Source organism: Tenrec ecaudatus, chromosome 10, assembly GCF_050624435.1.
Source record: "Tenrec ecaudatus isolate mTenEca1 chromosome 10, mTenEca1.hap1, whole genome shotgun sequence".
NCBI classification, from domain to species: domain Eukaryota; kingdom Metazoa; phylum Chordata; class Mammalia; order Afrosoricida; family Tenrecidae; genus Tenrec; species Tenrec ecaudatus.
Window position 1 is genome coordinate 507,321 of NC_134539.1, and position 267,244 is coordinate 774,564.

At 59.2% G+C, this 267,244-nt stretch overlaps 25 protein-coding genes, 1 long non-coding RNA gene and 1 pseudogene across 41 annotated transcripts in view; 13 read left to right on the forward strand and 14 right to left on the reverse strand.

Annotated features, from left to right (window-relative positions):
* Positions 1-10,254: 10,254 nt before the first annotated feature.
* ENTPD8 (ectonucleoside triphosphate diphosphohydrolase 8) lies at positions 10,255-13,545 on the forward strand. 2 transcript variants are annotated; one of them, XM_075558872.1, is made up of 9 exons: positions 10,255-10,380; positions 10,460-10,577; positions 11,216-11,366; positions 11,448-11,607; positions 11,758-11,988; positions 12,289-12,552; positions 12,649-12,759; positions 13,034-13,168; positions 13,255-13,545. In XM_075558872.1, exons 1-9 carry the CDS (start codon positions 10,255-10,257, stop codon positions 13,468-13,470), a joined length of 1,512 nt encoding a protein of 503 aa, XP_075414987.1. In that variant the 3' UTR covers positions 13,471-13,545. The 2 variants fall into 2 exon arrangements, with proteins under 2 accessions (XP_075414987.1, XP_075414988.1); XM_075558873.1 differs by lacking the exon at positions 12,649-12,759.
* An 8,177-nt stretch (positions 13,546-21,722) lies between these two features.
* Positions 21,723-86,646, forward strand: EXD3 (exonuclease 3'-5' domain containing 3). Of its 3 annotated transcripts, none has more exons than XM_075559745.1 (22): positions 21,723-21,907; positions 41,321-41,517; positions 46,251-46,315; positions 50,096-50,260; positions 50,550-50,717; positions 53,526-53,579; positions 53,948-54,087; positions 62,908-63,008; positions 66,397-66,470; positions 66,594-66,632; positions 68,659-68,825; positions 68,922-69,060; positions 69,176-69,386; positions 69,484-69,593; positions 69,853-70,015; positions 70,114-70,280; positions 70,459-70,620; positions 75,365-75,418; positions 75,523-75,654; positions 85,075-85,168; positions 86,190-86,231; positions 86,354-86,646. In XM_075559745.1, the coding sequence occupies exons 2-22, from the start codon at positions 41,361-41,363 to the stop codon at positions 86,608-86,610; spliced, it is 2,661 nt and encodes an 886-aa protein (XP_075415860.1). In that variant the 5' UTR covers positions 21,723-21,907; positions 41,321-41,360; the 3' UTR covers positions 86,611-86,646. The 3 variants fall into 3 exon arrangements, 2 of the variants coding, with proteins under 2 accessions (XP_075415860.1, XP_075415858.1); XR_012786422.1 differs by having other exon boundaries at positions 21,724-21,907; positions 85,075-85,174; positions 86,146-86,231; positions 86,354-86,390; XM_075559743.1 differs by having other exon boundaries at positions 21,724-21,907; positions 85,075-85,174.
* Positions 86,647-90,834: 4,188 nt separating this feature from the next.
* On the forward strand, positions 90,835-91,896 carry NRARP (NOTCH regulated ankyrin repeat protein). Its single transcript, XM_075558874.1, has one exon. It carries the CDS (start codon positions 90,839-90,841, stop codon positions 91,181-91,183), a length of 345 nt encoding a protein of 114 aa, XP_075414989.1. The 5' UTR covers positions 90,835-90,838; the 3' UTR covers positions 91,184-91,896.
* Positions 91,897-99,133: 7,237 nt separating this feature from the next.
* Positions 99,134-101,556, reverse strand: LOC142458822 (ferritin heavy chain pseudogene; annotated as a pseudogene).
* Positions 101,557-101,700: 144 nt separating this feature from the next.
* On the reverse strand, positions 101,701-106,074 carry TOR4A (torsin family 4 member A). The gene is made up of 2 exons (XM_075559746.1): positions 105,935-106,074; positions 101,701-105,186 (listed from the first exon to the last, which is right to left on the reverse strand). Exon 2 carries the CDS (start codon positions 105,151-105,153, stop codon positions 103,915-103,917), a length of 1,239 nt encoding a protein of 412 aa, XP_075415861.1. The 5' UTR covers positions 105,154-105,186; positions 105,935-106,074; the 3' UTR covers positions 101,701-103,914.
* A 1,104-nt stretch (positions 106,075-107,178) lies between these two features.
* On the reverse strand, positions 107,179-113,755 carry NELFB (negative elongation factor complex member B). The gene is made up of 14 exons (XM_075562461.1): positions 113,743-113,755; positions 113,070-113,482; positions 112,797-112,960; positions 112,578-112,677; positions 111,646-111,876; positions 110,620-110,805; positions 110,416-110,528; positions 109,966-110,068; positions 109,710-109,805; positions 109,378-109,520; positions 109,180-109,286; positions 107,995-108,136; positions 107,781-107,889; positions 107,179-107,686 (listed from the first exon to the last, which is right to left on the reverse strand). The coding sequence occupies exons 1-14, from the start codon at positions 113,753-113,755 to the stop codon at positions 107,540-107,542; spliced, it is 2,067 nt and encodes a 688-aa protein (XP_075418576.1). The 3' UTR covers positions 107,179-107,539.
* Positions 113,756-114,828: 1,073 nt separating this feature from the next.
* On the reverse strand, positions 114,829-116,260 carry STPG3 (sperm-tail PG-rich repeat containing 3). The gene is made up of 5 exons (XM_075562462.1): positions 116,154-116,260; positions 115,754-115,806; positions 115,538-115,672; positions 115,060-115,176; positions 114,829-114,959 (listed from the first exon to the last, which is right to left on the reverse strand). Exons 1-5 carry the CDS (start codon positions 116,258-116,260, stop codon positions 114,829-114,831), a joined length of 543 nt encoding a protein of 180 aa, XP_075418577.1.
* A 1,986-nt stretch (positions 116,261-118,246) lies between these two features.
* Positions 118,247-122,102, forward strand: CIMIP2A (ciliary microtubule inner protein 2A). Its single transcript, XM_075559748.1, has 7 exons — positions 118,247-118,302; positions 120,447-120,661; positions 120,738-120,982; positions 121,049-121,202; positions 121,389-121,483; positions 121,752-121,869; positions 122,014-122,102. The coding sequence occupies exons 1-7, from the start codon at positions 118,247-118,249 to the stop codon at positions 122,100-122,102; spliced, it is 972 nt and encodes a 323-aa protein (XP_075415863.1).
* TUBB4B (tubulin beta 4B class IVb) lies at positions 122,095-124,433 on the reverse strand. Its single transcript, XM_075559747.1, has 4 exons — positions 124,296-124,433; positions 123,893-124,001; positions 123,687-123,797; positions 122,095-123,305 (listed from the first exon to the last, which is right to left on the reverse strand). The coding sequence occupies exons 1-4, from the start codon at positions 124,350-124,352 to the stop codon at positions 122,245-122,247; spliced, it is 1,338 nt and encodes a 445-aa protein (XP_075415862.1). The 5' UTR covers positions 124,353-124,433; the 3' UTR covers positions 122,095-122,244.
* Positions 124,434-128,639: 4,206 nt separating this feature from the next.
* Positions 128,640-134,001, reverse strand: SLC34A3 (solute carrier family 34 member 3). The gene is made up of 14 exons (XM_075562464.1): positions 133,918-134,001; positions 132,901-133,033; positions 132,707-132,814; positions 132,424-132,513; positions 131,776-131,904; positions 131,543-131,686; positions 131,359-131,470; positions 131,066-131,261; positions 130,731-130,820; positions 130,543-130,618; positions 130,305-130,472; positions 130,025-130,141; positions 129,787-129,911; positions 128,640-129,150 (listed from the first exon to the last, which is right to left on the reverse strand). The coding sequence occupies exons 1-14, from the start codon at positions 133,999-134,001 to the stop codon at positions 128,686-128,688; spliced, it is 2,037 nt and encodes a 678-aa protein (XP_075418579.1). The 3' UTR covers positions 128,640-128,685.
* Positions 134,002-134,857: 856 nt separating this feature from the next.
* RNF224 (ring finger protein 224) lies at positions 134,858-135,328 on the reverse strand. Its single transcript, XM_075559718.1, has one exon. It carries the CDS (start codon positions 135,326-135,328, stop codon positions 134,858-134,860), a length of 471 nt encoding a protein of 156 aa, XP_075415833.1.
* A 1,878-nt stretch (positions 135,329-137,206) lies between these two features.
* Positions 137,207-138,314, reverse strand: CYSRT1 (cysteine rich tail 1). The gene is made up of 2 exons (XM_075558876.1): positions 138,189-138,314; positions 137,207-137,849 (listed from the first exon to the last, which is right to left on the reverse strand). Exon 2 carries the CDS (start codon positions 137,836-137,838, stop codon positions 137,365-137,367), a length of 474 nt encoding a protein of 157 aa, XP_075414991.1. The 5' UTR covers positions 137,839-137,849; positions 138,189-138,314; the 3' UTR covers positions 137,207-137,364.
* A 3,548-nt stretch (positions 138,315-141,862) lies between these two features.
* On the forward strand, positions 141,863-143,300 carry RNF208 (ring finger protein 208). Its single transcript, XM_075558877.1, has one exon. It carries the CDS (start codon positions 142,387-142,389, stop codon positions 143,173-143,175), a length of 789 nt encoding a protein of 262 aa, XP_075414992.1. The 5' UTR covers positions 141,863-142,386; the 3' UTR covers positions 143,176-143,300.
* Positions 143,301-143,810: 510 nt separating this feature from the next.
* Positions 143,811-145,680, reverse strand: LOC142458826 (ring finger protein-like). Its single transcript, XM_075559752.1, has one exon. The coding sequence runs from the start codon at positions 145,523-145,525 to the stop codon at positions 144,260-144,262; it is 1,266 nt and encodes a 421-aa protein (XP_075415867.1). The 5' UTR covers positions 145,526-145,680; the 3' UTR covers positions 143,811-144,259.
* Positions 145,681-145,788: 108 nt separating this feature from the next.
* On the reverse strand, positions 145,789-153,654 carry NDOR1 (NADPH dependent diflavin oxidoreductase 1). 2 transcript variants are annotated; one of them, XM_075559749.1, is made up of 14 exons: positions 153,425-153,654; positions 153,157-153,234; positions 150,154-150,251; positions 148,561-148,659; positions 148,389-148,490; positions 148,105-148,308; positions 147,769-147,890; positions 147,470-147,690; positions 147,297-147,404; positions 147,086-147,200; positions 146,831-146,977; positions 146,590-146,708; positions 146,297-146,391; positions 145,790-146,173 (listed from the first exon to the last, which is right to left on the reverse strand). In XM_075559749.1, exons 1-14 carry the CDS (start codon positions 153,557-153,559, stop codon positions 146,029-146,031), a joined length of 1,788 nt encoding a protein of 595 aa, XP_075415864.1. In that variant the 5' UTR covers positions 153,560-153,654; the 3' UTR covers positions 145,790-146,028. The 2 variants fall into 2 exon arrangements, with proteins under 2 accessions (XP_075415865.1, XP_075415864.1); XM_075559750.1 differs by lacking the exon at positions 153,425-153,654 and having other exon boundaries at positions 145,789-146,173; positions 148,110-148,308; positions 153,157-153,196.
* A 43-nt stretch (positions 153,655-153,697) lies between these two features.
* TMEM203 (transmembrane protein 203) lies at positions 153,698-155,079 on the forward strand. The gene has a single exon (XM_075559757.1). The coding sequence runs from the start codon at positions 153,943-153,945 to the stop codon at positions 154,351-154,353; it is 411 nt and encodes a 136-aa protein (XP_075415872.1). The 5' UTR covers positions 153,698-153,942; the 3' UTR covers positions 154,354-155,079.
* Positions 155,080-155,216: 137 nt separating this feature from the next.
* TPRN (taperin) lies at positions 155,217-163,847 on the forward strand. Of its 4 annotated transcripts, none has more exons than XM_075559755.1 (4): positions 155,217-158,930; positions 162,962-163,166; positions 163,246-163,352; positions 163,454-163,847. In XM_075559755.1, exons 1-4 carry the CDS (start codon positions 156,930-156,932, stop codon positions 163,514-163,516), a joined length of 2,376 nt encoding a protein of 791 aa, XP_075415870.1. In that variant the 5' UTR covers positions 155,217-156,929; the 3' UTR covers positions 163,517-163,847. The 4 variants fall into 4 exon arrangements, with proteins under 4 accessions (XP_075415870.1, XP_075415871.1, XP_075415869.1 ...); XM_075559756.1 differs by having other exon boundaries at positions 162,962-163,142; positions 163,201-163,352; XM_075559754.1 differs by having other exon boundaries at positions 162,962-163,352.
* A 929-nt stretch (positions 163,848-164,776) lies between these two features.
* SSNA1 (SS nuclear autoantigen 1) lies at positions 164,777-165,886 on the reverse strand. The gene is made up of 3 exons (XM_075559761.1): positions 165,716-165,886; positions 165,187-165,386; positions 164,777-164,981 (listed from the first exon to the last, which is right to left on the reverse strand). Exons 1-3 carry the CDS (start codon positions 165,765-165,767, stop codon positions 164,874-164,876), a joined length of 360 nt encoding a protein of 119 aa, XP_075415876.1. The 5' UTR covers positions 165,768-165,886; the 3' UTR covers positions 164,777-164,873.
* ANAPC2 (anaphase promoting complex subunit 2) lies at positions 165,617-172,916 on the forward strand. Of its 3 annotated transcripts, none has more exons than XM_075559758.1 (13): positions 165,617-166,166; positions 166,458-167,080; positions 169,022-169,154; positions 169,712-169,886; positions 170,116-170,235; positions 170,384-170,501; positions 170,601-170,782; positions 171,207-171,348; positions 171,501-171,594; positions 171,688-171,891; positions 171,982-172,111; positions 172,224-172,459; positions 172,590-172,916. In XM_075559758.1, the coding sequence occupies exons 1-13, from the start codon at positions 166,050-166,052 to the stop codon at positions 172,800-172,802; spliced, it is 2,487 nt and encodes an 828-aa protein (XP_075415873.1). In that variant the 5' UTR covers positions 165,617-166,049; the 3' UTR covers positions 172,803-172,916. The 3 variants fall into 3 exon arrangements, with proteins under 3 accessions (XP_075415873.1, XP_075415875.1, XP_075415874.1); XM_075559759.1 differs by having other exon boundaries at positions 165,618-166,166; positions 171,519-171,594; XM_075559760.1 differs by lacking the exon at positions 172,590-172,916 and having other exon boundaries at positions 172,228-172,387.
* Positions 172,917-175,042: 2,126 nt separating this feature from the next.
* On the forward strand, positions 175,043-175,858 carry TMEM210 (transmembrane protein 210). Its single transcript, XM_075562465.1, has 4 exons — positions 175,043-175,127; positions 175,279-175,420; positions 175,553-175,576; positions 175,684-175,858. Exons 1-4 carry the CDS (start codon positions 175,043-175,045, stop codon positions 175,856-175,858), a joined length of 426 nt encoding a protein of 141 aa, XP_075418580.1.
* A 792-nt stretch (positions 175,859-176,650) lies between these two features.
* On the forward strand, positions 176,651-178,096 carry LRRC26 (leucine rich repeat containing 26). The gene is made up of 2 exons (XM_075562466.1): positions 176,651-177,299; positions 177,801-178,096. The coding sequence occupies exons 1-2, from the start codon at positions 176,651-176,653 to the stop codon at positions 178,094-178,096; spliced, it is 945 nt and encodes a 314-aa protein (XP_075418581.1).
* A 93-nt stretch (positions 178,097-178,189) lies between these two features.
* Positions 178,190-203,550, reverse strand: GRIN1 (glutamate ionotropic receptor NMDA type subunit 1). 7 transcript variants are annotated; one of them, XM_075558880.1, is made up of 21 exons: positions 203,293-203,550; positions 200,909-201,043; positions 198,055-198,231; positions 196,125-196,187; positions 195,275-195,375; positions 189,435-189,556; positions 189,170-189,344; positions 188,461-188,605; positions 188,281-188,364; positions 185,481-185,622; positions 185,252-185,379; positions 184,117-184,281; positions 183,920-184,038; positions 183,712-183,824; positions 183,473-183,621; positions 183,216-183,373; positions 182,729-182,890; positions 182,518-182,627; positions 182,292-182,437; positions 181,072-181,182; positions 178,190-178,986 (listed from the first exon to the last, which is right to left on the reverse strand). In XM_075558880.1, exons 1-21 carry the CDS (start codon positions 203,548-203,550, stop codon positions 178,918-178,920), a joined length of 2,832 nt encoding a protein of 943 aa, XP_075414995.1. In that variant the 3' UTR covers positions 178,190-178,917. The 7 variants fall into 7 exon arrangements, with proteins under 7 accessions (XP_075414995.1, XP_075414997.1, XP_075415000.1 ...); XM_075558878.1 differs by lacking the exon at positions 178,190-178,986 and adding an exon at positions 179,009-179,355; XM_075558882.1 differs by lacking the exon at positions 181,072-181,182.
* Positions 203,551-222,976: 19,426 nt separating this feature from the next.
* On the forward strand, positions 222,977-230,756 carry LOC142457776 (uncharacterized). Its single transcript, XR_012786388.1, has 3 exons — positions 222,977-223,384; positions 228,002-229,301; positions 230,648-230,756. It is a non-coding gene; the product is annotated as an uncharacterized LOC142457776 (long non-coding RNA).
* Positions 230,757-231,424: 668 nt separating this feature from the next.
* Positions 231,425-235,974, forward strand: LOC142460253 (endoplasmic reticulum mannosyl-oligosaccharide 1,2-alpha-mannosidase-like). Its single transcript, XM_075562467.1, has 6 exons — positions 231,425-231,431; positions 232,172-232,384; positions 233,452-233,600; positions 233,862-234,049; positions 235,381-235,438; positions 235,810-235,974. Exons 1-6 carry the CDS (start codon positions 231,425-231,427, stop codon positions 235,972-235,974), a joined length of 780 nt encoding a protein of 259 aa, XP_075418582.1.
* Positions 235,975-240,577: 4,603 nt separating this feature from the next.
* Positions 240,578-244,648, forward strand: DPP7 (dipeptidyl peptidase 7). Its single transcript, XM_075559765.1, has 13 exons — positions 240,578-240,712; positions 241,145-241,258; positions 241,390-241,529; positions 241,615-241,778; positions 242,220-242,355; positions 242,549-242,630; positions 242,716-242,879; positions 242,961-243,021; positions 243,224-243,342; positions 243,475-243,631; positions 243,738-243,802; positions 243,985-244,055; positions 244,164-244,648. The coding sequence occupies exons 1-13, from the start codon at positions 240,616-240,618 to the stop codon at positions 244,303-244,305; spliced, it is 1,512 nt and encodes a 503-aa protein (XP_075415880.1). The 5' UTR covers positions 240,578-240,615; the 3' UTR covers positions 244,306-244,648.
* Positions 244,649-245,125: 477 nt separating this feature from the next.
* Positions 245,126-260,088, reverse strand: LOC142458832 (endoplasmic reticulum mannosyl-oligosaccharide 1,2-alpha-mannosidase-like). The gene is given in 16 exon segments (XM_075559762.1): positions 245,126-245,898; positions 246,205-246,336; positions 246,405-246,602; positions 246,829-246,949; positions 247,353-247,543; positions 250,038-250,226; positions 250,471-250,619; positions 251,637-251,822; positions 252,354-252,466; positions 252,712-252,869; positions 256,124-256,146; positions 257,224-257,287; positions 258,698-258,828; positions 259,632-259,740; positions 259,856-260,029; positions 260,032-260,088. Coding segments are annotated over 16 exon segments (2,184 nt in total). The 5' UTR covers positions 260,074-260,088; the 3' UTR covers positions 245,126-245,694.
* A 2,100-nt stretch (positions 260,089-262,188) lies between these two features.
* Positions 262,189-267,244, reverse strand: part of UAP1L1 (UDP-N-acetylglucosamine pyrophosphorylase 1 like 1) — a 5,314-nt gene continuing 258 nt past the window's right edge. Inside the window, exons 1-9 of the mRNA XM_075559763.1 lie at positions 267,162-267,244; positions 266,553-266,757; positions 266,016-266,191; positions 265,733-265,905; positions 265,458-265,651; positions 265,150-265,290; positions 264,646-264,831; positions 264,038-264,104; positions 262,189-263,703 (exon numbers count right to left, since the gene is read on the reverse strand). The exon at positions 267,162-267,244 is cut by the window's right edge and continues 258 nt beyond it. Coding sequence (XP_075415878.1) covers positions 263,611-263,703; positions 264,038-264,104; positions 264,646-264,831; positions 265,150-265,290; positions 265,458-265,651; positions 265,733-265,905; positions 266,016-266,191; positions 266,553-266,757; positions 267,162-267,244 — 1,318 coding nt within the window. The 3' untranslated portion in view covers positions 262,189-263,610. The remainder of the gene's footprint in view (positions 263,704-264,037; positions 264,105-264,645; positions 264,832-265,149; positions 265,291-265,457; positions 265,652-265,732; positions 265,906-266,015; positions 266,192-266,552; positions 266,758-267,161) is intronic.

The window sequence follows — 267,244 nt, forward strand, 5'->3', positions numbered from 1 at the left end:
CAGGGCCCCACTGGGGACTCAGGAGCCCCAGGTCTGATGGGAGAAGGGCCAAGCCTCCCAGCCCAAATCTGACACTGGTCCCCTTTTGGGAGACAAGCTGGGAGCTCCCCTCACTCCAGCAGGACAGGGCTGCCTCCTTCCTCAGTCTATACTAAAAATTCCACATGGGTAAGGATTCAAGTGAAATGAATGACAGAGAAAACGTAGTGGACAGTGTGCACAGACATCAGCTCTGGTGGCAATATGGTTCAGCTCCTGACTGCCAGTTGAAAGGTGAATGGTTTAACTGGCAGCTCTAAGAGAGAATCCTGAAAATGCCTCTCTAAGAGTGACACCGGAGAACCCAGGGAAAATACACTTCGCGGGTCTCACGCTGAGGGAACTGAAGAAAACATTCTAGCCTCTAGTAACATATTAAAAGTTCTATGGGCCAAATATCGAATGATGTAGGAAGCATCTGAAGAAGACGGAAAGAGCACAGTCACTGTGTCCAAAGGAACTCGCTGACATTCCACCGTAGCATATGAGCAAGAACCAGTGGTGCTGAAGGAAGACGTCCAAGCTGCACTGGAAGCATAAGCCAAAAACAAGGCTCCAGGAACTACTGATGCCCCAAAGGAAGTGTTTCACCGAGCTGATGAAGCACCGGAAACACTCACTTGTCCACAACATGAAACTTGGAAACAGCTATCTGGCCGACCAACTGGAAGAGACCCATATTCACACTCATCCCAAAGAAAGGGTATATCATCTCTGCACAGAATGCAGAAATTACCCAACAATATTATTAGTATCGCATGCAAGTAACATGTTTCTGGAGCTCATCGGGCAGCAGTTGCAGCAGCACACTGACAGGGAGCCGCCAGAGGGTCTATGGGATCCAGAAGAGGACGTGGAACAAGGGGCATCATTGCTGACGTTGAATCAGTCTTGGCTAAGAGCAGAGAATATCAGAGAGATGTTTACTTGTGTTTGAAAATAACTTGTCTGTGTTTTATTGACATGCAAAGGCATTCAGCTGTGTGGGTCATAGTCAACCATGAATAAGAATGGGTATTCCAGAACATTTCTTGGTGCTGTACATGGATCAAGATGGTTTAAAACCCACAAAGGTGTGTATTGGGGTTGTGTCCTCTCACCACACTATTCACTCTGCATGCTGAGCACGACCTTGAAGAAGCTGGACCTTGTGAAGAAGGACATGGCATTGGGAATGGAGGAAGGTTTATCAACAACATGCAGGTGACACAGCTCTCGTGCTGGACGCGAGGATGACCTGCAGCACTTGCTGATGAAGATCAAGGATGGCAGCCTTCAGGATGGGTTCCAACTCAATGTCAAGAAGACAGAAATGTTCACATCTGGACCAACAGGTAACCTCATGATAAATGGAGACGAGGTTGAGGCTGTCAGGAATGTTATCTTGCTTGGATCCAGAGTAAATGCTCATGAAGGCCCCAGCCTAGAGAATGATGAGGGCAATGAATGTACAAGTGTGCTTTACACAATTGATGTATGCATGGATTGTGATAAGAGTTGTATGAGCCCCTATTAAAATTATTAGGGAAAAAATCACAACTGAAAGACAAAAAGGAAAATACGGCCCAGACACTGAAATACTAACAGGGAAGGTGTTGGCAAAGAAGTCAAAGCTGCATTAAAACTGAAAAATAGCCACAAAATAGTCCTGCCCAACTCACCTGGCTCTGAAGTAAACCTCGCCCGACCGAACTGTGAACTAACTCATTGAGCTCAGAGGCCCCGGGGCCTGCAGTGCAGAGAGCACCTGAAACTAGCCTTTCTGGACCAGAGAACTTGGAGGGAGGAGCCTGGGGGACAGCAAAGGGAGCCCTGGCCACTGCAGCAGGACAGAGGAAGAGATGGGCACTGAGAACGTGCCTGAGGAAATAAAGATGGAAAGTATCCTGTTTAGTAAACAACACAATTGACAGCCTCAAGAAGCTGAGTGAACGCCAAACATGCAAGCCCATTGGGTTATGCAAGACTCACAAAGCAGGGGCCACTCAGACCAACACCCCCCACCCCCCAGAACAGTAGACAAGGAGCCACAGCTGCCCGGGCCCCCTGGCGCTGAGCCAAGCTGGTACTCAAGCAGACCCAGACCCCTGAGCACAACTTCAACTTCTCCTGTAACAGGGAAACATACCACAACCAGGCTCCCCGAGTGGAGGTGGGCTCCCCACCGCTCTGCAGTGGGTCTCAGGGGACACCTGCCCGTTCTTCTTGTCAGACAAACACCGCACCCATTCGCTGTGCAAGCCCTGGACACTAGAAGCAGCTTACCCGCCTGGGCAACAATGCCTGCCCAATCCAGCAGGCCCACTAGCCTGCTAGGGGAACACCTGGGCTTCCCCTGGGCGCCATCCCTGATGCCACCGCAGGGCAGACTTGTTCCCACCACTCAGTCTTCAAGGCCAAAGGCAAGGAAGAGGGAGGGGGTGGGGGGATGGGAAAGGCACTGTTTGGAGAGCTGAAAATCCCTCAGGGAATCTAGATGCAAGCTCCCCACACTGCGGTTTGACGGCATGGAGGCCTGGGGGCTCCCTGCTTGATGCTCAGTGCCACTAGGGATCCTTTCCACCATGAAATGCTTAATTATGCATCTAAGTAGGGGACACTGTTCTGGTTAGTAGAAAATGCTCACACAATGTAAGCACACTGAGCCTATCTACTAAAGTGGAGAGAGAAATCATATTTGTAGCTAGGAACACACGATGACGTGATGCACACATCTCTCTGATGTGACCCTGAATTCAACACAACACCCATCAAAATGCTGTGAGGCCGTTTCTGTAGACAGGGAAGCTAACTGTCACACTGGCTGGGGTTGAGCCTGCTCCGTCCTCGGCCAGAGTCACACAGTCCGGTCCATTATATGATGGGGAGGAGGGGTGATTACAAAGGGTCTGGGTCTGGGGCGACATTCTTGGGAAGGAGCTCTTCCAGATATGACTGTGGTGGTGGCCCCAAGGATCTCTGCCACACAGGGAGATGAAGGCTCACTCAGCTGTGGGCTGGGAAACCAGTAGGGATGAGAGGCTAGACTGGACATTTCTCTCTGTCCCACCCCTGCTGCCCAGCCATCTGACACACACACACCCCACCGGCTCTGGATACCCCATCTGTGGCTCTCTCTGGCCACCTGACTCTCATCTGTCCCCTCGCCAGCCTGCCCTCCCCACCCTTCTTCCCACTGGAGGAGGCCAGAGGGCAAAGTCCATGGGCAGCAGCCAGACAGGGCTGCCATGGACAGAGCAGGGCAGAACCCGTGGGGCCCAGGTCAAAGGAGGATGGGGGCTGAGGACAGCTTTGGGGGAGCATGGGGGCTGAAGGCTGGGGGCACAGGGAGTCCTCCCCACCCTGTCACCAGAACAGCCCCCTGTTGAGCCTGCCAGCAAAGCTCCCCTGCCACCCCACCCTAGTCGCACCTCCCTGTTTTGTGTTTCTCTCCCCTCCTCTCCCTCCACCTGAGGCCACACCTGGTGGCCTCCGGCGTGGCACTGCAGGAGTTAAGACCAGCAGAGGACACTAGGTAGTGCCAGCGGGAGGACCAGGTGGGCAGTGCCACTTCTGCACACTGCGCTTTCTGCTCTGTCCCCACCCGCCTAGGACCCAAGTCCAGGTGGGCGGTGACTGGGGCGAGGCAGGCCAAGGACAGATACCTTCAGGCCAACACCCAGCACAGCCAGAACTTCCTCCTCTCGGCGTCCGCTGCCAGCCCAGGTGAGGGGGATGTTCTTGTCCCAAGGGTGTCTTATCCCCAGGGGCCTGGCCTGTCCCCACCTCGAGGGGGCTGGCCGGTCCTGGTAGCAGGCTGCTCTCTTTGTTACTGTCTGCCCAGGGACTCAGGCTAGGGTCTGGCCTGCCATTGCCCTGTGGGGCAGTGTGAGCTGTGTCTCCACACGGCCCTGCGACTGCAGGAGGGTCAGTGGCCCGGAACACAGCCTGGTGTGGTGGGGCTGCACTTCCTCTCTGTTCTGAGGCCTCCGTGTCCCCTGAGAGTGGGATGCCAACCCCACAGGCAGGCCCATGAGCCAGCCCCACCCACCCCAAGGTGCATCTGGGGCTGGGGTACACCCTGTCCAAAGCTGGGGTGACACCTGTGGTGATGCCAGCACCCTTGAAGGATCCGCAGTGACACACCGCTGTCTACTTTCTGGGTGAGTTCTGGACAGTGGCACCTGGAGAGGGAGCAGGAGGGGCAGCACTAGGGAAGAGTCACCTTTCTCGGCGCCTCTGGGGGCTCAGGGCAAAGATATGGCACCCCACTGCCCGAGCTGCTGCAGTCCCACATGGGCCAGAGCACAGAGCGCAGAAGCCCCTGGCCCTGCTGCTGGCTGCCTTCCAGGCTGCCTTGGCCAGCTGCAGAGCGCCCATCACAGGCCAGAAACACCGGTCCAGGATCAGATTAGAGGAATCCAAGGTTTGAGTTTTCAAAATAGAAAGCAGGTTTCTTTGCTGAGAATCTCCTGCATGAAGGGCCCTTGACTGAGCTGACCTGCCCATGGGACGCCAGCAGACGTTGATCGTTGGGTTACGCACGTGAACACCAAGGAGAAACTAGACCCTGGCTGTCATGAGGGGTCACCTGTAACCCTCCCAGGTCAGCTTGGCATTGGGCACCAGGGAGGTCAGGGGTCCAGGACAGCTCCACCTGAGCTCAGAGCCAGGAGTCCCAGAGAGCTGAGAAATCCCAGCTCCTCACCCTGAGGGGATGCTACCAGGTTGGCGGGGGGTGGGGGGGGCGGCAGAGGGGGCTGGGAAAGTGTCACCAGAATCAGAAGTACAAGTTGACCCTTCAGGTGTGAAAGGACCAATGGCTAGAGGATTCGAGGGGTGGCCTGTGGTGCAGGGGATTATGTCATGTGGCTGTTATCAATTCTGCCCTGACTCATTCACTTTATAGGACTAAGGGTACAGCCACTCCTTGGGGCTTCCCTGATGATAAATCTTCATGGGAGCAGACAGCCTCATCTTCCTCCCAAGAAACAGCTGATGGGTTTGAACACCTGGTCTTCGTGTCCAACTTGTAACTCACAACAACACTGGGTCTTTACAGCTCAATTAGCCGCAGTTTTAGGGACACCCACAGAGGGAGTGGGCAAGACTCTGCAAATAAGATGCTTGTGGTTCCCCAAGGGGAACAGGCACTTGCTGCTAAGGCCAATGAGTCGCATGGGGTCCGCGATGGGCAGGGTTATCTGCCCAGCTGGCTGGCCCCCGATTCCCAGTGGTTTGGCCCTTATGCAATGGCGTCGTCACCCACCCTTTGGAGGTCTGATGTCGCTGTCCTCGATTCTGGGGTTTGTTGGTGATTGTCCACTGGGTGGTGTGCTGTCCGTCCTCGCCGGCTGCCCATGGTTGTGCTCCCGTTCAGAATGGGTCATCCGTTACGCTCATGCTACCCAGGGCGAGTGACTCAAATCAGCACCACATCCCCCTTGTTCAAGCCACACCCTCGCACTGCCTTGCGTTTCCTTGACGCCATTGTCGACATCATCCTGTATCTTGCTCGGCTCGGCAAAGTTCCTTATCTTGTTCTGGAGTCTGCGCCCGCTTTGTCATTCTCTGGCCTCCAGGTCTGGAGTCAACACTCCACCTTCTGACCTCATTGCCAGCTTCCTGTACGATGACCCACAAGGTGGGCTTCTTCAGGCCCTGCAGCCATGATGAGCGAGGAAAGCCTTCAGTCTGGCAGCTGACCCACAGGTTGGAGGCGTGCCAGCTCCCACCACTTTAAGGGCTCGTGAGCTCTGTGGGGCCTCACAGCACGTGACAGCACCCAAAGGTCAGAGCGAGGGTCTGAGGCCATGCGCTGTGGGAGAGGGTGGAGGGTTGTGGCACCGGGCGCACATTCTCGGCATCCTCAGCCTTCGTCTCACAGGGACCGGCTCTGTGCTGGTCCTTGTCCCATCAATTAGCCATCAGACTGGCTGTGCAGAAAGTGTAGCTTGGATCCTTCAGGAGCACACCAAAGTAGCCACCTCGTTTTCAGACAGCCCTCGGGAGGGTGGTCAGACATGGATGTGCACGCAGGTGGCAAGGCCATCATGCCAGTTGGTAGGTTGTGCAGGAGTCCCAGAAGGGGGCTCTATGGTACCCCCACATGGGACGTTTCCATTTCCAAGGAGTTTATTCAAAGTTTAGGACTCTGAATCAGTAGAACAGAACGCGAGGAAGGAGCCCCGGGTTGCTTGGCAGTGTGTGGTCTGCACTGATTGAAGATGGCTGAGGCATGGCCGTGTAGCTGGTGGGCCATCTTATGTGCCTGACCACCCTCTGGATCTGCGTCTCCTGTCAGGTGGGCCTTTCACCACTTCTGTGCCTGGCGGCTGCCCTAATGTCCTTTAAACAACCAGCCCGAACCCTTGGCTCTCTGAGGCTTATGGCAACTGAGCTTCCCCAAACTCAACCATTCCTGCGACAGAGGTTTGTACAAACCCTGCCACTACGCATGGTGTAGCCTTGCAAGACGAGCATAAAAACAAAGCAAAACAAGCCCTGGAAAGGCGCCCGGCAAGAAATCCGAGCTCAGAACTCAAGAGGTTATTTCCTGGGCACTGATCACGGAGAAGCTGCTGAATGGGGGTGGGGAGTGGTTAGAACCCTGTCCTCAAGTCCTTTGGAGCTGTTGCAGGTAACACACCTGCAAATCCTGCTTCGTACCCCAAGAAATGTCCATGATGAGCAAGCCCGAATCTCCATCAGCATTAAAGTCAAGGGTTTCATGGGAGGAATAGGACCGTTGGAATTGGGATAGCACGTAGCAAGGATTCACTAAGATGCTCTGAACTTCTGAGCAGGAGACCAACCTTCATACAGAAAAGTTGGGTGGATGGGGGGGGTTCGCCAGCACAGTTGTGGGCTCAGCATGAACCATGATTACGAGACCGCAGCAAGCTGAAATCGTACACGGTGCACTGCTTCAGAGCCTAGCATAGGTTTCCTGGGGCAGACACAGTACACAGTGCATGTGCTTTTCTTGTGAGGTCTGCTGTGAAAACAATCTTCTGAACTATCTTTACGCGTTCTTGTCCCCGCTTGTTTGCTAAGAGTGACTAAAGCTACAGTCTTCTTCCTCAGGGGAATGCCAACAGCAACACCCACCCAGGCATCATTGCCTTCCCGGTGATGCCACCTGGCACTGGCCGGATACGGCAGAGTTGCTGTTAGGTGCCACGCACTGGGTCCTAGCCCATCGCAACCCTGCACACAACACAAGGAAACCCTGCCTGCGCGTGAGTGGTCCTGAGCTGAGCCCACCGTTGCGGCTGTGGTGTCACCACATCTCACGACAGCTCTTCTTCCTTTTCACTGCCCCTCTTTACCAAGCATGAGGTCCTTCTCCAGGGACTGGGCTTTCTTGACAGTATGTCCAAAGTCTGTAAGAGGAGGCGTTGGCATCCTTGTCCTGAAGGAGCACTCGGGCAGAGTCGGATGCTCGGTTGGGTTCCTGAAGCTGTACATCTTTGTGGCAGCAGAAAGCCTCATCTTTCTCACTCAGCACAAAGAGTAGCCCAGGGCACCCCCGGGAGGATTTGTTGTTGTTGTAAGGTACACAACTCATGGTGACCGTGAGTGACAACATCATGAAGCACTGCCCTGTGTCATCCTCACCATTGTTCTTACGTTGAGCCCCTTGTTACAGCCACGGTGTCAAACCCATCTCGTGGAGGGCCTTCCACTCCTCTGAGCAGATGTCCCTCTCTGGGGACTGTTCTGAGAGTGGACAAGTTGAATTCAACCGAGGAACTTTGATTCAGACCCAGGGCAGTCATGCCAAGCCCTTAGAATGCCCTAACACAGTCATAGCCAACCGGCTTCTGTGAAGGACTTACAGTTCCTTCTCTGATAGCAGCTCCTTAATTCTTGAAAATATCGGCAAGACATTTTCCCTGAAGAATCCTTTAAAGTCATTGTGATGGTTAGGTTTATCGGGCCACCTAGGCTTCTATAGTAATATGTGGGCAGAATTTTATCAGGTCACAGATTAATTGGAGGGAGACGAGATAATGACTTTCCAAGGCAGCCCCCTTCTCTCCTTCTTCCTGGTGATTGGACCAGCAGCGCTGCTGCTTGAGCTAGTTCTTTGCCTCAACTGTTTGCTGCACTACCTGTGGGTCAAGCCAACCCGTGGATTGTGTTCCCTTGCCCTACCCTGAATCACTAGAGTTTGAGGCGCCTTTGTGACCTGCTTCGCCACACTACTGGTGGATCGTGTAGACAGGCATACATCACTAAAGTTCGAGACCTCATCAGGGCCTTCTTCACTACGCTCCTGCGCTACTGACAGTCACTGCCTGAAATTCCACGTGAGTTGAAGGACCTTTGGTATATTAACTGCTCCATGACAATGAGTTGAATTGAGACCCCTGTCCTGCTGTGTGGATTAATTAGCTGTTACATTCCTTCTCGCTGTATAAACCTATCCTTTTATATATATGAAGGAGTACCCCCCCCAAAAAAAAAGCTCTGCTGGGTGGAGCTTTCATAGTATGCATTTTCCCTGATAAGCAAGCATTGAGCAACTCACTTTGTGTTAGTGCACCCTGTGGCGTTGCCTGGGAAGCTTCTCTGTGATCACAGTGAATTTTTTGGTAAAAGCAGTTTTGCTAAAATCACATTTTTTTGTGGTCGATTTAAGAGAACAGCGTGTGGCTGTGACATTTTGTTTCCTGGTTGGGAAACTGCTGTGATGTTGAACACAGCTTACAAGGACAGCACTGTGGGAAAAACAAGTGTATGAGTGTTTTTCTCATTTCAATGTTGATTGATGATGAACCTTGTTCTGGACATCCGCCAGCTTCCCGAACTGATGGGAATGTTGACTTATTTGGAATTTATTCTTCCAGGTCAGACTGTTAATCAAGCTTTCTTTTTAGAGGTTCTGAAAAGACTGTGCCAACAGTATGCAAGAAAAAAAAGGCCTGATTTATGGCACACAAGGGACTAGTTTTGCCACCACAACAATGCACCTGCTCATGAAGCCATCTCAGTGTGCCAGTTTTGGACACAAAACAGCATGCCTCTCTTGCCCACACATCTTACTCACCTGACCTTGCTCCGTGCAACTTCTTTTTATTTATGCAAATGAAGAGGGACACAAAAGACCAGTGATTTGACTGCATAGAAGGGGTAAAGAAGAAAAAAATGAGGGAGGTGTCAGCCATCCCACACAGATGAGTTTGAAAAATGTTTCTAAGAATGGAATCGCAGATTTGATAAATGTATTAAGTGTAATGGAGAGTACTTTGAAAGTGACAAGGTTTTTTTTTTTAATTTAAATACATAACTTTGAAAAAAGCCCAGTTTGGGGGTACCCCCTCATATATAATCACAAGTGTCCTGGTTTTGTTTCTTTAGAGAACCCTGCCCAACACAGTCATCATTGCCAACAGATAAAATGATTCATTTTCCTTTTATTTGCCTTAAATTATTTGATCTCAAACTTCTCTTCAAATCTATCTGAAAACAATAGCTATGAGGTACTTCTTTTTTTTTTAATCTTTTTATTGGGGCTCATAAGGCTCTTATCACAATCTGTACATACATCAATTGAGCAAAGCACCCTTATACATTCATTGCACTCGTCACTCTCATAATTCACCTTCCGCTTGGGTTCCTGGAATCAGCTCGGTTTCCCATTTTTCCCCCCCATCCCCCTCCCTCCCCGATCCCACCCCTGGTCCCTTGATAGTTTATAAATAATTATTATATCTTATCTTACACTCCCCGGCATCTCCCCTCACCCGCCTCCCCATTGCCCATCTCCCAGAGAGGAGGTTACACATAGATCTCTGAGATCGGTACTTCTTTAAAAGTCAACTATGACCTAACTCGCTGCCACCAAGTTGCTAGCGATTCATTGCAACCGGATCCAAGAGTAGGGCTGCCCTGAGGGTTTCTGAGGCTGTAAGTCTCTATGGGAGTAGAAAGCCTGTCGTCCTCCTGCAGGGTGGCTGGTAGTTTCAAACTGCCGACACTGAAGTTAGCAGCCCAGTCTGGAGCCCACAACTGAGCCACCACTAAGCCACCTATAAAACTGAGTAAAAAGCAGTACAGTGGCCTGAAAATGGAGTTTGGCCTGCGCCCTGAGCAGAGGGCTCCCTCCCTTGTGCCGAACACCCGGACTTGGGGGTGCCTGAGGCCCTGCTCCAGGAGCCAGGGAGGAGCAGCAGGGCTGTGCTGTGCTCACGCTGTCCCCACCCCTGCAGGCCCAGCATCACACTCAGCATGGGGCTCTCTTGGAAGGAGAGTGTCCGCACTGCCCTGCTGGTGGCTGCAGCCGCCATGGGCCTGACTGCCCTCATCCTGGTCCTGGTGGAGGTCACCAGCACCCTCATGCCTGCAGAAACCAAGGTGAGCTGGCTGTCCTGGAGCGAGGGGTGTGGGCTAAGGTGACAATCACCTGTGCCCTCCTGACCCCGGCCAATTCTAGTTCGGGATCGTGTTTGATGCTGGCTCCTCCCACACGTCCCTCTTCCTGTACAAGTGGCCAGCGGACAAGGAGAATGACACGGGTGTGGTCAGCCAGGCACTGATCTGCCACGTGAAAGGTCAGTGGGCAGTAGGGGTAGGGTGGTGGGAAGCCAGGTGAGGAGCAGAGCCCTCCACCCACTGAAGACCAGAGGGGCCCAGGGCATGCCCAAGGCTGAGTGACAGCCTACATGTGCCCCAGGGACTCTGGGAGACCCTCCCTTGCCTCTCTGTCCTCATTGCACCTGCATCCCAGCAGAGACCCTACCCCTGTCCCCCCATTTCCACGCTGCTGGGGTGCTGCCCTCAGAGCCCTATGAAGTCAGGAAGGGCCTGACTACTGGGGACGGCAGCTGCAGGGGGCTCTTCTCCAGCTTGGATGGGGGGCAGATAACAAACCCAGGTGTTGGGGTGTGACTTTCTGAACTCTCAAAGCCCCTGGTGGTATAGGAGCTCCATGGTTGGGGGCCACTCGCCTCCATTCTCTGCCTCTGCACCCATGTGGCTTCTCTTACAGGTAGGTTACCTGGTAGGCAAGGTAAGCACAAATAAAGGCCATGCTTACAGTCTCTGGTCTTATAAAGAAACATGAATTTAAGGGACCCTGCAAGCCACCATGTTTACACCCGAGTCCCTCCATTTGTCACCTGCAGTGACCTGTCTCAGCAGGACCCCAGCACAGGTGGTGGCCCCAACCTGGCCCAGCCCTCTGTTCCAGGGTCCGGGATCTCCTCATACGTGGACGACCCCTCCCTGGCCGGTGAGAGCCTGCGGGGCTGCCTGGAGGAGGCGCTGGCGATCATCCCCAAGGGCCAACACCGGAAAACACCCACCTTCCTGGGGGCCACGGCCGGCATGCGGCTGTTGCGGTGAGGACCCAAGCGTGGCATCCCCGTAGGTGGAGTGCGGAGGGCGGGGCTCCAGACAGCGCGGACCCTCTCTCTGTTCAGCTGGGAGAACAGCTCACAGGCAGAAGGCATCCTGGCCGGAGTCTCCCGGGTGCTAGGCCAGGCCCCCGTGGACTACCGGGGCGCTACCATCCTGACAGGCCTGGACGAAGGCGTCTTTAGCTGGGTCACCATCAACTACGTGCTGGGGATGCTGCTGACGGTGCTGCGGGGACCAAGGGGGCCGAGGCAGGGGGAGGAGGCTGAGTGAGGACAGGGAAAAGTAAGGGGGGTAGTGGGTAAGGCTCGGAGGGTAGGGGTCGGGGGTCCCAAGGCAGGTCCGCAAGCCTGAGTGAGCCCTGTCTGTGGTCAGTATTCCTTCGCTGGCGAGTGGGTTCGGCCCCCCGAGGTGACGCTGGTGGGCGCCCTGGACATGGGCGGGGCGTCCACGCAGATCTCCTTCGTGCCCGAAGGCCCCATCACGGACCCAAGCACGCAGGCCTCCCCGCGCCTCTACGGCTACACCCACCGCGTCTACTCGCACAGCTACCTGTGTTTCGGCCGCGACCAGATGCTGAGCCGTCTGCTGGCCCGGCTGGTGCAGGTGGACGGGGGCGGGGCCGGAGCGGGCCGCGGGGCGGGGCCGAGTGCCGGGGCGGGGCCGGTGGACGGGGGCGGGGCCGGAGCGGGCCGCGGGGCGGGGCCGAGTGCCGGGGCGGGGCCGGTGGGCGGGGGCGGGGCCGGAGCGGGCCGCGGGGCGGGGCCGAGTGCCGGGGCGGGGCCGGTGGACGGGGGCGGGGCCGGAGCGGGTCGTGGGGCGGGGCCGAGTGCCGGGGCGGGGCAGGTGGGGCGGGCGGGGCCGGCGTTCCGGGGCGCTCCGTGTGCTCAAGCCCTCTCATCATAGGATAGCCCGTCCGACCTGATCCACCACCCCTGCTACCACAGCGGCTACCGCGCCACGCGGGCCCTGGCGCCCGTGTTTGATTCTCCATGCGTGGAGGGCACGCGTCCCCCCGGTGCGCCGCAGAACCTCAGGGTGGAGGGCGCTGGGAACCCTGGGGCGTGTGCGCAGGCCATCAGCAGCCTCTTCAACTTCTCCAGCTGCCACGGCCTAAAGGACTGTGCCTTTAACGGGGTCTACCAGCCCCCCGTGCAGGGCCGCTTCTATGTGAGCCTCCCCTTCCACTGCCCTGACGGGGTGGGGTGGGGTCCCCGCGGGCGACACCCCTGAAGCAGGGTGCCCACGATGCGCTCCCACCCCCAGGCCTTCTCCAGCTTCTACTACACCATGCGCTTCCTGAACCTCACCTCGGGTCAGCCGCTGACTGAGGCCAACAGCACCATCTGGGAGTTCTGCCAGCGGCCCTGGAAGCTGGTGAGGGGAGAGGGATAAGGGGCAGCTCCCACCCAGCTCTGGGCTTTAGCTGTGAACTGGAGGGGCCACCAAAGAGCCTCAAGTTTGGTGGGCCTCCCTCCAGCCCCTCTGGGCAGTGTGGCCAGCAGGGTTAGGGGGTTCCCGGGCTGTGGACTTCTCTGGGCCTCCACAGAGGCTCCTGACCTCACCCCTGCTGCTACCCTCAACCTGGCCCAGAGGTGGGGCCATCCATTGCTGGACAGGCCCCCCCTCTGACTCCTCGGCCCGGCCCCAGGTGGTGGCCAGCTACCCAGAGTACTCGCCGTGGCTGCGTGACTACTGTGCTTCAAGCCTGTATATCCTGACCCTGCTGACTGAGGGCTATGGCTTCTCGGAGGGGACCTGGGCCAACATTGAGTTCCGCAGACAGGTGACTGCAAGCCCCACCTGGCCCGGCTTCGGTGAATCGGAGCTTGGGGAAATGCCCTGCATCCCTGACTGCATGATTGTCCCCAGGCTAGCGGGACCGACATCGGCTGGACGCTGGGCTACATGCTGAACCTGACCAACATGATCCCCGCGGAGGCGCCAGTCCTGAAGCAGGCCCAGAGCTATAGCGTCTGGGTGGCTAGCGCTGTCTTTGTGGCATTGACCGTTGGTGCTGTTCTTGGGGTTGTGGCTGTGGGGCTCCTCTGGCCCCGTCCTGTGAGTGTCCCAGGCACCACTGCGTAGCCACAGCAGTGACCAGGACTTGGAGAGGCTAGGACCTCAGGTGGGGACACAAATTGCACAGATCAATAAACCCAGCCTTGGTGTATGTGAAGATGTTGCTGCGTTTGGGGTGCAGGTGGGGGTGGGGTGTGGAAAGCAAGGAGCTGCCCCTCCAAGGTTTCCTGTTGGAGTCACCCCCAGAACTTCAGTGTCAGGGGTCCAGCAGACAGCCAGGCCTGTCCTGCCCATCCTGTGTGGGTGGCGTGTGTGTGTGTGTGTGTGTATGTGACTCAAGTCTACCCAAGGAAGACAGTATCTGGGTGGTGGGGGTGGAGGGCACTGCAGGCGGAGTATCTGTGCAAAGGCTGGGGGTCAGAGCACATGGCCAGGAAGGAGTGGGGTGGGGAGGTCTGACCTGCAATCACCTTGTAGCCTTCCTTAGAGGGAAGGGGCAGAGGTAGAGGCTGGCAGGCAGACAGGGGCCCTGCAGCCACTGCACCACTCCCCTGACACCTTTGGCCCCTCTCTGTCCTCACGGCCACTCTGGCTGTCCTTGGTATCCTGGCTGTGTGACCTCAGCATTAATGTAACTTGGGGACTTGGCTGAAGCCTGGCAAGTAGGCATGACTGCTGGTCACCTGGGAGGGCTGCTCTGCCCCTCTGGGTGGGCACTATTCCCAAGCTGCCATCAGACCCCTCAGTTTCCAAGTCTGCCCACTGGTCACATGGGGAGGGGGTTGATGGTCTTACTCATGCCCTCTGAGGTTCCCCAGCACATCCTGGAGCTGGGCTAGACTGGGGCTGGGTCTAGGCTGGGCATCATCACAGCCCTCCTGCCATGCCTTGTCCATGGCAGAGGGTATTACAAAGATGCCCACTTACTATCCAGGCTCTGTGCCCAGGCAGCTTCTGACCCTTGGGTGGGCTCCTGGCCCCCAGGCAGCTCCTCTCTACTCCTGCAACCCCCAGCTATGTTGGGGCCAGTGTGAAGTCTGCCAAGGCTTCCTGGAATCTGCGGACAGCTGGGAACAGTCCCCACTCTGATTTGGATGCCTGCAGGCAGGTAGTGCTGGTCAGCTGGCTCGGTCTTAGCAAGGGCAAGCACCTTGGTCCTGGCAGTGAGTCACTAGCTAGGCTGGCACAGGAAGGGCCACATCCGGGGAGCAGGAGGTCATGTCTTGGTTCCTAAGTGACTGTGTTCATCTCTTGGATCTGATTCAACTTCCTGGGCACCCCACCTACCTGTCTGGGGCCATGAACCCCACCCTCAGACCTTCCTCTGAGCCCAGAGATGACGTGGCATCACATCGCCAACTTAAAGGGGACCAGAGAGAATCCAGATGAGCAGTCTCAGTCCAAGACTGGCTCTTCTGAGAAGGAATCACCCGCTCCCCAATGTGCCCTGGGCACTGGCCCTCTCTGCGGGTTTGGTCATTCACTCAGCACTGGTCCTCTCTGTGGGTTTGATTATGCCCTGCAGTGGCCATGCGGTTAGCTCACTGACTGTACTACCAATGCTGCGGTTTATTAGGGAAGTGTCAGATTACAATGCTGGACCAGGATCTGCTTGGAGGGGACAGGAACAACCTAGAGGAGTGTCTTCTCTTGGCCCTCGGCCTTCAGCTCCCAGTGTTCTGCCTGGCTTCTGTTCTCTATGGGCAAGTATTGCAAGCTCTTAAGTTTTGCCCACAAGTGGCTGGAGGCTCGGTGCCCACTCTGCCAGCAAAGCCCCCAGCTCAGTCTCACTGCAGGCAGAGTGGGCACCGAGCCTGTGCGCCCATGCTGCTGCCTGCTGTGGGTGTGCTATGCCCCCGGCTCTTCTTCAGGTTGGTAGTGAAGCCCCCCCACCTCTGGAATTGGCTCCCTTTGGGGCTCGGTAGGGTAGGGAAACTGCCAGCCCCCCTCATGCCACAAGCACCCATTTGCATGTCAGATGCCTTTGAGTCAACTCCGACTCAGCCACTGGATGTTGTCCTTGTCACTGCTGGGCGTTGTAACCGGTTCCAACTCACAGAGACCCAGTGTCCAACAGGAAGAAACGCCGCCTGTTCCTGAGCCCCCTCACTGCTGCCCGTGTGTCGGGCCACAGATGCTGTCCGTCTCTCCTCTCTGGCTGGCCTTCTCCAGGGACTGGTCTCTCCTGACAACACACACACAGGCTTTGAGAAGAAGTCACACTGTCCTTGCCTCTAAAGAGCGGTCCAGCTGCGCTTCTTGTGAGACAGGTCTCTTTGTTCTTCTGGTGTCCGTTCCACGGGGGTACCTTCCAGAGTCTTCCCCAACACCTTTCTTCAAACGCGTTGACTCTGCTCTGATCTCCTTGGTTCACTGCTCCGCTTTCAGATGAAGACGAGGGGATTGAAGACACCATGGCTTGCGCCAGGCCCACTGCTGTCGGGGTCCCCAACACTGGAACAGGTCCTCGGGAGCGACTTTGTGATTGTGGAAAATATTAAAGCCAGAGAGACAGACAGCAGAGCACAGGGGCTCCTCGTTCCATGTCAGGGCTGAGAGCGCGCATGTATTTTCCAGGCGGTGTATAGAACGGGGCTGACAGGGCTTCCGTAAGGCATGCACGCCATACAGCTGACACGTGACATAGTCAGTGGGGAAGATCATCAGCTGGTAACATAATAAACAAGCAGTGAGGGGCGTCATTGTCTTGACCCCGTGTTAGCTGACCTCGAACCCCTGAACAACCAGGGGTGCTACATTTTACCGTGGGTTGGCGCTAGAACCTGATTGCTTTTATCTACAGATAACCTTTAGGCACTGTGAAGTAGCCTGGCACAGACATGATTCGCCTTATATGCTAGCTCCTCTATGGGGGTTATTGGAGGGACTGTGTCCAGTCATGAGAATGTGCATTAAGAATGATTTACATGGCATAGCCATGAGTGTCTTCCCCAACCAGAGCCGGCTTTCCAGACCCGTCAGGATGAGCGTGGAGGATGTAGCTGTATGACAATCTCACCCAGTCCCTCAGTTTCCTACAATTCTTTTTGTATTGTGTCCAATTCGAAAGGGCTACATCAGCAGCCAAAACTCTCTGAAGAAATAGCAAGCAGTTACAAGGACCTTCTAAACCAGCTACCAATTGTCTGATTGCGTCTGTGCTAGGGGACATTTCTTAACCCATCTTTAGAAGTATTGAAGATCTTCTTCTTGAGGTTTCTTATATCTAATGAAATGTTTCCTTAAATCCCAGCAAAGTGTTTCTAATTAAGGATCAATCATGAAGGTTTCATTGTACAGATAAGGGGTTACACAGATTTCATAACATTTCAGCATCAATTGCTCCTGCAAGTCCATAATGTGGAGCAGTCTGTTGTGGCTCGATGTCTTCCCGTCCAGTTAATCAGCCACCTTTCTTGCGCTGCCTAGTGTAGGTGAGAGCTTGAATTAAACGTTCTGTTTGAATTGCAAGGAGTTGGAAGCAACCCAAATTTCTATCAACTGACAATTGGATTAAAACCTGTGGTACATACATACAATGGAGTACTACGTATCGCTAAAAAGCAGTGATGAACGTATGAAGCACATAGCACACTCCTAAAGGCCAACAAATGATCCTTGAACTAACTACAAGCTTTTCTTTCTTGTTGTGTTTTGTTTTGTTCTTTGTCAGTGGTTTGTTGTTTTGTTGTATATTGTTGCTTGGTTTTGCTCTCTCTTGTTTTTGTGCATGTTATTATTTCTGCATGTCTGTCTAAATAAGATAGGCTGGATGAACAATCTGGAGGAAAAACAACGGGACAGAGAGTTCCGGGGGGAAATGGGATAGGGGGAGGTGGTGGGTAAGGAAGTGGTGTTAACAAACCCAGGGACAAGGGAACAACAAATGATCCAAATTGGTGGTGAGGTGGGTGAGAGAGGCCTGGTAGGGCATGATCAAGGGTAATGTAATGAAGAGGTATAGCTGAAACCCAGGTGGGGATGGAGCATGACAGTGGGACAGGAGGAAAGTCAAGGGAAAGAGAGGAAAGAGCTGGGAGGCAAAGGGCATTTATAGAGGTCTAGACAAAGACATGTACAGATGAGGATAAGGAACTAGATCTATGTGCCTATATTTATAGGTTTAGTATTAAGGTGGCGGAAGGACATTGGGCCTCCACTCAAGTATTCCCTCAATGCAAGAATACTTTCTTAAATTGGCATTCTATGATGCTCACCCTCCCAACACAACTACTGAAGACAAAGCGGGTGAATAAGCAAATGTGGAGAAAGATGATGGTGCCCGGCTATCAAAAGCTATAGCATCTGGGAACTTAAAGGCTTGAAGATAAACAAGCGGCTATCTAGCTCAGAAGCAACAAAGTCCACATGGAAGACCACACCAGCCTGTGTGATCACGAGGTTCTGAAGGGATCAGTTATCAGGCATCAAAGAACAAAAAATCATATTATTGGATCCACACCTCTATGATAGGATCGCTGAGGACAAATGGTGCATAAGCAAATGTGGCGAAGGAAGCTGATGGTGCCCAGCTATCAAAAAGTATAGTATCTGGGGTCTTAAAAGATTGAAGGTAAACAAGCAGCCATCTAGCTCAGAAGCAACAAAGCCCACATGGAAGATGCACACCAGCCTGTGTGATCACGAGGTGTTGAAGGGATCAGGTATAAGGCATCATCAGAACAAAAAAATCTTACCATAGGGAATGAAGGGGAAAGTGCAGAGTGGAGACCAAAGCCCATTTGTCGGCCACTGGAGATCCCCTTGCAGAGGGGTGTACGGGAGGAGATGAGTCAGTCAGGGTGCGATGTAGCACCGATGAAGAATACATCTTTCCTCTAGTTCCTAAATGCTTCCCCCCCCCCCCCCACTATCGTGATCCGAATTCTACCTTGCAAGTCTGGCTAAACCAGACGATGTACACTGGTGCAGATAGGAGCTGGAGGCACAGGGAATCCAGGGCAGATGATACCTTCAAGACCAGGGTGTGAGTGGCAACACTGGGAGGGTAGAGGGAGAGTGGGTTGGAAAGAGGAAACCAATTACAAGGATCTACATGTGACCTCCCTGGAGGACGGACAACAGAAAAGGGAGTGAAGGGAGACATTGAACAGGGCAAGATGTGACAAAATAATAATTTATAAATTATCAAGGGCTCATGGGGGAGAGGGGAGCGGGGAGGGAGGGGGAAAAAAAAGGACCTGATGCCAAGGGCTTAAGTGGAGAGCAAATGCTTTGAGAATGATGAGGGCAACGAATGTGCGGGTGTGCTTTACACAATTGGTGTGTGTGGATTGTGATAAGAGTTGGATGAGGCCCTAATATAACGTTTTTAAAATGTTCTGTTTGCCAGAGTCCCTAGAGTGCCTTCCTGGCATCAGCAGCAGTGGCAGAAACGGCCATACCTCTTAGAAGGGCACCAATCGCCCTAGTCCTGGATCCGCGATGGCTTCTTGGTGTTTGTGATCACGTCTGCAACAGGAGGCGAGGTCTCCTCATTCCCTTCCCCATCTCACCCCACAGGTTCTCAACTCATTCTTCCAGGGCGTCCGCTGAAGAGCGTTTCATTTGCGTTCTTTCACCGGGGAAGAACCAGCTGCCCCTTCCTTGGGCTGTTAGAGCCTGGGGCTGGGATTGTGGCTAGGGCATGCAGAGGTTGCTTCTCCTTGGCTGTCTTTGCTGGAGGGGTCCGCCCGCATCCTCCTTCCCCCGTGGAAACAAGCAGACGGCCCCTCCCTTTGGGCTGTTAGCAAACCCGGATCCCAAACGTGATTTTCATCTTTCGGCCAAGTCTTTTCATGGTCAGTTTTCCCTGTAAGGGTGGAAAAGTAGGTAACCCTTTGGTCTAGATCAGCGGTTCTCACCTGTGGGTCGTGAACCCTTTGGGGGTCCAATGACCCTTTCACAGGAGTCGCCCAATTCATAGCAGTAGCAAAATTACAGTACGAAGTAGCAACAAAAATAATTTTATGCTTGGGGGTCACCTCAACACGAGGAACTGTATTAAACAATCGCGACATTAGAAAGATGCTTTAAAATTTTTGTTAGAGGAGAAAAAATTGGGGTTCATAAAGCTGAATGGAATTTGTCATGTATAGGATTTCCTTTAGACTTCCATTCCCTCTACCCCTTCTGTTTCGGTCACTGGGATTTTAAAATGCCCTCAGTCATCAGCAGGTTGTTTGCTAGAAAACCAGTTGGATCGCTTCAGAGGTTGTGGTCTGTCTGTTGTCTGGGTCAGCTGAGACAAGACTTTGCCTGCACTGACCATCCTCTCCCTACTTGCACAGGTTCTAAAATCACCTTCACTCGTGCCCACAGAGACCAGCTCTCCATGGGGATATTCTCCTCTTTCTGTGTGCTTGTCTTAAGTTTGTAGCGACCTTTCCCCAGGTCCCTAGAGCTGAGGTTCCTTCCTCAGGGAACCATGGATGGCACTTTTCCACTACTTGTAGAAATTCTTTCATTTTTCTTTTCGTTATTGCTATGCCCTGTTGTTTTAACAAACAGGTGAGCTGAATACAGTAACTTTCAGACTCAGATTTACTCTTATTTTGCCCTATAACCCTGTTATATATTTCTTAATCCCCCAACCAAAATTTCACTTCAAAATAATTCCCCAGTTCTCACCTATCCTCGGCGGGTCACAAAGCTGTCATGCAGGGATTCGATTGTCCTCTCCACCGAGTTCTTTCTGTGTTCATGGCACCTGATTCTGGAGTGAGGGTTGTCCCCCAGCACTCAACAGGTCCTCAGGAGGGTCTTTGCAATTGTGGAAAATATTAAAGACAGACACAGGGCACAGGGGGCTCCTCATCCCATGTCAAGGCTGAGACAGAGTGCATTTTCCAATGGGTATATATAATGGGCTTACTGATCTTTCATAAGGCACCCATGTCATACAGCTAACATATGACATAGTTAATATCAGGTGACATAATAAACCAGCAACGAGGTACGTCACTGTCTAGACCTGGTGCTGGTTGACCCAACCCCCCTCCCCTGAGCAACCAGGTGTTGTTCCATTTATGGTGGGTTGGCTATAGAACCCGATTGCTTTTATCCACAGATCACCTTTAGGCATAGTGAAGCAGCCAGACACAGAAATGATTCATCTTATATGCTAGCTCTTTTATGACAGTTCTTTTATGGGGGTTATTGGAGGGACTGTGTCCAGCCATGAGAATGTATATTAAGATTTATTTACATCTCATAGCCACGAGTGTCTTCCTCCACCAGAGTCGGCTTTCCAGACCTGTCAGGATGAGCACAGAGGATTTAGCGGCATGACATCCCATCCAGTCCCTCAGTTTGCAGCACATCGTCGTCTTCAAAATGTTATTCTTGGTCCATTTTAAACACTTTACAGAGGTCTTTGCAGCAGATCTGCCCAATGCGATGGGTCCGTGGATTTTCGGACTGTTACTCCCAATGGGCATTGATTGTGAATCCGAGTAAAATGCTCCCGGGGTGTCCCCTACGCCCCTTCAGCTGGCGAGCCCTGGCCTGTACCTCTCTGCTCCTAGTACCCAGGACAACATGGGCAGGGGAGGATGCGATGAAGTACCGTGCCTCCCAACTGCCCCAGGAGGATAACCCCAGACCAGAGGGCAGGGGCTCAGTCTTCACCCTGCAGCTCGAGTTTGGCCACCAGAGGGCAGTGACTACGATTGGACAATGGCCTCCCGGATGATAAACCACATGGGGGGTGAGGGTGACCCCTTCCTGCAGGTGCATGTTGCCCACGGTGACTCAGGCGGGGGTCCCAGGGGAGGCGCAGGGCACAGCACAAGCCCCGCCGCCTGAGGTCGTGGTGGTGGACTTTTGCGCAACAGGGGTCGGGGCGGCGGGAGTGGGAGGGGGCCTGGGGGCCCAGAGATAAGGGGGTGTGGCCAGTTGCCACGGAGTAGTGGGCTTCAGGGTCCGGAGAGAGGGATTAGCGAGGGGGGCAGGGAGCGGGAGTCAGGTCGTTGGGCATCTATTGGAGGCGGGGCGGGGATGGTATGCCCGGAGCAGCGGCTCCTCCGCTGCTCCACGGTACCCTGTGGCGGTGGAATGCCCACGTCACGACCCCCATCAGTCACGGTTCGGCCCTGTTTGGCCACGCCTCCACCTCGTCCACAGGCAGGCGCCTTATGGCCACGCCCACTAGAGCCGAATCCCCGCCCCGATCCTGCAGACGTGGCTGCGCCTCACATTCCAACGGGGTCCGACCACACCCAATAGCAGTCGAAGCTCCGCCCTGACTCTGCGGGGCACGACCCCGCCCCTTGCCGGGCCCCGTCCATGTGGGCGGGGCTAATCCCCTACCCCACTCACCGCGCGTCTGGGGGGGGCCCCAGCCGCACTTCCGGTAGTCCCAGCGACCTGCTTCCCAGCTTCTGCCCAGCCTCGTCAGGCTCCAGCCGGTGCAGCGGAGACAGCCGTCCGGGCCCTTTTCAGACGTCGCTGCCTGGGGCAGGCAAAAGGTTCCGGAAGGGCTGGGCGTGGACGGTGTGTCCAGGTAAGCGTCCCCTTCCCCCGCCCCCCACCCCCGAAGCTCGCGCTCCGACAGACGCCCACAGACCGCCTGGCATTCCACCGCTCGCTTCAGGATACTGAGAGCGCTAGGACGGGGCGCCGGGCCTGCGGAGGGGCCAGGGGCCTTCGGCTGCCCCTCTCGCGCCCGGGATGGGTCTGGGGTCGTGGTTCGCGGGGAGGCGGGAGACGTGCGGCGCTAGCAAGGGCTGTGGATACTAGTGGGCTGATCGCTGTAGCTCCGGAGTCAGTGCCGCCCCGTTGATCCCCACAGCGGGAGGGACACAGGCCCAGACCCGCCATTCTCTCGGCCAGAAGCGGTGCTCAGGGCCCTTCCTGCTTTGGGGGTTCAGTGAGGTAACCCGGGACGGATGGTCTGTCAGTACGTCAGGCCCCAGGCTGGCTGGGAAGTCTGCTAACTCAGCGTCGTGCCGGTGGGCGGCGCGTCCGAAGGGAAACTGAAGGCTGCCCCAGATCTGGGCTGGGGTCTGGACCCGGCGCAAGCCATGCCTGGACGCCCGCCCCAAAGCTGGCGGGTGTGGTGGTGAGGCCCGCGGCGGAGAGGCAAGCCGGAAGAAGCCCCGTCCTGCCTGGCCAGCACCTCAGCACGGTGGCCCACCTGCCCGGCAGCACCTGCGCGGTCACCAGGGGGCGCCCGGCGCACAGCCGCCGCCGCGTGTTGCCCAGGGGAAGCGCAGTCTCCCTACTGCAAATGCACCTTGATTGTTGCTATGCGAGCAAGGAGGAAGTGAGCGGGAGCCGGTGGAGGGCGCAGAACACATGGCACGAGACACGGCGGCGGCGAGGTCCGCCAGCGTCAGACGCCCCGGCCGCCCTTTCTGGACAGTTAGAGCATAAACCACCCCACTGTGCATGCAATTGCGCGAGACACGCCCGGCTCTGACCTTTGGCTACCTCGTGACCACACCCCCTTAGGCCATCACAAAGGCCTGGCAGCTGGGAGGGTTCCTTTGGGAAAAGGGGCTTGGGTTTGGCGAGTCCTCAGGGAGGAAGGGAGACCAACCAGACGATGGGCTGAGAAGGCTGCCTGCTAGAGCTGGACTGGGCCCCAAGAAGCACCGGTGTGGAATGTGAGATCGCCTGTGAAAGTAATCACGACCACCTGCCCACATGGAGAGTTCCTGCCCCATTTTCAGCAAGCACCAAGTCTTTTGGGCCATGAATCTGGCCAGCCAAGAACACATGACCAGGACACAGAATGCAGGGATGACCAGCCTGGACACAGGACACTCCGCCTAAGGTAACCAGGCTGCAGTGACCAGCCTGAACAGAACCCTGCCGCAAAGTGGATGTGACACAGAAGCAGACACAGAAGGGCAATGCCTTGTCAACCCTCATGAAACGTCTGGTCATCAGGGAGCAAAGGGGAGTGGCTGCCAGGGCTTCAGGAAGGGACTGCTCGCGGCCCGGGGCTTCTCTCTAGAGTGAGGAAATGCTCCAGAATTAGAAAGAAGTGGCTGCACACCTCTGAACACACCAACCACCACTGACCTGTCCTCTGAAAGAGTGGACTCCATGGGCTGCCTCAACAACGCTATCAACAGCTGCTGAGCGAGGAGAGAATGAGGCTCATTCAAACCAGAACTCCCGGACGCGTCACACAGCTCAGCCATGGTGAGGAAGGGAGCTGGAGGACACCTGCCCCTTTCAGTCTGGGTGACCTGGAGTGAGGGGTGCCTCCAGGACCTGATGGGCGAGGTTGGCTCCCTGCAGGTTGTGGTCGGCCGCTCATGCTGCGCAGCTCTGTGGCCACTGTCTTAGAGCCCCACTCCGGTTTTTTCTGACTGCTGATGAGATTGGTGCTTTTTCCTACAGGGGTTATGTTTCTGGCTGGCTCACAGTGTTCTGGTTTGCCCACACATTACAAATCCAGGTTCCGTAGCCCCCTGGGCTGGAAGCCCAGGATTGGACAGAAGCCTGACTGCTTGCTCTCTTGGTCCGAATAGCTGAGTCCAGTGACTCGGGGCCCGAGGGCCAAGGCAGTGCTGGGGGTCTTCTGAAGCAGCTCCCCCAGCCTGCTGGCATGTGCAACTTGGGTGCGGCAGACTGTCTAGGTTTATGTATTAACCCAGGGTAACTAGAGAAACAAATCCACAGGGACTCATGTGTATAACAGAGGGCTGTACATCAAAGAGCAATTATATATGAAGAAAACATCCCAGCCCTGTCTATAAGTCCATAATTAGCCCATCTGTCCGATACCAGTCTATAATTTTCTCTTCAGACTCATGCAACACATGCAATGATGCTGAATGCAGGAAGATCACAGGCCAGTAGGTACATAGTCTTGTGGATCCAGTGGCAGTGGAAGCATCTCAGCGCTAGTGTGGGTCTCCATGTGGCTCCTCCAGCTCCAGGGCTCTAGGTAGCTCCATGTGTCTTGTCATCAGGAATACCAAGCAGAGAGTGTGTGTGTCCCACCTCCAGTGAGCTATTTATCTCCATAGTGCCTCCAAATGAGGTCATCAAGCAGCAACCTGATTGACAGGCTGAACTTCCACACCTTCGCTCTTAATAGTCTCAAGTTGGCAACAGATGATGTAACTGCAAAAGCTTATCTGATACTGTCTGACACCCACCCCTTACCCTGACTCAGTTTCTCAGCCCAGGCCCATCGTTCTTCTCCTGTCCTGGTGGGCTGTGAAGGCAGAGTCTGGGTAGGTGACTCAGTCATAGGAGGGGCCTCTCCTGTCCATTCCTGTCCCAGGCTGGCTGTTGAGACCAGCAACAATATAGTGTGAGGTGTGCATGAGGGTTTAGAGCTTGGTTGGCACATTGTGTTATCGCAAGGTCAGCAGTTCAAAACCAACAGTTGTTCTGCAGAAGAAAGAGGAGGCTTTCTGCTCCTGTAGAGTCACAATCTCAGAATCCCACAGGGACAGCTGTACCCTGTCCCATAGGGTCACTGGGAGTTGGTATCGTATTACTGGCAGCAAGTTAGATGTTTGGGGAACCACGTGGAAAAAGTTTAAAGAAAACAGACAGGCCTAAGGTTTAGTAACATACCCCAAATGCTGCCATGCCACATGGAGGTGATCACTCATTTGCCAGGGATGCCATAGCTGGCAGCCAGGCTGGAGTCCCCTGATGCCTCCAGGTCATGCCCTGCAGCTGGCAGGCACCCTCAGTGAAAACCTGACCCCAGCTCAGTTCGGGGGTAAGATGTCCAGGGGTGCCCTGGGTTCTGCATGTTGGTGTTGGGCCCCCACCCACATGAAGGTTGCATGGAGACCCCAGTGGAGGGGCCAGGGAGCCGTGCACCTAGAACGCTGAATGGAAACCTCAGCAGAGGAAGTGCACTTGGCTGCTCAGTGACTCGTGCCCACTGATGATGTCCTCCTGTGTCCCCTTAGTGACCCTCAGAGCTGAGGCCATGCTACTGTGTTCTTTGGTCACTTCCCTGCTGGAACTTCTTGGGGTCTAGTCAAGGTTGAGGGTTGGGGACTCAGTGACCAAGGTGTGGGCTTCTCAGGCCTTGAGGCCAAAGCTGAGGGTTAGAGGCCTATTGCAGTCCTGGGGGTGGAAGTGTGGTCACCAGGTGTCTAAGGAGCCCTGTGTGCTCCCTGAGGTGCCCACCAGTGCCAGTCCCTGGGGTCCAGCTGTCTGCCCTCCTGCTGCTCCCAAGGCCGATAGCCATGGGGTCTAAGGCCAGACGTGCCTCCCTCCCTCTCATTCTTGCCTCTGCCAGCCGACCCCACAACACTCAGCTTCTGCGGTGGGGTTCCGTCACTCCTTGCCTGGCCCCACATTTGTTGGGACAGGTAACAGCTTATAGTTCAGGTGTGAAGTGCTCAAGGTAGTTACTGGGTGAGAACAGCTGCTTCTGTGCCATGCCCATAGACAGGCCTCTCTGACCCACCCCTTCCTGGCCTGGCCTCTGTCCTGCTTGGGCAGGTGGTCAAGCTATTGTGGAGCTGCCTCAGCCTGAAGACATTCAATTCCAGTTCCCTGAGTTCCAAATCCAGCTTCCGTGTCCAGAGACACCCCGCTCCACCCTCCACCAGCCACCCTCCTGTCCAAAGCTCTCAGCCTCTGGGATGCCTGCACTTCATCTCATGCTCTGGCTTCTGGTTCTGCTGCTTCTTCTCTGGTGTCACGGCTGACACCTGTTTCAGGAGGTCCACTGCTGGGGTCTTGGGTCCAATGGGTGTGTTCCTCTCCTGGCTCTTCTCTCTTGCTGGTGGAGAGTCCCCCTCCTGCTGACTTCGTACCCAGTAGGGTGGCAATCTCATTTGACCCTGTTAATCACACAACCGAATCATAAACGAGCCAGCATTCCCTCTACCCTGAAAATGAAGCGTGCTTGGAAGGGGGGACAAGGGCCTGGGGTGCAGGAGCCTCATCAAATCGTGCACGACAGTGCACCCTTTCCTGCTCTTGCCTGTGTGCCTGCTGTATTGGGGTGTCCGGGTGGGGGGTGGACTCCACGCCTGGAGTGGTCTGGAGAATACCAGGCCCTTCCTGGCCAGCACCTTGGTGCATAGAGTGCTTCATGCTGGGTGCTGAGGCCACAGGGAGGCCTCACTCTGGGTGGGAACTGGGTCAGTGCCCCGTCCTGGTGGAGTGCATGGCGCCTGTGTCCTAGTGCTGGGCGCTCAGGGCCTGATACCAGGAGACACAGACATTGGAAACATTTGAGTGGGGGACATGTCAGCCTCAGCCACACAGCGTGTGGACCTGAGGGGCCGCTGCCTTTGATACTGAGCTGTGTCCCCCATGGTGTGCAGAGCCACAGGGGGTCTGAGTGTGGACGCAGAGCTGCCATCTTGCATTGGTCAAGTGCCTTGGTTCTGGGGCCCCTGCACAAGGCCCCCTGGGTGCAGCAGACCCAGGAGGAACAGCAACGTGGGGTCTGGCTTCCCTCAGCCCAAACTCACAGAATCAAGCCAACTGCAGTTGGGTCATCCCCCAGGATGGCGCTCCCAGGGACCCACCTTTCTGCTGAGCAGTGGGCGGCGGGTTGTACTGCCCATAGTTTGGATGGCAGCAGGGGGCTTAACCATGGAGCCACCCAGGCCAGCCCCCCTAAACACACCAGGCTCCTCTGCCCTGGCACCCTGCCACACATCCCTTTTCTCCACTTGGCTGTGAATTCCCAAGGCTTTGCAGCAGTTCTCAACCTGTGAGTTGCTACCCCTTCATAACAGTAGCAAAATTACAGTTATAAAGTAGCAAGGAAAATAATTTTATGGTTGGGGTTGCCCACAACATGAGGAACTCTATTAAAGGGTCGTGGCTCATGTATGCATACAGTGTTCCGGGCCCTTGTGCCAAGGCCAACTTTACCTGCCAGTCTGTCCAGGGGCCTCGCCACTGACCAAACCCCGGACTAGTGGCTCAGGCTCACCAGCACAGCACGGTGTTGTCATTGGACAGCTGGGGGACGCGGGAACCTCTGGGAGTGTGCTTTCCCTTTGGGCCCTAAGTTGGTTCCGTGGCAGAACTCTGGCTGCCCCTTCCTGTGGCTTCCCCTGGAGGGCTGTCCAGCTGCTGCCTGTCCCCCAGACTGGACTGGCAGCTCCTCCCACCCAGGGTGCAGCTCCTCTAGCATAAACCCCTGCCCTCCCTGTCCCAGCCTCCCTGGCTTTGTTTTCTGGGAATCCTCAGGCCTGCTGGTGCTGAAAGCGGTGCCAGAGCAAGAGGATCCGTTTGGGGTATTCTGGAATTGCTTCTCTAAGCTGGTTCGATGCAAAGACACTAGTCTACAGTGGTAAAGAGCTTGCCATGTGAAGTGGCAGGAGGGATGTGGGGGACACCACCATTCTGGCAGCCGTGAGTTACAGGGTCCGGGGTGCAGATGCCACCAAGCAGCCCATTTGCCACAGAAGGATGCCCCACCCAGACTTGTGCGTCTGTCTGTCCACACCCTTGCCGTTGGGTCAGCTCATTGCTGCCCACAGTGTGTCAGCCCCTCCCACTGAAAGCTTTCTCTTTTTCCTGACCCCATCATGACCATGACGGGCCATCAGGTCCTCCTTCTCCTCTGGGAGGACCCTGACCCCATCATGACCATGACGGGCCATCAGGTCCTCCTCCTCCTCTGGGAGGACCCTGACCCCATCATGACCATGACGGGCCATCAGGTCCTCCTCCTCCTCTGGGAGGACCCTGACCCCATCATGACCATGACGGGCCATCAGGTCCTCCTCCTCCTCTGGGAGGACCCTGACCCCATCATGACCATGACGGGCCATCAGGTCCTCCTCCTTCTCCAGGAGGACTAGGCCCTCTCATCACAGTCTCACTATCCTCGCTTCTGGGGAACACTGCTTCTGCCTCTTCCCAGACTGGCTTTACAGGGCAGGTGCTGGGCTCCCACGGCTCCACACCCCAAGACTTCCTGGCGCTCTCTCCAGATGTCCTATGCCTCTGAGGCCATTGGCCATGCTGAGGCAGGGACCTGCTGCACCTTGGCGTCAAAGCGAGGTCGTGGCAGGTTTCTGATGGCCAGCGCAAACATGCACCTTGATTCCTTGACCGCTGCTTCCAGGGCAAGTGAGATACGGAAATGTCACCGCTGGCCGCTCCCAATCAAACACAGGGGACAAGGTTCCAAGCGCTTGTGTACTTGGGGTCCTGGAACTTCTTTGTCCAGCTGAGGGGGCTCACAGTACTGGCCGAGTGCTCCTGCTCTCCAGGGACCAACTGAGGGAAGGACAGGGCGAGCTCAGAGGTCCAAACTCCCAGCTCAAGCGATATGACAGTGACGTGACAGGAGCTATGTGCGCCTTGGAGAAGTCTTCTCTGTATCCACCACAGCTGAGGCCACTGACAGCCCAGCCAACAGCCTGATCAGCTTCGCCAGTTAGAGTCCCCGTGGCTCACCGTGTCCATGGTGTAAGTGGGGACATTGACTGGGAGCAGCGGGATGCTGAAGATTGGAATGGGGATGTGTAGACAGGTATTGGACCAGTTGTAAGCCCCCACGTCTGCCAGGGCATCTCTGTCAGTAGAGTCAGCCCTTTGGCCCCCATTCAAAAAAGTCCATCCAGCTGTATCTGAAGAAGGGGCCTGGTGGTGCAGTGGGTTAAGCTGAGTGAGTTCTAACCATGAGCTCAGCAGTTCAAAGCTACCAGCTGCTCAGAGGGTGAAAGATCTTCTCAAAGGTTTACAGCCTCAGTTCTACTCTGCCCCTCCAGTCGCTGTGAGTCCATTTAAAGGACTGGCTTTTTCTCTGAAGAACCTGCCCAAGGCAGGTGCCCAGCCAGGCATGCGGGAAGGCACCCACCCTCTCACTGCCCCTGCCTCCAGACCCACCAGTACGCGTGTCTCAGTGGGGCCCGTGGAGAGGCGTGCCACACTCCCAGAGTGCACTGGGGTATAGCTAGTCTGTCCGCGGTGCACTGGGGTATAGCTAGTCTGTCCGCGGTCCTGCTCTGGGTCACTGAGTGCTGGTCCTGAGTGTAGCATTGCAGCTGCTGCGCTTGGGACAGGAGTCACCGGTTCAGTCAGTTGGTGAGCTGAGATGGAGGCGGAAAGACGGCAGGCGGCCATGCCGGAGGTGCCCCAGTGCTCGACTGTGCAGATCATAACTAACTGTGGGTGGCCTCGAGAAGAACGCTCGTGCACGGAACCCATGTGTGGCTCAGGAGGCAGTTGTGCGAACAGAACACAGGAATCACGCGTGGTATAAACTCAGGAGAGATATGTGCAGGGATTGCATCCTCTCACCATATGTGCACTGACTCAGGCTGAGCAGTCATCTGGGAAGCTGGGTTCTACAAAGACAAATGTGTCATCAGGATCGGAGGCAGGCTTCTTCACCACCGGAAGTACACAAATGACACCACCTTGCTCGCTGAAAATAGCGAGAGGACTTGAAGCGCTTACTGATGAAGGTCAAGGACTGCAGCCTTCAGGGTAGATTAAAGAAAACCCGAATCCGCACAACTAGAGCCACGGGTGATGTCATGGACAATGGAGGACGAGTTGAGGTTGTCAAGGAGTTTATCTTGCTTGGATCCCCAGTCAGTGTGTGTGTAAGCAGCTGTCAAGAGGTCAAAAGATGTGCTGCGTTTGGTAAACCTGCTGCACAAGACCTCTCTAGAGTATTGAAGAGCAAGGATGCTACATTGAGGACTAAGGTGTGCCTGACCCAAGCGATGGTATTTCCCATTGCCTCATATGCATGTGAGAATGGGACATTGAATAAAGAAGACCAAAGAAGGATCTGTGTATTTTAATTGTGATGCTGCAGAAGAATAATGGAGGTACCATGAAAAAAATAATAAAAGAACGAACCATGGGCTGCTACAAGGACAAGCCGATTGTGATGGTTAGGTGCTCTGTGCCAATATGGCTCCCAGAGGAATATGTGGGCAAAGTTTAGCCTGTCAATCAGGTCATACCTTGATCGGAGGGAGGCTGAGGTAATTGGCCTCTTTCTTTCTCCTTGGTGATCAGACTAGCCACTCTGTTCCCTGCATTAGCTCTCTGCGCTCTCTGTGGGCTTCTAAGCCATCCAGTAGCTCCTGGTGAGTCATGTCACCATGCCTGCAGTCCTGTGCCTTGAGGATCCAGCATGACCTGCATTGCTAAGCTGCTGCACTACCGGCCCCTGTGGCCCCTCCACAACCCCTCATCACCCTGCTGTTGCTGCCTCACCTTGCCATGTCTGCTGCCTTGACCTTGGACCAGTGGCCAGCGGGAATTGGAAGGACCTTCACTATATTAGCTGTCCCACGAGAGTGAGTTGGACTGAGCCCTTCGTACTGCTGTGTGGACTAATTAGCTGTTGTCTTCCTTCTCGCTATATAAAGCTATTCTCGTATACATAATCATAAGTATCCTGGTTTTGTTTCTCTAGAGAACCCTGCCTAACACAGTGGGTACCAGAAGTGGTTCTAGAGAAACAAGATCATAAAATGGTTTCCTGAATTGGTTCTCCAGCCTGATTAGGTCTAACAGTACCGAGAATGCTGCCTCCACCCCTAAAAGCGCGGAGAAGTCGGCCACTCTTACTAGAGAGGGTGGTGCTGATCCATGGTGTGAAGTGGCAAAGCTAGTGTCCACACTAGCACCACCAACAGATGAAGTGCTGGGGAGAAGGGAGGCTCTGAGTGATCGTGTGTTTGATATTTTCCAGCAGTTTTGTCGGGATGAGTACAGGGAAGCTGGTTGGCTGGTCCTCCTTACAATCGAAAATGTGATGAAGGAAAGGGATCATTTCAGAACCTCAGAAGCATGTCTGAAGTGCCAAATAACAGACCTAACAGCTTCTGCGTGTGCTACAAGAGTCTTCTCTAGTGACTCTAGTGAGTTGACATTGCCGAAAACCACATCCAGAGTCCCAACATCCGAGTAGCTGAATTACAGTGTCAGCAGAATTGCAGGTCTAGGACAGTGTCTGATATTCAAGTAAGGGCATTAATCAGAAAGAAATGGGACCCTGAAACATGGGATGGGAACATATGGGCTGATGATCCAGAAGAGGGGGATATCGAGCCCCTAGAATCTATTGAACTAGTCAGTCGATAGATCCACCCCTCCCACTTAAGGGGGTTAATCCACTATGAGTAAAACCACTCACACTTGAGCAGATTAACCAAACTGTTCAAGCTGAAATGCCAGGTGGGGCTGCATCTGGAGCATTGCCTTGGGGAGATGCCTTACAAGATATTGCGGAGAGCTCCCAGGAAACACCCTCACCACCCATTATTTCCTCTAGCCCTGGAACGAGAATGAAGTCTCCAAATGTTCCTAAAGGTGTCAAGGGAAGCCTGCCCCTAACACATCATTACGGGTCCGGTAGGTACAATTGTACAGCGATAATAAGATAATAGTAAAGTTGTAGCGAGCATGAGAGATAGAAGAGAAGTATTGAAATAAATGGAGTCAGACACAATTCATGGTAGCATGCTCACCTCTGCCCCACATGATGGTCCACGTGGAGGGAGAGAGTGAGAGATTTAATGTTAGCCCAGGCTTTTTCTATTCTCCAGGGACGTGCAAGCCCCCTAATCACAGGTGAGGACATACATCACAGTGAGGGGTTGTACCATAGGTAATACAGTAATGAGAGGGGGTGGTCTAGGGACACACATGCAACAGTAAGAGGAGGGATAGTGAGAGGGGGTGGTCTAGGGACACACACGCAACAGTAAGAGGAGGGATAGTGAGAGGGGGTGATCTAGGGACACACATGCAACAGTAAGAGGAGGGATTGGTGAGAGGGGGTGATCTAGGGACACACATGCAACAGTAAGAGGAGGGATTGGGGCGGATAACTTAACTTTGGCTGTCACAGAGTCAGTCTGGCCTGTTCCCTGACTCATCTGATAGAGATCATTATTGGTAGGGTGAGAACGCTTGGTCGCAGGCCTCAGGGAGGAATAGTTTATTGTCCCCAGGAGCAGGGAGTGAGGCCTGCCATACAGTCTGGTGCCTAACTGCCCTAGAGGCCTACCTTGTAGTCTGGCGACTGACTGCCCTCGGGGAGGATGTCTGTAAGCGTCTGACCTCTCCCCACATAAAGGTGAGGTTCGGATGGTGGCTCAGGAAGAAGAGCACTATGCTCACAAAGATCTGCTCCAGTTTTCTAAAACAACAGTGCAAGCAGAAGCCTGGGGAGTACAGTGGGAATGGTTACGAAGGGTGTGAGACACCAGTACAAGGAATGGAACATTAGACAAGTCTGTGTTCCCTGATGTGGAGCACAGACTTTTCCTTCAGCATCTCAGCAAGAGAGGTTGAGAGGGTCTCATTCAGTGGTTCTCAACCTTCCTAACGCCGCCACCCTTTCATATACTTCCTCATGTGGTGACCCCCCCAACCATAAAATTATTTTCGTTGTTACTTCATAACTAATTTTGCTACTGTGATGAATGAGGTGACCCCTGTGAAAGGGTCGTTCAACCCCAAGGGGTTTGAGACTGGGAAGGTTAGAGAAACAAATCCATAGAAACTCATAGGTATAAGAGAGTTTTATATAAAGGTTAAGTGTGCATCAAGAAAACATCCCAACCCAGTGCTGCCCAAGCCCACAGTTCAACATTAGCCCATATGTCCGACACTGATCCACAAAGTCCTCCTCCAGCTCACAAAACACACACAATGACCCTGACTGCAGGAGGAAAGCGGAGTCAGTGAATGTGTAAGCATCTCAGCGCTGGCAGGGTTCTCCACATGGCTGCTGCAGCACCCAGGGCTGCATCGGGGGTGGTCCATGTGGCTTCTCCTCAGGGAAGTCTTGCAGGAAGTGAACTTTGCCAGCTGAAGCAGGGGACTGACTAAGGTAACTGCACCCTGGTCCGACCACCAGAGAGCAAGAGACCGAGAACTAGAAAGGCGAGGCTCACCAAGCCATTTATCTCTCCGCCCTTCGATTAACCCCACGTGTTTATCGGCCAGGTTGGCACAATAAACTTTAACTAACTCAGAGACCCCAGGTTGAGAACCGCTGATCTAATTGCTTATTTGGTTGGTTCACTGAAGCATGGGCTGCCAGGTAGCCTAGATTAGACCAACTTGAGATAACTGACCTATCTTGGTACACTGTAGAAGTAGGTATTTATGAGTCAACTAAGTCCACATGGAAGAAGCACACCAGCTTGTGTGATCCAAAGGTGACCATTACAAAATTCCAATATGGTGAAGGGAAAAATATCAGAGCTTAAAGTATGAACACCCAATAAATAGGCGGCTACAGAGGACAGTGAGAGTCCCAAACCCATCTGCAGAATCTATCTAGTCCAGCGGTTCTCAACCTGTGGGTCACGGCCCCTTTGGGGGTCAAACGACCCTTTCACAGGGCTCACCCGATTCACCACAGTAGCAAAATTACCGTTATGAAGTAGCAATGAAAATAATGTTATGGTTGAGGCGCCACAACATGAGAAACTATGAAAGGGTCGTGGCGTTAGAAAGGTTGAGAACCACAGGACTCTAGTCAGACTGAGCCTCTGGCATATCCGCTCTGGCCCCAGGCAAGAGTCTCATCAGGCAGAGACCAGTGTAGTCTTGATTGTTCAGCATCGAACTCATAGAGGGCCAGGTGATCTCCCTTATAGACACAACCTGAACTGGTTCTGCAAGCAAGTATCCCTTGTTCCATGACAGAAGTTTCTCCCCTGGAGGGGGGGGTGTCTTTCGTTCTTACGCATCGTATTACTATTATTTTATCCTTACCACCTTACTTCAGGGTTGGTTTGCTTTGTCTCTGTTGGGTCCGCAGTTTGGGACCCGTGCACAGCAATCATAACTGACACCAGGGTGGACGGGATTGTAGGGTGGGGGTGGGGCGACAGCGAGGGAAAGGGGATCGCAGGAATAGAAAGGGAGCAGGAAGGGGGCACTAGAACTGGCTGATTGCACAACTCATTGTAAAGGCGAGTTAACCAGGAGGGGGAAATGTTCTAAAATCGATATGTTCTTTTGTTTTTCTTTTAAATCTTTGTATTGGGGGCTCGTGCAACTCTTACCCCACAGTCCATCCATCCATCCATCCATTGTATGAAGCACTTTTGTACATTTGTTTCCCTCATCATTCTCAAAACATTTGCTTTCTATTTGAGCCCTTGATATCAGCTCCTCATTTTTCCCCGCCCTCCTCACTCCCCCCTCCCCCATGAACCCTTGATAATTTATACATTATTATTATTTAATTGACAAATTCTGATGATTGCACAATTCTCCTTGATATGATTGAACTATTGAATTGTATGATATGTAAATTATGTGCCAGTAAAACTGTTAATTTTTTAAAAGTATCTAAAAGCTTAGGGAAATTGGTATGTTGGACTGGATCTCTCAGGATAACCCATAGACCCAACACAGGAGTGCCCTGAGGACATCCCTTTCACCAGAACCATAGGGAACAAGATGGTGCAGTGGGCCCCAGCATCTCTGAAGACTCCCGCCATTGCTAATTTTTGTGTGCCAGGATTAACAGTGGGAACTGCCCTACGTGAACTCCAGCATTTGCCCGCAATGGGACTGATTGGGCCCTGTGGTGGTAGGGGCAGGTATGAACACTGAATCAGCAGAGACGGGTTGGGTGTTGTTTTCATAATGGACAGCAAGTTTTCTGGAGTAATCAGAGCAGCCTGTCTCGTGTGGAATAACGGCATTGACTACTTAGCCACAGTGTCCCTAGGAGTGAAATACATGGGAAACCTACTAACTAGTTATGCAATCTATACAGGCGGAAGAATGCGAGATCAGGTGAACAGCATTTCCACTCCAATCACCAGAATAGAGTCACGACCACTCAATTCCCAGACCTGAGCCAGTTCACAGACCCACAGCCCCTTGAGTGAGGAGAAGGCTGAGTTCCATTGAAGAAGGACCCTGTTATGTCACCAGAGGCTTATTCTGTTAGTCTTTCTTTCCCAAAGGGGCCTGTGGGCTTTCACAAGGGACTGTTCATTAGAGGAAAGGAAACAAACTTTTGGGGGATTACTGGCTCTGAACTGACACTAATTCCAGAAGACCCAAAATATTTTAAAGGCCCACCAGTCAGAGTGGGGCATATAGAGGTCAAGTTATTAATGGAGTCTTAGCTCAGGTTTGCCTCACAGTGGGTCCAGTGGGCCCCTGAACCCATCCTGTGGTTATTTCCCCAGTTCCAGAATGCACCATTGGAATAGACATACTTAGTAACTGGCAGAACCCCCTACTGGACCCCTGAAATGTGGAATAAAGGTTCTTATGTAGAAAAGATGTCAGGGTATGGGACCCTGACAGCCAAAGGGGTCCTTAGGAGCGACTTTGGGATTATGGAAAATTGTGGGAAACCAAGAAGTGGGAAGAAGTGTGCGGACAAGTTCTCTCCGCTCATCATTAAGGGACTGGGAGGCAGAGTGGTGGAGGGAGGCCTGCACATTGGGGGGTTAGAGATGCATCCCCGTCACACTCTCCTGACTACGACTTGACCCCCCAGTCTCCCTCTAATAGGCCACTTAAAGATGTTCCTAGTAAGCACACCCAGAGCTCCTGCCTATGAGAGCAATGAGACCCTATTTGCTGCCCCATCCTAGAGACAGCCGACCCCCTTCTGACCCGGATCATAGATTGTTCCCTTGGAGGCCAAGGCTGCCCCATCATACTCTAGAAACCACCCACCTTGTTACATAGGTGCCTTCCTGTCAAGTGCATGCCTCCAGTACCACTCCTACCTATTGTGTGCGTGCCTAGAGCACAGCGGGTGGACGACCCTTTCACAGGGGTCACCCGATTCATCACAGTAGCAAAATGACAGTGATGACCTAGCAATGAAAATAATCTTATGGTTGGGGGTTACCACAACATGAGGGAGTGTATGAAAGCGTCATGGTATTAGGAAGATTGAGAACCGCTGCTCTAGCACATCCCGCCCTTGCTAGCCCAGATTCTGTAATAGCGGTTGGAGAATACATTAGCTCTCTCTCCAGTTCCCATCTCCATGGAAGAACTGGGTGAGCCCTTGCATGCCTTGTTTGATATTTCTTTTAATTTACCCTTGGATTATACAACCGCCCTTTAGGCCCCATTCTGTTGTGGAGGCTGGTCCTCCACAGAAAATAATACAGACAAACAGTGGGGCACAGGGGCTCCTTGTCCCTGTGTCAGGGCCAAGGGCATGAATGGATGCATTTAGTGGGGCTTGCAGCTCTTTCAAAAGGAAGACAGTCATACAGTGAATGCGTAATGTGATGAGCAGGCCATGAAAAGGGCTTGGAATCTTGACCTGGTGCTAGTTGACCTCACACAGACCAGGGGAGCAATCTATGAATAGTATCAGCAAGAGAAGTCAGAAGAGGTTTGCTGCACTGTGCAGTGGGCGGGGCTGTAGAGCTTGATTGCTCTTTATCCACAGGCAATCCTCAGGCGTAAGGAACAGCCAGCCGCAGGGGTGATTCATCTTATGTGGAAGCTCCTTTACGACAGTTCCTTTATAGGGAGGTTTGGAGGGACTGTGTTCAGTCCTGAGGGTGTGTATTAAGATTTATTTATGGCTCATCACCATGAGGATCTCCCCCACCGGAGTCGGCTTTCCAGAGCTGCAATGATGAGCACAGAGGATTTAGCGGCATGATATAGACATAGTCCCTTAGTTTCCCACAATTCCCCTTTTTGTATGATGTTGTTAATTTGAAAGGGCTGCATAAACTATCTGACTTTCCTCCGCATTCCAGGGCTTTCTGCAGAAACAGCAAGCGGTGGCAAAGACAGATGGTGACAGTAAGCAAAGCAGTTAATCCAGAGCTTAGGTTATGTGATAGGCTTTGAGCCCATCCTTAAATGCATTGAAAATCTCCCTCTTTAGCTACTTTCCATCTAAGGAGATGTTTTTCCTAAGTCCTTCACGTGGTTTCTAATGGAGGACCAATCATGTAAGGCTTTGATACACGAATAAGGGCTACACAGATATCAGTCAGTCCGTCCGTCTGTCGTGTTCCCATCCCATTTCAGCATCCAGTGCTGCTGCTAGGTGGTGCACCTCAGCCACCTCTCCTCCCGTTCCTTGTCCACCTTGGCCTGAGGAGCCTCGAAAAGGTGAGAGTCTGGATACGATGATCCCTTTGATCGAGTCCTAGAGGGTCTTTCTTGCTGGAAATTGTCAGAAGTCTCAGAAAAGCAAAAGCCGCCATTTTCAGGAACCAGTGATGTCTTCTGACAAGGTCCTCCACAGGAGGCGAGGTCCTTCAGTGGTTTCTGTATCAGGACAGAGCTCTGAGCGGCCTGTCCCATCCCCCATGCAGCCCCTTGGAGGAGACCTGCCCTCCTTGTGTTCTCTTTCACCTGTGAAGATGCACACCAATAGGCCCTCCCTGTGGGCTGCTGGAGCCTGGGGACTGGATGATCATCAAGGGAACTGGAAGTTGCTTCTTTTCCTTGGCTGCCTTTGCTGGAGAGGTCTGCCCGCACCCTCCTTCCCCTGTGGAAACAAGCAGACGGCCCCTCCCTTTGGCCTCTTAGCAAACCCAGTCCCAAAGGAGATTTTCATCTTCCCACCATGTCTTTCTACGGTGGGCTTTCTCTGTAAAGGTAAAGAGGTCATTTTCTGCCATCTTTTTGTTACACGTTTTTGTTGGAGAGAAAAGACGGGGCTGCTGAAGCTACGCAAGGTTGTCAAGTATCTGTAGAACCTCTTTCCTTCTGCCTGTGTCGTAGGGGTTGAGATTCTAAAGTGCGTGGTTACAGCCCGCTTAGACAGTTTACACAGTTATGCAAATTCAGAAGCTCTGAAATGACAACCCCGGAGCTGTCCAGTCAGCCCATAACAAGCTGACACCAAATGGCACTGTTAGGCTCTGGCGGCTCCCACAGGGTAGTCCCAGGGTGGAGAGGCTCTTCCGGGTGGCTTCATTTTTTTCTTTCTTGTCTTTTTCTGAATTAATTACGCAACAGATCTCTTTCCCATAACTTGTTAGGGTTAAGCGTGACTGCAGGCTTAATTAAACCATACTGCTCTCTGTACACTGTAGGATTTTTCCACGTTGCCATGGTTTTTTCCGGGCTAACTTCTCCTTCATACTTTTGATCAATACCTCCAGTAACAATGGGAACACCTTGAGACTTTAGGTCAGACTTTCCTAACACCAGAACCACTGTTCGCTCTGGTAGGAGTCCCTAGACACCTGCCTTAGTGGTTGCTGGAGGTCCCCCTGGGACCAGCTCAACTTCTTTTGCCTGGTGAGACCTACTGCTGTCTTCCCTCTGCTGGCGAGAAGGCTGGGACTAGAACTGGGCTCCCCAGGCTCCATTGAGTGGGGCTCGCTCAAAGCACACCCCGTCCCCCATTTCCCTGCTTGGTTGGTTGTGCTGACTATTGGGGCTCATGCACAGAGCCCTGGCTGCCGGGGCCACTCCCCGTTGGCGAGTTCAATAAGGGTGTCGCTGGCCTTCTCTCTGGAAATGTCCGCTTTCCCACAGTTCAAACATTGCCCCTGTGTTTAATGTCTAAATTTGCCTTTTTTGCGGTTTCTCTCTCTACTCTTGAAAGCAAAGGTGCTTTCGGGCTCCGTTCCACAGCCTGATTCTGATCTAAAGCTTATTGCGTCTGGGTCTCCAGGAGGTGGTCTCTCTGGGGGACCCAGCGGCTTTGGCCACAAGGTTCTTTCTGCTTAGGTTCTAAATGCGGTCTTCTGGTTTCTTCTAACACTTCCTCATACGCATCCAAAGAACTCCTTCCTACACTGCCCCTCATCTCCCGGTTTCTTCTCTTCCTCTGTCTGCAGAGGCTCTAATGCGGTCTTAACCCGCCTCCAGGGGGCCCAGGTCTTAGCAGGGATGGTCTCCCCTCCTGTGCTTGCTTCCTTGACGTTTGCAGTGGCCTTTCCGCCCTTCCTCAGAGAGCCAGGGGTTGCACCTTTTCAGCACCTATAGAGAACCATTCCTTTTCCTTCTCCTTATTGAAATCCAGGCGTTTCCACCAAGGGGCGAGCCTGATACAGTAAGTTTTACTCAGACTTGCTCTGACTTTGCCCCATCAGCCCTGGTCTATAAACATATCCCCCAGCCGAATTCTCACTTCAGAGTAACTCCCCAGCCTCCCCTTCCTCGGCGGGGTCCACTCTCCTCTTCACGGAGTCTTTATCCCAAAGACCCGCTTCCAGCAACACGCTACACTTGGGCTCGTCTAGAGGGAACACACAGGACTGGCGTGGACTCCTCCTGTGGGAGATGGTGATGAAGAAGCTAGAGCAGCAGCTGAAAGTCAGCCAGGGGCTGCCTGGGATAGGCCACCAATGGTTCCAATTCAAATCTAGCTAAAGTGAAGGGAAATCAGAACAAGTCCATGCGAACCTAAATACGAGACTATCCCATGAGAATTTAGAGCCCGTCTCAAGAACAGATTGGCTGCATCGAACACTAATGACACAAGACCTGATGGGCTGGGGGGTCATCAGGAACATCACTTATGAAGAAAACGCAAGGCCATTAGAAAGAAGGAAAGAAAAGATCAACGTGGGTGTCAGAAGAAACTTGCTCCTGATCATAGAACAGCCAAAGCAAATGGGAGAAATGATGACTTCAAAGAGCTAAACAGAAAACCCCGAAGGGCAGCTTGAAAAGAGAACGTTGAGCGTCATCCTGGGATTAGAACACCTGAAGGAGGAACACACTCCGCATCTCTTAAACGGAAGAAAAAGTTAAGCCCCGAGTTGCGGCGTTGAAAGATTCTGTTGGCCAAATAGTAAACGATTAAGAGGATGGACGTCAAAGAGGCACCAAAAGAAGATGGCAGAATACTCAGAGTCACTGCCAAAAAGCCAGCACCCCACATTCCAGGAGGCAGCATGTGATCAGGAGCCCATGGTGTTTCAACCAACAGAAGGTTGCCGGCACTTGCCTATATGAAGAATTTTGGGAAACAGCTACCTGGTCACCCGGCTAAAAGAGATCCATATTTGAACCACATCCGAAGGCAGGTGATCCAACTGTGGACAATATCACCATTGGGTTTAATGGAATGTCGGGGAGCATTTCTGATTTCAGGTCCAGCCCCACACCCTTGTCCTTGTCCTGTTCCTGACCCCTCTCTCCACTGCCGCCCAGGGGGCAGATGCACTGCGGACCTGGGGTGGCCTGTGTGTGCTAACAACATGAACTGAAGCACTTCACTTAGCATTGGGCCATTTAATGGGGTTGTCCCAGGAGACCGTGGCTCCGAGCCCCCATAGCAGGGAGCCAGGTCCCATGGGGTGTTGGGTGGGGGCACAAGCAGCCTCAGGCACGTGCTTTCTCACTGTGGTCAGTCTGTCTGCTGCCCCACAGCTGGTGTCCCCCCTGTAACACCCCTGTTGTACCCGACCAATGAACAGGGCCACCCTACCACCGGCAGCTTATCTGGACTTCTATCACCACAGATGGAATATGGGTGCCCTGGGAGTGGCAACTCCCACTTCCCCTCCCTCTGTCCTGGAAGTCACGCAGGCCTCCTTGACCAGTCTCCTTTGGCCTGAGACAGTCTGTCCTGTGACTGGCGCATTTCACCCAGCACCCTGCCCCCCAGACGTCCCGGGTCCAGCGCCCCAAGTCCTGGTCCCTGTGTGCACATGGCTTCTCCAGGATCTGCTCTTGGGCACCAGGTGGTCTTTGCTCTGGCTGCAGTGACAGTGCTGCGGGGGACATGGTGTGCCTATCCCCGTCGGTTTCAGTCTTGACTTTCAGTTTGGACCGTCAAGGACCTGCCAGTCAGTCACTCAGCGAAGATGTTCATGGAGGGGCTGCCTTCCCATGCAGGCCCTCCCCACCAGCTCCCCACTCAGAGACCCAGGGGGCTGCCCCCCCATCTCCCTGCCAAGAGCCCCCCAGGAGTACTCTACTCTCCCTCTCCCTACAGGGAGTCCCTGGGACTGGGGTCAGCATTCGGGCTGCTCTGGGCTCCCAGGGCAGCAGGGGCAGGGACTGGGTCTGCACGAGAGCAGCTGTGACCGGCTTTCCCTGTCCCCAGTTCTTCACACTTGGAACTGCCACCACTGCCTCCTTGAAGGATGAGCTCAGAAGTCCCTGCTGGTGACATCGCTGCTGCCCCTCCTGCCAGTGATCCTGCTGCTGGTGACCTGGCTTCTGACCCTGCCGCCTGTGACCTCGCCGCCACTAGGGACCTCGCCACTGGGAATGCTGCTGATGGGGACCCTGCCACTGCTGGTGAGCACTGTTCTCCAGCTAGCCTAAACCCTGGTGATGCTGCCACTGCCTCCGGGCCAGACTGTTAGCACCAGGAGTGTGCGACTGGGTGGGATCTAGGGCGGGGTGGGGTCTGATGTGAGGTCAGGTGAGGGGTGAGGGTCAGGGTCCTACTCCAAGTGAGGGTGGTCTAGCATGGGCAGCTCCTGGAAAAAGGGTCTAACATGCAGGATCCCTTCTGTCAGAGTTGGTGGGGGGGGGTTGCCCTGCTCACACTGGGGGTGGAATGTGGGACTCAGAAGATGGAGGAGGCTGTGTTGTGGAGCCTTGTGTATGGGGATCTGGGGTTGGGCCAGGGAAAGGGGATCCTGGTGTTTCCAGGGCCCTCTGAGGGACCTCACAAGTCCCCCACTGTTTTCACAACCAGATCAGCCCAGCAGACCCCAGCCCAGCCCCACCCCTGCCACCTCTTTTCATCACCCCTGTGGCACGGTGTCTTTGAAAATGCCCCACTGGCAGGTCGTGAGAGTTCCGGGCACTCAGCTACGCTTTCTTCCAAAAACAAAACCAAGAGCCCGAGCCAGCTGCCATGGACAGGGTTGGGGCAGCCAGACCCCAGAGACAAGACCCAAGGGGCGTCTGCATCTGGCCGGACTGGTTCCCTGGAGCCCGGGGTCCGGCCCTGCTCTGGACAGTGTCTGCTGGGCATCCGAGCGGCCCATCTCCCAGATGGCACCCCACAGGTGGGGCTGCCTCCTAACTGGGGTTCCAGATCCCACAGCCCTCTGCTGAGAGACCAGGCTAGGATGGCCCTGCCCAAGGTTGTGTGGGAGAGCTCTCCCGGGCCCCTCGAGGTGCAGGCTGCTCCAGCCACAAGTCCTCAGAGAGGAGCCGAGTAGCTGGCAAGTCCCGTCAGTAAACAAGGGGTGCAGGGAGCAGGCAGGGGGAGCCCAGGGGCTGCAGCCAGACTGCTGGGTACTGGATGCCCATCAGATGTCCCCAGTGAGCCCTTGGCTGAGCCCAGCTGTGCAGCGGCCAGGGTGAGTAGGTGTTTGTCAGCCTGTCCTCAGCCCAAGGGCCGGATGGCAGACTGGAACAGCAGTGAAGAAAGGTGGCTCCTGGCCTCAGTGCCCATGCCCCTGCATCACCCCCAGCCTCATCTCCCACGCCCTGGCCCTATGGCCCTGCTCCACACCCAGCCCCCACGTCCCACACCTCTGCATGTGCTTGTGGCCCCACTGAGGATGTGCCAAGCAGGGACATGTTTGCAGAAGGGGGCTGGAACCCAGATAGTGAGGGAGGCGAAGGGGACCTGGGGTAAGGGCTGGGTGTCGGGGAGCCGGGACACTGCCACCACCAGGGGCCTGGGGCCCGATAGAGACCAGGGATAGTGGTGGGCTTCACTGGAGGTTGTGGGTGTGACACACTGGACCAGTGAGCCAGGCCCCATTGCCTGCTGTTGGGCCCAGCTCACCCTGTGGAAAGCTGCTCGGTTGGGGTTGGGGTACTGCCCTCACACCTTCAGCTGGAGAGGCCCGCCGCACCGCCCACCTGTACCCTGATCCAGAAGGCAGGACCCTCCCCCAAGGTGCCCAGGGCCCCACCCCAATGTGTGCTGAGCTCTCTCGCAGCCTCCCTCTCCAGGGTGTGGAACATGGTGGGGCCTTGGATTTGGAGTTTGAGTGGAATGGGGCTTCCATTATTCCAGCTGCGGCATCGCTTGATATTTCACTCCTGAGAACTTGGACGTGCTTGAGTGGAGCGCCCCAGGCCACCGGCACCCCCTGGCTGCCCCACAGGCCTCCCCCACTTCCCTCGCCCTCCTGTTGGCCATGTGGGAGCCTTCTCTCCCTGGCCTCCCTCGGGGAGGGGCAGCCCCTGCAAGGAGCAGGGCTTAAGTCCTGCCCACAGCTGGGATCAGGCCAACTGAGTCCTGCAACCCCTGCTGGAGGCTGGTGCCTCCACCCCTGCCTGCTGTATCCTTGCCCCATGCCGGGGTCAGCCTTAACCCAGTGGGTTTCCCCAGAATGCAGAGGGTTTCAACAGTGAAGTTACGCTTGGGTCCCTGTCGGTGGTGGGTGCTGTGACCCTGTGCCCTGGCCTGAGCCGGGTGGTCTGGGACCCCCTGTGTCCAGCTCTGAGCCACCACCTCTCCCCTTCAGTGACATGGGGCTCTGAGCACCCCTCCCCGTACCGCCCCCGTGGGGGCGCTTGAGTGTGAGGGCCTGGTGTGGAAGGCGGCCCTCGGCTCTGCAGAACGCCACATAACTCGCTTATCAAACTCCCTCAGATAAACATCTCTCCACATCCTGTTTTTCTCTGTCACTTGGACAGGAAGCCAGTGATTGTTCGAGATGTGCGTCAGTGTGGCCCTGCTGTGAGGGGTGCAGCAGCCCCCCCCCGCCACACCTCTAGCCCCACCCTCTCACCCACAGCTGCCCCCAGCCCCACTCTCTCACTCCCAGCCACTTCCACCCACCCACATTCCCAGCCACCCATACCAAACTTGTATCCACAGCCATTTACGCCCACCCTACCCATTTATGCCCAGTTACCTACCCCCACCCACCCACACCTGCACGCACCCATGCCTACACCCCCTGCACTCGCCCCTCCCAGCACCCACACCCTGCCTACGGCTCGGGCCTTCTAAAGCCTTCCCCTGGGGACCTGTGGGACGTGAGTAGGGGCATCCTGTGGAGCGCACAGGGTCCTGCCTCACTCGGGGAGTTGGCCCTGCTGTACTGGGGGGCGGGGCCTCTGCTGCCCAGAGGGATGGAATGCCCAGAGGGATGGAATGCACCGGGACACATGGGTGGAGCAGTGGGCAGTACCACCCAGTTGGGACCAGTGATGCCGTTCCCAGAATTCCTCCTCCCAGTGGATAGCTCCCCACTCACCGTGGTGGTCTCTGCACCCCTGCCTTCTGCATTCCCCCCTGGGACTGACGCTTCTTGCTTTTCACTGATTTCACTGCCGTGTGGCTGGCTCTTGGTGAACTGTAAAACTGGGCCTCACAGTGTGCCTAACGCCAGGCTCAGGGCTCCCTGTGTGAACATGCCCTCCGCCAGTGAGCTGCACCTCTGTGGCAGGCTTCTGTGTGGTCTGCAGGGAAGGGACATGGCCTACCCCTTGGTCCTGCATTGGTGGAGCCGACTTTGATTGCTTGCTCACGACTGCTCTAGGGGTCTGGCCCCCATCTGTGACAGGATTGGGGGGTGGGGTGGGGGTGGGGTTGGAGAGGCTGTGGCCCAATCCCGGGGGGCGGGGAGTGCAGACAGGGGAAAGGAGACAATGAACCCAAAGGTGACAGGCACTTTCCTCCTTCATATCCGGGTGGCTGGCCGCTCTCCTTGCTCCTTCCCAAGGGTTGCACCCTTCCCCAGTATGTCCATGCCGCCCAGCCCCTGACCCCAGGGCCCCATCCCCATATGGAGACTGCTGGTGCCCCTTCTGCCCTTGGTGGGGGGGTGCAGGGTGGGCACCAGGTAGGCAAGGTGTAGGGCAGGGGTCCTCAAACCACGGCCCGTGGGCCACATGTGACCCACCGAGGATATTTGTCCAGGGGTATTTTTGCCCCGTTTTGCTTTTTTACTTCAAAATAAGATATGCGCAGTGCGCGTAGGAATTTGCTCATAGTTTTTTTTAAACTATAGTCTTTCCCTCCTATAGGTCTGAGGGACAGTGAACTGGCCCCCTGTTTAAAAAGTTTGAGGACCCTTGGTGTAGGGGACTGAAGAGGCTTCAAGATTGGCCATTCTGCTGTGGCTGTGACTGGTGGTGACTGTTGCCATGATTGTAGTGGTGACTGGTGGTGACTGTGGGTGTGACTGTGGCCGTGACTGGGTGTGACTGTGGCTGTGACTGTGGTGGTGACTGTGGCCGTGACTGGGTGTGACTGTGGCTGTGACTGTGGTGGTGACTGTGGCCGTGACTGGTGGTGACTGTGGCCGTGACTGTGGTGGTGACTGTGGCCGTGACTGTGGCCGTGACTGGGTGTGACTGTGGCTGTGACTGTGGTGGTGACTGTGGCCGTGACTGGGTGTGACTGTGGCCATGACTGTGGTGGTGACTGTGGCCGTGACTGTGGTGGTGACTGGTGGTGACTGTGGCCGTGACTGTGGCCGTGACTGGGTGTGACTGTGGGTGTGACTGTGGTGGTGACTGTGGCCGTGACTGTGGTGGTGACTGTGGCCGTGACTGTGGCCGTGACTGGTGGTGACTGTGACCGTGACTGTGGCCGTGACTGTGGTGGTGACTGTGGCCGTGACTGGGTGTGACTGTGGCCATGACTGTGGTGGTGACTGTGGCCGTGACTGTGGTGGTGACTGGTGATGACTGTGGGGCCTGTGGTCATAGGGAAGGCTTTGGGAGTGGTTGGACTTTTGGGGAGCTGTAGCCCTAGGGAAAGAGGTAGAGGGAGGAAGGGGAGAGTGGGCAGGCAGAGGCCATATGATGGACCTTGTATGGTGAATACTGAGGGTGAGCTGGGCTGTAACTTGACACGGTGACCTTAATATGGTTACCCAAGGCTTGAACTTGGTGGTCCAACATCCCCTCCTTGCCACAGCCAGTGCTGCTAAAAGATGAGGCCGGGCTGCTGGTGAAGCCCACCCAGCGAGCACCAGGGCTAGAGCAGGCCACTAGCCACAGGGAGGGCATCAGCCAGCCACAGGGAGCAGTGGGACCTGCTTCCCCAGGCCTCTGCAGGGCCTCACCACCTGCCTGACCCCACCCCCACCCTGTCCCTCTAGGCCGAGACCCACTCTGGCTCCTGCAGGTGCTGCAGTCACGGTGGCCCACAAAGGAGCAGCAACAGGTAAGGGTGTGACTTCTCTGCCACATGGGGGGTAGGGGGAAGGTGGGTGGGCACAGGACCCCGCACACATGGCCCACCCAGGACAGGGGGGCTGTGGCAGGTCCATCCGCTGGGCCCTGCAGGAAAAAAAGTTCCTAGTGGCCCTGCGCTGCCTGTGCCCAAGCTGTATTGGCTGCAGCTGCTCACAACTGCCAGCTAGAGACCGAGGGTGGAGAAGCGGGGCGGGCTGTAGTCCTTTTCCTGCTGCGTCCAGGCTTTGCTCTCCTTGACCTCCCCTCCTCTCTCCTGCCCCAGCTTTGCCCTCTGACTCTACTTCTGGCTCGGGGTGGTAAGCCCATGACCTGGGCCTTTCTTTCTCCTTGTCTGGCGCGGGCATGTGGAGGTGACTGTCTGGGCAACCCTCTCCCTGTGTTCTTCCCGTGCTGTTTGTCTCTAGCTTCGCTGCGCCAGGTGGAGGACTGTGGCGAGGTCTGTTGGGACTTGCTCCGTGGTTACTTGGTGGAAGCAGTCTAGGTGCTGGCTGGGGTTGCGGTGGGAAGGTGGGCTCCTGCCAGGAGGGACTGCGTCACCTCTGCTCTTGTCTTGCTGGCCAGAGCTGGCTCCCAGGAGCAGAGGGCTGGCCTGCCTGGTGTCCAGCTAGTCTGCCAGGGGACGTGGCTGCAGTAGCCTCGAGGGGGCAGTGGCTTGGGCAGGACTAGGTTACCTAGTTCTTGGAGCTCACTCCTGGACGGGCACTAGCATCCCATCTCCCTTGGGCTTCTTCAGACTGGCACCCTGCCCCGGCCCCCCTCCCCATACCCGCAACGCGATGCTCCCTCCTCACGTCAACTTCTCCCTCAGTTTGTTCATGATCTGACCCACTGGTTTGTACAGCAGACCCAGGTGGTCATCTGCTCATCAGCATGATGGGCTCTGTACTTGCTAGCCAGGGAGCTGGCCAGTCAAGGGAGGTGGCCATTCAGGGGAGGCGGCCATGCTGGGGGAGCTGGCCACGGGTGGGCGGCCACTCCTTGTTTCCTGCTTGTTCCTTGTGAACTCACCTTGGTGGAACGCTGCCCCCTGGTGGCCAGGGGGTGCAAGTGTCACATAAAAGCAAAAGCTTCCCTCTGGACCCTTCCAGCAGGGGAAGGACCCCCAGGACCGCCCCTCAGGTTCCCTTGGAACAGCCCAGCACAGAACCCAGTGGGCCACCAGGGTGACCTTCAGTGATGGGCAGTCACCTCCCCTGCATGGAACCAACGCCCCACACTTTCCTTCACCCTCGGTTCTCCGTTTATCATGATGTTACCTGTGAGTTTCTCTTGAAAACAAACACAAGACAGGTCACAAGAAGGTGGGTGCTAGACTCCTGGTGTCAGCCACCGCCCCCACTCGTGTTCCGTCTCGAGGCTCCTCACAGGGCGTGAGGAGATGGCTCCCGCTGTGGGTGCTAGTAAGCCCCAGGTCACCACTCAGATGTCCATCCGTGTGGAGGCCCTCGTATCCCCAGGGAAGCTGGTGAGAGCAGGTCCGAGGGCCAGAGGCCCAGCAGAGAGACAGACAAGGTGCAGGATGGGAAGGGCGTACTTCGCCCATGCCCTTGCTGGTACCCAGAGCCCCCTGCCTCTCAGAGGTATCTAGAGGTACCCTCTCAGAGGTACCCTCTCACTGGTATCTAGACCTGCTCCGCCCACCCCCCTCGCCCTCAGAGGCTCAACAAAGGCCCTGCTGGTACCCAGAGCCCCCTGCCTCTCAGAGGGCTCATTCTCCCCGGCAGGATGGCTCTCGTCATATTCTGGACGTGTTGTCAGGAGAGACCAGCCCCTGGAGAAGGCTGTACCGACAAGGCGGGTGGACAATGTCTGCCTCTATGGGCTCTGATGTCAGAGCAGCTGTTGGACCCGACGACACCTGATGACCACAGCCACAGGATGACACACCAGTGAATCCCATCCCGTGTCTCCCCACCACCTTCTTACCAGACCGGAGACGGTCGCCTGGTGGGGGCTACAGAGACTCAGGCTGGAAGCGTCATATTAACTAGCACACTGCCTCTTCCCCTGCTCAGCCATGGGTGGCCGGGGTCCGTTTCCACACTTGTATTTTATTCCTGGAGTTTTCCAGGCCCACCTTTACCCTGAGGGCTGCCATTGGAGGGGTCCAGCTCTCCCCACCCACAGCTGCAGCGGGAGCTCCATCCTGCCCAGCAGCCAGGCCAGCGCTGCAGCAGAAGTGCTATTTGCTCCCCTGCGCCCGCCTGAGCTCTCCTGGACCTGAGGCCGGTAGTGGTTGTCAGGTGACATTGAAATCCCCCAACCCATAGCGACCCTGTGCCTAACAGAGTGAAACATGGCATGGTCCTGTGCCATCTCACAATCGTCCCCACGCCTGCGCCCCTGGATGCAGCCACTGCATCAATCCTCCTTTGCTGCCCCTCCACTGTACCAAGCATGGTGTCCTTCTCCAGGGACTGGTCTCTCCTGACATGTTCAAAGTATGTGAGACGAAGTCTTGCCATCCTTGTCTCTAAGGAGTACTCTGGTCTTACTTCTTCCAACGCAGGTGGTTTGTGCTTTGAGCAGTCATGGGACTTTCCGTGTCCTCCCGTTCTGCCGCTCACATGCGTGGGTTTTTGTTTGGTCTTCCTGATTCCAGTGTTCAACTTTCCCATGCATATGATTTCCATGACTTGGGTCAAGTGCACCTCAGTCCTCAAAGTAACATCCTTGCTCTTCAATACTCTAAAGAAGTCTTGTGCAGCAGAGTTACCGAATGCAATTCCTCTTTTGATCTCTTGACTGCTGCTTCCATGAGCGTTGATTGTGGATCCAAGCAAGACAAGTTGTGGAAGCTCCCAGAACTCCCGGGAGAAGCCCTGCCCATGCTCTGTCCTCTCAGGATGGGAAGGCCTGTGCCCATGCTGTGGCCCTTCGGAGCTGAGGCCATATGAGGAAGCATGCTCACCCAGGGCACAAACTAGGCCCGGGAGCAATGGGGGCCCAGAGAGGTGAGAAGGGCTGAGGGCATGGCCTGGTGAGTGGACAGGTCAGTGGGGCTGGGGTGCAAAGAGCAGTCACCTGGGTAGTGAGGTCCACCCCTGTAGGCCAGCTCCTGGGGTCCTATGGTGCAAGGCCGAGCATGTGACCCAGGCTTAGCCAGTGAGGTGGGGGCGGGCACCATGAGACTTCTGGGCCATCCTGAACCCTGGGAAGCAGACCTGTCCTGTCTCCCTGTGGACACCACTCACCTCACGGGTGGCGTGATGGTTAAGTACCAGGCTGTGAGCCTCAACCACATCAGCTATTCTGAGGCAGGAAGACGCAGCTGTCTGCTGCATGAGGGCCTGCCATCTCCCACCCTTGTGGGATACCCTCCGCCCGCCCTGTGAGGTGGGTTGGACGTACCGACGCAGGCTGTCCACCCGGCAGGGTGAGGCAAGGGAGCGGGCAGAGTCACGCAGCTTGCTGGGCTCATGCTTAGAGACTGCTGCTCCCGGTTCCTCCTCCTGGGTGAGACAGAAGGCTCGCCATGGTCACCCCGTGGGTCCTGACCATGCCCGTGGCAGACAGTGGAGCCACAGGTGAAGTGGCCTGTCAAATGGTCACTGTCCATGCTGAACAAAGTTCCCTCTCAGGGCATGAGTCACAGACAGTGATCACGGCTGGGGGCTCAGAGCGCAGTGGAGCAGAGTGGATTCCGCAGGAGCGAGGACTCCTGACAGCTCTCCACACAGACCCAGCGGGCGGGGTCAGGGGGCTGCCTGGGCTGTGAGCCTCAGTGACCACCTGGGGGTCTCTGCAGCTCCGGGAGGAAGCCTGGCGGGGCTTTGCTGCCCTTGACAACCCGCCCGCAGGACTCCTGGACATGCTGGAGCGAGGCCAGGCTGGCCACTCGCTGCAGGCCTGGGTGGCCTGTGAGCTGCAACGCTGGCTGCAGGCACAGCCGCTGTACCCTGGGCTGGCCCCGGTGAGCCCCCACAGCCCCACACTCCCAAGTCACGGCTTCCTGCCCTGCGTCCCCTGCAGCTTGCCCAGGGGCCAAGAGGGCTGGCACAAGGACACTTGCCCTCAGGGCCTGACCCAACAGAGTCCCCTGACCCTCTTACCCTAGATGTCCACCCCTCGGGCCGAGGCTGCATGTCTCCCACCAGGCCTGCCCCGCCCAAGTTCCTGGGCTGTCTGAGGGTGGGTGGGTAGCAGGAGCTGGGGGCGGGGGCCTGTCTTGAGAGCCTCCCCCTGCCTGCCTTGTCCTCCAGGGCAGTGCCCAGCTCAGGCAGCTGCAGGTCCGTGTGCTAGGGGTCCTCACTGGGAGCCCCCTCAGTCTCACAGAGCCGCTGGTCAGCATCTTCCAGCTACAGAATGCCGACCGGAGCCTTCTGCTGGACCACGTGGACCAGCTCTATGACCACGGCAAGTTTAAGGAGGTGAGTGTGGCTCCCGATTTCCCCCCAGGGGCATAGCCCTGCCCCTCCACCAGGGCAAGGCAGGGGGACAAGGCCACAGCTTCTTCCCCAGGGCCATGCAGGGAAGGTGTCAGGACCCAGCTGAGTATCTGCAGTGGTGCCCACACCTAGTGGTCTCAGGACTCCCTGTTCACTAGTGCCTCAGCCCTCGCACCTAGCCTGGTCCTGAATCTCCTGCCAGGGCCACCTGCCCCTGCCACCCCCGCCTCACTCCAGGAGGGACCCCTCTGCTGACACTGAGCCCTGTTATCAGGTGGTTCAGAGGACCTTTGTTGCTGGGACTGGGTGGCCCAGCAGTGACCATGGTGGATTCTGAGTGTTCAGTGGCCTGGCAGCGTGGGAAGGCTGGGGACACCACGCCTGCTCTGGTGTTAGCTTAGTGCAGTGGCTCGATTTTGGCATGTGGGTCGCTTCTGTGGACAGCTGCCAGGGTCTCAGGGTCTGCCCTGTGCCAATACAGAGGCTGCACCTTGTCTCCAGGACCTCCTGCAGGGTGAAGGGCACTACAAGGTTATCATGGCATGCAGTGAGAGGTTGGAGGTTGGAGGGTGTGACCCCCAAAGTGGAGGTCAGGAGCACCCGAGTCTGGGTGGGCCCTAGGGGTGAGGGCATGACACCATCACTGCCCCTTCCATGTGTAAGGCACTGGTGCTTTGCTGGGGATGGGGGGCTTCGGGGCAGGGCCTGTGTGGGGCCAGGTGATGGGCTGGATGTAAGTGGCCTGGCAGGGTCTGCTGTGGTGTGGGCAGTGCCAGGACACAGGGGGCGGGAAGGGGGTTCGGGGGAGGGTGTGGCGGTGGCTGGTGGGGGGTTGGGGAGAGGCTTTGGGGGCTGTGGCCCAGCCAGGGTGCAGGGGCTGGCGGTTCGGGTTTCCCTCAGTCTTGGGTTACACGCCAGGCTTTCACAGAGTGGCTGAATGCGCCCCCGCCCCGCTCCCAGGCAGCCCAGACACAAAGGGGCCCTTGTCCCGCAGCACCCGTGCAGGGGCCATTGTCCGCGGGCCGCCCAGCGGGCGGTGCAGCGGTCCGGCTCCAGCGGCATTCAGGCCTGTCCGCTCGGATTAGCAACTCACGATATTTCATGTCGAGGGCGGCGGCCGGCGGGGGGTGAATGCCCGCCTTTGTCTCAGAGGTTACTTTATTTACATTTCTTACACAGCCTATCAAGGTGGAAAGACAGCAGTGCTTTTCTGGGCCTAGCACTCTGGGGACTCCACCCTAGGAAGAGCTGCGCTGGGCAGGGTGGGCATGGCGAGCTGCGGGTGCTCTGGCCCAGCCCTACCCTGTCCTGCCCTTGCCAGGTTTCTGGGTTTTCCACAAAGCAGGGGTCCAGGGTCCCCAGCTGCCCCCATTCTGACCTCCTGTACCCACGGTGGCCTGCCTGGTCCTGCTGAGTAACCAGACGTGGGAAGTGGGTTTGCTGTGTCCTCTGGGAGAGGCTGGGTCCAAGCCATGCAGTGATGGCCAGATGGCCAGGGTGGGGGTGGGCACTGCCATGAGCAGGGTCTGGGGCCCCTGGGCTGCCCCATGCAGAGTTTCAGGGCAGGAGCAGATGTGGGCGTGGGGAATCCTTGCTGGTCTGTGACCTGCAGGAAATCAGAATGATGAGGAAGGACGCGTTGGGTCATCCTCAGGATCCTTGTCCCTCACTGCGGAGTGAGGTTGTAGTGGGAATTCCCTTCTTCACCTGAGCTGGCACAGCCTGCCCCCAACTCCACTCCCCACCCCAGCCTCCTGGTGGACACAGAGGCCCACTGTGGCCAAGGCTGTATTGGGCTGCAGGAGGGCAGCCAGGTTGTGGGAGTGAGGAGCACTGAGGGGCCTGAGCAAGCAGAGGAGGGATCTGGGTACTTGTGAAGGGCAGGTTGGAGGCCACCCACCCCATCCACTGGGGCCCTTGGGGTCAGGGTACTGGAGTAGGAGACCCTCAGGGATAGGGGCTCCCTGGGGAGGGCTCCCACGCCCAGCATCTGTCTGAGCCTCTGATCCAGCCAAACCCTGCCACCAGGCCGGCAGCTCTAGCTGGAGCTGGACTCCTGGATGCCGGCCAGGTGCTGGAGACGCCGGGACAGCAGCCCTGCAGGAGAGGGTCTGCCTCTGGGCTCCCACCCTGGACGGCCTCAGGGTGGGACCTTTCCCAGGCCGCGGGAGGGGCAGGCCGGCATGTTATTTTTGTGCCACGGGCCTGGCACACGAGGTGTGCACGTGCCTCCACAGCCATGGGTGTAGCCTGAGGTGGGATGTGGGCGGTGCCAGGCGCCGCTGTTCAGCACTCTGGCCTCCTCCCTCCCTGAGCACTTTGACCAGCTCACCTCCCCTGGGCTGTGACCCCTCTCCCCAACCCTCCTCAGTGCTGCTCCATGCTGTGATGCTTCCCCCACCATGACCCCTCCCCCAGGGCTGTGACCCCCTTCCCTCAGCGCTCTGACCCCCTTCCCCCTCCCCTAGTGCTAGTGGCTTGTTTTGTTGTTGGTTTGAGACCAGGAAGGACCTTGGAGACAGCTCTGCCCACCCCTCACACTGACCACCTCCCTGCCCCTGCTGCCACACCCATGTTTGTCCATTGGGCCCACAAAATGGCCCCTGCAGTGGGCAGCCCCTCCCCCGTCTCTGGCCCAGGTGGTATCGATACTCCCAGAGCCTCCCAGAGGGGCTACCTGCTCCTCCCCGGTGGGGGCAGGCCTCTCGGTGTCCTCCTGACAAAGGTCCACTCTGGGGGGTGGGGGAGGTGGCACCAGCGCCAGAGCAGCCACTCCCTTGTCTCTGTCAGGCTGCCCTGCTCAGCATGAAGCTCCAGCTGCAGCCAGAACTGGACTTGGAGAAGGTAGGTGTCCTCAGTCTCCACAGTTCAGGGTGTGGGTGGGCGGTAGGGGCACCCAGAGTGTCATGGGCTTGGGGCAGTAGAGTTTTCTGGCCCTTTGGGGAAGCTGCCCACTGAGAATGTACCCTTCCCGAATCCCACTCCTCTTTGGAGGCCACCTGGATGTCCCCACACAAAATGGCAGGGCCTGGGGAGGGGCCCCCCAGTGGAGGTGGGCAGGCCCTGTGAGTGTACCCACACGCCTGGGGCATCAGGTTAAGCTCAGAACGCCTGCTGGCAGGGAGCCATGCAGATACACCTAGCCCCTTCCCTGAAGAAGACAGGCCTGCCCGTGGGAGCGTGACCCCTGGGGGCCTGTGTGCCCACTACAGATGGCCGTCCCGCTGCTGCTGCAAAATAAGACCAGCCTGGTGGAGCGCTACGTGGGTGGCTTCCCGGAGCTGCAGAGGCAACTTCTGGTGCTCCTGGACTCCTGGTGCCGGCCCGGCTTCAGCATCCATGAGGTCGTGAGGTGAGACCCCAGCGGGGTGGGCTGGGTGGGTGGGAGTGGGGCCCTGGCTGCAAGGCCCACACGTGGCCCTGCACACGAACCTCAGAGGCACTGCCGTGAGATGGGGGCCAGGCTAGGGCCCCCTTGGGAGCAGGGGTCTGGGGAGGCTGGAGCCGCTCCAATCAAAGAAGCAACAGCCCCTCCCCATCAGATGGCACTCAGGTCCCTTTGCTGTGAGCCTCCCTGCAGCCTGCCCTGAGAGCTCTGTGCCAGCAGGCATGCGCAAGGCCTGTGCGGGAGCCAGAGAGGGTTCAGGAAGGCCATGTGTGCCTGCATGTAGACATGCATGCCTTTGCGAGTGTGTGTACGTGTGACTGCGTGTGTGTGTGTATGTGTGTGTGTGTGTGTGTTTATGTGTAGAGACAAGCGTGCCGGGTGGGTGGGGGGCAGCATTTGAAGGACAGGGGCCTCCCATGTGGCCTGGTCACTGTGGCCAAGGTAAGCCCGTGCTCAGAGGCCAGCTGACCATCATGACCACGCATCCACTGGGCTGACTCCATCCTCAAAGTGGGGGCAGGTCATTTTCCGCCCAAACCTGTGTCCTCACCCCTCCACGGAGGCCGAGTCTTCCTGCCCCATCTCCCTTGTATGGGTCAGCGTGACCTGAGGCTTGCGCTGGCTGCATAGCTGAGTGGTTGCTTCTGTTCTACTCAAAACACAAACAAGCTATGCATTAGGTACTTGTCAAAAAGCCCAGACAGCAGACGAGTGGCTGCCTCAGTAGAGCAGGGCGCCTTGGTTTCTACTCTGAAGAAGAGACAGACATGGGTATATGGAAAACGGGAAGGGAGGGAAGACTTTGTGGTGTTCGATTTACTCAGATATTTAAATTAGTGATTAAAAAAACCCAAATACTGTCCAGTTCCATAGCCTAGAATCAATGACACCCCAGTCAGGAGCCTGCCCAGCACCCAGCGCCTGGTTTCTAAGTGCCCTGCGCCCCTGGCGTAAACAGTAGCTCTGTGTAGAAATGACCGAGAATCAAAGGGGTGACAACAGTGGAGCACAGTGCTTAATCTTTCATTTTTCTTTTTTAACTCATGAGTCTGTAGTGATGCTCTTGCCAGGTAGGGAAGGAAAGTTCTTCTATACCGCACTAGCTATTAAGTCATTAATAATAAATAATAAACCCTGGTAGAATCAGACTGGTAGGCACAGACTTATAATTCCAATATAATGACTGATTCAGGTACAGGTGATCCAGGAGCCTCAGAGAGAAAGAAATAAAAATATACAAGTTATTAAAAAACAAACCAAAACAAATTATTTCTTTAGGAAGAGTTCTGAGGATATAGTGATTACAAGGAACATCACTACAAGTCCTACAGACTTAAGCTGGTAATAAGAGGAGGTCGTCTACAACTTGATGCAAATATATTTGACAATTTAAATGAAATAGACCAAATCTTTGAAGACAATTTACTAAAACTGATCATAGGTAAGACAGATCATTTGAATAGTTGTATTGAATAAACTGATCATAGGTAAAGCAGATAATTTGAATAGTCTTATTAAAAAAATTGAACTCAGAATTTAAATTTTTTGTCACAAAGAGACTTTAGACCGAGATTGAGTCACTGATGAATTCTTTCAAATATTTTAGAAAGAAATTTTGCCAAACTTACACAAACTATTCCAGAAAATATTTTAGAAAGACACATTTCAACTTGTTTTATTTGTCCAGCTTGAACCTTGATACCAAAATTTGAAAGACACATTATGATAAAGGAAAGTTAAATTCCAATGTCTCATGAGTATCAATCTAAAAATACTAAATACATTATGAATTTAAAATAATATTGTAAAAGGTTAATACACCCTGATCAAGTGGAATTTATTTCAGAAACTCAATGCCAATTTTTTTAAATATAAAAACAAATTATTTATTGGGGGCTCGTACAACTCTTATCACAATCCATCCATCCATCCAATGTGTCAAGCACATTTGTACATTGGTTGCCATCATCATTCTCAAAACACTTGCTTTCTACTTGAGCCCTTGGTCTCAGCTCCTCATTTTTATTTTACCTTCTTCTTTCTTTTTTTTTTGGAACATTTTATTAGGGACTCAAACAACTCTTATCACAATCCACACACACATCAATTGTGTAAAGCACACCCGCACATTCGTTGCCCTCATCATTCTCAAAGCATTTGCTCTCCACTTAAGCCCTTGGCATCAAGTCCTCTTATTTTTCCCCTCCCTCCCCGCTCCCCCCTCCCTCATGAGCCCTTGATAATTTATAAATTATTATTTTGTCATATCTTTCCCTGTCCGACGTCTCCCTTCATCCCCTTTTCTGTTGTCCATCCTCCAGGGAGGAGGTCATATGTAGATCCTTGTAATCGGTTCCCTTCTCGATGCCAATTTTATATAAAAGATAAATCCTTTAAACCTACCATACTGATAAGATAACAAAAGCTATGCCATCTTGCCTGTAGATGCAAAGAAAACCCTTCCAAGACTCAGACTTTATTCATGACTGAAACTCTCAGGGACCCCATGAGTCTTAGTCTATTACGGGAGTGCGTGTGTGCGTGTGTATGTCGAGATGATAGTGTCTCACACCAGAGTGGCCAGGCTGGCAGCAGGGCTCTGAGAAAGGCCTTCTGAGGAGCAGTCTGACCCAGGTCTTCTCCTTGACCTCTGGGGAGGCTGCACCAGGCTGTGTGAGGCCGAGGACGCCCTTGTTTCGCTGACAACTTTGGTGTGTCTTTGAGGAGGTCAGGTGGGTGCCTTGCATGTTAGCTGTCAGTAGAGGATGCTGAGCCAGAGTAACCAGGAGATGGCCAGGTTTGTTTGGAAGCAGGGAGACCTATTAGGCCATACCAAGAGTTGCTGGCTCCAGAGCGGAGACACTGAGGCAGCAGTCTCCTAAAGCTGCAGACGCTTGTCTCAGTCTTAAACTCTGGGTGTGCATGACGTTGATGAAAGTAAGCATACTTAAATGTAACTGTAAACCAAAGAAATAGTTGAGAGTCCAGAAATACAAACAGACAGTTAAGGTCAATTGACTTCAACAGGGGTGTTAATCCATTCCGTGAGAAAGGACTCCTCTCTTTGAAGAATGGTGCTCTGCTCCAGCTGATCCACCTCCTGATTATCCACAGAAAGCAGCTTCAGATCGGTCACAGAGCAGAAACCAGGAGCGCTGCGTTTTCGAAGATGAGTTCTTAGAAATGATGCCAAAATCACTAGCAGCAGAAGTGAAGATAGACCGGACTTCTCCAGACATTTAAACTTCGGTGCATCAAGGAACTTTATCAAGAGTGAAGAGACAAAGAAACACACTAGTCTACCCCGACATGAATGCTGAAGACAGCAGGTTCATAGGCAAATGCGGTGAAGAAAGCTGACGGTGCCCGGCTGTGAAAATAAATAGGATCTGGGGTCCTGTAGGTTGGAAGATAAACAAGGGGCCATCTAACTGAGAAATAACAAAACCCACATGGAAGAAGCACACCAGACTGTGAGACCACAAGGCATCAAAGGGACCAGGTATCAGGCATCAAAGACAAAAAAAAAAAATCACAGCATTGTGAATGAGGGAGAGTATAGAGTGGGGGCCCAGGGCCTATCTGTGGGAAATTGGTCATCCCCTTGCAGAAGGGCTGCGGGGAGACAAGCCAATCAGGGTGCAGTGTAGCAACGATGAAATATGCAATTTTCCTCTAGTTCCTGAATGCTTCCTCCCCCCCACTATCATGATCCCAATTCTGCCTACAAACTTGGTGCAGATAGGAACAGGAACTACAGGGAATCCAGGACAGATGAACCCCTCAGGACCAGTGGTGAGAGTGGCAATATCGGGACGGTGGAGGGAAGGTGAGGGAGAAAGGGGGAACAGATTACAAGGTCTACATATAACCTCCTCCCTGGGGGACAGACAGCAGAGAAGTGGGTGAGGGAGATGTTGGATGGTGTGAGATATAAGAAAATAATAATAATTTATAAATTATCAAGGGTTCAGGGGGGAGGGGGGAGCAGGGAGGGGGAAATGAGGAGCTGATGCCAAGGGCTCAAGTAGAAAGCAAGTGTTTTGAGAATGATGATGGCAACATATGTACAAATGTGCTGGACACAATTGATGTATGTATGGATTGTGATAAGAGTTGCATGAGCCCCTAATAAAATTATTTTTTTGAAGAGTGAAGAGACAACTTATATCATGGAAGAAAATATTGGAAACCATATAGCTGATAAGGGCTTAGTCTGCAGAACACATAAAGAACTGTCACAGCCCGGGAACAAAAAGAGTAACCCAATCACCAATGGGTAGCCCACCAAGTGGACAGACGCCTCAAGACAGAAGTTAAGGGGTGACCTGCGAGCACGTGGAAAGGCGCTCAGTGTGATTAGCCACCAGGAAATTCAAACCCAAATGCCAAGAGGCATACTTTATGCTCACAGGGCGGCTGTCAAGTTAAAGAACTGCAGAAACCATTCAGGCCCTGAGTTACAATATTGAGACATCAAGAGGCGATGGAAGGCATGCCCAGACTCGTGCACCAAAAAGGATCGACCAACATCCAGCCCTTCAAGGGGTAGCACATGGCCACAAGCCAGAGACAGTCAAGGAGGAGTCCACACCATGCCAAGAGCACCGTGAAAACTGAAGGCTCCAACAAAGGTGTGCAACCCTGGCCTTGGGTGGGCTGCTTGCCTGTGGGCTCACTTTCCCAGACACCTGGGAAACAGCTGCCATGCCGATGCCAAAGATGGGTGAGCCAACAGAATCATTACCATCACGGACCAGCCAGGTTTTGCTGAAGGTAACTCAAGAACAATGGCAGCAGAACATTGACAAGGAACTACCAGGGAGTCCAGCCTGATTTCCAAGAGGTTGAGGAACCTGTCAACGGAGCTGGGCCAGGATTCTCAGTGACTTGGCAGTCACGGCCTCCCGCATCGTCGAGGCGAATTGAATGCAGTCAACCCCATGGTGGGACCTGCTGCGAGCCAATCAGCCACCCTCGTTCTGTTGCTGATGTAGTGGTTGGTCCTGACTCTGAGGGGCCCGATGTGCAGCAGGACCAAGTGTGGCCTCGTCCTGTGTGCTCACAGCCCTCCTGATGCTTGAACCCACTGCTGCTGACACTGTCCCAACTCATTGTGTCCAGGGTCTCCTCCTCTTTCTCTGTCCCTCTACCTGACCAAGCATGATGTCCCCGGGGACTGTTCTCTCCTGACATGTCCAAAGTACTTGAAACAAAGTCTCGTCATCCTGACTATGCTTCTTGCCAGACCGATTGGCTTGTCCTTTTGGCAGTCCACAGTACTTTCCATGTTCTTTGCCAGCATCGTCATTCACACCCATCAATTTTTCCTCAGTCTTAATTCAATGTCCAACATTCATTCACAGGCACGAGGTGATTGAAAAGGCCATGGCGTGGGTCAGGAGCACCCTAGTGCTCAGGAAACTTCCTCACCCTTCAACACTGCAAAGAGGGCTTGGGCAGATGATTGAGCTGGTCTCCTGGCTGCTGCTGCCATGAGCCTTGATTGTGGATCCCAGCAAGACAATCCTGGACAGCGTGTTAGTGACCTGTTCTTTCTTCACTACCCTTCCACAGCTCAGCAGGTCTTGCATCATTAGTGTGCAGTGCATCAAAGCTGTGACTGAGACGTTCTTCAAGTTTAGGTGGAATATGCTCAGGGTCTCCTTTTGGCTCTCATGCACTTGTTTTAATTTTCTTTAGCTTCAGCCAGAAGCTTGTTGTTAGATGCCACCAAGTCGATTCTGATCCGTATTGTCCTTATGCACAGCAGAACCAAACACTGCCCATTTCTGCACCGTCTCCATATTGTTGCCGCCACAGTGTCCGACCATCTCCTTGAGGGCCTTCCTTGTTTCCCTGCCCCTCTACTTTACCAAACATGACGTCCTTCTCCAGAGACTGGTCTCTCCCGACAACATGTCCGAAGTACATTAGGCAAAGCCTCACCATCCTTGGTAGTCCTCAAGGCGTCTTCGGGGCTCCTCCGTACTTTAAAGAGGCGTGTACAGCAGGGTTTCCTAATTCAGTGTGTCTTTGATCTCTTGGCTGTTGCTTCCACGAGCATCAGTTGTGAATCCTTGACAGCTTCAACCGCCCCCGTGGATCATGATGTTACCTGTTGATCCAGCTGTGAGGATTTGGGCCATCTTTACCTGAACTGACATATGAACGATGGATAGTCACTTCCACAGGTGGCACCTGGTGTGGTGTTAGCTACTGACATTGAGCTTTTCTGTGGTTCTTCCCACCAATGTGGTCAGTTTGATTTCTGTGTGTTCTCTCTGGAAAAGTCCACAGGTAAGAGGTGCTTGCTATGAACAAGTTGTTGGTCTTGCAAAATTCTGTCATGGGATCTCCAGCTTCATTTCTATCACCAAGTCCGCATTGTCCCACTCATGTTCCTCTTTGCTCCCAACTTTTGCATTCCAGTCATCAGGTGATCAATGCATTGGGTTGCAGGCTAGATGGATTTCACACTGGAGAAGCTGGTGGAGTTCCATAGTTTCTTCTTCACTAGCTTAGGTGGCTGGTGCATATATTTGAGTAAGTCGTGTTGATGTGGATTTCCTTGAATGCAGGTAGAAATAATCCTGTCACCGACAGCATGTCCTCAAATGAATCTTGAGATGTCCTTGTGGACGATGGTGCAAGGCCCTTCCTCTTGATCGTGTCTTTCCAGCATGGTCAGCAATAGGGTTTTCTCATCCAAAATGGCCAGTAGCTCGCTGACAACTAGAGCATTTTTCTTCCTGCATCTCTTCCATTTGGGACGATGTCCAGGTTTCCTAGATGCCTACTTTGTACATTCCAGGCTCCGGTCATTAGTGGACGTCTGCAGCTATGTCCTCCGTGGCAGACATGGTGGTGGACGCTGCTTTGAGGAGGCAGCACTCCCTCAGTCACATCCTGACCCGAGGGGCCGTCTTCCGCCACCGTCTCGGGCAGCGTCCTGCTTCTGTTCAGCAGGCCTTTGTTATCTGACAGTGCTGCTAATTCCCCCCCAAGTCCACAGCCAGTTCCTTCTTCCTAGACAGTTCTTGGTCTGGGCTCTCCGTGGGGGCATGGCCGACTTGAGGCAGAGAGGTTCTTTCTCCTTGCTGACCTGCATCTGCCACACCCATCTTCAGTCCTAGCGCTAACTGCTGGCTGTCCCTCCCACTGGCCCTGGATGCTCCCGGTGGCCTGCTGCAGTGCCCTCCCACCATAGGAGCCATCAGAGCCTGCCAACCTTGCATCTGTGCCACTCTGCCAGCCACAGGCCTGATCTGCTGGCATCCACCAGCCTGTGGCTTTCCTGCTGCTTCCTGACCCTTCATCAGGAAGAGCCTTCAGCTGGACATCATAGACTTGAACCGGACTGAACTCACCCACTCCGATGACTGCATGAGCCATTTCTATTGATGTGCCTCTCTTAGGGTCACTGGCCCCCGCCTAACACAAGAGGGTATTATTGCTGTCAGACAGACCATGGTGAAAGCCTATGATGCCAAGAAGATGTTTACCTGCACCCTGTTGACCATGCAAAGGCACTTGATGGCAGCCTAGGTGGTAAAGAATGGGGGGCTCCAGAGCACTGGATGGTGCACAGCCTGTTCAGATGGAGCCAGGAGAGAATGTGTGCTTTAGAATCGGGAAACATGGGGATCAGGGCTAGATTCTTTCACCAGGACTTACCCAGTTGTGTGCCATGCGCATAATCTGCGGGCCTGGACTAGATGAAGGGCAGCCGTGAGCTCAGCAGGAGGCTTCACCCCACGTGCTTTGGCCGCGCTCCGAGGACACCGTGCTTGCCAAAGGAGATCAGCAAAGAGGAGGAAGGCCCTCCATTAGATGAGAGGACACAATGGGCTCAGACTTGGGACCAGACGGGGCGGGGGTCCGTGCTGTTGTTTGCAGCGTCTCTGGGAGCTGACAGCAGCACGGCATCACCTGGCAGCAGCAGCAGCAGCATAGCTACTATAAGAAACCATGGAAAGGATGAGCTGAGACGGTGGGACTGGGCATTCCCTGGCTGTGGGAGGCCCTGGAATATGGTACTGCGGCCGTGGACACTGATGGGCCCTCCAATGTCCAACAACTTCCACATGATCTAACTCCCATCCCTTGCCCCCCGGCTCTATCCACAGAGCCTCTTAGAGTAGGAGTGTACCTACGTGCTTATTGCAGTGCTGGCCCCAGTAGCACAGAGATCCGAACCACCAAGTACACACCACATCAGTGGTGATGGATCAGCACAGCGTGTGGGACAGCGCCTGCGTTTTCCCCTGCATTTTGATTGTTTTCAAAGATTAGGTTTTCAGTGGAAAGTACATGTCTAGAAAAGAATGAGGGCAACATATGTACAAACATGCCTGATTCAATTGATGTATGGGTTGTGATAAGAGTTGTACCGCCCCCCAAAAAGATTTAAAAGCAAACAAACAAGATAGGCCGTCCCCAGGCATGCTCCGTGGGTGGAGCTGGGAGACACGGTCAGGCAGAACAGGCGTGTGCCCCTCACTCCACGTGAGATATCAGAACCAGCAAACCCTGATACTTCCCTGAGGCCATCAGAGGAGGACAGGAGAGAGGCAAGGAAGGACTTGGGGCCCTGGGGGGCACCCAGCGCCTGTTCACATTGGTCGAAAACCCGGCGCTGGCCGTGGTGCTGGCCTCTGCAGGGCAGGAAGGGGGTTAGCAGGGCCGAACCACAGTGTGTGTTAGGGATGGCTTTGCCACTGCAGAGAGCACGCCTTGGCCTGATGGCGCAACCAGCTGGACTGCAGTGTGCTCTCTCCCCAGGAAGTTCCCACGGGTGACGGCCACCAAGCTGGAGATGCTGAGTCCCAAGCTGCTGAGCAGGCAGGTGATGCGCCTGCTGGAGCAGTCCGCCTTGGAAGGAGGTGAGCTGGGCCGCCCCATGCTCTGCCCTGGCTCAGCCACAGCACTGGGTGCTGGGCCCTCTGCACCCTCCTTGCTGCCAGCGCTGGGGTCTTCTTCCCTTTCTGGGCCCAAGGGGCTGGGACCCCCCCCCCTTTTCTCCCAGGTGACTCAGGGCCCTCACCTGCCCTGTCCTTGCTTGGCCCCTCCTCCTCACCTCGGCCTGGTGTCCTGGGTGTGGGCCTGGCTGGGTCCTTGGAGCCCTGGTGGCCCACCTCTCCTCACATCCCCGGCTGAACCCCGTGGTCTCCACACCTGCCTAGGGCGCATGACAGGTCTGACTCCAGGAGTCCTCTGGCCCCAATGTCATGAGGTCAACAGGGCCCAGGGCCTGGACTTTACCTGTGTGTTTATGCCAGTCTCCCAGAAGGTGTCCCTGATGGCTCATGTCCCCAGTGTGCACAGGTCTCTGGGTACATGTGTCCCACCTACCACCACATCTCCTGGGTCTTGGGACCCCACCGCCTGCATCCCTCCCCCAGTGCAGGGTCTGCTCTGACCTCTCCAGTGGGTGCATGGCCAGCCATCCTCCCTGTGCCACTGACTGCCACCATATCACTGCTGCCAGGCTCCTGCTTGTGGCTACTGTGCCATGCCCTGCTTGCCCTTCCAGGATCACAAGTGCCTTGTCACCTTTTCTTCTGGGCTGTTCCAAACCTTTGTGCTCCGCACATATGGTACCACCATTTGTACACTGAGTGTATAGAGAGTGTGGTCAGGGTGTACAGTCTCGCAGGGAAGCACTGTGGACGTGTAGAGGGTGCAGAAAATGTCCAGAGAGCTTACGAAGAGAGAGAGCTCACCGAGGGTGTACAGTGAGTGTACAGAGAGCGTGTTCAGGGTGTACGGTGAGTGTACAGAGAGTGTGTTCCGGGTATACACTGAGTGTACAGAGAGCGTGTTCAGGGTGTACGGTGAGTGTACAGAGAGCGTGTTCAGGGTGTATGGTGAGTGTACAGAGAGCGTGTTCAGGGTGTACGGTGAGTGTACAGAGAGCGTGTTCAGGGTGTACGGTGAGTGTACAGAGAGCGTGTTCAGGTGTATGGTGATTGTACAGAGAGCGTGTTTAGGGTGTACGGTGAGTGTACAGAGAGCGTGTTCAGGGTGTACACTGAGTGTACAGAGAGCGTGTTCAGGGTGTATGGTGAGTGTACAGAGAGCGTGTTTAGGGTGTACGGTGAGTGTACAGAGAGCGTGTCCAGGGTGTACGGTGAGTGTACAGAGAGTGTGTTCAGGGTGTACAGAGAGTGTGTCGATGGCAGAGTGAGTGTTTGTTTGTTCCCTTCTTCAGTAACTCTCAGGCCATGGAGTGGCTTTGGTTTTATTCCCAGAGACCTGAGGCATCTTCTGTTGGGTGTAAGGGGCATGTCTGCTGTTCCCCGCAAGGGCTTTTGGTGTGGATGCGGAAGCCACCTGGTGTGGGCAGCACTGCGATGTCAGGCTCCTGGCTGGCCGCTCTCCAGAGTCTCTTGTAGTCTGCACCCCTGGTGTGCGTTCTGACCTGTCCTGCAGCACCACCCAGGGCCCCCCACCTCTCAGGAAACACGCTTCACAGAGGCTATCTTGTAGTACTGTTGCCGTTGTCCCGTCAACTTCCTCTCCTGGCCACCCCAGGCACAGCAGACGCCCACACTCACTCCGGCACGGCTCCTCTGCCTGCACGTGTGCAGAGCATGCCAGCCTGGGCTTGTCCTCCGGCATGCGGCCCACAGGGTGTTCTCAGGCGAAGGTGTGAACGTAGGTCCTGGTCTCTCTCTGGAAGCTCTGCTGAAACGTGCCCCATGGGCAGGCCTCCTGGTGTAGGGATACCTGTGGCCTAGCCTCCAGCACCCCTGCAGCAGGACAGACAGACAGAGGCAGGCGCTGGGTTCTCTTAGTTGATGGGAATGGGGAAATCCAGGCGATTCTTCATTCTGCAGCCAAGGAGAGAGTGGCTTTGGGCTCCCTGTTGATAGACTGGCCAAGGGATGGGGGAGGGGACTTTGCTGTGCTGCCCATGTTTTAGAGATGTTTGTATCTCCGTTCACACTGGAGCTGGAACCTTCCAGAAACGTCCTGCCGAGGGCCAGATGCACCCTGCCCTCCCCTCCTGTCTCTTGTCCTCCTCTTCCTTCTCCTCTCCGCCCCCGTCCACGACCCCCTTGCCCTCCTCTCCCCTCGCCTGCCTGCACAGCCCCCTGTGGAGGACATGTGGAAGGTGCCAGAAGCCTGACTTTCCATGGGAACAGGGCACCCCTGGCATCATTTGGTTGGCACGTGCCCTTTCCTCACTCTCTGGACCCCACTTAGGTCATTTTCGTGCTGTCCGGCTGTGCAGCCTCCTTTCAGGGCCCTTGGGCAGTGGGAGTGCCTGCTCAACTCCAGTTGGTCTGGAGCACCCACTCGACAGGTGAGGGGGCCATGTGTGTGTGGTTCCATCCATGCAGCTTCAGTCCAGAGGCCTGTGCCCTGCAGCTCCGTGTCTGAGACTGGGGCAGTCTGCCCATTGAAAAGGGCACAGGGCATGAGGGGGAGGGCATCTGCCAGACTCCATGGAGTTGGCAGGTGCTCAGCTTCCAGGTGGGTGCTCCCAGCAGGGGGAAGATGCGTGGGCAACACACATAGACCATGACCAAGGAGCACCTGGTTGGAGTGGCACCCACTCACATGAGGCTGGAGTGGGGTGCTGGTGGGGCACCCCACTAGGCCTGCAGGTCATCCAGGGTCCTGTGGCAGCCCCTCAGACAGAAGGTCGCAACTATTCTGTCAACAGGTGGGCTCAGGGCAGTCAGCGTGCACCGGAGGCCTGATCAGCAGGGTCCTTGGGGTTCCTAGCTGGCAGTGGGATGATCACCCACAGCCTTCGATGCGGATGTGGAAGCGAGGTCGTGGGAAGTTGCACTGGCCTGTAGCCACTGTGACACAGGGCGGTGAGGCCGGGTCCCTGCTGGGGACCGCATTCCAGCAGGGCAATGCCGGAAGCCAACTGCAGGCCCACAATGGCCGGAAGCGCTGAGAAAAGGCGGGATGGCCGCAAGGCGGGGCTGCTGGAGGGAAGAGGCCCAGAGGGGCAGGAAGGACCAGCCTGGGACATCCGGTGGAGGGTGGGGAACCTCTCAGCCAGACCCCCCCCTCCCATGGAGGTGAAGCCCCTTAGAGGTTCACGGGAGCCCTGGTGGGCAGGGGTCGCTTCTGCAGAGGCCAGAAGGAGGGCCCAGTGTGCTCTGCCTGCCAGCTGTTGTCTGAGGGGCACCTGGCACCTCTCTCCCCTAACTTCACCGTACTACTTGGTAGGCAGCAGAGAGACTGGATGAAGGAGTCCCCACAAAGGACTCCAGAGCCCCTGAAGCTGCCTCCTGCCCTCTCTTTCAGACCTGTGCCCCAACGCCAGCAAGCAGCAGCGCCTGGGCACCCTGAAGTACCTGTGCTACAAGCGCTTCGTGGAGGTGCGGGCAGGTGGGCACAGGAGCCTATGGGAGCAGTCGAGGGCGGGAGAGTGGCAGGTGCCCGGGGGCAGGGGAGGCAGGCACGGCCAGCTAACTCAAGCTTCTCTGTGCTGCTTCTTACAGAGAAGCCTGTCTCAGGAGAATTGGGCTGACCTGGTACAGGTGAGTCCTCCTTCCCCCTGGCTGTCCACCTGCCCGAGTGCTGTGGGAGCACCAGGCTCACAGAGGATGGCCACTCTGTGCCACGGTGCAGAGTGGCAACTCAAAAACCCACCTGTCAGCCAGCAGACTGGGGGCCACTGTTGGGTGGCAGAACTGCAGTGGCCAGCAGACCCCAAACCAACAGGTCAGGCAGCCAGCAGGGACAAAACTTGTTCAGGCCTGTGTCCCAGGAATGAGAGCGACAGTCCGAAGGGAGTGCGCATGAGCTGTCCCAGGACGCCCACAAAGGCAGGCTGCAGCCCACGAAGTCTCCCCACTGTTCAGTTGACAGTTGATCACATCCAGTCATGTGATGCAGTGAGCACATCCTGTTGACCCGCAGCCCCATCGTGTACTTTCAACCCCTCTCCCCAACACTCTCTGCCATCCTCGGACCAGCACCCTGTCCCCAAAGTGTCCCGTCACCATCACTGTCTCGTCACCACCTGTCCTACTGTCACTGTCCCTCAGCACCATCACCTCTCACCACCACCCCCAATCCACTCATCTCCACGCCTCAGTACCATCCGCCACCCCAGCTTCTCAGGACATCACCACCCCCTCCCTCCCACCACTACCAGACGTGTGCAAGCCTCTGCTCAAATGTGGTCACACACGGTCATGCCATCACAGCATGGACCTGTGTGTCCATGTGTGCCTGTGAGGTAGCAGGTAGGCCCCCTGTGCTGTGGCCTGAGACCAGTGGTCAGTCAGCAGAGGCCATGTTGTCGGGGCCTGGGTTTATGCCGAGGGGGCCGAAGAGTCCAAAGACGGGCAGCGGTGAGGGTGCCTCAGGAGCCTGAGGCCTGGCCCCAGCAGCTGCCATCCTGCCCTTCACAGAGGGGTGGAGGAATCCGCAGGATCAGCACTGACAGGACCTGTGGGCTCATGGGCACCTTGTGGGGGGTACAGTGTGAGGAAAGGCGTAGCCCAAGGCAATGGGGCACCCAGATCCTCTGCGTCCCGGAGCAGGCCCTGCCGAGAGTGGGTCCTCAGGGAGGTGACAGCCACATCCCGACCATGAACTGGGCTGGGCTGCAGCTGGGATCCAGGTTGGGGTCGTGAAGGAGACTTGCTGCAGGCCCTCCTGCCCTTGTGGTAGGGACTGGGCTGTCAGTGTCCCCACCCCCACATGACAGCCTGGGCCTGCAGCATCCATCTCATTGGGCTGTCTTGGGGACAGAACTGCCCTCAGGGCCTGGGTGGGGGGTGAGCAGAGATGCCCAGTGTCTGCAGCACCAAGCTGACCCTGGGGCTGGGCAACATCTCCCTCTTAGGTAGCGGATGAAGTGCCTGGAGTCCTCCTACTGGCTCCCAGGGGTGGCGAGGACATGAGTCACCAGACAGGAATGTAGCCCCTCACCCAGCAGGGCCCGGAAAGCTGGCCCGTCCCCCTGGGTGCCGAAGCTGTGGTGGCCGCTCGGGCAGCGGACATCCTGAAGAAAGTGCAGTTGTTTCCCCTGATTGTGGTCCACGTGGGAACCTGCGGCCACCGGGGGGAGGATCGTTGAGGGGTAGAGTGCAGCCAGGCTATGGGTAGAAGACGTGGGTGGGGCTGTTCAGGCCTCAGGAGCCTCTCTGAAGGCCCATACCCCCCACCTCCTTCCCATTCTCACTCTCAGGTTTGCTGGGTGGGACTGGGCAGGGGGCTCAGCTTCATGTGTGCTGAGTTCGGAGAGACCCTCGTAAAATGTCTGTGTCCAAACTCAGGCCCCCCCCCAGGGTAGGCACAAGGTGGCCCACAGAGGCAGGCTGTGGAGTAAGGTCGTCCCAGCCAGTGAGCAGCATGGCAGAGGGGTATGCTCTCTGACCATGGACCAGCTGCCCAGTCAGAGTAGACCAGTGGGGTACTGGGGCGGCTCAGCATGTCAGCAGAGGCCCAGTGTTACACAGCTGCCCTTCTGGGCTCAGACTCTATCTGGGCCAGCCCAGTGGCGGGCAGCAGGTCTGGGGTGTCTGTCATGTCCTGAGTGGCCTGCCTCCCTAGGACCTGGTTGGGCAGAGCAAATGGCTGCAGGACCAGCTGCTCCGGCTGCTGACTGCTCACGGTGGTGTGGCCAGGACTGCCCAGAGCCTCCAGGACCTCTCCCTGCCTGAGGAGCAATTGCCAGCAACCGTGGCCAAGGAGCTGAGCCGGCTTCGGCTGCAGGAGAGGTAGGTGCCCGGCAGCCTGAGGAGCCCTGGCCTTGGGGCACGGCCCTGCATCTCCCATGTGTCAGCGTGATGCGGCCTCATCTCTGCCCCTCGTAGGATGGGCCAGGCTGGCCGGAGCTTCAAGGAGCCAGAAAAAGACAGGAGCAGTTACTACCAGCTGCCACTCTCACGGGAGCATATCCACCTTGTGGCCACAACTGAAGACCTGGCCAGGCTTGGGCCCCGACTCCTTCAGGTGGGCGTTGGGGGTGGGGGGAAGCCCCCTTTGCTCCCAAGCCTCTGTGTCAGCAGTGGTGGGGCATGGACCCAGCGCTGGGTGCCCTGCTCAGGCCTGGCCTCTGTGTTGGCAGCCGGGGGGCGTGGTTGGCCTGGACCTGGAGTGGCGACCGCTGTTCCGGATGGCGGGCCGGCCCTGTGCTTCCCTGGCACAGCTGGCAGTGGAGGGCTGTGTGCTGCTGCTGGACCTACACACACTCGCGAGGCCACCCGGTGGGCAGGGGGCGCAGGCCTTGTCCCAGTTCCTGGGCCAGCTCCTCTCAGACCCCTCCATCACTAAGCTGGGTGAGCCTGCTCCTCTGGCCAGGGAGGGTGCTGGGTGCACCCCTTGGGTGAGCAGGAGGAAGGCTGAGTCTGTCGCCACGTGTGACCCCATGTGCAGGTTATGGGATGGCTGGGGACCTGAAGAGCCTGAGCACCTTCTGCACCGACTTCACCAATGCTGGGCAGCAGATGCAGGGCAGCCTGGACCTGCAGTCAGTGCATGGGCAGGTCCGTGCCGGGGACACAGAGGGACATGAGGGAGGACATGGGTGGGGGCAGACACAGGGGACAGCCTAGACTTGCAGTCAGGGATTTGGGGCAGGAGAGGGGACAGGGTATCAGGGAGGGTGGGCTGGGCCGTGTGGAGGTCAGGCTCTGTAAGGGAGCAGTGGGCTGGCATGGAGGTAGGGCATGCTCCCCAGGTGGTGGGGGTGGAAGTGGTGGGCGGGACCCCGGGGGCACTGAGCACCCGGGCGCTGTCTGGCAGGTGCGGCTGGCAGACCAGAGGACCTGGGCGGTGGATGAGGCACGGGCTCCCCGTGGCCTGAGCCTGCTAGTGCAGCAGGTGCTGGGCAAGCCCCTGGACAAGGCGCAGCAGCTGTCCAACTGGGACCGGAGGCCGCTGCGCGAGGAGCAGCTCCTGTATGCCGGTATGTGCCGGGGGCAGCCTGGGAGTCTGGGTGTGGCAGCGAGGACCCTGTCGGTGCGCACGTGCGCACTGGAAGCTGAGGCGGCCCCCTGCCCCCAGCCACAGACGCCTACTGCCTGCTGGAGGTGTACAAGGCCCTGTGCCGAGACCCCGCCTACTTTCACCTGGCCAAGAGCCTGACCCCGAGCCGGGGGGCCCGGTGCAGCATGAGAGCAGGGGCCCAGAGGCTGCCCGGCCAGCAGGAGGGCCTGGCCCCACCGCAGCAGGTGAGTGCAGGCCTCTGGGGAACCGGCAGGGATGGGGAGGGGGTAGGCACCCACCATGTCTTCCTGCTCAGCACTCCGGCTCTCTCTCGTCAAGGCCCATCCAAGGGCTCCCTGGGCCACCCCTCAATCCCACCCACCCTGGCGTGGAGAGGTACCAATGAGAGGCACTGCCTTGTAGGTTCCCGGGGCTGCAGGCAGTGGAGCGGCCCCCCAGGTGTCCGCCAGGGACTTCCGCGTGGTGTGTGACAACATGCTGCAGGGGCTGGCAAGGAGCCTGCGCTGCCTAGGCGTGAACGTGTGCGTGCTGGACTCTGGCGACGACCACCGTCGGGCCGCAGAGGTGAGCGAGCCCCTGGGCCAGGGCAGCTGGGGTTCGGGTGGCCGGGACCCTCAGAGTCCTGCTAGGAGGAGGTCAAGAGAGGTTCCTTCTGTGTTGCGGTGACCCTCCGCCCCTCGCATCGCTGTGACCTGCTGCTGCTGGCCCTTGCGTTGCTCCCTTGGGGATCAGGCCCACGATGCCCCTGGCCCAAAGCCTTCACTGAACCACCTGGGACGGGCAGTAGGCAGCATCCCTGCTGTGGGCTGCACCAAGTCCTGGTGTCGCTCTGCCCATCTTCTGCCATTTCTCCAAGACCCTGGACTGAACAGGTGCTCCGAGGCCACGCCTGTGTCTGCTGCCCCTGGCAGGCTCTCCTCCCAGGCCTTTGCAGGGTGTGGAGGACAAAGTCCTTTTTTTAAAAAAAAAAAATACGATGACTTACCTGAAGGATTGATGTCACACCTTGTGATTCCGATCCAAGGGCTCTCTGCGTGCCCAGTTCTGGCCGCACGCAGTGCTTCCCTGTCCGCACTTAGAGTTGTGCGATCTACCTGTCGGAGTGCAATCTCCGTGCACCCTCCTCTTCATCAGGCCCAGCTTCTCCGATGATGCCCCCCAGGTATCCAAATTGGACGGTGTGGCGAGAGGAAGCAGCCCTGATTGTAAGCCATGTGTGTCTCCTGGTCTGTTAGAGCCACAACTCTTGGTCCACATGCAGGTCCCTACAGCAGCTCTGTAGATGCTCTGTAATGACCATTCCGGTGAGGTTGTCTGTGATCCGCCCAGTCGAATGCCTTCCTTTGCTTAGTCAAGGAAGCAGGTCAACATCACTCTGGTATTCTCAAGATCCATCCAACACCGACAATGATCACTTCCACTCCTGGTTCACATCTGAACCCAGCTTGAATTCCTGGCAGCATGGTGCTGTTGCTGTTTTTGAATGATCTCCGGTAAAACCATCCTTGCTTGTGATCTTAACTATAATGTTTGATAATTTCCACATTCTCCATCTTTCTTTGGAAGGGGCCCAAAGATGGACCTCTTCTAGTCGGCTGGCCAGGTAGCTGTCTTGGCAAGTTTGGGGCCTGGAAGATGAGTGAGCGCTCCCAATGTTGCACCCACTTGTCAAAACAGCTCAGATGGTCTTCTGTTGATTCCTGGAGGCTTGTGTTCCCCTAGTGCCTTCAGTGCAGCGTGGACTTGAACTTCTTCCTTCCCTGTCATCAATCATTGATCATATTCTGTCTCCTGAAATGGTTTGATACTGACCAGTTGGCTTTCGTACCTTGACTCTGTGCGTCCTGCCTGCTCTTGATGCCTCTTGCACCATTCAGTGTTACGCTCGAAGGCTTCTTGGGTTCTTTCAGCTCTAGAGATGCTGCGCATGTTCTTTGCTGTTTGGCTGTCTGACTTCAAGTCTTTGCATGTTTCATTGGAGTTACTGCTAGTGGGTATTTTGAATCAGACAGTCACAGAGTCTACTCTGCCAGGAATGTGTGGTTACAAGCAAAACTCTCAGATCTATTTGGAAGCGCAATGCTGCCAGCAATCAAATAATACCCACAAGCCTACAAGGTCATCCAATGAACATTTACCTGCAAGCCTACAAGGTCATCCAATGAACATATGCCTGCAAGCCCACAAGGTCATCCAATGAACATATGCCTGCAACCCAAATGTACTCAAAACCATGGATGCCCAAGATGAAGACAGTGAACAGGTTCACAGCTTCTTCAGTCTGACATTGACCCAACGTGCAATCAAGAAGCATTGATAATGACCGGTGATTGGACGTGGACATGGGAAATAAGGAAGAAGGTATTGGTGCCTAAAAATACAGCCTTGGTGATGGAAATGATGCCAGAGAGCACAGGATAGAATTTGGCAAAAAAAGAATTTGGCAAGACCAACGACTTCTTGATTGCAAACCTCTCTTTCCCACAACGTCAACGTTGACTGTGATTAGATGGAGTGCAGGGAACTCAAAGGAAGTGCATCTGTGGACCGAGGCGAGGAGACACCACTTCCGTCAGAACAAGCCCAGGGACCAACTGCAGGACGACCATCACCTGCTGGAGCAGGTTCAGGTGAAGTGGAAGAACATCCAAACTCGCCTACACGAACCCTGTAAGTGGGGCCATCCAGTCGGTTCTGCTCACAGTGACCCAGAGGACAGCATAGAACTGCCCCTGTGGGTCTCTCATCTCCCCCTTCCTTTTCTAGCAGCTGTCTGGACACCCCACCCCAAGTCACAATTCAGTCGAAGAGTCAGGAAGAGCCGCACCATTCTCGCCACAGCCAATCCCAGACTGTTGTCTTCTTCTGTGTACTCGGTGTTATTCATGGCATCATTTTTCTAACTGTGGCAAACACACACAACAAAATATTCTCCAACCCCACAAGTCTTCCTTGTCTAACTCAGTGCCGTTGGCTGTGCTCCTCATGCTGGACAGCCATGGCTGATGTCTTCCTGGTATTCCACCACCTTCAACACAGACTCAGTGAGCTTGAGCAACACCTTTCTCCGTCACCCCTGCTCACCTTGGTCAAGTCTGGCTTCTTTCCTTTTCTTAAAAAGGCTCCTTGATTTAGCGTCCACATACCCTACATGCCAGAGTTAAATCGCTTGGTAAAAGAGTTGGATAGACGTTCATCACAATCTGTTCCAGGGCTCCCTCCCTCTCCCACATTCAAGATTGGCTCCCCAAATCCCCTCACCTTCCCACCCCAGCAAACCACTGCATCAGGTATTTTCTCTACGCACCCACTCCTTCTGTGACTCACAAAACTGGGAAACCCAACAAAAACAATAAAAAACAAAACAGCAAGAAGAAAAGAATAATATAAAGATAATAAGACAGATAAGCAGTAAGAAAGAAAAGACAAGGCTCTAAATGTTTACGGCAGTGGAAAGCCTCGTCTTTCTCCCTCGGAGCAGCTGGTGGTTTTGACCTACTGATGCTCGTGGTGAGCAGCCTGACGCATACTCCATGACCTCACCAGGACCTCCACCTTGAACATCCCACCTGGCTTTGGAGACCATCTCAAAAACAGTCTACACATCGAACACTGGTGTCTCCACACCAGGTGAACTGTGGGACATCAAGGGCGGCACGAGCATGTGAGGAAAGCACAGGGGCAGGGCAGAAAGAAATGCCCAGCGTGGATGTCAGGAGACTCTGAAGCTCCCTCTCGAACGTCGACTGAGTAGCTCAGCAAATGGAAGACGTGATGAGTTCAAATCGCTGAGTGGAAGATTCCAGAGGGCAGCTCAAGAAAACAAACCTTTGTGAATAGCTCATGTTTTGTGTCAACTTGGCTGGGCCAGGAGTCTCAGTGATTGAAAGTTCAGACCTAGTCACCCCCCAGGATGTGGCCTAGCGATGAAGTTGGGTCCACAGGTCTGGGAGCAGCCTACCAGTTGTAGGGAGTTGGAGTGGTTGCAGCAGCTTCCCTCGGGTCACAGCCCTGAGCAGTATGCTGAAGGGAACCCTGATTGCTGCTCGCTGGGTCTGGAGTCCTGCACCTGTTACATCAGTTGAACTTTGGCTCTTTGGATTTGAGCCAGCAGCCTATTCTGGGAGTCATCAGCAGTCTCCCAACTCACCTGCTGGCCTCGGGTTCATTCCCCTCTGCAGCCAGAAGCCTGCTGTCTGACCTGCCCCTCTTGGGAACATCAGCTGTGCGGGTCAGGAGAAGCCTCCAGCCTGACATCTGACCCAGTGGCTTCACGCCTGACCAGCTCGAGCCCAGCCTGAGACAGTGAACTCTGTGAAGGCCTGGGTCTCTAGTAAGGGCAGTGTCTGTGCTTCCAAATCACCTGGGAGAGCTCTTCTCTAGGTGGCCGTTTGCTTAATTTTCTTCTAGTTTTTAGCAGTCTTTGTGTTTTGTTTTGTAAACTACTTCCACTGTTCTGAGATCACATCTATAAGATGGGCAAGCTCGGGATGCCTGTCTCCTCTCCCCGCCTCCCCGTCCTGCGCTGCTGCTGGCTCAGTAGGAAGTGATCGTGATCATGTAAACTCCCTGCTCGCCCCTAGAGAGGCGGTGTGGCTGGATTAGGACCGGCCTCAGCTGCCCTTCCCTGGCTGCTAGCCTCTTGCTGTGGGTCCACCAGCTGTTGGTGGACACCAGGTACTGTCCGCCCTTCTCTGGACCACAGCATCCGTCTCGGTCTATCTGCTTGGTGTCTGCAGCTTCACTGTGGCTGTGACTGTGGCTGAGGGCGGGTGTGTTAAAGAAGTGCTCCTGCCCATTTGGCTTCCTGAATCGAAGATGTGGCCTTTAGTTTTCGATCCATAGCATCCTCAGCCGTCTTCCCGTGGATACTGTCTCTATCTTTCTGATCTCTCTTTGAAACTCCAATTCATCATTCCCTCCCTCCTCTTCCCCCCCTACCCCCCGCCACCCCCTCTGATCCACCTACCGAGGCTTGGGTTTTTCTCATCTTCGTGGCTGGGCTCCTGCCCATTCCAAACCACCCCCCCAAGTGCTGCTGAACACACTCCAGCCTTGGGTTTCTAGCACGCTGCCTCTTCTTTCTTTCACATCTCCTCGGTCACTCTTAAAGACCTGTCCCTGCCTCATACCCTGCGGTGTCCAGTTTGTTTCTCTGACTGTCCTGTTTGTGCACTGTGACTCCTGCCCAGTCTCAGCCGACGTCCCAGGCAAAGCATCCTGGGAGGCCAAGGGAGCTGGCGGGAAAAGGGGTGCGGGAGGCAGGGCAGCCCTAAGCGCAGCTGCTGTGACTCTGGCCCCTGAACAGGTTGCCCGGCAGGAAGAGAGGGTGGTCCTGACATCCGGGCTTCCATACCACAAGGTAAGGAGCCCCTCAGCCACCAGGCTGCACAGGGCGGGTAGAGAGGTGGGCCTGGCAGTGGGTGTATGTGCGTCTGCCCAGCCCAGTGCCGCCCCTCCCTGCAGCTCCGGGCCCAGGTTGGGACTGGCCGCTGCCTCCTGGTGGACTGCTCCCTCAAGGTGCGGGAGCAGGCTCGGGCCGTGCTGAAACACTTCAACGTGCGTGTCACCCTCGCCGACCTCTTCAGCCGCTGCCAGGTGGGTCTCTGCAGGTGGCCCCTCAGCTCCGGTGCCTGTGTGGTGCTGGGTTTCCACAACTGCCACCAGGAAGGCGTACTGGTGACATGGCCCTGGGCGTCTGGTTAGATGTGGGGCAGAGGCTAGGTGCTGTGGGCTCACTGCTGGCTGGGCAGGGCCCTCCCCAGGACAGGACACCAAGGGCCAGCAGGCCTGCCCTGCACCGCCTAAGACTCCTGTGTGAGTTTGAGTCAGCAAGTGCTCCCTGCCTAGTGGCATGAGATCTGGGTCAGAGTCACGTCTCAGAGGTGGGGGGACCCTGGGACCCCGATCCAGAACAGGGGCTCTACAGCCCTGCTGGAGACTGGCTTGAGCAGGTCGGGGGCAGGGGTGAGGTGCTGATTTGGCTCCAAATGAGGCGAGGGTTTGCTGGCCTAGGGCTGGGAGGGCCCGTTGGACACTGAGCCTCTTTCCCAGAGGCACCTGCAGGGCTGCAGGATGAGGGCAGCCTCTGTGCTGAGGGCAAGGAAGTGCCCGAAGTCCCTAGCTGCCCCTGCTAGGCAGACATGGCTGCTCTGGGGACAGGAACTTCATCTGTGCCCTGTGCACTGCCGCCCCTGAGTGCCCCGGGCTCCTGGGAGGAGCTGCTGAGGCCGCTGGCCACTTTCTTAAGAAAACAGGAAGTCTGCTTGTCAGAGGAAACCCCTCGGCTCGAGGGGAGGTAGGGGTGGCCCTTGGTGAGGGGGGTGGCCGGAAATGAGGCTCTGTAGTCATGGGCACTGGTTGGGGCCCTTCCTGGTACTCCTCAGCCAGCTAGCACATGGGTTGGCAGGCAGCTTCACAAGGTGGGCCTCTAGCTCTGCCCTGACAGATTCTCTAGCCACGGGCCCCATGGGTGTGAGTGCAGGGCACCAGGAGGGCCAGGCCCCTTCCAGCTGACCCGCTGGAGCCCATGCCCAGCAGGTCCTCTGCAGGTAGACACTAGGTGAAGGCACCTGGGTGAACTAAGGGTGACTGGTAGACAACCCCCATCCCCACCCCAAGGGGTGCAGACCCCGCAGGATAGGCCAGGAACCCACCACCACCACCCCATACCCCTCTCCCCATTCACTCTGGCCTAGTGTCTGTCCAGTGACCTGGTGCAGTGTATCCCCCCCCCTCCCCGCAACAGCCAAGCCGGCGCCTCCCGGGAGACACCTCCCCACCCCAGCCCTTTCCCTTTCCCTCTCCTTCCCTCTGCTATTTTGGTGCTGTTCCCAGAGAGGACCCCGTGACCCCGAGCCTTCCCAGCCGCCTCAAGACCCCTGGGCTGCCCTGGAGGACAGGGGCAGGGTAGGAAGTAACCAGTGGGCATCCCCAAGGGGTCTGCATTCTCACCAGTCAGGTCCTGTGTGTATCTGCCACCTTCTGACCCCTTAGGTGAGGACACAACCCTGGGAGTGCCAGGGGCAGGGCCAGGCCAGTAGCAAAAGGGGCTGGCCTCCCAGAAGGGGGCAGGGGACAGCTCCACTTCTGAGAGCCCCTGGGGTGTGTACTCACTATAAGCACAGTTGGTACAGGCAGAGGTCATATCATGCCCCTTGCCCTCCAAGTTGGCAGGGCAGCTAGGGTTGTCCGTCGAGAGTGCCCACACAGAGGCTGTTCCCAGCACTGACCAGCGTGGGAAAATACTTAGCAAATAAGCTTGATATACAAAAAAACCGGCGGCATGCCTGGCCACACAGCCCAGCGCCGTCTGTGTCTCGTGTCCTCCAGCAGCTGAGTGGGCTGAGGTGGGACAGTGACCCCGGGGGTAGAGGGGGATGTCAGCCCAATGGTGAGTCTGTGAGATGAGATGCCGGGTCCTTAGGGACAAGGCCCCCACGCCTGGGCCATGCAGGGTAGGCACAAGGATGGGGGTCAAGGGTCTCCACATCCTTAGACCAGTGAGAACTGAGACCCTCATGACCTCTGCCCTCCCTCAATCCTGATGATGGATTAGTGAACAGAAGAACAGGGAATGACTCCTGTCCACTAGCCCCACACAGGGAGACCCCACCCTCTCCTCAGTGAGATGATGGGGTGAAGGCCCCTTGGAGAGCTCTGGGAGCTGCCTCCTCATCAGGGGGAGGGGGAACACAGTAGGAGGCCAGCCAGGGTCCCTCCCCTACACCCATTCCCACCCTCCCCTTCTATCAGCTTTCTAGAAAAAGCCCTGGACCTTGGCCAGAGCCTTGCTTCCCACAAGCCAGCCAGCCCCTGGACAACTCCCTGCCCCCCGCCACCCTCAAGGGCCACAAGTGCCTGGTCTCAGCCCAGCAGCTGTGGGAGGACCTGTGGAAGCCTGCACATCTCACCTGTTGACACACTCGGCCCCCTCTCCCTGACCCCTCTCCTAGTCTGCAGGAAGAGGGACATGAGTTGAGAGGAGATTAGGGGGCCACAGTCTCCTCAGGTGGCATTTGAGGGACTACTTTCCATGGCCTGGCACATGGGGCACAATAGGCTCACTGCCTCAAGCTATGGGCAGCTTAGGCGAGTATGGGGGTGGGAGGGTGTCAGTCCCTCTGGGGATGGTGTGCAGGGAGATGAACGTGCTTGTGTGTCAATCCCAGCACCAGCCTCACACTAAGCTGCAGACCCTTCACCCAGCCTGTGACTTGCCTGTGCATCTGTCCAGAGCAGATGCTAAGGCCAAGCAGGATGGTTCTAATAGACATGTCCATCATCTGGGGTCTGGGGTTCACTATGCCTTTGCCTCAGAGTTTAGAGATGGCTGCAACTTTCCGGATGGTGACAGGAAGCGTGCTTGTCTGTTGTCTGCTTTTAAAAATGGTCAGTGTGCTAAACGTAGCCTCCGAGGGGCACGTGGGGACAGAACTGCCCTCAGACTCAGGGGAAGCAGGTGTGCCTGCCTGAAGATAGTGGGAGCTGGAAGGGAAGGAAGTGGCTTTGGCAGAGCACAGCCCCGGTGCACACAGGACACCATCACTCTCAGGATGCTGCGCGTGCACACATGTGCATGGGCTCAGACTGGGTACATGGACACATGCGTGCTGGCCACCATGTGCACATAAACATGCCCTCTCCCATGTGTCTACACATGCAGGCCCTGAATGCACACACATGTACACATATACCCCCATGTGTACATGTATGCACACATGTACATAGACCTTCCCTTTGTGTTTATGTGTACACACACCCCATAAACACACACACAACCCCCTTGTGCACACAAATGGCCTCCTTGTATGCACACAATGTACATGTGCACATGTATACATACATATCCCCCATGTGTACAAATATACATACACACTCCATGTGCACATGTACACTCTACCTTGTGCACATATACATATGTACACACACACCCTCTTCCCTTGTGCACATCTGTACACACGGGCCCTCCCTGTGTGTGCATACATACACATGCACCTACCTATGGGCACATGTATGCCCCCTCATGCACACACACGTACATATGCACATACACACTTGCCCTCCCATGTACTCCATCCTGTGTACACACACAGATACACATGTACACACACACCCTGGCTATGCCCACAGACTAGGCCCCTTTCTAGCCCTAGCCTGCTGCTCTTTCCCCAATCCACCCCCAAAGAGAAGAGGGTTTGTAGACTCTTCAAACCCACTGCCCCTGGAGTGGACGCTGCCTCAGCCAGCAGCCTTACTGGACAGAGAGGACTCCCCAGGAGGCCACAGGGGGCCCTGGTGGAGCAGTGGTTAAGGCTCTCACTGCTGACTACAGATCTATTTGTGGAGACCATGAGAGATGAGGTCTGGGGTCTGCCTTCGAAGCCCTCCTGCCTTAGGAGGCAGTGGCCCCAGGGCATGTGGGGGCTGGAGGTCCCCTCCTCAGACCCCAGGCCTGAAAGGGCAGGAGGTGAAGGTTTGAGAACAGAGGTCCAGTGACCAGGGATGATTGGGAGGCTGGGTGTGGCCTGGCCTGCCAGGAAGGTGGGGAGTGGGGAGTGCTGGGGGCAGGCCCTGGAAGGGAGCGAGGTCTACTCCGCCCCTTCCTTCCGGGCTCAGTCCCCGGGTCCTGCAGCATCCCCACCACCCCCTCCCCTAGGGCAGCCAGGCCGAAATGTGACTTCCTCCAGGAAGTCCTCTGACACACACATGCGCGCCTAGGGGTCGGTGACCAAGTCCTGCCTCTTAAGAGTTTCGGGGTGCTCCTGGGCAAAGCCCTGGACCCTGGGCTGATGATTCCAGGCAGGGCCAGACCCAGGCTGGGCGCCTGGAGCTGGTTCGGGTTCTGCCTCCAGCCAGGGCTGCAGTCCCCTCTGTGGGAGGTGGGCAGTCAGGGTTCCAGCGCGCCTCTCCCCTCCCCAGGGCTCTGTGGGTGGTGGTGGGGGGGGGGTCGTCTCCCTGTCTCTCCCACCTAGCCAAGACCCGTCTCAAAAAAAAACCACAACAGACCCGTCTCCAGCGCCCCCAGTCCCTGCCCCTCCACCCCAGCGGGGTTCCCCAGCCCGCCCGCCCCGCGCGGGAAGCCGGGCCGGGGCGGGCGGGCGGGCGGCCGTTGGCTTTTGAATCTCCGCCCAGCTCTGCTCAGTGGCCCTTTCAAAGGCGGCGGCGGGGGCGGGGGCCGTTCCCAGGCGCGCCCCGCCCTCAGCGCCGCCCCTCCTCCCACTTTCCCACGGCCCGGCCGCCGGCGGGTTCTCACGGCCGCCGCCGCCCCTCCCCCGTCTGGGAACGGCCACTGCGCCGCGCCCGTGCCTCACGGCGGCTGGGGCGCAGAAGCCCCAGGGACAGGGGTGCACGGGGGTCACTTGGGGACCCCAGGGAGAGGGTGCTTAAAAGCTCCATGGACTGGGGTCTTTGGAGACCTCCGAAGGACTCTAGAGACCCTGGGGAGACTGAAGGGGTCCTGTGGGGAGGAAGCCCGCGCGCGCTCGTGTGTATGTGTATGAGAGTGTGCAGCAGGAGGGCCGGGGAGCATCATCTGCGGCTAGGTGAGGCTGAGTGGTGCCCTGCTGCCGCTGTGCGGGCGTGTACAACCAGGACAGGGCTGTGGGGCCACAGGGGTCCTGAAGCCTCATGCCCACCTGTGCTCAGCATCTTTCTAACTGTTGGCAAGACAGACTGACCAAATGAGAACCCAGAACCCTCTTAAACCTGAGTCCCAGAGAGACCCACTCAAACTTTGAGTCTGAAAACCAACTGGACTTGGACCAGCACACTGGCACCTGGCCCTCCTGGGGAATGAGGGAGGAGGGTGCAGGAGCCCCCTGAGGCCTGGGGCCATTTTGACTGGGGCTCCTGTGTAGGGCAGTCATCAGGGGCCTGTCTGCCCTGAACTGGCAAGACGTAGGATGGTCATCAGAGAGGTCCAGGTTCCTGGATTGTGGGGCAGGAGGGAGACAGTTGGAAATAGATGAGGCCAAGTGGGCTTCATCCAGCCCTGTGCCCCCCCTTAGCCCACCCCCACTGTGTGGCCCAGGTCCAGGTTACCCTGTTAATACCGGTTAGAGCAGGACCCCGAAATGGTCTCTGGGCTGGCTCGCCCAAGGGAGGCCCCAAAAGCACACCTCCCAGGGCCTTCACAATGTGTGCCGCTCAGTCACCACCATCACATAGACCTGGCTGTGCCCCGTCAGCCCCACGTACCTGGGCACCCCAGCCCAGGGCCCCATCACACATGTGCATACTCGCTGTGTGTGTGCTGCAGGCCTTTCTCGTGGGCAGCTGGGCTGGGGCACCCTGCCGGACACCCCTCCCCCACCCTGGACACACCACGGCAGGCTAGACCCCTCCCCCACCCTGGCTTCACAGACATTGTCTGACGCACAAAAGGACGGGGCAGTGGCCCGTTGGGGGAGGGCCTGGAGCCCGTGGGAACTGCCCTTCCCAGGCCAGAGGGGCAGGGCAAGGCAAGCCCCCAGGGCCTGGAGCCGTTCAGGGGGCACAAGACCTTGCTGAGCAGTCCAGCCAGCGGATCCCCAGGGCCCCTCCACCCCATATGTCCCCCAGGACAGAGGACTCTCTGCTGGTGGTCCCAGCAGGCCTGGACCCCGCACAGCTCTACCACAGTACCCATTCTCCACGGGCACCCTGTGGGCCTGCTCCCAGCACCGCCAGCTCCTGACCACCGTCCAGAGGCCTCAGGACAGTGGGGGCCAGAGGTGTGGGGCAGCACTCATGGGATGGGGGGGGGGGTGTAGGGCTGGAGGTGTGGGGTAGCTCCCATGGGATCGGAGGTGTGGGGCCGGAGGTGTGGGCAGCTTCCATGGGATCAGAGGTGTGGGGCAGGCCCGAGTCCAGGGCTGGCGGCGCCTGATTACTTCCTGTGGACCCTGGACACCGCCTGGAGGTGTCAGGCAGACGCCCGAGGAAGGACGTGGCCCTTTCATCCACCCTTTGGCCCTGCTGCCTAGACCATTTGTTGGGGTCGTTCCAGGGGTCAGCATGGACAGGCCAGCCTGGGACCCATCAGTGCTGGAAACCAAATGGCAAGTGCCCAAGATGGTGGCCCTGCCTTGCCAGGTGGAACACGCAGCCACTGAGGGGGGGGGTCCTGAGGGCTCAGGAGGCACAGGGAGCCCCCGACTTGGGCCCTGTGGGCAGCACCCACATTTTTTCTGTTTACTGTCTCCTATCCCACTCGATGAGCACAGAAGCCCCTCACCTCGAGGCTCAGCCCAGCATCCCACATTTGGGTCTTCCCTAAGCTTCCGTACCCCCCACCGCCCCCACCCACCCCCCACCCCATGGAGCTGCCTGAAGGCATTTAGTGCAGGCTGCAGGGAGAGTTGGCTTTTTGCTCAGAGTGTGAGGTTCACATAGGCAAGGGCTCAGACATCTGACTGCTTTTCAATGGACGGTGCCAGGAGGCCCTGGAAACTGCAGGACAGCCTGGCTGCTGCCCCTACCCTTGCCTCTGGGAACAGCCAGACCTTGCTCCCATGGCCCTGCCCTGACCCACTCAGGCCTGTACCCAGTGTTCCATCCTCGCTCAGCTCCCCAGGAGGTTTGGTTTTGGGGGGGCAACCAGTGGACCTCACCCCTGGAAGAAGTGAGCCCTGCCCACCTCATTCCTTAGCCCCCATGCAGCTAGGACAAGGGCTCCTAGGGCAGATGGGCACCTGGTTAGGGTACTCAGAGCAAGGGGTACTCAAAGCAGGGGATGCTAAGGGTGGGAAATGCTGGGAACAAGGGTGCTTGGGCAGAGGGTGCCTGAGGCAGTGGTGTGCTCAGGACTGGGGGTACCTGAGGCAGGACAGAATCCATGAACTGGCCCCTACATGGCGAGAACTGTCAAAATCGTCACCCTGGCAGGTATGGCTGGTGATTTCTGGCTGCCAGAGCCTGAGGACAGATCACGTGTAGGTGTGGCTCAGGCTGGCTCCTCAGAGCCCCCTCCTCCACTGGCCATGTCCCACCTGTGGTTGGTGTCCCACCCTGTTGCACCCCCTCACACCTGCTGGCTCAGGTGAACTCAGGTGTAGGGCTCCAACCCTAGACCTATGGCCAGAAGGGCCCCTTCCCACACTTGCCCTTGGTAGGGAAGGGGTTCAGCCTGGCCCAGGGCCCTGTTAGGCTGTGTGACAGGTGGTGGGCAGCTGATCAAGCAGGCTGCTGCTAGGCTCCCCTCAGGCCTCAGAGCAGATCATCTGTGGGTAGTGGGCAGGGGCTCCAGCTGCTGGCCCGTGGGAGCTGTGGGAACCCTGAGTGCCAACAAGCCCTGGGGCCAGGAGCCTTCCCATCCCCTTCTGCCCCCGACTCACCTGGGCCCGCCCATGCCCCCCGGCCCTTCCCACCAGCCCGGCTCTTGGGCGGAGGCTGCCCCACCCTGGGGCCCCCAGACTGGGAGGAGGGGCCAGGCCAGGTCCCAACCTGCAGGAGCCCCGGAGTGCAGGTTCCTGGGGGGGCTGCTGGCCTCTACCCAGGTCCCCTCTTTGAGCTTCCTCTTGTCCTCACCTAGTCCTTGCCAGTGCTGGGACCATGAGCCAATACTCAGCCCTTAGAGCCCCCTTTCTTCAGGCAGTGGGGGGCAGCAAGCCTGTATCTCCTGGGAGTACTCCTCCTCCTGACCCATCCCATACTCTGATGGACTGGAACCCTGGGGACCAGGGCCAGCAGTGCCTGCCTGGAACAGGTGGCCAGGGCCCCAGGGTGGCCAGGGCAACTCTGGTGCCAGGCCTAGCCCTTGGGCAGCCAGCCAGACACTGCAGAGGGCGGGCGCTGCAGGCGGGCGGGAGAGAGAACCGGCCTTTCCAGCCAGGGAGGGGGCCGATCGGGGTGACAGCGGGGCCCGCCAGCGGGCAGCGGCCGCCGTGGGAAAACTGGCCCCGGTGGTTCCCGAGGGTGGGGCCAGGCCCTTGCGGAACGGAGGGACCGGGAGCTTGTCTGAAGCGGGCAGTGACTCAGCATGAGCTGGCCAGCTCGCCCAGCCGCCCACCTCGGACCCCATCCTCCTGCCGCTCCACCTACACTACCTCACCTGCTGACCGCTGGCCTTAGGCCCAGGCAGAGCTTGTGGGGCACTCAACGCAGGGCCAAGGGAGCAAGACTGCCCCCTGGCTCTTGGCCCTCCCAAGGCGAGGCTGGAAGGCCCGTCTTAGACCACTGTTGGCCTTGTGTCCACCAGGGCACACCCCCAGCGGCCTCCATGGGGTTGGGGCCAATGGAGAAGGGAGGATCCTGGGGTGGGGGACAGCCTGCCGGTGAGCAACTGGTGGAGGTGCTATAGCTAGCTCCCCACAGTGTTGGGACACCCTTGGGAAGAGCAGTGGAGGAGGAGCCCAGCCGTGGGCACCCTGACTTCCGCTCCCAGCAGCAGTGGCCTACAGGCACCGTGTCATTCCCGGGCCCTGGGAGTTCCCAGCCCTGCCCTTGGCCCCGCTCCCCAGACTTCGAGTCCCCGGTTCTAGGACTCTTGTAAGCACCTGTGTGGGAATCAGGCTGAGCTGGCCCTGCCAGGCCAAGAAGTGCTGTGCAGGGGCCATGCTGCTTCCTGGTCCTGGGAGTGTTGGGGCCAGGGGATCTAGTGGGCGGGCAGCAGGACTGGCAGTTGGCTAGCTACGTGGTCACTGCTGGGTCAAGGGGCACTGAGTCCTACCAGGACTGGGTTACACTCTGAAGCCCAGCTGGATGCTGTGTCATGTTGTCACCGCTATGGCTGAGCCCGGGGCACCCTGCACTCGAGGTCTTGGGGTGGGGAGGGTATGGCGGAGATCAAGGGTCAGAAAGCAGGGTGGCTGTGATTTCCCCAAATGTGGGAAACTTGACTGCATAATTTGTGGCAGTGGGGGACTGCGTTTGCGCTCTCCCCTAAAAAGAAAGAAAGAAAGCAGGGTGGATAGCCGGTGGTAGTCTGAGCTGTGGGGTGCTGGGCTGAGAGAGGAAGGGCACATGGGGTGCCCTAGAGCTCAGGGGCCAGGAGGTCCTGAAGAGGAGCACCACTCAGGCTCAGCTCTGTGCCCCTAGGTGTGTAACTGTGATCAGTACCTGAAGGTCTCCAAGGACATGATGAAGCACCTCCTGCAACTCAACGGACGCCAGGAGGGTCCCGGCATCCCAGGTGAAGGTCAGCAGTCCTCCTGGGGGACAGGCAGCCCTCTGAGACTCAGTGCCCTGCCAGCACCCCACCTCCCTGCTGAGCCCTGCACATATGCACACACAGGCACACGCACACCTGCTAAATCACATGCATGACCTCATGCACATATGTACATTCATAGGCCCCATGCTCACACACCCATTTACACACGTTCTCACATGCACACCCCTCACACATGATCATCCTACATTCATTTACACACTCATTTGCACCCCACACATTCACATGCACGCTCAAACCCCCGCTGCAGGTAGAGCACGGAACACACACACTCCTGTGTGTAGTGCCCATGCACGTCCCCTCAGACTGGCCTGCACAGACCTGAGCAGACAGGAAAAAGAGGTGGGTACCAGCTGGCCCCACCCCTCCCCAGCAGCTCCCATCCAGCTGACTTTTCTGGGGTAGACCTTCGAGGGAGATCCCCCTGCCCCACCACAGCTCTGGCCAAGCATGCTCCCGACTTTAACCTGTGCAGAACAGCTCTGGCCCCATCAGGCATGAGCCAGTTTAAAGTTGCCTCGAATTCCCCGTCGGGAGCCCCCTGTGCCACAGTCTTGTGGGCAAAGCATGCAGTCCAGCATATCACAGGGTAGACATGAGGGCACGCCTCTCTCGCCAACTGCCCACATCTCAGCCACCACACACATACTCACACTCACACACACCGTCCAGTGCTGGCTTCCCGCCTCCCCACCCTGGTGCCTGCTGGTTGCGAAACCGGCTCCTTGGCAGAGAGCTTATCTGCTCATCACCACAAACGGGCCGCCCCCACAGCTTCTCAGGCCCCCAAGGGCCGACCCACCCATCTCAAGCCCAGAGAGTGTTTCCCAGGGACCTTTGAGCCCCAAGAACCTTCCAAGTTGCGAGTTCCCACAGGAGGGGCTGGCCTGCCCCATGCTCTGTGGCCTCGCTGCCCTATCTCCCTCTCCCGCTGGCAGGCCCTGGGTGACAGCCCGTGACCTGTGACCATCCTTGTTCCCAGGTGATGAGGAGGCCGCTCTAAGCAGGGATGGGCAGGGGACAGGTAAGCACCTTGAGGAGCTTTCCCCAGGGGCCCACCCACCGGTGGGGGGTGAGTGTGTGTCACTGACCAGGGAGGGTTGGGCAGGGGCCTGGGCCCTTCAGTGCTCTCTCCTGCCCACCCAGGCTTGGCCCCCCAGAACTACATCTATGACCGCCCATGCCGCTGGCTGGAGACTGCCGACCTGCAGAGCACCTCGCCGGCCACACTGGGCAATGGCACGCAGCTGCAGCTGTCCGGGGTGCCAGCTGGCGTGCTGCGGCGCCCAGGGCAGTGGCCCTTCTACTGCTGCCTGGGCTGTGGCAAGGTCTTCTGGGAAGGCTCCCACCTGAGCCGCCTGACTGCACAGTTTCGAGAGCTCCTGGGGGGCCCCAGCCCGTGACTCCACCTGGTCAGCCCCCTGCAATAAAGGTGACCTTGAAACCCACTCAGCCTGCAGGCCGCTTAACTGCCTCCCTCCACGGTAAGGGCCACCAGGGCCCCGCCAACAGTGGCCCAGGGCAAAGCTGAGTGGCCCCCCCGGCCACTGCACTTCTCGACCAGGCCAGGCAGCTTCATGCTCATGGGGGCCTCCCGACTGGACCTTCCAGCCCCCAATGCCAGTGGAAGGGTGCTGCAGGGCCCTAGTGTGGCCCTACAAGGGAAGGGCTTCCCGGGGGAGCAGGTCTTAGGGCCCACCAGGTGCTGGGTGTGGACAGATAGGCTGTGAGCCTCGCCCCGGCATGGGGGCCCCTCCCCTGAGGACAGCCGAGTGGGGCACTGGGCTAATTCAGGATGTCTGCTCCCATACCACGTGGGTGCTCCAGCCCTGTGCTTAGCCAGGAAAGGAGCCTCAGCCAGTCACACAAGCCTGTCCCCACCCCAGTGGAGGACAGTGGATATGGGCACCGGCAGAGGGTTCCAAGAGGCACTGGCCAGGCATCGGACCTTGTCCAGAGGTGCAGGCTGGCTAAGCTCACCCCCAGCAGCCTCCTTCACCCACCCACTACATCCCTTTCCTGAATTTCCTGCCTTCACCGGAAACCAGCCTTGATTTGGCAAAGCTGCTGGTGGGCGGAAGCCTTCAGCCCCGGACCCACCCCCACAGGCTGCAGGTGTGCTTCTCAGGACTGCCATCCTTCCCTCTCTGCCTCAGCTGGGGGCACAGCGCCAGCTGGGGTTCCCTCACCAAGCACATAGCCCTGCCCCCACTGGGCCAGCCCTGCTGGGGAGCACTGGGCCAGAACTGGCCCACCCCCTGTGGTCACTGCCTGGTGCTGCTGGGACTTCACCTCCGGGCTGAAACTGGTCCGATGGGCACCCCGTGGGGATAAGGGGCTGTCCCCCAGGGCCAGGCCCAGGACCTTTCAGGGCAAGGTCTGGCTCTCCCTCACCAGGACCAAGAGGAAGTGGCCCCTCCAGCGCAGCTGCATCCTGGATGCCTGGCCGGCCCACTGCAGATGGGACTGGGTCCTCCCCTCTGAGGTCCAGCCGTGCATGCCCACCGGGGGCAGGCCCACCAGCGGTGGCCAGCTGAGATGGTCTCGGACCCCAGTGCCAGGCCTAAGTCCAAGAAGCTGGCGCCCACAAGCGATTGTCTGCAGCAGTTCCTGCCTGGGCGGGAGACCTTCCTCCTCGGCCGCCAGGCCCATTTGTTATTTGATCTCTACCCTCTCCAGGCCCTTCCACCACCAGGTGTCTGCACTGCTGCTGGGAAGAAACCCTCCCCTCTTTCCCACGCTCCCCGACACATGTTAATGAATTAGCTGGAGGCCCCGCCCCCACTGCCAGGCTACTCCCTGTCCCCTGGCGCCCCCTCCCTGTCCAGTGTCTTCAAGGTGGCAGGGCCAGGGACCCAGGGGAGGGTTGGAAGGGGTCCTTTCCAGTGCCTCCACACACACATGCCAGGGTGAACAGGAGGCCGCATGTCCAAGCCAGGGTGGTCTGTCGGTGGCCTGAGCCCAGCCTGGGCCAGGTCAGACTGCGGGCTTCCCTGCCTCAGAGACCACACTCCCTCTCACTGACCTTTCCAGTCCAGCGTCCCCTTTGGGGACCAGCTCAGTACGGCAGAGATGAAGGAAGTGCTCACAGGGGCGGGGGGTGCCCTCCTGCCCTCAGGCTGCCTGTTCCCAGGCCTGTCCACCCAGCAGCCATGCGTGCAGGACCGAAGGGGCCGAGCAGCTCTGGACACATGCCCTAGTCCTATCGACCCCAGTGGAGGGGCCCAGCCAGGCCACTGACGCCATGGCCCCTGGTGAGATCCTGCCCCCACAGGCTCATGGGACCCCCTTTCTTTCTCTTCCCAGGGTCTCAGAGGGATGTTCCTCCAAGCTCTGCTTGCCTGGCCACTCAGGGCCCCTCCTGCCAAGCCCACCTGGGGTGGGGAGGGAGCTGATAGAGCATCCCCTGCGTTGGATGGAGCCCCCTGTGTTTACCACACTGGCTATGGCCAGCCTCCAGGGAGGGAGCAGGGGACCGTGGTGGCTGACGGGCCAGGACCTGGCCCGACAGGTTGGAGCCCTACCAAGGGCCCTCTGATGGCCTGCCTCCAGGAGCACCCCAGCCCCACCCCTGTTCCCCTCTGTGAGAGGCTGGGGGTGTCCAGCAATGGGCTGTCCAGCCTCCTCCAGGCAGCCACCCTGGGCTGGAGGAGCAGGTTTCCCACAGCCATGGCCCGGTGGGCGGACCAGACCGTGTGGGCGCCACCTGGAGAGGCCCGCACAGCTGCTTCATGAGCCACGCCCACCAGGGCCCATTCCCCCCCCTCCCCAAGAGGAGCTCCAGGCAGAGGTTACAGTGCCAACAGGACCCCCACACCTACTGAGGCCACAGGACCCCTGCCCTGCCTCCTGGCCAGGGCCTGTTTGCAGTTGGACAAGGCCCCACTGAGCCTGGATGGCCCCACCTGCGGGGTGGGGATAGCCCAGAGTCACCAGCCAGAGAGCTCTTGGGGATGGGTCTGAGCAGGACGCGCCCCTCCAACACCCCAACCCCCAGGGGTTCTGCTCTGAGTTGGCCACCAGGGCCCAGGAACAGCTCAGCCATCCCAGTCAGCAGGGTCAGGCTGGGAGGGGGTGTGTGTGACTGTCTAGAGGCGGCTAGCAAGCAAGGTTGGCCTCACATGGTTTTTCCTGCCAGTCAGGCTGTGACCCTTCCCAAGGCACCAAACAGGTTGGGGGCTCACCACTTGGGTGCTTGTCACGGGGGCCACAGGCCAGCCCCCAAGGGAGCCTGGTAGACAGCCTTCGGGGTGGCCTCCCCAGGCCAGATGAGGGCCTGGCTCTCCCACCCAGCTCCCACAGGAATGCAAGCCTTGGCCTGCCAGGCTCCTGAGTCTGCCTGCTCCCCTGGCTCAGCCCTCCTCCCAGCCACCTCAGAGGAGCTATAAACTGGAGCATGCTAATGAGGAAATTGGATCCCACCTGCCTCCCAGGACTTTGCGGGCAGTGAACGGGGTTTCCACTGCTCCCTCCACCACGCCAGCCCTGTTGGCCTAGAATGTCCTGGCCTCGTACTGATGGGCTGGGTGGAGGCTAGGGCTCAGACCCCTAGTCAGCACAGTTTCGGGCTGCCCTGAAGAGGCCGGGCCTGCTGCTTCATTGGCTCTAGCCTCACAAGTAGGCTTGTTGCGGTTCAGTGCGGGATGTGTAAAACTCTCAGGCAAGGGTCGGTGCTTCCAAGCACAGGGGCCTCCACTTGCCTCCCTCTCCACCACGTAGCTCCCCCGGGGCCTGCCTCGGCCCAGCGATGGCATCTGTGTCCTCACCACCCCCTACCGACGTCCCCCGCCCCAGGCTGGAGCCCAGTGCAGAGCTGCGGAGCTGCCGCGTGCACGCACGCAGCCGCAGGTCCCTCCTCCTGTGTTCCAGGGCCTGAGAGGCCAGCAACTCCCCCAGGTTGAACCCGCAGCCCCTGGCGCCACCGTGAGGTCGCCCTTCGGCCTGGGCTGGGCGCCTGGAATTCCCCAGGTGGCCTGAGGGAGAGTGGGCGGGACGGCCGCCAAGAAGACGCGGAGAAAACCCGAGGGCGGGGGCGGGGAGGGACACCTGCGGACCCCTCGTGGTCAACTGGCCTTCACCTCCGCGCGGCCCGCCACGAACACCCCGGGCCACGAAGCACGCCGCCGCCCCGCCCCGTGCTCCGCCCCCACGTGGGCGCCACCCAATCGCCAGGCCGCGGGCGGCCGCGTCACTGGGGCTCCATTGTCATGCAAATATAAAGGCCCCAAAAGGCACCCGGCGCGACTGGCTCGCGGGCGCAGCGGCGCGTGGGGAGGCTCGAGTGGAGCTGCAGACTGAGTCCAGGCACTGGGGATCGCGCGGTGGCCGCTGGCCCGCCGCCCGCCCGCCCTAGCAGCGTCCGCCCCCGCTCGCCCGCCCGCCCGGGCGCGGCTGGATGCGGCGGGGTCCCCGCGGCGGCGGCCCCCGGCCCCGAGCGCCCAGAGCGCCGAGGGGCGGCGTACGGGGCCCGGGCGGCGACGCACCCTCCATGCGCCGCGGCGCGCCCCTAGGCAGCCGGGGGCCCGCGCCGCAGCCGCCGCCCGCGCCGAGCCGGCCAGCCCGGGCCCCGGCCCCGGCCCCGGCCCCGGCCCCCGGCCCCGGCCCCGGCCCCGGCCCGGGCGCGGCGGCAACATGAGCCAGGCCGAGCTGTCCACCTGCTCGGCGCCGCAGACGCAGCGCATCTTCCAGGAGGCCGTGCGCAAGGGCAACACGCAGGAGCTGCAGTCGCTGCTGCAGAACATGACCAACTGCGAATTCAACGTGAACTCCTTCGGGCCGGAGGGCCAGACGGCCCTGCACCAGTCGGTCATCGACGGCAACCTGGAGCTCGTGAAGCTGCTGGTCAAGTTCGGCGCCGACATCCGCCTGGCCAACAGGGACGGATGGAGCGCGCTGCACATCGCCGCGTTCGGCGGCCACCAAGACATCGCGCTCTATCTCATCACCAAGGCCAAGTACGCGGCCAGCGGCCGGTGATGCCCGTCCAGGCGCCCGCCTCGCCCCTGCCGGACCTTCCCTCCAACTACCTCGGAGCTGCCGGACCCCGAGCCCGCCACCCGCGTGCCCGGGCCGCCGCGATGCGCGCTCCCGCCGCCTGGCGGGTGGGGGCGGGGCGGAGGCGCCGCCTCTTTGAAATCGGAGTCCCGAGCAGCCAGTTCGGAATCCCGCGACACCGGATCCCCGGCCCGAAGGTGGCCCCCGGGCGCCGCGCCGCGCGACCCTCCGCCGCCGCTTCTCGCGCGGTGTCTCCGGGTGAGCTTCGTGCGCCCGCGTTTTGTTGGGGAGGTCGTGTGCGTGGTCGGTGTGCTTGATGGAAGAAGATGCGGTGTTGTTTCGGGTTTTTTTGCGGGGGTAGAATCCTCCTCCTTCGTCTTCAAACTAAAACTTGAGTCTGTTCTTCGTTGCACTGAAAACGCCGCCCCGCCGAAGGGTCTCGGTGCACCTCCCCTCCCCCAGCTGGCTCGTCACCCCTCCCCCGAGCCGCAGCGCCCACCCGCCTCCCTTCGGGAACAGTTCGGGTGCGTTTAGGAAGCGCCGGCCCGGAGTCGCCCCGACCTCCCTCCCGCGAGCGGTCACCGCCCCCAAACCGCCCGGAGCTCGGAGTGCGGGCGGGCGATGGCTCTAGCGAGACCCAGGCCAGGTAACGGTCAGTTGTACACTTTTTTAAAAAAAGTAAATGGATTTGCCACAATTTAAATGTCATAACATTTATGACAATATAAAATATTAACCTATTTTAAGCCAAGTCCGCGGTGTATGTTTTGAGTCTTGGATAGAAACCCAATTTTAAAGGGCGTTGTGAAGGCCACAGAGCGTACCCATATTTATATTTTTATAAAATGCCCGTGAGACTGAAGCCGTCTGTGGACTGCCGAGCGTGGAAGGACGGCGCCTGCCCCGGAGCTGCCCCTTCCCCGGGAGCCGCCAGAAGCCGCCTCGGAGCCGAAAGCCCTGCGTGGAGGAGGGGCCACGGGAGGGGCTGCGCCGGCCTGGGGCAAGGAGCTGTCTGCGCGTCCTGGGTCCAGTTTTCTATGCAAGCCCACAGCCTGCTTGTTTTGATCCCGGGAAATAAAGGGAGGCTGCGCGATTCAAATTTAAATGAGGCTTCCCCTTCCCAGCAGTGCTGCTGACCCTTCAAGCCGAAATGGGGAGCCGAGAGGACACAGGTGGATGGGGCCTTTGTGCGGGGCTGGTCACATGGTCGAGTTGACCACGTCGGGACGCAGACAGTGAAAACTGGCGCTCATCGCTCCGCAGGGAGCTTCTCTGTATATTTTTTCTAGATGCAAATACCTTTTTAATTATGTTAATTAATGTTGAGACTCTAGGCTTATGTCCAAGCCATGTGCGCCCCGTCTGGTCTAGGCTGACGGGTGAGGTGGACAGCACTCGCCCTGTGTACGATAGAAACTTGTAGCCCAGTGTGAAAAATTTTAAATAAATTTTTCATTGATCTTTTTGTATGAAAAGCTCCGTTTGGTTTGTTGTTCTTTTTGGCCCTTGTGTCCCCACACTATGAATGGCTGGGGGAAAGGGTAGGGGGGGGAATGGGACGCTGAAGGCCGGCCACCTCCTCTTCCATAAAGTGAGGCCAGGAATGGCCGGTTCCCCCTGCTGGGACCCAGGGAAAGGGAGAAGCCAGCTCCTGTTGTCCTCCCTGTCCCCCTGGGCATTACCAAGTGGGGACTCTACTCAAATTGGTGATGTCTCACTAGAAGGTCCCCACCACCCCTGGGGGGGGGGCTTCTGCCCCAAAGGCTTCTGGGACCTACTGAGAGTCTGTTAGGCAGAGGGCCCAGTTGGGCCTGGCTGGAGGGACAAGGACAGAGGGGGGTAGGCCGCCATGGAGGGGTGCAGGGAAGGATGCCCTGACCTTACCCCAGCAAGGGAGGCCTACCAGCAGGAGGTCTGGCCCTGGAAGGTTACTGGTCTGCTTTAAGGCAGCAATAGGGCCCCTGTCACAGCTGCAACTGGCTGTCCCTACACTACTGCAGGTCTTGCTTGCACTAGAGCTGACTTACAGGACATGGCACTGGGTCCTCTGCACCCAGAAGTCCCGGGGAAGAGAGTGCATAGGGTTGGCCTTCCATGGGCCCGTCCTGAGGCAGGGGGAGCAGGGCAAGTTTGGGAAATAAACAAGACATTGGGTGGGGAACACCACTCCCCATTCCCACAGGGCACTGGCAGGGTACTGCTGTCCTAATGTGGCAGGACCAGCTTTATTCTGGGGGGTCAGTTTGACAGTGCCACATCCATGCAGAGGGTACCTAGCCTGCCCCCAGTCCAGGCCTGAGAGTCAGCTGAGGAGGGCTCCATGTGGCTGCCCTGGAGGGACCCCTCTGGCCCCATGTTGCAGGTCAGGTAGGGGCTTGGCGAGCTGCCCGCAGGCGTGGCTGAGGGACATGCTGGCCTCTTTCCTAGGGCAGACCCACTAAGGGTCCGGCCTGGCTCTTCATTGTGTGAGACTGGGTGCGGAGATGAGGCACAGGGCCCATGGAAGACCAGTCGGATATCCACCAGCCCCAGGCTTGTCCACGGAGGGCAGAGGCTGAGGAGGGAGGGAAACTGGGCCCAGCATGGCCGTGAGTGGGCATGTGCCACCCTCTATGAGAGGTGGGGACAAGAACTGAGAGAAAACCTACTGGGGGCGCAGGGGCGCATGCAGAGCCTAGGGCCATGGTGGGCCGGTGCAGCCAGGGGTATCCACAGAGATTCTCTGAACACAGGGCTGCAGTGGAGGCCTCTGTGACAGGGAGAGAGGCAGCTGGCCTGACCACCTCTCTCAGCTCCCACCCTGCCCCCAACCTCTGAAGGCAGTGCTGCCCTGGCCAACCAGGGTCAGCAGGCGGGCTGGTCAGTGTGGCCGGGGCAGGGTTCACCCCTCAAGGCCCACTGTCCATCTGTCCAGTTCAGACTCTGGCCCAGACCACTGGAGTAGACCCCGGCGAGAGCAGAGGATGCAGGAAGGTGTCAGCCAGCACAGGTCTGTCCACAGCAGCGGTGGCCCAGGGCAGGGAGGGCAGGTTTGGGGGACAAGATGGGGAGGCAGTGGAGCCAGAGGAGAATTGAGGCCAGAGGGCCTAATGCAGGGAACCCAGAGCCCAACTGAGGAGCAGGGTCCATCCACCTGGGCCCCGAACTGATGAACACAGTATGTGAGGCTCCCACCAGGTCCCCATTGGGCGGGCCTTTGTGGCTGCAGGCTGCAGCTCAGCCCGCCAGGTCTGCCACTCTCTTCTGCTGGGCTGGCAGTCTGACCACCCCTCTTGTCGGGCTTTTCTTTCTGCTGCCCCAAAGCCCAGTCCCCATTCATTCTCAGGGCCCCTGCCCTCTCTTCTGCTCACTCAAGGAGCAGCTGCTATGCTAATGAGATCTCAGGGAGGCAGGGGGGCGTTGGGGGGCTGCCCAGGAGACTGGGGGGTCCGGGCAGGAGGGTCGAGGAAACTGGGGGCTAGGAGGGGTGCAGAAGAGGCTGGGGGCTGGGTAAGGACCTCAAGGATGTTGGGGGTCCTGGCAGGGGTTGGGGTGGCAAAAAGGGGGGAACAAGATGGCTGGGGAGTCAGGCGGGGGCTGGTCAGGGGCGGGGGTCCACAGGACCGCGCGGGCAGGGGCGCTGCTGGCCGCTCACAAAGGCCCTTCTTTGCATTCACACCAGCCGGCCCTCGACGCCCCCCCGCACCCCGCCCAACCCACCCCCAGCGGCGCTGGCGTGGGGCGGGGCCACACGCACCCCGACCGCGCTCGGGGCCGGGAGGGAGTCCGCCCGAGCGACCGAGGGGCCAGCGCCCCTCCCCGCGCATCCTCCGCCGTCGGGGAGTGACGGGCAGACTCCAGCTGTCATCTCTGCTCTGGGGTCACGGCCTGGGACGCGCGGCCGCTCCCTCCAGAGCCCCGCCCCCGCCCCCCCCGCAGCCGTGTGCGCCGGCTGGGCCGTGGCCGACCGCAGGGGTCGCGCGGGGGTGTCTGGCAGCGAATCCGCTCTCCCTGCACCCAGATCCCGTGGCCCCGCGCGGGGAGGCGCGGGCTCTGCTGCCACCCGGTGGCCGCGGCCGGCACTGCGCCCTCATGGTCCTCGTGGGCCCCCGGGCGTCCCCTCCTGACCCGACCCCACTGGAGGGCCAGTTGGGGCGCCCACCTCTTGCCTGGCGTGCCAGGGACCCCCGAGGAACCGGGACTGGCTGGAGCAGCGGGGCGGGCGCGGAAGGTGAGCCAGGGTGATCCCGGCTGTGCTTCCTCCCTCCTGCCGCATGGAGGTCTGAGGGCTTGTTTCTTCCTTAATGTTGGGCGCCCCTGGGTCCGAAAGACAGCGCCTAGGTGATCAGGCATGGGCATCAGCCCTGGACCAGAAAGCCTGCTCCCTCTGAGCCACCGGGGTGTCCGGCCCTGCACTGCACAGAACACAACCTGGGGCCCAGCCCAGTGGGCACAGCAGCCAGGCTCAGGCCCAAGTAAGTGTCCACAGGAGGAGGGCCCTGGCTGAGCTGCCCCCAGGTGGGAGGAGGCTCTAGGGGCAGGACACACAGGCAGGTGGGGCAGGGGCAGGTGTGCAGGGAGCAGGAAGGACTCTGGAATATGGACACCCCGTCCAGGAAAGGGTATCGACTGGCTGCTGCTGCTGCTGCCCGTGACGGAGATTGTGTCTCTGGGACCTAACCGAGACCCTGGAGAAGCCCACCCTTCACCACCACCCTCATCAACAATGTCAGCTCTCTGGTCAAGTCCAGGAGGGAAGGGTCAGCTAGCCCCAAGTGTCCATCTCAGCCCTGTGGACGCGGCCACATGCCTCACACCTCAAGTGGATGGGACACAGCCTGTCCCTCAGGGCCCACAGGGCTGGGCTGGGATGTTCCTGGGACCTTCCATGGATCTGGGGGCCACAGCAATACGGAGCAGGAGGGGGCAGTCTAGGCTGGGGGTCAAGGCTAGAGGGAGGCTGTCCTCAGATGGAGCACACAGCTGCAACCAGCGGCCCAAGGAAAGTCCTTCCACTCTTCCCATCCCACTCAGAGTCCGGGTCCAAGCACCAAGCCTATGGAGCTCCAATGGAGGAAACCACCTCTGAAGGGCCAAGGGTGACCCTCTGGACAGGGGTTCCAGGGCTCCAAGTCCTAAACATCCCATACACTTTCCAAAGAGCTTGGATAAAGTTCCGAGCAGCAGTGGCTTAGCCAAGATGGAAGGCGGAAACTCAGACAGGGGTCTAGGCTGCATAGGGGCAGTTCCACCTGGTCCTACAGGGCCGCTGGGGGTCGGCTGACTCCGTGGCAGGGTGTGGTTGGCCCAGCCAATAGAAAGGCGAAGGCATGGACATCTGTTCACACCCCATGGGCCAAAATGGAGCCACCTAACCCAACAGCAAGGGAGGCTGGGAAATGTAGTCTTTAGTGTGTGGCGCATTCTGGGCTCTGTTCCAGCCCAGGGTTCATAGATGTAGCTGGCCAGCCAGAAGCGGCTCCTTCAGTTTGTATGTCACTCTGAACTAAAAGGGAACCATGTTAATGAGTTTATTCCAATAACGGTGATTTCATTTGATGGTTAAAATTATATAGTTACAGCTCTTGCATAATTTTTAAATTGTGGTGAGAGACAGGGTTGACTCTATGGTCTCAGAAGTTTGCCAGCTCTGGTCTAAAGGGCAAGGGAGGAGCTGCCAGATTTGGGGGTAGTGAGCCATGTACTCCTCGCCTGGTGGTGTCACCACGCACCCACTGTGCTGAGGCAGGGTCATTGCTGAAACCCTCAGGCCACGCACAACCCCAGCTGGGCTTTGGACTTTGTAGGGCCTGTTGTCCTGCTCGAAGGGTCAGTCTTTGGGTCCAAGAACTGGCGAAGATTCCTGTGTTCAAGGGAGCAGCCTGGGAAGGAAGGAAGTTACCAGCAGGGTATGTGGGGAACAGGGGTGCAGAGTCTGGTCAGCCCTCCAGCCTCCACCCCAGAGCTCCTACCTCCAAGGTCTGGGGTCCCAGCCGCTCCAAACGTCCTACTGTGTGTAGACCAGGCGGCCACGGCTCAGAGGGTTCGTGAGCGTGGTCCTTCTGGGCCCGCCCTGCTGGGTACTTCTGAACCCTGACCTTATGCAGGGCAGCTGAGCCTTAACTTGCCGTGCAGCAGGGCCCTTTATCACGGATGGACGGGGGATGCCCATGGGAAAGCAGCGAGGGGCATGGGCTGCATGGCTTTGGCAGTCTCAGCCAGCCGGGAAATGGAAGTCAGGGAAGGAGGCAGGCAGATCCAGGGGAGCAGCCAGGAAGTGCTGCAGGACAAGGGGGTGGGGGGGGATGGTCTGACCGCTGGCCCCCTCAGGTGTCACTGTTGCTGCTTCTCCTAGGATTGTCCTCATAATGTACCCCAACCCTGCTGGCCCAGCCATCTTGTCAAGGAAAGTCATAGGGGGACAGCACCTTGAGGTTCAGGGCTATTTTGTCAGTCAGATCTCCCCGTCCCACCTCTGTGGGGCTTGTTTTCACTGGCTGTCACTATGGCGAATGGGACACACACACATGCATATACACATACACAAACACACACATACATACACCCACATGCGCACACACACTAACAGGATTCGTGCATCTTTGCTGTGCCCTTCAGCGGCAGTGTGGGGCTCAGTGCGGGGCCACCCTGACTGGTCTACTTCTCAAGCTGCCTTACACACAGGCACCCAGCACCCCGCAGTGCTCCCTTCACCCTTCCTACAGCCTGAGAACTGGAGTCTGCTTCCTGCGGGGCGCCTATAAGCTGGGCCCCACGGCACCTGCTCTCCTTAGGTCTGACAACCCCAGTACGCAGCCCTGGTCATGGCTGAGTACCATTCCGTATGGGACACAAGAGGCGCTGGACAGTCTGTGGAAAGATGATGGGTTTTCCATGAACGCTTGGAAGACCCTCGCGCACAATGCTGCCTTCCATGGATCCATTCCTCTGTGGGGGACCCCGTGGGCACTGAGTGCAGCAGGAAGCGCGTGCAGGGCTTGCCCTTCTCTGCATGCCTCCCAGGCGCCACTACAGTGGTGTCCCCAAGCACAGTACCTGGGACTGGAGAAGTGTGAGGACCAACAGTGCTGGGCGGAACGAAACGTGCGCATTAAATAAGGGCCATGTTATTTGTCCACCCCTGGGCAGCCTCCGGCCTCTGCTCTCCCTAAATCAACCTGCAGCCTCATGCAATCGCCATCTAGCTCGTGTGTGCACGCGTGTGCGGAGAATACGATCTTTAAGATCCTTTTGGAAAGGCAGATGACTGAAAAGAGCCTCCACACAGGTCATGACAAACAAGAGGGGAGGACTCACCATCCCCAGCGTTAAGACGACCTCGTGGGTGGACACTGTCTTGGCAGAAGAATGGAATGGCCCTGATACCAAAGCCCGACGAAAACGTCACCAGAGAAGCACGCGACAGAGCGCTCTCCCTCGGGAGCCTGGCAAACAAAACCCAAACCAGCCCACACTCACTGCCACCGAGTCTATGCCGCCCCCGTAGGACACAACAGACTGTCCCTGTGGTCACTGAGGCCAGACACTGGGGTCCTTCTGGGAGGGGCTTCCAGCTGCTGGCCTTGAGTTAGCAGCCTAACGCTCCACCACTAGGCCACCAGGGCTCGCTCTCTAGCTTACATAGATAGCCGTGTGTGTGTGTGTGTGTGTGTGTGTGTGTGTGTGTGTGTACACATTCAGATACCTCTGGGGCCACCTTGGGGTGCTGGATACAAGGAACTCCCAGAAGAGGAAATCTCACCTGGAAGTGTCAGGGGAAGCCAGCCCCTAACACATCATTACGGGTCTGGTAGGTACAATTGTACAGCGATAATAAGTAAAGATCATAGTAAAGTTGTAGCGAGCATGAGAGATAGAAGTATTGAAATAGATGGAGTCAGACACAGTTCATGGTAGCATGCTCACCTCAGCTCCACTCTATGGTCCACGTGGAGGGAGAGAGAGATTTAATGCTAGCCCAGGCCTTTTATATTCTCCAGGGACGTGCAAGCCCCCTAATCACAGGTGAGGACATACATCACAGGGAGGGGTTGGCCTGTTCCCTGACTCAACTGATAGAGACCATTATTGGTAGGGTGAGAACACTTGGTCACAGGTCTCAAGGAGGAATAGTTTATTGTCCCCCACAGCAGGGAGCGAGGCCTACCCTGTAGTCTGGTGACTAACTGCCCTGGAGAGAATGTCTGTAAGCGTCTGACCTCCCCCCACATGGAAGAAGTCCAGGCAGAATGTCCCTTAGCAGCGAGCATGGTGAGACTTGGTCTTCTTTAGCTTGGACATATCCTCAGGATGGACCAGCCCTTTCTCCAGAAGAACATCAGGCTTGGGAACAGAACACACTGCCCCTGAGTTGGCTCACTGTCCACTCACAGTGACCCTGAAGAACAGAGTGGAACAGTTCCACGGGGCCCCGAGGCTGTCAGTCTCTGTGGAAACAGCTGCCGCCGCCGCCTCTTCCCCCACCCCTCTCAGGGCAGCTTGTGGCTCTAATTGCTGGCTTCGTGCCCAGCAGGTCCAGTGCTCAACCCACAGCTCCACCAGGATGCCCTCAAGTCGAGGAAGATCATCCCCTGACTGGGACCCAGTGGCCACTGGGAGGGTGGCAGGGGTCCTCGCAGGGAGCACACAGCACCTGGCGAATGGGAGCCGGCTGGAGGCACCGCTTAAAACCAATCACAGGAAGGATGTTATGACCTGTTCCTCTGTACAGTTTTGTTCTGTTTTTTCTGCGCAAGCTCCATTTTCTTAAGTAGGATTTTGCAGTGGAACTGGGGCGCTTAAAAAATTTGACCGCCTGGGCCCGGGGCAGCTCTCTGGCTCCTCCCCGCCAAGATCTCTGAGACAACAGCTGGGTATCAAATGACTTTAGACTTTATCTGAAGGAAAGGTACAAATGGAAGAATGGAGGTGGATGCCTGGGTACAATTTCTAGAAAAGGGACAGGTCTACCCAACATGCATGCACTGCCTTGGTGACTTGGGGAAAGCTGGGCTGCCGTTTAGCTCTCTCCATCACTGTCTCCCAGGGTATGCCTGTCGAAGAGATGCTCAGCCAGGCCGGAATCTGGGGCCCCCATCTTGCGCAGGTTGGTGACGTAGTCGCCCAGCTGTTTGATGGATTTCACCTGCTCAGCCAGGTACTGTGTCTCGATGAAGTCACAGAGATGGGGGTCGTTCTTTTCCGTGGCCAGTTGGTGCAGCTGCAGCAGGGACTGGTTGACGTTCTTTTCCAGGTGCAGGGCACACTCCATGTCCTTGAGCCCGCTCTTCCAGTCATCATGGTCTGGTTTCTTGATATCCTGGAGGAAGATCCGGCCCCCTCCTTGGTTCTGCAGCTTCATCAGTTTCTCGGCGTGCTCTCGCTCCTCGCGAGACTGGTGCAGAAAGTATTTGGCAAAGTTCTTCAGAGCCACGTCATCCTGGTCGAAGTAGTAAGACATGGACAGGTAGACGTAGGAGGGCGTAGAGCTCCAGGTTGATCTGGCGGTTGATGGCGGCCTCCGAGTCCTGGTTGTAGTTCTGGTGCACCTGCGAGGGAGACGCGGTCATGGCGGTGGTGGAGGCCTGGGGGCGTCAAGAGTGCGGCGGAGAGGAGGCTGGCGAGCTCCGGGTTCTATTCAAGCACTGTTGAAGCAGGAGACCGCGGCGGCTCTGCGAAGAACGTCCCCTCTGTACAGTAGTTTTGCAAAGTATTTGCAAATCATCCATCCAATTAAAAAAAACTGGTATGCTGAATATAAAATACTCCATGATATGCAGCCCAATTAAGAAAATGAGTCAAAGATTTGAATAGATATTTCACTGAAGAACATACAGGTGGATGAAGCCCATCAAAAACAGGCTCACCGCCCCTGGCTGTGAGCCACAGCCACACCCACTCCGGCCCTTTGGGGAAATGCAAACCAAGGCCACCGTGGGAGCCTGGCACAATGGACAGGGAGAGGCGTGGGCAACGCTGACCCTCAGAGAGCACTGATGGCATGCAAAACCAGGCAGCCCCTCTGCCAAGCGGGCAGGCAGTTTCCTCCAAAGTTCAAAAGAAGTTTTCACACGTCCAGCAATCCCACTCCTCCGTAGTCATTCAAGAGGAAAAACAGACATCTCCGTACAGAGAATTTCCTGGCAGATGTTCCCAGCGCCCCAACTCACAACAGCCCTCCTGGAAAGCACCCGAGACCACCAGGGGTCTTGTGTCCGCCTGGAGGACACAGCGCCACAGCCACCCAGGCCACTGGGAGCACCTGGGGGGCAGGGGCCTCAAAACACAGTCCCCAGGCCTACCCCGCAGCCTGCTGGCTCTGGAAAAGGTTTTATAGGAAACCCCCAGGAGGCAGCGCTCAGATCTGGGTGGTCTGAGGCAGGGGTGAGGGCAGGGGCCCACTGACATGTGCAGGGCATGTTGGACCTTCCTGAAGCGACAAATCACTCCACCCCTGGGTGCTGGGACATGGGCACGACTTTGGAAATTTACTAGAAATCATGATTGTCCACTGAGAATGAGTCGCTGCTGTGGCATGTAGATTTTATTAATAAAACTGTTGTGTAAATAAAGCTATTTGTAAAAAATTAATAAATAAGATTGCAAAACAAAGTGAAACCACTGCATCAAGTAGCCTGCGCTCCGCAGACAAGAGAGCGGGGACCAGGACTCTGCCTTAACCACTGTACCACCAGGTACCGTAGGGTTATCAAGCGAAGAGGTAAAAGCAAAAGGTGTAAAAACAAAAAACGTTCCTGGTTACCTTTCTCCCCTCCTTCTTGTGAACTGGGGGTTTACAGAGCCAACCGCTTTCCGTTCCCATTTGTAGCACTGATTTCCTGGCACTGATTGGCGCCCCACGATATGGTGGCATCTCTGCTCCCGGCCCCTCCTTGCCTGGCCCTGCTCCACCCTGTCCTGGGTGCACTGGGGTGCCTTCCACCCACCACCTGGCCCTGCGGGTTGTTCTAAGGTGTGCCTCTCCCTCTCTTCCCGTCGGCTCTGACCCAGTACAACCGTCTGAAGCTGCAAATCTTTACAGGAGCAGAGCGTTATAATTCTCCCTCTGAACAGCTGTGCTGGGAACCCACCATGCCACCTGGTCTTCCCTCCCTGTATACACCTATTGAGCCAGGGTGGGGTGACAAGTCTAGTCCCTGGCCTGAGGGTGACTAAGAGCACCTGCCTTGGGGCCCTCCAGTGTTTCTCCTTAGCTTCACTGCCCAGGCTCCTCCCAGGACTTTCTGAGGAAACCGTCTCCACGTCGGGCACCATCCAGTTCTTCTGGTCTCAGGAGGCTGGTGTTCCCAAGATCCCTATGGAGGACTGTGTCTGCCTGGCAGAATGTGACCCTACACTCCCACCTACCAGGTGATGGCTCCCGACCGTCCCTGAAGTTGGGTGGCCAACATATACACTACCACTGCCCTACCTGACCAGGTCTGGAATAAGGGTCCCTGCTGACACCGGTGCTCCAGAAGCCCTGGTGCTGGGGACAGGGCTCCTGGGGAATGGACGTTGTCCAGCCTCCTATTGTGCACCTCACCCCAAAGGCCCTTTCCTGCTTTGTGCACCTGCCACTGTCTCCCCTTGCCTGCCTCTGGAAGACCCTACCTTTTCTGAGTTCCCCTTTTCAATGCAGTGGGCTAGACCACCTGGGGTGGGACTAGGAGGCATCAGGAAGGGCCAGTCCCTCTGGAGCGTGTGGGGGGGTTGCAGCAGTTTGCACAAGGTCCCCTGGGAGCTGGGGGTGGGCAGGCATGCCCATGGTGGATAAAAGCGGAGCCATGGGCACCAAGAGGAGCCGTTTGGTGTAGCGGTCATGGTTGAGCTGTGGCCACATGGTGGGCAGTTGGGAACCAGCAGCAGCTCCCGCCACAGACAAGCTGGCTTTCTAAGCCCTTGGACAGTTGCAGTCTGGGAAACCCAGAGGGGCGCTGAGTCAGCATTCACTTGATGGGGGTGATTTTGAGGGGTGCCCCGTGAGGTCGAGTGGGGACACGGACCCACACAGACAAGGGGCCCCAGCACACCGGAGGCAGGCACACTGCATACTGCCGGCCTGGACACTGAAGGGCAGCCCTATGTGAGGGGCAGACGAGGCTGTTTGGGCCCACTGTGCCCTCCTCTCCACACCGTAGCCGGCCAGGCACTGCCAGCTCTGGCAATGGGTGGTGTTGAAAGCCAAGGTTGTGGGGAGGGAAGCCGGCACATAAGCTGGCCCTACCTGCCCCGGCACTGGGAGGAACCTGGCCAGGGCTCATCCAGAGGGAAGTTGGTGGCCAGCCCCCACTCTGCTGCCCCAGCTCCACAGAGCCCCCAGCTGTCTTTGTGGCGGGTCCACCTGAAACCACACATTCCTGGGGGACACCTTCACCCCGAAACACGTGTGTGTATGTGTTGGGGGAAGGCAGAGAGGGTGGGATGTTCACCATGGGTATCATAAGCACGCCAAGGGCCTGGGACCACGTGGCAGGCCCACCCGCCCACCCTCTGAAAGCAGCAGCAATGGGTTTTCTGGGTGGTAGAAGAGCTCGCCTAACAGCCTGCCCTGCAGGCCCATGGGAGGGCCACAGTCAGGGCTGGAGGGGGTGCACAGAAAAGAGCCTGAGCCCCGGGCCCCCAGTGCCCCTCCACAAACAGGTTTATTCGAGGCCTCCTGGTGCCACAGGGTGGGCACCATCCCCCAAAGCACCGCAGTCCTGCCACGGTCCATGTGGCCAGCCGCACCTCTGCTACAGGAGGTTTACCTGGGCCACCACCGGTTTGCAGCCGGTGACGGCGTACTCGCGGCCAGACACGCGGTAATAGCTGAGCTGTGCAGCCAGGCGCTCCGCCTGCGCCTGCTCTGGGAAAAAGCCCTCTCCGGCCATCTCTTCCCGGAAACAGCTGACCACATCCCACTTTTCCAGCAGCAGGAAGGGGACAATGGCCGCAACCTTCCACAGCGGGTGCTCACGCACCAGGAGCGCCTGCAGGCTGGCGCGCAGCTCCTCCTCCGCCCAGGCACCCCCACCCTCGCCCCCAGGCCCCCACGGCAGCACACGGGAGGCGTTCTGCAACACGAAGCGCGTGACCTCACCGCCGCCTGCGCGGCTGAGCAGCACGTAGATGGCGCTGTGGAACTGGTGGGAGCGCTGAGGCTGCAGGAGACCGTGCACCTCGTCCAGCAGCGCGGGCGGCATGGTCTCCACCTCGTCCAGCACCAGGAGCGGCGTCTTCTCCTCGGCCTCGGCCCGTGCCACCACGTCAGCCACCAGCCACGCGAGCTCCTCCCGGCAGGCCTGGGCAGCGCGCGGCTCGGGGCAGTGGTGGCGCGCGTGGTACTGCAGGACCAGCGAGCTGTCCTCGAGCACGGCGCGGAAGTGGCGTGCCAGCAGGCGGCCCACATGGCTCTTGCCCACACCGCTGGGCCCGTGCAGTGCCAGCAGCAGAGGACGGCTGTGCACGTGCGTGGCCAGGTAGTCCCGCAGCAGGGTCACGATGCGCCCCACGGCGGCCGGCTGCCCAAACACGGCGCGCTGCAGCGCCTTCTCCAGCCCGTCGAGGTCGTACCGCAGCGCGTTGTCGTCCAGGTTCTCAATGGCGTTCAGCACCTGGAAGCCCACGATGGCGACGAGCAGCAGCAGGCAGTGCTGCGCGCGGCTGCGGCGCTCAGGGCGGGGCAGGTACTTGCGTGAGCTCTCCGGATACAGCACGATGCGGCTGCGTCGGCGCCTCTTGCGCGGTGCCCGGGAGGCCAGCTGCGTAGCGCCGTCGAAGGTGAAGATGCGCGGCTGGTCCTTTCCCGCCAGCGGCGTCCGGGGCCCGGTGTCGGCTGGAGCCGTCGAGCCCGCGCCAGGCAGCAGCAGGCGGCGCTTGCGCAGGAGGCAGACACGGCGGCGCAGGCGGAGCGCTGCGCGCACTGGCGCGATCACGCAGGCTCCGGGGGCACGGGGCGCTGAGGGTGTGGAGCCGGGTTGGCTGTGGTCCATGGCTGGGGTGTCAGTGCACTCAGGTGGCAGTCCCTGCAAGGACACCCGAGGAGTTCTGACCTCTGGCCGTGGTGTCCAGAGCCCTCTGGGACCTGCCCCGCCCCCCCCCCCCCAATCCCCAGGGTGGTCTGCCCCCCCAGCGGAGGGAGGTCACAGGTCAGAGGGTTAGGTCCTGGCTGCACTGGAGGCTCGCCTGCTGACCAGGAAGCGGCTCCCCCTGCAGAGACGCATGCAAATCGCTGGGGCCTCCCGTAAACAGCGGTGACCAGCGGCCAGGAGGAAGTGACTGGAGGGGGTGGGGACTGCCCCGGCTTATCTACTGCCTCCTGCCTCCCCAGTTTCCCGAGGAGCCATCAGATCCAACCTGGTGCCAAATGAGGTGGTGAAAGGTCATGTCTGGACTCGCCCCTCTCAGATCACACCCATACCCCCACCCCAGGGAGCACAGAAACGAACCTTCACATTGAGAAAGTTTTGGGGGGTCTAGCGGAACTTTTGCTTTTGAGAACACACCCCAGCCCTGCCCAGGCTCAGCCTCTTCTCAGGTCCCCACCCCCAAAGTGGGGCCTCCCACTGTGATGCCCCTGGAGGGCTGTGGCAGTGGGGCAGGGTGCACCTGGCAGACCCTAGAAGGTAGGAAGGCATCCACAGCTGTGTGGCTGCCAGCAGCCTGGACCAACGGGCTGCTGGAGGCCCGGGAAGGATGCACGAGCTGCGGGAGAGGCCCGGCTGAGGGCGAAGGCAGGCAGGCCTGAATGGGGACTCCCCCAAACCCCTGTACCTGCAGCTGTGTCCAGCTCTGGCCCTCCTGCCGCCAAGCCTGCTGTCACTCGGGATGTCTGCCTTGAACTCTGCCTGCTGAATCGGGCCTGGGAGACCGGACCCGGCAAGGCGGAGCCTGGCAGGCAGTGACACCTGTGGGTCTCTGTAGGTCCCGGGAGCGTCTGGCCTCCGGAGGCCGCTGGAAAGTTTCCGCTTCTATCACAAAGGAAGTGAGTCAGGGTGGGCGGGCGGAGCTTACGCAGGACGCAGAGGGGAGGCTGACTGGCCTCTGTTCTGGGGTCATCTCGCTCACTGCCTCCATGGCAGGTCAAGGGAACACTGCCTGGGCCCCTCTGAGCCCTCCCCCACCCCCACCCCTCCCCGGCTATGCCTGTAAACAGGGAGGGGCCAAGCCCTACTGCTCCATCTGCCTCTAAGCTTCTGCCTGGCAGGCTCCCACCAAGATCAGCACTGGAGAGGAATGGCCACACGGCAATTGGGATGCCCACTGTGGTGCAGACAACTTAAAGAACTTGGGGGACCCCAGGTGAGGTCCCCTGCTTACTACCTCTCAGCTCCTTGTTTGGGCCCAGGGACCGATCCTCCAGCCTCCACCCACCAGTGCAGTCTTCACAGGCCGCCTGTGCCCCGGCACCCCTTGGCCAGTATGCCCTGCTTCCCCTGCCACTGGTACGGAGGACCACGGCTCAGACCAGCCACAACCAGGGTGTCAGCCTCTGAAGCTGGTGAGGCCGGGCCTCCCTGCCCAAAAATCTGAAGGCCCAGCCGCCTCCCTCCATGCCTGTGTCTCCTGCAGGGAGGGAGACAACCCTCCTTACTGTCTGCCCCCAACCCGGTGGAACCGCCTTCCCTGGTTTCCCTTTGGAAAGGCCCTACCCCAGCACCCAGCCCACACCTTGTGGGCTCAGCTTCCGGATCTTGGGGGTTCCAGGACTCCCCACCAGGCTCAGGGAAAATGGGTACAGGTAGTAGCAAAGCTCCCAATATGAGTGGGGGAACAGATGCAGGCTAAGGAGGAAACACACCTTCGCCTGATGCCCCTACAAGTGACCGTTGCCCCCGGGGAAACCAGAGCTGTGGGCATTGCACCCCAGGAAGTGGAAGGGGCTAGGCTCCCTCACCAGATGGGCCACTCTGTGTGTACCCTAAGCCTCGGCCCCCATGCTGTGCGAGGCTCCCGGGTTGGTCCCTGGAGGCTGAGGGCCACAAGCACGCTACACTCACTCAATCACTTTCCTCTCAGACTTTACAAAAATGTTTTTTATTTACAGTCTCCTCTCACCCACTGAGGGGGCGGGGAGGGGGGCCAGCTCCACTGAGCCAGGGGCGCCCCCACCAGCCACAAAACCCACATCAGGCTTTAAGCCGGCGCAGCCTCTGTCGCAGGCCTGAGAGGGGCCCAGGCTGGCCAAGCCCAATGCTGCCTCCCAAGCGGCAGGGCCACGGCACCCCCTCAGCCACCGGGGGTTCCAAACAGTGGGCTGAGCCAGCAGGTCCAGCCTGACGACCGTGAGCTCCTGGCTAGGGCCAGCACTGTGGAGGTGGCCAGCAGCAAATGGCACGCGAAGCTTCCACCTTCCAGGCTCGGAGGGAGTGTAGGGCCTCACTGCCCTGCCGGGGTGGACACAGGTGGCAGAGGTAGCTCCAGGGGGGGTGGCTCGGCCTCGGGTGCCGGGCTGGACTTTCGGGGTTCCCGCTGCTCCAGCTTCTGGCCCAGTTGCAGGTACAGCTCTTTCACAGCCTCCCCACTCTGTGGGCCACACAGGTCAGCGGGGCTCATGTCTCCCCCCGCCCCAGGCCTCAGAGGCTACATACCCTCCAGCCACGGGTCCCTAGTCACCCACCTGGCCTGTGGGCTCCAGGGCCCGCTGCAGGGCCTCGAGGCGGGCAGGGGCCACACGGTGGTGCAGGTGCAGCAGCAGCCGCAGCACATGCCGGTGCACGTTCTCCTTCCTGGGGAAGCGGTGCGCGCTGATGGGGTGCAGCCCCTTGCCCCAGTGTCCCCTGCTCTAGGGCCCCCGCTCCCCCCTGACACCCGTGGGCAGTGTCGGCGGGCACCTGGGCGAGGCCGTGAGGAGGAAGCCATCAAATAGGCTGGTGCAGAAATCCTCCAACGAGAACTCATCAGCCAACAGGGCCAGGCTCCCGACCAGCAGGTGCAGGAAGATGTCGCCAAACGCCAGGTCTCCGAAGGTCTCCACTGTGGGCAGAGGCTGGTCAGGCCCCGCCGGCATGTCATACAATCGCCCCTCACTCAGGGGCTCCAGGTGCCCAGGGTGCGGCTCGGTGGCAGGGTGGGGGGGAGAGACTAGGTGGGGATCTGGACAAGGGGTAGCTGCCCAACTGCCACTAAACTGACCCCAGGGGGAGCGAAAGCAGCAGAGCGCAGCAATCAGACACAGGAAACCCTGAACTGCCTGGCGGGGAGTTCAGCCCAAGGCTCTAAAGTGTGAGCCGCCTGCTGCCCAGCCAGGATGGAGGGGCTGCCACTCTTCCCCTCAACCATGGTGCACTGTGCCCAGCGGTCCACACGCTCACTGCACGAGGATACTGTGGCCAACCCTGGCCAGGACAGGAGCCCCAGATCATCCGAGGCTTGAGCGGTCAAGTGGGCTGGGGCTTTGGAGCTGAGACCCACAAGACCCCAGCGATGGTAGGGGGCGGGCCAGGAACCCAGCTCAGTGCCCCAAGGAGAAAGCCTCACAGGAGCCACCTAGCTGGGAGGCAGAGTGCCACCAAGTACAGGACCTCTGTCCAGTAGCCCCTGCCCACCCGCCAGGGACAAGTCTAACACTGCCACTGTTCCAGATGAGACAGGGTGGTGCAGTGACAAGCAGGCCACCAGCCTGGGCTCCTGGAGCACAGCGGATGCCCGCACCAGCGTGACTGGGAAGCAAGGAGAGTGCCGGACTTCAGAGGGGCAGATGTGTTCACAGGGACCTTGTAGGGGAGGCAAAGGAGGATCCGAGCCAGGGGAGAGACTGTCACTGGGGGTTGAGCAGTCCCTGGTATAGGCCCCATACCTGAGCCAAGCCAGGAGCAGCTGCCAGCGACTACACTCAAGTACTGACTTGACCAGCCCCTTACCCAGGGCCTGTGAACCCATGGAAACCTGCAGGATGATGAGGTGCCCAGGAGGGGCAGGCAGGGAAGACTGGTGGGGGGAGGTGGAAGGGGCAGAATTGCTGAGGGTGGGCCTGGGCAGTAGGCGTCTGGCGGCGGCGGGGTGGGGGAGGGGCTCACCAAGACCCGGCAGCAAACGCAGCAGGGCACTCTTGTTCCTCTGCTTGGCCGTGTGCAACACATAGTAGAGCCCCACCTCACAGGCCATGCGCTGCTCCTGCAGGAACCTGGGCACAGGGCCATCAGTCAGGACGCCCAGGAGCCCCCGCCCCCCCAAGTCCCAGCGACACAGGAGGTGCTGCAGGCTTGCTGACGTACTTGGTGAAGCTCTCCGGGAGCGAGCTGGGGTAGGCCGCCGGGGCCCTCTCCTCAGCTGGCAGCTTCTGGTCCACGTTGAAGGTGTGGTCGTCCACCACCAAGGACATGAGCATTGGCAGGAACCTGGTGACCAGCTCTGCCTCCTGGGGGGGCCACCCACTGAGAAGACTGCCCTCCCCAGGGGGGCAGTTGCTCAGAGCCCACCTCCATGGACAGGGGGTGTGCTCTTACATGTGGGGCTCTGGGACTGGGGACGGGAGACCACAAGGAAGCAGCCCTGTCCTGCCCAGGCAAGGTCTAGGGTCAGCATCCTACAGTGGGGCACCTCGTACCATCTTGGGCTCCTTGAAGACCTGGCTGTCGATCATGTCCCAGGCGCCCTGGCCCAGCGACAGCAGCCGGAGCAGCAGCAGCAAGTCAGGGCTGTCCTGTGTGGGAGGGGCCATGCTGGCAGCGGCTTGCCAGGTTCATGCCTTCCTAGCCCACCCTCTTGACTCCAGCGGACCAGTGGGGTTGTGTGGGTAGGGCTGGCCAGCCAGTAGCCAGGGAGCGGCCCAGTGCCATGTCCCCAGTGGTGGTTGGGCTCACCCTAGGCAGCGTCTCCTGGCCAACCAGCTCCTGCAGGTGTCTGATGACACTCAGGGACAGCGTGTTGATGGCAAAGGGGTCGCACAAGATCATGGACAGGTCTCTGGGGACAAAGCAAGCCCTGGCGTGATCTCAGAGCCCAGCGACCCTTCCAATCTGGACTCCCACAGAAAGGCAGGAGGCCACACTCGCGCTGTCCTGACCTAGAAATTCCCAAGGACACGAAGAGCTTGTCCAACCATGTGAAGCAAAGACATTGGAGTCCTGCTCTGGTTCTGAATACCTGCTGGACCCTCTGATCCAGAACAAGCCCTCAACCCCAACACCCGACTCAAGAACAGAGACCAGGAGCTGCACGGACACACGAGGCCCCTTGAGAGACAGCAGTGCAGCCACGCTCACACCCCCACTGTCCCTGAGTGGCAGGGAGTTGGGCTGGGGGCACCTCACCCCAGAACCTGCTCCTGCCCCTTCTTCACGCCGTCCAGAAAGCCTTGCAGCTCCCTCGCTCGCTTGCTGTCCACAAACCGCTCCCGGATGCAGGCGTCCAAGCACCAGGTGAACTGAGGGGGAGCAGTCGGCAGTCAGCCATCCCACCGAGAGGCGGCCTACAGGTAGCACCTTGTGGCTGGGCAGCGAGGCGGAGGAGGCTACCTTGTGGCAGGGGTCCACGGTGCAGATGTCGCTGATGTCCAGGTCATGCAGGGACATGAGCAGCTCGGCCCGCAGCGTGCAGTAGTGCACATTGCGCGTGCGCAGGAACAGCGTGCGCAGGAACTGGAGCACCATGTCATACAGCTTCACGTTCTTGCCCACCATCTGTGTCAGCTTTTGCACCACCTGCAGCACAGGTGGCCGTGCGGGCGACATCAAGCACTGGCGCGGGGCTGACGGGACGAGAAAGAAGCCACAGGGGCCAGCGTCCTGCCCCTCCCCCAGCCTGGGTGTCCAGTGGGCCGGCCACCACCTGGGGCTGGGGCATTTGCTCCAAGAGAGAAACCACCACCCTCACAGGCTCCACTCGGAGGTGGTGTGTCTCCCGTGGCGGAAGCTGTGATGGGTGGAGTGGGTTCCCCATCAGGCTGGGGCTGCTCGCCACAAGTCAACAGCGTGAGCCCGCCAGGCACACTCTCCAGCCCTCCACAGACTAGCGACGAGACTTTGTACTCACACAGAGTTAGTCTTAGAAACCCACAGGGGCAGTTCGACTCGAGGTTGAAATCCACTCGATAGCAAATAACCAACCCACTGCCCCTGAGCGCGTGGCAGCCCTACAGGTCAGGGTTTCTGTTCAGAGCAGGTCTCCCTTCTCCGGAGGAGTGTCTGAACTGCTGGCCTTGTGGTTAGCAGCCCGGCCCACGAGTTGGCAGTGGGAGGTTTAAATCACTCGAGACTGATTGTCTCTTTCTTGGGACAGAGCGGCCAGGAGTCAGCCAACCCTTGCACCCAGAACAGCTCACTGTGATCTCAGAGCCCCGCCCACCCGCTGACCAACTGGGGCTCTCGTTCAGGATGGGGCATGGACACACCACACACAGATATGGAGTAAAAAAGAAGACATGGCCCCTGAGATGCCCACCCACTCACCTACGAGGCAAATGGCCCAAGCAGGGCACCAGAGAGACAGCAAGCCTGCCCCAGGGCGTAGGGGCATGAAACCGGGGCCCTGTCTCGCCTCACCTCGCCCTGGCGCCGGGTCTTGGGAGAGGGGCTGAAGAAGTTGTGCAGCACGGAGAGCTCGCTGCTGAAGAGCGCTGCCTCCTTCTCCAGGGTGTACTGTCGCAGCAGCGGGGACACCTCGTCCCCAAACAGCGCCTGGTTGTCCTGCCAGATCTGCCGCTTCACCTCCACGGCGCAGGCGCGGTACAGCTCCTTGTCAGCCATCACCAGCTTCAACTTCTTCTCGGGAACCTGTGGAGGGAGGGTCCTCATTGGCCTCGCCGGACCAGAGCAAACCCGCCTGAGGCCACCCAGAACATCCTGACTCAGTGGACCCCAAAACACTGCTATCTGGTTGATGCCGAGTCACAGTGACCTTAACGGACAAGGTGGAGCTGCCCCCCTGAGTTTCCAAGACTGGAACTCTCCACAAAGCCCTGTCCTTCCCCACTAGAGACCCCAACCAAGCCCAAATCAAGGGCTCCACAGAATGTCCTTGCCCCTAATCTTTAGGGAGCAGCGCTGGTAGTGTAGTGGTTACGAATCAGGCTGTTAGCCACAGGTCAATAGTTTGAAACCACCAGGTGCTCCCTGGGAGAAAGATAAGGCTTTCTACTTCTCTAAGGAGTTACAGGCTCCGAAGCCCACAGAAGCTGCCCTACCTTACCCTGTGGGGTCGGTATCAGTATGAATGGGCTCCGAGACTGAGTCTGGCTTGAGCTTTCGGTTGACTCTCCAGGGGGGTGGCCAACACTTTCTTCCGCACGGCTTTCAAGTAGGTGCTGAGCGGAGAGCTTGTGCTCACTAGGCTCCTGGGGCGGGTTGAGCCATGTTGACTACGAAGGGCCCAGACCTCACCTCAAAAGCCAGATGGCACCTCAGTGGACCTGTCCAATGGGCAGCATATCGAACCTACAGGGAGCTCAGCCGATGGCTGGGCGTGCAGGGCTTACCTTGGGCAGGTGTTTCATGACGCACATGACCACGGGCTGCAGCGAAGGCATCTTCACCAGAGAAAAGCTCTTCTCCAGCAACTCTTCCAGTTTCTTGTACCTGGAAGGAGGCCGCCCACGGCTGTACCTGGCCCGCCGGGTCCCTGGCGGCTGCCCAGCACTTCCCAAGGCCGAGAAGCCACCGGAGTCACCTGTTACATCTCCCCAGTGGAGACTCACCTTTCCTCCGCCTTTCCCTCCAGGGCGATGGCGGACACCCTCTCCAGCAGCTTGTCCCGTAGCTCGTCGAACACCGACTGGTGGAACTCCAGCCGTGGCGTCCCGTGGAGGTCCAGGAAGGGCAGGGCAGACTGCAGGGAGGGCAGGAGCACGCCGTTCTCCGTCTGAGGGGCCGAGGGGGTCCATTTCAGCCGCACGTTCTCGGGAGCGGCCAGCACCACTAACAGGGCACGGGGACGGCTCCCTGTTGGCCCCCCACCCCGCACCACCCACCTGGAACTGCTCAATGGCCTTCAGAGGCTCCGTGCAATTGGTCAGCGTCTCCTTCAGGTCCTCGCCGTTGGCCACGCCCAGGTCTTGCAGCCCCGCGAACAGGGCCGAGGGCCCGGTCCCCGCCCGGCCGGGCGCCCCATCCCCGGCCCGTTCCCCTGGCACCGCCGCGGATGTCGCAGGCCCAGCAGACGTCCGCTCCCCGGGGCCTCGAGGGCCGCCCGCGCTCCGCTCCCCGGCGCCCTCCAGCTCGACCAGCTGCTGTGGCACCGCGGCTACGCGCGGGACCTCGTCGCCGCCCACTTCCGCCCCGCAGACCTTCGGTTCGCCAGCCGACCAGTCCCCGGGAAACGCGGCCGCCGCCGCGCAGAGGTTCCTGGGAACAGCGCCCAGACTGCGCGACAGCAGAGGAGAGGCTGGCGCCCGAATGACGCGTAGGCCCCGTCGACGTGGCTCCGCCCCCTAAGAGCCCCGCCCTCTTGCTCCTCTGGGCTCGCCCCCAAGCCCGCAGGGCCCCGCCCAGGTGCTCGCTGCACCTGTGAAGCTCCCCGGCTCCAAGAACGGTGTGGGCGTGGGGCCGAACGTTCTAGGGCGAGCGAAGCTCTTGGCGTTTTTTGGAATGGGCTCTTCAAGCCCATCGTGTTTACTTTCTACCTAGAATCTCTATAAACCCTACCTCTGAGCTCCATCTTCACCTAGAGGCCGCACCGGTGGGACGCGCGCTCATTCTTGGTAAAGCCAGAGATGAGCCACCTGTGCGCACACGGTGGTGGACGTTTAGCTCAGCTAGGCCCACCCAGGGGCGAGGACCCCTGGCAGAGTCCCCAAGAGCTGCCCACAGGGGTCCCCGGTCCCATGGCGCCGGTTGCCCTGAACGTCAGACTTGCAAAGCCCTCTCCGTGGCCCATCCACTGGTCCAGCCCCACTCTATGCTCACCTCTTCTCCGCCCACTGGAAATGACCTTCCTGCTGCCTGCAGACCTTGCTCGCCCTCCCTCCTCAGCCCACTCCATTGCTGCTGACTCTGCTCTTGGTTTATGGCCCTAGGTTGCACTTCCCAGCAGGGGCCCTGTCCCCACCCAACAGTCTGCGTGGGCTACTAGGCGAACAGCCACCATCCAGTGGGGGTGCCAGGCACCACTGCTGCAGGGTCCATCTGTCGCAGGGCAGTCCAGTGACCCTGGGGAGGGGCACCAGGAGGATCTGCAGCCCCAGAGCCATCCCCAAGGAGTGAGTGGCTAGGGTGGTAGTCTTGGGGTCTTGAGCCGGGAAGGAGAGCAGGCCACAGCTCTATTACAGGCCTGGAGCCTAGAGAGGTACAGATCTTGCAAGGTGCTCATCAGTGCCTCCTACTGGCCAGCCAGAAGGATGAGGCCCACATTGGACTCCAACAGCTGAGGGGACTCCTGTCACTACTTTGGTCCCTGGCTTGAGTCCTTGCTCTGCAGGCAGCCTGAGTCTAAGGTCAACTGCTGGCCAGACTGGTCCCTGGGTGGGTGGCCTGATAGCTTAGGGGAAGTCCTACCCTACTCATGAGGTCCTAGAGATAGCCACCAGCCTGGGAAACTGAGGACAAGTCCAGGTTGGGGATATAGACCTGATGAGGGGCAGGCATGGGGGAGGACAGTGACACAGGCCAAAGGAGTAGCCAGACAGCATCTCTATATGGTGTGGGGTGGGCATGTGAGGCCTCAGACGGCTGACCAGATGGCCAGGAGAGGGTCCTGGCTCCAGAGTGAGGGGGCTGGGCCGGTGGGCTGCTCTACAAGACGCTGAAGGGACCTGTGTCATGGCGCTTGGGTCTCCGCATGCCCATGACCACCCCTGGTGTGGACGGGAAGCGAGAGTTGTAGCAATCCTCCACGTGGTAGGTGCCTGGACCAGGGGTACTCCCTGCAGAGAGAGGAGCAAGTAGTCCTCCCAGCAGCCCGCAGCCTGCCTCTGGCTCATGGCCCCACTAGCTTCTTACCAGCCCAGCCCCCGGCTTCCTTACAAGCACTGGCTCCGGAGACAAAGGCAGGCGAGCGGCCCATGGAGAAGGCTGGTGACTGTGGGTTCTGCAGGACATAACCAAGCAGGACGACATTATAGGGTTGGGGCCCAGGCACTTCTTACTCAGAGCAGTGTGATGAAACCTAGACACCCAGTTGCTTGGCCCACCAGCCCAAGGTGCCCGAGTGTGGCCCTCAGAGGCCCTTGGGGCTGGTGGTGACTGAGGGTCCCTCCCAGGGCCTTGTCCACCTGGCGCCCTCACCTTTAGCTCCCTATTGACGTCTTTGGCATTCTGCTGGAAGAGGCTTTGCAGCCATAAGGTCTCACAGGCCCTGCAGCCCCAGCTGCCCTCTGCAGGCAGCAGGGAGACAGGGAGGCAAGAGTGTGTGGGAGTTAGGTCCCATGTCCATATGGGCCCCCCAGGGAGCAGGATGGAGGTGTGGGGTGCTCAGGGTCCCAGGGGTGCCTGGGCCTCCTACCTCTGCTGGAGGGCTTCCGGCTGATGCTGTAGTGGGGGTGTGGGGAGAACTCACGTACAGACGGGTCTGGCACTGAGTACTTGGTGGGGCCGGGGACCTCCAGGTCAGTCAGGATGGGGGGCCGCTGGTCCAGCACTGGCCACAGGAAGTGAGCTCTGCGTGGGGGTCCTTCTAGCAGGCCCCTCACGCTCCCTGCTCCCCAGGACCCTCACTCACACAGCTCCCGGAGGGTGTGGGTACAGATGGCCTGGAGTGCCGGGGGCCACATCCTGTGCCAGGGGACCCCAAGAGGCAGCAACACAGAGACCCTCCTGCGAGGGAGATGGTGGCCATCCAGGCCTGCCAACCATGTCCAGCCCTGCCCACGTCTGTCCACCATGTCTATCCAATCCTGCTCACTGTGTCCTTCCAGCCCTGTCTACCATGTCCAGCCCTGCCCACCACATCCAATCCTATCCACTCTGTCCAGCCCTGCCTACAGCATCCAGTCTTATCTACTGCATCCAGGCCTGCCCACTGTCCACCATGTGGTCATCCAGTCCTGCCCACTGTGTCTATTCACTTCTGCCCATAGCATCCAACCCTGCCTGCCCACCCCCCTCCCAGATGAATTTACTGGCTGGGCCCTGGGGCCTTCTGTCCCAGCGGACCGTGGGTCCAGTGTTGGCCGCCATTGATATAGAAGTTTGCCAGGAACTTCACGGCCTTCTGGTCAAAATTCATGACTGCTGCCAGGCTCCCTGTGTTGCTGACAGTACAGGCCTCTGTGACCTCACTGCCGGCCAGGCCGTGGGCCCCACTGTTGCCAGGGCCTCCCCTGCAGGCCCTGCAGGACTCTCAGCTGAGCCCATGGGAAAGGTGGGGAGTGAGGCCCCAGGAAGCACCTGAGCCAGCTGCTCCATGCCTTTCATCTGGCCTCTGGGGGTCTCCTTGGGGTCATGTTCACCTTGATACCTCTGTCATCATGGAGGGTGGAGAAGGCAGGAGATCAGGTAGATGAGTGAGAGGGGTGTGGTGATGTTCAACCAGAGGCCAAGGAAGAGCATAGGCAGCCTGGAGGGCTCTCCAAGACAGTCATTGAGAAGGAAAAACTAGGGCGATAGGTACACATGGGCAGTGCCACCCAGGGCACATGTGGGTCCCTGCCAAAGCTGCCCAGCCAGACCAGGGGGCATCACAAGCTAGGGCAACCAGAGTCCCTATGGACTGCACGCAGGCCTAGCTGTGTCCCTGTAGAGCAGGGGTCTCAACCTTCCTAACGCCCCGACCCTTTCATACAGTTCCTCGTGTTGTGGTGACCCTCCAACCATAACATTATTTTCGTTGCTACTTCAAAACTGTCATTTTGCTACTGTGATGAATCGGGCAATCCTTGTGAAAGGGTCGTTCCACCCTCAGGGGTTGCGACGCACAGGTTGAGAACCGCTGCTGTAGAGGAAACAGCGTTTCAATGGGGAGTGGGCGCCTGGGACGGGGCGTGTGGCTGCCTACCAAAGATGGGCACTGGGCCCAGTGCCTCCGTTCATACTGGCCCGCTGTAGTCCCGGCCCTGGTGGCTCTGCAGGGAGTGTCCAGTTGCGCCCCTGGCACTGAGTCCTCAGAGTGGACAACATGCAGACCACTGGGCTGCATTGTCACTTGGTTCCCCCCCAGAAGCCCCGGCCCTGGAGTGTGAGCTGGGGTGATCTGAAGGTGCTGCCACCAGCCCTGAAGATGGAGAAGGCCCAGGCGCAGGCCTGGTATTTTATGTTTTTGAATAATTTTATTGGGGGCTCTTACAGCTCTTATCACAATCCATATGTAACATCCATCGTGTCAAGCACATTTGAACATAGGTTGCCATTATCATTCCCAAAACAATTTCTTTCTATGTGAGCCCTTGGTATCCGCTCATTTTTTCCTCATCCCCCATCCTTCCTCCCTCATGAACCCTTGATAATTTATAATTTTTTTCCATGTCTTATACCAACCACTGTCTCCCTTCACCCACTTTTCTGTTGTCCATCCCCCAGGGAGGGGGTTATATGCCAATCATTCTGGTTGGTCCCCCCTTCCCCTCCTTGTATCGCTGCTCTCATGATTGGTCCTAAGGGGGCTCTGGTTTTCCTTAGGGAGGCAGGAATGCCTCCCAGCCTGCACCGACCTGCGGCTGCACACGCTGCCCGTCTGCCTGCCCGCCCACCCATGGTTCCCTTCCTGGTGGTGGTCAGGCTGCCTGTTGACACGACAGGCACGTGGATCTGCCTTTATGATTCCTGCTTCATGCTGTTGGAAAACCTCTGTGCACCAGACATGAGAGGTCAGGGGTTTGAATCTACCCACATAGCCAGAACGTTTAGGGGGACAGGGACAACTGTAGGCTGGAGTCCAAGACCAGGCCTGCAGCTGCTTTAGGGAGCCAGGGGAGGGTCCTGGGACAGGATCCCCAAAGGAGGCCTGCTTCCCAGCCTCTGCAGTTTCCAGGCCAAAGCCCACCCTTTTCTTGTGTCCAGGTCGGGCCTGCCGTTTGGGAGCCTGAGGTTGGGTGAGCAGGGCTTCCCCCAGCCCCATGAATGCTGTCATAGGAAGCAGCACTCCTGGGGGACAGGGGCCTTCCCAGGTGGGGTCCAACAGCCTCTTCACAATGGTCACCAGGCAACGGGGCCCCTCCCAGGGGAGGGACTGGACCCAGGAGCCTGCTGGAGCTGGGAAGGGCAGTGCCCAGATAAAATGACAGCAATGCAGAAACAGGGTCTCCTCACTCCGGAACCTCACTACATCCCTGGGTAAGAGGGAGCAGGGCCGGAGCATGCTGGGCGGGGTGCCTGTGGCTTCAGGTTTCAGGCCCAGACAGCGAGTCTGTGAACAGAAAAGGGCCAGCCAGCCAGTGGCAGAATCAGGGCTGCACATGCACTACCCCAAGCTCTCCCTGAGATGAGGTCAATGGCCAGGGCCAGCAGCACTGTGCACTGACGGATTGGGGCTGTGTCTCTCCCCAGTGTGTGCACATGAAGACCATCCTTCTGGGTGCCTATGTGTGTGCACCCCCACACACAGGGAGATACCCTACACAGATCCACACAGGTGCACACACGGGCACACATGAGAAAGCAGAGAAGCCGGAAGGGGTCAAGCCTAACTCCCTTTAGATTCAAAGTGAACCCTCCTTGTTTTAGCCACTACGGCTGCCTGGCTTTGTCATGGCCCCAAACAGAAATCCTATCCCTGTCAGGCACCTGCCCTGGTCATGCAGACCTGCCCTCTGCCCTGCCCATGCGCATGCCCCGTGTAGCTTGTTCACATAAGCAGGGCTCCATCACATGTGTCTAATTTCATTATAAACACACCCATTAAGGAACCAATCACAATGATCGACATATGGTCCTCATCCCAGGGGGGCAGATAGCAGAAAAGTGGGTGAAATGAGACAGCAGTCGATATAAGACATGAAAAAAAAACCCTTATAAATTATCAAAGGGGTATGGGGCAGGAGGCAGGGGGCGAAATGAGGAGCTGATACCCGGGGCTCAAGTAGAAAGAAAATGTTTTGAAAAAGATGATGACAACATATGTACAGATGTGTCTGACAAAATGAATATAAGGATGGATTGTAATAAGATTTGTGAAAGCCCCCAATAAAATTACATTTAAATTAAAAAAGAAATCCGTAACAAAGCATTAGCCTTCCCAACAGTTTAGAGTCCCCCCACACACCCCTCTTCCTCCTGGTCACCTCGGTAGGCTAGGCTTTCCCTCCCCAATATCCGCCAGTTGTAGGGACTTTGTCTGGAGGAGCTCTGGGGGAGCAGTGGGTTAGGTGCGGGGCTGCTCACCATGAGGTCAGCAGTTTGAAACCACTGGCCACCCCTGGGGAGACTGAGGGAGCTGTCTGCCTCCTGTGAGGATGGGCTGGCTGGGGCCGCCCAGGGGTAGTTCTACTCAGGGTCCCTGTGGATCAGCATGGGATCGATGGGTGCTTTCGCAGCGGGCTGTTCTCCCTCTGTGTGATGGGTGGGCGCAGAACCCATTTCTTCCTAGCTGGGGGCCCCACTCCCCACAAAGCACACACGTGCACATCACCCATGTACCATGTGTAGGAAGCTCAGAAGGGTCGTGGTTCACAAAACCTGTGACGTGCCAGAAAGTAGTTGGATCCCCTAGCATGTGGGGCCCACACTGTGGGTCTGTTCTCAGCTACGGGGCACTGGGCGGCTTCCACTTTGGGACCATGTGCAGGGTGCTGTCGTGAACCCTAGACTCCTAGAATCTGTCCGTATCTCTGTTTTCGCTGTTCTGGGTATGTACGTGGGTGGGCAGGGACTGCCGGCGATGGGGGAATCTTCATTTGACTGGGGGCCACTAGGCTGCTTCCTATGTCCACAGGGGGTGACTGTGGGGATGAGGAAGGGTGCTTGGTTTTTATGCTTGGGCATTGCTTGACTTTGAAATTAACAATCCCATGCCACCTTGAGCACTTCTCTGGATAATGACACAGACACCCAGCCCCTCCCCGGCTCCCTTTGGCTTCAAACCTCAGGTTCACCATCATCCCCCAACACAAAGATCTCCACCACCTCCCAGGTCTCATCTGAACCCTCTGGCTACTGGCTGCCTGGGGGTGGCAAAAGTCTAAACATATCCCATCCCATGCCTTTCTGGAGGGCCCTCTGCTGTACCCCAGGCTTCCCTAGGCCTTAGCAATCCAGGGCCACCCTGCACTTGCCTCCTGAGGACAGGTTCTTGGCCTTTGTCTTTGCTGGGAGGGACCCAAGACACATGGGCACCCAAGGGTGGTGGTGAGTCCCTGCAAGGGGGTCTTCCAGGTGAGCGAGTGGTCAGGCAGCTTGCTGCAGGGCGAGCATCCCTAAGTGGCCGGTAGGCTAGCTCTGGCTTCGACCCACAGCCCTGGCTCCACTCCCCCTCCCCGCAGCTATGCTGGCTTCTACCCACAGCTGCGATATCAGGTGGGCAATACCTATGGGCGAGCCACAGCCCAGCTGCTCACGGACCCCAGCGTGCGCAAGAGCCCCTGCTCGGTGCTGTCCCCCATGTCCACACCCAAGTTCATCGAGGACTTCAGCAAGCCCAAGCCACCCTGGGTTCCCTGCAGGGACCTGATGCAGCCCTACATCCCACACTACACGGGTAAGCTGCTGCCCTGCCTGCCCGCGCGGCTGACCACCCACCCACCTGCCCCACTCATCAACCGCCCTCTCTACAGGTCTCAAACCTCACAAAAACTTTGAGATTGTGGGCCAGTATCCACCCCAGGAGTTGGCCACCGAGGGGCTGCTGGGGACAGGCAAGAGGTCTAGGCAAGGGCCTGCCAACTGCATGCCTTACCCCCCCTGGCCACCCTGCCCACCCAGCAGGAAAGAGGACATCAAAGACTTTGGACACCCAGGCCTGCGGCTGGCCTATGGGGAGCACTGGCGGAGCCCTCACCCCGTCCAAGACACTCAGTCTGTGAGACCTCAGTACCAGGTAACTGGGGAAGCTCAGTTGGGGGACAAGCTCCACCCAGATCCAGAGGGTGACCTGGTGTTCCCCCCACACCAGCTATACCACTACAGGAGGGACGAATGCCTGCCCCCACCCCAGGAGGCAGAGACTCTGGACGTGGGCAGGTACCAAAGGCTGCCCCAGCTTGACCACCCCAACCTGATCCAACGTAAAGCTATTTCAGGTGGAGAGCAGCAGGGATCTGAGCCAGGGATGGGGGGTAGCCCCTTGGGGCCCAGATGGAGGCTGAGGGATGTCTGCCCTTTTTGCTGAAACATGTCCATGACCTGGTCTGGTTCCAGGCTATGGAACCACAGCAGATTTTACCCATGGGGCCTGAAGCAGACCCTCTTGCCCTCCCTCCCTGCAGGCTATGCCGGCTTCGTGCCCCGGTTCGCCTGGGTGATGGGGATGAATTACCGGGAGGGAGTCACACACGCCATGGATGAATTCGACAGGAACCAGGTATAGTTGTCCACCTCTGGGGTTCCCCGGGAAGGTTGCTTGACCACCGGAGTTCAGTACACCCATGCAAGTCAGAAAGATGCAGCACACAGCCTTTGCTGCTTCTCTGGACAGGGAGGTGAGGGTACAGTGGTGGTCTGGGGAGGGGGCTCAAGCTACTCCCTGGCTCCCCAGCAGCCCCCCCCCACCCTTGGTCCAACTGGTCTGGCCCCCTGGGAGGGCATGCAGCCCCAGGGCAGGGTGCAGCATAACCCTGGCTTCTCCCCAGTTCCTGTTCAAGAACCCGATCTGTGCCTTGGGTGAGAGGCTGCCCCAGACACACTGGCCCAACACCACCATCTACAGCAGAAACGGCCCGATTCCCTTCTACATGGGCTTCATCCCCTGTGAGTACTTGGCAGGGTGGCCATGCTACAGCGCCTGGGGAAGGCTCAGGCTTGTAGACTCTGGGCACACCAGTTTGGAGCGGTGGGGACAACTGGTCGGCTGACCAGGGCTGAGCTGTACCTGGCACCCCACCCCACCCCCAGCCATGCAGGACAACTATGCACTGACGTTTGGGAACAGCACTCGGAAGGCTTATCAGAAAGAAATGGAGAGGCGGGGCCAGACACTATGAAAATGCTTTAATGGAGATGTCTGTACAGTGTGATGTGAGACAGAAGGACAGCAAGTGCAGGACAGTGAGACGTGTACACCGACAGGCTGTGAGTGAATAAAGAGTTCACACCGCTAATGCTTCTGCTTCCCTGCCAGCCTCCCTACGCCACTTCCTCCTCGGCCTCCTCCTCAAACTCGCCCTCCTCCTCGGCTGTGGCGTCCTGGTACTGCTGGTACTCGGACACCAGGTCATTCATGTTGCTCTCGGCCTCGGTGAACTCCATCTCGTCCATGCCCTCGCCCGTGTACCAGTGCAGGAAGGCCTTGCGCCGGAACATGGCGGTGAACTGCTCGGAGATGCGCTTGAACAGCTCCTGGATGGCGGTGCTGTTGCCGATGAAGGTGGCTGACATCTTCAAGCCGCGGGGCGGGATGTCACACACGGCCGTCTTAACGTTGTTGGGGATCCACTCCACGAAGTAGCTGCTGTTCTTGTTCTGCACGTTGAGCATCTGCTCATCCACCTCCTTCATGGACATGCGGCCCCGGAAGACCGCAGCTACTGTAAGGTAGCGGCCGTGGCGAGGGTCGCAGGCGGCCATCATGTTCTTGGCGTCAAACATCTGCTGGGTGAGCTCAGGCACGGTCAGGGCGCGATACTGCTGGCTGCCCCTGCTGGTCAGCGGCGCGAAGCCTGGCATGAAGAAGTGCAGGCGCGGGAAAGGCACCATGTTGACAGCCAGCTTGCGCAGGTCAGCATTGAGTTGCCCAGGGAAGCGCAGGCAGGTGGTGACACCGCTCATGGTGGCTGACACCAGGTGGTTGAGGTCCCCATAGGTGGGTGTGGTCAGCTTGAGGGTGCGGAAGCAGATGTCGTAGAGGGCCTCGTTGTCGATGCAGTAGGTCTCATCCGTGTTCTCCACCAGCTGGTGCACGGACAGTGTGGCGTTGTAGGGCTCCACTACTGTGTCCGAGACCTTGGGCGAGGGCACCACGCTGAAGGTGTTCATGATGCGGTCGGGGTACTCCTCTCGGATCTTGCTGATGAGCAGCGTGCCCATGCCAGAGCCGGTGCCACCGCCCAGTGAGTGGGTCAGCTGGAAGCCCTGCAGGCAGTCACAGCTCTCCGCCTCCTTCCTGACCACATCCAGCACAGAGTCGACCAGCTCTGCGCCTTCTGTGTAGTGCCCCTTGGCCCAGTTGTTGCCAGCACCACTCTGACCTAAAGGACAGCAAGCAGTTACTGGTCACTGTTTGCCAGATACCTGGCCACCCATGCCAAGAGGGTCTGATGACGTGGAGATAGGCAGCCTACAGTTCACCCAGTGGGCAATGCAGATGGGCCCCCAGGCTGCCTGGTTAACAATTAAGTTGGAGGCCAAAGGTGAGCCAGCATGATGGCACCCAGCTCCTCCCGTGGGCAGCCCTCAAAGACAGGGCAGATTACATCTGCTGTCTGACAGCTGGGCCTCCCTCCCAAAGCCGACTTAGGAGAGGGGATTGAGTGACGCTGGGGGGAGGGTGCCCAGAGGCCCTGCTTCTGCCTGGGGAGGGTGGAGACTCGCTGTGACCTTGGGCCTGGTGAACTGGCCGCCCCACTCACCGAAGACGAAGTTGTCCGGACGGAAGATCTGTCCGAAAGGCCCCGAGCGCACGGAGTCCATGGTGCCGGGCTCCAAGTCCACCAGCACGGCCCGTGGCACGTACTTACCACCTGCAGGGCAGCAGGGGGCGGGGAAGAAGAGCGTGAGGCGGGGAGAGCAGAGGATGGGCGGCTGGGGGAGGGGGGGACCTGGGTGGGGGCCTCACCGGTGGCCTCATTATAATAGACATTGATCCGCTCCAACTGCAGGTCGCTGTCGCCGTGGTAGGTCCCGGTGGGGTCGATGCCGTGCTCGTCGCTGATCACCTCCCAGAACTACAAAACACCGGGCGAGCGGCGGGCTGAGTCACGCCAGGCTGGTGCGCAGGAGGCGGCCCCGCCCCGGACGGGCGTGGCGGCGCCCCCCCCCCCGCCTCCGCCCGCGCAGGTCGGCCTCGGAGCCTGCGCGCCTAGCCCACCGCCGCGTCCCACTGAATCCCCTCAGGGTGGGCGCCAGCGGCCTCAGCACGGGGCCGCAGCCCGTGGGCCGCAATGCGGGGGCGCCGCCCGACCGCCGCCATCTTCCTGGCCGCCCACCAGCCCGGCGCCCACCGCGCCCTCACCGCCCACCTTGGCGCCGATCTGATTTCCGCACTGCCCGGCCTGCAGGTGCACAATTTCTCTCATGGCGGCGGCGGCGGAGGCGGCGCGGGGAGCAGGACGAAAACAGGAGCGAGAGAGGAGGCGCGCAGACTGCTACAACCGACGCTGGGCGAACCCTTATATACTCGCTATGCCCGCCCCCGCCGGCGTCTTATTGGGCTGCTAGAGCGAGGCTGGCTAGATTCATTATTTGATTGGTCTCTTCTCCATCCATCTTGGTCCCTACAGCCCGCCTTCCAAGCATTATGCTCTTTTTATTGGTCAGCCTTGGGCCGCGGCTCGCCCTATCAACTCCCCCCCCTTCGCGCCGCAGTGCTCTGCTCATTGGATGTTTCAAATGATTGATTTGTGCGTTCATTGGCTGACGCTGGGGAACACGCCGACCACCAGGTGCCATTGGCGGAGCCCGGCTAGCGTCCTGGTAACCGCCGCAGTGCAGCGAGCTCCGCGCGCGGAAGGGCGGGCGCGGGCTCCGGGGGCGCGCTCGTGCCGCGGTGCGGGCTTCCGGCCGGCGGCAGGCGAGGACAGGCCACGAGCGGTCAAGGCAGGCCCGTCTCAGGGCGGAGGCCAAGGAAGATTCCGGCCGGGAGACGCGGACAGTGGCGCCCTGTCTCCCGAGCTGCTGCGCGAAGCGCGTCTACTGCCCTAGTCTGGCCGCCTCGGGGCCTGCCGCGTGCGCCTTCGCGAGGGCGAGTGCCTCGGTCGGGTCGGCGCGCCTCAGGGACTCGGGTCATTTGGAGTCTGTGCTGTGCTGGGGCCCTGGAAATAGGGGCGACGGGGCTCAGGGAGGAGAGCTTGCAGAGGGCCGGGGCCACCTGAGAGGCCCCCGCGCGGGTGAGCCCCTTGAGGCCTCCCAGGAGGCAGGGACGCGTTGCTATTCGCACTAATAAACAAGGCGCAGGTGCCAAAGGGGCGGTGGCGCCGGGCCGAAGTGCTGCTGGGGGAGGGAACCTTCCGCCGAATCCCCCTTCCCCAGTACCCCGACGGGCAGAGGCCAGTGGGGGTGGGGCAGGAGCTTCCTGCTCCCCTGGCTGTCAGGTAAATGGGGGGACGCGGTGGGGCCCGCGAGGAGGTGCGGAGTCCGCCTTCTCTCCCCCCTCCCTCAGTTGCTCCCGGGGGCCCTGCCCCTGGCTTCTGCGTGGCTGTGTTTGTGGAGACGCTGGCAGGGCGCCCGGTCGTCTTGGCGTCTGTGCCCCTAGAGGTGCGCACTGCACCGGGCTGCCTGGAAACCTGGGCGGTGTCGGGCTGTGGGACCGCCCTCCGTGAACACCAGCAATGGCCGCCTCCCTGCTGGACACCCAGCGCCTAAAACACGCTTTTATTTCCCCCTAATTTAGATGGGGGGTGGGCACACACAAAAAGGGAAAGGAACAAGAGTTAAAGGTAGTTGTTCTTGCAGTTACTTTTAGAAAATGACACGCTTGCATTTTATGTTTGTAGAATTTAAGAAACAGGAAGAGACACAGTTGGAGCTGCCCTGGATGGCTGGCCTCCTGAGACTTGTCCTGGGGAGGGAGGGAGTCCTGGGGGCCTCGAGTCCGGGCTTATTGAACTTCTCACGCCCTCAACCTCCTGCCCCTTGGGACACTTCTTTGAGAAGCTCCCTTACTCTGGGAATTCTCACACACACGCTCCCAGCCCACTGGGAGGATTCATCTTTGGGTGAAAATCTCCAGGGCCAGTCCACAGAGAGGGGTCTGTGCTGACCAGGGGACCCTTCCCACTGGCCTGCCCAGAAGGCTAGGCTGGCTTCTGTTAACCACCCAAGACAGACCTTATCCCTTAGGGATGGAGAGGGCCACCCAGTCCTGGGGTCCTCAAGGTACTTCAAACCTCCCCTGACTTGGCTGCAAAGTGGCTGAACTGCCCAGACCAACAGCATTGGTTTTCACAAGCCAAGAAGGAAGGGTGGCCCCCATTTCTTCCCTCGGCCATGCTGAGGTTGCTCTTGGGGATATTTTGAATGCCCCCCAAAAGGCTTCTTGCCCTTCTAGCCCCCCATGTGCAGCTTGAGCCCAGCACTGGGAACCCTGGTAGTGTCATTGTTGCCAAGTTGGTCTGCTGACCCCCAAGGCCAGCAGTCCAATAGCACCAGCAGCTCCACAAGGGAAAGATGGGCCTTCTCCTGTCAAGAGTTAGTCTCAGAAATCCACAGCCCCCTCCCCACCAAGGGGGACGTCTAACGGGTGGGTGAAGGGAGTAAGATACGAAGTAGTAACGATACAGAAATGATCAAGGATTCATGAAGATGGGGGAGGAAGGGAAAAAAAGAGGAGCTAATACCAAGGGCTCAAGTAGAAAATGTTTGGAAAGGATGATGGCAACATATATACACCTGTGCTTGATACAAGTGAATTATGAATTGTTCTAAGATATGTAAGAGGCCCCCAATAAAATGATTTTTAAAACATCTGCAGGGGTGGCTCTACCCTGCCCTATAGGGTCAGAGTCAAAATCCACTAAATGGCAGTGAGTTTAGTGACTGGTACCCCAGGAGCTGAGAAGTCAGTGACTTGCCCCACTTTGCAGGTGGTATGCAGGGGCAGCAGGGGTGAGGTCAATGCCCACAGTCCTCGCCCATACTGCACAGCACAATGGGCCGGGGGTGCTGTTTGTGGCCTGGAAGTGGGGTGTGGGCCTGGCAGGATCTGTGTGTGGCTGGCTGGCGGGGCAGAAGTGTCCTGGATCCTGAGTCCTGCTGTGGAGTACCAGCTGGCCCCTCCCATTGAGAACTACTCAAGTGCACTGTTCACCGGTAGCCATGGTCCCCGTGGGAGGGTGAGTTACCTCCAGCCTCAAAGGCCTCATGGTCAGCCTTTGTGGGCGGCCTCACCTGCCCCGGAAGGAGGGATGTGAGCAGCCTTTCTTCCAGCTACCCCACGTTCCCCAGGGCACTGGCCAGGCCTAGGCCCTCCTGAGGGGGACAGCAGAGGGTACCAGGAGGCAAGTGGGTGGAGTCAAGTGGGGTGCAGGGCGGATCCTGGTTCTGACCCAGAGCCCTGTGGTGTCCAGGGCAACATCCCTATTCCTGGTTGGCTACCCAAACCCTAGCCTCTCAAAGGCCTCACAAGGTGGGGAACAGCAAGGTTGGGGCTGGGGGAAACCGAGGGCTTCCGCAGGAAATGACCTGGGTCTCCTTGACCAGCTCCACCTGTCACACCTGAGCTCCTAGCAGCGGAGGGAGGCTGGTGAGAGGGGAGGTGGGTTTCCTTCAGGGCAGTGAGCATCCCAGGATGGGGGAGCCTTTGTGCCACAGCAGAGAATTCTAGAAGCATGTGTGCCAGATGAGCCCTAAGGGAGGTCGGGTCAGCTGTCTGTCTGCACACGTCCTGGCTGAGGGGACGTGTTCTGCCATGACAGCCATAATCCTTTCAGAGCGCTCTCCATGGAGGGCTGGGGTCAGGCTGGACCGTGGGCAGCCCTAGGCAGGAGGCAGCGGCCAGTGTCCCCTGCACTACACAACTCTCCTGCAGAAACCTGAGCCCCAACTTGGGGCCCCAGGCCAGGCAGCCTTCCCGGCTGCCCCTCCCCTTGGCCACTGCTCCGGGGGCATGTGCTGGACAGGCTTGCCCCAGGGGCAGGGACTCAGGAGGCCCCCTGGACCCGGAGGGGTTGGCAAGGCCAAAGGTGGCATCCGACGCTGGGCTTCCTTCCAGTGTCTGTGTCCGGAGCCTGACCAAGCAGTGCCCCCTGGTGGTAGGGAAGCCCTGAGCAGAGGCTGCTCACTGTGCGTTCCACCCACCTGGGCAGCCTCCCCACAGCCAGAGCTGGAGGAAGGGCCTTAGAAAACTAAAGGAGAAGGTACTCCTCGGAGATGAGCCATCCTGGAGATCCCTTGTCTCCTCACCATCCCCACCTGGCAGGCATTAGTCCTCAGCCCTTGACCGCCATGGGTGGGCAGAGGAAGCTCTGTGCCCCAGCTATAGTCCTCTGGGCACCCCCGTGGCTGGGAGGGGGAGGGGCATGCACTGAGGGCTCTAGGAGGCTCTGAACACACACCACTACCATCACCACCCTGGCCAGCCAGCTAGCTGCCCCCCTCCCTTGCTTAAGGCCAGTTCTTGTTTGCAGAAGCCTCTACCAACAAAGCTATAGCCCGAGGCTCGGGTGGTCACTTCTAGCACCACACCTCTGGGGTCACCAGATCCTGGCTCCGGATGAGTCCCCCAGTGTCTGTTAAGGGGCCACCAGCAGCCTCTACCCCCACCAACCCACAAAACCAGGCCAGGGGCCCCTCCAAGGCCATCCCAATTCCCATCTCAGGGTTGGCAAAGGCCACCACAACTGGGCACAGCTTCTTTTATTGGCAATGTAGGGGAGGTAGGTGTCCAGGGATGCCCCTCTCCCAGTCTGACTCTCACAGAGGGTACGAGGCCAGGACCTCGGGGTTCTCATAGCAGTGGGCCTCCTTGGAGGCAGCTGTGGGGGCACCACAGGCCTGGCAGGGGCAGCAGCTGGTGAAGAAGTGGTCCCAGGGCTCCAGTGAGCGCAGCCAGCGGGGGAGCCAGGCCCAGGAGTGCAGGCAGTGTGGCAGCCAGGCCGGCCGGCGCTGCTGCAGAACATTGATAAGAATGACCAAGAGCAGCAGCCCCAGCAGGGGCCCCCCGACCGCGGCCAGCACTGTGTTGCCAGCCATGGACAACCCAAAGGCTGCCAGGGGCAGCAGCAGGAAACTGAGCAGCAGGTAGGCAATAGCCACCCAGCGATAGCGGGCAGTCACGTCTCCAAACTTCTTGGCCAGTGGAATGGGCAGCCGCAGGGCCGGCACCACATACCAAAGCAGGACGCCAGCCATGTTGAAGAAGAAGTGGATGAGGGCCACCTGGCAAGTGGGATGAGGGCCACCCATCAGAATCCTGGCCAAACGAGGGGGAAGACCCCACCTGCCCCCCCAAAACAGGCCCCAAGGCCAAAGCTTGCCCTGTTCAGAGGCTGGATGAGCATTTGACAGTTCTCACTGCCATCCAGGTACGCCCCTCTCCCAGGCTGTCCCTATACCTGGGGACATCCCTTCCTCCCCCACCTGGCAAGGGCAGTGGGGGCCCTCAGGAGAGAAGGGGGATGGTGAGGGCCACACAGTGCCTGGAGGGCTTCCTGGAGGAAGTATGTCTGGGCCTAGGAGGTCCTCAGGGACAGAGATGAGCAGAGGGAGGGCTGAAGTTAGCTCATTGCCTCTCTGAGCCATGGAGAGCCACAAAGGCCCAGACGGCAGTGACCCAAGACTATTGGGGTTTCAGGGGTCAAGCCTGCCAGGGCACTGGCAAGAAGGTGGCTTGGGCCAGGTTTTGAGGAGGTGGGACTTCAGGTGTGAGTGGTGACCACAAGTGGAGACCTGGGAGAAGTTGACCATGGAAAGCCAGTGGCCCTAGGGCCGGCCACTTGCCTCTTAGCTGGGCAGGACCAGAGGGGAAGGCCCAGGCCGGTTCAGGTGGGTGTCCTGGGGGTGGAGGGGCCCTACCTGGAGAGCATCGAGCAGCATGTTTGAGGGACTGGCCAGAGCTGCCAGCAGTGCGGTGGTGGTGGTGCCAATGTTGGAGCCCAGGAAGAGGGGGTAAGCCCGCTCCATGCTGATCACCCCGACCCCTGGGGGAGCCAGCCAGGGGTCATCAAAAGGCCCCATCTGAGTCCCCTCACCCTGGCCCTGCTGTGGCCACCATGGAGCAGGGCCTAGAGCCCCCACCTGTCCGTGAGCTCACCCATCAAAGGCACAATGGCCGCCGTAAAGACGCTGCTGCTCTGGGCCATGAAGGTCATCCCTGTGGCCACCAGGATGGCCAGGTAGCCACCAAGCCAGCCAAACGGGAAGGGGAAGTCTGACGAGGAAAGCGGGTTACTCCAGAGAACCAGGCTCCGCCCCTAGCCCCTTGCAAGCAGGGAGGAGCAAGTTCTGTCTCCCCGCCCACCCCACCCCTGGCCTCAGGCCGGGAGCAGCAGGCTCCGCCCACGCCCTCGGGTCCCAGGCCCCGCCTGCCGCACCGGCGTTGATCATGGTCCTCACGACCTGGGCGATGCGGCCGCGGAGCACCGAGTTGAGCAGCTTCACGATGAGGATGAGGCAAGCGCAGAGCACGAGCAGCGAGCCCGCCAGCAAGATGAGACCCACGGCCAGGTCGGTGAGCGTCGTGTTCACAAATAAGTGGTGGCCTGAAGGGGCAGAGAGCGGTCAGCCTGGTGCGGGGCAGCAGGGCTGGTGGGGCGAGGGGCGGGGGCTCACAGGGCAGCTTGTCCTCCGGGGCTGTGCCATTGCCCTCGGAGCATCCGACCGCTCCGCAGGTGCCGCTGTCTGTGGTCTGTGGAGGCAGGTCAAGTGTGATGAGCAGGTGAGAGGTCAATGGTCCCAGCAGGTGAGGCTGGGTGAGCCGGAGGTTCATAGTGCAGGGCTTGGGGTGGGAGGCACCTTACCAAGTGTGTCCCAGTGCTGCACCACCGCTTAATGAGGCTGCTGTTGGTGGTATTGCCTGAGGCACTGCTTGCAATCAGATCTTCATCCAGCTGGGAGGCACAGGGTGGGCACAGAGGGCCCATTCCCAGGCTGAATCTCCTCGACCTGTGTCCCATGCCCCTAGACAGGCCTGGTTCCTCTGCCCCTTCCCTCTGGGCACGGCCTAGTCCCTCTGTCCTCTGTTCCTTCTCTCCTGGTTCCCCTGACTCCGCCCTGCCTCCCTAGCAGAATCTGGCCCCTGGTCCTTCCCTCCTGGTCCTCTGTCCCCTCCTGCCACCACCTGCAGCATCCTCACCTGGATGATGAGGTGAGTAAGTGGCTCAGTCAGCACCTTGAGGATGTCGGGGGCGTGGGCCCCAGGCTCCAGCTTGGCCGAGCCCACGACCAGCCCGCTGAGCCTCTCCAGCACAGAGGCTGCACTCTCCAACGGCAGCAGCACAAGCACTGTGAGCCAGTTGAAGATGCTGTGCAGAGCCGAGCCCCCGAAAGCCCTGCAGAGGGGAGCCAAGGGGCTGTGCAGGGGCCTGGCCATGGGTGGGGGGAGGGCTTCTGCCGTGGCCCAGACCGCCCCTCCCAGGCCTCACTCACCTTCGGAACTCATCCCTGTCCCCGGACTGCGCCATGGAGACCAACGTGCTGGTGATGGAGGTGCCCACGTTGACACCCATGATGATGGGCACTGACATCCGGACGGTCAGCACTGTGGAGTGCCCCCATGGTCAGCCCTGCCTGCCCTCTGCCCCCGCCCTGCCCTGTGGCCTGAGGCACTCACACTTGGAGGCCACCATGCTGACGACAATGGAGGAGGACGTGCTGGAGCTCTGTACCAGGACGGTGACCAGCACACCGATGACCAGGCCCGCCACTGGGTTGCTCAGCACCGGGCTGTCCCCCATGATGTCTCCGGCCACTTTACCTGTGCCCAGGGGAGAGAAGGGATGAGGCTGTGGAGTATTGTTGCTGGCCACGGCTCCCCCTCCCCACCCACCCCAACCTGCTACTCACTGCCCAGCAGCTGGAAGGCGGAGCTAAGGATGTCCAGTGAGCAGATGAAGAGGTAGAGGTTACCCAGGATACCACAGGCTTTGAGGACGCCAACGACCACCCGGCGCACCCTTCCAGCCACACTGAGCTCTGAGGGTAGAGGTACAGCACCTCAGCCCGGGGCCCCAAGGCCCTCCCACCAGGCCTCCTGTTCTGTCCTCTAACAAGGACCTGCCCCCCACCCTACTCACACACACACATACACCTCAGGCCAGGATCCGGGTCTCCCCTCCCCCGACCACAGGTCAGTTCCTGGGTCCCCTCCCATGGTCAGGGCCTGGGTTTCCCCACCCCCCAGGTCAGGGCCTAGGGGCCCCCTGCCCCCTGAGATAGGGCTTGGTCCCCTTGCCCCCTCTCCCTGGGATTCAGAGCCTGAATCCCTCCAGGTCCGCATCTGCGGCCCCCCAGGTCAGTATCCTTGTGCCCCTGGGTCAATACCTGTGCCCCTCTTCTCTTCTCCCTTTGCAGAATGGGTTCCAGAGAAGGAGGGCCACTGTGGACAGGGTGGCCTGCTCTGTCCCAGGAGGATTTGCTCTGAGAGGTTACCTGTCCCCTGCAAGGCCCGCTCCCCCACTCAGACCTTCATCACCCTCCCGCCTACAGACCTACCTGTCCAGGACTGACTGGTGTCCTTCAGTTCAGGGAGAGCCCAGGGGTCTGTTTCCCCTGAGTCCAGGGCCAGGGTGGAACCAAAGCCCCCTGCAGGGTTTGGAGGCAAGTAGGGCAGATGCTTAGCTACTCTGGGGACCCCGGTTGGGGTAAAGGGGAGCAAAGCAGGGAGGGCTGGGGCTGGACAGGCTTGGGGTGAGGACCAGGAGTGGAGCAGGTGAGGAGATGGCCCATCCCCTTGAAACCTTGGGTGGGAACAGACTGGGCTTGGAAGTTCCATTACCTGCATTCTCCAGACTCTTGTCCACCATGTGCACCGCAAGGTGTGGGGCCTGACCACCAGTGAGAGGACTGGACATGGACTCCGGGCAGGACAGACCCAGGCCTGGATCTACAGAGAGGAGCCTGTCTGAGCCCTTGGAGTCCCCTGCCACGCCCTGGCTGAGCTGGCCCTCTGAGACTGTCCCCCTCCCCTACCTGCCTTAGTGAGCCCTTCTCCCAGGTGCAGGGGGATGGCCACAATGATCTCAGGCAGCCGTCCGGCAGTTTCTGTCCACTTCAGGGGACAATTCGAAGGGAAGTGGGCCTGGCTGCCTGCTCCAGGCTGGTCCTGGCAGAGTGAAGGCCCTGCAGAAGGCTGAGGTCACAGGGTGCCCGGGTGCAGGCAGGAAGTGGCCAGGAACTCAGAGACCTCTCCTATCAGATGGCACTGAGGACGCCGTAGATGGTCCTGGGTAGACTTTGGCATTTGATACCAAACAGTGACGTTCCTGCCAGATAAGAGCCACACCCCCAGGGATGGGGTGGGGGGAGAAAGGGGCTTGGGTGCCATTTCCTCACGGCCTGGTCCCTGGCCCACCCCCTCCCCATGGTGGAGTCTTGCTCCGGGAAGCTTACCGCCTCCCTCACTGTGGCCTGCCCCAGGCCCATCTCCCTGGCCCCGGGCTCACAGTGTCTCAGGAAGGGCTTTGACCTGGGCCTGGAGGTCAGCGGCCCTCCCCCAGTGTCCCTGGTCTCAGGGTGCCTACCTGTACGGGTGGCGAGGGGCACCTGTGGGAAGCCAGTGAGCAGCCGCGGGTCAAAGATTCTCTGGGTGTTCACACATGGCCTGTCCCATTAATGTTTACCCAGGAGCTGGGCCCCCAGGGGACGCGGCCTGGCACAGGGCACAGCCCCGGATTACCCAATAAGCAAGGTAAGCAAGGGCCAGCTGGTGCTTGCTCGCTCCTCAGTAGTGGACACGTTCCTCTTGGCCATCCCTCTGAAGGTTCGGTTTTGAGCTCTGGCAGCAACGGTCTCTCCCCCAGGCCCCCAGCACCTGGCTCTGGGCAGACTCCAAGCCTCTTTGGGATGTGACCCCTTTGGGGATGGAGGCTTCTGGTCCTCAGGGGACACACTGGCTGCCATGTTTCCTTGCTAATCTATAGAGAATCCTCACAGATATGGCAAGACGTGTGTGACTACCCACTACAAGATCGGGAGTAAGCAGGAGACAGCCTCGAAGCGGCTTTCCTGGGTGGGCACGTAGCCAGGCAGGGGTTCGTAGGGCTGGGGGGCCAGACCTAGGTACTTGGACATCTGCGTGCCGGCAGGTGCCTGTGTGGGCCTGTACCCAGGAGAAGGCTGCCCATGGCTGGTACGGTCAGCCTTTGGTGCTGTGAACTCACTGACCTCGCACGCCTTCCCACTGCAGAGATGGCTGAGAGGACTGGTGAGGCAGCAGGCCCGACAGAGCGGCAGCCCCTGGCCCACCTGCCCACCGCACCAAGAAATGCCCCCCAGCGGCTGAGCCCTGGCTTCTGGGCCTTCTGTCTGGGGTTCCCCAGAGACCGCCCTCCAGTGGGGGAACTTTGCCCCGGGGAGGAGGCAATTTCTGTATGTCTCCTCAGGTTTCCTCTCCCTCAGTGCCATGCTGGCCCCCAGTGTCCCCCCAGCATGAATGACAGCGTCTTCCAGGATGGGGGCGTGGGGACTGACCACCACAGAGTGGATGGCGGCGGCAGCCTTGAGGGAAGTGGTGCCGCCTGGAATCAGCCCGGCCAAGCTGTGCAGTGCCGCCTCAAGCGAGTCCCAGCCCTTTCGGAGTGAACTCCAACCCGGCTGGGTCACCCTGAGAGCTCAGGGCCTACCTGCTGCCCACCCTTTGCCAGTGAAGGAGTCCTGGCCAGCTCCCCGCACCAAGCGGCCCCTCCAGAGACAGAGCCGCTGCCCAGCAGCTTGCCCATTGAGCAGCTGCCCTCCAAACCGAGTCCAGGCCGGAGCGGATCTGCCATCCAGTGCAGGGTCAGGAGGCTCCCTGTACAATGACCAGCACCCTCAGGTCCCCAGGGCTGGTGGGCGCCATGCTGGAACCCCTTGGGCTGGAGGCATGGGGGTTCTGAGGTTACCAGTGACCCCTCGACCACTGCTTGCGGGTGAGCGGGAGGGTGGCGGCTCAGACGGAGGGGCTGCCTGGGATGTCCCAGCAGCAGCAGCAGCAGCAGCAGGGTCTGGGCCGAGAGAAGTGGGGCTGGGGACCCAGCCCAGGCCAGAGGCCAGCCGGCTGCTGTGTGACCACCACTGCTGTGCCACCTTTGAAGGGCCTGGGCTGCTGGGGCTCCCCTCGTGCCGGCTCCCGCTCGGCCTTGACAGCCAGGAAGGCGGCCAGGTCCAGGTCCAGCATGACTACCCCTCCCCGGGGCGTGGGGGTGCTCTGGCGGCACTGGGGACACAGGATCCAGCGCTGCTCGTGAGCCGGCGTGTCCAGTCGCCGCACACACGCCTGGCAGAAGGTGTGGCCACAGTAGAGGCGGCGGGGCAGGTGCCCAGCCAGGTCGTACGCTGAGTAGCAGATGACGCAGTCGCTTCTCCTTGTCCCTGCCGTGGCTGCCTCCTCAGGGGCCTGGTGTTTCTCCAGCTGCAGCATCCTGGGATGGGCTCAGGATAGGGGTGCCCCGGCTCAAGGAGTAGGGTACAGGGCTCAAGAAGGGCATGGAGGGCCCAGGAAGTGGGTGGACAGGCTCAGAGGGTGGGGTGGAGGGCTCGGGTGGTGCCTGCATTGACCGCTTCCACACTGCGGTCAGCTCTCAGCCCTGTGGGGGTGGTGCAGGAGGCTGCTGGGGCCTGCTTGCTGGGGTCTGGCGTCTGGAGGCCAGGGTCCCCAAAGCACCAGTCATGTCAAGTCCTGACTACCCTGGTCCCCACCCCAGTCTGCCTGAGCCCAGGCCCCTTACCTGCACCTGAGCCACTGGGCTGCTTCTGCTGACTAGAGGGGGTGGCCTGGCAGGGGGGCGGGCCGGCCGAGGACACCCTGCGCTCTCCAGTCTCCAGTTACGGCCTGAGTGCAGCCCAGTTGCCAGGTGGCGGGCGGCAGGCGGCAGGGTGGCGGACTGCTCTCTCCGCCACAAAGCCTGCAACTGGATCCCCCAGCACCGTGGACTCCCTGGAAATTGGCACCGCATCCCACCAGACCCTCCTCACTGGCCCCCACCAGGTCCCGCTGCCCCCCTGTGCTGCTTTTCTCCCTGCCTGGCCCTTGGCTGGCCCCCATCAGGTCTGGTTGCCCCTCTGGGTCCTGCCAGCACCCTCCCCACCACGACTGAGCCTACCCTCAGCCTTCCCGCCTTGGCTCAGTGCTCGCCATTCTTTAGCGGGAGAGTCACCTCCAGGAAACCAGCCAGGACTCCCAGCCTGCTCCCAGGGGGCCTGCCCCTCCCCAGCAGCCACAGTGTGTGTCCCCAGCACCCAGTCCAGCCAGCTGGCTGGGGTCTGCAGCACCCGGCCTGGCCTCCAGGGGGTGGCCAAGCACCACCAGTGAAGTCCACACACCCTTGGAAGGAAACACTGTCTCCCGCACTCAGGCCTACACAGGTGGCAGAAGCCTGCCTCCTGAAGAGGTCAGGTGAGCCCTCTCTGCCCAAAAGCCCTCACAGCCCGCCTAGGAGGGAGCCAGGTGCTTTATCCTCTTTGGCAGGCCACTTCCTGGACCAGTTTCTTGGTTGGGTTAACACCTAAGTGCAGGGTCTCCCAGGTAGGGACAGGTAGTGCAGGGGCTCCAGAGAAGGGTCATTCAGGCCCATGTCATGTGATGACACACTTGTCCCACCTCCCTGACCTGACAGGTCATGCATCACCTCCCTGGCAGGTGAGTCAGTGCAGGGGACTGAGGGAGGGTCGGCATGTGACCTGTTTGTCCTGCATAGCCAGCTCGACCTGCTTCTCCTCCACCAGTGCCCTGCCAGGAAACACCAGGGCTACCTCAGCAGGGCCTCTTCTGCCCCGGCATATTATCCCGTCATCCTGACAGGCATTCGAGCTATGGGGGTGGCAAGCTGGAAGTTCCCACCCCCTCCCAGCTGCTCTGCTCCTGGATCTTCCCACTGCCTCCCCAGGCAGCTGGGCGGGCCTCGGGCCAGAGCAGCAGTCCTAGTGCGGGGCAGCGCAGGAGCTGTGGGAAAGCAGCAAACCGGGTGGAGGTTGGGTAGTGACTCATGGTGAGCAGGGCTGGGGCACGGCTGCCCATAGTTTTCACTCCCCGAAACCTGCCATTGCCAGCCCCACCCACTTCCCATTTGCCAGTGTGGCCCCCTCACCCCTTGCTCCCCCATATGAACAAGCAGGAGGTGCAGGCTGCTGGAACCCCACCACTCCCTGCCTGGCCCCCAGGCAGACCAGGGACCTGCAGTGCGGGACAATGTGTATGTCTTGAGACTGTTCCCTCCCTGTCCTGGCATGTCCCAGAGACCAGGTGCCTGGGAGTGTTGGGGGAGAGCACCGGGAAGGAGTTGAGGACATCTCAGGGACCAGGAGCACCCACTTTATTGTCTGGGCTCCTGCAGCAGGACAAAGGTGGTCGTAGGGTGTCCCTGGGTGCCCAGCCAGGCATGGCTGTCCTCATGGGTCCAGATCCATGCATGGCAGGCCAATGGTTTCTCCGAGTGTCCAGGCTGGCCTAGCCGGCAGCTAGGATACCACGCAGCAGCAGCAGCTGTGGCAGCGGCAGAAGCGCGGGCAATGGCAGCAAGAGCAGCAGGGGATGCAGCAGCAGTGGTGGGCAATGTCGTCTCCGCGCCCAATGGGCGGCAGGCCCGCGTAGGTCAGTCCTGCCTGGCGCTGGGCGCTGCTGTAGGGGTTGCCGGGCTGTTGCCAAGACTCCTGGCACGGGAGGGGGGAGGCCCCCTTGGCCCCTTTGCCCCCCTTGGGGTCTGGAGCCTCGGTGGGCTGCAGGAGGCGGACAGGATCTGGGCTGCAGGGTCCTGTGGGCAGTGGCTGTGTCTCAGGGGATGAAGAGGAGGAGCAGGGAGCGGCCTCCAGCTGCTTCACCAGGTCGGGTCGCAGGTGAGCACGGGGGATGCTGATGTGGGCATAGGGATTCTTGACCACCGTCTCATGGGGGTCCATGGTGCATTTGTCCCAGCAAGGTGGCTGGTCTGCCATAGGGAGCAGGTCTGCACAGAACAGAAGGAAGCCGGCACTGTGGAGAGGGACTGGGACCCAGGAGCCTGCAGCCCAGGCCAGCCCAGCCCACCCCACCCCACACAAGCTGTAGCGGCTGCTTTGACCAAGGCCAATGTCCCTGAGCCACCATCACCCAGAGTACAGAGACCTGAAAGGGTGTGCGAGGTCTGTGTGTCAGAAGGTGTGCACAGGTGGGCTGTGCGCGGACCCACTGCCTTTCCACAGAAGTCCTCCCTTCCTGGGTGGTGGCGCTGTGGGATAGAGCTGGACATGGGGAGAGCCTGCGGGGTTCTCTGAGCACCCCAGGATACCCACTGGCAAGGACCCACCTGTGGTGGTGGCGGTGGCAGCGGCGGTGGCGGCGGTGGCAGCAGTCTGTCCCCTGGTTTCTGCCTGAGCCCCAAGTTCCAGAGCTTGTGTCCTGAGCACCAGGCAGCTGGCTTTTCCCTCCCCAAGAAGGGCAGGGCTGGGGGCGGGGTCTAGGGCAGGTCTGTAGGATGCCTTACGCTCCTGAGCTATGGGGGCACTGCCAGCAAAATGACTCAGCCACCACACATCCTGAGCATGTCCTGGGCTCCTGCACAGAGGCAGGAGGAGCTGGGGTCACGGCCTCAGTGGGGAAGTGGAGCCAGGGTGGAAACACAGACCCAAGATCTGGGTTTGCAGGGCGTGGGTGTGTGTGCCATCTCCTCAGGGCCTGGTGGCCACCTTCATCCGGGATGACAGAGGACATGGCTGGATTTTTGTTTTCAATTGTGAAGTTTACTAGGATAACAACTGTTACTTGCTAACGTAAATAACCTTTATGAATACAAAAGAATTTTTTGTCAGACAAAAATAATTCAGTGAAAAGAGTGACATTGCTTCACATTTTAAAATCTTTTAGAGGAAGGGAGGAGCGGGGAGGGAGGGGGAAGAAAAAAAGGAAACAGCTGATTCCAGGAACCCAAGTGGAAGGCGAATTCTGAGGATGAGGGCAACGAATGTATAAGGGTGCTTTGCTCAAATGATGTATGTATGGATTATGATGAGTTGTATGAGCCCCAATAAAAAGATTTATTAAAAAAATCTTTGAAATCTGACTTGATTAAAAAAAATAAAGCCTGCTTCTACACTTAATCTGTTGAGACAGCACCTCCCCAGTGATCCTCCACCTTCCTCACACCACAGCCCTTTATTATAGTTCCTCGTGTGGTGGTGACCCCCCCAAACATAATTATCTTCCTTTCTACTTCACCACTGTAATTTTGCTTCTTTTATGAATCAGGCGACCCCTGGGAAAGGGTCGTTGGACCCCCAAACAATCAAAACCGCTGATTGTAGAAGCTCCTCATGAAAAAATGGAACAGGCACGTGTCCTGGTATTATGAAAGCAGTTTCTGTTCGCAGGCGTCTTTTTGTCTTGGGGTCTCCAGGTCACATCTGAGAACCACATACTGTAGGGGTTGGGGTGGGGTCCACTAGCCTGCGTGTTGGTCACGTTGCCTGAACAAAAGTGGTTTGATTCAGACAAGATTTTAGCAGCGAGGGACCTGAGGAAATACGGGGAAAGCAACTGAAACTCACAGGCTAATTTAAGTAACACATTGATGTGTTATGATTTAGTAGCTCCCAAAATTTGAAGAGGGCCAGAAAAGTAGGTTTGCCCAGTCCCAAACAGGGCCAACAAAGGCAGCCGCCCTTTCTCTCCCTCTTCCCCCGCGAGCACACAATAATGCATAATTTCCACTTTGCAGAGAGAACACGTTACAATTGCGATTGGGTATCTTAAATGTGTGACATTTCTAGCCCATTTCTGAAACTGCATTTCTCTTTTCTGTATGGGGGCTAGCGTCCCGAGCAGCGCCCCCACACTCCCTTCCAGCGCCCTAGCCCTCGGCGCTGGGACCCCTCGAGGAGGGGCGGGGTCAAATCAGACGCGGTCTGGAGGCCAGGGTGACCGCGAGGCCTGGGTGGGCCCAGTCAGGCCAGTCTGGACACCCGATGGGAAGGAGGCACTAGCTGTGGGACGGGGGCCCAGGGCTTTGGGAGCGGAGACCCACTGCGCAAGCGCAGGAGCCCCGCCCACCACCTATAGGCCCCGCCCTTTGCTGCGAACTGGGAGGCGGCGCATGCGCACACCAGGTTTGAGAAGCGCTGGCGGCGGAAACCTTATTTCCCAGAAGGCTCTGCGACCCAGAGTTTTCCACAAGACCCGGTTCAGGATCTGCTGGCCTCGGACGACCCCATATTCCGCCTGGGCAGCCCTTGCTGTGAACAGAAAGTGTCCAGAAGACCCAGACTTCGGGGCGGGGCCTCACCGCAAGCCGCCAGGGGCGGGCCCTCTGTCGGGGGCGTGGCCTTCGCCCTGGTGGTCCGTGTGCCCAGCAGACTGCGAGCGCGGCCTCCAGCCCTTCCTTGGTCAGGCTGCCCCAGTCAGCTCCATCGTATCCGGGGTCCACTGCTCCCGCTGACGTGCCCCGCTCACACCTGCTGGCGCTGAGCCCTCACTTCATCACGAGGTCCCTCAGGACCCAAAGGCAGGCCCAGTGGCTCGGTGCCCTCCACTATGTTTTGTGCACGTGGGCTTCCTCAGCCCTCCTTCCTCAACAGGACAGCCTGAAGTTCACAGACGTCAGGGGCAGTGGCCAGAGGGCTCAGGACCCAGCAGCTGGTCGCAAGTGTGAGGGTGGGGGCCCCGCAGCCTGCCCTTCCCGCCCCCCCCACCGCTCTAGTTCCCAGCATGCCTTCCTCATGGACAAAGGGTGGATGCTGGGGCCAGGAAGCTGTGCCTGACAGAAAGGAATGGAGTTCTGCCGGGTGGGGTCCTGTCAACTCACAGCTGTGACATCAGGGCACGTGCTGGCCTGTGGGGTACCAGGAGGAGCCACTCCACCCTGGGGAGACACGTGCCCTCCCTGTGCCCTGACACCCGCCCATGGTTGCCTGGCACCTATCCAGTCGTTTGCCTGACCTTCTGTCCACCCCACCCCACTGTCCAGGTGACCTAGGGCCTTCACTCCATTCTGGGCTCCACCTTTCCAGGCCCACCTCTTCCATCGTGGCCCCTTGCAAGCCACAGCTGGGGCACCCTGAGAGCCAGACCAGGGGGCATGCCCAGTAGGGATTGAGCTGAAGGACAAGCAGAGACCTACTAGGGCTGGGGGGGTGGGGTGGGGGGCAGAACAGAGGAAGGTCGCCCACTGAAAGCACCCGCACTGGGGAGGGTCCTGGACCCAGCTTCCCAGAGACTCCCTTGTCCCTCCTCTCTGGTTTTGTGAGGCTTGAGGGACAAAAGCAGCCTTTCGAGGGTGACCAGATCCCAGGTCAGCCAGGAGGGGTCGGTGAGGGGTGGTGGCGCGGGGGTCCCTAAGGAGCGGGCAGCAGGCTCGGCGGACCGAGGGGCGGCCAAGAGGCTGGCTCCGCCCCGCAGACCCCGCGCGGTTTCCCAGACGGGTGGTGGCGCTGCGGGCGCGGGCGGGCGCCGCGCGCACTGCGGTCCCCGCGCCTCCGCCGCAGAGCGCGCCACGCTCCGCACGCACCTGCCGCCGCCGCACAGGCCCGAGCGCAGCCCAGCCCAGCCCCGAGCCCCAAGCCCCTCGCAGCCCTTTCCTCCTCCGAGGTCGCTGCGGCCCTGCCAGAGCTGCCGGCGCCACTGCAGAAGCGCGGCCGCCGCATCCAGGCCTGCCTTTCAGATAACCTCGGCGGCGGCGGCGGCGGTGGCTGCGGCGCGCGGCCCGGGACGCCAGGCTGGGGCAGGTGAGCGCGGGGCGGGGCGGCGGCAGGGCCCCTCAAATCGGGCCTCCTGCTCCTCCGCCGGGAAGGGTGGGTCCGCGGGAAGGTGAGCCGGCCCTGGGAGGGGGCGCTGGGAGGGGCTGGGTCTCCAGGCCGGCGGAGGTGGGGCTCCAGCAGCCAGGTCAGGGTCGGAGGTCAGGGGCTCAGGTTTTGCGCAGGAGGTGGGGGTTGGGACGGGCCTGGGGGTGTTACACCGGGCGCTGCCCTCCTGCTGTCTCTCCCTGCAGCTCGGGCCTGGCGCAGGCCTCTCCTCTCCTGCCGACGCGTCTGCGGCCCAGGTTCTCAGGAGGTTGGGGAGCAGGCTAGCTGCCTTCCCTGGGCGCCCTTCCCTGGGGCCATGGGGCCCACCTAGCCCCCGCCCGCCCGGATGGCCCGGGCCCGGGACTGCTGACTTCGGCCACAGGGGGAGCACCCCCCACGCCCCCTCGGCAGCTTTCGAAGCCCAGGACCCTGGGTGAGACCCCGGGTGAAGGCTCTAGCCCAGGGCAGCGGCCCCCACTCCCCTGCCCCAGTCTCCCACCCCCCCCACCACCCATTCCTCCTCCTCCTCCCAGGACTGGACCTGAGGAGCCACTGTGGCCACTCGGGGGGTGCCTGCCCTCCCAGGTCTCACCGGCCACCCCCAGGAGTCCACGGAGTGGCCGGGGTTTCCCCAAGGCCTGGCGGGACCAGGATGCTGCCCCCTTACCACCCCCACGTCCCCCCGCAACACCCCCGCCCTCCCGAACAACCAGTCTGACCACAGACAGCCGGATGCCGGCTGAGCCTGGGCCCGAGGTGGGCAGCGGCTGGCCTGGCCTCCTCATGTCCTGCCTGAAGGGCCCCCATGTCATCCTCAAGATGGAAGCCATGAAGATCGTGCACCCTGAGAAGTTTCCAGAGCTGCCGGCAGCACCCCCCTGTTTTCCCCCTGCACCCCGGCCCACCCCTGCCCTGGCACCCAAGCGCGCCTGGCCCTCAGACACAGAGATCATTGTCAACCAGGCCTGTGGGGGGGACATACCTGCCTTGGAAGGGGCGTCCCACACACCACCCCTGGCCCGCCGGCCCCGAAAGAGCAGTGCTGAGCTGGGCTTCCCTCGGGTGGCGCCTGACGAGGTCATCGTGAACCAGTATGTGCTGCGGCCCAGTTCGGCGGCGGTTCCAGTGGCCCCTTCGGTGGCGGGGGGCGAGCCCCTGGAGTGCCCCACCTGCGGGCACACTTACAATGCCACCCAGCGGCGGCCCCGAGTGCTGTCCTGCCTGCACTCCGTGTGTGAGCAGTGTCTGCAGATCCTCTACGAGTCCTGCCCCAAGTACAAGTTCATCTCCTGCCCCACCTGCCGCCGCGAGACCGTGCTCTTCACGGACTATGGCCTGGCTGCGCTGGCTGTCAACACGTCCATTCTGAGCCGCCTGCCCCCTGAGGCACTCACCGCCCCAACCGGTGGCCAGTGGGGTGGCGAGCCCGAGGGCAGCTGTTACCAGACCTTCCGGCAATATTGTGGGGCTGCGTGTACCTGCCACGTGCGGAACCCTCTCTCTGCCTGCTCCATCATGTAGCTGCCGCCAGCCCTCACGCTGCTTCTCCAGGGACCCACCCGCCCGCTGACCCCTCCATGCCCACCGCAACTTCTATCCCACCCCAAGTGGTACTGTTGCTGCAGCCAACTCTGCCATTAAAACTCTTTGCCAAAGTCTGCACCTTGTTTCCTGGCCTGAGGCTGGCTCCCTGGGCCATGGCCTGCGCCTGTGCTGACAGGGGCACATGGGGTGCAGGCCAGAAGGCAGCTTGGAGCTGCTGCAGGGCACTCAGGTGGGCTGCCTCACTGTGCAGCTGCTGCCATGGCTGGGCCTGCCTGAGAGCCTGTGGACCTGCGATGGCCCCATCGGAACAGCGCTTGGGTGGAACAAGCCCACCTGATGAAGGACCGCAGGTAGAGCCAGCCGCCTCAGCCCCGCCCCTGCTGGCCACTGGGCCCCACACTGAGGTCCGGCTGCCCCTGAGGGCTGTAGGGCTGACTTCTGGGCAAGCGAGCAAAGGTCTGAGACAAAGGCAGGCTTAGCTCATTGTGTTGGGGGTATGAGGACCCCCAGAACACCCCTGCCTGTGCTTGGACCACCTAAGTCTGGAGGGGTCTGGGAGGGTGGTGCTGACAGGTGGTGACAGTAATACTGCCAACAGCAGGAGTGGCAGCTACATTTTAATGAGAACATCCATTGCTGAGCAAGGCACTGCCCACAGGCTTACTCCCACCCCACAGGGCCCCTTCCACAGTTCACAGGGGCAGTCCATGGATAGCGGGGCTGAGCTTGGCCTCAGCGCTCTTGGGCAACCATGCCTGAGTGGCCCTGGCCATAGCTATGGAAGGCATCGAGCTCCTGGTGGCGGGCAGTGGATGACACAGTGTCCCTCAGTAGCCCTGACCTTCTCAGGAAGGGGGGTGCATCCACTCCCTGTGCTGGATGAGGACCACCCTGGTTCTTCCTGCCCAGCTCAGTGGTCCCAGTGTAGCCTAGGGCAGTGGCAAGGGGAACCATTCCCTCCAGAATTGTCCTTGGATGCTCTGAGGTCCAGTGTCCTCCGGCCCGGCCACAGCGCAGCTCGCTCTTATAAGCCTGGGTCTTTGGCGCGGCTGCGGGGCCTTCAGCGGCTGGCACGCTCCAGCAGCACGAAGAGCAGCGCTAGTAGCAGGAGCGGGGTGAACACAAGCAGCAGTCCCAGCAGCTCCAGGGCCAGCAGGCTGAGGAGGGCCAGGCGCCGTGCGCAGGCTCCGCGGTCCCGCAGGGCCCAGAGCCGGGCGCCCAGGCGGGGTGGGCAGGGCAGGCAGGGCAGGCAGCCGTGGCCGCCCACAGGCCCAGCCAGGAAGCGCAGCTGATAGCGGTGCTCCAGGGCGGCCCAGAAGCCCCTGCCGCGGCCGGGCGGCTGGGGCGGCGTGGCGGGCGCCGGGCGCTGGGGCCCGTCGGCCTGCAGCAGCTCCTCCTGCAGCTGGCAGATGGCCCACTCGAGCATGGGCGTCTTCTGGCGGCAAAGGGGGCAGCGCACACGGCCCAAGTCGGCGCTGGGCACCGCGCTCAGCAGGCGGCCCAGGCAGCCGGTGCACAGGCCATGGCCGCAGTTGAGCAGCGTCAGACGGCGCTCGCTGACGGCCGCATAGGGCTCGGTGCAGATGGGACACTCCTCGCCTTCCGTCCCCGGCGCCTCCTCCGCGGCGCTGGCCGCAGCTGCAGCCCCCAGCAGAGGCTGCCTTTCCAGGAGGCTGGCACACAGGGGCGCCTCCGGGCCTGCGCTGCCCTCTCCGCCGTCTGCCCGCTCTTGTCCTGGGGAGTCCTGCCACTCGGGGCTTAAGGAGGTCGGAGGCGGGCTGGGGGGTCCAGTGCTGGTATGTGGGGGTTGAGACCCCAAGGCTGCGAGATGTCCGGGGCTGTGAGGGTCGGGGTCACCCTCAGGGTCCGTACGAAGTCTGGGCTCCACCCTCGCTCCAGGTACTGACCTTGCGGTGGGCGGCCGGTCCCCTCCGCGCTTGGAGGAAACTTTGTCCGGGCCCTGGCGCCCTGTGCCAGTGCCAGGCAGGTCCTGGGCCAGCGGGAGGCCGTCCCGGACTAAAGCGGGGCCCAAGCCCAGCCTCGGCGCTGTCCCGTTACCGTGACAGCTGCAACCCACCAGCCAGCAACCAACTCTGAGGATTTGTAGGCAATGGGGCGGGTCGGCTCCGCGGCAGGATTTCCCAGCGGAGTGCTGGGAGGCCCCGCCCAGGGGTGGGGGCTGACACAGGCCCGCCCCCTGGGCTGGCTGGGGCCCACAAAGGGCCTGTCTTGCCAGTTTGGTGAGGCTCCATGCACCCGCCGCTGGGCTGTACCCGTGTTGCTTCAGGGGTTGGGTCTTTTGAAGTGCAAAGCAGGCGAACAGCATGCAGGGATCAGACCTCACTGGGATCAGACCTCAAGGTACACTGGGGGAAGGGGGGACGGTACAGCCCAGTCATTGGGCATGAGCCAGAACGTGTGCACGCTCTCAGGTGCACACCTGCACGTACGTCCACAACGTCCTGAATGCCCACACTCATATGGGAGGGGCTGACCTGCTGTGGACGTGCAAGGGACCCGCCCATGCCCCAGGTGCAGGAAGACACAGGGAGCCATGATGTCTGAGGCCCAGAGAATTTATTGCGCCCCCCTTTGCCAGGGAGGTCTGCCCTGGGGCACGGGTCCTGACATTTCAGTGTGGCCCTGGTGACTGGGACCTGGCCTGTCCACAGGATGTGGGGCAGGGCTGGGGGCCTGGACCCTGGGTCACTATTCCTCCAGTGAGGGAAGGGCCCACAGCCTGGCTCCAGCCAGCCAGAACCCAGGGCCAGGGCAGGGGCACTGGGCTGTTGAGGAGGATGGGCACGCCCTTGCTCAGCCTGCGGGGTTCTAGGCCCAGGTCTCGGCCTGGAAGCGGAGTGCGCGCTGCAGCCCCGTGAGGTAGCTAGCAGCGTCGGGCCCCGACAGCCCGCCCTGCTCCTGGAAGACAGACGTCAAGGCCTCCGTGACCTCGGCCGGCATGGACTTGGCATTCCTGAAAGGCGGGGTGAAGCTCAGAGTGTAGTCCCTCCTCTGCACTGCTCACCCATCCGGTAGTAGTAGGCTCCCCCAGCACCACCTCCTTTCCCACCTCTACCCTCCCCACCCCATCGCTCACCCAGCCAGGTAGAAGTAGGCTCCCTGTTGGTTTATAAGCTCCCACACCAGGGGCCCGTGCTCCCTCAGCCGGTGCTGCACGTACACTTTCTGCTGCTGTGGGGTGGCAGGATGGGAGAGGTGGGTACACTCCCAGTCGCCCTGTGTCCCATCCTCAAACCATCCACACCCCAACCCCCTGGAGAAGGGGCAGAGCCTGCAGCCTGTGCCTGGCTCTGACCTGGGGGGGATGGAGATGGAAGTCTGTGTCCCCGCCCAGAGGGGCGGAGTCTGCAGCGGTGCCCCAGCACACACCTGCTCCCTGGAGAAGGCGGTAACCAGCGTGAGGCAGCCCCTCCTCTTCAGCTCTTGCCACTCGGCCTCCCAGTAGAAATCTTGGTCCCGCTGGCGGCAGCCAAAGAATAGCACGTTCCCTAGGAAGCGGGCAGGGCAGACTTGAGCCAGTGGGATCTCCATGTGGGGCCCCTGGGGAGGGCCGGGGTGCTCACAGAGTCCTGAGAAGCAAGCTGCTGTCCTGGGATCCCTGCATGCTCACCGGTCTGGCCCCTGGCCACTCGCTCCTGGATGGCCGCTCGGAAGGGGGCCACCCCAGTCCCAGGCCCCACCATGACCACTGGTGTATCTGCCGTCTCTGGGAAGGTCAGGCTCCCAGGCTGCACCCACAGGGGCACCTGGACAGGTCCTATTGCAGTGGGGAGAGGAGTGTGAGGAGGCAGCAGGGCTGGCCTGAGGGGGTCTGCCTGAAGAGAAGGGGTCTTGGGACCACCCCTGCCCGGGAGCAGACAGCTACCTTGTCCAGGGTCCAGAGAAGCTAGCCAGCAGGAGCACAGGCCCCGGCGGGGCTCCTTGAGGCGTGTCCAGTACTGCACCACGGCCACCAGGATCTGCAGCCGCCCAGGGAGGGTCTGGGAGCGGACAGCAGCTATGAGCTGGCCACTCGGTACAGGCCTGACATGCCCTGCCCCCACCCCACATGGAGTCCCCCAGGTGCCAGGCCTCACCACCAGGGAGGAGGCGATGGAGAAGGCGCGTGGTCGGATTGGGGGTATAAGGTCCAGCAGGTAGTCGGGGGGCACGGCTGCCGCTGTGTGAGGAAAGTCACAGAGCACCTGGGGGGGCGTCCCACAGACTGTCTCCCTCTCTGGGCTCCGGCCCCGAGGCCGCCCGTGCCCACCTCCAGGACTGTTCTTCGGGGCCGGGTGCAGTAGGCGTGGAGGGCCTCCTGGCCCCCTGCTGAGCTGAATTCCAGCAGCTTCTCCCGCTCCAGCTCATCTGGGGAGAGGCTGGCCAGCAGCTCAAAGAGGGAGCGGCGTGGGACGCCGGCCACGTCCAAATACCGGCCCACCAGGTGCCGCACGGAGCAGGGCTGAGGCAGCCGCGCAGGGCAGGTAGCATCTGCAGGGGTGGGTGGGGTCACTTGGGGCATGGCAGGAGGTGCCCATCCTGCTCCTGGCCCACCTAGCCCTGGCTCACCTGGCTCCCGGGGCTGCAGCACAAAGTTCTGATCCGGGTCCAGACCTAGCAGCTGGCAGAACTGCTGGACGTGGCTGGCCGAGTTCTCGGGCTGGATCAGCACCACATCCCCAGCTGCAAAGCTGTGTGGGAGAGCAGTGGGGAGATGTGTGGATAGGGGCAGTGATAGGTGTGTCAGTGAGGGGGTATGGGGGGACCCATCAGACACCAGCTCCCCCAAGTGCCCTATATCCCCCAGGTGGGGAGCGGCCTGAGCTGTGTTCTTGTGTCTCCCAGGACCCCCAACCTGCCACTGCTCTGTCACTGTCAGACCCTGGCGCCCATTCATGAGCCCACCTGACCCCAGAGCTAGCGATGTCGAACTCGAGCAGCCGGACGTCCTGGAAGTGTGAAGCACCGGTGACCCTCTGATTGGAGACCATGGGTGCCAGGAAGGGTCGGAGCTGTGAGGGGGGCTCTTGAGGGCCTGCTGGGGGTGCCTGCTGCTCCTCAGTCTTGGGGGTCCCCGGCAGGAAATGCAGGGTGAACTTGGAGGGTAAACTGTGAAGAGGGTGTGTATTCATCATGAGGCCCCCAGGACCCCTTGCCCACATCCCTGGGTGCCCAGCTGCTGAACTCACGGGACGCCTGGCGGGATGGCACTGAGGCCAGCCGGTGATGGGAGGCGCTCCTGCACCTGCACCCACAGCTCTCGCAGCCAAGGATCGATGGCGGCATCGGGCCTGTGGGAACAACGGGCTCATGAAGGCCCCCAACAGCTGTTCCCCTCCCCCTGTCCAGGTGCTTACTCACCCCAGCTCATGCTGGTCATCACCCAGGCAGGCGGGCAGGAGTGCGCAGCCCCCAAGCTGCAGCAGTCGGCGGTGCAGCTTCTTGGCCACAAAATTGAACCTGTGCAGGGACAGAGCAGGGCTGGGGGCGGGGGCAGGCCCGATGTGGGGCACAGAGAGCCAGGTGGCCCTGGGGAATGTCCGTCAGGGTCCAGAGGCCTGGGGGGTGGCAACACGGAGCCCAGGAGACCCCATAAAACGGTTGGGGTCTGGGAGCCAGGGCAGCCCAGCCACAAACAACCTGCCTTCTCTCTGATTTCTAAGCCATCACAGGAGGCTGAGAAGTGGAGCTGTGGGCTGCAGTGCCTGTGCCGGGGTACTGAGAGCCCAGTGCTGCAGTGGAGTCAGGCCAAGGGTCCTGTGGGTCTGGTCCCTTGCACACCTGCGCCTCGGGCTGGATGACCACAGTCTGTGCAGGACAGTCTCCAGGGCGAGCTGGGTCACAGGGCCAACTCCAGCTTGTCCCATGAGTAACCAGGTTCCTCCTGAGCGTTCCCATGACCCCACACCGTGTGTGGGCCAGTGGAGGCCCAGCAGCCCTTGACCCACAGGTTGGACCCTTGAGAATGCAAGCCAGGCAGCACTGCCCGTCATTTAAGACACGGAGAGACTCGGGGTGTGGAGAGGTGGCCATGAACTGAGGCAGAGCCCTTTTTATGGCCTTTGTTGTGATTCTCTGACAAAAAGCCCCACACACCTGCCTCCACTCCCTCAGGTGTGCCCCAGGTTGAGCAAAGCTTCCCAGGGTACTTTTTGTCTGGTCTTGGGCTATAGTCGGCCCTGTGATTGGTCGGTACCCTTTGCAAGGGTTGGACCGGTACCCTTTGCAAATGAGGGACTATAGCCTGCTATGCAGATGAAGTGACTGTGACCTACAGAGAGGCGATTGGTCAGTGGGACCCTAGTGGGCTGTCCCATCAAGGAGCTGGCTTACAAGTAGGCAGCCTGTGAGCCGGTGGAGGGAAGCCGACAGGGAGAAGCTAAGTGTCAATGGCCTGTGTGCAGCTGGAAACTGGTGCAGCAGCCTGGCAGCTGCCCTGCAGCAGACTCGTGAATGCAGGCACTGGCCCACGGAGCTCCCGCAGAAGCTGGGAACCTGGGAACCAGGAGGCCCTGGAGGAGAGCCGGGTTGTGCTTCACCCTGGGGGAGCTTTCAGGCAGGGCCTGCATCACAGATTAAGGAGTGAGCAGAGGTGTGGCATGCCTAGGGTTTCTGGCTGGAGCTGGGAGCTGGGGGAGTCTGAGCCGTGCTCCCAGGGCCAGGAGGGTGTCTTAGCATTGCTCCGAAGCAGGGTAGGTGAGGCCATCCTTCTTTAGGGCTGGCAGTGCCCAGGGGCTGCACCCAGGCTGCATTGTTCTATCTGTCCATCACAGGAGTAGGCCGGCAGCATGGCGTGGTCTCTGTGCTCTTTCTGGAGTCTCAGGATGTCAGAGTGTCACTGGGCAACCAGGGGAAGTCTTGTAAGCCCTCCCTCCCCTCCCACTCCTGGGGACCTACCCACACTGGGGGTGCTTGGGGGTGAGGTGCTGCTGTCACGGGGCCCTGCTGACTCACTTGACATACGAGGAGTCCCCGAGGCCCAGGACCGCAAAATCCACCTGGCAGAGGGAGGTCGGTGGCAGGTTCTTCCGGAAGATGAACCTCCAGAAGTTCTACAAGCAGAAGAGACCCCTGCTGAGAGCAGCTGCCCCTCAGGGGCATGCCCAGGGCTGCCGCGGTGGGGTCCCAACACTGAGTGGAGGGGAAGGCCAGGCTCTGGAGGGCCCCATGGGAAGAAGGTAACAGGGGCGGCAGCAATGATTTACAGAGGCCAGACACCCCGTGAACAAGCCTGAGGAGGAAAAGTGACTCCCCGTCGCCACCGAGGGGCCCGGGGAAGCCGGCATTTTCTGCCCAGGGGAGCCTGGCCCACTAGCTCACCTGGACTGCCAAGGTCTGAGCCTCAGACCTTTTCATGCCTGAGGGCGTCAGGCAGAGGGGGCCAGTCGGACTGGACATCTCACCCCTCCCTGAGTAGGGCCCTAAACACCAGTGCCACTCCTCCCACCCCAGGTTGGGGTTTGCTCGGGGCCTGTCATCTTAGGCAGGTCGACAAGACCCAGGGGCCCTGAAGGAATGACATTAGCCAGCTGGGCCCCTGTTCTGAGCCTCACTGTCACCTGGGCTTTCCCAGCAGGGTCACGAGCTGGCCCTGGTGTGTGCTTGCTCGAGATCCCAGGAGGCCTCCCTCCTCCAAGACCACTGTGGAAACGTGGCTGCTGGGCCCTTGCCCACGCACTCCGGTGGCCTTGTTCTGTGCCTGGGAAAGGGCCTCCAGGCTCTGGTTGTTCCTCAGCTGGGCCTCCCCCTCCTGAGCTGGGACAGCCCGTCCTCTGCTCACTCTGACCCTTCAGGGATCTCTGGAGACTGGCACCTTCTGTTTGTTCCCCGTGTCTCTGCTGTTACATGTGCCGGGAGAACCCTCTGGCTGCCTGCCCGACTCCCTCGGGCTTCTCTGCCTAGCGCCAGGCTCGGCTCTGCTCTGTGACCCCTCGGGCCTGTCCCCAGCGGTCTGCCCTGTGACCCAGAACCTTTTCTCACAGGGGCTGCGTAAGATGCTGTGGGGCTGGGCTGGTGGACTGGGTTGCTGGCAAGGAGGAAGGGTCTGTCTGCCTGGCTCCCTGGAGAAGTAAGTGTCTGCCTGCCTGGTAGGCACCTTGTCTGCACCCACCCAAGGGGCCTAGGGTGAAGCTGGCCGCCTCCCTGCCCATGGACTTCAGTGCTGGGAGGCTTCCCTGGCACTTGTCTCCATCTGCGTCCACCTGCCATGACTGCTACCTTCCCTCCGCTGTGTGCCCCCAGCTGACGGCCCTCCACCTACAACACTCTCTCCTGACACACCCTGATTTCCACGTGTCATGGACTGAATCTGTGGCCCCATCCAAGCCCCTCTCCAAGTGACTAGGGGGCCCCCAAGAGTGTGGTGGGTTAAGGGGGGCAGTCTGCTTCTGCAAGGGTTCACAGCTGTGGAAACATGCTGGAGGCGTTCTACTTGGCCCCAGAGCCCCTGCTGCCCTCACGTAGGCTTTCCTCTGAGTTCCCACACTCCGATGTTCAGTGTGGCCTGGCAGGGGGCTGGCTCCTCCTTTCTCACACCTCACCCTCCCCTTCTGAGTTCCCAGACTGACTGTCAGCCACACCAACATGGAATGCTAGCCCAGACCGATGGGCACCTCTGTCTGGCCCCATGGAGACTGGCCTTCTGATCCTGTGCTGACACAAACCTGAACTCAGGCTGGCTCTGCTTTCTCCTCATTGTCCATATTCCCATGTCCCCTTTTCTCTGGGGTACACCTACCTGCCTTACCCCCAGCCACCCCCAAGTTTGGGCCACACATGGCTCCCAGGCAGACACACAGCGGTCTGCTTAAAATACAGGATTCCCCAGCCCAGAGGCGACTGACCTCCTGCCTCTCCCACCTGAGATGTGCTCTGCTGCTGCTGCAATGAACTGCATCTTGCTCTCCCCATGGCGGGCGGTCTTTCTCCCTGCACAGGCAGCTCCCCCTTCCCAGGCCCGCCTCCCCCTACTGCCCTCCAGGGCTGCGCTTAATGCTTTTCTTCCACAAGCTGCCCCAAGCCCCAGGTGGAGCAAGAGGCACCATACCACCTGGCCCACCCTTGGCAGCATGGGTTCTCCAGTACTTATTTGTCCACCCATCCGGCCACTTTGGCCATACTGTGAGTTCAAAAACCCGGGTTCCTATTGACCTGGCTTGTAGAACTCTGCTGCCCCAAGCACTGCTGATCGTAAAACCTCTCGAGAAGCAAGCTGCCACAGAGCAACTGATGGGCTTGAATCGCTGACCTTGCAGTTAGTAGCCCAGAGTGGAGTCCTTGTGCAACCATGAGAGCAGACACGTGGCTGCCCTGTTCCAGCTGGAATCTGAAGTGTGCTCAGTAGGTGGCTACAGAGCATCCGCTGAAGGTCAAGCAGTCCGGGACAACACAAGATGCATTCCAGACTCGCAGAACCAAACTCATGTAAACAATATTAAACCCAAGCCCAAGGTTGCTGCCTCTGTCCTGACTCTGACAGACCCTACAGGGCAGAGCAAGAATGCCCCCTAAGGCCTCCCAGCCTGTGATGATTCTAGGCATTCAGTCACAGTTGCCTCCTGCAGAGCGGCTGATGGATTCAAACCTCCGATCTTTGGGTTAGCTGCTCATGAGAGCTTAACCCCTGTGCCACCAAACTCACTGCCAATGAGTGGACTCTGACTCACGGCGACCCTGTGGGGAAGAGCAGAACTGCCCCTGTGGGTTTCCGTTTCCGAGGGCCACTGGATACACAGGAGAGTTGACCATGAAGAAGAGATCATTGGGTCCTGAGCTCCACCCAGAGATAATGGCCTCCCAGGCTTGGGGGGGGGGGGGGGTGGCGGGCGCAGGTGAGGCCCACAAGAGTGTGTGTGCAGTGGACACAGGACACCTAACTCCTGTGCCTCTGTGACTCCCAGGATGATGGGGGGGGGGGAGGGCGGGCTGGAAAGGGGGACCGGATCCAATGCACCTCACCTTCATATTGTCAGGGGGGTCTCCTTGGCCTGAGGTTGCACAAACAAATATCACCAAGGGCTCGTTAATCAGATGCACCTCAACAGAAAGACACAAGGGTAAGCTCTCCAGCTGTGAAGGTCCGGATGGTTGCCACGTCCCCCAGCCCCTAGGAGGGTCAGGGGCTCACGTGCACTCGGACTGCACCCTCCTCCCTGGGTCCTTCGTCCCCAGCGCTGTGGGATCGATCAAGGACCCCCACCAGGCGTAGATGCTCGGGGGTCCTCACCACTGGGTAGGAATCCAGGGACAGCACCCGGCAGCCCAGCCGTCGGCGGCGGGCCTCGCGGCCCAGCCTCTCAGCCACATCCTCAGCCGTGCCGGTCTGGCTACCGAAGAGCACCAGAAGCCGCGGGCTCGACATTGGGGCGCGGCCCGGAGCCGGGGGGGTTCTCCAGATAAAGGACGCCCACGGAAGCCGGGAGCTCACGGGGAACCCGGCCGCGGGGGCCAGCTCTTGTTCCGGCTTCCGCCGCGGGCCGGAAGTGACGCCATTGGACCGCGCCCGCCGGGGCATGGCGTCCGAGCGAGGCGGGCGTCTGCCGGCGGCCAGGGCGGGCTCCTGGGCAGGGGCCGGGGGATCGGCGGCGCGCGGGGACCGAGAGCCGGGCCAGGGGGCTCCGCTCGCTGCCCGTCGCGCCTGGCGCCTGCGTCGGGCGGCGCCGGCAGGGAGAGGAGGCGCAGCCCAGCAGGTGGAACCCTCGGCTGGCCGGGAGCCCGGGGCTCGGCCCGCTCTCCGGCGGCACGATGCTCTTCTCGCTGCGGGAGCTGGTGCAGTGGCTGGGCTTTGCCACTTTCGAGATCTTCGTGCACCTGCTGGCCTTGCTGGTGTTTTCTGTGCTACTGGCACTGCGTGTGGACGACCTGGTCCCCCGCCTCTCCTGGTGGAACGTGTTCGTGCCCTTCTTCGCCGCTGACGGCCTCAGCGCCTACTTCACTACCATCGTGTCCGTGCGCCTCTTCCAGGACGGAGAGAAAAGGCTGGCCGTGCTTCGCCTCTTCTGGGTCCTCACCGTCCTGAGCCTCAAGTTCGTCTTTGAGATGCTACTGTGCCAGAAGCTGGTGGAGCAGACGCGCGAGCTCTGGTTCGGCCTGATCACGTCGCCTGTCTTCATTCTCCTGCAGCTGCTCATGATCCGCGCCTGCCGGGTCAACTAGCCCGCAGAGGACCTCCAGCCTGACCCTTCCTTCCCCACGGGAGTGGTGGACCATTTTCACAGCCCCAAACGTGTCTGAGGTCACCCCCACAGCAGCCCCCAGCTGGAAATCTTGAGTTGCCTTGAGTAGGCGCCCAGGCAGGACAGTCCCCATCGCCTCTGAGAGCTGGACAGCACACCTGTAACGTCTACTGATGAGCTCTGAAGAGCCCATGGAAAAGCACCCCTGCCCCAAGGCAGCAATGCTGGAGCAATGCTCCCCGACCATTCACCTAGACCTCCTTATGCACGCACGGGAACTGAACCAGCACGCAGCCTATGAAGACGGACACCTGGTGAATAGGCCCTGGTGGGACCCAAGGCTGGCTTGTCTGCCTGAGGGACCTGGCTGAGCAAGGCACTGCTTGGCCCTTCTCTGCACAGAGCAGTTTCACACCATCCCCTGTGCCCTGTCCTGTCCCCCCTTTCCCACCCCCGCCCCTGCCAGCACTGCTAGCACACCTGAGGCAGATTGAGTTTGGTTCCTCCGACCAGGAAGCCAGAGAGGAGGACAGGGACTCTGAGATTCACGAGCACCAAGGCCTACAAACATTCAGCTCTCGAGTGGCCCTCTGGTCGCTGAGAACTGATCAAGGCCCAGGTTTGTTGGCCCAAAGGCTTCAGATGATGCCGGTCAAGTGCCAAATGAGAACATGTGCTGAAAGGAAATAAATCGAGCGTGTTTTGAGCTTTGCTGTAGCTCACAGTGACTGCCTTGGCCGTCACATACCTGGGGTTATAGAGCAGCAGCAGCTCCCAGATTGGAGGTTGTGGGGGCACAAGTGGCCTCATCCCTGAGAGGATCTCTGTGCCCTGCTCCTGGAGGCCTGGGAGACAGGTAGGGCGACCCCCTCCCCCCAAGGGAGCACTTGAGCATAGTGTGTTATTGCTACAGCTGTAAAAATAAGTGCTACGTGGGATGGTGTATGTGTGAGTTGGGGTAGGGAGCCCTGGATGACGAGCAGCATCCAGCCCGGCCCAGTGGAGGCCAGTAGCCTCCCTTCAGTGCAGCAGTCAGAAACCTCTCTAAGCACTGGCCCCTCAAGCTCTGCTCTAGGACCTCAGCTTGTGGTGAGAATTCTGTGAGGGGTCATGAGCTCTGGAGGGAGGCAAGGTTGGTTCGCAAGGCCAGCTGTTTAAACCCACTGGCTGCTCCTCAGGAGAAAAATGAGGCTTGGAACTTGAGAGAAGGTCATTGAGTCAGAATCGACTTTTTGGCAGTGGATCTTGGGCTGGGTGGGCTGGGCTTGCTGGGTGACTGTCCAGCCAAGTACATGCTGCCTTTTAAGGGTGAGTCTCCAAATCCTTCTTTGCTGTGCTGGTCCAGTTCCAGCTCCCAACTTGGAGGTCAAGCTGATGGTTTCAAACGTAGAGCTTCAAGCTTAATACCTGAGGCGGGCTGCTTTGAGAGTGTCTGAGGAAAGAGGCTTGGCACCTGGAAGGCTGGGGTTCCACCAGCCTTGTTCTGTGGGGCTAAGGGTGGGACTCTGCCTAAGCTCTGCCTGGTGGGGAGGAGAGGTGGTCCTGGCCAGGGCACTGTGTATGCCTTGCTGTGGTCCCCACAGGCCTCAGCAGAGCTTCTGACTAAGGCTAGGGAGGCTGGCGACCAGTGTTCACAGAGCCCCATTTGTCGGGTAGGGGACAGGCTGCAATGAGGTGCTGGCAGGACGCACAGCCCCTAAAGCTGTCTCTGTCCAGTAACTTCCTGACTGCCCCTGGTGAGGGCAGGGCCCGGAAGGGGAGCGGTGAGAGGTGACTGGTCAATGCAGTCGGTGCCCTAACCTTTACTCCAGACTCCTCATAGTCTCCCTTGCAGGCTGTGGATGCGGGAAATTGTGCCTTCGGGGCCAGGGCGCACACTGTTGCAGCCCAGGAGGGAAGTTCTGCAGGGGGAGAGTACAGTGGGACCAGGTGTAGGGGAGTGAGGCCCCTCTCACCCCCTGCCTTGATTTCCCTCCTGGAGAGCGTCTGCAGGAGGAAGGGACCCTGCCTTGAGACGCTAAACATTCTTCCTTGGGTCGCAGGTTCTCGTACTTGCTGAGCACTGAATGAAAACAACTTTATGTAAACTAAGGGCTCCATGCCTCCTCCCGGACAACTGGTTCCTTGGGGGCAAGGTGGGGCTCCTAGATTGGCACTCACTAGGTCCTGCAGAGCACCCACACCTGAGGAGCACAGGGTGCGGACCGGTGACCCTGTGCACCGCCTGCGGAGGCGCTGGTGGGCTGAGTGCCGCCCTAAGGAAGATCCAGCCTCAGCCAAGGTCACAACTGCGCCCTAAGACCTGTCCCAGCCCCTACCCTAGCCTCCGCCGCCCCAAGCTCCGAACCCAGATGCCAGCGCGCAGAGGCGGAAGCTGGGCCACCAATGACCGACGGGAGGCGTCGGGGGCAAGCCCCGGGAGCCTGAGGGGCGGGGTCGAGGCACTCGTCCTCCAATCCACGGGGCTGTTTCCAGGGCTGGGACTCGGGGAGAACAGTTCTCCCTTGCCATAGGAAGGGCGGCCATCTGGGGGCGGGTCCGAACGGACCTCCCCCAATGGGTGGTGGCCCAGGAGAAGGCGGGGCCCCGCTCGGGTCAGCGGGGGGCGGTGGCGCGCGGGTCGCCGGCCGGCCGGGCACAGTCCGCGCAGCTCGCGCCGCCGGCCGCATCGGCAGCATGGCCGGCCTGGGGCGGCCCGGCCCGGGCCCCCGCACAGCGCTGCCCGCCTGGAAGCGGGAGATCCTAGAACGCAAGCGCGCCAAGCTGGCCGCCCTGGGCGGGGGCGCGGCGCCGGGGCCGGGGCCGGCGGGGGCAGTGGCCGAGCCGGCGGCCGAGCGCCTGGTGTTAGCCGACAGCCTGGGCCCGCTGCACGAGAACCCCTTCATGCGGCTCGAGTCGGAGCGGCGGCGCGGGCGCGGGAGGCGGGCGGGCGCGCCGGGGGCGCGGCCGGCGCCGCCGCCTCTGCTGGAGCTGGAGCTGTGCGTGCCGGGACTGCGCACCATCCGCGCCGACAACATCCTCATCATCGAGTCAGCGCCCGGCTTCGCGCCCGCGCCGCCCGGCCGCGCCGCCGCCGCCGCCGCCGCCGCCGAGATACGCGCCGCGGAGGTGCTGGTGTTCGAGCCGGCGCCGGGCCGGGTCAGCCGGCTGCTGGAGAAGTTCGACCCGCTGAGCGGCGCCGCGCCGCGCGCGCCCTCCCCGCCGCGGCGCCGTGGGAGCCCGGAGCGCACCCGCCCCCCTCCGCCCGCGGTGCCAAAGTCTCCGCCCGCAGCCGCTGGTGCTCCTGCCGCCCCGCGCGTGGGCGAGAGAGCCGCCTGGTTCGAGCGGGAGCGCTGTGGCGATGGGGCCAGCCCCGGGGCCCGACGCAGCGACTTCCTGCAGAAGACTGGTAGCAACTCCTTCACCGTGCACCCCCGGGGCCTAAATCGCGGCTCGGGCGCGCGCCCACTCCCTAATGGTCCCGCGGCCGAGCCCCCGGCCAGCTCTGCCAACTGCCTTTCAGGGGCCCCACCGGGACCAGCCACCTCCAACGCAGCCCAGGGCGCAGGCGAGTGGAAGCCAAAGGTGGGGTCAGTGGAGCGCCCCTTGCACGCCCCCCCAAGCCCCGAAATCCCCAGTGCCACCATCGCCATGCCTCGGGCCTCCCTCCCGGCCAGTCCTGCTAGTGCCACTCCCAGCCAGCGTCGGTGGGTCTCTGCGGCCACCAGCGCCAATGACTCCTTTGAGATCCGGCCTGCCCCCAAGCCCGACATGGCGGCCATCCCTGAGGGGGACCTCCAGGCTCGAGCCCTGGCCAGCCTCCGGGTGAACTCCCGCAACTCCTTCACATTCCTTCCCAAGCGCAAGACCCCCAGTGCCTGTGTCCCTGAGGGAAAGCAGTCTGTGGAACAGCCGAAGGCAGGGCAGGGCTGGGCTTTCCCACCGCCGCCCCACCACTCCAGCGCCCAGCTGGTGCCTGGAGCGGATGTCCGCCCTGCCTGCCAGAGGCACCCCTTGGGGGCCGAGGCAGTGTGGTCAGTGGCAGAGGGGGGCTGTCCCAAGCCAGCCACTGCCCTTCAAGACCGGGCACCGAGGTGGCCTAGGCCCTCGTCGCCACCCCCCTCCTTGCCGGTGGCCACTGAAGCTGAGCCTGCCCAGGATGTCCACGTTCTCAGTCTGGTCAGGAATGATCGGGAGCCTGGGTATTCCAAGCTCCCAGTCACCTTCATAGATGAGGTGGACTCAGATGAGGAGATGACTCCGGAATCCAAGACGCCTCCCTGGTACCGCCTGCACCCAGTGGAGCCTGAGCACCCGCTGGGCCTGAAGCCCCATCGGGGCAACACTTTCATGGTGCTGCCTAAACGGAAGCCAGGGCCCGTGGAGGAGCTGCACTCTGGCCAGGCCAGTGGGGTGACCCAGCCAAGAGAGGTGGAGGAGGAGGCTGTGGGGCCCCACAGTGACCCTGGGACCATGTTAAAGAAGCGCTACCCTGCCGCCCATGAGATTGAGGTGATTGGAGGCTACCTGGCTCTGCAGAAGTCCTGCCTCACCAAGGCTGGGGCCTCCAGGAAGAAGGTCAGTGTGGGCAGGGCCCCATGGCTGTAACATAGTGGGCAGAGGGGACTGAGAAGGTGGGTTGGGCTAGAGGTTCCACTGGGAGAAGTACACATACTGGCCCTGGTTCAGAGGCCTGCAGTGACCTTCTGTGGCCCTGGTTTGGGGCGTGCATGCTAGAACTCTGCTGCAGGGGCAGCAGGATCTGACTGGGCACCAGGCCCGTCTGCAGGTGGTGCTAGGGAGGGGCTGCTCGCTCACTTGGAACATGGGGCACAGAAAAGTCTCCCTCACATTCTTCCTGGTTCTTCCAGCTCTGGGGTGCTTCCGGGGACAAATTCCAAGGCCAACCCCACAGGCCTTCCCCTTTGCCGGCAACCCCCCCCAAAACCCAAAGCAGCCATAATGGGCGTTACCCAGGGCTGCACCCAGCACAGCCCTCAAGGCCAGTGCTCCCCCAGCCTGTTTCCATGGGTGATGGGTGGGCAATACTTCTGAGCACTAACCCTCCCCCTTTCTACCTGCTGGCTCCCAGGCTTACGGCCACCTCCCCCACCTCCTGCACTTCCTCCAGTGCTGGCCTTGGTACCACTCTCCCCTGCCTGTGCGCCCTCGTGAGGGCCATCTGCCCTGCCTGGCACCCCTGTCCGCCTGCCCACAGTGCTTCTGGAGCATCCCCCCAGCCACCCCCACACCTTTGTCTGACCCTTGGCCTGAGCGGGGCTGAGGGGTCACTTTTGTGGCAGAGGTGTCAGCTGCCCTGCCCAGGTAACAGGTGGAGTGCTGAGCTGGGGCTGCTTAGCACCTAGCCTGTGTCCTAGATCCTGGGCAAGCACTAAGCCCACCCACCCTGGGTGCGTGCCCTCTTTGGACCCAGCTTCCTGTTGCACCAGAAGGCTATTGTCCCAGGCCCAGGACAGAGCTTGTTGGGGGGCAAAGGGCAAAGAAGCTCCCAGGGCCTAACAGAGCAGGAACAGGTGACAGGAGGCAGGTCCACGGTGAGGAGCAAGCCCTGGGTTGGCTGGGGGAGGGGCAGGCCAGCTTGTCACAGCTTCAGTGCCAGCCTGGGGGCTGGGGTCCAGGTGGATGCTCAGGAGTGGTCCCTATGCCAGCCTAGAGGTTGGGAGTCCAGGTGGATGCCCAGGAGCGTCTCTGTGCCAGCCTAGAGGTTGGGGGTCCAGGTAGATGCCCGGAGTGGTCTCTGCCAGCCTGGGGATTGGGGGTTCAGGTGGATGTCCGGTAGTGGTCTCTGTGCCAGCCTGGGGCTGGGGTCCATGACTGTCAGGCAGCTTGGTCTGCCTTCCTGCCTGGGGAAGCCCGACCTGGCAGAGCAGGGCCTGGCCTGGGGCAGGGGCAGTGTTGCCCGGTGGCGTGAAGCAGCACATGGGCCCGTTTGGAGTGGATGTGGCACAGGGTGAGGCTGTCTTAGTATGTATGGCTCTTGTGTGACCCTGTCCGTGGGCCGTGGAGCTTGAGTGAGCACTGGGCACATGGGGTCACAGCAGGCCCTTCCCCCAAGAGAAGGCTGCACTGTCCCAAGCTGCCCTCCCTGCCTATGCTAGCCTACCTGCACCCTCCCCCAGGGGGGGTCTCAGATGGGAGGAGCGCATGGCCTTTGGGCCTGTGGGTCCTCGGGGCTGGCAAAGCCCTGCCTTTTCTTTTCTTTCTTTCTTTTTTTTTGTTAGCCCTGCCTTTTCAAAGGCGGGTGATGGCAGTTCTCAGTGGCAGGGGCTGTGCCATTGGAGAGCCCGTGCTGAGAGGAGTCCAGCCCCTCCCTGCATCTCGTGAGCTTGGAGGCCTCTGGGATGAGGTTGGAGGTCACCCTCAATTCCCTCAATGCCTGCCCTGTTCCCACCCTCAGGGCATCACTACGATGTGCCCCCCACAGTCCAGTGCCCTTCCCGGTCTGGGCTCTCAGCCTGACTGCTGGCCTTTAAACCCTCCCAGACCCCCTCTGGGGCCCAGGTGCCACCCTCCCCTGTGCTCTTCCTGATGACGTACCCTGCCCCAGGCAGCCACCTCTGGGGGCGTGGGCCATGGTGCCACATCTGGCAGAGGGCCTGGGGCTGGAGCCCTATCTTCCAACTCCTCCTGCAGGGCCCCTCCTGGTCTGTCTGGAGCCCAGGCCAGCATGGCAATCCCTCATGTCCCAGAGCTGGGGCTCTGACCTGGCAGGGGCTGTGTGGCACAGGCAGCAGCCACCAGGGAGGTGAAAGGAAGCATGTGGCTGGCTACTGAAGGTGGAGTGGGGGAGGGGCTGGCACCCCACCCACAGCTCAGAGCAGTAGTCATGATGGGTGTCTCCAACAGGGGCCCCCTGTGGGCTGAGATGGCTAGGCTGGGGGCTCAGTGTGGCCCCCCCTGCAAGGGCAGTGGACAAAGTCCCTGCTGGCAGGTGCAAGAAGGGCCAGGCCCAGCCGCACCCTCCTGCCTGGGCCCTCCCAGCTGTCTGAGTCACGGGTGCCCTGTGACCTACTGACTGGTCCCAGCAGGGGAGGGCTCAGGCTGGGAGACTTGGGGCCCATAGGCTGGGGCTTATAGCCTGGGTGTGGGTGACCTGGCCCCCCAACCCTGCCCTGCCAGGCTGTGTCAGTCTCGGGCCGTGTGCCCAGCCCCTTCAGCTGGCCCTGTGGGCAGGTCACGTGCACAGCAGCATAATAATCCGCTCAGGCACCAGCACCCGGCCTCTCACAGGCTCCTCAGCCAGCAGGGGGTTGGACGCAGCTTGGTTTTTTGGGCTCACAGGGCACAGTCCCTAGGAGGGAGGAAAGCCCCATCCTCTGAGGGGCGTCCAGGGGCCCAGGACCCCATTCCCTCTGGGATGCACACTGGGGCCTCACAGCTGGCCAGAGGGAACACTCTTGGTGGGCTGGCGGGTGGGACCTGGGTTACCCCATGCTGTGCCGTGCTGGGCGGTTGGGGGAACAGGGGACCTGGCTGTGTGGAGTTGGGCACTGCGTGGGCACCTGTGACTGGCAGCCTGCACACCTTTCTGGGCCAGGCCCATGAACATGGGGGAAGGGACTCGGCTGCTGGCCAACCCTGTGTCTCCCCAGGCCTGGCAGGGTCCCCCCCACCCCACCTGCTTCTTGCCTTCATATGAGCTCCACGCTCTGGAGGGTCCCTCCTGTCATGGCTCCTGCCCCGGGGGGTGGGGGGTGGAGTTCTTCCGGAGGAGAGGAATTTGAGCTGCCAGTGGTGTCCTGTGCCCAGGTGGAGTTTAATATTTCGAGCTCCAGCGGGGCCGCTCCCATCTGCTGCAAGCGGGCGGGCGGGTCTGCGGTGTATTCATTACCGACCAGCCGGCCAAGCAGGACCCACCAAGCAGGCCTGGGGCTTTTGAGGGGCGGGGGGCTGAGCCCCCAGGCCAGGCGGCTTTGGTATCTGGTGTGCTCCCACACTCCTCAGACTAGGAATAGAGGACAAGTCCTACTGCCTTGGTGGCCTCAGCTTCTACTGGCATTGTTCCCCTTCACTGAGGACGGTGAGGAGCAGCTTAGGGAACTATGGGCTGGCTGTCAGGGGACAGGGCACCCTCCCAGGGCTGGCACGAGCACCTCTTGGGCCACGAGAGTACCAGGCCCTTGCTTGCCTTGGTGGCCCTGCTCAGCTGGGCAGGCAGGCTCATCCAGGTGCCCAGCAAACTTGGACATGAACTTGACCTTGGGGAGGGCCCCAGCCAACAGCTAGGGCTGCTTGGAGCCAGGGGGGTAGAGTCCCCAATATGGCAGAGGTTTTGTGTAGGGGTAGGGCTCCACCAGGAGCAGTTTCTGGACCTCCTGCCCTGAGCTACAGATCTGGGTGGGGCTAGCCCCACAGCCCCATGACTGGGGGCCCTGCCTCATGATCAGGGGTGAGGCCGCCCGGCCGCCCAGGGTTGGGATTGGCTGGTGAGCAGGTGAGAGTGCCCAGGCTGTGGCTCACTGGAGGGGCTTTCTCTTGGCCAATGTGGGGTGGAGACACTGGCCCCACCCCTGTTGGGGTCTGATGACTGACTGCCCCTGACATCAGAAGCCCAGAGAGGGACTGCTAACAGAGGTCTCTGTCCTCAGATGAAGATCTCCTTCAACGACAAGAGCCTGCAGACCACGTTCGAGTACCCGTCAGAGAGCTCCCTGCTGCGGTCGGAGGAGGAGGAGGAGGAGGAGGCAGATTCCGAGGGCTCAGGCTCCGAGAGCATGACTGGGCCGGCGGCTTTCACACTCTTCCTGCCCAGGGCCACTTTGGTGCATAGTGCGGGGTCTGAAGGCAGCTCAGGTGAGAGTCGTCTTGGGTACACAGCTCCTGGGAGACGGGCTGGGCCCCCAGGCCCTCTCACAACCCCATTCCACTGCAGCTCTGTCCAGTTACACTCCAAAGCACGCAGTGGCCTTCAGCCAGTGGCAGGAGCAGAAAGCAGAGCCCGCACCTCGGGAGGTGGAGCCCTTCCCGAAGGAAGTCATGGTGAGCTGGCCCCCCAGGGGCTGCGGGAGCAGGGCCTGCAAGTGACCGGGGAGGGTGCCTTCCAGGTACACCAGCTCCAGCCACCTCTACTCTCCCCTCAGCTCACCCCTGCCAGCCAGAGTGACCTCTCCGACTTCCGCAGCGAGCCAGCCCTCTACTTCTGACCCCCAGGGCCTGCCCTCACTGTGTCCCCACCCCTTGCCAGGCTGCCCCCTACTCCCTGGCTGTGTCCCCCGACTGCCAGAGCAGCCAGGTGCTCAGGAACTGTGCTGGGATGCAATAGGTGCATCTGAGGTGTGTGGGCCCCCTTTGCTGCAAACAGGCTCCACAGGGGTGCTGCTGGACAGTGGCCCCGAGTGGACTCTGGCCAAGGTTGCCCCTGCCCTGCCCAGTTGGCCCATGGTGGGCCTCCCAGCCCAGCCAGCACCCACTACCCCTTGAACAAACAGGAAGTCCCTGGCAGGAGCCAACTCAATAAACAGCACTGATGACACACTCTGGATGGTCTGCTCATGGGGGGCGGGGTGTGGGGGGAGGCTCACAGGTGGGCATCCACATAGCTTGAGCTGGAAGTGCCCGCCATCCTGCCCTGTGCTGCCTCTCCCGAGTGCTGGGAATAGCTGGTGTGCCAACACACTGGAACTGGCAGCAGTCTGGGAGGACACCCTGGGCTTCCAGACTGAGCTAGACCCGCAGGGCTGTGCTGGGGAGACCAGGGCTGAGGTTGGCGGATATAGCTGCATGCCAGGGTAGGTGCCAGTGCCAGCAGGTAGACCCGAGGGTGAGAGAGGTGACGGGTGAGTGGACTCCCCAGCTGTACCCTGCTGGAGAGCTGGTGGCCCAGACACTGTTTGGCGAGTGGGTTCAGGTGCCTATTTCCCTCCTGAGGAGCGGGGTCACACCCACTAGGGTATAAGAATTGTGCCAGAGGGTGGGCCCAGCTGTGCAGGAAGCAACACGAGGAGCTCTGGGCGTCCTCACCTTGGAGTCCCTTAAGACACAGGTTTCTGGTCAAGAAAACCACTTTAGGTCCTTTCTGTCTGCTCTGTCCCCATGGCCAGGCAGCACCTTGAGGCTGGCTTGGGGATGGCAGGCAGCCCTGTGAGCTGGACACAGGCACAGGCCAGCACAATTCTTTACAAGAAAGCCTTTATTCCCAGTCACGGGGCTGGGCCGGATGCTCTGAAGCTCAGCTCTGTGGTGATGCAGGGCCAACCACTCCCCCTCGGCCTGGCCCTGCTGGCCGAGGAAGGACTAAGGTGCTGAGTGAAACGAGCCAGGGCCTCCCAGCAGCCCAGGGCCTCTTGAGAGCCAGGGCCCCCACCTGGGGAGACCCCACCAGGGAGCTGCCCTCTTCTCATCCAGGGCTGACAGGCAGCAGCTGCCCTTTGATCCTAGAGCCTGAGAGAGAAGGCAGCTGCCACCACAGAAAATGAGGGCACTTTATTAACAGGCTTCCTGGGGCCATGTTGCCTGGCCCAGAGGTTGGGGGAGCAGGCCCCTGGCCCATCCATGGCCTCATCAGCTGTCCTTGCCCCCGGTGGCCTTCTGTTCTGAGGCGGTGGCCTTGGTCAAGTTCCCAGCCTCTCTCTTCAGCACACTAAGCAGAGTCTGGGAACTTTCCAAGATCTGGGGCAAAGGAAATAGCTGGGCATTAGGGCATCCCTCTTGGGAAGGGGCGGAGTGGAGGGGATCAGGTGGTCGGGTCTACAGGTACCTCTGTCCCTTTACACGCATGCATGCATTGGTGTGGGGCTCAGCCACCCTGCCCAGTGGAGAGGAGCATAAACGCGTGTTCCGTGAAGCCCCTAGACGGCCGTAGCCCGAGCCCCACCTTGAGGTAAGCCGCCTCTGTCTCTGCGATGGTGCGGTCAAACTCGTTGCGAGAGGCGATCTTGCGGGCCAGGTTCTCATTGACACGGGCCAGCTTCTCCGTCAGCTGCCTCACCTCGTTCTGCAGCCGCTGCTTCTCATCCTCCTCCTGCTGGATCTGGCGGCACAGCTCCTCCCGCTTCTGGCACAGTTCCTCGATGCCTGGGCACAGGAGGGAAAGAGGGTCTCCGCTGGGCCATCTTCCCGCCAATCTGGGCCGAAGCTCCGCCTCTTTGGGCAGGAGGCTGCACAGAGCAACCGCGCTGGGTCCCGGAGGTAGTTAGCGCTCTCTGGGCACCGGGCACCGCCCCGCGTCCGCGCCCTCACAGGCAACAGGCGGTCGCCGCTGCGTGAGGCGGGTCCCGATGCGAGGCCATGCCCACTGCGGGCCCAGCAGACGCACGCAGGAATCGGGACGGAACCTGCCCGCGGCCGCGCGCACCGCCCGGTCCCGCCCCGGGCCGGCGGGGGCCGCGCCGCGAGCTGCTTACACTTGACCAGCTCGTTGTTGTAGTTCTGTAGCGCTGCTCCCTGCTGGCTCATCCTCGCCAGACGTGTGTGCCACTGCTGCCGCCACCGTCGCTGCTGCTGCCGCCACGCGGGGTCCCAGCCGCTCCAACCGCCGCGCCCGCCGCGCCCGCCGCACCCGCTGGCGCCTGCGCGGTGACGCGCGACGGCGCGCGACCCACGGCGACACCACCGGGCGCCGCTTGCGTCATCTCTCCGCGCCGCTCCCGGCCATTGCTGCTTTGAATCGCGCCGCGTTCGGCTGGTACGTCATTGGACCGCGTTGAGCTGGGCTGACCTGGCCGCCGCGGGGTCCAGATGGCGGCGGAGGCAGGAGGGACGAAAGGCGACTGCGACCCCGCGCCTGGCCAGGAGCTGTCGGTGGCCTGGAGCACCGTGAGCACCGGGCTGGTGCCGCCGGCAGCGTTGGGGCTGGTGAGGCCCAGCAGAGACGGGGGGCTCGCTCGCTCGGGATTCTGGGAACGCTTGGGGACGTCCACTTCCGCCCTTCGCCCGCCTCGGCACTCCCTCTTTTCTCCCCCAGTGCAGCCGCTTTCGGCTCTCCTGCCAGCCCTCCCCTAGTGTCGGCCGCAACTCCAAGTGCCTCGGACGAGCAGCAGCGGGGTCACCGCAGCTCCTCCTCTGCCCTTTCCCGCTCCCCCCACCCCGCTACTTCCCTCCCCGCATGTGTCCCCTTCCCTTTGCTCACGGTACTATGCACTGCAGGCGGCCTCGCGGACCAGCGGCGGGGTGCCGCCGAAGGAGGAAGAGCTCCGGGCGGCCGTGGAGGTTCTGCGAGGCCACGGTCTGCACTCGGTCCTGGAGGAGTGGTTTGTGGAGGTGCTGCAGAGCGACTTGCAGGCCAGCATCTCCCCCGAGTTTTGGAATGCCATCTCCCAACGCAAGAACGCTGCAGATGAACCCCAGTGCCTCCTGCTGCTCCTGGACGCATTCGGCCTGCTGGAGAGCCGCCTGGATCCCTATCTGCGCAGCTTGGAGCTCCTGGAGAAATGGACTCGCCTGGGCCTGCTGATGGGCACTGGCGCCCAGGGGCTGCGGGAAAAAGTCCACACCATGTTGCGGGGCGTCCTGTTCTTTTCCACGCCCCGGGCCTTCCAGGAGATGGTTCAGCGCCTCTATGGACGCTTCCTGAGAGTGTACATGCAGAGCAAGAGGAAGGGGGATGGGGGCACAGACCCGGAACTGGAGGGGGAGTTGGACAGCCGGTATGCCCGCCGACGTTACTACCGGCTCCTGCAGAGCCCGCTGTGCGCTGGGTGTGGCAGCGACAAGCAGCAGTGCTGGTGCCGCCAGGCCCTGGAGCAGTTCCAGCAGCTCAGCCAGGTCCTGTGAGTACTCCAGTGGGGCCCGGCTGCCACGCCAGGGTGGCACCCTGGGGTCTGAGGACAGAGCTGGTGATCTGGCCAGGACCAGAAATGGGGTCCCCATGCTCTCTCTGTTCCAAGAGCCAGGGACATCCCTGAGGACAGGGACCCCCAGGTGTATCTTTCACCCTCACCCTGAGTTTGATGCACTGATACAAGGAGAGGCCTCCAGCAAGGTGACCCCAGCAGTTTTCTTTGTCGATCCCAGACTTGCAGACCAGCCCTGCCTGGGAAGGACTGCCACGGCCCCTGCGGGAGATGGTGGGCCGTAGACGGGTGTCACCATTTCCCCTCTGCATTAAGTCAGGGAGGCTGGCCAACCCAGCAGTCAGGTGGACAGGCAGATGTCCTCCATTCTCTGGAGGGAGCTGCTGTTAGCTGTACCCAGGCACTGCTGGGCCAGCCCTCCTTCCAGGTACCAGACAGTCCGGCAAGCAGGAGCCCGAGATGCAGCTGTCTGAGGAGTCCCACTACCCACTGCATCCCGCACGCCCCCAGGCACTCTGCTGGGTGCGTCCCAGTTGAAGGTGGCCTGGCCATCGCTCCTGGTCTGCTCCTGAGTCTGTCTCCCTAGACTAGGTTTGAGCCGGAGGCATTGTGGTGGCTCCTGTGTTTCCATGGTGGAGGTGCTGCTGGTTGCTACTGTTCATGGTGACCCTGTGCACAGGAGACACTGCCCAGCCCTGCGCCGTCCTCGTAGTGGTTCTCAGGTTGCAGTTGCTGCAGCCGCTGGATCAGTCCATCTCCTTGAGGCACTTATTCTTTTGCTGCCCCTCCACTTTCCCTTCTCCACGGACTGGTCTCTCCTAACAACACGTCCAAAGTATGAGACAATGGCTTGCTATCTTTGCTTCTAAGGATCACTCTGGCTGTAATTTTGAGGAAGATTTGTTTGCTTCTGGTACTTTCAATATTCTCTGCCAGCACCCAGATTCAAATGTGTCCCTTGTTTTTTAGTCTTCCCTATTCATTGCTTAACCTGAGGCAACTGTGAAGATACCATGGTTTGGGCCCAGAGCACCGTAATCTTCAAAGCCATACCCCGACTCTTCGAAATGTGAACGAGGTCTCGTGCAGCAGGGTTACCCGGACAGTACACCTTGTGGTTTCATGACTGCTGCTTCCACAAGGATTGATTACCGGCCCAAATAAGACAAAACCTTGACAGCTTCACCCCTATTCCCATTTATCATGATGCTACCTGTTGACACAGTTGTGAGGATGTTGGTTTTCTTTACACTGAGTTGTGATGCACACTCAAGGCTGCAGTCCTCGGTCTTCGTCAGCAACTGCTTTAAGTCCTCACTTCAGTGAGCGCGCCTGTGCCGTCTGCACATCACAGGCTGTTAACAAACCTTCTAATCCTGGTGCCATATTCGTGTTCACATAGTCCATCTTTTCAGGTTACCTGCTCAGCACACAAAGTAACATGATTAAGTATGGTCAGCGCATACGACCATGACACACACACCTTTTGGTTCTCAAATCATGGATTGTCCCCTTGTTCTGTCCTTGCACACTTCCCACGTGAGCACAATGAAGTGTGCTGGAATTCCCTTTCTCCTCGAGGCTATCAGTAGTTTGTGAGGATCCACACAGTGGAATGTCACGGCAAAGTCAATAAAGCACCAGGCAGGCTCTTCCTGGGTTTCTCTGCATTCAGCCCAGAGCCATCTGCAGGGTCACGGCCACACGCGTGTAGCTGCTTCCTCTCAGTTAGGACAAGGAGGTGGGCTGTGGTTCTCTGCTGGACGGCCCAGGGGCACCTTGCCCAGCTCTGCCTCTCAGCAGTCTTCCCAGGGGGCCTGGGCACAGCTGCCCCAGGAAGGCTGCGAGAGGGAGGGAGGGGTGCCCTGGTCCCGGTGGGGGCACTCTTGTCACGCTCCATGTGCTTGCCACTCTCAGACACAGGCTCAGTCTGCTAGAGCGAGTGTGTGCCGAGGCTGTGACCACCACACTGCACCAGGTGACCCGAGAGAGGATGGAGGACCGCTGCCGCGGAGAGTATGAGCGCTCCTTCCTGCGGGAGTTCCACAAGGTGAGAGGCCCTGCCCCTGGCTCTGCCCCCCAGGTCCCCCGGATCCCTGCCCCTTCTCAGCGCACCAGGCTTCAGTGGGCTGGGAGCCCAAGGGTGGCCAGATCCCTGCCTGTGGTTGGAGGTTGCGCAGCAGTGTGGCCTGACCCTCCAGACAGGGACGGGCAGCTCCCCCTCTTTTTGCTACCTGCCCTGAGTGTGGGCTCCAGGGGACCCCAGAAGAGAAGAGTTGGTGAGGGAAAGGAAGGGCAGCATCTGGCAAGGTGGGCTTGGGCTGACCCGGAGTGGGCGAACAGCTGGGCAAGCTGCTGGCACCATTTCCCTATCCCCCAATTCCACCTGCCATTGCCAAGGGCCCCCCGAGGACAAAGATGAGCATGGCTGAGCGAAGTCAAAGTGGTCCCATGTGCGGCAGGTCCTTGTGGGCAGGACGAGCTGACCCTGGGTACTGGCAGGGTGGGGCCTCCGGCAGCCCCCCTGCAGTTCCACTTTGGAGCAGGCACCGGGGTGGAGGGACGTGCTTCCTGAGCCCCAGGCCCGTGCCTGTGCATACCCCACAGTGGATCGAGAGGGTGGTTGGCTGGCTCGGCAAGGTGTTCCTGCAGGAGGGCCCTGCGAGGCCCGCGCCCCCTGAGGCTGGCACCACGCTGCGCCGCTGGCGGTGCCACCTACAGAGGTTCTTCTACCGCACCTACGCCGGCCTGCGGGTGGAGGAACTCTTCAGCATCGTCCGAGGTCCGCCCACCCTCCCTGCCTCCCTTCCTGCCTGCCTGCCTGCCCGCCTGAGGCCTCCTCCATCTACTGCCACCTCCCCAGCCCTCGTCCACCTGTCCTGGGTCTTCTTGTCTGTATAGGAGTGGTTGGGCTTGTGGGAGGCTGCTCAGCAAAGCTTGGTGACCCCTTGCCCATGTATGGTGTCTGTCCGTGGTGTTCCATGCCCGCCATGGGGACGCCCTGCTTGCAGACTTTCCAGACTCCCGGCCGGCAGTGGAGGACCTTAGGTACTGCCTGGAGAGGACCAACCAGAGACAGCAGCTGCTGGACTCGCTCAGGGCAGCCCTGGAGACACGGCTCCTGCACCCAGGTGCCTTTCCCAGCCATGGCTCTGCCCTGCCCTGCCCCCAAGCACTGACAGCATGGGGGCGTGACCTTAGAACCTCTTGTGAGCCAGGACTGCTGCCCTGGGTCTGGCAGGTATGGCTGTCTGGCTGTGAGCACCCCTGTTGCCTCAGGTGTGAACACGTGCGACATCATCACGCTCTACATCTCAGCCATCAAGGCACTGCGTGTGCTGGACCCCTCCATGGTCCTCCTGGAGGTGGCCTGTGAACCTGTGCGCCGCTACCTCAGGTGAGCTGCCCTTGGGACCCGGACCCCAGCCTCCCTCGTGTGCCGCCAGGGCAGTGTGCAGCTCCCCGGGCTTGAGTCATGCACATGCTCACTCTGCAGGACGCGGGAGGACACAGTGCGGCAGATTGTGGCTGGACTCACTGGGGACTCCGACGGCACTGGGGACCTAGCCGTCGAGCTGTCCAAGACAGACCCTGCGAGCCTGGAGACGGGCCAGGACAGCGAGGATGACTCCGGGGAGCCCGAGGACTGGGTCCCCGACCCCGTGGATGCTGACCCAGGTCTGCTCACTGCCCACCCCTCTACCAGCTGGTGTGGCCCTGAGGACTGGGAGCTTATGGAGCTGGGGGCTGTGCTGTGCCCTGCGGGGTGGGGAGTGGGAGCTGGAGGCTGGGGGATGGGGGGTGTGGGCTGTATCGCCATGCACTGGGCCAGCCCCGCCAACACCCCAGATGCTCAGAGGGGCACCGCCATGTCTGCTCACTGTTGGGAGAGGCTTGCTGGGTGGGCACTGGGCGTTTGCAGACAGCTGCTTGGGTGCAGGGGGTGGCTTCTGAGTGGCCCGTACCTGCCCAAATGGGGTCGCTGAAAGGTCACCCCCAAGGAAGGACCCTGTGGTGGGGAGCTCCCTGTGAGTGGGCACGGTCCCAGCTACAGCACGGTGCAGAGCCGGTGACACAGAGGTCAGCGTGTGTTGTGCCCCAGGAAAGTCAAGCTCGCGGCGGCGCTCTTCAGACATCATCAGCCTGCTGGTCAGCATCTACGGCAGCAAGGACCTCTTCATCAACGAGTACCGCTCTCTGCTGGCTGACCGGCTCCTGCACCAGTTCAGCTTCAGCCCTGAGCGGTGAGCGGTCACCGCTGGCCTCAGCCTCGGCCAGACCCCCTCCCATGAGCCACGGAGGCCCAGCATGGCCAGGCCGAACTGGCGGGAGGCTGGCCGAGGCTGTGGGCTGGGGGGTGGGTTCAGGGCCTGAGCCACTGGCGCCCTCACCCCAGAGAGGCTGCCCCTTCCAGGGAGATCCGGAACGTGGAGCTGCTGAAGCTGCGCTTTGGAGAGGCCCCGATGCATTTCTGCGAGGTCATGCTGAAGGTGAGGGCTGTCCCCAAACCTCCCCAACCCGGACTGCCCCTACCCCACCTGGCCCTAGCTCTGGTGACGTGCTGGCCCTGTGCGGGCCCTTAGGACATGGCCGACTCCCGACGCATCAATGCAAATATCCGCGAGGAGGATGAGAAGCGTCCCGCCGAGCAGCAGCCCCCTTTCGGGGTCTACGCGGTCATCCTATCCAGTGAGTTCTGGCCACCTTTCAAGGACGAGAAGCTGGAGGTCCCCGAGGACATCAAGGAGGCCCTGGATGTCTACTGCAAGAAGTATGAGAAACTGAAGGTACTGTCTACGGTCGGCCCGGCAGTTGTGTGTGTGGGGGCAGGAAGGGTGCCCCACAGCCAGGTGTGTGGCTGATCCTGGCCCCCGCAGGCCATGCGGACCCTCAGCTGGAAGCACACGTTGGGCCTGGTGACCATGGACGTGGAACTGACTGACCGCACGCTGTCAGTGGCTGTGACCCCTGTGCAGGCTGTGATCCTGCTGCACTTCCAGGACCGAGGTGAGCCCCGGGCACTCCAGGCTGGGCCAGCAGAGCTGGGCTTGGAGGGGAGTGGAGCCAGGAGGGGCAGGCCTGCCCCACCTGCCCCAGCGTCCCTGCTGTCCACACCCAGCTAGCTGGAGCCTGGAGGAGCTGAGCAAGGCAGCGAAGATGCCAGCGGCCCTGCTGCGACGGCGGATGGCAGTGTGGCTGCAGCAGGGCGTGCTGCGGGAGGAGCCTCCCGGCACCTTCTCCGTCATTGAGGAAGAGCGGCCCCAGGACCGCGACAACATGGTGCTGATGGACAGCGACGAGGAGAGCGACTCAGGCATGGCCTCCCAGGCCGACCAGAAGGAGGAGGAGCTGCTGGTGCGGGCGGAGGGGGCGGGGTGGAAGGAGGGGGGCGGGCCCAGGGGGGGACCAGCCGTCCTTAGGCCAGAGGGGCGGCTGCCACAGTGTGGCGCCAACACCCGTGTCTCTTGCCTGCTTCTCTGCCCAGCTCTTCTGGACCTACATCCAGGCCATGCTGACCAACCTGGAGAGCCTGTCTCTGGAGCGCATATACAGCATGCTGCGCATGTTCGTGATGACGGGCCCAGCGCTGGCTGAGATCGACCTGCAGGAGCTCCAGGGCTACCTGCAGAAGAAGGTGCGCGACCACCAGCTCATCTACTCAGCTGGGGTCTACCGCCTGCCCAAGAACTGCAGCTGAAGGCCGGGCCAGACTCTGCCCGACGCCCATCTGTGCACCCCCGCATACACACACACACACACATGCGCGCCCATGCAGGTGCCGCCTCTACAAATTAAAACCTGTTGGCTCCTTGCCCCTCCCTGGCTTGGTGACTTTCTAGGGTGGGCCCTGGGAAGGAAGGAGCACTGGGGCCTGGAGAGCAGCCTTTACAGTGCAGGCAGAGAAAGGGCAATGAGGGTGTGAGGGGCAGGTCAGGCCTGGGCACCCTGGACCCTGACAGGTGCTAACTCGTGTGGATTCTACGCGGGAGAACCCGAGCCCGATGGAAAGTTCATGCAGTGGCAACTTACCTGCTGGGAACATACATTTCTCCCAGGTCCCAGCTGCCCTTTACTCTGCAAACCTCGTTCATCCTACACTGCCTACCTGCACATGGGGGTGGGAGGACGGTGCCTCTTCCACAATCCGGGTGGCAACACCTAAAGTCCCGCGGTGCAGAGAGCAGGGCAGGCCCACGGGAAAGAATCCATATGGACTTCCTCAATGTGCCCCAAGGCCCGGGGGAGGGCCAGTGGGCAGGATCTGCCTGGTAGTCACGCCCCTCCGTGCCAGGCCCACCTGGCCTGTGGTTCTGGCCAAGCACGCCAGGGGGCGCTGCCCAACTGTTAGGCTGCTCACCACCTGCAGGGCCCCTAGCCCAGTTCTCACTTGTGAGCTGGGGCAGGGGCACAGTAGCTTCCAGTGAGGCCGCAATTCTGAGCCCAGGACTCCAGCTTGGGTAGTGAGAGTATCCAATGTCTGTCCAGGGCCTTCACAAGGGCCACACTGGACGTCTGCCTTCAAGAAAGGTGGCCACCTCCCACAGAAGCACACAGCCCAATGCCCATGGGCCTAGGCCAGGCTGACCTCCAGGGGGAAGGGAACTGGGAGGCCGTGACCCCTAGACTGGGAGTCTGCAGCACCTTGCTCCCCTCTGGCCCTCCCTGGCTACTTTGTCCCCTCCCAGCCCTCCCTACTGGGGAACCTGGCAAGCCACTGCCTCCCTCCTGTTCCTCAGGCTCCCCTGTCCCCAGCCTTCCTGCAAGTCAGGCCAGCGTAGTCCCTGGGCTGAGTGCCCACCTTCCTCTTTAGGACAAAACCTGCAAAACAGGCTTGGCAAGGGGTAGCGCCAGCCTCTAGCTTGGACACACCTGCCCCAGGCCCCTGTGGACTTGCTTTTCTAACATGAACCTGAAAGGTGGCCTCCCAAACAAGGGCTTGCCTCAGGTCCTAGCACATGGGCTGATCCAGGGCCCACAGCAGAGGTCCCACCTGTGTCAGCAGTCAGGGGTCTCTAGGCTGAGCCTCCACCTTGGTGACCTGAGGGGCTGCTGCTTTTGGCAGGAGGCTGGGCAGCCTCCTCTGGAGCCTGGGCGTGCCTTCCTGTGGCCTCTGTGGTTTGTTGGGGCAGGAGGGCCCCTGGTGGGGGGGTGGGAAGGTAGACAGGACAACCCAAGGTGGTGGGGGAGGGGCCCTGGCATCCTGGCCAGTAACAACAAACTCCAGGAGGTGGTCAAGGTCCCTTTCCAGCTAGTGTCCCCTCTCCTGGCTGGCAAGAGCTGGGCAAGGGTGGGGTGGGGGGAGGGTCGGCATATGGGCGGGGTAGGGCGTGGAGCCCCAGGGTGGGTGGCTCCCAAGGCAGAGACACAGATCCGTCTGAAGACCTCTGTTACTCTCATGTAACTTTAATGACATGTTTGTTAAGCAGGAGGGAGTCCCGGACAGACAGACGGCACCCGCAGCCACCTCTGGGCCACCTGTCTGGAAGGAGGGTTGCCAGTAGGGAGGCCTGTGGCTGGTATGCTGGGCGGCTCCCGGACCTCTTGAGGGTGATCTACTCCGGAGGTGGGGCCTTGCATGGATACAGTCATGGGGCCCTTGGGATTTCACAGGTTGGGCCCCCCACCCCCCAGGCCCATGAGCCCCTAACCCACTGCAGTCACTCTTCCGGGGCAGGACAGAGGTGTGGACCTCAGCCCCCCAGGGGTCCCGGCATGACCCTACCCCTTCTCTCAGCGATGCCCTCCGCTACCATCAGTCCCGGCTGAGAGGTGGGCTCTCCAGGCCCTGCCCCATTCCAAGCTGTCTGCCAGACTCCAGGAGGTGACCCAGGCGCCCTGGGCCCTGCCCCCACCCACTCTGCCTCACAGCACCCACTGTGAGGTCAGCGCCTTCCGGCAAGTTCCACCCACAGGTGTTCGTGGGGCTGGGGGCTGGATATGGCCCTGCCTCCCCAGCCCTCCTGCCTGGAAGGCAGCCCCCTCAGCCTGTTATGTCTGTCCCTCTTCCTCAAGCCCGCCACAGGTTCCTCCTCCCTCCCTCCACCCTAGGGCCCCACCCTCGCCCAGAAGGGCAGGCTGCACCCAGGCCCAGGCAGTGACCACCAGGGCTGGGGGAGGGTCAGGGGTGCCCCCACCGTCAGTGACCCCCTCACTGCCCACACCTGTCTCTGCAGCTGTGGCCTACTGTGAGTGTAGCTTCGGCCTCAGCCGTGAGGCCCTCATCGCCCTACTCATAGTGCTGGCCGGGATCAGTGCGAGCTGCTTCTGCGCCCTGGTCATCGTGGTGGTGGGCGTCATGCGCGCCAAGTGGTGCGTGCCCTGGCTGTCTCCCCTTGGTGCTTCCTGCCCAAGAGGTTCCTCTGTTCTCCAGGGAGGGAGGGATGTGAGGGCCTGGGTATAGCCTGGGACTCACCAGCCCTCTCTATCCCCCAGTGAGTCTGACCCAAGCCCCCCTGGACATGAGGACAGCAGGTGAGTGGGCCTGGGCCGGGCAGAGGCTCCTGGTGGTATCTGGATCGGGTTGCCTAGGTGCATCTGCCCAGTGACCCCTGGCCACCTGACCACTGGTGTCCCGGCAGGTTGGGGTGTCACTATGGGGTCCAGGAGGACCACATGGCTCTGCACACAGTGCGTGTGGAGTCCCACCTCATGGACACTGAGCTGGAGGCTGCCATGCTGGATGATCAGAGCCTCGGGACTGACCCCATGGATCCTCTGGACGATATCCCTGCCCCACCCCCTGAGCAGGACTGAGGCCGGACCCAAAGCTGCTGGGAGAGGATTAAAGAGTATTTTGTGGTTCTGCACTGTCCTCCCTGTGGCCAAGGGGAAGGGCCAGGCCTCATCACTCAAGTGCCCCACCTCCCGCTGTGGTCCCTCTGCACCTCAGGATGCTGTGTCCCCTGGAGTGGTCTGGAGCCCAGCCCAGGATGGGTGGCCACTCCGGGAGACAGTTGGGTGTGACTGGACAGGCCCTGTCCTTACTCACATGGTCCCCGGAGGTTCCGGGAGTGTCCTTGGCAGGTGTATGGAACCCAGGCACTGGTGCGTCTCATGGTACTTCCCCCACCCCCACTCCAAGCTCCTACTGACGGTGGTGGCCGTGAGGACTGGGCAGCCCTCCTGAGCTCTCCCACTCCTTGGGGGAGAGGTGGGATGAAGGATGTGGGTGCTGGGTTGGGTGACGCTGTGGGGGTGGGGACATCTTGCTCAGCCCCTTCAGGGTAAGACCAGAGTCGGGCACAAGAGGGGAGGAGCAGAGTGCCCTGGGGCATCTGAGTACATGGGCATGAGTAGGGTGGGCAGCTCTCCAGCCTCAGCGGATGTCCATGGTGGTCTCAGCACTGTGACCTGGCCAAAAGCCAGGGAGCCCAGGACTCTGAGGCAGGTGACTGGCCACGCCTCTGTTAGCTGTGTGCCCAGCCTCCACCCCAGCAGGTGCCAGTTCTGGGGCAGGAACTGCCAGTGCTCCTGCCCAGGAAAGGTGCAGCTGCTGCAGGACGGGCTTAGGTCGTGGAGTCCCCTCCTCGGCCCAGTGCTGTCCTCATGGGCAGCCCGCCTTTTTTCTGGTTGCTGCTGCTGCTCTCACTGCCACGGGCCCAGATGCGCCCTGCGACCGCCTTCTTGAGGCCCCCTGGCTACCCGGCGGCCTGCCCCGAGTCCTGTACATGCCAACCCAGCGACCAGGCTAACTGCTCGGCACTCGCACTGCCCGCTGTGCCCACGGGCCTGAGCTGGCGCCTGCACGCGCTGCTGCTGGACCGCAACCGCGTGCGCTCGCTACCGCCAGGGGCCTTCCAGGGCGCCAGCGCTCTGCTGCGCCTGGACCTGCAGGAGAATGGGCTGCGCGCGGTGCACGCGCGTGCTTTCTGGGGTCTGGGGACGTTGCAGCAGCTCGACCTTGGCTCCAACCAGCTGGAGGCGCTGGCGCCTGGGACTTTCGCGCCGCTGCGCGCACTGCGCAACCTCTCGTTGGCCGACAACCGACTGGTGCGCCTGGAACCCGCAACCTTGGGCACGCTCCCGCTGCTGCGCGCGCTGAGCCTGGAGGACAACTCACTGGACACGCTAGGACCCGGCCTGCTGGCCGCACTACCGGCTCTTCGCTTCCTGCATCTGCGAGGCAACCTTAGGGTCTGCGGCTGTGCGCAGCGCGCCCTCTGCACCTGGCTGAGTCAGCACCCACGTCGTCCAGGTGGGCTCACGGCGGGGCGCTGAGTGAGGTTGGGGTGGGGCTTCCAGATGAGTGGGGGCAGGTGGCTTTCCAGGAGAGATGTGGGTGTGGGAACCTGATGAGCCTTTGGGTGGCGCTCAGTGAGGCATGGGGCCGGGGTGGGGAGGTTACCAGGTGAAGCCGCTAGAGGATGCCCTGGGAACCTGAGAGGTGCTAGGTGAAGTATGGAAAGAGGTCACCCTGGGCGCACGCCTGGTGATCCCAGTGCATCTGAGGGGTGCTAGGTGAGGTATGGGGGAGTCCTAGGGGGTCACCAGGTGAGGCTGGGCGTGCCATCAGAGCCTGAAGGGTGCTAGGTGAGTGAGGAGGTCACGTGGTCAGCGAGGGTGCGCCAGCCCAGTGCACCTGGGGATGGTTGCTGAGATGTGAAGGGGCATCTGCAGACTAGCCTGGAGGGCACCGGTGAGGTATAGTGGGAGGGGGGGGCTACCCTGACTTTCGGCTTGGCTGTCTGTCCCGCAGAGGTCGAGGGCCTGGTCTGCGAGGCTCAGAGGAGCTTGCCCATCAGCCCCCTGCCGGCCTTCAATCGCTGCGTGCAGTCGCCGACGCTGCGCAACCTGGCTGTCGTCTACGTGATCGGGCCTTTCTCCTTCCTCGCCAGTCTGGCCACCTGCCTGGCATTGGGCTCCGCGGTCACTGCCTGTCGCGCCCACCGCCGCCGCCGCGCCGCCGCCAGCCGCCCGCCCTGGAGACCCCCAGACCCCGGCACCTCGCCAGCGGAGACGGACGTCGGCAGCCCCACGGCGGCCCAGGCCTGAGCTGGCCTCGGGGGCACTCCCACCAGCACTAACCCCCACCCTCCCTCCACACCACGCCGGTTCAACAAGCGCACAGACGGGACTTCTGGGGCATTCCTTTAGGCGACACCACTGCACACGCCGGACCGCGGGGGCGGGGCGGGGCGCCGCGCTGGCCGGGGGCAAGGCGAGCGCTCAGACTGGAGGGGGGCTGGGGCTGTACAAGGTGGCGGGCGGGTCACGCGGCCGGAGCGTGGAGCGCCACCGGGCGCGTCGGTGAGAAGTCGCAGCGAGGTTGGGTCCTGGAAGCGCCCCCCGCCCCACCCCAACGGCTGCTGGACTGGAGTCCCGACTGAGATATGAGGGGGCAGGGCGAGCCGGCGGAAGGGTCCAGGGGGCGAGGGGCCGAGGGTGGGGTTCAGCAGGAAGAGGGGAGCCGTGTAGGAGGAGCTAGTCTGCAGAGAAACAGGCGCTGAAGGACGCGGTGGCCCAGCTCGCTGGTGATGGGGGGCGGGGGCGGCGGCCGGCGGTGGCTCTGGTGGTGATGGGCCTGGATGGGGCAGTCTCTGCTGGAGAGCAGCAGCCCCTCCCCCCACGCTTGAACCCCAGGGCCCTGCCTCTGCCGGAGCGCCCTGCAGCCCTGCCCAACCGGCTCAGCCTCTGGCCCGAGTCTCCTTGCCGGTCCGAGCTCAGTCCAGCAGGGCCTGCCCGCCAGGCGGCAGGTGGGCGGAGGCCCCGTGCGGGCAGTCTCTGAGGCAGGTGGGCGTCCCTCGGGCCTTCCCGAGCAGCAGGACCATCAGTGTCCTTGGCCGGGCTAACTGGGTAGGCGGGCGGCTCCGGGCTCACACCACTGTGCTGACCGAGGGATCTGAGAGGTTGAGCGGGCCCGTGATATCAGTGGGTTGGTACTGCTGTAAAATACAAATACACAGACAAGGCGGCCCGTTAGCTCCGGGGCTCGGGGGCAGGCGCGGGGCCAGGCCAGGGACTGGCCAGCCAGCTGACCGGCGATCGGGCGGCAGGCGCGGCCTGGGGGAGGCTGGGGGGCGCTCCTCCCCCTGACCCCGTGGTGCTCCGGGGACTCTGCGTGGGCCGGGCCGCTGTCCCGTCCGTCTGTCTGTCTGTCTGCGGGGGAGGGGGCAGAGGAGGGCGGGCAGGGCGTCTCAGCTCTCCCTATGCCGGGCACACATCTGCAGCTGGCCCTCCTCCCTCTCATTAGCGCGTCGCGGCAGCACTGTGTCTTTTTGGTTTTGCAAAGCGACGCGTCCACCCCCGGTGCTCTATAAATAAGAACCAACAGTCAATACCCGCTGGCCCGCCGGCCTCCGGGACCGAGCCAGCCCTGAGGGCCCAGCGCTGCCCAGGCCCGGACCAGCCTCAGGACAGGGGCAGAGGGTCTCAGCAGCCGGGCCGGCCCCCCAGCCCCAAGCAGCCCCCCACCCAGCCTCCCTCTGAGCAGCCTCCCAGCTCCAGAGACAGGGGGAGCCGGGCTGCTCACCCCCACCCAGCCCCCCAGCTGGCAGTGCCCCTGTGGAGTCAGCCCAGCAGGGTGCCCAGATGCAGCAGTTGCCTGCTGGCTGGTGCCTGGGACCTCAGGTGGGAGTTGTGGGGACAGGAGCCAGGAAGGGCACCAAGAGTCTGAGGTGCCTGTGGGACACCTACACAGTGTGTTTATTCCAGGCAGGGTCTGGCGCTCGGGGTCCCCTTCTGAAAGTTACCCACTGCCTGCAAGGGTTCCTGTGCTCTCCTTCCAGCCACTTGAGGCCTGGGCACCGCACCCCTTGTCTGCTGCCCACCCCTCTTGCTGGGTTGCATCTACTCCCACCTGGCTCCGCCCACTTTGGGGGGCAGGGCCTCGGCCCCCCCACCTGGGCTGACCTCATGGCCTCACCTGCTCCGGCCCCTGTTTCTCACCCTTCTTGTCCCGACCCAGTCCCAGCCGCCTCCCTGGGCTGCTGCCCAGCCAGACCTCGCAGGCCTCTCTTAGAGTGAGCCCTGACGCCCCTTGTTGAGACTCTGGTGTTTTCTGAACCCCTTTCAGGGAGCTGGGTGACTCTGCACATCCTACTTGGGGCTGGAGGCTTCTGGTGGGCATAGGGCAGTGGGAGGGAGGTCACATCCGCCAGAGGCGGATGTCCTGAGAAGCTGGCTGCCTGAGGCAAGAAGCCTTAAAAAGAGGGAGAGGCCTGCTTCTGACCAGGGGCTCAGGGTGGGGGGTGGGGGCTGAGTCAGGAGCGGAGACTGGTGTCTGCCCTAGAGGCACCATCCCCTTTCCTGGGCTACTCTCTGGGAACCTTCCTGTCCCCCTGCAGTTGCTACCACTTTTCCGGGACTCCTGCTCAGCCTGGACCAGTCCCATCTTCCCACCCTCCACCCCCCACCCCAACACAGCCCCCTGGGCCTGGGCAGGTCCCAGCTCCAGGCCCCAGCTGCCCAGTGCAGGGACCCAGGCCCGACCCCCAGCCCCCGGCCCACACAGAGACCACATGGAAAATGCAACACACATGGCTCTGCTGAGACAGGTGACACAGGTGTCGGGGCAGGGCTAGCGGCCAGACAGACGGACGGGATGGGACGTCACAACCACCCCTCCAGGGACGTTGCAGGGCGTGGTGGCCCCTGAGGGATGGGGTGTGGTGCCTCCCGGTGGGCGCAGAGCCAGGGTGCCACCCCTGAGAGGTAGTGACTGACTGACTGACTGACCGATGACCGACGACAGGACACAGCTTCAGGATGGTGTGTGGTGGTCATGGCATGGTGGTGGGGGGTGGGAGTGGGGAGGTGAGAGACCAGGGCAGAGAGACACACGGGGAGACAGGACCGAGAGAGCGCAGAGGAGGTGGGGGCAGAGAAAGAGTGGGGTGGGGGATGAGGAGAGAAAGAGACAGAGAGCTTCGCCAAGAGGGCTGGGCCGAGGGGGCAGCTCTGTAGAGAGCAACAGGGAGGGATGAAGGGGACGGAGACACGGGCGGGCGTGTGGCGGGGCGTCCCCTTACCGTGTCTCTGGAGGACCTACGTCTCTTGAAGCTGGAGGCCAGGGTGGAGGTGATAGCCCTAAATGTGGCTTTCTTTTTAGGGTCTGGTTCTGCTCTACCACTCTTTCTATCCTAAAATGAACATGTATAGTGATTAGCGGCCACTCGGGCCCTCGGGCCTGCCTTCCTCCCTGCGCCGGACGGCTGAGACGCCCACTGGCTGCCGGCTGCCTCTCCTGCCCAGACTTGCTCCTCCTGACCTTGCTGCTACTGGGGCTGGGCTGGGGTTCCTGACTGCGCTCTTCTCTGGGCGTGCACCTGGGTCCCCGGGAGGAGGGTGGTGTAGACTGCTGCCCTCTGAGGGCTGGAGGCGGCACCCCATGTCCTCTGCAGAGGGGCCAGTCACCAAGAGACAGTAGGGGGTCTAGGGGAGCAGCTGAAGGCACATGGTGAGGAGAAAGATTTGGAGGTGGAAAAGGCGGCCCCCAGGACTCTGGCCCGGGCTCTGCGGCCCTTATGCCTGAGAGAGGCAGTGGCCAGAGGCCTGTAGAACCAAGAGCAAGATTGGGCTGATGGGAGGTGGGGTGCCAGCCCGTACCCCACCCCCATGGCCTTTGCCATCACACCAGCAGTGTCCCAGGTCAGGGGCCCTGCTCAGGACCCAGCTCCGGAAGCCACCCAGAGAAAGAGAAGCAACGGGACAACCAGAAGCCAACTGTGGGAATGTTGCCTCCCCTGGCCCAGCGGTCAGGCTGCGGACCCCAGCTCCCTGCAGGCAGTAACTCCCCACAGATACAGCCAGGGCCGCTGGGCCTGCCAGCCCCTATCATCCAGAACCAAGGAGCACACGGACACAGCAGGGAAGGGGATTGGAGGATGTCAAGGGGGCCAGGGCAGCGGAGGGCAGAGGTCATCTGGGACTCCCGCTACACGAAGTGTCCCTGTCTTACCCTGCCTTCCTATGGAATGGGCGCCAGGGGGCGGCTCTGGAGATGCTGCCAGGCCTCCCTCAGCCCTACTTTGAAGTGGTGGCCACCTCCAGGCAGCCCTCCCGACATTGCTGCCCGGGAGCCCAGGAGCACTCACCGCTGCCCCTGGCCATGGCTCCCAGCTCCAGTCCTGCCCATGGGGGCTCCAGGGCTCGCGCCCGGGGCAGGGCCAATGCCAGGGCCTGCGGGGTCAGAGGAGGGCCGGGCCGGCCGGGCCGTGGGCACCAGGCCTCAGGGGGTGGCCTGCCCTACCTGCAGGTTTTTTCTCCACACGTTCACTGCAGCAAAGGCCAGCTGCATCTGCTTGCGCCGGGCATCCTTGTGCCGCTTATAGGCGATCTCGATGAATATCAGGAAGATGCCAGCCACGATGCCCCCAGCCACCAGCATGAAGACCCCTGTGATCAGAGCGCAGCCTTCAGCCCCGCTGAACCCACCAGGGCCAGAGGATGGAGGTGTGGGTAGCGGGGAGCCCCACCTGCCATGTTCTCAAAGGTGAGGGTTGCAGGAGCGTTGCTGCGTGAGTCGCACTCCTGGTACCGTACCCAGGTCTTATCCAGGTCTTCCATAAAGCCGTTCTCGTGGGACCTAGGCGAGCGAGCAAGGGAGCGTGAATGGGGCTGGTAGGTGGGTCCTGAGGGGCATCGGTGGGCGGGACATGGATGACCGCTTCGAGGTAGGGGGCTCACTTGAGGATGGACAGGGAGACGTTCTGCTTCCAGGGACTGTCCTTGCGCATGCCAATGCCGAAGCCTGACCGGAAGAACAGCTCGCCGGTGGTCACCAGGTCGCACTTCTGAGACGCCTCGAATTCCAGCACCGCTGAGTCCCAGATGAAGGCGTGCAGCTTGCTGCGGACAGGGGCCGCGTGAGGCACTGCGCGGCTGGCAGTCACTGGAGACCTGCACACCTGCGCCCCAGGTGGTCCTTCCGTGGCCCCCTCAGCATGAATACACCCTTTCCTGGGGCCAAGGCCCTTACAGAACTAGCTCGGCTTGGCCCTCGTGCCCTGCCCCTAGCATGTCCCCAGTGGACTGGATACCCCGTCTCTGTGTCCCTGCATTGTTCCCCACCCCACCCCCACGCCCGCCTTTCACATGCCCTTTAAGGCCAGGCTGTCCCACCCCTCACTTGTCCTGCGTGGGCCTGGCCACCCTGCCCTGCCTATCCCCTCACTTGTCGCGCACGGCCTGGATGGCCTCAGCCGCGCTCTCATAGTTGTGCTTCTCCATGTGCCGGTACATGGTGCTCAGCTCCACCTGCCGCCGGAAGTAGATGTCCACAGAGCTCTGCTTCACGGTGGCGTAGATGAACTTGTCCGAGGGGTTCCGCAGCTGTAGGGGCAGAGAACGCACTCATGGCTGCTCCTGGCCTGGCCCTCCCCTCCCCTCCCTGTCCCGCCGCGGCCGGCCAACTCGGGACTCCTCTCTCACCCGAGGGTCGTTGATGCCTGTGATGCGCTCCTCGGGCCGGTCCAGCACCAGGAAGGCCGCCAGGTTGGCGGTGTAGGAGGCCACAATGATCATGGCGAAACCGGCCCACACCATGCCCAGGATGCGAGCCGAGAAGCTCCGGGGGGCGCCTGTGGACAGAGGCACAGCCACAGCGCGGGCGCCCTGTCAGCAGACGCAAGGGCCGCGCGGCAGGGCTGGGGGTTCCAGCGGGTCCTCACCTTCACCGATGCCGGAGTTGAGCAGGACGCCCCAAGAGAACCACATGGCCGAGGACAGGGTCAACGCATCCTCCTCCTCCTCCTCGCTGTTCACTTTGAACCGGCCGAACGGGCTGCAGGGCGCAGAAGGCGGGAAGGGCAGCTGTGTAGCCTGCTCGCTTGTCATCTGCCTGCTCTGCCTTGGGGGTCGGGCCGGGGCGGAACTCACCTGAAGCGATCCAACAGGTACAACATCACGGCCACCACGTGCACCGAAAGCCCCACCAGGAGCCACAGCGTGCTCTGGAAGGGCTGCATAAAGGAGTCCAGCGTGCTTCGGGGGATCTCCTGTGGGGGTGGGGGAGGGAGGCATCAGCGCGGCCCGCCCACCGTCTTCCCCAGCCCTCGCCCACCAGAAGCACCCACCTTCTTGACCAGAATGGTCAGGCCCTGGTACTTGAAGGGCTTGGAGAACTCGATGTATTGGGCGCGCTCGTTGTTGATGGTCAGCGGCGCCACAATCATGTCGGCCTGCCCACTGAGCAGTTCGCCCATCATGCCGTTCCACTCTTTCTTGTTGCTGTTGTTCACCTGTGCGCCGGCGCGGTGCAGACAGACAGCGTAAGGGCAGGGTCTCCCTGAATCCCCGCTCCCCACCACAGGCCTCACCCGGCTCACAGTTACCGCCCTGCACAGCAGGCCCTGCCCACCCCAGAGCCCGACTCAGACCTCACAGGCCCTGCCCCAGCTCGCAGACACTGCCCAGCCCACGCGCTGCAGGCCACGCCCAAGCTGACACTGACCGGCACGCCCACACCAGGCCCCGCCCACTCCAGGATCTTATGGACTCTCAGGCCCGCCCCCCCCAGCTCACTGATACCATTCTGCCCACCCCACAGAAGGGCATGCCCACTCAGGCTGATAGGTCCCACTCAGATCACCGGGACTCTCAGGTCCCGCCCACTTTCCATTCTCTTTTGGCTTGCAGGCCCCGCCCACTACACGCCCCAGCCTGGCTCACGGCTACAGCCCTCTCACACACCAAGCCCCTCCCACTCTAGATTGGCATTCAAGCTCCACAACTCAGGTCCCGCCCACCACAGGCCCTGCCCCCGCTCAGGAATTTCCCCGCCCACTATGCAGTAGGCTCTGCCCCAGAACACAGACAGCACCCAACCTCACAGCAGGCCCAACCCTCTGAAGGTCTCCTCAACATTCACAGGTCCCACCCACTGCAGGCCCTACGGTGCCACGCCTCCCAGAACAGGCCCTGCCCACTCGAGATTCTCCGGGACTTACAACCCCGCCCACAACAGGCTCCACCCCAGATGACAGACAGCACCCAATCCCACTGCAGACCCCGCCCATGGCCCAACCTAGCAAGACTCATAGAGCCAGCCCCCTCATCGACACTGCCCCTCCAGGCCCCGTCTACTCAGGCTTTCAGGTTCCCAGTGCCCTGCCCCCGCTGAGGCACTGTCCCACCACCCATCAGGCCCGCCCTCACCCCTGGCGCTCTCCCCACCCCGTGCACGCGCGGCGAGTCTCGGGCTGCGCGTACCCGCTCCTGCGTGCCGAACTTGCCGTCGGCCACTAGGTGCACCTCGTAGGTGAAGTTCATGGTCCTGGCGAGCTTGATGAGCAGGTCGATGCAGAAGCCATAGCAGCACTGCGGCACTGTGTGGCGGGCTGCGGGCGGGGCCGCAAACTGCTGGGCTCCCGGCTGCCCCGCGCCCGCGCTTGCCCGCCCACCCGCCCGCCCGGCGCCCCTGCGCCCCGCCCGCACTCACGGCTGCCCGGCGACGTGTCGTTGGGCCCGGTGCAGATCACCTTCTTGACAGGGTCGCCGTTGACCGTGAACTCCTCCTTGCATGTGCCGTCGTTCATCGTGGGCTTGACGTACACGAAGGGCTCCTGGTGGATGGTCACGATCTGCGGGCAGGACACTGTCTTACCACGGGCCTCGCCTGTCCTTCGAGCGCGCCCGTGTCTCATGGCCAGCCTCTTCTGGCACCCTGCCCCATGATGGTCAGCACTGGCCTGGTCCCTCTCCAGCTTCCTTCGCCCACACCACGATGGAGTCTTCATGGGCTTTGTGGTGGAAGCACGGGCCCTTCCAGGCCAGCGGTCTCTCCTGGCTCACCACAGCTTCATCAGGAAAGCTGCCCTGATATCCCTTTCTCTCATTCCTTCAGAAGTGCCCTGTCCCAGGCAGGAGTCACAAGGCTGGCAGAGGCCTGTGGCCCTCAGGGGTCCAGCAGGGTCTTCCTTCCAGGACCCTGCCTCTCAGTCTCCTGTGGTCTCTGGTCTTCTCTTTTGTCCCTCAGTCCATTGGGCATTGGTGTTTCAGATCTGTCCTGGACCTACTTTGTTTGTCTTGGGGGGTCCCCAAGCTGGAGCTGGTGACCCCTCTGTCCCTGGGGGAGGGAAGCAGTGGCGGGCTGTGTGTGCAGTTGGGATGAGATGGACAGCGGAGAGGGATGCAGGACCAGGAAAGCAGGGAGACGGGAGCAGATGATGGGGAGGCAGGGGGCGGAGTGGTACTCGGGGAGAGTATCCTGAAGGAGTGTGGGTTGGTTCTGATCCATGGGGGAGTGGCCTCCCAGAGAGGGCCATAAACTGCTGCTGTGTAGGTTTTCAGGATCGCCTAATAATGTAACAGAGTATCTGCCATGCATCATGTCCTAGGTCTGTCTGTCAGGGGTGGAACCAGAAGGTTAGACAGGAGCCTTGAGAGCAGTGAGTTATGGGCTTGGGGAGCAGCCACCTAGAAAGGGGGAGTCGAGCACTGGACCACTTCAAGAACATCACTGGTGCCCCTGTTCTGTCCTTGTAGAAACGGTTGAGTTGGTGTGTTTCAGCCAGCCACAACATAAGAAAATAAACTATTTTGGAGAGTTCAGTTCCCCACACAAGGCACATTTCACGCATTCAAAAGTCACCTGGGCATGGCTGGCCCTACTATGAGACATGATGCCCCTCAGTGACTAAGGGCGATACAGGGGACAGCACCGGAGACACAGTGTGGGGATTGCACCTGACCTGATCCCACCACACCGAGGCAAAGCACTGGGGGAGTGCAGCGGAACAGCAAGGGAATGGAGTGGCAAGGTCCCCAGGGAATGCTGAAAGTGGACTTTGGGGCCAGGGCGTGGTGCCCCAACAGACTTTACTGGAAAACGCTCCTAAGGGCCAGCAAACAATCCCTGAACTAACTAAAAAAAAAAAAAGTCACCTGGGGTTAAACCAATATCAATCTCAGGACCCTCGCCTGGCTTCATGGCTAAGGGGCAGTCAAACACACGGTCATCCAGTCCACCCTGACTCTCAGCGACCCCCAGGACAGAGCAGAGATTGTCCGTCTTTATGGGCATAGAGCGCCACGTTCAAATTGCTGACCTTGTGAGGCGTAGCCCAACATGTAACTCTGCATTAACAAGGCTCCAAGGGCCAGAGTAGAGCTTCTCAATACAGCTTCTGAGGCTGTAGACCTTTACTGAAGCAGACTGTCTCATCATTCTCCTGCAGAGTGGCTGGTGGGTTTGAACTGCAGACCTTTAACAGCCCAAAGCCTAATCCACTATGCCACCAGGACTCCTGTATTGGACAGCCCTGCTTCAGATCTCAGCAGGATTTGATTTAAAAGTGCTTTATCCCTCCTGCGATCTCAATTTGTTAAAATTGAAATCTGTATCAAATATCAGCCACCCCTCTGCTTACACAGACATGCTGATGTCAGGTTAATTCATCAAACAGTGCCCATATCGTCCATGTCTTTTCTGTATGTAGAACTACTCAGATGTTACAGTTCAATAAAAACTCTAGAACACATGGACCGAACAACCACATTGTAGAAACCGTCCCAGGCACAGCCCAGTGGGGCCTCTGGCTGCCAGCATTCTGCCCTCAGGAAGGGCACCAGACCTGCAGTCAAGTGCTGACCTGAGGGCAAGGGTGATGCCCAAGGGCAGGCTGCCAAGGCGAGAGCCGGGGGGCGGGGTATGGGGCTGGTCCAGGTTGCAGGGATAGACCGGGAAGCACAGATGTGGAAAGAGACTTGACCTTGGAGCAGGAGGGCAAGCTGGCTGGGGCATTGTAATGAAGGCCTTTGTCTTTGAAAGTCTAAGATGCAGCCCGATGTGGCATGGGCCAACAGGAAGAGGGTCTGGGTGTGAGCAAGGGCATGGGGCCCTTCACATGAGGGCCTTCAAGAAGTTCATTAACAGTGAAATGAAAAGACCATGGAACTCCCCACAGCTCTTTGACGCCCCTGGCTTACAAGTCAGATCAGATTAAGGAAGAGGTTTTAAGGGAAGAGCCCAGTGGGGTGTTGAGAAGAAAAGAGTGGGTGCCTCGGGGGACAGAGGGGCAGCATGACAGTCAACTCGGGGGCCCTGGAGGTTTCAGAGGGGCATGGGTGAGGTGGCGTTGCAGGACTTGGGTGGTGGGCCTGCAGTAAGTCCAGAGTGACTGTATCTGTCCCTTCCCAAGGACGTCCTGCCCTCTGCTTCCCCAGGCCCACTCTCCTCCCTTGGTGGTCCTTGCGGCTCCCTTCCAGGTGCTGGGTGGGTCTGGTGTCAGGGGTCCCACCTTTAGCCTGGTCGACATCTGGTACCCCCGAGGCTTCTCTGTCTCTCCCCCTGGCCAGATGATCTTCCGGTCGTTGGGGATGACCTGAGGGTGGGGGTATGAGATGGAGGTGGCTACGCAGGGGTCTTGGCCCCAGGACCCTAAGGCCCCAGCCCCCGCCCCCTCGTGACCCCCACCTACATGGGTGCCGTTGTAGATGCCCACTTGCACCAGCTTGCGATTCTGTAGGTTCATGATGCTGTAGTTGGCGAACTTCCGGTCTCCATCCTCATTGAACTCCACACGGCCGGTCACACCATCAGCGTACTTCGAAGACATCAGCACCCTGGGGTGAAGGAGGTGGTCTGGGACACTCGTTCCTGCCACACCGGCACTGATACGTGTGCAGTCTGCACACACGCTGGGCTGAAAAGTCTCAGCAGCTCATGAGGGGCTGAGGGTCCCTGGGTACCAGAGCCTGTCTCTGGAGTATTCTGTGGTCAGGACCCTGGACAGCACACAGCCTCCTCAGTTCCTGGGGATGGGGACAGAAGTCTACGTGTTTCGTGCAAGTGTGTGCCCATGCTCCTCTGTGTGTGTTTGCCTGTGTGCCCCTCTGTGGAGGCGTGTCTGCGCGTGTGTCTCTGTGCGTGCCCGTCTGTGCTTGTGTGTCCCTCCAGCCGGACCCTGGAAGCAGCCTTCAGTGCTCCGTGTCTCCGTGCGCGCGCCCGTTTGCCTCCGTCTGCGTGGGCGCTCGCTCTGATACACCATCAGCCCCTCTGGCGTGGACCTGGGCTCCTGGGGAACTAGCTAACTCTGGGGCCTGGCTCTGTGTGGCGCGCGACCAGGTAGGATGGCGCAGGGGCTGGGCCCCGGAGCTGGACCGTGCCCGCGCACCCCGCTCGCCCACCTCTTGAAGAGTGGCCCGGCCTTCCAGATATTGGTGTTGCCCACGCAGCCCCGCGGCGGGTCCGTCACGTTCTCCTTCTCCAGCAGCTCGTGCACTGCCTGCGCCACCACGCCCACAGCGTCGCTGATGTGCGCAGACTCATTCTTCCCACTGATGAGCTGCAGGCCGATGATGCCTGAGGGCGGGTGGGGTGGACGTGCTGGATCAGGAGCCGCCCTCCTCCCACCCCGCCAATACCCCCCCCCCCCCTCGAGCTAGGACTCACCATCCGGGGCGTAGCGCAGAGCGTTTCCCGAGATCTCTCGCTCGCCGACCAGCCACACGTATCCTGAGCCTGTCATGTTCAGCATCGCGGCTGCGCGGTACACGGTGGCAGCGTCGTCCTCGCTGTGGGGCAGACGCCAGTGACTGACGGCCAGGACTCCATCCCTGCAGGCCGCGAGGCCCTCTGTTGCTTTCCCTGGGTCTGCCTATGTCTCTGGACTGGAGACTCCCCCAGTCCCCGTAGAGGTGACAGGCCCAGCGACCCCATGCCCTGTCCCTCCACCAGCCTGAGTCCTGAAACCCCCCAAAAGCTGCAGGCCCAGCCTCTCCCAGCGTCCCAGTTCTCTCTTGCTGTCCCCCTGCACTTGGACTGGAGTCTGGCATTTCGGGAAGACTTCCTGCCCAAATCCCTGACCCTGGTCCAGCCTTCCCCCATTACTCAGCACCCCCCCACCCCCTTCCCCCCACAGGGAGTGGGGAGAGGCTCCCCAGGAGCTCACTCTGTTCCTAACTCTTGATTTGCCTCATCTCAAGAACTTTCAGGACACCGCTAGGGGCATGCACTAGGTGAAGCCCTACGCCAGGTGGGGAAATTGAGGCCCAGAGAGGAGCTCAGGGCATAGAAGTGGTGGTAAGGGGCTGGGCAGCCCACCCGAGCCCTTCTCCTGCTCCACCTGTCCTGCTTCCCTTCAAATCTCCTGTCCCGAGTGACTCCCCTGGTTACGGAGACTGCTTGCTTAGGAGCTTCCCTGTCCATCCCAGCAGAAACCCACCAGAGAGGGGGCAGCTGCATCCACCTCCACCCACTGGGTCCACATGGGGGACCAGCAAGGCCTCTCTCCACCCATCCCGGGCATGCAGTGTCCCCAGCCCTGTGGGAGATGAAGCAGGGGGCTTGATCACAAGGATCCTGGGGTCTGTGTGGGACCAGAGAACCTGATGTGGACCACATTGTGTCCTGTGCTCCTGCCTTGTGAGAGACCAGGTGATCATGCTAAGAGTGGAGTCCATTGCCCAGTGGCTGGCCTGGTGAGCAAGGGGCGCTCAGGCTCTGGTAGTCGACGCGGGCTCCTCCTGCCTCCCTTTGCTCAGGGACTGAGAAAGCAGCAGTCCTCCTACTGACTATGGGAAGGCCTTCGACCCTGTGGATCACAACAAACTATGGATAACAGGAATTCCAGAACATGCAGTGTGTGCATGTGGAACCTGTACCTAGACCAAGAGGCAGTTAGTTGTTGGATAGCTTCAAATGGAGGAAGGTTGTATCCGTCCACCATACTTATCTAATCTGTGTGCTGAGCGGATAACAAGGGTGGGCGGGGACTCATGAATGACCCATGATGTGCAGTGGACAGTGGAGAGGACTTGAAGCACATGCTGATGACGGCAAAGAAGTGGCCTTTTGCATGGATGACACTTCAGCATGACGAAACCAGAGAACTCCACACCTGGGACAATTAGCAGCTCATGCTCAGCAGAGGAAAGGGTCCCATTTGACTGCCCGGAGCGCCCAGGGAGGCGGCCCTCAGGAAAGGCAGGTCTGCTGCAAGAGACCTCGTTAAAGAGCTCAAAAGAAAAGATGTCACTTTGAGGAGGACTGAGGGGGCCTCTGGCCCAAGACGTGGGTCTACCCGTCACCTCCTAGGGGCTGGGAAGGTGGCGATGAGGGAGGAGACTGCAGAGGAATGGGTGGCTCTGTGTGCCGGTGTGGCTGAGACATGCTGACTCTGGCACGGACTTCCGGAAGAATGAGCAAACCTGTCTTGGGAGAAGTAGAGTCAGGAGCATGGAGAGACTTTGTCTCATGATTTGGACATGTCCTCAGGAGGGACCCGTCCCTTGGAGAAGGACATCATGCTTGGTAAAGTAGCGAGAGGGATTGCCACAGCAGCTGCAGCAAAGGGCAGGTGGTGAGGGTGGTGCAGAGAAGCGGCTTCATTCTCTGCCGCACTCGGGGTCACTGGGCTGACAGTGCGTGACGTGCAGAGCAGGCCGTGCACAGGGGCACACCGTCGTGTTTGCTCCAATGAGATGCTCTCGGTGGATGTGAGCAGAGGGTTGGCTGCTGGACGGCACTGCTCACAAAACCCCCCTCTCACTGCCCCCCTGGGGAGGAGACGCCAAGAGGCCCAGGCGCAACAGGTCCAGCAGAAACTGGGCAGGCAGAGCGCCTCACCTTCTCCGCAAAGTTCAAGCTGTGTGCCAAAACCAGCTTGATGGCGTCACGCACACGCTGCCCCCCGCCCCAGGGATCAGCCTGGCTGAGTGAAGGGCTGAGGACCAAAATGCTATCAGTCATGCGTCCACGTCATTTGTTATGCAAACAATGGACCCCAGCAACTTCTGTGGAAGAGAAACGAAGAGCATGGGCAGCAACCCCCTGCATTCTGTAGAACATTGGTTTCGGAGACTGGGTGCTGCCCTGAGCATCCCAGCAGAAACCCGCCAGAGAGGGGGCACCTGCACCCACCTCCACCCACACATCTTTCTGGTATTCTGTTTTCAGTCTGGATCCATCTGACATCAGCAATGATAGCCCTTGTTCCACGTCCTTTTCTGAACCTGGCCTGAACCTCTGGCAGCTCCTTGTCAATGTACTGCTGCAACCATTGTTGAATGGCATTGGCCTGAGGTAGTTAGGTTTATTGTGCCAAATAGACTTCCACAGGAACATGTGGGTGGAGTTTAATCAGTTCCCAGCTTGACTTGAGGGCCATGAGATAAATGGCTTTCCAAGGCCCATCCCCTTCCCTCTTTCTCCCTGATCAGACCGGCACTCTGATGCTGGAGCTAGTCCTTTGCCTCCCTGTGGATCGTGTCACCTTGCATGTGTGTATCGCTAGGACTTGGGGGTCCATGGAGACCTGCTTCACCAAGCTTCCTGAGGATCTGATGGGACCTCTTCACTATGCTCCCTGTGTTTCTGCTACACCCCAACTTCTAATCTTCTTGGGGTTGCTGCCCACCCTGCCTGTCTTGCCTGAGGGCAGACTCCAAAGTCTGCTTCCTTGACCTTGGACCAGCAGCCCATGTGAGTTGAAGGACCTTCGGTATGTTAACTGTTCCACGGAAGTGAGTTAAACTGAGCCCTTTGTGCTGCTGTGTGGACTATTTAGCTGTTGTATTCCTTCTCACTGTATATACAATCATAAGTGTCCTGGTTTTCTTTCTCTAGAGTAGTGGTTCTCAACCTCTGGGTCATGACCCCTTTGGGGGTCGAACAATCTTTTCACAGGGGTCACCCGATTCATAACAGTAGCAAAATTACAGTGATGCAGTAGCAATGAAAATAATTTTATGGTTAGGAGTCACCACAATATGAGGAACTGCATCAAAGGGTCACGGCGTGAGGGAGGATCCTGCCTAACACATATGTGTAGGTCATAAACTATGAATCACCTTGAGAAGAATGAGAATTCCAAAATACTTCATTGTGCTCATGTGCAATTTGTATATGTGAACAAAACAAGGGAATAAATCAGGTTTAAAGTCAGGGAAGATGTGCATTAGGGTTGTAGCCTCTCACATTTATTCAATCTGTGTGTTGACCACATCGTCAGAGAAGCTGGCTTATATGAAGAGTGTGGCATCAGGATTGGAGGAAGGCTTATCATCAACATGTGACATGCAAATGACACAGCCTGGCTTGCTGACAGTGAGGAGGACTTGAAACACGTGCCGATGAAGATCAAGGCCGGCAGCCTTCAGTATAGATTCCAACTCAATGTCAAGAAGACCCCAAACCTCACAACTGGACAAATAGGTAACATCATGCTAAATGGGGAAAAGGTTGAAGCTAAGGATTTTTTTCTTGCCTGGATCCATAATCAATGCTCATGGAAGCAGCAGTCCAGAGATCAAAAGAAGCGGTGCATTAGGCAAATCTTCTGCACAAGACTTCTTTAGTGCAAAGATAATACTTTGAGGACTGAGGCACCCCTGACACAAACCATCGTCTGTTCCATTGCCTCATGGGTGTGTGAACGTTGAACATTAAATCAGGAAGAAGAAAGAAGAATTGATGTGATTGAATCGCAGTGCTCCTGAGGACCACGGGAAGTATCATGGACGGCCAAAGGACACACAAGCCTGCCTGGGAAGATGCACGGCCCCTAGAAGGTGCCCCTTAGAGGCAAGGAAGGCGAGAGCTCACTTCACACACTTTGGGTGTATTGGCCAGAGAGACCAGGCTCTGGAAAAGGACATCATGCTCAGACAGGTGGGGGGTGGGTGGCAAAAAGGAGGAAGGCCTTCAATGAGATGGACTGACACAGAGGCAGCAAAAATGGGCTCAAACACGGGCACAATCATGAAGATGGCTTCCTTTTGTGGTGACTAGGGTCCATGTGGGTCAGAGCCAACTTGATGACACTTAACAAGAATACAACGGCATGACTGCCCGTGGTTGGAGGGGAGTTGGTTGCCTGACTGGGGCAATGGGTGCTGTGGCCAGGCCACCATTCAGATTGCATATAGACATATGGGGGAGGGGGTTAACAGCTTGACAGGACCCTGTTCCTGTGCCTTGGGGTACTGGATTCTTTGAGCTGCCCTGCTCTGAATAAAGCAGGTCTTCTTCCTGCCAGCTGGCTGTTTGGGTATATGCTTTCTGCCCCACCTCCCAGCTTTCCAGTCTAGTCACCCAGGTTCTCTAAAGTGCTGTTGCCTGAACCAGGTGTAAGAGTGAATGGGTCATTAATTCAGTTTGGACGGCTGTGCCTGGGCGGGGCTTGAGGAGCCGCTGCCCTTGTCTAGATGGTTGTAACCCTTTTCTCCAGGATCTTTGGGCGGCCCTTCTGGCAATGTCCATCAGTGGACATGTGGTAAGGTGGGAAATGGCCAAAGCCCCTGAGTTCCGGATCCCCTGATGAGAAATGGTACAGTGTGGGGCTGTCTGGTCTTGGCTGTGTGGGGCACAGGGAAGGAGAGGCTGCAAAGTGGGGCTGCTCCTGGTACCCGTGAGAGCCCTAGGGTGGTGTGCTTGCCCTGAGTCAGAGAATCCTACCTTCCAATGCTGGGAGCCCAGGTTGGTCCATCCTGCCTGCTGCCCTGGGGGCATGTTGCTCTAACGGACAGAGTTTCTCCTTCCTGGCCCTCATTGGCACAGTGTTCCCCGTCACCTTCCCGGCGGGGGAGGGGAGACAGGTTTCTGAAAGGGTCTCTTTCTTTCACTCTTCTTCCCTGGCCCTTGAGCCATGGTGGGCTAGTCTGAAACCACCAGCCACCCTTCAGAGAAAGATGACGTCTTCTACTCCCATGAAGAGCGCTGGTCTCGGAAATCCACGGGGACAGTTGTACGCTATCCTGTAGGGTCACCGTGAGGGACTGCGACTCGATGGCAGTGAGTTGGGTGTTTTGGTTATTCCCTGATGCATGTAACCATGGACAAACAGGGAGGCTTTCACTATGGTCTGGGGCCCAGTCCAGTCCAGCGCCGCCTAGTTTCCATGGAGTTTGAGGCCCCTCACCCTCCTGACCGACCGACTCCCCTGGCTTTCCCACCTTTCTGTCTTGGGGGCTTGGACCTTCCCACCTGAGCTCTTGGGCTCATCACCTCCCTCACCTTTAGGCCCTCCTGGTCCCGGTTACCAGCCCCCTGCTGGCTGCACCTGTCTGAGTGTGGCTCTCTCCTAAGATCAGGTGTTTGTGCTTGGTCCCTGCAAGTGACTGTCAGGGAAGGGCAGGCAGACTCGATCAGCAAGTCCACATTCATGAGTGCTGTGGGGGGGGCTCTCCCTGGCAAAGGGCCTTAAGGAGTTGTCCCTCTTTGCTCTGCCCAGCAGTGTCCTGGGCACTGGCCCAGGTCTGGTCCTGAGTGGCCTGGGGGTCGCCCCGCCTCACCTGGCCGAGAGGATAATGACTCGAGCCTCCAGCTCCCGGGCCTCCATCAGCAGAGCCGTCACATTCTTAGTTCCTGGGTCGAACTGCAGCACCTTCTCAGCCTGCGGTGTGAGCAGGGGCATTAGCGGGTGGCTGGGGTGGGGACATAGCGCCTCAGGGGCGAGAGTCCAGCTGCAGTTGCTAGGAACCCCCCTGCAGCTGAGCGAGGGCCCTGTGGCCAGCACCTGGCTCCTGCGCTCCTGTCCACCTGCCTGCCTGCTTTGCTCCTTCCTGGCCTGGCCTGGTCTGCCTCTGGCCCTGCGCTCCAGCCTGCTGGCGCTGTGGCACGCCCTCCGCAGCTCTGCCTGCCAGCCTCTGCTTGCTCTTCTCGCGCACGCTCCGTCTGACGTCTGCACTGAGCATGCAAGCTGGAGTGGCCCGAGACTCAGGAAGGCGTGCAGCGGACAGGAAACAGTTTTGGAATGCAATCGGGAGCTGAGACTGGGCCACTGCTCCAACACCAGGGAGCCTCTCCTTCGCAGGCTCCTGCGGGAGTGGCCTGAGCCCCGGTGGATGCCGGGGGTCGGCCCCCGCCCGGGTTCCACAGAGGAAACCCTGGTGGCCCCGGAGGTTCGCATGCACTGCCCTGAGGGAGAGCGGCACTTCCAGCGGCCCTGCCTTCAAAGTCAAGGCGGGTGGGTCGAGGGCACCCACACCGCGCTCGTGGGCCGGCCCTCCCTGCCTCTCTCTCTGCCTGCCTGCCTGCTGCCTGCCTTACTCTCGTCCTTGCTGCTCGCGCCGGCGGCTGGCGCGGCGCCGCAGGCCAGGGCGCCCTAGTCGGTGGGTGGCGTGCACGTCCATGCATATATACCTTGGGTCCGCGCTTGGTGTCATAGGACAGTTGGTCGAGGTTTTCATAGTTCCTTTTTTTACTCTGATGAATAATGTGCACAGAGAAAATATGCAGACACAGAAGATTATAAACGGTTGGAAATGACGGCGCTAAAGCAATCACACCACCTCCTGGCACGTCTGCAGACAGGCGCGTCCCTGGAGCTCGCAAACACCGGGGTGGGGCGGCCGGACCGGCGGGATGGGGTGGGGCGCGGGGGCTGGCGGCCACGGAGAAAGGGCGACCCTGTCCCCACCCACACCGATCACATGCCCCTTCGAGGACCCACCTGCCACCCCCACCCCTACCGTGCTCCAGCTGCACCCCTAGGTCGGTTCTAGTGCGAGATGAGCAGTCCCACCTCCACGTCCTGCCCCTCCCCTCAGGCCCCCACCCCCTCCGTCTCCCTCCACCCTGCTTCTCTAGAGGGCTTGTTCTCAGGTGCGCACGCGGCGCTCTACAGGTGTGCAGCGTGGGCAGGACAAGGAGTGGGGCTCTGGGTTTGTGCACCATGCGTGGCTGCTGGGCTGGGCATGCACATGGCAGCTGCACACGTGCACACCTGCTTGCAAATGTGTGTGAGCTGTTGTACACGGGGAGGGTGGGTGTGCACAGGGGCGTTGTGCACATGTCTGAGTGGGCTGCATGGAGTGATAGGGGTGTCTGTAACATGTAAGGGAAGGTTCCATCTGACTGCGTGGAGTGCCAGGGTTCTGGGGAGCATGGCAAAACGGCCTGCCGTGCAGCACGTGTGCGTGAGTGTGGCCGCGTGTGTGAGGGGTGCTGCAGTAGTGAGCTCACTAGGGCCACTACCAGTGGTGATGAGAGCTTGGGAGCGGGCACACGAGGAAGATCACGTTCTCCGGGGATCCTGGGGGTGGGGTGGTGGTGGATGGGGCACCAGCATCCTTTCCTGAGACCCCAGGGGTGCTGTTTGGGGGGGCCCATCCTGCCACCCTTCCCCCCTTCCCAGATTCAGCCCATGCTCCTGATAGGGCTCCTCAATACCGCTGGGTCTACCCTATGACCTCCATACTCACCCTGCCCGCCCTGCCCGCTACACCCTTTGGGAGTCTGTGACGCCTTGGGGTTCAGGAGGAGGGACCTATTCAAGGAAGCCAGCCCTGCTTCCCAGACAGAGCATGCTCCCGCCCGGCCCGCGCCCCCTCCCCAATGGACTCCCCTTTTTGGCTGCCCCAGGGAGCCTTAGCAGGTGCAGAGCACCCTGCTCTGGACTTGGTGAAACATGTCCCTGGGCGAGCGCCAGCTCCTCCTCAGGCCCGTGGCCAGGCGGTCAGGGAAGGGGATGAGGGGGTCGCCTAGACCCCCTATAAGTCCCCATACAGCTGTCTGTGGGGCCAGACGAAGATGGGGTGGCGGTCAGTGTGTCCTAGAACCAGCCCTCTAATTGGGGTAGGAGGGGAAATCCAGGTGAAGTAGGGAACAGAGAGGAGAGGGGTTGGGGGAGTCTCCAAGTGTGGGGGGCCCCTGAGAGGTGTGCAGATGGGCGTGTTGAGGTCGTGGCGAGGGCGACGGGCAGTTGGGAGGTGCAGGGCGGCGGACAGGCAAGGCAAGGCTGTGTGGGTCACAGCCCTGGCCGGGCTCTGGGGGTGGGGGCGTGGCGGAGTGGGCGGGGCCTCTGCGGGCCGGTGGGCGGGACGGGGTGTTTGCGGAGCTCCAGGTGGGCCTGCCCTAGCCCGGCAGGGACAGACACCGAGGAGATTTCGACGAATGGCAAAGCGAGTGAAATGAGCCGCGGACAGGCCGGGGCGGGCGCTCGCCGGACGTGGTGGCGCTGACCATGCACGATGGAAAGAGAAGGTGTCACACACGGAGCCACAGACACAGCGGCGGCAGCTGGCTCCGCTCCGCTCCTCTCCGTTGCTCGCGCCCCGCACCGCGTGCTCACCTTGGATTCGCGCTCCTCCAGCAGTGTCTCCAGACGCTTCTGCGCCGCCCGACCCTCGTGGTCGTCGCTGACCAGCAGGATGATGTGGTTCCAATTGTAGACGCGCATCATCTCGAACCAGACGCTGGACTGGTGGGAGTAGGGCGGCACCGTGCGCAGGAAACTCAGGTGGATGCTCTGAGGGGCGGCAGGGGCGCGGGCTGAGGCGGCTGGCGGCGCTTGCAGCCCGGGACCGGTCCCCACTGCCTGCCACCTGCTGGACCAGATAGGACTGCTTCCTGGATGGGACTTAGACCCACCCCCAGCTTTCTACGAGGGACTAGATAGGATCACTTCCCTGACATGGGATGTCCCTGTCCCCGCACAGCATCTAACCAGAGAGACAGAGGGGGCTGGGTAGCCCCTACAGGGCCTCAGGCATCTATATCTCCTGGGAGGGGCTCTCCCTGGCCTGGTTGCCCACTGCTGGACAGTTTGAACTCTGGGCAAGTTCTTCCCAACAGGCAGCTTCTCACAGATGGGGGGGGGGGAAGGTAGGGGGGGGACCCGGCGGCATTATAGGGCCCTTCCCAAATGCAGTATCTGTCTCCCCCTGTCAACCTTCCCTCGTGGGACTAAATAATGATTTCAGTGATTGGTTGGAGTCCAGAGCCTGCCTGCCTGCCCTCGGCCTCCTTGTGTGCACTTGGGCTTGTCACTGGCTGTCCAGGAGAGGCCTGTTGCTGAGCACAGCATCCTGGTGTGGGTGGGCTGGCTAGCAGGGGAGCAGGCACCATCCTCATGGACCTAGTCCTTCGGGGTCTGTCCAGGTGACCACTAGCTCCTGTATTGTTCCCGTGGACCCATACGGACCTTGTGGTCCTTCTTCTCCCTGCCCCTTCTGAGACTGCGGCAGCTGCCTCCCTCTGTTCTTGGAGAATGGAATGCAAGGCTGTTCAAGGAGGGTCATGAGCGGGCCTCAGACCCAGCCTGGCTTGGCCATCAGGTGTGGCTGCACATTGGTCCTAAGAGTGGGGTTGTGCTGGGGACCTTTCCTGGCCTGTGAGTTGTCCTCTCCTCCAGCTGCTAGCTTCTCCTGTTACCTGTGAGGCTAATGGTCAGAGGACTAGGGGCCAGGGTGGACAGGATGAGGGAGAGCATGGGACAGTGGGCCTGGAAGTGCCATCGAGGGCTTCCGCTGTAGGCCAGGGTTTTCCGGAAGCTCAACACATGCCTGCTTTGGCTTCCCCCTGTCCTCTTCCCCATGACTCCGGAAGCCTGGCCTGGCTGTCCCCTCTTCCCCTCTACACCAGGTCTGACCAGGCTCTGGTCAGGTTGGGTTCCAAGATGGTGGTGAGCCCAGCAAGCCCCAGATTCAGAGTCAAGCCCAACACCCCTCCGCTCCCAGGACACTCAGGACCGCAAGGAGTTCACGGTCTGCTGCGGGGCAGCCTGTGGGAGCCTGTACATCCAGGAGCCCCCTCACAGCAATATCTGGAAAGGACCAGTTGGGTCCCCCAGACTTGGGTGGAGCAAGCCCCTCCCTGTCACTGTCCCTCTGCTGCCTGCCCAGCTGGAGCCACAGCAGTGGGGGGCTGAGCTCTCGTGCCCTGAGACACAGCACCCACACCAGCTTTCCCTGCCCCATGGCCTCCTCTGCTCAAAGGTGGGCAGAGGCAGACACACTTCCCACCTTCTGGGGGGTTGGAGGAAGCCAGTGTCTTAGCTCTTCCCCCACTGCCTGTGTGGCCCTGCTCCCACCAGTGTGTCCCACCCCCTCCTGTGTCCCCACCTCTTCCTGTCTGTGTCCCTCATCCCCTTTCTGTTTAAGGTCCCACCCCTTCCTGTCTGTGTCTCCACCTCCTCCTGTGTCTCCACCCCTCCTATCTGTGCCCCACCCCCTCTGTGAGCATATGTGTGTGTGAGAAAGTGTGAGTTGAGCTTGTGAGTAAAAGTGCAGAGATGTGACTCTGTGTGGCTATGTGTATGGGCACATGTGAGTTCATCTGTGAGTGTGTAGGACTGTGTGTGAGTGTGAATTCCTGCTAGTGTGCATATATTAGTGTAAAGGAACATGGGTGTGTGAGTGTGGGTGGTGTGTGATGATTTGTGAGATACTGAAGCATGGGTGTACGTGTGCATGCAACCATGTGTATGTGTGAGTGCATACAGTCAGGTGCACATGCAAGTGTATGTATGAGAGGGCATGCATGTATCTGTGAAACTGTGTGAGTGTGTACTTGGGAGTGAGTGTGTGAGGGTGTATGTGTGAGTATATGAGTGTGAGTGCCCATGGACATGTGCACAGGCGTGTGTGTGTGTGTGTGTGAGAGAGAGAGAGAGAGAGAGAGAGAGAGAGAGAGAGAGAGAGAGAGAGAGATACTGGGTATGTGAGTGCTATGGGCATATGCACAGGCAGGTACATGGATGTGAGTGAGCAGGCCTGTGCATGACAGTGTACCCAAGTATGAGTGTGTGCACATGTGTGTGAGTGTGCTGTGAGGATGTGTTGGTGTGTGACTGACATGGTGTGGCAGTGAGTATGCGTGTGTGAGTTTGAGTGGTATGAGTGTGAGTTTGGAGGTATGTCTAAACATGAGTATGCATAGGGGGGGTTGGGCATGTCTAAACATGAGTAAACATAGGGAGGTTTACATGTCTAAACATGAGTATGCATAGGGGGGTTTGCATGAACCTGTGCGGGTGGATGAGTGTGTGTTTCTGTTAGTGAAACTGTGAGTGTGGAAGCATGTGCATGCTCACACGCATGTGCCCCTCCCATACCTCCTGCTTCCTGGCCTGAGCCGTGGGGTCCACCTGCCCTTCAGTTGCACAGGAGCAGTGACCATGGGCCCCAGGGCTGGGGCAGGCTTACCTTGTCTGAGTAGATGGACATACGGGTGGTCAGCCCCAGCACGGGGATACGGTAGAAGCCAGCGGTGTAGGAGACGGGGGTGGGGGTGAAGTGGTCGTTGGGGGTAGGTGGGTGGCTAACTAAGATGGCGTAGACCTGTGAACACAGAGGCAGGGTCAGCATGGGTGGGTGGGCACTATGTAGAATGGCCCCAACCTGGAGGCAGCACAGGTGGAGCTCTGCAGGTGGGGAGGGGTCCAGGTGGCGTCAGAAGTGCTCACATAGCCTCAGTCACCCGCTGGTCCTGCCCCAGGAGCAAAGTGGGGCCAGTGATGTCAACCCAGGGGCCTGGAGGGGCTACCAGAGGAGATATGGAGACCTTTGCTGGGGGAGAGTACAGACCTCTCCCTGCCCTGAGCGGATGAGCTCAGGGCTGTGCAGATAATGGTGTCCAGCCTGCCCACTGTCCCCCTGGCCAGAGGCCTGCTTCTCACAGGGCAGGGGGCCTTTAGGAAGGAAGTCCTCGGCCCTGAGTTCACCTACATCTGGAGAAATTCTGACCTTGTCCATAAGACAGGGGAAGCCGACCTTCCAGGCTCCCCACCAATGCCCCCTCCAGCAGGACTGAAATTAGTGGGCAAGCAGCTAGGTGAGGGGGGTCTCCTTGCTCTACCCCAAAGCAGAGGCAGAATGACTGGGCATTGTTCACTAGGGACAGCATCAGGAAGACCCGTGCATGCACCCCTTCTCCTCTGTCTCTCATCCTGAACCCCCAGTGTGACTGCACCTGAACCCACTGTCTCTTTAAAACCTGCACTCTGCTAGTACTCCTGAACCCCAACTCTGTCCCTCTGAGCCCCCAATCTGCTGCGCCTGCGTCTAGAGCAGGGTTTGACGGGCACCTGACCCCAAGGCGGGGTCAGTAAATGACAGCTCTTTCTGCTACCCATGCTCTCTTTGAGGGTACCAAAGGAGTATCTCAGTCCCCTGGCCCCACCCCTCCCTGATCCATATGGACCATGGAACTGAAGCCCAGGCCACGTGGCTCTGTGCCATCCCATGAGGTCCTGGGCTGTGCTGCAGGGTGTCTTGTAGGGTCGGTGAGGGCCCTGAAGAAGCTCTGAGCAACTGCTGCAGATGACAGGTGGACTGCTGCCCTCCTCCCTCCTGGATTCTCACCCCAGTCTTCACTCAGAGGGGCTGGGCCAAAGACTGAGGGGTCAGTGTTAGCATGAGTATGTGTGCATGTGCACGTGTGTGTTCATGTGTGCTATGGCTCGGTGGGGAGAGTGCATTAAGCCCAGCGTATATATAGATGTCTGTGCCTGCGTACACGATTGGCTCTGGTGTGCAGCAAGAGTGTTTAGGGCCTGGGACCAGTGTGGGGGTAGGTGCGTGAACCCAAGCCCGAGCGATCTGTTGAGAAAGAACCACTGTGTGCATCTGACATCTGGGTGTCCTGGAGTGTAACGGACCCCTGATTTCAAGATGGATGAACCGAGAACGGCATCGCATCAGCAGCGCGACCTCCAGACTGGCAGTCTTGGAATGTCATTCACTAGCTCCTGGGGTGTCAGCAAGGCCCCTTCTGCCCACCCCCACATCTCTGTGCCTGATGAACCGGTGCCCTAGGCGTGTAGCAGCCATGGCAGGGCCCTGTGCGCGGCACAGGCGGGGTGTCCCTGTGTGCCTGGCGGGGATGGGAGCGCGCATGGCCCCGGTGCCTCAGTGCGCGCGTGGGAGCAGCCCTTGCCGCCTCGGCGCTCTTACATAAAAGCTGCAATGCAGCTCATGCTGGCCTCATTGGAATGCAGCAGGCAGCGGCCCAGGGGCGGACAGCTCCACAGGCAGCCGCTGCCAATCCTGTCCTCCCCCGCGACGCTCCACAGGGCGCCCTGCCACCGCAGCCCGCTCCCTCGCATGCGCATGGCGCGTTATCCCACCCTGCTAAATGGGTACACACATCCCTTAAACGCCTGGGTCATTCCCATCTTTTGCGGACCTCAGAGCCACCCTGGGGCAAGAGAAGGGGGAGAGTCTGAAAACAGCAAAGATGAGCCCAGCTCTGCCCCCTGGAAACCTGCGGGTCTAGCGCTGACTGGGCTGGCGGCTGTGCCCGCTTGCGGAGCCTCCCCCGGGTTCCCCTCTCTCGGACACATTATGACACCACTGCCAAACGCCAGTCACAAGAGGGCCGTCAGAGCCCAGGGAGCCCTGCTGAGGGCCAGCCAGGGGGGTCTGGCATGGCTGGGGTCTGGCTGGCTGCCAGGGAGGCCAGGCAGAGCCAGGTGAGGAGAGAGCTCCGAAGAGAGGGAGGGGGCGGGGAGGACCGGATGACCCTGGGACACACAAGGAGAGGGGTGGGCGGCAGGTGTCCCCGAGACAGGGGGCGGGTGGGCGGGCACCTGGCTAGAGATGAGGTCTTCACACACGGACAGGGCCATCTGGATGGCGTTGGGCTTGTGGGTGACGGAGGTGGCGTTGAGCTGGATCTTCCAGGAGCCATGCCTCTTGTTGGCCTGGTTCACGGCCTCGCGGAACATCTGCTCGTGCTTCCGCGTGCTCAGCACGGCGCCGATGTTGACGATCTTGGGGTCGCAGGTGGCGCGGGCGAAGGAACAGGAGAAAAGCAGGGCGAGGGTCAGCAGGCTCATCTTGCTCATGGGCTCCGGCCGCGGCGGGCCTGGCTCTGCGCGGCGCGAACGCTGGGCCCTCGGTGCATGCCCAACGGGGCGGTCCGGCGCTCGGCGGAGTCTGGGTCTGCGGGGGGCCGGCCGCGGGGTCTAGGCTCAGGAGCCGCGCAGATGCTGGGTTCCACGCGGCGGGCGCTGTCCGCGGTGCTGAAGCGGTGCTGGCGCGGCTCCCCGAGCGCCCAGTGGCTCTGCGGGCTGCGGTGGTTCCGGTCGCACGGCGACTACAGCAGCTGCGAAGCCGAGAGCGGGGCCCGGCGTCTCCTACCCCTCCCGCCGCCCCCGCTCCCCAACACAGAGCCGAAGGGGGGCGCCTCCCGCGCCGGAGAGCGCGCCTGCGTTTGCAGAGTCTTTGCCAGAGCGCGCGTGAGCAGGGGGAGCGCGTGTGCGCGTGAGCGCGTGTGTGCAGGGGGGTGGTGCGGGTAGCAGGAACGCTGGATTTTGCTGCCTCGGCCCTTCAGAAAGCTGGGTGTGAGAGGTTAGGGGGTCCGCCGCCAGGGCAGCAGCCCGACCCCCTCAGGTCTCTCACCGCAAGCACATTTGTCCTCCGAGCTGTGCGCCCGCGCCCGCGCCCACGCCCGCTGCGTCCTCACCCACACTCACTGTTGTTCTGGGGCTGACTGGTTGGAGACCCCCGGATTGTGGAGGTTTCTTTCTCCCCAGTATGCAAATTAAAGGGTGGTGGACACCATCTGCCCAGTCATGTGAGTTAGAGTCATTCCCCACACCCCCAGCCCCCCGTTGGGAAGAAAAAGAAGGGTGGCATTGGCTTGTCCCCATGTGTGCTGTAGAGTCTGGGGGCCTGGCTCGGCAGCCTCTCGAGAGATCACGCTGGAAGGAGCCCAGTCTACAGCAGCCGGGACCTGGGTTAGACACCAGTAAGCACTCTCTGTGAGTCCTCTTTCCTGGCTTCTACATCTCTCTTACCCAGCCACCCCCGCCCCCAGGCCCCTGCCCCTCCTCCCCCTTGCCCAGCCTCCCCTGTCCTCTCGGGTCCTCACGCTCCTAATTCTTTGTCCCCCTCCACCCTTGGAGAGTGCACCCCCTTCCAGCTCAAACGAGTGTTGAGGCTCCACCCCTGCAGTGACGTCACGGTTTCCAATAGCAACTGAGGATTTTGCAGACCCGACAGGGAAGGCCCCCAATGGGACAAAACAGGGTCATCCCCACAACTCAGTGCTGCCCTGAGCTGTAGTGAGGAAGGAGCCACGCCCCCACCAAAGGCACCCCAGGGCCCGCGCGGGCCAGCGAGGCTCCCCAGGCAGCACAGAGAGGCTCTTTGCATGCTCCATTTTCTGCTCCCTCCCTCTCGGAGTGGAGGCATCTATGCTGTGAGCTGCCCACATCCTCTGTTGGGGAAGGGCCCACGTGGAAGGACACTAGTCCCTGGGACACGTAGGACTCCCCGTTGGCATGGGAGCATGTTCAGAGGCCCAGAGCCTGTCCCTTCTCCAGAGTGTGTGCCTGATCACCAAACTTCTGTGTCCACCGGGTGCCCAGAGCCAGGAGCATTGAGTGAGTGGTCACCTGTTGGGCCAGCTCTGGGTTGGGCAAACAGCTTCAAGGCATGGGGGGCAATGCAGCAAGGGCTATAGCCAGAGGGTCGGCCCCTTCCCCCTCCCCAGCCTGGAGTCGACTGTGGAATGTGAGGAGCCAGCCTTGACTAAGAAATCTGTGACTGCTTGCCACACTGCTGGGAGCTGGGCCTGGGCCATGGAGGGAGGGTTCATGCCTCAGACATGGCCAGCTGCTTCTCATCGGGCAGGAAGCTCCTCTTCCCCAGCACCCCAGCACCCCCCTCCCTGCCTCTCAGCACCAGCGGGGGGGGGGGGTCCTCATCTCTTCCCACAAGCCCCCAGTGCTTGGGAGGGTGGGCACCCCTCCCTTAGTAAAGTCATTCTCCTTATTTTCCCTGCCCTCTTCCTCCAAGGGGAGGGGGCAGCAGACAGGAAGAGGCAGGACTTGGCTCTCCTGTGTCCTGCGGCAGGCGCAGATGGAGCTGCAGAACTTGGGGCAGAGTCCAGGTGAGGCTGAAGCTGCTGGGAAGAGAGGCCTGGTGCAGCTGCCTCCCAGCCAGACCTGCTCAGCAGGTGGGGTCTCTGGGGGGGAGGGCCCTCCTCCTCTTCCCTAGGGGCTGTGGCACAGACTGTCCTCCGCTGAGATCCAGGGGGGAGGGGCTCTCTGGGTGCTTGTCCTGCCTCAGGCCATGCTAGCTTGGCCCAACACCACTTCCTCCCTCCAGGGAAGCGCAGTGGGAGGGCTCTCCTTACTTAAGGCCCACAGCACTCAGATCTAACACACCACCGATGCACACCCACCGCCCTCCCCCGCTTCTAGTGATGGGCTCAGGACCTGTCACAGGGCCCCAAACAAATCACTCAAACAAATATCTTCCTGAGGGTTTTGCTCCATCATGAGGTGGGCATTTAACATCTCTTCTGGAGGTGAGTTCCTGAGAACCCTGAAAGCTGCCCTCAATGCCACCAGAGGACACTATTTCCTGTCATGAGAGGCCACTTCAAGAGGAGGAAGGTAACAGGCAAGGGTGGTGATGAGTATTCGTGGACAGGGAGCAGGCCTCCCTGCCAGAGCTGGCCAAGCAGGGAGAGGAGGAGCTACTGTCCTGTGTCCACAGCTCTGTGGGCCTGCGTCCATGTCAGCACTTTGGTGATGGCCTGGTTACAGGGTGAAGAAATGAAGCTGTGTCCAGGCCTCTTGTCCACTATGCTGGAGACACTCTCCCTCTGACACCCTCCCAGGAATCAGGACTTTCCTGCTGGCCCTCATGCTCATTGTCACACCTCTGCTCACACAGTTCCATCGCCTACCTCCATCCCAAGGTCCCTTCTTGTCCTGTCCCTGTCCTCTGACTTTCCAAATCTCCACCTTCCTGGAAGGCCATCTCCCTGTGTCTCATCATGGGCACGGCTGCACAGTCACACTGAAGTCTCCCCATCCTCACTTCTAAGGAGCATCTGGCCACACTCCTTCCTACACAGACCTGTTTGCTCTTGGGGCAGTCCATGGTACTTCTCATGTTCTCACCGGCCCCACGTTCAAGTGCGGCCATTCCTCTCCAGGCTTCCTCACTCACCGTCCAATGCTCACATGCACATGAGGCGATGGAGAACACCATGTCTCAGGTCAGGGGCATCTCAGTCCTCAAAGTAACATCCTTGCTCTTCAATGCTAAAAAGAGGCCTTAATTTTTTTTTTTAAGCAAAAGGGAAGAAATTTATTGGAGCCCATACGGGAAACCCTAGGGGGGCCCAGCATACCCTACTGTGTAGGCAAGCCCAGCAAAGAGTCATACCATTCACTGTACCCCCATGTCCCAGAAGGACTCATCTTGAGCCAAGCCCCAAAGCCTTAATTTTTTTTAAAGGGTCTTGTGCAGCAGAGTCACCCAATGTTGTGTCATTTGATCTGATCCCGTGACTACTATTTCCATGCCATTGACTGTGGATCCAAGCAAGATGAGAGCTTTGACGGTTTCCATCTTTTCTCCATTTACGATGATGTCACTATCGCACCTATGCGTCCAGCAGTGAGGATTTAGGTGGTCTTCACATTGAGTTGTCATCCACAGTGAAGGCTGCCGTCCTTGATCTTCATCAGCTAGGGCTTCAAGTCCTCCTCACTGTCAGTAAGCAGGGCTGTGTCCTCTGCATCTCGCAGGTTGTTAAGCCTCCAATCCTGATGCTACATTCTTCTTTCTAGAATCCCGCTTCTTGGATTATTTGTTCAGCACGCAGAGGAACCTGAGTAAGTATATGAAAGGACCCAACCCGTGACACCCTCTTCTGGTGGAGACTCTGCCGAGTTCTGTTTGCACAGCTGCTTGGTCCTGTGCGGGTTTTGCCGAGCACAAAGCGGTGTTCCGGAATCCCCACTCTGCCCCATATTTCCACGGTTGGTTAGGACCCACACAGTCAAGTGCCTTTGCATAATCAATAAGATAAAAGCACATATTTTTACGATCTTCCCTCCCTTGAGCCACATTGTAGTATGGTGTAACCAACCAAAGAAAATCAGAAATGAGAGGTCTGACATGGAGATGGTTTTATTTATAAAATCATAATAGTAAATGAGAGAAAAAAACACCCAGGAATAAGTCTAACCAGGGATATGAAGTTCTTATACAATGAAAAACATAAAATACTGCTGGTAGATTATAAATGGCTATGATCTTCATATCTCACACCGACCACTGTCCATGAGCACAGAGGGAAGATGGAGGGGAAGAGACAAGAAGAGCTGATCCCAAGGGCTAACAGGAAGTACATGTCCTAGAAAGGAATGAAGGCAGCATGTGCACAAATTCACCTGGTGCGAGTGATGTATGGATTGTGACAAAGGAGTTGTAAGAGTCCCCAGTAAAATGATCTTTTAATAAAAAATACTGCTGAAAGAGAATAAGCAAGACCCAAAGAGGTAGAAATGTGCTTCAAGTTCACGGATGAGGAGGCTAACAGTGCGAAGACGCCGATGCTACTCAGAGGGGTCTGGAGGTTTGCTGCCGTCTCCGTTGGAGTCCCAGCAGCCTTCTCTCCAGGAGCAGGCGCAGCCCAGCCTCGACTGCACAGCAGCAGCCCGCCAGCTCAGCCACACTGGAGGAGAAGAATGTGCAGGAGGACTGGCAGTCCTGATTCAAAACCTACTGCACAACAACAGTAACAAACAGCCAATAGCAATGTGAGACATAGCCCATTAATGTGCCCTTCTTCTTGTGTAATGTGTCATAATTCTGGATTATTTGTCTGTGACTCTAGTCCCCTTGTGGAGTGAGTTCTCTGCTGTACTACTGGACAAGATCTGACCTTAGCAGAGGGTATGAACCAAGTCATATCCGTTGTTTCCTGCGGGGAGGGTGGGGGCTTTGCTAAAAGACAAAGGTGTGGGATGCAGAAGGATTTTCCCCCCAGGTTATCCCCCAGATATAAGACAAACCTGCATGCAACACATGGTAAATGACTGCACACTTGGAGGTCAACGTCAGCTGCTTAGAGGTCATCTCCCTGAGGATTACCCACCATCTAGAGCAGTCAGACCCTATAGTCTGTCCCACCCTAGGTGGGGCCCACTCCCTGTTGATAAGGATAGTGGATTGTTTCCCTGAGGGTGCACTCAGAGACAAGGTCAAGCCCACTCAGGAAGACCAAGATTAGACCATCATCTTGAATCCAGGGTCCACCCATCTTGTCACATGTGTACGTCCCTTACAATTAATTGCATGCACACCCCTAGCTCGTCCCCCTCCTATTGATGTGTGCTGATTATACAACCCCTTCCTGTTATGATGTACTCAGGGGACTTGCATGTCCCTGAGATTGGAAATATTTTCTCTCTCTGTGGACCTGGCTGCTGAGATGATGGCCATCCAGAGGTGACCATTTACATGCTTTATGTTGTCTGATTTCTCTTTAATTTTACCCCTCAATGACACAATCACCCTTGGACCTGTTTGATTGTGGGGGCTGGTACCCCACACAAAACCACACCTCCATCAATGCCACTCCTTTGTGTGTAAGAGCCATGACACACACACACACACACACACACACACACACACACACACGGCCCAGGACCATGGGAAAGCAAATGTGAAATCTCTGTGTGAACTGGCAGAAACTGAGACAGAGGCACCAAGCACTGTGGCACAGAGACTACATGGCACAGAGCTAAAGAACCTGGTGGAGACCAGAGACCAAGTCGAGGAAATCAGGAGAGAGGACAGAGGAGCAGATCTGAGTCTATGAGGATGAGACAAAGGGACAAGTCCAGGTCCCCAGATACTGAGGCCAAGGGCCCACGTGGCTGAGACTGAGGGAGAGAGATGTCGGTTGCTGGCTGAGGAGAGAGGTTACTGTGGACTGACAGCTGCATCCTTACTGATGACTGGTCCTCACTCGTGGTAACATGTTGACTTCCCTAAGGAGCCCTCCTGGTTGAGAGATGTGTCCATGAGTTATCTGTGGGCATTGCCATAGCTTTTTGAAGCCCACATTGAAGTAGAGTGCCGTGGGAGAATTTAGTGCCATGGTGGGAATAGGTAAGGAAGGATGGAGGGTGGAGGCATGTCTGACCTCTGCCTTGCGGCAGTAAGGGTCAGATAGGGTCCCCTCTGAGCCGTTGTACACACACATAGACCAAAGGGTAGAACAGAGGCTCCAGACAGATGCCCACCTATCCACAGTCAAGGTATTTCTGACAAGCGGGCTATGTCCATTCGATGGGGAAAGAAGAGTCTCTTCAATAGACGGTGCTAGCAATAGGATCCATACCTCACACCGTACACAAAAACAAATTCCAAATAGATGAAGGGCACAGACGTGCACGCTAAAACCATAGACTTCTCAGAATGCAGTGCGGGCATGACGCTGTTGGGGTTAGGTTTTAACAATGCATCGTCTGAGATAAGAGAAACATAGGCACCAAAAGACAACACAGACCAGTGAGATTTTGTAAAAATCAGACATGTTTGTTTATCAAGAGAGTGTGAAACGGCAACCTAATGGTCGGGAGAATATCTTTGGAAACCACATCTCCAATAATAATCTAATAGCCATAAGATGTGTAAAACCTTGATGACTGAACAAAAGGAGAACCCAATCATAAAAAGAGCAAAGGATTTGAACAAACAGATATTTTACCAAACACATGAAAAGATGTCCAGCAGTGTTAGCCATCAGAAGTACGCAAGTCAACGTCGCAAGAGCTATGGCTACATGCCCATGAGGACGGCTGGTGCTTCAAATCCTCCTTGTCATCAAGCAAGGTTGTGTTACACGCACCTTGACAGTTGTTAGTCAGTCTTCTCATCCTGATGCCACATTGTTCCTTATATTATCTGCCCAGCTATGAATTGCGTCACTTTGATGACAAGCGTTTCATGGGTTTGGACCAGGCAGTGTGCCCTGGCTTTGCTAGAAGGATTGCCTCTGGGCCCGTGGACAGATTCCCCAGGAGCTCCATGAGTGTGGTGCCTTTCCCATTCTTCCTCACACCACCGGGGGTTCGGGATCCACACAGTAAGCCCAGTTGAAGCAGTTGCTGATGAAGATCAGGGACTGCGGCCTTCAGTGCAGGATGGACGGCGACTCGATGTGAAGAAGCCCAGACTCCTCACTGCTGGGTGCATAGGCAGCATCATAAGGAATGGAGAAAGGACGGACGCTGCCGAAGATCTCATCTTGCTTGGACCCATAGGCAGTGCTCATGGAAGCACTTGTCAGGGTCAAACAGCACACCGCATTGGGTGAATCTGCTGCCTGGTGTGCCAGAGCAAGGCTGGTACTTTGAGGACTGAGAAGCCCTGGCCCGAGACATGGGCTTTCCCGTTGCCTCCTGTGCATGTGGGCGCTGGGCACTGAACAAGGAAGACTGGAGAGGATGGGTGCATTTGAGAAGGTGCGGCGAGATCTGTTTAGGAAGAAGTGTGGCCAGGATGCTCCTTAGAAGTGAGGATGGTAAGACTTTGTCTCACAAGCTTTGGGCATCTTGTCAGGGAGGCCAGTCCCTGAAAAAGGACACCATGCTTGGTAAAGTGGAGGGATGGTGGAAAAAGGAAGGCCCTTGTCCAGGTGTATTGACACAGGGGTTGCAACTGGTTCAGGGTAGTTAAACTGGTCTATTTCATTGCTCTTTTAAGAGAATTGATATGTTTTTATTGATTGCATCGTGTTTCTGTTTTTAATCTTATTTATGTATGCTCTAATCTTTATTATTTCCTATCTTTTGGGATGTAAGGCTTAGCTTCTCTTTCTGTTTCTAGCTTCTGACATTGTTAAAGTTGTTGATTTGAGATGTTTTTTTCCCTTTTTTTGTGTATTTTAAAAAGCTTTGTTAAAAAAAATTTTTTTTTAAGTTTTGTTGGCACTGGAGACTCAGAGTCGGGACTGGCCTGGTCTGACCCCAAGACACTTAGGCAAAACATGAAAGGCGTGCGAAGCCTTGCAACAGAGCAATGGGGGTGGGGGGTCAGAGGAGGGAGCTCCCGAGGGAGTGCAAAGGATAGACCCTGGGTCCAGAGAATGGCAACCCATCGGACGAGACTGGAGGACCAGCCTAGAGGTTGAGACTCACACCTTGATCAATTGTTTCTTTCTTTATTTTTTTAAATCATTTTTAGGGGCTCATATGATGCTTATCACAACCCATACATACATCAATTGTGTGAAGTACATTAGTACATTCATTGCCATCATCATTCTTAAAACAGTTGCTTTCTACTTGAGCCCTTGGTATCAGCTCTTCATTTTCCCCCCTCCCCGCTACCCCCTCATGAACCCATGATAATTTATAAATTATTTTGTCATATCTTGCCCTGTCCAATGTCTCCCTTCACCCACCCTTCTGTGGTCCGTCTCCCTGGAAGGAGGTCACATGTAGATCCTTCTAATCGGTTCCCACTTTCCAACCCACCCTCCCTCCACCCTCCTGGTATTGCCACTCCTACCACCTGTCCTGAAGGGATCATCCGCCCTGGATTCCCTGTGTTTCCAGTTCCTATCTGTACTAGTGTACATCCTCTGGTCTAGCCAGATTTGTAAGGTAGAACTGGGATCATGATAGTAGCGGGGAAGGAAGCATTTAGGAACTAGAGGAAAGTTGTATGTTTCATTGTTGCTACATCACAACCTGACTGGCTCATCTCCTCCACGAGACCCTTCTGTAAGGGGATGTCCAGTTGCCTACAGATAGGCTTTGGGTCCCCACTCTGCACTCCCCCTCATTCACAATGATATGATTTTTTTGTTCTGATGATGTCTTATACCTGATCCCATCCACACCTGGTGATCACACAGGCTGGTGTGCTTCTTCCATGTGGGCTTTGTTGCTTCTGAGCTAGATGGCCGCTTGTTTACCTTCAAGTCTTTAAGACCCCAGACGCTATATCTTTTGATAGCCAGGTACCATCAGCTTTCTTCAACACATTTGCTTATTAAACTGCTTTGTCTTCAGCAGTGTGTCAGACCTTGATCCATTTACAGGTTTTTCTTTTTTTTAAAATTAAAGTTATTTTTCCTTTAAAAAAAAAATAACTTATCCTTTTCTGGGTCATCAGTTTTCTTGTTTGTTGTCATTGTCGTAGTGTTCTCCGTTGTCGCTTTGTCTTGCTAAGCCGTGCTTTTTGGTGCATATTATTATCAATGCAGGTCTATCTAGATAAAATGGGCTGGGTGAACAGTCTGGAGGAGTAAACAATGGGACCGATGGTTGGGGGGGCGTGGGAAAAGGGGAGATGGGGGAAAGGAGGAAGTGTTGACCAACCCAGGCACAAGGGAGCAACAAGTGATCCAAAATTAGTAGCAAGGAAGGTGGGAAAGGCCTGATAGGAATTCAGCAAGGGCAATGTAACCGAGAGAAATTACTGAAACCCAAATAAAGACTGAGCATGATAGTGGGACAAGAGGAAAGTCAAAGGAAATAGAGGAAAGAACTAGGAGGCAAAGGCATTTATAGAGGTCTAAATACAGGCAGGTACATATGTAAATATATTTATATATGATGATGGTGAAATAGAGATCTATGTACATATATTTATAGATTTAGTATTAAGGTAGCAGAAGCACATTGGACCTCCATGCAAGTACTTATTCAATGCAAGAACACTTGGTTCTATCAAATTGGCATTCCACCATGTTCACCTTCCCAACACAATCGCTGAAGACAAATGTGTGCGTAAACAAATGTGTGCGTAAGCAAATGTGCTAAAGCTAGCTGATGGTGCCCAGCTATCAAAAGATATAGCATTGGGGGGTCTTAAAGACTTGAAGATAAACAAGTGGCCATCTAGCTCAGAAACAACAAAGCCCAAATGGAAGAAGCCCACCAGCCTGTGTGATCACGAGGTGTCAATGGGATCAGCTATCAGGCATCATCAGAACAAAAATTCATATCATTGTAAATGAGGGTGAGTGCAGAGTGGAAACCCAAAGCCCATCTGTAGGCAACTGGACATTCCTTTATAGAAGGATCTTGTGGAGGAGATGAGCCAGTCAGGGTGCAATGTAGCAACGATGAAATATACAACTTTCCTCTAGTTCTTAAATGCTTCCTTCCCCGCTACTATCATGATCCCAATTCTACCTTACAAATCTGGCTAGACCATAGGATGTACACTGGTATAGACAGGAACTGGAAATACTGGGAATCCAGGACAGATGATCCCTTCAGGACCAGTGGTGAGAGTGGCGATACCTGGAGAGTGGAGGGAAGGTGGGATAGAATGGGGGAACTGATTACAGGGATCTATATATAACCTCCTCCCTGGGGGATGGACAACAGAAGTGGGTGATGGGAGACGTCGGACAGTGTAAGATTTGACAAAATAATAATAATTTATAAATTATCAAGGGTTCATGAAGGAGGGGAGAGCGGGGAGGGTGGGGGGAAATGAGGAACTGACACCAAGGGCTCAAGCAGAAAGCAACTGTTTTAAGAATGATGATGGCAACAAATGTACAAGTGTGCTTGACACAATGAATGTATGCATGGATCGTGATAAGAGCTGTATGAGCATTCCCAACACAACTGCTGAGCCGGTGCATAAGCAAGTGTGGCGAAGAAAGCTGATGGTGCCCGGCTATCAAAAGAGATAGTGTCTGGAGTCTTAAAGGCTTTAAGGTGAACAAGCGGCCATCTAGCTCAGAAGCAACAAAGCCAACATGGATGAAGCACACCAGCCTGTGTGATCACGAGGCGTCAAAGGGATCAGGTATCAGGCACCAAAGAACAAAAAAAATCTTATAGTGAATGACGGAAGGAGTGCAGAGAGGAGACCCAAAGCCCATCTGTAGGCAACTGGACATCCCCTTACAGAAGGGTCTGGGGAGGAGAAGAAAAATAGAACTTTCCTCTAGTTCCTAAATGCTTCCCCCTCCCCCCCCACTATCATGATCCCAATTGTACCTTGCAAGCCTGACTAGACCGAGGATGGACACTGGTACAGATAGGAACTGGAAACACAGGGAATCCAGGGTGGATGATCCCTTCAGGACCAGTGGTGTGATGGGCAATACTGGGAGGGTAGAGGGAGGATGGGTTTGAAAGGGGGAACCAATTATAAGGATCTACATGTGACCTCCTCCCTGGGGGATAGACAACAGACAGAAGGGTGGGTAAAGGGAGACACTGGACAGGGCGAGATATGACAAAATAATAATTTATAAATTATCAAGGGTTCAAGAGGGAGGGGGGAGAAGGGAGGGAGGGAAAAATGAGGAGCTGATGCCAGGGGCTTAGATGGAGAGCAAATGTTTTCAGAATGATGAGGGCAATGAATGTACAAATGTGCTTTACACAATTGATGTATGTATGGATTGTGATAAGAGTTGGATGAGCCTCTAATAAAACGATCAAAAAAAAGTTTCATGAGCCACAATAAAATGATTAAAAAGTTTGTTGGCATATAATTTACATAGCAAATTATTAAATATTTGAATAATATTGAAAAGAGTTGTACAATCATTACCACAATCAATTTTAGATCATTTCCTCTTTCTTGTACTGATTGTTATTAATTCCCCATTTCTTCCAAACCTCCTCTGCTATACCCCCAAGAAATCATTCATCCAGTTATTGTCTCTAGACTTACCTATCCTAGGTTTCATACACAGAGAAATAAACAAAAAATAACAAAACAGAACAATAAAAAGACCCAACAACCATAACAAAGTAAAACAATGAAACACCTCAATAAAAAAACAGAAAATATTTAAAACTAGAACAAATTTAAAATGGGGTAGAGGGGAGTTCAAATGATGAGATCTTCCCTTCCCCCTGAGCCCCTTGGGTAGGTATTTATGCTATATATTTCCCTCTGAGTATTACTTTTGCTACGTCTTATAAGTTTTGGTATATTGTTATTTTATTGTCATTTGACTAAGAAAGTTGTGGTCTCACATTTGATTTCCCCCCGAGTTCTTGATAGTTTCATAGTGTCTAGTTTGATTTCTGTTTATTTTCCTCCTCTGATCCCATTATAAATGGCTGGCTTCCTGCTGTGGTCACAGAAAAAACATAATATGACTAAAATGTGTGTGTGTGTGTGTGTGTGTGTGTCTAAGAGAGAGCTTTATATCAGAGAGCAATTATATATTGGAAAAAGATCCCAGCCCAGTATAGATCAAGTCTATAAGTCTGATATTAGCCCATACGTCTGATACTAGTCCAAAATTTCCTCTTCAGACTCATGCAGCACATGCAATGATGCAAAATGCAGGAAGATCACAGGTCAGTGGGGGCAAAGCCTTGTGGATCCAGTGGCAGTAGAAGCATCTCAGTGTTGGTGTGAATCTCCACGTGACTCCTTCAGCTCCAGGGCTCTGGTTGCCATCAGTGTGGCTTCATGTGGCTTGTTGATTCAAATTTTTAAAAGCTCACCGAGACTTGCTTTATGACGTAACCAGTGGTCTGTCCGGAAGAATGACGCATGTGCACTGGAGTAGAAAGCTATTGTGCTCTTGTTGTGTCAAGTGCTCTATGTGTGCCTCTGAAGTGTAGCTGGTCTGTAGCATCATTTATGTCATCTATTTCCTTGTTGATCTTTTTTCTGGATGTTCTGTGCCATATTGAGTTTGGTGTATCAAAATCTCCAACTATTATTGTAGTACTATCTATTTCCCCCTTAATGCCTTACTGCTAGCCCTCATCCTTGACCATGCAATGGCCCTTATTGAGGATCTTTCTTTTTATGTCTGGCTCTGAATTACTTTGTGCTCACCAGACTCTGCCGCTGGCCGGGCTTCTTTGGAAACAGGAATGGGTGCACAAACTGAGACCCCTTTGGAATACCCACAGGGCTCTACCAAGATTCCGGCTGTTTTCTAGTTTCAGGGGCCCAGTCGGTTCGGAACCCTGGCGACAGGGGCTAGAATCTGCCTTTCTGATAGGTTGGCTAGGGGTCGATCCCACAGTACCCCCTGGCTCACCCTCCTGCACTTCCACCATGCCCCGCTTCTGTAACCCGCTGTGCAGTCAGGCGCTGTGAAGGGAGTGCTGGGGTGTCAGCAGAGCTGTGTGAAAAAAGAGGTGGGGTAGAATGGAGACAGGGCAGGAATGCAGGAGGGACTTTCAGAATCAGATGACCCAACATGCTGGGCAGGTGTCCTGCAGACGAGCACAGAGGTATATATTCAGGACTGCTAGGGAAGTTGTGGCCCAATCGAGAGGAAGTGGGAAGGTTCTGGAAAGAGCCAGGGAGAGGGTAGTTTTGAGATTTGGGATGAAATGTCTCACACACACACACTCAGTTGAGCTGACCATCCTGTCCAACCACCAAAGCCAAACGCACTGCCATCAAGTGGATTCCGATGGATGGCCACCACTTAGGGCAGGGTGGGACTGCCCTTGTGGCTTTCTGAGACGGCACCTCTTTTTGGAGGTAGAAAGCCTTGTTTTTCTTCCATGGAGTAGTCGGTGGGTTTGAACTGCTGACCATGTGGTAAATTGCCCAAAGGGTAACCCGCAGGGTCACCAAGGCTCCCCCTGCGGCCTTACAGGACCTGTTTTACTGTCATTGGAGGAGTCCTGGTGGCGCTGTGGGTTAGGCGTTGGGCTGCTAACAGCAAGGCTAACGGTTCAAACCTACCAGTAGCTCCCCGGGCGAAAGATGAGGCTGTCTGCCTTTGGAAACCCGAGCGCGCAGATCCTGTCCTTCAGATGAGGATGCTATGTGCCGGGATGGGCTGGACGGCGGCGGGTTTGGTTTTCGGCTCATGCTCGCACAGGAAAGGTTCCATGGGAACTGCGCCCAGTGGCCTCAGCTTCTGGGGACCACAAGCACCTGAGAGCGGTCTTCCTGATAGCCGCGACGAGCCTATCCTGTGCGAGGGCTTAGGGTGCGGTGAAAGCTGTCTGGACTAAGCTGAAGCAGGTCAGGGCCCTGCACATGCTTCCGGAACCCCCAAAAGGGATGGCACCAGATAAGATAACCGGTGAAACCAGATGTTCCAGGCTTGAAAGCAGCAAGGAGTCCACAAGCAATCCTCGGAGTGTCCAGACCCCACATGCTAATTGCCATACATTCCTCCCCACCCCTTTAAAAACCCGCGCCGGCTGCTGAACATGACTTCCCTGACTTGTTGGCCTGGAGCGCCCCCTAATAAAGCTATTTCTGCTCTGCTCTCTCTTGTCCTGTCAGTTGGGTCTGTCTTCTCCCTGCACCTCAGTTTCACCTTCATAAGATCACCGCGCTGAGGGTGACCGAGAGGTCCCGCAGCCACGATGGCCCGGAATTAGCCTCCAAGGCTTCCCGCCAAGACGGGGGCTGGACCATCGCCTGCAAGGCTTCCACGGAGGGGGCTGACCTTCCCGCGGGGGTGACAGCACCCCACGAGTCCCTCGCCGGGAGTCCGCCAGGAGGCCTCACCAGGGACCAGAGCGAGAGCGAGGGCTTCCCGGCAAGATGGCGGGCGGACCACTGCCCCGGGCCGCGCTGACGCCGCGCTCCCCGCCCCTCGCAGCCCCCCGGAGCTCTGCTCCGAGAGGACCGCCCCGCCCCTTGCCCCGCCCCCGGCCCCGCCCCCGGCGCCGAGCCTAGGGCGGGGCGTCCGGGACCGCCGGGTGGGCGGGGCCCTGGCGGAGACCACGCCCCCGAGTGGACCCAACCCCGCTTGTTGCCATGGCCACAACCACACTCCCGCGCGCGTGGTGGGGGTGGGCGACGCATGCGCGATCGCGTTGAGCGCGCTGGCCCGCCGGCCGCCGGAGGGAGAATGGCCGCTCGGAGCCCGGCCCCTGACCTCCCTGCCGTGTGCCCGCCGCCGCCGCCGCCGCCGCACGGGGTCTTCGTCTCGGTGACGCCGAGCCTGGGCGGGAGCGACGCCCGCAGCCAGCGTTGGCGGCGGCGCGCGAGCTGGAGGGTGAGGGGCGCGCGGGCCGGGGTGCGGGCGGGCGGTTCCTGCGACGGGGGAACCAGACCCCCGAGCCACCGTCCCGCCGGCCCCTCGTGAACCTCGGAAACCCCCGACACGGCCGACCCTCGGGACCGGGCCCTCGGGACCCCAGGACGGAAGGCGACGCAGCACCCCCCACCCCCGGCCTCTGACACGCCGCCCAGACGGACCAAGGAGCTGCCCGGAGGCCACCTGGTCCTTGTGTCAGAAAGGACCACGGCCGCAGGGCCACCCGCAGAACACCCCCAGTCACAGCACGGAGTCTGGACCCGCCCCGAACCCCGTCCAGGTCCTTGCCCTGAGACCGACCTGGGTGAGCGCCGCCCAGCAGGAAGCGAACGCGGGGCCTTCGTGGGCAATGCCCTCATCTTTCGGTGCCTCTAACTGCAGGTGTGTTGGCTGTGGGCGTCACTGAGGGCGCAGGCAGAGCTGGAGGGCCACGAGCTTCAGCTGAGTCCTGGACTCAGTCACTGGGGTCTGAGACCTGCCCTCAGCTTGGGGTTTAGGGCACCCTCCGCTGCCCTCAGGCACCGCGTTCCTAGAATTAAGTCCCTGGGGTCTGATTGGTTTATCTGGGTCTTGGGTGAAGCTGTTTTTCACATCGCCTTATCCAATGCTGTGCCTAGAGGCTCTGTCATTTCCTGGATGCAAGAGGAAAACCTTGTAGCTGGTGGCAAGCCTGGGCTGCGGAATCCTTCCTCAAACTGAGACCAAGCTCCCTGCCATCAAGTGGACCTCACCTTCTCGGAACTGACTAGAAAACACAGATGGTGAACACACCTCTCCAACAGGCAACTGGTTTCAACAAAGGACCACACATATACATAATTTATTTGTTTTTTTTAAATAATTTTATTCGGGTCTCGTACAACTCTTATCACAATCCATACATTCATCCATTGTGTCAAGCACATTTGTACGTAAGTTACCATCATCATTTTCAAAAGATTTTCTTTCTACTTGAGCCCTTGGTATCACCTCACATCCCCCTCCCCCACCCTTCCTCCATCATGATCCCTTGATAATTTATAAATTATTATTTTTGTCATGCCATGCACCAACCATAGTCTCCCTCCACCCACTTTTCTGTTGTCTGTCCCTCTGGGAGGGATTATATATTGATCATTGTGATCAGTTCCCCTTTTATCTCCCTTCACCTTCTCCTTACCCTCCTGGTATCTCTACTCTCATTATTGGTCCTGAGGGCTTTTGTCTGTACCAGTGTACATGTTCTGATCGAGCCAGATTTGTAAGGTAGATTTGGGTTCAGGAGAGTGGGGGTGGGAGGAAGCATTAAAGAACTAGAGGAAAGTTGTATGTTTCCTTGGTGCTATACTGCACCTAGACTGGCTTGTCTCTTCCTTGTGTCCCTTCTGTAAGGGTATGTCCATTGTCTACAGATGGGCTTTGTGTCTCCATTCCTCCTTCCCCCTCATTCACATTGATGTGATTTTTGTTTTGGGTCTTTGATGACTGATACCTGATCCCTTTGACACCTCATGATCACACAGGCTGGTGTGCTTCTTCCATGTGGGCTTTGTTGCTTCCTTCTCAGCTAGATGGCCGCTTGTTTATCTTCAAGCCTTTCAGACCCCAGATGCTATATCTTTTAATAGCTGTGCACCATCAGCTTTCTTCACCACATTTGCTTATGCACCCATTTTGTCTTCAGCAATCAAGTTGGGACGGTGAGCATTGCAGAATGCCAGATTATTAGAACAAAGTGTGCTTGTGTTGAGGGAGTACGTGAGTTAGAGGCCCAATGTCTGCTGCCTTACTACTTAACAAAAAATATATTTAGATCTGTTTGGCCTTCACTCAGGTATTAGTGATTCTTCTCAATTACATTGCCTTCGATCAAGTGCCCCACCTCCCCTGCATCCTGTGCCCTCCTTGCCATCCATTTTAGATCCCTTGTTGTTCCCTTGTCCCTAGGTTTGTTGGTAGCCCTGTTCCTTTCCCCTGCCTCCCCCTTTCTCATGTTCCCCTAGAACTGTCAGTTCTGTTGTTTTCTTCTCTGGATTTTTTAATCCCGCTTATCTAGATAGACATGCAGCGACAATAATGAGCAAAAACAAGACAAAGCAAAGCAACATCAAAAGCAGCTACAATAACAACAAAAACCAACAGCAAAGAAAGAAAAGTCTATAAATAGTTCCAGGTGTGTCTGTGGACCTTTATGAGTATTTTCCAGTTGAGTCTGATGGGATGACACACCCTGGCCTCAAAGTCTGTTTTGGGGATTCCTCGGGGACTTTGTTGCTTTGCTCCCCTTGCTGCTCTGTTGCACACCCTTAGAGCTTCAGCCTGGAGGGAGCACAAGTATTAAATGGGATTTATAGACAGCGTCTTCAGCAAATGGCCCAAGAAAAATTGGATCTCCATATGGGAGGAATGAAACAGTACCACACCTTGGCCCAGGCACAAAAAGGAACGCAGGTGGATTAGAGACATGACCTGAGTCCCAGTGTTATAAGGTCAAGGAGAAAAGTGGGGCAAACGTTAGGGCCTTAGGGCAGGGCGCACACTGAAGGCCAAGTATCACACAGGAAGCACGCACAGTGAAGGCAATAGATGACGAGGACCTACTAGAAGTGAAACTTCTATGTACATCCAAAGAGTCGAATGAGAACCAATGGATTGGGACTGAATCCTTAGCAGTGAAACAACAGACGGGCCTATAGGATTCTGTGAATCTTAGGGACCCCTTAGCACAGGGTAGAACTACTCTGTGGGTTTCCAAGACTGCACCTCTTCATGGGAGTAGATAGCTTCATCGTTCTCCAGAGGAGCAGCTGGTGGTTTTGAACTGCTGACCTTACAGTTAGCAGGCCTATGTTAGTCTGGGAAGACTAGAGAAACAAATCCAGGGAGACTGACATGTATAGGAAAGGACTTTATATCAAAGAGTAATTGTATATTGAGAAAACATCTCAGCCCCGTCCAGATCAAGTTCATAAGTCTGATAGTAGCCCGTATGTCTGATACCTGTCTATAAATTCTTCAGACTCACACAATGCGTGCAATCACGCTGAATACAGGAAAATCACAGGCCAGTAGGCGGAAAGTCTTATGGATCCAGTGTCAGTGGAAGCATCTCAGCGCTGACGGGTCTCCACGTGGCTCCTCCAGCTCCAGGGCTCTAGTGTAGCTCCACGTGTCTTCTCAGCAGGAAGACCAAGCAGAGTATGTATCTGGCCTCCAGTGAGCTATTTATCTCTGTGGCACCTCCAAATAAGGTCATCAAGCTGCGACCTAATTGACTGTCTGGGCTCCTCTGGCATGAAGGCCAGAAAGGTTCTTTTTTTAATCTGCGCCTTTTGGACAAACACCAAGGTCACCATTTCGGGCCCTTATAACAAGAAAATTCCTCCCTTGATCTTGTTTATGTTTTGGACAGAGCCAAAGGGCCCCAAGGATTTCCCAAGGTGGGGATTCCACAGCAGCGGACAGCCACAGGCTGCCTTCCGTGAGCAGCTGGGCGCTCTCACCCCGGTGGCACCAAGGCGCCTCTTTGGTGTCCCCTCGAGCTGCTTTCATTTGGGTTTTGTGTGCCATCACCAGGCAGCTCCATCAGCCCTGCTGGGTGATGGGGACCACAAGTCTGAGCTCCCCTTAACTACTGGACGCCAGCAGGGAGGGTCTTATCCCTACTCTACCCTTCCTGTGCCTGGGCCCTTTTCTTTTTTTTTTTAACGTTTTATTAGGGGCTCATACAACTCTTATCACAGTCCATACAGATACATACATCAATTGTATAAAGCACATCTGTACATTCTTTGCCCTAATTTTCTTTTTTTTTCCTTTTCTTTTTTTACATTTTATTAGGGACTCATACAACTCTTATCACAATCCATACATATACATACATCAATTGTATAAAGCACATCCATACATTCCCTGCCCCAATCATTCTCAAAGCATTTGCTCTCCACTTAAGCCCTTTGCATCAGGTCCTCTTTTTTTTGCCCCTCCCTCCCCGCTCTCCCCTCCCTCATGTGCCCTTGGTAATTTATAGATTGTTATTTTGTCATATCTTGCCCTATCCGGAGTCTTCCTTCCCCACCTTCTCTGCCGTCCCTCTCCCAGGGAGGAGGTCACATGTGGATCCTTGTAATCAGTTCCCCCTTTCCAACCCACTCACCCTACACTCTCCCAGCATCGCCCCTCACACCCTTGGTCCTGAAGGTATCATCCACCCTGGATTCGACTGGGCCCTTTTCTAATCCTTGTCCTCATCCCACACAGGACCTGTCACTAGTCCTGGTTTTCCCTGCCCCCCATGTCACCAGCCCCAGCTGTCACTCATGAGTCTGAACCTTCTCCTGACGTCCACTGAATGCTTATGCTGCAGTGGCTGGTACGGTCCTACCCACAAGGCCGAGCCCATCATGAGTGACTGGGGCTGACCCAATGGTCAGTTCTCAGATCCCCTCAGCCTGCCCTGGGGGTGCTTAAATTCTGCTCGAGGGACTGGTACATCTCGAGGGACGCAGGGGGACAGCTTCTCCCAGTGCTGCTGCTGACCAGGTGCCAGGCTCCCAGCTGCCTGACAGTCTGTGTGCAGAGTCATGGAGATTTCCATTGATTTAAAACCAACATTCCTGCAGGAAATCATGCAGAGTAAATACCCAGAAGCCTCCAGGGTGATCCAGTGCAGCTTCCAGGAGGGAAGAGCTGTACACTTGGAGTGGCCCTGCTCACTGCCAGCAAGTCGGTGCTGACTCACAGCAAGCCTGGAGGACAGACCTTACCTGGGAGTTCCCCAAGGATGGCTGGTGGCTTCCAGCTGCTGACCTCAGGAAGACCTCACTGGATTTCTCTGCTGCTGCTTCCAAGAACAATGACACCCTGACAAACTTGAACCTTTCCCCGCGTGTGCTGTGATCGATTGGCCCATCGGTGAGGTTCGTGTTCTTTCCCTTTTCTTCGCATTGAGTTGTGACTTTTACTGAAGACTGCAGTCTTTTCTTTTCATCAGTAAGTGCTTCAGGCCTCCTCACTTTCAGCAAGCACACGAAGGTCCCAAAGTTTCGCTCCACCCACACCATTAAGGCAGCCTCTGCTTCGAAGAGGCAGCTCTTCCTCAGTGGTACTTTGCGCGCCATCCCACCCGAGGGGCCCATCTTCCTGTACGATAGCTGACAGTGTGCTGGTGCTGGTCATGGTGTGTCCAGTGGCTAATCCCTCAGGAGGGGACAGGCTGTTTCTCTGCAGTCTGTTTTTAGTCTGGGTTCCAGCTCCACCTCTGGATGGGTTCTCAGGGACAGTTGTATAATTGAAGGGAAGAAAGTAAGAAGCAGACAAAAGTTTTGTCTCTCGGGGCATGCATGCCCCCCTAATTACAAGTAACCACATCGTAACAAAGTGGGCTGTACCCTAACCCTAGAGGTCCCTGAGTTCACTTGGGAGTAAGCTAGCACCAGTGCTGGGGGCAGGTCAGGGGGAGCGGGTGTCCCCTGAGCGGGGAGAGCAGTAGTGCATGTCTGCTCCTGTAGATAAAGCTGCCGGCCACATAGCAATCAATTAGCCGAGTGCTTGTGAGAGGCAGCTGTAAGGTAACACTATCAAGGAAGGATATTGTGGGGATTGATCTTAGTTATGAGAATGTGACCGGCTCATTAACTCACAAGTGTGAAGGCCTCCCTCCACCCAGAACCCTGGCCTCCCAGGCTTCTTAAATATGAGAATAATTTACCCACATAAACCCTCTCCGCAGCCCTCAGTTTCCCACATTAAACCATACAGTGTTCCCTTGTTCTGTTTGCATAACTGCCTCTTGATCCACTTCCAAATTCTGGATGAGCACAACGAAATGTTCTGGGATTCTCATTCTTCCTAAGGTTACTTATAGTTTGTGATGATCCACACGGTTGAATGCCTTGTCACAGTCAATAACACACAAGTAGACATCTTTCTAGTGTTCTCTGCTTTGAGCCAAGATCCATCTGACATCAGCAATGATGTCCCTTGTTCCACGTCCTCTTCTGAACCTGGCCTGAACCTCTGGCAGCTCCTTGTCAATGTACTGCTGCAACCATTGTTGGATGATCTTCAGCAAAATTTCACTTGCATGTGACATCAAAGATGTTCTATAATTTGAGCATTCTGTTGGGTCACCTTTCTTTGAAATGGATACAAATATGGATCTCTTCCAGTCAGTTTGTTGCAAGTCGCTGTCTTCCAGATTTCCTGGCAGAGCTCCGCGAGTGCTTCCAGGGCTTCATCCGCTGGTGGAAACAACCTACGGACAGTCCGTCCATTCCTGGAGCCTTGTTTTCGGTTTACGCTTTCAGTGCAGCTTGCCCTTCCTTCAGCACCACTGGTTCCTGTTCAGGTGCCACCCCCTGAAATGGTGGCATGTGGGCCAGTTGTTTTTGGTATGGTGATTCTGTGTATTATTTCCAATTTATTTTGTTGCTTCCTGCATCATTCAATATTTTGCCATTGTATTTCAATATTGCAACTCGAGTCTTGAATTTTTCTTCAGTTCTTTCGTTTAAGATATGTCGAGTGTGTACTTTTTGGGTTTCTGACTCTAGCCCTTTGCACATTTTCATGATAATATTTGACTTTGTCTTCTGGAGCTGCCCTTTGAAAACTCGTGTTCAACTCTGCTTTCATTGCCTCCTTTGCTTCAGCTACTCTGTGATTGACAGTAAGGGTCGGGGTCTCCTCTGACGTCCACTTTGATCTTTCCCTTCTTCCCTGTCTTTTTAATGGCCATTTGCTTTCTTTGTGAATAATGTTTTTGCTGTCTTTTTTTTAAAATCGTTTTATTAGGGGATGTCCTTCTATATTTTATCAGGTCTCTGTCATTAGCATTCAATGTGTCAATTTTCTTTTTGAGATGTTCTTGAAATTCAGGTGGGATAGACTCAAGGTCATATTTGGGCTTTCATGGACTTGTTTTAATGTTCTTCAACTTGATCCTGGATTTGCATATGAGCATATGCATTTGCATATGGTCTGTTCCACAACCAGCCCCTGGTCTGGTTTTAGCTGCTGATATTGAGCTTCTCCATTGTGTCTTCTCACAGATGTGGTCAGTTTGATTTCTGTGTCTTCCACCTGGAGAAGTCCACGTGCACAGCCCCCTTTTGTGTTGTTGAGAAAAGGCGTCTGCGCTTGCTGTGAACAAGTCGTTGGTCTTGCTCAACTCCATCATGCGATCTCCAGCTTTGTTTCCATCGCCAAGACCATGTTGTCCCACTCATTCCTTCCTCCGTTTCCAACTTTTCCATTCCAGTCACCAATCATGATCAACCCTGTGTTGATTAAGATACATGTGAAATGAAATCTTTGACAACATCGATCATTTCTCCATTTGTAATGATGTTGCTTCTCTAGACTGAAGGCTGCAGTTTTCGATCTTCATCAGCACGTGCTTCAAGTCCTCCTCATGCTCAGTCAGCAAGGTGGGTCGCTTCTGTCATCTCAATGCCACATTTTCTTTGTCTTGTCCAGCTTCCCAGATGTTTGCTCAGTATAATGACCGTGTACATATGGCAAGAGGAGATAACCCTGACTCACACCTTACCTGATTGTGAACGAGGCAGCTGTCCCTCGTTCTTATGGAGTGACTGTCACCTGGTGTGTGTGCAGGTCGCACATGAGTACAATAAGTCTTTTAGAGTTCTCATTCTCACAGTTTGTCGGACGCCTTTGCACAGTCAACGAAACACAAGGAAACACCTTCCTGGTACTTTCGGCTTTGAGTCAAGATCCAATGATATCCCTTGTTCCATGTCCTTTTCTAACTCCGGCTCGGATTTCTGGCAATTCCCATTGTCCAGCTGCAGTCCTTTCTGCGTGGCCTTCAGCAACGTGTTCCTCGTGTCTGATATCAGCCAGACCGTGCACTCTTTCTGTATCGTGTTGGGTCCCCTTTCTCTGGGGAGGGCATGGAGAGGTATCTCTTCCAGTCAGCTGGCCGGGTAGCTGCCTCCCACGATTCTGGACATAGACGAGTGCCCACTTCACTGTGGCATCTGTGTGGCGACTGTCTTCAGCTCTAGCTGGAGCTGGGTGGTGAGTGACTGCCTGTCTATTCTGCAGTCCAGCCCTGGCGGCGACTGTCTTCAGCTCTAGCCGGGGCTGGATGGTGAGTGACTGCCCGTCTGTTCTGCAGCCCAGCCCTGGCCTTCTTCTGACTGGTGACCCGCGGCCTCTCCTTCGTCCCTTTCCACACGTGGTTGATTTGATTCCGGTGGAGTCTATCTGGCGAGGTCCATGTGTGTAGCCGTCATCTACGCTGATGGACAGTAGTGCTTGGCGGGAATAAGCCGTTGGTGGTCTGGTTTGGTCTCTGGTGTCATCTCTGTGATGGAGGCCATGTTCCCTGGTGACAGGTCTTATCCCCGACAGCACTGTCCTTGGGGAAAGCGCCTGATAAAGTGGCTGACGACGGATGCGATGCCATTGCTCCTGAGTGTGGCTCTCCTGGCAGAGTGGACTGTCCACTCGTCTATCCACGGGGCCATGGCCAGTCTGTCTCAGCTCCCTGATGCCCAGGCTGTGATCTGCATGCCTCCCATTCCTTTTTAATGGCTTCCAACGTCCTAGTTGCACTTTGTCTGATCTGCGTTCTGCCGGTCGATGGGCCTTTGCGTCTGTCTATTGTGGTTTCGCGTGGCACCACTCAGTAGATGGCCGTCTTGAAAGCTCCGCACAGTCAGCCCATGAGGTCACCTCCCCTTGGAGAAGGCAGTTGCCCTCCCCCGGCTGTGTCCTGAGTGGCGGAGGCGCTCATCCTCCCGCGCTGTGCAGACAAGCTTCTGCTGCATCCTTCAGGTTCACATCGGCCGTTGTCTCAGCAGCCTGCTGCCAGGCCTGCCCGCTCCCCCAGTCTCGGCCTGCACTTGGAGGACACGTAGTCACCATGGGTGACCCTGCTGGCATCTGACCGCTTGGGGTGGTGACAAGGAGTAACTGTCTTGCCGTCCACTCTAGCCGCCTCGACGCTGAGTCCTGAGGAGCACGTGGCTCAGGAGAGTGCACAGGGCCGCCGACTGGTTCCTGCAGCAGGAGCAGGAGCAAGCCAGCCAGGGCCCTTCTCTCCCCTAACTGCATGGAGTCTGACCCTGTTGGGCATGTGCTGGTGACTCTGCCCTGCAGGCTGCGAGGTGGCACACTCGGCCAAGAGGAACTACCTGCAGGTCCACAATGCCCTCAGTGCCTGGTGGGTCAGGGCCACGCAGTGTCTGGTCAGGCTGTGGAGAGTCTTTTTACGGCAGGGACGTGTGCGGGGAAGCCCAGAGCTGCTCAGTTTGCGCAAACAAGGGGGCTGTGCGTGCTCACACAGGACTACTGTCTCAGGTGGGAAACACGGGCATGAGTCCGCATTGGTGGGCAGAAACCACAGCCCTCGGTGTTGAAGAGCGTCTGGTTCTTGTTGGACATTTGGATCTGCTCCCCAACCCTCGTGAGTGTCTTCTGTCGTGACGAATGCCTGTCTGTCAGTATTAAGAATGTCTCGAGGGTCTCCCGGAGTGTTCTCTGACAAAATGTTCTTTCCTGTTTAGCCCCGGGTGGCCGGGCATTCCAAAAGCCGAAGATGCGACCGACACGTCTGGGTTGAGCCCAGCACACCCAGCTGTCTTACTGGCCCCCCGGACCACAGCTGCTGCTCCAGACTTCCTGGAGACACCACCTTGGATAGGTGGACCGTGTCTTGCACCATCCCAGAGGCCTGCTCAGGACACGGCCTGACAGGCTGAGAAGGAGAACCCCTTCTGGCCATCCCTCTCTGGCCCACGCCGGGATGTGATAGATCCAGGAGGGACAGCGTCCCCTTCCTTCTTCTCAGGCTGGTGAGCAGGTGGCAGACATGGGGCTGGTCTCAGCAGAGATGGAGCAACGGAACCTGACTTACCCTCCTGGCTGGAAGCAAACACACAACCACCAGACCACAACTTCGTGTCTGGAGGAGGTCCCAGCGGTGCCGTTGGGCGAAGGTGGGAGATGGAGACACTGCTGACACAGGAAGGCCCTAGGAGAAGAGGGGGCCAGCGCCCTGCAGAGCCCCCAGGGCAACTGGCAGTGGCCATGTAGTCTCAGAGATGAGGGACTGTCAGGGTGACCACCAGCCCTTGACAAGATCACAGGCCTGTAGGCGCAACTGTACGGTGATAATATAGAGAGATGATAGTAAAGTCATTGAGATAGGAGAGAATTAAGTAAAGGAGTCAGACATTTCATGGTAACACGTTCAACTCCCAGAAGGCCGTGATCTCAGCAGCCAGGTCTGTGCAGACAGCGAGAGGAGGAGAGAGATTTATTTCTAACCGAGGCTTATATAGACTTAAGAGCGTGCAAGTCCCCTGATTACAGGTAACGACATACGTCACAGGAAGGGGTTGTACCATAGGCAATACAGCAATGGCAGGCGGACGATCTAGGGGTGTATACGCAATAGGAAGAGGAGGAATGAAGGGTGCATATGTGACAAGATGGGCAGATCCCTAACCTTGTTTGTCCCTGAGCTGGTTTGACTTGCTCTGAGCCCACCTACGGCGGGACGCATGAGTCTGATTGCTCGGGATGACTGATGCCTTCAGGGAGGAAACTTCTAAGCAGCTGAACTCACAGTGTACTGACAGACAGCGTGGCAACCTGGGAAGAGACCTCTCTGTTTCCCACGTGGGACCACCTTGGCTGAGGCTGGAAACTGGGTGGGTCTAGTCGCAGCAGGCTGTCAGGGTCCTGGGTAGAGCTTTCAGGGGGAGCTGTCCTCAGAAACATAATCATAAAAGCCACATTATCCCACAGGATGCAGCTGTCAAGGCTCAGAGTGTTGACAGACAAGCACACGGCCACAAGGAGGTGAGAAAACATGGCCCAAGCCCTTGTGACCACTGCAGACAGGACACCAGCTGTCTTGGGCTAGGTTCTCTGGAGAAGCTAAACCAGGCATGCTTTCAGGTGCCTAGTGTGTCCGGGGCAGGGTTAGATGAAGGAAATAGCTCCCACAGTCCATGGGTTAGGTGTTGGGCTGGGGGCTTCTCCTGACCCCTGTACCATCAGGGACGGACGAATCCAAGGTGCACGGGAAGATACAGGCTTGTGGCTGCAGAGGCAAATGAATCTGAGGTTGGCAGGTGAAATGGCAAGTTGCCGATGACTCCAGGCAATTAGGTCAAGCTTTTGGCTCACGTTCAGAGAACTGGAGCCTGTGGTGCCAGAGGAGGATCCAGACCCAGCGAAAAGCAAGTGAACTTTTCCACAGCGTCTGCTTCTATGGGAAGCAGGCCACACCCCAAGGAGATCACAGCATGGGGGAGGGGGAGGGGGACGGCGACAGGGTTTTCACTAGGTCTTGATGGCAAATCACTGAGCATGCTGGCCCAGCCAAGTTCACACAGAAGCTTGTCCACCCCTGCCTGGTCAACTGGGCACATCTGTACGTGGCTCCTTAAATCCTGCATCAAGACGAAATGAAGACAGTTGGGAGGTCATATTGACCCCTACCGTCATAAACCTCACAGGCAGACAACCAGAAACGCACGTGCTCACTCACACCTTACATCTCCTGAGTGAGCAAAACAAGTGGGCTGGGGGTCACCTTGGCCAATGGAAGCGGGTCTCGGGTGCAGGGCGTTGAGTGGGGGTGTGGCACAGGAACAGGCCCCACCTAGCAAGCCCTACCTATGGGAACTGGAGTCCAGGGTCAATACCAATCTGTTTCTCCAGCCCCTTGGGGTCTCGGGTGTGTGCCCCTATGTGGGTAGCAGTGCCCATGTGGGGGTGGCAGGTAGGGGATACAGCTGGCAGGGGGTGTGGCTCTGTGTTTGTTTAAAATGAGAGAACCTTTCAGACCCGCAGACTCTGGGGAGGGCAGTCTGGGCTGCCAGGGGCACTGCCCCGAGGGGTCAGGCCATGGACACTCACCCAGAGTCTTTCATCTGGGTGCTCCCCTCTGTGGGGTCTCTTCCTGGAGGCCATCCCCTTTGGGGGCTGTGCCCTGTGATCAGGAGGAGAGGCTAAGTAGCTGTGTGGTCCAGGCAGAGCCAGCTCCCCACTGGCCAGAGCTCAGTCCTCAAGGCTGCACATCCTGTTCAGGGTGAAGGAAACTCCAGACTCCAGTGGCAGGTGGCCCAGGGCGCCAGGGGGGGTGGGGTGGGGTAGGGGTGTCCCCTGCCTCAGTGACCCTGTGACTGCATTGTGTGTAGGACCCTCCTTGGAAGCACTTGCGAAGGGGACCACCCAGCCTGCAGAGCAGGGCCCCTGACACAGGCAGGATGGGCCAGCAGCAGGACAGCATGGAAAAGGAGAGGAGGCAGTCAGGTGATGGCCACTGGGAGGAAAGCCCACCGGGCACTGTCGTCAGGTACCATGTGGGGTGGGGGCGGGGCAGAGATGCAGATGAACCGCCCAGCCTGCTGCACCAGCCTCCCCTGGTGGCCAGCTCCTGGGAAGCACACAGGCAAGGGGGAGGTGGGGGAGGTAATCCCTCTCTAAACCCCCCTCGCCCCCTAGGCCTCTGCTGGGAGCTGGGCTGACACTATCCTTCAGCAAGGCCCTGAGGGCACACAGCACCAGGGAGCCCAAGCCTCAAGTTGCAGGCCGTGCAGGCTGCTCTGCTGGCCTCTGCCCCGTCCTGCAGAAGATGGACAGGACAGCTAATTGGCCTGGAGCAGGGGACAGAGACTCCAGCAGTAGAGTAGCTGGCCCCTCTCCACCGCCACCGACCCCCAAGCAAGGACTCTGAAGCCGGCAGGTATGGCCGGGGCCACCCTTGGAGCACAAGGTCCAGCGAGTGCCTGCTGGCCGGCGTGTCGGCCTGGGGGCTGGCCAAGCAGCCAGGCAGTGTCCTGGTCCCCAGCACCTACAGCCACCCTGGGTCTCAATCCCACTTCCGTCTGAAACCCAGCTTGGTACTGGTGCCTGAGCAGTATAGGAGGGGGCAGCTGTTGCCCTGGGGGAGACCGACACCCCTGCCTGGGGCCATGGGCGGTGGGCAGTTCACTGGAGCCTGTCAAGAGGTCACAGCTCCCTACCCGGTGCTGGTGCCCCATGGAGCTCAGCTTTAGCCGGCAGGGCCTGTTCAGCACTCCCTGCCCTGCACCATGTACAGACGGGGACACCAAGGCTGACTGGGGCCGACACCAGCACAGCCCAGTCAGGGGAGCACAGCCCAGCACTGGGCCCGGCGGGAGGCCCCTCAGCACAGAAGTGTGGTCTGAAGGTGTCCTTGGGTGCGTTGGGAGCAAAGCCCTGCAGGGGGCCAGGGGAGGGGAAAGGAGAGTCCTATGATGTCACTTCCTCTCTGAAGCCCTCAGAGCTCCTAGGACAGCCCCTCAGTGTCTGCAGGGTGAGGGCCACCTGGTTAGCACCAACCCAGTCCTACTCCGGTGTCCCTCTGACCCAGGCTGCGCGGCAGCCCCTCATGGGCTCTGCGGCTTCCGCTCACGGTCAGGACAGCCTGGCTGTCACCTGAGACCACTCCCAGGGTGGCACTTCCCCAGGGACCACAGAGCTGGCCCCCAACAGATCATGTGAAGGATGGATGGACAGACGGACTGGGTGCTGTGGCCCCGGTGGATGAGCCAGCTCAGGGTCCCACTGCTGGCTCCTGGGTCATCAGCTCTCACTGCTGCGGTCTGGACATACAGCCGTGGTGGCCCGCCCTCCCCCCCACTCCAGGCACCCAGATGGGTGGTCACTCCCCGGGGAATGGGCTGAAGCCCCTGCAGCCCGTGAGCCTCCATCCCTCCCTGCAGGCCCCTCGAACCCACGCCAGAAGGCCGTGGTGGATGCCTTCCGCCACGCGTGGAAGGGCTACTGCAAGTACGCATGGGGCCATGACGAGCTGAAGCCTCTGTCCAGGTCCTTCAGCGAGTGGTTCGGCCTGGGCCTCACCCTGGTCGACGCTCTGGACACCATGTGGATCATGGGCCTGACCAGAGGTACCTGTGCCCCCAGCTGCAGGGGTGGGGGGTCCTGTGGGGAAGGGATGCAGAGTCTGGTGTGTGCCAGGCAAGTCTGTAAGCTCAGGTGGGGGTCGTGGGGCTGGCATCTGGTCCTGGACCCAGCCTCTCGGCTGTCGTGTCTCGTACCGGTCACCCTGGCATCCCCCTTACTGTCCAATCAGCTCAGATAGTGCAGAGCAGGGCTGCCGTGTCCCTTTCCAAGGTGGTGCGCCCTCTTGGCACGAGTGGTGGGTGGTGCACACCTCCTGCTTGGGGTTAGAGGCCGAGTGCTTTGCCCTGTGCCACCAGGGCTCCTTAAGCTGAGCCCGCTGTGGTCTCTAAGTCTATCCTTTGAGCACCTGCTTTTCGGCGTCCATGTTCCGAATCGGCCAGGGCTACTTCTGTGGCCCTGGACTCACGGCCTCTGACAGTGGCAGTGAACTCTTAGTGCATGGGGCCTCCCCAGCTGCACTGGCTCCTGGGGCTGCATGTGTGGGAGAGCTTCCGGTTCCCTGCCCCTTGGAGGGAGACCCCACCTGGGAACTCTGCCAGAGTAGAGGCCTCACCCCCCAGGGAGACCCAGAGGGCACAGGTGAGGGCCTGCAGGAGCCGAGGTGGGCTGAGAGCAGGTGAGGGCCTGTAGGAGTCCAGGTGGGCTGAGAGCAGGTGAGGGCCTGCAGGAGTCTAGGTGGGCTGAGAGCAGGTGAGGGCCTGCAGGAGCAGGTGAGGGCCTGCAGGAGTCCAGGTGGGCTGAGAGCAGGTGAGGGCCTGCAGGAGTCTAGGTGGGCTGAGAGCAGGTGAGGGCCTGCAGGAGCAGGTGAGGGCCTGCAGGAGCTGAGGTGGGCTGAGAGCAGGTGAGGGCCTGCAGGAGCCAAGGTGGGCTGGGAGCAGGTGAGGGCCTGCAGGAGCAGGTGAGGGCCTGCAGGAGCAGGTGAGGGCCTGCAGGAGCAGGTGAGGGCCTGCAGGAGCAGGTGAGGGCCTGCAGGAGCAGAGGCCTTACTCTGCAGGGAGCCCCTGAGGCCCTGGGAAGCCAGGCCGCCCCTGGGAAACTGCTGTGTGCCTAGAGTTTGAAGAAGCCAGGACGTGGGTGGCAGAGAAGCTGCAGTTCCACAAAGACGTGGACGTGAACCTGTTTGAGAGCACCATCCGCATCCTGGGCGGCCTGCTGAGCACCTACCACCTGACCGGGGACAGCCTCTTCCTGGAGAAAGCCGTGAGTGTGATGGGGGGCGGTGCCCACCTGTTCCCGTGTGTTCTCCACACCGCTGCCTCCTTACCCCTGAGTTTCTGTTCATGGTGTGCGTGTCTGACCCACAGACACAGCCCCAGTCTGGCGGCTCCATGAAATTTCTGCTGTTGTTGAGTTTGGGGGCAGTGTGGCCCGTGGGGATCTCATGGGGCCCTCATGGGGTGGTGGATGGTGGACCAGGCCAGTCTGCCCTGACAGTGGTTCTCTGGTCTCTTTGTCCATCAGAAAGACTTTGGAAACCGGCTGCTGCCTGTCTTCAAGACCCCCTCCAAGATTCCCTTCTGGCACGTGACCTGGGCACGGGCCACGCCCAGTTGCATATTGGGGACGCCAACAGCAGCGTGTCAGAGGCCTCCGCCGTCCAGCTGGAGTTCCGAGACCCCGCTCGTGCCACGGGGACTGGAACCTTTCAGGTATCTGCAATGGTTTGCCATGAGTTTAATACGAATGTTTTGTATCAAGTAGGCCTGTCAAGCTGGCTCACAATCCCGTTGGCCCGAGTCTCCTGTCTGCGGGCTGCTGTCCGCTGTCTGGGGCTGCCAAGAGCAAGGGCCGTGGAGAGCAAAGGCGGCTTCCCCCGTGGTCCCGAGGCCAGAACGGGAATTTATGCCAGCAGCCCCTGGGGACGAGGTCTGGGGGCAAGTCCTGCTCCTTCCTCTTCCCCTAGGTCCGTACATTTTGCAGCCTAGGAACCCTGGATCCAAGGAAAGCTCGCTGTCCCTGGCTCTTCTCTCCTGATTCTGCGTCTCTTCCAGCCCCGCACAGCACAGCCCGAGGACCACGCGCTGTGCAAGCTCCTTTCACAGCAGATCAGGGCTGCGATGGGCCGCGCTCCTTACGTTGCATCATGCAGGGTGATGATGTCATCCCGTTATCTGTCAAAAAGCTGAGAACCCGGGCTCCAACAAACAGGTGTGTTCTTGGGGTGGGGGTGGGGCCCACAATTCAATCCGACCGCCGCCCTCCCGCCAGTGTGCTGGACTGCGGGGGCTTGTGCGTGGCTGTGATGCGGAGCACACCTGGTATTTCAGGTATCATCAGGGTCACCCATGGGAAGCAGATTCCAGCTCAGACTGCAAGGAAGGAATCGACTGCCCCCTTCTGAGGAATCAGCCACAGCAGCACCCTGTCAGAGACCGTGCTGGAAGATGGGCCTCAGGGTGGATGGCACTCCGCATAGACAGAGACAGCTGTTTCCTCCAGGCAGAGCCTGTTTTTCAGATCTCCGAGTGCTGATGGGGGGTGGCTGGGAGACAAAAGAAACAACAGTACACACGCAGGAGTAGTACACTGTGGGGTGTATGAAATATGAACCTTGAAAACCGAGGAAGAATCAGAAATGAAATGGAACAAATCAAGACCAGTATCCTGGGCATGAATTAGTAGTGAGCCGAAATGGACTGGCATGGGTCATTTTTAGTCGGATAGTCTTCTGATTTACTATGGTGAGCATAACAGATCCACGAAGAATGACCTCACATTCATTGCCAAAAAGAACATTCCAAGATCTGTCCTGAAAGAGAAGGCTGTCTGGAGACAGCAGTAGGTGTACAAGACAATATCCGTTCAGCCCCTGGGAAGTCCAGTTGATACAAGGGGGCACTTAGGGGCAAATGGCAGCTCCTGAGGGCAGTGGGTGCTCACAGGACACTTACTGGCAACTGGCATTCACCAGGGGCTCAGGCAGGGGTCAGGGAGGGGTGTATCCACAGACCTGGTGATCCCCCGCCTCGGCCCCGTGCAGGTCCCCACGGGGGGACTACTCCTCCATCAACAACGTTCATACCTTCAGGACCAGGGGTGTGAGGGGCAATACTGGGAGAGTAGAGGGTGAGTGGGTTGGAAAGGGGGAACCGATTACAAGGATCCACATGTGACCTCTTCCCTGGGAGATGGATGGCCGAGAAGGGGGAGAAGGGAGACTCTGGATAGGGCAAGATATGACAAAATAACAATCTATAAATTATCAAGGGCTCATGGGGGAGGGGGGAGCAGGGAGGGAGGGGAAAAAATGAGGACCTGATGCAAAGGGCTTAGGTGGAGAGCAAATGCTTTGAAACTGATTAGGGCAAAGAATGTACAGATGTGCTTTATGCAATTGATGTATGTATATGTATGGATTGTGTTAAGAGTTGTATGAGCCCCTAATACAATGTAAAAAAAAAATGTCCAGGACCCCAAGAAGCCTGACCCGCGGGACAAGATGGAGAGCTTCTTCCTGGGGGAGACGCTCAAGTACCTGTACCTGCTCTTCTCCAAGGACGCCGACCTGCTCAGTCTGGACACCTACGTCTTCAACACTGAGGCCCACCCCCTGCCCATCTGGACGTCCACCTAGGGCCTGGCCCCTAGGCACGAGCAGGGCACAGAAGCCAGGTGCAGTCTGGGGCCCGTGGAGGATCCCTGGGCAGATTGGCCACTGCTGGCCATCAGGCTCTGGGCAGACAGCCCAGAGGACACCAGCTGGACACATGGTAGGGCCCAGCACCAGCCTTAGTAGCTCTGGGCCTCCTGGTCAGGAGCCATCGGGACACGCAGGAATAAATGCCACAGCTGTGGGACCCAGCTGGCCCGGCCCAGAGCTGCCACCTCCAGACCCCGTTAACCATGAGGGGTTCCAGCCCCCTCCCTCAGACCCCCCCTAACCGAGAGGGGCTTAGGCCAGGCTGCAGAGAGGAGCTGAGTGCCCGGGTGGGCTGTCTCAATATGGGGGCAGCTGTGCTCCAGGGGTGCACAGGTTCAGGGTGGGCTCTGGCCTTTACATGGTGGACTCAGGGATTCTCGTCATCCTGCAGGAGCTGGGGGTGTGGGGGAGCAGGGACAAGTCCACCCTGCAGGCGTTGGGGATGGGGGGGTCGTGGTGACGAAACGATTTCAGGCTGCCTCCAGCTGGTGGGTGGTGTGGAGCTCCTCAGCCCAGGCAGGATGGAGGCCAGCTGGCACCCGTGAGTGCAGCTTCCCCATTGGTGGATCGACTGGGAAATGGTGGGCACTGGGTGGGGCCTCTAGTTAGCGTCGATCAGGTTCAGTGTCAGGCTTCATTCAGAAGTACTGAGCCTCAGGCAGCCTTCTCTAAGGACCTTCCACTCTGGACATGCGGTCTGATCGGTGAGGCTCTGGCTGCCCTCAGGGTGGACAGGGCACTCTCAGGGTGCAGGGCTCACCAACAGGAGGGGGCCTGTTCCCCTCTGCTATGGGGCCAGGCCTCGACAGTGACCATGCTCCTAGAGGGTTGCCCTCAGGGAAGCTCTGGATGGAGCCCCAAAGGCCCCCTCTCAGCTGCACTCTCACCTCCATGCCCGGGCCATTTCCAATGAGCCCTGGCTGCCCTGCACGGCCCACATGACAGACATCGGGCCCCAGATGTCCAGCGCTGCCCAGTTGGGGCTGCCGGGTTGGCCTTTCTGGTGCACATTCTGTCCCCTGTGGCCTATGACCATGATACTGTTTGGAGAAGGTGGGATTTCCTTGGGAAGGTGGAGCAGATCCGGTAAGCTGAGTTCAAATCTCATCTGGGGGCGACTCAGAAAATACAGGAGAGACGAGGGAAGACACACACACACACACATATGGTGAAGGCAGTGGGTGAGGGTCCAGGTCCCGGCCAGGGCTGTGGGACTACAGGGACAGAGCAGACCCTCTAGAGTGGACAGAGCAGGCTCGTCTAATGGATGGTGCCATGGCCACTCCCAGGACCTGCTGCCAGCCCCTGTGCCCGACTCGGCGGCCCTAGAAAGCGCAGAGCAACCTGTGGGCTTTCAAGTGTCCGGCTGCAGAAGAGCAGACAGCCTCGTCCCTCCTCCTTCGAACCACTGACCTTGTGTGAGCAGTCCAGTGGCAGCTCTCCGGGCACCTGGGGAATGAGGACGGAGCCCAGAGAAGAGCACTGAGCACGCTGATCTACTGAGTGCTGAGATTCCGTCTCTCAGACTTTGGACACGTCCAGAGACCAGGCCCTGGAGAACCCCGAGATCCAGCTTGGCCTGGCACCTAGTTTCTACCCCAACCCTCCCCTTCACCAGCTGTGGTCGAGAGCAGTTACCAAGGGATGGTAAGCTGGTTTGCTTCTTGCCACCTTGCTTGACCTCATGAACCCAGTGAGTCAGATCCCCAGACGTTGAAGCCCTCGTTGCTAAATTCCATTGGTCGGGTTCGGCCTCCAGTAAGTGAACACAGCAAACCTGCAGCCCCCCCCCCTTCCTGGAGTGACCCCCTGGACCCCTGGAACCACGAACCTGCCACCTTCCACCCTCTCCTGCTTCCTCGTCCAAACTGACTCAGGGTAGCGCTTTGTGCTGAGCGGCTGTTGAGTTGGTCCGAACTCATGGTGACTCTATTCACAAGGAACCCAAGCGCCGCCCGGTCATAGTCACCCCTGTGGTCGGTGGCAGTGCCAACGATTGTGGACCCCGTGGTAGATCCTGGTTGATGAAGAGCAGCCCCCACCCAGGCTTTCCTCACTTCTGATACCAGCTGCAAGTTTGAGCCTTCCCCAAGGCGCCCCCGCCAGGTCACTACAAGGACTCAGCTCACTGAAAGCAATCTTATACTCCCCTCCCCCGCCCCTACCCAAGTGTCAAAACAAAACCAATGGCCATTGAGTTGATCCCACCTGCAGCCACCTACTTAGGGCTTCGAAGACGAGATAAGGACAGGCAGCCTCATCTTTCTTCCGCAGAGTAGCTGGTGGGTTTGAACCACGGTCCTTGTAGTTACCAGGCCACAGTCCCAGCAGGGCCCTTTCTCATTCTCATACCATCATTGTTTCCTGTGGGGACAGATCGTAGGTAAACCTGATAGTCACCAGGAAACAGGAGTCCAGGAGAGGCATCAACAGTGGAATTCCATTGCCCTCACCCTATGAAGTCGGCACACTGATTGTTTTAGAATAAGTACACAACTAGTATTGTCAACCCGATAAGTTCATCCACGCTTCAGTTTGGGGGGAGTTTTATTGGGGCTTCATTACGTAGGCATGACACCCTGACTTCCGTGGGGTGGATCTGACTGTGCAGGCTGTACTTGGATTGTTCCCGCCCATGGGGTTCCTGCCAGGCTCTCGCTCCCTGAGCTGTGTCCAGTGGGACTCAAGCCCACCATAAATCACAAGGCTGGTCCTGTGTTTGGCCACCTCTCGCCCTAACTTGCACTGTGGGTTTGCGTCTTTCAAACCAAGACCTCCACAAGGCCTACTGAAGGGGCCCGACCACAGACCAGCCTCGAGGCACATGGGAAAGTTGGCTCAAGCCAGCGTCACCACTCTGCTCCTCTCCAGACCCTTGCCCACATTGGCAGAGCCCCTGTGAGATGTATGGTAGCACATTCGGGGACCAGTATGACCCACCGGGGACAGTATGCCCAGAGTCGCCCCCCCACACACACTCCTGTGGCCCCTGGCAGATGGTCACTACTACACGTGAGTGAGTGAGCTGTGCTCAACCAGGGCCTGTGTGTCCCATCTGCCTTTCTTGGCAATGCTAACGCCTGCAAACTATGGCCCGGGCCACTGTCCTCTGTGCAGCGGGACACCCCCCCACCCCCACCCCCGCCTAGAGGTAGGATAGTTGTGCTCACTGGGCTTTCCCGGTCCTGCGAGCAGCTGGGTGGGGGATCTGGTCCCACTGTTCAGTGGAGCAGGTGCATATCAGCCCCCCTGGCCCTCCAGCACCCTGGGGATCACACGGTGGTGAGGGCCCTGTGACTGGAAGGACTGGGTCAGCTGGCTCCTCAGCCCTCTCTGAGGACCACCGCCTGGGGATCGGGAGTGCGGGAGGGGCTGGTGACAACTCCAGGGGCTCTGACTTGGGGAGAGGAGGGATAGGGGCAAGAGCGACCTGGGGGCACCAGGCATCCAGTGGGAGAGGTAATCTGAGCAGGTCCCTGTGTCCACGTTCTCCGTTCACAAGGAAAGGCGGCTAGGGTCCTGTCCTCATCTGGCGCTGGGGACAGCCTTCTGTACCATGTGGGCAGGGGGGAAGGGCAATGGCTCCAGGGTGCTGTGAGGGTGTGGTGGCCATGGCAACAGTCGCTGTGATGGTGACCCGATGGCAACAGTGAGCGATGATGGCCATGGTGACTGAGACAGTGATTGGTGGTGACATGGTGACAGTGAAGGTGACAGCGGTGATAGACACCAAGGTAAGAATGGGGTCCCAGCACCCAGCAGAGGCCCCATCCTTCCTCTCTCGTCCATTATGGGGGGGCTGGGAAACCCAGCAGGTTGGGGCACTGACCCCAAGCTCCTAGCCCAGCCAGACTGCCCAGCACACCAGGGCTGGCTCTGTACCAGTGTCTCTTCCTGTGGTTGAAGCCCCCACCCACAGAGCCCCCATGCCAGGGCCCTCAGCCCTAGAGCCCCGCCTCCTCCTTAGAGCCCTTCCCACTGGCTCTTGGTGCACGGAGACCTGGAGGATGTGGGTCAGCCGGTGGGGTCGCATGTAGCATCTCTCCCTGGGGTCCCTCCTGGGCGGGGCGGTGTCCACACAGTAGCCCCTTGTCCTCCAGGAGGTACTACAACTGCTTGGCGGGCATTGTAGCCTCCCGGGAGGGGCACCCCAGAGCCAGGGTGACCCGCACACTGCAGCCCTCTGTCCAGCGTGTGGTCCCTTTCCTGTCACTGGGAGGGATGGGCACAGGGCAGGCTGTCTCCAGGAGCAGTGGGAGGTGTCAGCTCTCCGGCAGGTGGACAGCAGCCTCCCTGCGCGCCTGGACTCAGTGCGCCCATGACTACAGCCACTTCAGCACCGGGACCCTGCCCGCCGCCCCCACCACGGATGGCGGGAGAGCTCTGGGCAGGCTCGGCTGGCAACGTGAGGACCCCTCCCCAATCCTAGCGGGACACGATCCCTCGCTGCCAGCCTCAGTGGGGCCAGGATCCCGGCACCTCCCGGGCTGCACGGAAGGCCCCGCTCGAGTTGTCACGTGGGCCCGCCCCACGTGACTTTCCGCGTGACTTGCCTCCGTCAGGCCACAGTCAGATATGCGGCGGGAACCGAGCCTACCCGCGGGCTGGCCGACCATGCCCGCCGCCCTGGTGCTGCTGCTGGCGCTGGCGCTGCGCGACTCCGGGGCCGCGGGTGGGCTCGGCGGGCGAGGCCTGGGAGGGAGGGGCGGGGGAGGGGGCGAGCGCAGGGCGGGGGCGAGGCCCGGCGGGCCGAGGTCGCAGGGAGGGGGCAGGCCTGGGCGGGGGGCGATCGCAGGGCGGGGGGCGATCGCAGGGAGGGGGCAGGCCGGGGCGGGGGGCGATCGCAGGGCGGGGGCGAGGCCGGGGCGGGGGCCGAGGTCGCAGGGAGGGGGCAGGCCGGGGCGGGGGGCGATCGCAGGGCGGGGGCGAGGCCGGGGCGGGGGGCGATCGGAGGGAGGGGGCAGGCCTGGGCGGGGGGCGATCGCAGGGCGGGGGGCGATCGCAGGGAGGGGGCAGGCCTGGGCGGGGGGCGATCGCAGGCGGGGGGCGATCGGAGGCGGGGAGCTCGCGCCTGGAGCTTCCCCCCGTCCCCGTGCCCCGGCAGCCCGCAGCTTGGCGGAGCCCGGCTTCCGGGAGCACTTCTTCGAGCAGCCGCTGGACCACTTCAACTTCGAGCGCTTCGGGAACCAGACTTTCCGCCAACGCTTCCTGCTGTCTGGTCAGCGCCGCCCCGCGGGGTTCTCGGGGAACCCGGGGCGCCGTGGGAGGCCGCGCGGCCGGGGGTGGGGAGACCGGGGTGGGGGGCTCAGACAAGCAGACCCCGAGGCCGACCTGCCTGTCCCTGCGCAGACAAGTTCTGGACGAGGGGCGAGGGGCCCATCTTCTTCTACACCGGCAACGAGGGCGACGTGTGGTCTTTTGCCAACAACTCGGGGTTCCTCGTGGAGCTGGCGGCCCAGGAGGGCGCTCTGATGGTTTTCGCGGAGCACGTGAGTTTGGGCCGCGCGGGGCCTGCGGGCGCGGCCCGGGCCGGTGGCGCTGGGGCACTACCTTGCCCGTGTCGTTCGTCCGCAGCGGTACTACGGGAAGTCGCTGCCCTTCGGCCTGCAGTCCACGCGGCGAGGCCGCACCGAGCTGCTGACCATAGAGCAGGCGCTGGCTGACTTCGCGGTTCTGCTGCAGGCGCTGCGGGCCAGCCTTGGAGTCCAGTACACACCCGCCATCGCCTTTGGTGGCAGGTGGGCCTTACTCGGGGGATCAGGGCCCCTGGGGCCAGATACCATTGGCCCAGCTCTCCACCCCAGGGCCCCTGTCCAAACTGGACCACCCTGGAGTCAGCCCCGGAAGCCCCTCTCCCCATCCTCTGCCCCTGGAAGCCCCTCCAGCTTTGGGCCTCGGAGTGCACTGCCCAGCCTTAGCTCAGCCCCTCCTGGGAAGCCCCCTCCTTCCCTGAGTACCGTGGAACCTACGTCCGAGCCACACTGGTGAGGAAACCCTCTCAGTGGTGGGAGAGTGGCCTGCAGAGGGTGGTGGGGCAGGGAGCAGGTGAGCCTCCGAGGAGACAGAAAGCGGGGCACAGGGAAGGGCCAGGACTGGTCCCCCAGCTCTGAGTGGGGTGGAGTGGTACCCAGAGCTGTGGAGGGTGGGCCAGCCCTCATAACCCTGTGCTCCTCCCCTAGTTATGGGGGCATGCTGAGCGCCTACATGCGGATGAAGTACCCACACCTTGTGGCAGGGGCCTTGGCAGCCAGTGCGCCCTTGGTGGCTGTTGCAGGGCTTGGGGACCCCTACCGGTTCTTCCAGGATGTCACTGCTGTATGTGAAGTGGGGGGGGGGGCAGAGGGGGCACAGGCGGGATGGTGGGGACAGAGGACTTGGGGTGGGGGAGCAGAAGGGATGGGAGGGTTGGGCAGCAGAAGGGCTGGGGCAGAAGTTGGGAGGTAGTGGGGCTGGGATGGGTAGTGGGTACAGAGGGCTGGACAGGACACTGCAGGCTGCCATCCTCCAGGACTTTGAGGGACAGAGCCCCAAGTGTGCCCAGGCCGTGCGGGACGCGTTCCGGCAGATCAAGGACTTGTTCCTGCAGAAAGGTGTGCAGCCCCCAGCCCCAATCTGTCCTGCTGCTGCCCCTCCTGTAGCCCCCTCCCAGTTGTCATCCTTGCCCCTTCCCTGCAGCCTACGACACGGTCAGCCAGGAGTTCGGCACCTGCCAGCCACTCTCCAGCCAGGACCTGGTACAGCTGTTTGAGTTTGCACGCAACGCCTTCACTGTGCTGGCAATGATGGACTACCCGTACCCCACCGATTTCCTGGGCCCCTTGCCAGCCAACCCTGTCAAAGTGAGGGCCCACCTTGGGGCAAAGAGGCAGGAGGGCCGGATACCTGAGACCATGACCCCTTCAGGAGCCCCCTCTCCACAGGCTGGCTGTGAACGGCTGCTGACTGAAAACAGGCGGATCTCGGGGCTCAGTAAGCTAGTGGGTACGTCAGGGTACTGCAGGGGCCGGTGCCCAGTACAGGGTGGTGGTGAGGATCAGAAATGACTGAGTGGGGAGAAGTTACCCCAGCCAGGCCCAGCCTGAAGGGGTGCTACCCAAGGGGGTCTCTAGGGTCCCCCAGGGCAGAACTGGCTTCCTGGCAGACCTGGCCCCCATTCCTGACACCCTGAATGGGGTCCCTCCAGGACTGGTGTACAATGCTTCGGGCACGACTCCCTGCTATGACATTTTCCGGCAGTACCGCAGCTGTGCAGACCCCACCGGCTGCGGCCTGGGCCCCGACTCAGAGGCCTGGGACTACCAGGTATATGGAGGGTCACCCAGACTGACCAGCTGGGGGTACTGGACCCCGACTCAGAGGTTTGGAACTGTCAGGTACGTTGGGGGCAAGGGGACTGGGCCGCCTTGCCCAGCCTTACAGTGGGGTGTCCTGCAGGCCTGCACGGAGATCAACCTGACCTTCGGCAGCAACAATGTGACCGACATGTTCCCGGAGCTGGCCTTCACGGAGTCACTGCGCCAGCAGTACTGCCTACACACGTGGGGCGTGGAACCCAGGCCCGACTGGTTGCGGACCAGTTTCTGGGGAGCAGGCACGGCCAGGGGCGGGAGAGCACCCCTCCCTTAGGGGCGATGGGCCTCCTTGGCCTCTCCGCCTTGTGGCTCACAGGTATTGGGGTCCTGCTCTGTCCCTTTCAGACCTCAAAGCTGCCAGCAACATCATCTTCTCCAACGGTGACCTGGACCCCTGGACGGGGGGTGGGGTGAGTACGAGGCCTGGGCAGGCCTTTCCGAGCTGTGAACCAGGCTCTGTCTGCTACACCTGGTTCTGCACTGACCATCTTCTGGTTCTGATTTCTGACCTTGGCCATGGGCAAAGGCTCCGCTGTGAACTCAAGCCACTGCTTTGGCTGCACCCACACACTGGGCTGCATTTTCCTGACAGATAAGGAGCAACCTGAGCGCCTCGGTGATCGCTGTCACCATCCAGGGGGGAGCTCACCACCTTGATCTCAGGTGCAGCCCCACCCCCACTGCTGGGGGGATCTCCTGGGGTATGGGGGGTGCCCTGCCTGGCCCACTCACAGAAGTCCTCATTGCCAATTCCTGGTGCCTACTCCTCAGAGGGTCCAACCCAGCAGACCCCCCGTCTGTCGTGGAGGCTCGGAGGCTTGAAGCCAGAGTCATCCATCAGTGGGTGAAGACGGCCAGGTGGGAGCAGCGCTCACGGACCAGGGCTGAGGGCCGGCCCCCGTCCAGTTCTTAAGGCCACACTTGGGGAGCCTAGGCGCTGCAGCAGAGCAGGAGCAGGAGCAGCAGCAAGCCACACCTCCCTCAGGCCTGTGAGGGTCTCCCTGAGGCCCCTCCCTCCACTGTGACCCGGGGAGGCTGGCTGAACACTGAGTGGCTGTATGGTGCAGAGCACCTTTCTTCTCTGGAGAGGGTGCCCTGGCCAGGGTACCAAGGAGCTGCCACCCCTGGGGGCTCCAAGGTGGCACAGGCTCCCTGTCTGAATTCCCTCCACAACATACACTCCCACCCATGGGGCCCACAAGCTGTGAGGCAAGGTGGGAGAAGCAGGCTAAGTAAAGGGAGTGAACCAGTCAGAACACGTGACTCCTTGGCTGTGATTTGGGGACCCTCCACCCTAACTGCACAGGAAGCTGCTAGGGGAAGTGGGGTGGGGGCTCTGCAGACTGTGCTGCCCCTCCCAGCAGGGAACCTGTATCCCTCCCATGAGCGAGGCACCTCCAAATCCTGCTACTGCCTGGGCAGGGAGGGGCACAGCTACTTGCTCTGCTCTGGCCGGTACACAGCTGGGGGTGGGGGCTTGGGGAAGGTGGAGGATCGCACATGACTCCCAAAGAGGGCAAGGGTCCACAGTGGGCAGAGGCAAGCTCCCACCATGCATGCATGAGGCCTGCCGGGGGACATGGCGGTCACTGTGTCACTGTACCGAGCAGAAGTCCCACCAGGGCTGGGCTCACCATGGAGGTCCCCCATGATGCCGTGTGTATGTGTGGGGGGCGGTGTGCTGCTGCCTGCCTGCCTGCCACAAGGACCCACACAACACATGGGGAACAGGATACACAGGCAAACAGGAATCCACTTTATCCCCATTTGAAGAGCCCACTCCACCAGGCAGCTGGAGGCAGGGTGGACTTGTCCCCACACTGCCCCCCCAGCCCCTGCAGGACGGCTGGAATCCCTGAGTCCAACGTATAAAGGCCAGAGCCCACCCTGAGCCCGCTGTACCCCTGGGGCACAGCTGCCACCATCCTGAGACAGCCCGACCGGGCACTCAGCAACTCTGAACAGGCTGCAGAGCAGCCTGGCCCGAGCCCCTCTGTTAGGGGGGTCTGAGGGAGGGGGCTGGAACCCCTCATGGTTAACGGGGTCTAGAGGTGGCAGCTCTGGGCCGGGCCAGCTGGGTCCCACAGCTGTGGCATTTATTCCTGTGTGTCCCGATGGCTCCTGACCAGGAGGCCCAGAGCTACTAAGGCTGGTGCTGGGCCTTACTATGTGTCCAGCTGGTGTCCTCTGGGCTGTCTGCCCAGAGCCTGATGGCCAGCAGTGGCCAATCTGCCCAGGGATCCTCCATGGGCCCCAGACTGTGCCTGGCTTCTGTGCCCTGCTCGTGCCTGGGGGCCAGGCCCTAGGTGGACGTCCAGATGGGCAGGGGGTGGGCCTCAGTGTTGAAGACGTAGGTGTCCAGGCTGAGCAGGTCGGCGTCCTCGGAGAAGAGCAGGTACAGGTACTTGAGCGTCTCCCCCAGGAAGAAGCTCTCCATCTTGTCCCGTGGGTCAGGCTTCTTGGGGTCCTGGACGTTGTTGATGGAGGAGTAGCCCCCTGTGGGGACCTGCACGGGGTCGAGGCAGGGGGTCACCAGGTCTGTGGACACACCCCTGCCTGAGCCCCTGGTGAATGCCAGTCCCCAGTGAGTACCCTGTGAGCACCCACTGCACTCCTAAGTGTCCCCTTTGGGTGTGTTCACACCTCCACCCCCTACCCGCAGGAGCACCCCAGGAGAAGCTACCCTCCCCTTTGTGCACTTACTCTCCCATCCGGGCTACTCCCGCCACTCTCGAGGTGTCCCCTACACCTACAGTAAAGGTGCTCTGGTGTCCCAGGCGCCCCTCCCCGGACAGCCCACAAGCAGCCTCACCCTCGCGTAGGCGTTGAAGCTCTGCAGGATCTCCCAACCCCAGTCCTGGTACTTGGTGTCCCCAGTGCAGCGATGCAGGTAGAACAGACTCTCCACTGTCTCCGGCCGCAGCAGGTTGTGCCTGTCTGCCGGCTGCAGGAAGGGTGGGCTCAGCCAGGACATCAGCCCGCAGGCCAGGCCCAGGGCCCCACAGCACTCACCTTGACCTCCACGTCCTGGTGGCCCTCCTGGGGGACCACGTTGAAGTGGGCGATCTCGGGGCTCAGCCCTGTCGGCATCTGGCGGTTCATCTGGTAGCAGGTCTCCATCAGCCCCTTGGCCAGGTCCATGTGGTCAGCTGGCAGCCCGTGGTGGGCGCCCAGGGCCAGGGTGCCGGGCAGGAAGCACACCAGGTGGTCCTGGGAAACAGAGGGTCCCTGGTCGCTGCTGGTCGAGCCAGCCATCGAGGGTGGGCAGCTGAGATAGTGTTGGAGCCCAGCACCACCTTAGGCCCAGGCCTGGCCACAAGGACCACCTGTGTCCGGCAGCAGATGCCCAGCTCCTCCACCAGCCTCTACATGCCCTGTCTCTGTAGCAACGTGGAGGGCAAGTGGCCAGCCTCGGAGCCAAGGCCGCTGCACTCACCATCTTGGCGCTGAAGCGGCCGTGGGCGAGCTCCCCGACGAAGGTGAGCTTGCTGGGCTCTGAGCGCCTCAGCAGGTGCCTCTTCACGCCCTCGATGGCCTCCGTGTAGTCCTCCCGGAGCCTGCGGACGAGCACGGGCTCCGCCTCAGACATGCCGAGACTGGCTCCACCACCACCACCACCACGTGGCGCCCTGGCCCTGCGGGAGGCTTGGCAGGAAGGGGGCCCTGTGGAGTCTCCAGTGAGAACTGCCCTGAGGGCCTGTCCCCCACCTCAGCCCCTGCTGCTTCGGTTCTGGGGAGTCAGGCTGCACGGCCCCTGCACGGCACTGATTGCAGCCCCACAGGGAGACTGCGACCTGTCCTGCAGCCTCCGGGGACAGGCATGTTAGTGACGGTGACTAAGGTCCCTGTGGCATGCGGGGCTGGCACTCCCTCCAGGGGCGGGGAGGGGGGAGGATGCCAGCAGTCAGCTCAGCCCCTCTGCCAGGTCTGGGCGGGGTGGGGGTTGGGCCAGAGCCTCACCGCATCTCCTTCTTCCCGCCCTGCAGCCACTGCTTCAGCAGGTACTCGTAGTAGCTGTCAGCGCGGGCCCCCAGCGTGAACATGCCGAGGTGCGTGAAGTGCCCACTATGCGTGCTGATAAACATGGGCACCAGCCCGTCCTTCTTTCCAGACAGCGTGTGCACCCGCCGCGTCACCTCCTCCACAGCCTCCTGCAGGGGGACAGGGCAGGGCTCCTGATGGCCCCGCTTCCAAGGGACACAGCTGTGGTCTGGATTCAGTCCGCAACCCCAACCCCAGGTGGGAGAGGACAGCAGAACCAGGGCTCAGAGCTGCCCCGCCAGCCACACAGATGCCCGCAGACCCTTCAGGCCCAGACATTGCTACCTCCCTGGAGCCTGTGGCACAGGCACACCTGTGTCCCTGCCCAGGGCACTGTAACCCCACAGGTGCGTGCCCCCAGGGCCGCTGCCTCCTGTGAAGTGAGTCCATGACAAAGGCCTGCTCCCCCCCCCCCCCCCCACCAAGGCAGCAGCACTAAGAAGGCTATCCTCTGCCCAAGGCTGTGGCCTCTTCGGACAAGCCCCTTGTGTCCAACGGGCCACTTAGAGCACACCTCACACCAAGTGCCAGTATGAACTGCCGCGGAGCGAGGGGAGGCCGAGGGGGAGGGCTCTGCGCGCACCAAGGGGGCTGGGACTAAACTCGGAGAAAGACGACGGCAGCACGCCTGCGGCCGATCACCCGGAGCCCAACAAGCCCCTGCTCACACGTACAGTGGAGGGGACCCGTGCCAACAGGGCCACCCTGAACAAGAACAAAGATGGCGAAACGGCAGGGACCCAGGCACGAGGGCCAGCCACAGCACGTGGGTGAGACCCACGCAAACCAGCCCGAGCACGGGCTTGTGTGTGTCAGAGTAGCAGAACACCACTGCGTGTCCAGAAACAAGCCTCCCAGGGCAGGCACAGCCATACCGTCTCTGCCACGTGCCCAGGACGGTAGGCACAACAATGCAGACCCAAGGGCAGAATGGGAAGCCGGGCAAACTTGCCCATCTTACCGTGGCAGCACTTAGTGCCACGTTGTCATGAGCAACCACGAGACATAAAGAAGCAAACGTGGCATTTACACCAAAAGAGGAGACTGCTGACCGCCAGGCCAGGGTCGGGCGGAGGGGAGAGGGGAAACTGAGGATGGCGGGGGCACACTTACGGAGGGCTTAACGGGATGCTGGGACCAAGCACGGCTCTGCGCGGCTGAGACAAAGCAGGAAACGCAAGTGCAGTGTCTCAGGGCGGACAAGGCTGACTCAGGCGAGGGAGGAGAAGCAAGAAAGCATCTTGCAGCCGGTTGCTCAGGCAAGGTCCTCAGCCAGCATCTCGGGCAGCCTGCCCGCCCACCGCCCGCCACCACGCTCCCACAACACACCCGGGAAGCCCTCACTCTGGGCGGGGGTGTTGGGAGGGAAGGGCCCTGAGTGGACGTCCAGTTGGGTTCCAACCGGAGGTGGGCAGTGTACACAGGGCAGGCAGATAAACAAACATGGCCAAGCCCAGGTCTGCAAGGACAGTGAAGCTCAGGCCACGGAGGGCAAGCAGCAACACGCGCTGCATCAGAGTCCCCACGTCCCCTCCCCAGGTAAGGAAAACCCTGTGGAGGGGAGGGAGGGGGGAAAATGAGGCGGTGATACCAAGGTCCAAAGCAAATGTTTTCAGAATGAAGATGGCAACAAATGTACAAATGCGCTTCACACAATGGATGGATGGATTGTGATAGGAGTTGTACGAGCCCCCAATAAAATGATTTAAATAAAAAAGAAAACCCTGTGGTCTGCAGACCATCAGCCAGGGTGGGGGAGGTATCTGCACGCAGCCCCACACCCGCCCAGTGCCCAGGGGGTGGCCCTCGCTCTCAGGGAAGGCTGGTCTGCAGGAGGAGGAGGAGAGCACTGTCCCGGGGTGCTAAGTGCGGCCCGGCCTCGGCTCGGCTCAACGGTGTATGTTCTCAGAGCAACAAAGGAGGCTGAAACCGCGTTTCCTGAGGAGGCTGCCGCAGGCCGGGGACCATGTTCAGCTCACACCTCCAACTCCTGCCCACAAGGAAAGCCCGTGATTCACAGACAGGACCAGCTCAGACAGGGGTGGGGGGCACCGGGTCCTCAGGGCTCCCATCTCAACTGAGGCTGACTGGAAAATCCCCTCCGTGGAGCAGAGGTGCCTTCAAAGCACACAACTTGTAGTTAAGAGCCGCTTTAGCCTCGGTGCCACCAACCTCACTGCCCCGAGGTCACTCCCACTCATGACCCTGCGCAGGTTTTCCGAGGATGCCAGTCATTCTGGGAATAGTTGGCCTCGTCTTTCTCCCAGAGCACAGCTGGTCGGTTTGAACTGCCAACCTTGTGGTGAGCAGCCTAGTATCAGGGTTGCCTCCATTAGGGAGATGCAAATTGAAGCAAGCTACCAGGGAGAGCCCAGCCCAGAGGGCAGTGGGCTGGCAGGTGACACCGGAGGAGCAGGAGGGATGGGCCTCAGGGACAGTCACTGTGGACCCAGTGTGCCATCCCTTTGGCGCAAGGAACAGGGCTGCCACAAGCCTGCTGCAGGGATAGCTGGCACCAGCAGGACACCCAGGTGGTGACGGCCTTCAGGTCAAAGGGACCCACAGAGGTGGGCTCTGCACACCAGCCACAAGGGGTGCCCTAACCTGGAACTTCTCCTCGCCAGTGAGACGGGTAAGCTCTCGGAATTCCAGCTGGATGCTGGTGACCTCGGCCACTGTGCTGTCCGCAGTCCAGCGGGGAGGGTGGGCGTGGCCCGTGCCCAGGTTCACATCTGAGAAGGGAATCTTGGAGGGGGTCTTGAAGGCAGGCAGCAGCCGGTTTCCAAAGTCTTTCTGATGGACAAAGAGGCCAGAGAACCACTGTCAGGGCAGACTGGCCTGGTCCATCATCCCCATGAGATCCCCACGGGCCACACTGCCCCCAAACTCAACAACAGCAGAAATTTCATGGAGCCGCCAGACTGGGGCTGTGTCTGTGGGTCAGACACGCACACCATGAACAGAAACTCAGGGGTAAGGAGGCAGCGGTGTGGAGAACACACGGGAACAGGTGGGCACCGCCCCCCATCACACTCACGGCTTTCTCCAGGAAGAGGCTGTCCCCGGTCAGGTGGTAGGTGCTCAGCAGGCCGCCCAGGATGCGGATGGTGCTCTCAAACAGGTTCACGTCCACGTCTTTGTGGAACTGCAGCTTCTCTGCCACCCACGTCCTGGCTTCTTCAAACTCTAGGCACACAACAGTTTCCCAGGGGCGGCCTGGCTTCCCAGGGCCTCAGGGGCTCCCTGCAGAGTAAGGCCTCTGCTCCTGCAGGCCCTCACCTGCTCCTGCAGGCCCTCACCTGCTCCTGCAGGCCCTCACCTGCTCCTGCAGGCCCTCACCTGCTCCTGCAGGCCCCTCACCTGCTCCTGCAGGCCCTCACCTGCTCCTGCAGGCCCTCACCTGCTCCCAGCCCACCTTGGCTCCTGCAGGCCCTCACCTGCTCTCAGCCCACCTCAGCTCCTGCAGGCCCTCACCTACTCCTGCAGGCCCTCACCTGCTCTCAGCCCACCTAGACTCCTGCAGGCCCTCACCTGCTCTCAGCCCACCTGGACTCCTGCAGGCCCTCACCTGCTCTCAGCCCACCTCGGCTCCTGCAGGCCCTCACCTGTGCCCTCTGGGTCTCCCTGGGGGGTGAGGCCTCTACTCTGGCAGAGTTCCCAGGTGGGGTCTCCCTCCAAAGGGCAGGGAACCAGAAGCTCTCCCACACGTGCAACCCCAGGAGCCAGTGCAGCTGGGGAGGCCCCGTGCACTAAGAGTTCACTGCCACCGTCAGAGGCCGTGAGTCCAGGGCCACAGAAGTAGCCCTGGTCGATTCGGAACATGGACGCCGAAAAGCAGGTGCTCAAAGGATAGACTTAGAGACCACAGCGGGCTCAGCTTAAGGAGCCCTGGTGGCACAGGGCAAAGCGCTCGGCCTCTAACCCCAAGCAGGAGGTGTGCACCACCCACCACTCGTGCCAAGAGGGCGCACCACCTTGGAAAGGGACACGGCAGCCCTGCTCTGCACTATCTGAGCTGATTGGACAGCAAGGGGGATGCCAGGGTGACCGGTACGAGACATGACAGCCGAGAGGCTGGGTCCAGGACCAGATGCCAGCCCCACGGCCCCCACCCGAGCTTACAGACTTGCCTGGCACACACCAGACTCTGCGTCCCTTCCCCACAGGACGCCCTCCCCGCCCCCGCAGCTGGGGCACAGGTACCTCTGGTCAGGCCCATGATCCACATGGTGTCCAGAGCGTCGACCAGGGTGAGGCCCAGGCCGAACCACTCGCTGAAGGACCTGGACAGAGGCTTCAGCTCGTCGTGGCCCCATGCGTACTTGCAGTAGCCCTTCCACGCGTGGCGGAAGGCATCCACCACGGCCTTCTGGCGTGGGTTCGAGGGGCCTGCAGGGAGGGATGGAGGCTTGCGGGCTGCAGGGGCTTCAGCCCATTCCCCAGGGAGCGACCACCCGTCTGGGTGCCTGGAGTGGGGGAGGGCGGGCCACCACGGCTGTATGTCCAGACCGCAGCAGTGGCTCGCCGGGAAATGGGCCAGGCTGTCCTGACTGAGCAGAAGTCGCAGAGCCCATGAGGGGCCGCCGCCACGTAGGCTGGGCCGGAGACACTGGACGGCAACGATGGGGCTGGCGCTGACCAGGTGGTCCTCTCTTCATGGCCTAGGCTCAGTGGCTACAGCCCCCAGTGGCCCAGGCAGAGATATCAACTCCACGAGCCCAGCAGGCTGCCTCCTGTGCCAGCTGAGACCCCAGTACCAGCTGGGGCCCCTGTATTCTTCCAGGTTCCCGAGGGAAGTGGGATTAATACCCAGGACATGCAGCAGATAAAGTGACCCTGCCCCACCGCCTTGCTAGACTCTGGCCCCACACCCTGACCAGGCAGGCACTAGGTAGACCCATAAGGTGGCAGCAGTCCTACCTGCTGGCTTCTGAGTCCTGGCTTGTGGGGCTGGTGGCGGTGGGGAGGGGCCAGCTGCTTTCCTGGACAGGGGCTCTGTCCCCTCCTCCGGCTCAATCATCGCTCCTCTCCAGCTTTGGCAGGACAGAGATCAGAGTCAGCTGAATGGCCAACACCACCTACCCCCCAAGTGCCACCAGGCTATGCTGATGCCTGGTGTCAGCCCTGCTCCCAGAAGAGGCCTGGGGGCAGAGTGGGACCACCTCCTTGTATTCCCGAAGGCTGTGAGCTCCCCAAGGGGCTGGCCACCAGGGGAGACCAGTGCAGGGGGCTGGGCGGTTCATCTGTATGTCTGCCCCGCCCCCACACCACAGGGTACCTGATGATGGTCCTCGGTGGGCTTTCCTCCCGGTGGCCATCATTCGACCGCCTCCTCTCCTCCACCACGCCATCCTGATGCTGGGCGTTCCAGCCTGTGTCAGTGGCCCTGCTCTGCAGGCTGGGTGGTCCCCGTCGCAAGTGCTTCCGAGGAGGGCCCTATATACAATCCAGTCACAGGCTCACTGGGGTGGAGCACACCTCTACCCCACCCCACCCACCCCTGGCACCGTGGGCCGCCTGCCACAGAGTCGGGAGTTTTCTTCACTCTGAACAGGACACGCAGCCGACACTGACCCTACCGGAGCCAGCCCATCACCGTGGGCAGAGATCAGGTCTACAACAGAGACTGGGGATGCAAACCCAGACCTCCACCTTTAAACTCTGAGAGTTCATGTTGGGCCGCATGCCAAGTGCCTGACTCACCACACGCAACCACGTTGAGCGCAGAGCAGGCCGCCCCAAGGGGAAAGCCTATTTTTTCTCCCAAGGAGTCTCTGGTGGGTTTGAACCACCCAAAGCTTAACCCATGCCACCACCTGGGCTCCCTGTGACCCTATCCCATCCCCCAAGTCCTTCTGGGTCATCTGCCAGTCCTCTTCATCTGAGCAAAGTGCTCCCTGCCCTGGGACCCAGCACCTCTGCCCCTTGGACAGGCAGTCTCAAGTGCTGGAGCCAGGCTGGTCAGGCTCCCATGCTCAGAAATCTAGGGATGTAGGCCCAACTCTGAGATCCAAGGGGACCCAGCCCTACCCTTGGGAGCCCAGAAAGCCAGCCTCCTGTGACCCTGCCTCTGGAGCTCTATCCCCTTTGGCCGACGCCGGGGGTTCTGTTGCTGTGGCCGGTGTAACCCATCACTCAGTAGCTTAGTCTCTTTCACCAGACGCGGGATGAACCGTCCAGGACATGCGGCCCTCCTCATCCCCACACCTCCCCGTGCACACCTCCTGCTCAGGACCTTCTGTTCCTCTCATCCTTTCCTCTGAGCTGCAAGGAGAGACCACGTGGCCCCTTAGGATCGTGTTTAGAAATGGCAGCCACATGACCAGGTCCACCACATCCACTTTCTACCTCCCACCAAACAGTTCAACCTAATTCAGACAAGCTCTTTGCCACTGCATAAAACGGGTCGCCCTCTTGCCACTGTCCAATCACACGTTCAACGTTGTCTTGGAAGGTGCACCAGCAGCACATGCAACAGCCACGTGACATCTCAGTCACGTGCCCTTCTGTGGCTCCCCTGGCTTCCTGGCACCCTCACCAAGGTTGCCTTGGATGCCGTAACTCCACCGCTGTCTCTTCCAGGAAACCCAGGCTTTTGCTGGTTTGCAACATAGCCTCTCGCCATCCTGGCCCATCCATCATCCCCATTCCCAAACCACATCTACACCCAGGGCTCAGGGACAGCAGGACCCCACTCCCCGGTGCCCACACCTCTCAGTTCTATCTACTGCGGCTGCCACACACCACCACCAGGGGCCTCCCACACAGGCAGCTCCTAGAACAGGCCCTCCAAGCCTCTGCTTCTAGACGGTGCACGTGGCTCAGCATCTCCCCCCCCCTACCCCACCCTGCTTGGCCTGCTTGTTTCCATCTCCTCTCTCTCAAAAGAGAGGAGCTCAGAGGAACTGTAAACGTCCTCATGAACATGACAAAACAAGCCATCTCACAGCAGAGTACGGCTCAGAACTCCTGTGGTGTTGGCCAGGCCACAGCTCCAGCCAGCCACCAGCCCAACAGGTAAACACATGACCATGCAGAGAGGGCTTTGGCCCCACCAGCTACTCTGTAGGAGAAAGATGAGGTGGTCCAGAAACCCACCGGGCACGCCTGCCCCCATCCTACAGAGCTGCAGAGTCATCATGGGCTTGCTGGCAGAGTGGTGCCCATGAGAGGGGCGCAGTTTTGAACAATACAAATCAGGTGCATGGGATCCTAGGGAGGAGCTGGTCAGTTTACCATCCAGCCTGGGTTGAAGGGCACCAATCCCAGAGGCTGCATGGGGGCAGAGACAGGGCATTCCCACCCAGAGTGGGGGTCAGAGCACATCTCTTGGACCTGTAGTTGCTGTGCCAAGACACTCCCGGGCCCAGGAGGCAGGGAGCTGTGTCTGTGTGGACCAAGTACCAGCAGAGGGATGGGGTGACAGACTACTATCAAGGCTGGGTGGTGTAAGTGGACCGCCCAGCCCACTGCCCATGTCTGACGTGCAGAGAGGCCGCAGGGCACCCTCTGGCAGGTGGCTTCCTGGCAGCGCAGGTGCCTATGTGCATTGGTCAGCAGGTGAGCAAGCCTGCAGCTCATCTCTGAGAAGGTGAGGGTCAGGCCCTGACAAAGCCCAAAAGGCTCTGTCCCTGTGTGGTGAGCTTGGGGAGTGCATGAGGGTATCATGCAGCTGCAATCTCGATGCCCACCATCACGGGTCAGGAGAGATGACTCCGGTCAGGGAAGACCCTTGAGGTTGTGACATAAACAAATTTTCACACACAATCTCGTGACTGAGTAACCCCCATAAAGGAGCTACCATAAAAGGTGAATCACCCCCAAGTCTCGTTTCCTATGCCTGAAAATTGTCTGCAGATAAAGAGCAACCAGGCTCTATAGCCCGGCCCAGTGTAAAATGCAGCAACCTCGGCAGAGGGCTCAGGGGCTTCAAGTTAAACCAGCACTCGGTCAAGATGGTGACTCACCTCGCTGTGGTTTATCATGTTACCTGCTTATGACATTACTGACTGACTATGTCTTATGTCAGCTAGACGACATGCATGCCTTTTGAAAGATTTGTAAGCCCCATTACATACCGGGGTCCCCCCCAAAAAACCAGAATTATGCTAGGCGGAACAGCTTTTGTAGTACCAATTCTCCCATTAAGCGAGCATCGAGCAACTCAGTCTGGGTCAGTGCACCCAGTGGCATCGCCTGGGAAGGTTCTCTCTGGCCACAGTGAATTTTATTGTAAAAACAGTTTCTCTCGAACCTCGTTTTTTTGTGATGGCCGATTTAAGAGAACAGTGTGTGGCTGTGAAATTGCTTCCTGCTGGGGGAAAATGCCGAAGCAACTGCTGTGATGTGGAACACAGCTTAAAGGAAAGCACGGGGTGAAAGTTTCAAAAAAGGTGAAACGTCGATTAATGACAAAACTTACTCTGGACGTCTGTCAACTTCCCAAATGGACGAAAATGTCCACTCATGGTGCACTTAGAGTTTGTTCCACCAGGTCAGACTGTTAATCAAGCTTTCTATTAGAGGTTCTGAAAGACTGCGTAACAGTGTGCAGCCCAAAAGGCCTGGTTGTGGGAGACAGGATTGGTTTTGCGACCACAGCAATGCACCTGCTCACCCAGCCATTTCAGTGCACCGGTTTTTGGCAAAAAACAGCACGCTTCTCTTGCCCCACCTGACCTATTACTCACCTGGAACTTGCTCCGTGCGACTTCTGTTTCCTCAAATGAAGGGGGACATGAAAGGACAGCAATTTGACGATGGAGAAGTGGTGAAGAAAAAAATGCGGGAGGTGCTGTCAGCCATCCAAACAGATGAGCTTGAAGACTGTTTCCAAGAATGGAGTCCCAGATTTGACAAATGTATCAAGTGGAATGGAAAGTACTTTGATAAGGCTGTTCTGTCTTCTAATATTCTCCAAAATCGCTCCTGAGGCCCTTCACGTGTTGGGGACCCCTGCACCCCGAGAGCCATTCCCTAATACACTTCAGGGGTGAGTCTGGTCTGGGAGTTGTCTCGAACACACTTGTCTCATTTCTTTCTCCCACAAGATCGCTCACACCTGGTCCTGCTTTGTTATGGCCGCTGCCAAGCAGGTTCTGGTCACAGCTAGAGGCGGAGCTGACAACACATATGGGGGACAATTCCCCCCTAACAGGGGCCAACGAGCTGATGAGGGCTGGAGAAGATGTGGCCAGGAGCTCCCAAGGAGACGGAAAGCACCTCGCAGCCAGATTTAGACCTCTCCCACCCCCAGGGGAGAGCCATGTCTGCTCACCACCCGCTGGTGGAGGCTGCTCTGAAGGTACGGGGCAGCAAGGTGGGGCTCAGGCTGCCGCTGGTGTGCCTCAAAGCCGGCACAGATATTACTCAAAAGCCAGAAGCTTCCCAGGGACCTAGAGGGACACTGCAGCGCACAGCGAGGAACCGCAGATGCAGCATCTATCTTGGGGCACCATGTTCACAACCAATTGCCACAGGGCCCTGGGAGTGGGGGACACGGCCAGGAAGTGGTGGGAGCAGAGCAGGCAGGGGCGAAGAACAGGCTACAGCTGGGGATCAAACGATACAGGACTCGTCTCTCTGGACACAGTCTTGTGAGAGCCTGGCCTCCCCGTGGGTCTGGGGCGAGTGCTACAAGGACTTTGCCCCTCAAGCTCTCCCAGTAAGCACTGGCCTCCGGAGCCTGGGAATCCTTGGCACACACCCAGTTCCCACTGCTGCTTGTGGCCCAAGCCTAGCAGGTTCTCGGCAAGGGGCCTCAGGTCCTGAAAAAACACTTTGCTCCCACCTCTTCGTGTTGGTGATAAAGTCTCCCTCTGCTTCCAACGGTGGCTCCCTTTCAGAGGAACAGACTGCAAAACCAAGCAGTCCCCTGGTCAAAGTTCATACATCTTATGCACATGGTTAATCAGCTGTCCTATCCCCTTGGTGGACTATGCAAACAACTTATTTGCATAGTCCCACCCAACCCTTTTTTGGGAGTCACAGACCATGGACGACAAGGGCCACATTAAATAACTCCCTGCCTAGTCGACCTGGGAGAGTCACACCTGGGAGAGTCACACCGTTTCGCAGGTTGTGCTGATGGGAAAAAAGTTGTCTAAGAAATGCTGATGCTGCCCAGTGAACAGTGACAGTCTCCCCATGGGTCCAGGTGGCTGGCTGCCACACCTGCCACGTGCTCAGCTCTTCTCCTTTCCTTCATCTCTGTGCGCACCTGGGTTGAACCTGCCCCCACGCCCTCCCAACTGGAGGTGCTGCATGCCAGGGAGGAGGGCTCTGGGCCCAGAGGACCCACAGCAGGTCGCCGGGCTCAGCGCCCAATAGGCTCTGAGTGTGCTTGTGAAGCCTTCGAGGCTGGAGAGGTTAGCACTGCTCACACAGGCCCTCTGGCCCCTGCTTCTCAGATCACCGCCCAGGACCCACCTGCAGGTTCATGAAACTGCCACCAAGGGACCCTCCCCGCCCACAGTAGCCACAGGCACTCACAGGTGCAGTATGGCCCCCCAGGCCAGGTGGTCACCCTCTCCTGGCCCATCTTGTCCAGACCTCTGGACTGTACACCACCCCTCCTCCTACAACTGAGCAGACACACAGCAGAGCACCACCAGCACTGGGCCCCCTCCCCCACATCCCAACAAGACTCACCCGAGCAAGGGGCACTTCCCCTACTTGACATGCAGCCTCGCCTCTGCCTAGCACCCTACCCGGGACCACTGTCACCCAGGGCCTCAGAGCTGAGAGGCCACTTGAGAGCTGGGCCTAGGGAAGCTCCTGCCTCTCAGCCAAGCCAGCGGGGAGACAGCCTCCAGAGAGCGGGGTACGGTCTGTCCTCTCAAGCCTCTGCCCAGCTACTCTGCCTCTGGCCACGACTTATGGGGCATCACCAAGCAGACATTGTTTGTGGCTGGGGTGTCACCTGCCTCTCCACCAGTTTGTAAGAAGGGGCAGGATCAGTTTGGTTCACCCCTACAGAGCAAGCACCCACAGGTGTTCAAAGAACAATGATGGACAAGAAGCATGCCTCTCCCAGAGGGTTCTGTCCCCAGCATCGCACCGGTGAGGATGTGCCAAAAAATCTCCACACGCCACTGCCAGTGCCACCTTCCACACTGCAGACAAAACCACTCCCCCTCCCCCCACGCCCACCCTCGCCCTCCCATCTCCGGAGGAGAGGCTGCAGGGTTTGAACTGCCAATCCAGTGGTGAGCAGCCACCACCAACCCCCCAGCACCACCTGTGTGGTCCAGCTCTTGAAGTACCTGAGGGGGTGCCGCCAGGAAGTCGGGGCCAGCTCGGGCAGTCTGAGGGGCCGGCATGGCAGGTGGGCGAACGGGCTTCAGTCCAGGGAGAGCAGCCAGTACCCGCTGCTTCTCTGACCGCTCACTCAGAGCTACATGGGAAGACATGTTTTGTCAGCAGCTCCACCAGGACCCAGGACCTAGACTGGCATGTTCTTCATGGAAGAACCTCTGGGAAGGCCTGCCTCGCTACAGGAGGGCACGGTGGGCACCAGGGGTCACTTGAGGGAACAGAAAAGCAGCCACCAGGAATCAGGCACTTTCTGAAGCGCTTGACGGCTTCTGTCCGACCCATGGTGTGCACCACCAAACACTTCCCCTTGGCAGTCTCCCCGCCATACGCACAATATGGTTACACAGAGGCAACAGGTTTGGGCAAGTGGGGCACCCTCCGTACAAGTCGCCACTGCAGCCCCTCCCGCCAGGCCAGGCGGCCACAGCGGTTTGGTCATTACGCAGACCAGAGCTTCCCAAAGCCGGCAGACACTGCCCCCTGGGGGCACAGCAAGGATCACCTACACTCGGGCCTGGATGACGGACTACAGTAAAAGTTTCTCGCAGGAGGGTGGCATAGCGGGCTGAGTCTTTTTTGTCCTTTCTCCTCGAAAGGGGGCGGGAAGGCGACTAAGATCGGGAAGCTAATCTCTAGATTGTGCACCCTAGCTCCTGCCCGGAGACTCGGGTGGCGGAGGACAGCAGGAATGCTTAAGGTAAATGAAACCTCATTTCCCGCAGAGCGATTGGGGTTTGAACTCGCGGCTAGCAGCTCCTGCTCTGCGTCCACTGCCCCACCACCTGCAGGCTCGGCGAGCGGGGAGGAAAGCGGGCATACTGCGCTTGGGTGACCACTTGTCAGCGGCGGCCGGACGGCAGGCCCGGGTCCCAGGCTGCCCACCTGTCCAGCGCTCGCCGGCGTTCATGAAGGACAGGAGCGCGCACACGAACAGGAAGGCGAGGAGGAGGAGGACGACGCTCCGCTGCAGCCGCGACAGCTGCTTCCATCTCTAAGGAGGAGAAAACGCTGCCGAGGGGAGCCGACCGGACCGCGGGCCCCGCAGGGACGCCCAGAGGGTGGGTTCGCGGGGGGCCCCGCCTGGCCCGCGCCCGCCCGCCCCTCACCCTCCAGCACGAGCGCCGGCGCCAGCCCTTGCTGTTGTCGTAACTCTCGCCCAGGCTCAGCGTCACCGAGACGAAGTCCCGATGAGGCGGCGGCGGCAGTGGCGGCGGATACATGGTGGCGGCCACGGCGCGGGGTGCCCCGCCCACTAGCGGCGTCAGGAAGCCCGGCTCGGAGGGGAAGTGAGAGCCCCGCTGCTCGGACACCCGCAGGCAGCCATTGCACCTCCGTCAACAGTCCTCCCATAGCGTCGTGCCCGGGAGCGCCTGCGCAGGAAGGTCACATGCCATTGCGCCTGCGCGCGCGCCCGCTCTTCCGCCTCACCTGGGGGCGTTACTCCTCACTGCGCCTGCGCCTAAGAGAGCACGCGAGTGCGCCTGCGCCCACGGGGGTTTGCTCCGGCGCAGTCAGCTTCTATCCACGGGGCGTGCACAGCTTAGGCCACAACGCCTCCACACCGCGCGTGCGCAGAGCTCTCCAGCGCGCAGCCGTGACCATAGCAACAGGGCCGGCCTGGTTTCCGTTCAGGGGCAAGTTCTGGGTCGAAGCTCTTCCCACGCGGGGGATCCTGGGCTCCTTGCCCACGCGTCTCCGGAGGCCCTAGAGTCCGGCTGGATCGTGTCTGCACTGAAGAATGACCCACACCTGGGGAGATGTTGACGCCAGGCAGGGGAGCGTGCCTGGGCACAGAGCCATCTCGTCGGGAAGCCCCGGTGCTCGGCGTCTAGCTTCCCGGACGCGTGGATGGCGCAGGGCCGTGGCGCGTGAGAGTGGACCGATGTTCGCCCAGCAGGCCCGGAGGTCATCAGGCTACCAGGCCTCCGACCGGGCCCTGAAGTCGCGTGGCCTCCGGGCGGACAGGAAGAGGGGTGGGTGCGGAGAGAGCATGACCCACCACCTGTGAGCCACACATCCTCCTGTGACTGCCTTTCCCTGGGCACGCTCTCCCAAACCGTCACTGCCCTCGCATCTACTCTGACCCACAGCGACCCTATAGGACAGGGTAGAACTGTCCCTGTGGGTTTCCACGCCTGTAACTGTGACAGGCGCCTCTTGCTTCAGCTGAGCGGCAGGTGCTTTCCATCTCTTGACCCCACGGTTAGGAGCCCAACGTGTAACCACGAGGCAACCAGCGCTCTTTTGGGGTCAGCATCAGCCCTTGACAAAACCTCCGTGCGGCTCCTCACACCAGTTTCTGGGTTCGTGGAATTGGGGTGACCCCACAGACCATTTCTTCTGAGTTCATTTGAAGCCTCGGAGGACCAGCTCCAGTCAGCTTTAGCCCCTGGGCAGGGCCTTTTGCAAAGCATAGGTGCTCCTGCCTCCGGCTTTGAGAAGCAGGAACTCCAGGCTGTGATGGGAAGCTTGATGCAGTTATACATTGGGCTGCTACTCACAACACCCACAGTTCAAATCTACCACCTGCACTGTGGGAGAAAGATGAGGCTATCCATTCCTGTAAAGATTGGCAGCCTAGGAAACCCACAGGGAGAGTTCTACCCTGTCCTACAGGGTACTGTGAGTTGGCACCCCCATGGACCCTGCTTCCAAGCTATCCTTGGGAAGGGACCTCACAGTGACTGCTAGCCCTGCTCTCTAGATTGCTTCCCCTGCACCACTGAGCAGCTGGGTCCTCTGAAGTCAGAGAAGGTATTCCTACAGGGCTAGCACCCGACACCAAGCCCATGCCCCTTCTCTGCAGCCCTATCACGCATTACACCTTCCCATCAGCATGGTTGTGGCATCCTGCCCAGTGGCTCATCTGTATCTCACCCTGGGGTCCCCGCCTTCCGCACCCCACTCCCACTTTCCCTTCTAGCACAGTGCTTTCCAAGCACAGCTCTGGCATCCTGGCCCTGCCTTGTCCTCTGAAGGAACGAACCCAAACTGCCTGCCCTGGAGGAAACTGACTTAGAGACCGTCTAAGGCAGGGAAGAGCTGCCCCCTGTGAGCTTCCAAGACTGGATGTTTTATGAGCGTAGAAAGCCTTGTTTTTCAAGGGTGTCGTGGCTGTAGGTTTCAAACTGCTGACTTTGGGTTTAGCAGCCCAACATGTGACCACTATGCCACCAGGGCTCCTGTCATGAGGAGACAGGGACACCAAACTCAACAGAGGTCCCTGAGCCCACCGCTAGAGAGGCCGTCCTGGGGGTTACGGACCTAGCAGGTTTTCTATGCCCTGAGAGAGCTGGAAAGGAGCGGGGACCCCAGCCAGGGGCCGAGGGGGCCCAGAGCACCTTCAACACTTTGGAGCACACACATCACCCTGGTGGGCCCTGCCAGCCCTGGTGCCATCCACCCCCTCCTCCAGCCAAGCACTGCTCACCAGGGCATGCCCCAAGTACAGCATTCTTTATTAAGATGTATTTTGTGCATTTCTCTGTTTTAAAACTGACCAATGCTACTGTGTGTGGCAGGGGTTAGGGATGGGGGGCTGGTGAGAGGGTTGGCTGTGAGCCACCATTGTTGATGGGACAAGTGTGTCGCTTTCCATAGGCACGTGACAGCGACTGGGATGACCACCTGGCTGTTGGGTTGCTGGCTTGCGTGGCACCACCGTTGTGGAAGAGGCAGCCATGGGCTGGTTCCCGGGACCTGCCTGCACTGTCCCTGTGACTTCAGGAGGAGCTTGAACAGAAGTTAAAGCCAGGTTGTTCCAAGAGTTCACCAGGAAGCTGGCATGAAGCCACAGAAAGTCCATGGGAAACTTCCTTCCTTCTTCCCTCAAAGCTGCTGATGCCCCAGGATGTGGCCAAGGGGGAATGCTGGCTCCAACTGCGGAGAGCAGCAGCTTTGGGGACAGGTGCCGGTGAGGCTGAGAGGGCATTAAGGCCTAAGGGAAGGCTCAGGGCCTCCGTGGACTGTCTTCCCAGCTTTGGGTCAGTAGTGGCAGCCAAGACTGACCTGGAGGACTCACCTGGGTCTTTCTCCCACCTTGGGAGAAGAGGGGCCCTGGGAAAGCTGCAAGGGGTGGGTCTGGGAGGGGGGCGGTGACTTAGCATCAAGTAGCAGGGAGGAGGGCTGTGTACTCCATGGAGGTGAGGCTGCCCTTTTGTCACCAGGGAGGGGCATAGCCGGAAGCAAGGTCACTGCCACCAGCACTAGGGCAGAGAATAGCTTGAGCACCAAGTGTGGCCAGAAAGAAGGGGTCTGGCCTGGTCAACCCCCACCTATCAGCACCTTGGTGACTGGCAGGGTCTTCAGAGCTGGAGGAGGGGGCATGCTCCCCCAGCACAGCAACAGGGTATTAGAAGGGGCCAAACAGCTCCTCTGTGGGGTCCCACTCTTGAGGTCCTGGTATCTGCAAGGGTGTTGGTCCCGTTCTGCTTGGTGGGCACCAGGGTGGGCAGGAGCTGACCAGTAAGCACTTCAACCAAATACGCCCCCCTCACACAAGGCACCTACGGGAAAGCCACGGCCCAGCTGGGAGCACACCAAGGACTCTCAAGGGAAGGGGTAGCTCTTCAACTTAGCTCTCCAGACCCCACAGGCAGTACCGGGGAGGGACAGTCCTGCTGGTCACCCCTGAACCCAGCATGCTGCTGCCCTCAGCCCAAGTGTCAAGGTTTTGAGTCCTTGTCCCCACCCCCAGGCAGCAGGAGCACCCTAGAGCCACCCTCTGTCCACCGAACCGACAGCGAGGAGCTGCCCCTCCAGGGAAAGCACGATGTTCTTTGCTTAGTCCCTTGGAGCCTGCTTGGAAGCCCCCTCCCCGCACCCCCCTGCCAAGGGAAGCCACGTCCCCAGCAGGTGCCAGTCAGGAGTCCTGGGGCCGTAGCACCTGGGCCAGGGCCTCATCCAGGATGAGGGGAGCCTTGACTTCTCTGTCCCGCAGATATTCCTCCAGGCCCTGTAAGCAAGCAGCCACCACTCAGTCACCACATCCCTCTCCCTCATCCCCACAGAGCCCCATCCCGAGGATGTGCCCAAAGCCACATGGAGTCAAGGGGGCCGGCTGCAGTCCCTAGCCAAGTGTCAGCCTGGACTTCCCTGAGGGCCGGAGCCAGCAGGGCTCCCCCAGCAGGCTGCCCCATGGCCAGCTCATCTCCCCAGCTATATCCCCACCGGAGCATTGGAGGCCACCTAACACCCCTTGTATTTACTGGTAAACTGAGGTAGGACTTCAGCTCACCACCCTCTACCCACTGTGACCCAGAAAAGCCCTGAGGGGTGGCAGTCCTCACCTCGCCTGAATAGGACACCAGGGGGGAGATCTCACAGCAGGCTGGAGGGTCTTCGCTTCCAGACAACCTGGGAGGGGGAGGTGCATGTCACTCATTTAGCACCTATGCCAACAAGTGACAGGCTCCTCCCTGCCCCCAGAACCCTACACTCCAGCCCTGCCCAGGGCTCAGCACCTACCAGGAGGTCCATGGCCACCCCTCCCTTCAGGACCTCCCACCTATACCCAGGGCTGAGGGTCTACGAGTAAGTCCACAGGCTCTTCCCCACCCCCCCCCCAGGAGAACCCCCCAGCCCTGGTCTGGGCTTAGCATCCTTCACAGCTCCAACCATAGGTCCTTCTTGCCTGCTGCCCCCCAGAACCCCCAACCCTCGCCAGCCTGGGGCAACAGATCTGTGAAGCTTCCTCCTGGTCTCTCCATCCAGTCTCTGGAGACTCGAACCAGCTTCCCTCCAGCCCAAGGACAGTCCCTGAGTCCAGCCAGAAAGCCCCCTCAGCCAGGGTCTCGGAGGAGACACTCTCCCCTCTGCCTGCCCAGGTGTCTGCTGACTCTCTGCAAGCCTTGGGCTGGGTCCCGAGCTCCACCTCCCCAGCAGATCCCACACTCACTCTGGCTCTGCAGGGAGCAGGGTCCCATGGGTGTCCAGGAAGCGGGCACCAGCCCGCAGGGCCCAGAGGTAGTGCTGGGAGAGCAGGGCCCGCCGGGTGGTGACCGGGTTGTCCCTGGCTGCTGAGTCTGAGTTCTTCAGTGGTGAGAACTCCTCCTCTCGCCCCACCTCAAAGGCAACGAAGTTCCTGGGGAGGACAGTGCCCGAGGGGTCAGTCTGTGAGAGGTCAGGGCAGCACCACACCATCCTCAGCAGCCCCGGGGCCGAGACCCTGCAGCTGGTCAGGCCTTCACCGTTAAGTGAAGTGCCCACACCCCACCCCCGCCACCTTCAGTTGGATGCCTAGGTCCTGGGGACCCAGGAGGAGACATCCCCTACCACTGGGTGAGGGGCAGATGGAGAGACTGGAGGGGTCCCCAAAGACCTCAATTGCCCCCGATGCCCCCCATGCCCCCCCACACACACCAGTGGGAGGAGGAGAAGAGAGGCGGCCCCCGGCACTAACTTGGCGAATGGGAACACGTCGAACACGAACTTCTCCAGCTTGATGCCATTGGGCTTCAGTGGCTTCACCAGATTGCCCGCGTCATCCACAAAGGGCACCTTCTTGATGGCCACGTGCTGCTGCAGCGAGGGCTCAAACTCCCTGGGGGAGGGGGAGGGGGAGGGGCTGGAGCAGGCCAGGGTAGGCCTCACCGCCCCCCACCCCCCAGAGCCCTGCAGAAGTCCAGGGCTTAGGTGGAGCCTGTCCCTGGGGGGTGGCTTGGGCTCCGCCCCCACCCCCCCATCCCCCCCTCCCGCCGCGAGGCCCACCTGATGACTGCGTGCAGGAAGTCTCTGGTGAAAAAGTGGTTGCAAATGTTGCCTGCGCTGTACAGCAGGCTCCCGTCAGGCGCCCGCAGCTGCGCCGTCTCCGGGCTGAGCTCGCTGTACTCCACTACCTGGGGCACGCCATCCACCTGACATACCACGCCCACGGGCTCCTCGGGGTACGCCTTTGCCACCACCTGCGGCCAGCATAAGTGGTGGGCTCTAGGAGCGGGCAGGGGCCAGCCCAGCGGTGCGGCGCAGGCAGCGGCGCAGCTCACCTTGGCACCGCAGTCAGCACCCTGCAGCACACAGAAGCCCACAAAGAGGGGATCGGCCAGGCGCACCAGGATATTGTCCACGCAGTAGACGTGCACGAACTCCACGCCACGGCGCGCCATGTCCTGCAGGATCTGGTGGTCCTCCAGGGCACGGTACAGGCCCCCATTGCCATCTGTGAGGGGAAGCAGCAGAACTCACAGGCAGCAGCTCCTGCCAACCACACAGCCCCACAGCTGTCCCTGACCCCGGAGCCCACACAGCCTTCCCTGGGCAGGGCTGTACCTGGTGCCATGGCCACCTTGTCCTTCCGCTCCAGGATGGCCTGGCCGCTGAAGTCCACCGCAGGCAGCATGCGCTGCTCAAACATGACCACGTTGGCGGGGTCCAGGCGGAAGAAGCCCTGCTTCTTGAAGAACTCGGCAGTGGGTGCCAGGGTGAACTCGCTGGTCATGATATACCTGGTGGGACAGGTGGGGGCTGAGCCAGGCAGACCTGCTGGGAACATTGGCATTGGGGTCTGGACTCAGGTTGGGTGTGTGCGGAGGGGTTAGGGGTTTCCTTCCAGGACTGTGGGGGGGGGGGCGGGACTAGGCTTACTTGGGGGAATATGGGGCTGTGCATGGGATGGACTTGGGCTCGGGCAGCACAGGGGTTTGCACCTGGGTGAGGGCTGAGGGGGGCAGGGGCGTTGTGCGTGGCGGGGTTGAAGGGAGTGGGGCGGGACCTAGGGTGGGACTGGGGCTCCAGGGGCAGTGGGCTGGGGCAGCGAGCGGGAGGGGTGTCGGCGCTCCCTCCATAAGGTGGGCTGAGGAGGTGTACCAGGGCACAGTGCATCGGGTCCCGTGGCGCTCGCCGGCCAGCTGCTCTACCCGCCGGATCCGCTCAGCCTGCAGCTGGTACAGGGTCTTCTGGCTGGGCAGCCCCACTTGGTACATGCCCTTGGGGTAGGTCACACCCAGCCGCGTGCCCTGGCCGCCCGCCAGCAGCAGGACAGCCACTTTGTTCAGGGCTATCTGACGGAAACCTGGGCAAAAGGGGCGCCCTGAGAGGAGGCCCGCCGCCGCCGCGCCCTCTGGGAGCTGCACCTGTGCGTCCCCCGGGCCGCTTCTTAGCAACTCTGATCTCTGCCCAACTCGATCCCTGGGGACCTTCCGGGCCTTCCGACCGGGGCTCCCAGGGGAACTTCCTTGGGTAAGGCGCCTGGGAAGGGTGGCTTCATGGACCCTGGGGCTGCCACCTAGCTGTATGCGCACCGTCCTCAGGGGAACGGGCCTGGGGCGCCACACCCACTCGCGATTCGCACGTGCGGCCGAGGAGAGGCGTCTTCGCTAAGTTATGCAGCCGAGCCAACTTCAGCCCGCTCACCCCCGGCGCCCGCGTCCCCCGCCCGGGCTGGGGCTAGCCCACTTCCGCCTGGCGCCCCGCTACCTTCGTCCTCCCAGCGCCGCCGGGCGGCCGGGTCGCCCCGGATGGCGCTGCCCACGCACCCGGGCGGCAGTGGCCGCAGGCGC

What these genes read in the sequence shown, in the direction of transcription:
- DPP7 (XM_075559765.1), top strand. Translation starts at nt 240,616, where the DNA reads ATGCGGCGGGAACCGAGCCTACCCGCGGGCTGGCCGACCATGCCCGCC. An exon ending in TGCCAGCCAACCCTGTCAAA is followed by an intron (nt 242,880 to 242,960) that starts GTGAGGGCCCAC and finishes CCCTCTCCACAG; the next exon opens with GCTGGCTGTGAACGGCTGCT. An exon ending in ACCCCTGGACGGGGGGTGGG is followed by an intron (nt 243,803 to 243,984) that starts GTGAGTACGAGG and finishes TTTTCCTGACAG; the next exon opens with ATAAGGAGCAACCTGAGCGC.
- CIMIP2A (XM_075559748.1), top strand. Translation starts at nt 118,247, where the DNA reads ATGACAGCAATGCAGAAACAGGGTCTCCTCACTCCGGAACCTCACTAC. An exon ending in CCAACGTAAAGCTATTTCAG is followed by an intron (nt 121,203 to 121,388) that starts GTGGAGAGCAGC and finishes CCCTCCCTGCAG; the next exon opens with GCTATGCCGGCTTCGTGCCC. An exon ending in ATGAATTCGACAGGAACCAG is followed by an intron (nt 121,484 to 121,751) that starts GTATAGTTGTCC and finishes GCTTCTCCCCAG; the next exon opens with TTCCTGTTCAAGAACCCGAT.
- SLC34A3 (XM_075562464.1), bottom strand. Translation starts at nt 134,001, where the DNA reads ATGTCCAAGTACCTAGGTCTGGCCCCCCAGCCCTACGAACCCCTGCCT. An exon ending in AGAAGGGCTCACTAAGGCAG is followed by an intron (nt 132,815 to 132,900) that starts GTAGGGGAGGGG and finishes TCCTCTCTGTAG; the next exon opens with ATCCAGGCCTGGGTCTGTCC. An exon ending in TGCTGCTCGATGCTCTCCAG is followed by an intron (nt 129,151 to 129,786) that starts GTAGGGCCCCTC and finishes CCCACTTGCCAG; the next exon opens with GTGGCCCTCATCCACTTCTT.
- LOC142460253 (XM_075562467.1), top strand. An exon ending in GATCATGGGCCTGACCAGAG is followed by an intron (nt 232,385 to 233,451) that starts GTACCTGTGCCC and finishes CTGTGTGCCTAG; the next exon opens with AGTTTGAAGAAGCCAGGACG. An exon ending in CGGGGACTGGAACCTTTCAG is followed by an intron (nt 234,050 to 235,380) that starts GTATCTGCAATG and finishes GGCCCCGTGCAG; the next exon opens with GTCCCCACGGGGGGACTACT.
- SSNA1 (XM_075559761.1), bottom strand. Translation starts at nt 165,767, where the DNA reads ATGAGCCAGCAGGGAGCAGCGCTACAGAACTACAACAACGAGCTGGTC. An exon ending in CAACAACGAGCTGGTCAAGT is followed by an intron (nt 165,387 to 165,715) that starts GTAAGCAGCTCG and finishes TCCTGTGCCCAG; the next exon opens with GCATCGAGGAACTGTGCCAG. An exon ending in CAGAGGCGGCTTACCTCAAG is followed by an intron (nt 164,982 to 165,186) that starts GTGGGGCTCGGG and finishes CCTTTGCCCCAG; the next exon opens with ATCTTGGAAAGTTCCCAGAC.
- TPRN (XM_075559753.1), top strand. Translation starts at nt 156,930, where the DNA reads ATGGGTGGTGGCCCAGGAGAAGGCGGGGCCCCGCTCGGGTCAGCGGGG. An exon ending in CTGGGGCCTCCAGGAAGAAG is followed by an intron (nt 158,931 to 162,961) that starts GTCAGTGTGGGC and finishes CTCTGTCCTCAG; the next exon opens with ATGAAGATCTCCTTCAACGA.
- RNF224 (XM_075559718.1), bottom strand. Translation starts at nt 135,328, where the DNA reads ATGCTGCAGCTGGAGAAACACCAGGCCCCTGAGGAGGCAGCCACGGCA.
- LOC142458826 (XM_075559752.1), bottom strand. Translation starts at nt 145,525, where the DNA reads ATGCTGTTCGCCTGCTTTGCACTTCAAAAGACCCAACCCCTGAAGCAA.
- NDOR1 (XM_075559749.1), bottom strand. Translation starts at nt 153,559, where the DNA reads ATGTCGAGCCCGCGGCTTCTGGTGCTCTTCGGTAGCCAGACCGGCACG. An exon ending in GATGACCAGCATGAGCTGGG is followed by an intron (nt 148,491 to 148,560) that starts GTGAGTAAGCAC and finishes TTGTTCCCACAG; the next exon opens with GCCCGATGCCGCCATCGATC. An exon ending in GCCATCCCGCCAGGCGTCCC is followed by an intron (nt 148,309 to 148,388) that starts GTGAGTTCAGCA and finishes CCCTCTTCACAG; the next exon opens with TTTACCCTCCAAGTTCACCC.
- RNF208 (XM_075558877.1), top strand. Translation starts at nt 142,387, where the DNA reads ATGCCGGCTGAGCCTGGGCCCGAGGTGGGCAGCGGCTGGCCTGGCCTC.
- LRRC26 (XM_075562466.1), top strand. Translation starts at nt 176,651, where the DNA reads ATGGGCAGCCCGCCTTTTTTCTGGTTGCTGCTGCTGCTCTCACTGCCA. An exon ending in TCAGCACCCACGTCGTCCAG is followed by an intron (nt 177,300 to 177,800) that starts GTGGGCTCACGG and finishes TCTGTCCCGCAG; the next exon opens with AGGTCGAGGGCCTGGTCTGC.
- NELFB (XM_075562461.1), bottom strand. An exon ending in TCATGAAACACCTGCCCAAG is followed by an intron (nt 111,877 to 112,577) that starts GTAAGCCCTGCA and finishes CTCCCTCCACAG; the next exon opens with GTTCCCGAGAAGAAGTTGAA. An exon ending in CTCCTCACGGCCTCGCCCAG is followed by an intron (nt 107,890 to 107,994) that starts GTGCCCGCCGAC and finishes CCGCTTCCCCAG; the next exon opens with GAAGGAGAACGTGCACCGGC.
- TMEM210 (XM_075562465.1), top strand. Translation starts at nt 175,043, where the DNA reads ATGGCCCTGCCTCCCCAGCCCTCCTGCCTGGAAGGCAGCCCCCTCAGC. An exon ending in CTTCCTCAAGCCCGCCACAG is followed by an intron (nt 175,128 to 175,278) that starts GTTCCTCCTCCC and finishes CTGTCTCTGCAG; the next exon opens with CTGTGGCCTACTGTGAGTGT. An exon ending in CCTGGACATGAGGACAGCAG is followed by an intron (nt 175,577 to 175,683) that starts GTGAGTGGGCCT and finishes GTGTCCCGGCAG; the next exon opens with GTTGGGGTGTCACTATGGGG.
- NRARP (XM_075558874.1), top strand. Translation starts at nt 90,839, where the DNA reads ATGAGCCAGGCCGAGCTGTCCACCTGCTCGGCGCCGCAGACGCAGCGC.
- TUBB4B (XM_075559747.1), bottom strand. Translation starts at nt 124,352, where the DNA reads ATGAGAGAAATTGTGCACCTGCAGGCCGGGCAGTGCGGAAATCAGATC. An exon ending in GAAATCAGATCGGCGCCAAG is followed by an intron (nt 124,002 to 124,295) that starts GTGGGCGGTGAG and finishes GGTGTTTTGTAG; the next exon opens with TTCTGGGAGGTGATCAGCGA. An exon ending in CTATTATAATGAGGCCACCG is followed by an intron (nt 123,798 to 123,892) that starts GTGAGGCCCCCA and finishes GCTGCCCTGCAG; the next exon opens with GTGGTAAGTACGTGCCACGG.
- EXD3 (XM_075559743.1), top strand. Translation starts at nt 41,361, where the DNA reads ATGAGCTCAGAAGTCCCTGCTGGTGACATCGCTGCTGCCCCTCCTGCC. An exon ending in CGGCTTCGGCTGCAGGAGAG is followed by an intron (nt 68,826 to 68,921) that starts GTAGGTGCCCGG and finishes TGCCCCTCGTAG; the next exon opens with GATGGGCCAGGCTGGCCGGA. An exon ending in GCCTGGCCCCACCGCAGCAG is followed by an intron (nt 70,281 to 70,458) that starts GTGAGTGCAGGC and finishes ACTGCCTTGTAG; the next exon opens with GTTCCCGGGGCTGCAGGCAG.
- GRIN1 (XM_075558878.1), bottom strand. Translation starts at nt 203,550, where the DNA reads ATGAGCAAGATGAGCCTGCTGACCCTCGCCCTGCTTTTCTCCTGTTCC. An exon ending in AAGACCTCATCTCTAGCCAG is followed by an intron (nt 201,044 to 203,292) that starts GTGCCCGCCCAC and finishes CTGTGTTCACAG; the next exon opens with GTCTACGCCATCTTAGTTAG. An exon ending in CAGGCATCAACGACCCTCGG is followed by an intron (nt 183,374 to 183,472) that starts GTGAGAGAGGAG and finishes CTGCCCCTACAG; the next exon opens with CTGCGGAACCCCTCGGACAA.
- ANAPC2 (XM_075559758.1), top strand. Translation starts at nt 166,050, where the DNA reads ATGGCGGCGGAGGCAGGAGGGACGAAAGGCGACTGCGACCCCGCGCCT. An exon ending in CCTGTGCGCCGCTACCTCAG is followed by an intron (nt 170,502 to 170,600) that starts GTGAGCTGCCCT and finishes CTCACTCTGCAG; the next exon opens with GACGCGGGAGGACACAGTGC. An exon ending in GCTGCACTTCCAGGACCGAG is followed by an intron (nt 172,112 to 172,223) that starts GTGAGCCCCGGG and finishes GTCCACACCCAG; the next exon opens with CTAGCTGGAGCCTGGAGGAG.
- CYSRT1 (XM_075558876.1), bottom strand. Translation starts at nt 137,838, where the DNA reads ATGGCAGACCAGCCACCTTGCTGGGACAAATGCACCATGGACCCCCAT.
- STPG3 (XM_075562462.1), bottom strand. Translation starts at nt 116,260, where the DNA reads ATGAATTTTGACCAGAAGGCCGTGAAGTTCCTGGCAAACTTCTATATC. An exon ending in AAGGCCCCAGGGCCCAGCCA is followed by an intron (nt 115,807 to 116,153) that starts GTAAATTCATCT and finishes CCCCTGGCACAG; the next exon opens with GATGTGGCCCCCGGCACTCC. An exon ending in CCGGAAGCCCTCCAGCAGAG is followed by an intron (nt 115,177 to 115,537) that starts GTAGGAGGCCCA and finishes GCTCTGAGTAAG; the next exon opens with AAGTGCCTGGGCCCCAACCC.
- TMEM203 (XM_075559757.1), top strand. Translation starts at nt 153,943, where the DNA reads ATGCTCTTCTCGCTGCGGGAGCTGGTGCAGTGGCTGGGCTTTGCCACT.
- ENTPD8 (XM_075558872.1), top strand. Translation starts at nt 10,255, where the DNA reads ATGGGGCTCTCTTGGAAGGAGAGTGTCCGCACTGCCCTGCTGGTGGCT. An exon ending in GCCGGCATGCGGCTGTTGCG is followed by an intron (nt 11,367 to 11,447) that starts GTGAGGACCCAA and finishes CTCTCTGTTCAG; the next exon opens with CTGGGAGAACAGCTCACAGG. An exon ending in ACATTGAGTTCCGCAGACAG is followed by an intron (nt 13,169 to 13,254) that starts GTGACTGCAAGC and finishes GATTGTCCCCAG; the next exon opens with GCTAGCGGGACCGACATCGG.
- TOR4A (XM_075559746.1), bottom strand. Translation starts at nt 105,153, where the DNA reads ATGGACCACAGCCAACCCGGCTCCACACCCTCAGCGCCCCGTGCCCCC.